Source organism: Phalacrocorax carbo, chromosome 2, assembly GCF_963921805.1.
Source record: "Phalacrocorax carbo chromosome 2, bPhaCar2.1, whole genome shotgun sequence".
Lineage (NCBI taxonomy): Eukaryota > Metazoa > Chordata > Aves > Suliformes > Phalacrocoracidae > Phalacrocorax > Phalacrocorax carbo.
The window spans coordinates 105,848,527-106,136,884 of record NC_087514.1 but is presented as its reverse complement, the minus strand read 5'-3'; the positions used below and the strand labels follow the sequence as shown (position 1 = coordinate 106,136,884).

The 288,358-nt window shown below is 39.6% G+C and overlaps 1 protein-coding gene across 9 annotated transcripts; it reads right to left on the bottom strand.

The window, feature by feature from the left end:
- Nucleotides 1–47,354: 47,354 nt before the first annotated feature.
- Nucleotides 47,355–279,501, bottom strand: TNS3 (tensin 3). Of its 9 annotated transcripts, none has more exons than XM_064443795.1 (32): nt 279,137–279,501; nt 216,147–216,258; nt 202,002–202,039; nt 185,056–185,094; nt 174,355–174,396; nt 166,619–166,671; nt 165,634–165,805; nt 160,427–160,477; nt 159,127–159,249; nt 157,490–157,554; nt 154,444–154,527; nt 151,020–151,132; nt 149,872–149,932; nt 149,665–149,740; nt 145,740–145,869; nt 144,675–144,740; nt 141,891–141,995; nt 119,157–120,410; nt 104,182–104,360; nt 103,712–103,829; nt 103,533–103,616; nt 76,904–77,075; nt 73,938–74,581; nt 73,225–73,311; nt 70,530–70,661; nt 66,831–66,926; nt 64,406–64,483; nt 62,661–62,738; nt 52,769–52,937; nt 51,690–51,758; nt 51,502–51,528; nt 47,355–50,499 (listed from the first exon to the last, which is right to left on the bottom strand). In XM_064443795.1, the coding sequence occupies exons 1-32, from the start codon at nt 279,230–279,232 to the stop codon at nt 50,355–50,357; spliced, it is 4,758 nt and encodes a 1,585-aa protein (XP_064299865.1). In that variant the 5' UTR covers nt 279,233–279,501; the 3' UTR covers nt 47,355–50,354. The 9 variants fall into 9 exon arrangements, with proteins under 9 accessions (XP_064299865.1, XP_064299867.1, XP_064299862.1 ...); XM_064443797.1 differs by lacking the exon at nt 279,137–279,501 and adding an exon at nt 245,472–245,752; XM_064443792.1 differs by lacking the exon at nt 279,137–279,501 and having other exon boundaries at nt 149,665–149,737.
- Between the last annotated feature and the right edge of the window lie 8,857 nt (nt 279,502–288,358).

Sequence of the window (288,358 nt, the reverse complement as noted above, 5' to 3'; positions counted from 1 at the left end):
TCAAAGTAAAGTGTTTATCAGCCTGCTGATTTTAGAATAAATAATACCTAGAAAAATCTCTTTCATGGAGTAGTTTACAGCAACCCAAGGCTAATATTGGAGGGGAGGGAAGAGAGCAGAACTGAGAAAAAAATTCTGCTGTAATTCTGAAGCAGAGTTCAGCTTATATGGAAATCACCCTCCTGCTGCAGTTTGCTTCTGCTTACATTTCCTTTCTGTTTTGCACATACACCGATCACGTGGCAGTAATCAGAGATGTGTGAATCCTAACACTTACTCCTTACCTAATTCTTGTCAAAGGACTCAGTGTTCTTATTTAACTGGGTCAAATTACATTTGCCAGCCCTCTTCCCATCACAGAAATGCTGTGTAGAAGGGATTTGGAGCAAAATTTTGCAGCCCTAGCAAGAGAAATAAAGTCCTGGAGGAAGTTAATTGGAGCCAAAAGGGGATACCCAAAAGGAGAGGGCTTTGGAAACAGTTCTTTGACGGTGAGTATGAAGCTGGCGTGGCCCAGGTGGAGTCAAAGTAGATTATAGACAAACATCACTTTCTTCAATTGTATGAAAGAGGGAAAAAAAAGAAAATCCAATGTCATCAAAGTCTCCAGAGTATAGAAAGGACCCGAGTAAGCAAATGCGGTGGGAAATGGCTTGGGGTAGAAGGATTTTCCCCCATCACCACTGTGCTTCTCTCCTCCCCACTACTGATGGGAGGGTGTAGAAGGGATTTGGAGCAATGGCTCCCTTGGAGTGAAAAACAAGTTATTAAGACACACATTGTAAGAATTCAGGGTCTGACCTTGAAGGGTGGAAACTCACCTGGATTGTTGCTTTTATTACCATCAAGGTTCAGTAGAATTTGAATATTCTACAGGACATTTGCACACATTATTTACAAGGATTTATGTAAGCTGTGTTATGGTATTAGTCACACAGATAATTTGTGTGAAGCAACTATCAAATATATTTATGTATATAGTTAAGCTTTTTTTCCTGTGGCATCAATAAGTCACAGACTTCAGCAAGAACTGTCATGTCATCAAATAGCTTTCAAAAAGCATTTAAGAGATCCACTTAAGATGGAATATTATGACTTGTTAGTAACAAAGTAAAGGTAAAGTAACAATTGTTTTCTTCCCCCTCTTATATCCAAACAATCTGAAAGTAAGTATGCGAAAAAGCCCAACCAAACAACCTGTAGTATACGAATAGGTCTCTCCTCAGTTGTGATAGTTCTTATGTCCTGATGGGGGTATCATGACTGTATTCTTACACTGCTAAAACATTGTCACTGCTGTTGTGTAGTTTTGCACAATAACAGCAACATTTACCACTTTCCTAAATAAATTTGCCATTGAGTGTTCTCATACTTCAGTGAGATAGTGACTTTACAATCTTAAAATTACTTGTGAAATAATTTAACTGTAGGCATGGACAATGGATGTGGACAATCCTGTCCCATGCCCTTAGACTTGGCCCAAGCATTAGGCCCCATTTGTCCCATTAGAATTTGATGTTGAGACTCCTGTAAGCACTTTTATCATCTAACTGATAAGCCAGAGAAAATTTGGGGAAAACATGATTCAATTTTGCCTTCAACTGGAGTTTATTCTCTTTTGCAGATACCACCAAGTCATGTAGACATATTGGCCCTCAGAAACTAACAAAAATATATCGCTTGAGGTAACAAAAATTCTCAGCCACTTCTTCTGCAGAAGATGGCATGAATTTAATACTATTAAGCATGATTCTACTCAACAATTGTGCGATCACATACAGAGTCATAGAATTACTTAGATTGGAAAAGACCCTTAAGATCATTGGGTTGAACCGTTAACCTAAGAGTACTAAGTCCACCACATTACTATGTCCGTAAGCGCCATGTCTACACATGAGTCACCAGGGATGGTGACACAACCACTTCCCTGTGCAGCCTGTTCCAATGCCTGACATTCACAATAGCCTCTTTATCATACAAGATGGTCTGCCAAATAATACTTGTTATAAGAAAGTATTTTTAAGTGAAGCAAAATATCCCAATTACCTGCTGTTGTGCAACCCCTCTTCTCCGCAGCAGAACAGCTGCAAAGCTACTAAGTCCCTTAAAAAAACATATCTGCATCACAGAACATGACACCATGCTGGGATTTCCAAATTAATGCCAGTTAAGTTGGCTGTCAAAAACAGGGCTAATGAGCCCAATAATATACCATGTCGACATGTTTATTTAGCTACTAAAATCCAAGCTGGCATCTCTGCTTTGTACAGCACTGTGCCTCACAGACATATCAGGTTTTTTGGCACCTTCTCTAACACTTCTATCACCGTACTGAAACACAGAGCTGAAGATAGAGGTGATAGAGGGCAGTAATGGGAAAGATTTCCTGAGGCAGTAGAAGGAAAGCTAAAACTGCAACTGCCATGGACAGAGGCAGAACAAGCTCTTGCAAAGATGTGAGAAATGCCTTTATTTCAACCTTTTTCCAAAACCGAACACATGCTATTGCACATATCTACACTACAATCCACAGATTGGCTCTGCCATTAGGCCCTGGAGCAGGTTGTTCCTGCCAGATGTGCTCCTGCTGCAGCAGAAGCACAGATAAGACAAGATTAGAGGTAATTTGGTGAGGAAGAAAGATGGTGGTGTAATTCTTTTGGATCTGGAGACACGGAAATGATACAGCTGTCAGGAGCTGGGGGGGAACAGCATTCAGGAAAAAGTGATACTGGCTCCTTGGCTGACAAAAAGTGCAAGGGACCCTGAATAGGCAGTGCTTCCAAGGGAAAATTCCCTAAAGCAATTACATATATATTATTCCCAGTTCTGTAATATTGTAAATTTAGCTGCCCTTATATTTGAAAAGTATGTACATGTGGCAGATGGGATTTGACTGTGTGTCAGAAATTATTTTCATGAGTTTATAAAAACTGCAGGTGTTCCCACCGAGGAACAGCCATGAGGTGGGGAGGGTATAGCAGAGAGAAAAGCAGAGGTGTCTTCCTTTGGAGGCACATTTCCCTTTATTTTTGGGAAAGAAATAGAAAACTAAAAATAGAAATGAATCAGTAGGGCAATAAAGACTGCCGGTTATCCCTATTTAGTACACAGAGGAGAGTAGCTAGCAACCACGTCTCAGCAGCAGTGAAAAGGCATATATTAAGAGTAGATTTTTGAGCCTGAAGTGCTCACACAGATTTGGAGAAAAGTGTCATGGAATTTTATGTCAGATTATAAATTCTTTAGTCCAGGTTACTGCTTTACTGTCATTTCCATTTTCAAGTTTTCCCAGATACCTAACCTGAATCTTCCTTGCTGCAATTTCATTCGCTAGAAGTAGTCCAATTCACCATAGTCTTTCATAGTCTTTCTCTTTTCTTATGGTTTAGCCCCAATTAGCAACTAAGCACAACACAGCCTCTCACTCACTCCCCCCATCCCAGTGGGATGGGGGAGAGAACGAGAAGAGCAGAAGAAAAGTCACGGGTTGAGATAACAACAGTTTAATAATTAAAATAAAATAAAAATAAAAAATTAAAGTTAATATTAAAATTAAAATAATGATAATTGTTATTATTGCTAGTATGATATAATAAAAAGTAAAACAACGAGAGAGAGAGAAAGACAAAACCTGGGGAAGGGAAAAAAACCAAACAAACAAGTGATGCAACCCCTCACCACCTGCCAACTGACACAGCCAGTCCCCAGGCTACAATCGCTTCTTCCCCTGGCTAACTCCCCCCAGTTAATATACTGGGCATGACATCATATGACATGGAATATCCCTTTGGCCAGTTTGGATCAGCTCTCTTGGCTGTGCCCCCTCCCCTCCCGGCTTCTGCTGCACCTGGCAGAGCATGGGAAGCTGGAAAAGTCCTTGACTAGTGTGAGTACTACTTAGCAACAACTAAAACATCAGTGGGTTATCAACACTATTCTTATACTAAATCCAAAACACAGCACTACACCAGCTACAGTGAAGAGAATTAACTCTATCCCAGCCAAAACTATGACTTCTTCACACAAGGTTTTTGCATGCATTAAGACTATTTTTCATTCCTTCTGTGAAGGCTTTGGTAAATCTGTGGTAATCCTCATTTCTCTTCTCAGAACTGCTGCCAACAGATAAGGGCTGCATCCTTCCTGAAACATGGGAGTTCAAAGCAAAAACAAACTAAAACTGAGAGATAGGAATGATGCCCTAATTGCAAATGGGATCTTTTGTGGTTTTTTTTTGTGTTGGGGTAAATAATTTTGATGGTTAGTTGTAGTAGCCCTGAGTGTTAGATTTTTGTTACAGCCTTTATCTCCAAATTTACCCAGATTAGTCTTCATCCCACCAATAATGCCCTCAGCAAAATTGTAAAGACTTTCATAAGTTTCTCTGGCTCTATCGCCAGAGAAAAGAGAGGTGTTCAATGAGGGTAAAACCACTTTCCTATGTTTTACTTTTTACATGTCTCTCTAATAGTCTGTTACATCTAAGCACTTTTTGCTAATCCAGCACCATCTTTAATACTTATGGAGCACAAAAACTTCTAGACCTCAAATTTTAACATGCAGGAAGGTCACTATCATAAGTCAGCTAGCCTAGTATTCATTTGTGCAGCACAACCTGCAAACAGAACTAAGCCAGTGGAATTATATAAACATGCTTGAAAGCAAGGAAGTTAAAAACCTATAAATCAATTAGTTAATGATCATGAGTAAAATTTTCCCAACATGCAGTGAATTTTGAGCTGCTTGATCTGAACTATCATGTTGCCAAGTAGGGATGCCAACACAAGGGCCTTGGCATAGCTTTCTCACAGTTGTTGTTCCTAGCTGTTGCCTTAGAACCAGTAAAGATCTTCTAAAGTCCCTTTTTCCATCCCTTTTTTCACTACTGCCACATCAAGGAAATCATCGTATTTCCCGGACTTACTGTGCACTAACATTTTAATTTCTTATCAAATATTTTATGTCCATTTTTTAAGAATCATGCAATATATGAAATTTCTTCTCATAGCTATTCAGTGTTTGCAGTAACTATTGAATATAAAATGCAGCTTTTCTTTCTTCAACACACTTCAATTGCTCAACCATGTTGAAACTTACTGAATGGCAGAGTCTGACTGTGTGAGTACAATAAACTGCCAGCTGGGAAGCATTTACCTAGCCCTTTCTTTATCCCAACTAATAGTGTCATTGATACCTCCACACCAAAATATCATCACTTGGTATCACTACAATCTACAGGGAACATTTATACTATTGAACTTAGGTAACTAAATTAGAAACTTCAAAAAAGGCTGCAGTCTATACAGAGCAGAAAGGTATTCTCCTCAGAGGCAATCTGAAGTATTGAAGTGGAGATATTTCCTCTTTTCTTCTACGTAAAAGCATCTGTTTCCCAGGCTTTAACAAGAGTTATCATAAGGCAGTGCTTGAATTATGGATTCTCTCTTAGTACAAATAATAAATAAATAAGCAAACAGCTACTTCTGTGTTTTCACTGTAAAAAAAAAGAAGTTGGTATATCTTTTTCTAAGGAATAACAATGCCTCCATTTCAGAGTCTTCTAGCACCAATTGGACATCAGTCAGTAAAGGCCCATTTCTCCAAGGTCAATTACCCCAAAAATTAATCTGTGAAAATTAAACTAAAAGGAGGCAGCATCTTTTGGCCATGATTTTAGATATTATACTCCTGAGAAATACAACTCTACAAAATTAGCACAGTACTTTTTACAACCACAATACTTTGGATAGAGGAGATATTGAGTTAAGATTCTATGAGGATACCTGGGACATCTCCCACAGCATATTTTTTTAAAGGCTTGCCAGTTTGTGCAAGGTCATTCCAAAGGGAAAAAGAAGTAATGCTCCTAAGTATTTTTATGAACCTTAAGGAATCAGCTTTATTTGGCACAGGGAATTTAGCTCTATCCAGAGAGGAGAACTTCAGAAGACAGAGTAATCACTTCTACTCCCTCACATAAATTAGATGAAGGAATTTTAGTGTGAGAACCCAAGAATTGTGTTCAGTTCATCTCCACACTCTGCCTCACAAGAGCATGCTACAACCAGCTGCAAGAGCAACATACATTCTCTTCTTTCTCAAGCAACCCACTGACGCCAGAATCAAGAATCTCATTTTATTTATATTTACCTCAGTTAAATCTGCCTATATATAAATGAAATAAAGCTACATCAAAATAAGACTAGTCTGAGGCCAAAGATAGTACAAATGATAAGAGTTACACATGACAAAGCAAAAATACTTAATACCATTTTACAATGTGTCTCTAAGTCACCAAATACGTCTAGTGACTTGTTTGTTCAGATTCCCTAATTCAGTAACACATTAAAGACAAGGACTGATGTTTTGGTTAAGGTACTTGATCAGGGCTGAAAAGATGCCAGTTTGTTTTTAACTCCTCAGAAAACTGTGGGCAAGTCACAAAATTTCTAAAAACTCATACAATAACAACTTTACATCAAGATATACTCGTTGGAAAAGATAAATATTTTGGCCAGTGTTCTAATAAATCACTCTTTTCAGTCTAATTTTTCTCAATTGTGTACTCAGAAACTCAGTCCTGTCCAGGAATTTCAACCACATCAGAGGTCAGAAGTCTGGACATTGTGATCCCTCATATTAATTATAAAAAACATCTTGAGTCAAACAACATGAGCCAATGTCAAAAAAATAATTATGTGAAAAGCTATTTTTTGTTGGAAGTCAACTAGTATGAGTAAACAACTTGTGACAGAGAGCAGGAGAAAAGCAACAGAGGCACAGAGACTTCAAGGCCTTTTCATTGGTCCAGAAAGTCAATCATGGTCTGCACAGAAATGATGGGTGAATTTCTGTCTGCTTTCAGTATGACTAAAGTTCCACCATCTGCCTCATGAGTTGCAATTCTACTGAATGATGCTATTTCTTTGAAGGAAGCCCAAAGGAACATGCACAGAACAGAGACAAAGAACAGAGGTCCAAAGCCTATTTTTCTGAAATACTCATTTTTAGTATGCAATTAGTTAGCCTCCAAGAAACTCCTAAGATTAACTGATTATTACCAGTTTAACAATAGTTGCTTTGTAATATAGCATCTGTTGAAGCTAGTACAAACAAAATGACCACGCAGTTTTTGAAATCTTTTTTCTCTTTTCCACCTAATATTTGGTGGCTTCCTAGATTAATTTTATACATTGTGAAACAGATTGCACCTCAGTTTTGAAATGCAACAGAGAAAGGACATTTACCAATACTGAATAGCTTGAATGAGATTCTCATGTTCTGTATTTATCTCAATGCTACATGCCATCTCTCACCTGACATGAGTGAAATGGGTATTTCTTCAGCCATAATTACCCTGCTTTGCAAACTCCCACTCCCTGCTGCTCATCAGATCAGCAGCAAAAGATGAAAGCATCTCCAGTTATCATAATTGCCTCTGCTCCTTGGTATTTCCATGCTTACTGTTGCACTTGAAATCCAGCAACTGTGGATAGAAACTTCTGGACAAAGGCTCAATTACTGATACCCTAAAATAATTGCAGACTCAATCAACAAAATGGAGCATTCTGAGAACTTTAAAAAATAAAACTGTAGTAGCATTTTTACATCTAACAATGACATTAATCTATAATTCAGCATTTTCACTGTCCTGAATATGTTGTTTTCTTCTCTCAGGTAAAGTCAGGCTTTTTAAACCTTGTAGGGGGCAGTGTGTCACTGCAGAACAAGTTTTAAATATGCGACATTGCTATGTCTACAAAGCTGCAACCACGAGGAAATATTATTTTCTCTCTAGGTATACAGAGTTTTTGGCAGTCATCAGCACACCCTGGGGAAAAAAAAAAGTGGGTATCAATCTGATATAAGTAGGAAGTTAAACAGTGCTTTGGCATCACTGAAGCCATGTGCTAGTGAGTCTGTTGATTATAAAACAGAGAATATTTCCCCATGGCTGAAAGGAAATTAAAAATAATGTAGAGCAAGCAAGAAATATGTACTTCATTAATCTGTGGCTTAATGAAGGAAACTCTACTTCAAGCTACTTAACCTTGCTTCAGATGGCCTGGCCTTCAAATACAGCTTAATGCCTAGCTCTTCTTCAAATCCAGATGAAACTGTAAGTCTCAGCTTCAGTTCACACCTTTGTCTACACTAATTTCACATCTCTTTTTTCAGTATCCTGCCAAGATTTCATAGTATAAAAGAAAGCAATCAGATACAACACAGTTATTCTATCTCAGTGAGTCAAAAGTATGTCTGTACTGAAGACCACAGTATAATCATCTGAAGTAACTTTTAAAAAGTCAGTGTAGGTACAAATGCTAATTCACCTTACATAAAAGTTTATTTGCCACAGTCAGGCTTTTTTAATATTTAGAGTTAGCTTTAAATGAGCCAAGTTAGATATACCAGTGCTGTGTTGTAATTTACATTACAAATATATACTCAGTTTTGCTTTGTACTGTTTAAGAGGAATTAGAGACACAACTCTGCTTGCAATATTTTACCAGGTGCTAGTGCCCAGGTGTGGTCTCTGTGAGGCAAGGCCCGGGGCTGCCCCGTGCTGGACACAGCCAGTTCCAGCAGCCCCACCACAGGGCATGGCTGAGCCCCTCATCTACGGGCAGGCGCCTCGGGCAAAGCGCAGCTAAGAAAGGGCACAATGATGCCTGGCAGCGAGTGGTGAGGGAAAAAGTGTAAGGAACAGCCCTTAAATCAGTTTTCCCCAAGTCAAGCCTGTTTTGTCTGTGATGGTAATTGGTATGTGACCTCCCTGTCTTTGTCCTGACACAAAATTTTTTCATCTTATCCCTATTCTCCCGTCCTGTTGTGAGTGAGCAAAAGAGCAGCTAGGTGTGGTTTTGGCAGCCATCCAATGTCAACCCACCACAAATATCTACTGGAAGGACTGAGCATCTAAAACTGATTATTTATCAGAAAGCTAGTGCCAGAATACATGTATAAATAGAAACAGATCAATGGGTATAGATAACATGATGCCAGAGTTGCTAACAGAACAATTTGGTTTTGAAATTATGGATTTAAAAATAAATCAGTACTCAAAAAGTAGCAAAAGGTAGAAACTAATGGAGTAAAAGGAAAGGGAATCATTCTATCAGTCTTCACAATAAGTGGAGGACTGATGACAACAATTACCAAATCACAAGTCTAACCAGGTAAGCCATATTAGAAAGGGAAGTCATTCTTTTATAGCCATGCTCCACAGAGACACGTATACAATTATATTCACACTTAGTCAGTTTAAATGAAGAATGCCTCATGCAATGCTAATGTCTTCCAGCTTCCTGACAACACAGCTGTTAGGTCTGTGTTCAAGAACTATGATCAGCAAGATATAAGACCTTAGAGAAAAAATGTGGTGTAACAAAGAATACCTGATTTTCTTTTAAAATTAAATATCTGAGGCAAGATCATACTGTGTAACTCATATAACTGATTCAGATTGGCTTGGATATAAATACTGACTACCAAATACATTGCAAACTAACTGACACAAACTAAGTGAACCAAAGCAAGAAAGCTCTCAATTTGAAAAATGAAGTACAGTATACAGTTAGCTACTAGCCAGCCCTATTAAAATTGTTCTGTAATAACCAGGAGGAAGAGTTGACTATTATGCTCTTAAATGAAGCTGCTGTGCAGACAGTCAAATGTTGCAAAGCCAGAAGGAAGAAAATACCTGTGGCAAAAATGGACACAAAATAATCCAATTACATGGAAACAAATTACTTCTTCTGGGAAGGGAAAATGAAACAGTTTGAACTGGGAAGAAGAAAACTGCAAAAGGAAAAGATGGGGGGAAAAAAAAAAAAACACAGAAAAACACAGAGCTAGATTAGGTGAAGAGCATTTCCTAAGCCTCTAGTCAAAAACGACAACTGGAATGACCTAGGCGCCATGCAGACATGTACAGACCCACCAGTCCCAGCCTCAGGAGGTTTGCAATTGCCTTGTCAGGCAGGCAGATGGGCTTAAACAAAGAAATGTGAGTGAGTTGAGAAAACAATGAACAATAAAACAAGAGTTTAGCATAAAAGCAGCTACATCTCTATTAGATGTGTTTGGTAGAAGAGATGTGAAGCACCAGCACTAAACAAAGTAACTATTTTGGGGATGGCCACTCTACTTCAGGTCACAGAGCAGGGTGGCACAGAGTCTCACTGTGTATCTCAGCTGAAAAAGTAATCTGTCAAACAACTGAAAAGGAAAAGTAAAATTCAATAGCTAAAATGCTTTCATTTCCTGGAAGGAAACAATACACAACCTCTTGGCTGAGATTTATAGCAAGATGCTTCATACATTGTTAGAAATGTGATTCATTCTGCACTGACAACAGGGTAGATGGGAAGTCACATAGAAATTTATATTAACTTCATTGCATATTTTCACTTTTTTAGAGTGGAAATTGTGTCCACAATTTATACATTTATTTTCTTCCACTAGACATTTTTGGTTTACTATTTTACTGGAGGTACCACAAACTAAAGATGGAAAATACATTATTGTCTGTATAGTCTAGTAAGTTTTCCTCATCCTTTCCAAAACAGCAGAAACTTCTTCACAGTTAGTTCTTCTGATGACTCTGATGATTTGGTCATTACTTCACTAGTGCCTGTTGGCACTTGTTTTTTTAATCAGTAAAAACAAGGTTGGCAGGGTTCTACCCCAGAGAACATTAGCCTTTATATGTGCAGCTACTGACCCTTCAATGCGAGGTCAAGTCTCAGACTCATGTATCAAAAACAAGCCACTGTTGGCCAAGTCTCACCCTTATTTTTGCAACAAGAGATCACTGACTTCTGACTCATTTATCAGCTGCTGAAGTTTTGTTTGTTTATTTTTCCTTTTAGTGTACCAAATGCTTCTTAGATGTCTGCAAAGTTTGTTTTCATTTTGTTTACATTTTTCTGGAAATGTGTTTTCCTACAGAGGTTTCTGAAGCAGTCATCTCTTCTTTCCCAGATCTTTGTGTTTTGGGACACAAAATTCAAGTAGTGACCTGATGTCACTGCCAGATGTAAGATATCACATTATGTGTAGCACAGGGGGAAAATATGCCCAGAACCACAGATTTCTAAGAACTTCAGTCACTTATTCCAGGAATAATATTCCTGGTGTACACCATACTGAAGCCATGACTGCTGGGTGCTATGTTTGTTCACATATGCTCACAGCATGGACAGCAATTCCACAAGCTGTACATTATTAGATCCAGCCAGTTCACCCACTTACTAAGTCGTATTTTATGGTTTGTGTCTGGTATAACTGCTCCTTGAAAAGCCATTGTCCCACACTTGTTTCAAGCCTGAAATCAGTCAGACCTGAAGACAGTTGTCTCTCTGTGACATCCCATTATACAGTGAGTGAGTGTTAGTAATCACTAACAAAAGCTTATGGTATTTCACCAAACTTCTACAGGAGAAAAAGAACGGTGGTTCAGTGACAATAAAAAAAGACAAAAGTAGATATAAAACCAAATCAGATCTGCACTTGCTTAGTGTTACAAAAACAGTGGCTGAAAAATGGTTCATTAACTCATGAGTCAACAGTATCACCATGCAAGACACACTTGATGGATTAATTCAAACTGAATCTGATCCCAGAGATGAGGAAAACTGGAATCTCTTCTTTCATTTCTGTGATCCCTGTTCCTCCCAACCATACTTTTTATGCTCTGGGAACAGCTGTACGATATAGCTGTGTTTTCTGAAGTGCTAAATAATATGCTATCAATTTTATCTCCTGTGGGTTAATCCCTGAGGTTAACCATTTCAAACCTATGCAGTCTGTCTACTGTATCTGATAATCAAAGTCCTTTGAATAATGCAGTGATCTTATTTTCTTATCATATTTTCTTATTTGTTTAAAATAAACAAAATCTGATTATTTCTTACATACATGGTCAGGGAAAAGAAACCCAAAGAAAGCACTGCTTTACACAGGAAGTTTATGGCAAAGCTTAAAGCTTAAGCCCAGCTTTCTGCCAAGCCACTGTTCTGAGCCTGAACCTCACAGGCATCCTTTCAGCTACCCATTTATAGTCAAAAGTATAGTCTATTTACATACTTAGCATTTATAATAGTTGAGCTTGATTCCAGCCACAGTTCCCTCCCACTATGCTGCCATGACCACACAAACAGGGATGAAATGTTTGTTAGATTAAGCCAAATTAAGGAACACTCAAGAATAAGTGACGGTGCTTCTGACTTGCTCCAGTGGACTCTGTCCACGTGGAAAGGTGCAACCACATCTAATCTGGCATACAAACCCCTCCCTCACCTGTTCTGAGGGAGAAAAAGGTGACATGTGCCCATCAGACATGTATTTGATCTAATCCCTTACTGTGCAATTAGCGATTTCTAAAAAAGTTGCCACCATTCTTTTCCTGCCCTATTAATTTATTCACACAGGATTGTAGATGATTCCTGTGGTAGAGCATTCTTTAAACACTAATTTAAAGTAGCAGCAGCCAGTTCTGTTCAGCTACATGAAGTCTGAGAAGAAAAAAACCAGTATGGACTAGTATTTACTGAAGAAAATAAGGCAAAAAAGACAAGTGATTGAGGACTGGAATTTACAAAACTAAAGCAAGGTACTTCAGCAATCACAGAATGCTCTTTAGCAGTCTGCCACCAAGAACAGAGAACAATAAGACCACATGGGAGTTAAAACTATGCATTGCCATTTGGTAGATTGGGAGTATCTAACCCTGACAAATACCTGCAGATTTCTACTTTTTTGCACTGTCAGACTATCTCTATATATGAAATCAAATGTAACCCATGTCTGAGGAATAGAAACTGTTGCTTCCTTCTTTGAAACTGAGAGCTTGGTTCCACATTGTAGGAAGGAATTTGAAAGGAAAAAGTGAACTATGAGAAAGCTTTCTGATAACAGGGGGAAAATCCTTAATTTCCAAATCCCCTTTCCCTTTAATCAGATTCCACATAAAGGCTGTCATAGGAATAACATGACAGCCAATTGCTCACATGAGAGAATTATTTGTAGGAGTTTTGCCTGGACTCAAAAGCTCCCATGTGTCTCATCTACTGCCATTGCTTTGATTAGCTGTTTCTTTTCATCTCAAATTCTGATGCTATCAAATTCATGGAAGCAGGTATTAAGAAAGGTAGGGGGGTTTGTGGGGAGGGGGTTGCCTGCTTGGGTTCATTTAAAATATTCTTTGTTGTTTTCAAAATATTTTTATAAGGGTAACTTACTAAGTAATCGTCTGGGGGTGGGGGGGGAATAAAAATAAAACAAAACAAAACCCTGCTGCTCTCCTAAGTGCTTCAGACTGCTGACTGCCAGAAAGTGGAGGTGGAGTGGGAGGAGTTCAGCTGGCAAAAATATGTGCCATGGAAAAAATATTTTCGGTAAAACACTAAACTTTTTTTTTCAGTTTAGTCCCCTTTTTAATATTTTGGAAAATAGTGCTATTTTTCATTCTGTGACCCATTTGTAATGTCCTGGAAAGATATCTTCTGTGTGCTGAACTAGACTTCTGGCAAAATGAAGTTGGTCCCTCAAAAATCTATCCCCAGTTGAGATTATTTATATTATAATAAAAGACTTTAGATGTTTTCAGTCCACATTGGGCTACACATAGGTAGCAGCCACATGAACATAACAGGAGGGGCAGTCTAGAGGGCAGAGTCCTGCAAACACATTGAAGAGACAAGAAATTTGCTTACACTGAAAGGCTACAAAGTAAAACTGGGAATTAATATAGGGATCACTAGCTGCTTGACCATAGCGCCATATGTGGCTATTCACAGGCCTTTGACAGACATTTGTCAGTTAATTAAAATTAGCTGGCTAAGTCTCTTGCTGATGGCAGGTACCTGTCAGACCCCTGCCTGTCATCAAACCCTGAAAACAGAAAAAATTTCAACATAGACCATTCAGTTCAACCAGCAGATAGGTGATTAACCTGATATGCTGGTCTCCCCCAGTCCAGGAACAGGGCTGCGAATGGGTTGGATGTCTGTGACTTTGGGGCAGCAAAGTGTAGTGGGAGATGGGATGTGTGGGAGGTCATGTGCAGTAGCAGCTTCAGGGGAATAGCTAACATGCTGTTAATTCATACTCTGACTTACTGAAGTAACTTTCCAGTGTAGACAACAAAGAAATTCAATTGCAAATTCCACCTATGACAGAACTGAATCTGCTTCATGCCTCAGCTACCCCTCTATTAAAAAGAGGTAACATTCTTCTAACTTAGTGGGATACTCTGAGGATAATTCAAGCAATGTTTGGGTAAAGCCATAATAAGTGATCAAGAATCAGCAGAAAAATCTGGAAGGGACTTTAGGAGGTCATGTAGTTCAACTTCAGTGATGAGATAGGTAACCTTAATGCATAGTTAATTAATGACCGGACTTTAAGAGCATGCAACTATGATCCTGATCTGGTAATATGACACGTAACTTACTTCTAAATACTGACAGAGTAATTAAAAACTTCTCAAAACTCAGCAGTAGTTATTGCCTTCTAATTTCAAACTTAGATTCATCATGTAATAAAAAGTGGAGTGAGACATAGGCTACACTCACAAATTGGGAAACTCTTCTCATAACTTCATAGTCAGCATTAGGAAAACATCCACAGTAAACCTGATTTTTCCTGACTTCCTATATAGGCCTTTTCAGCTAAAATACTTCATGTATGGAATTCGGGGGGGGGGGGGGGGGGGGGGAAGAAAACCACCTGTCTCAAATGAAGTAAATTATACAGTCTTCACTCTGAAATCCTTGGCGTTTCTCCGAATTCTTACAAAATATCCTCTAAGAAGATTCGAGATATGTTCTTGGTTGATGTAAGTAATTCAAGGACTTTTTTCTGCTTGATCTAATAAGCTGCAGTACCCATCTCTTCAATGTGAGTGTCTAATGTTTGCAATCAGTCATCACTAATATAATCTTTTTAGGCATCTACAGAACAGTTTCTTTAAAACATACCATAAGTAAGTATAGTGCTCACAGCGTCATTTAACAGTTAATGTTTGACACTTCCACCTAATGACTGTCTCTGACCTCATACGAAGAATGAAATGATCACATCATCTCTGACATGATATAAATTATTTTGCATCTGCATGGTGAAGAGTATGAACTTCAAATAATAACCTAACCTTAACAATTCAGAGTGCCTCCTAGGACACCTACTCCTATTATGCTCTGAATAGAAAACTGCATTCAAGAAATTGAGTTTTTTAGACCTATGGGAATACTATAAATCTCTGAAAGACCAAACTCCTAAAGAAAGACTCAGGATAAAGTACACGCCTTCATCCTGTAAGAATAGGATTTCAGTGGCCACAGTCAAGATATTCTTTTTCCTAAGGTTTTTCCATTTAAGACCAGCTATACCACACAGTCAAAAGTTAAGCTTCAGTACTGCAAGTGCCAAGCTTCATGCCATATATGCAAAAACATAAGGGCTATATGAACCCATTTCTAACACACAGAAAAAATATTTTATTTGCATACAAGAATTTGAATTACTGGGATCTACAGGGTCTTCCATGTGCACTATTTCTCATGCTGCACTGAAAGATAAAGCTATGAGCTGAAAAACAATGAAAAAAATAGACAGAAGAAAAAAGAAAAGAGAAGGTACATTCAACAGACCATAGTGCATGAGAAAAAAAGAGTTTATCTCACACCTCACTTAACAGATCTTGGAAATGCAGCAGAGGAAACTGGTCTAATTTGTTAGCTTTCTCTTTTTCTCCTCCAGACCTTTTACATTTACAAGAAAACAGAAATATATCAAAGATAACTATCTCCTTTATCATTCATTCCTCCTATGTAGAAAAAATTTGCAAGGCATTAGGTTTAGACCTAGTAATTCAGGTCAAAAGTGCTAACAGTATTTAAGTAATAAAGTACAACAGAATATATCCAGTTCTTTCTATTCATTACTAGTTTGTGTCCATACTGATTTGCCTGTGAACTCAATTATTCACCTATTTTCGCAAATGAGTTTTCGCTCAAAGTGTGTTGTCTCTCTTATTAATGTCGGACTTGATCAATGGCTTGCTGAAGCGGTTGGAATTATATGACTAGTTCAAGGAGCTTTGGAATAGGTCCATGTTTCCAAATTACTCACCACAGCCTCATTGCAAAGTAATTATGATTTTTCATTGGTTTAATATTACCTTATGCCAGTTGACTTTTCTTTGGCTTGCTGTTTGTAATAGTATCTCTTTTAAAGTAATAGCACCTATTGGGTTCAAATTCCTACTGCTATTTCAGTTATTTATTTTCTGCTGGACTGTTAGGGGTATATTCTTTCTTAATTTATAGTTCTTGTGAAGAATGTTGCTTGCACTTTTCTGTGTTGACAGCTATCTTAGAACTAGCTAGGTTGCAAAACATTTTCTTTTGCTTACATTTATTTCCTTTTGCATAAATTTTTGAGAGAAAAAAATGAAGCAGTTGTGGATGAGGAGAATGGGTGTAATATAGATGTGCTTTTGCACATATAATTTAAAAATGAGAAGATCCAGATTTTCAAAAGCCTTTAGGTGTCCATGTATAGTCTGACATGTTATCAAAGCTATCTAAACAATAAAAAATATACTACATGATTTATATATATATAGCTATGAAAATCTAACTTTTTTTGTATGCAAGTTTCAGACATGTTTTTTCCTTTCTCTCCTCCCTCCCTGCACTTCCCTACCTTTGTCCCCCCATGCGAATGTGCAATCTTTTCTTGAGCTAGCTTTAGACTATTGCTGACTCCTTCCATGGCATATTTTGTATCATGTTAGACACTTTAAAGACACAGCCAATGATGAAACATGAAATTAATTTAATTATATTTTGAAACAGTAACGTGAAGATTGATACTTCTGCTTTCACAAATACCCACTTATATGTTTTCCAGGACAGAATATTACTGTTTCATTGAACATTTTTAAACTATTTTCAACTGGCTTTTGGCCAGAGATAGATCTGGAATAAATAAGTTTATAATATTTTATACTTATTAGCCAAACATTTTCTGATCCCCATAAATAATCGTACGTCTGTTTTACATTGTGAAATCAGTGTTTCAATGACAAGATTTTGTTTGGAAGAGGAAGTATAAAAACTGCATTCAGCTTTGTCTAAGATATATTTTCAATTACAAAAATATTTGAAATTGTATTCACCAGAGTGAGGATCTTGTTTACCTACTTAAAACTTTCATCAGAATTTCATAATTGGGGCAAATGGAACCTAAAATATTTGTGGTAAATGTAACAGCTTGTAGTATCTCAAAAGTCTGTGATATTTTTGTAGTTTGAAATGCTACAGGCAGACTAAGTTATACTCCCTTACTTTTGAGAGACTGAAATAATATCTTAAGTCTCTAAATCAAGTTTAACTCCACAAAACCAAAATTAAAGTCTTATTTGGGGTCATTGGACCAAACCCTTGGGGCAAAGTTTATCCATACTGGAGTTCATTCACATATGACCTATGTGATCAGGATAGTTCATTCTACCCTTAAACTCCATAGCTTCTCCTGACCTGACCATGAACACTTGGCTAGTGCCTAAAACACCTAAATCTCTGCCTTTTCAGTAATTCTTAGGAGCTTTTTTTTTTAATTTAAAACAAAAACATCTTTACTTCTGTGATGGGGTGGATTTGTAGTCATTGGTGAAAAATTTTTTAGAGTTACTGCCTCATCTGAGGAAATATGGCTGTCATCCCAAAAATCTACCCTTCTAGAAAACCTTGAGCATCCTTCCACTTCTGTTTGTACTTTGGACCCAGTTTATATGGCATTCATAGGATAAATGAAGTTCTTCTGAGCATCATAAGCAGATCTCCCTCCTTGTTAAGTGTCTCCTGTACCCTAACTAAAAACTCAAGTTTCACATCTAACATTTACTTTCTGTAGTCCCCATCATCATGCCCATTCCACCTCTGATACACCTGAAATTCACTCTTTTCCTATTTTCTTGCTTCTGCCTTTTTCTTTAGTAATATAATCATACACAGTATGATATAGTCTCTCCTCTCCCAAAGAAACTAACATTTAAGGTGACTTTTCGCATTCAAAAACCTCATCTTACTCATTCCTAAACTCATAGAAAGTAAATATCTGCTGATACTGTTTTTCAAGTTCATTTGTGTACTTTTCATGTTTTAACTTCTATCATTTACACTCAGCTAAAAACACTCTTTAAAATCTCTGCTGACTCCTTAAAATATTGTTGTTTCTTCAACTTTAGCATAAGTTACAACCACGCTCATTATCTTTAAAATCTTGTCCTACCTTGATTTTTGGCGGTTCTCATTACCTATTTCTTCCATGTAATCTTTGGAGGATTTCTCATTCACCTTCATCTTCTCAAATGGACTTCAAAAGAATGTCATTAATTTAACTCTATTGTCTTTCCAGATAACAACCGTAAAGGAATCCATACCAGAAGTTCATGAAATCTTGTGCCTCATCTCCAGCAACAGCTGAACACAGATAGTAAATAAATAAATAGAATAATGAAGAATAATAAAGAATAAAGAAAAATATTTTAATCCTTCCTCTGACCAATTCACACATTTGCAACTTAAGGAACTAGGCATATTTCCTGTGCATTTAGTAGCCCTCGGTGGATTTCTGTGGCATATAATCTTGCCTCCCATTAACCTTTAGCCATAGGACATTGTGAATGCAAGAGTTTCCACAGCTTAACTGCATGTTGCCTGAAGAATTACCACCTTCTATTTGCCTTGAACCTGCCACCCTCTAGCTTTCCATTAGGCCCTAATTCTTGATTAAAGCCTCATCCAATACAATCAGTCCCTTTCCAAGCCACTAGCGAATTTTTTTTTACACACCTATCATGTCCTTCATCACATCTTTTCCAGGATGAAGAATCCTAACCCACTTGTCCCTTAAAAGGAAAGTGCTCATAGTAAGTTACTGCATAAGCAAATAATTGTCATCTTACTACTCATCTGCCTTTCTAGGTGATCTTTAAGCACATATTGTACAAAAGAGGTTCCTGCAGAAGTACACTCACACTGTGGCCCTGCTAATAAACTTTAGTAAAAATTATTAAACTGACAGAAAGTCCAATAAACTGTTCTCTAACTATCAAGCTGGTGAAGGCTCTAAATTGCACCACTGCATTGTACCACTCTCTTCTCTAGCCTTGACAAATACAAGCTCACACAGCTTAAATTCATTTAGACATTGACTTTCCTAGTCCACATTTCTTCCCTGGCCATCCCTTATTTTCTCTCCTTCCCCATTATACCAAAGAGAAGCTGTCCTCTACTTCTCACACCATCTCTCGTTCCATTACAGGGGGTTAATTCCCCACTCGGAGAGGCCAATGAAGCCTTCATAGCTTACCCTGCACCATGACATTAGTTCTGGGCAAAGAAGCTGCATATAAACAACAAAAGCCAATCTTAAATATTTTCTTTTTCATTATACCTCAAAAAATAACCTACAGCCAACTTTCAACATAAATTGTGAACCAATAGTCTAGACCTCACAGCCTATTATGTTGCCCTACAGTCTTGCTCCATTGGTTTACTCCTTTGCCCTGCCAACTCCTTTAATTTTGCTCTCACATACTGTTGGACAATTGTTGTGCAGAATGCAAAGCCTGGATAACAGGTTCCTGATCCACAGCTAAAATTCCTTGGCACCAGAGGCCATATCCACGAAGATATTTATAAACCTAACTTCCCAGTGACATCAGAGGGGAGAAAGGCAAGTAAGTATTTTTATGTTCTGAACTCATTGACATAACATTAGAAGATGCATTTTAAAATTTTTGTGTCACTGAAGCAGTTTCAGCCCTATTTAATAAAGACAGATTGCGTTTACATAACAAAGTACTGCTTGTTTTTATTGTTTGTAAGTATGTGCAAGATACACAGATCTGTATGTATCTTTTGCAATTTTGACTATGTTAATATCAACAAGCTGATGAACCTTAAGTATGAACAACATTACCTAAAAATCTGTGTTCTGCCAAATATACTTCTGAATTATACAAAGCATAAATCCATAAAACAGCTGAAACATCTGAAGTGAGTTCAAAGTTCTCCAAAAGAGCCCTATTGCCTACCATCAGTCTCAGAACCCTGCTATCTAGAAACATTTAAATGCTTGCACTCATTCTAATGTTTTGTTGTAAAGATTTAATCTGTCTGAGTCACTGATAGTACCTAGCTGGTGCTATCATCCCCAGCCACAAGGGACTTAGGCTGAAGAATAATTGTATATCTCTTTTAACAGCTGTCTTGAATTTTTCTCCATTTTAGCTTTTTGTGTCTAGTCCTAAAGTTTCAGTTGTTATTTGCACCACTTCAAAAGCTTGTCTAGTCAGCCTACTTTTGCCTCACTTCCTTGGTGTTCTCCATCCTGCCCATAACAGCAGCTAAACAGTGAAATGTGCCATTTCACCTCCAGCATATTTTGCTCAGTGTCAGAGGTCATGAATTTAAACACTTGCACTGTTTGGAACTACTATGATGGGAAAAAAAAGAGTCCTGTTCCACCCACTCATACTAATATTCTTACTGGTATTTGCTATCTTTCATGTGCTGTTGTCCCCTTTTTAAAGAATATTGCATTGTTTATTTTTATTAGCCCTAGAGCTACAATTTCATAATGAACTCATGGACTTGGGACATCAGGCCAGATGAACAGTATTGACAGTATTTTTCACAGAAATAGGAAGTTCTGGCTTTGGTTATTTATAAGTGTTCTTAACTGGTAAGTAACTCTGCTTAACAAGAGCACTTTGAGCTTCATAATTAATCAATTGTAAGCTGTTTTTGTTCTGTTAATAAGTATTATCACTAACATATTGCTACAGTTCATACTTCAACAGTAAGTAACCACACCTGCAAAAAGTTTCTTCACAACAGGTTTCATCCTTCTTGTGAAGAAGCTCACTTTTGAAAGACTGTATTTTCAATATCTCAGGTTTATCCAGGAGCATGTATCAGACCCGTTTTCTCTCTTTGCTGTGTTATGTTTATGTGGTTCTATTACTGTTCAGTTGATCTGTTTATAAAATATAACTTTATTGTTTGGGTGCCTACCTTGAAATGCACATAGTGGGGAAAAACATTAAATTGATCCTAGCTTTTTCATAAACCAAATGGAAAGACAAGGAGTAAATAACTCCAGGGATAAAACAAATAATATTGTATTATATGCCATATGCACTGGCCACCCAGATTAGGACAAGAGATAAAGAATAATTTTTATTACAACATGCAAACAGGAAGAGAGAACAGAGACAGGTGAAGCCCTGGAAAACTCCACCTTGTACTTGGCATGATTGGGGCGGGTTCTGGCACAGCCTTTCCTTGGGGCTGTGCATGAGGCTTTTTCTTCCTGCTCTGGGACACCAGAAGATGAGTATATTTTCCTGTAATTTTCCATGTCTTTTAAATGCATCACAGCTGGCTATGCCCTGCAGTACACAAGTCCTTAAAATATTTACATGGCACCTCAATAACTATTATGTACTTCACAGAATCCCTTCTATTGATGTTTTTCATTGTTGTGTCCAAAACACATGACCATTTAATGTTCTTTACAACATGCATAAACAACACTTGTTTCTCTCAAGCTAACTCAATATTAGCAGTGTCTGCGAGTGATAATCCTGAATTTAAGATTTGTTTTTAAACAATAGATAGAAACAGGTCGTTTCCCTTTCCAGTACATCCTCTACTGCCACCATCATGTGCTAAATATTTTGAGGTATGTATTTACAACACAACCAGGAACCATTTTATTCAGAAGCCTAACAAGGAATACGGCAAAACTTATCTTAATGTCATGCCACAAAAAAAAAATAAATTACTTTTTTGTTGTGGTCTTGATTTTGAAAAGTATCAGGAAGTCTCTTAAAAAACTGCTGAGCAACTAGGAAAGCTACAGCCTGTCTCAGCCTTCCCCCAGGGGGCACTGAGAGCATCAGCCACAAGGTTCCCCTATACACACAGGCCAAGGATTATTGCAGTGAAGTAGACTGCAACCTATTTTTTTCAAGTCTTCTTCCCAGAAGCAGGAGTATACTACAAGGTTCAAGGCCATCGGTTCCATGAAATGGCACTGCTAGTTAGCAGCAGCATTTTTAGAGTAGCTGTGGATAAGAGCCATGCAGATAAGGAAATTAATCTTCAAGCCATATTCTTAAAGATACTTAGACACCAAAAGATATAGTTACTGGCTCAAGTAAGTCTCTAGATACCATTGAAAAAATTATTTTGTACTTAAATAACATTCCAAATTTGTCCCTGTTTCTCAGTATGTTCTTATCCTCCTTCTTCTCCTTTCCCTATCACACACTTCCATACCCACTTACCCAAGGTGATCTTCCCTTGGGATGCATAACTATGTGGCTAGTATACGGTGTTTATGAAGGTTTAGAGACATTTGAGTGGCATGAACAGAGAGAAGACATGTAAAGGTTTTTCATGCTGTTGGGGCTGACTTTCCCCTGCTGCAGCCTGTCCATGTGTTTGCATCTTTCTTCCTGCACAAAATAATTTATCCTGATTTCTGTTCTCACCTGACCTCCCACTGCCTTCCTACTTCTTCACCTTTCTCTACTGAGGCTTAACTCCCTTTTTAGAAAAATCCAGTCATCATCCCCACCCCTTTACATGTTATCATGCTACTCCTGCTGCTTTACAGACTAGGTTGTGTCTGGTTGTAAGAGTGCATGTGTGGTTGTCTTTTTCTGCACTTTACAGAGAAAATGGCAAAATGCCTCCTCTGCATCATTCAAGTTATGGTGAGTTTATCGGCTGAATATGAGCACAGCCTCACTAATCAGGGATAGTGCTTTGCACAACACAACCCTCTTTTGTTTGTCCCTGCACAGTCCTGTAATAAACATGACATTGGTTTTCACACTGTTGTATGCCTGGATTTTTTCTATACAGAAACTGGAACAAGACACCTATCGCTGCTTTTGGTGGGACAGGAATACACTGCATGTACTTGCATAAGTAATACATTTACTGGGACAGGTTAGCAAAGAATGTTGAACGAACATTGCAGCGGAGTGCTCGCTGCTGCCCGAGATGAGGTGCAGGGGTAGGGTCTCCATGTGGTGGGTCATGGAACAGGGTGCTGTGAGGATAACTGGGCTAGAAAGGGAAGCATCAGCAGTTATCACAGCTGTGACAGGGCATCCCTTCCCAACGTTTTCCACCATTGCACCTTTCCAAATCTAGACTTCTGTCAAAGAATGAACAGCAAGAAAAAAACAATTTGTGGCCCTTCCCTGATTTAGCTGCCAGCCATGCAAGGCAGCAGCCTTCTTTCTCTGGGCCTGCAGGCAGCCCTTAACACTATGGTGTATGTAAGACGTTTAATTCAACAGTTAGAAGGCACAGGCAAATATGGAGCAATGCAACAGGCTTTCATGTCCTCCGGAGACTTGTCTCTTGTGTTCACCGTGAGGAAATTGTTGTTCAGTTGAATAGGCTGTTACAAGAGCCTACATTCACCATAGAAAGGAGTTTCATTAATAGATTGTAAAAGGCTGAAGCTCAGATGGTAGAAAGAAAATGTCTCTTAATTCCCTCCACAGGATTACTCCCATCTTTCACTGGAACATCAAGCTTTAGTCAGGCATGAGGGGTGCATTTAGATAGATAGGGAACATAAAGGTGCTTCTTTGATCCAATATCACAAGTCTTCTGGAATTTTTCCTTGGATTTACATAACTGGTAACAAAGTTTAAATAAAATATTGTAATATTGTAAGCATCCTCTGAGGTGAAATTATGATTTGTAAGATGTTAGTAATGTAATGGGATGGTGAACTTGATGATGCAGCATGAATGGTGCAAAACAGAAACCATTGGTTTTCTGCAGCTTGCCCAGCTAGAGCAGGAGTGGCCCAGGCCACGGCTACCCCATCCACACCATTGCTTTTCTTCTCTGGATGGAAAACATTACTGACAAAAAGACAAAAGCTCATTTTGGTCATACTTCATGAAGGGGTCGGTGTGAGGGACTTTATTTTAGCCTTTTACAGAGTAGAAATGGTACCCATGATGAAATTTTTTTTAATTTGGTTTTGATGGGGTTCTTTTGCCTAGCTAGTAGAAGCAAGCAGATGCACAAGAATTTGGTTATCAGTCTGGAAAAAAAAAATAAACAGGTACCTGCTCTGCCACAGTCACCTAAGATGAAGAAGGAATAGGCAGCTGGGACTGGGCTAAAGGCATGTTCATTAAGGATGGAACCAGTGTTCTCCATCACAAAGTAGAAATAATGCCATTCTGTTTATGGGGTAACAAGACTGAACAGGAAGGAGACTCATTCTTGGTATCACATCACTTCAGCTTTCAGCACACATCGGGTGTGGTGGTATGTAAAATTCAAGAAGCTTCAGAAGGAAGTTCATGCCATTTTGTTTGAGCTGGACTACATATCTTATGAATCACCAGTGGATCTTGTTTAGTATTTGTGTGTAAATCTAAAAGCACAAAAAGGCCAACAAGCGTGAAATGAAAAAAGGTCCATGACTACATGGGGGTCTTAAACTGGAAAGCTGATATTTCTGTTGAAGTCCTAGTGCATTAGCACTAAGATTTAATTCTCCTCCAGCAGGAAGTGTGCAACTGAAGATCTCACACACAATACATTAGCAAAAAGTGGTAAATATGATGGTAAAAGCTAGAGGAGGGGATGGAGGACAAAGGCAGATATTAAGAAACTGGTGCATAAAAACAATATATAGAGAGGCTTACTAATTTGAAGGAAAAACTCAGAAATTAAGGCTCTTTGAAAAGCACAGTCCTAACCACAGATCAGGTGAGCACCTGGAGAGCTCTTGTTTAGCATTTCTATGTAAAGGTAAACCCACCATTTCCACCATGACTACAGCCAACCCTGAGGACTCAGTGACTATTTTTCAATTTAAATCATTATGTTTTGGAAGAGAGCCAGGTCACAGACTTGTGCCTGCCACATACTGGATCAGCAGAAGGATTTGTATTTGAGACCAAGGTTATTTGGATCCTGATCTCTCTGCTGGTTTCCAGGTCAACTCTCTCTGAGTCACTTCACCTCTTTCCTAATATTTACTTAGCAGCTTGAACGCTGCTTTCATAAACACTGTGTTGGCTTTATTGTTGTCTTGCTTTTGATATATATCCCTAAAACTGACATTCATACAGACCTTGCCAAAAAAGAACATGTTTCAACATACAGCTAAGAACAAATTTTAACTTTCCCGTGCCGTTGTGGAAGAGACAATGAAAGTGAGACTTTTTTCCCCCCTAGCAATCAATTGTAATTAATTTATTACACTGACATGCCACATTTACCATTCTTTAATTACAAAGTTGACTAAACATCCCATGATACCACATCTGTGCTGATGTATACTGTCCAATTCTTTCTTTGTGCAAATAAGATGTAAGAGGGAGAAGGAATTAATCACTGTGACAAATTGTCAGAATAGCACTTTCAAAAGGATGAAGTGGTTACCTTGCAATCTGGAAAAGAAAGGTGGAGGGGGGAATCCATTTTAAAAGTTTGTCAAGCAAAGGCAAAGCTGAGCATCTTTAATTAAAATACCTTTTATTGGCTTTCCTGTGGGAATGCCTGGGAGCCCTAGCCTTGGGCTGGTATCCACCCTCCCCTGCGCTGCACTCATTTCTAATGAGGTACTTACACCCCAGAATCCATGTTCTCACAGCTGCTTTCAAATGACCTTGGAAGGAGGTGGAGAGTCTTAGTGCCACTATACATACAGCATCTGGGGCACATTATTCTTGCAAAAACAACATTGTTCTTTTAAAAAAGTTATTGTAATGAACTTTGTTATTATGGTTAACCTAATCAGCTGCAAGATTGTTAGACCAGTAGAGGAGATTGTCATTGAAAAGGAATACAACAGGAAAACATGTGACTTGGTTGGGAGCTGTTGTTTGTTTGTTTGTACTTTGCTATTATTATAAGAAGTTAATCTGTTCTGGTCTCCAATGAATTCCATGTAATATGCAATCCTGAGGAAGGGCACCATTTGAAGAATGCATTCAGCATTACTTTAGCTTCATCAAATGTTTTGGGCCAAAACTGCATATTGGCAGATCTTCAGTGGATCTCAGCCAGTTTATATTCAGCTGAGTATGTGACCCAGTTAAAAGTTTGATTAATACCATATTCAGTGTTCTTACCCCAATGCAAAGCATATTTGCACCGAACTATCACTTATCTAGTAAAAGAGTATTTCTGGGGAAAAGGGAGGAAGTGACTGAATTAATTTTAAGCAGTTAGGAGGTTGGTTATACCTTCTGTTTACAAGTAACCAGGAAGACCAACCCTGTTACTTAAAGAGAAAGAAACATTTTACAATAACAATAATTGCCATAGACAATGCTGACCCAGTTTATACTAAAAGATGAAAGCTGATATCCCTCACAGTTGCATTCTACTCACTATTGTATAACTGAAAGATCTTCTCACAGAAACATTGAATGCTTGTGTGAGTCCACTAGATGCCTCACTTTATCATAGAGCTCTTTCCTCTGTATATAAGGGGATATTCAAGCAAAAAAAAGCAAACAAATACAAAGTATCACTTGTGCAATGTTTTATAAAACTACTCAAATTATCAAAATATTTTGAATTACAAAAATCTTCCTATTGTTTAGTGCTTTTCTTCTCTTACAGCTCTTTGTCATCTCTCTGGGAAAAAAAGTAAGGGCAAGATTGTAATGTCTGTTATCATCTCACAGCCTTTTTATTGAAGCTCTTCAGCTTCTGCTATATCCTTTTGAAAATTAGATTTCCAACTCTATATTCAACATGGAATAGCCAGTTCTTTAGTTCCATAAGGGCTCCATAATTCCTTCATTGCACTACTTTACATACTGCCATTTCTGATTGCTGTTGTACATTGAGTAGCTCCTTCCACTGTGAGCATTCAGGCAACATTTACAGCCTATCCAAAACTGATCAGCTGAAGCATTCCTCTGGATATTATAACAACTTCAATTCTGCATTGAATTTAACATATCACTGCAGAAAAGACTGTAGACTAATGGCTGTAACACCATTCTTCCATTAGGCACATATGAGTGAAAACCCAATATGAAAAGTAAACACTATAATTTTCTGTGATATTCTTTGCTGGTGCATTGTAATTAATTTCACCAAGTGAAAGGTATTTAACTAAACCTTTAATATTTTCAAAAAAATTTGTACAAAGTAATTCATTTTAATGTTGCTTACACTCAGAATGTTTGCCTTCAAGTCCCTTCTAAGAGAAAGGGTTTAATAAAAATGATACCCACATGTTGATACCACTTGATACCACTCCTAATCTGAATTGTATAGTTAGCTTTGAGATGATTAAATCTTAACTTTTAGGCAGAATAGAAAGAGAATAATACTTTATTACCTATAAGGACTAGTTCAGTGTGCTTAATGCGGCTTGTAATTTCTCTTTTATGTCAAGTCTTCACAAAGAAATGTCCATACCACTACAAAAACAAATATTTAATAACTTTGAAGATATATATTTTTTTAAAAACTGATTTACTTAGCTCTCAAGAAAAAAAACCCTAGTCAGTCCAGTTACTTTCATCTTCAAAACAGTCTATAAATATACATCTCTTAAAAAGTAGCGCAGTAGGTGGATAGCTGTCACAGCACTACCTTACAGATAAGCAAGCTACATCACAGAATTTACTTAATGCACCTGAAAGGTGACAAAAGTGAGGCTCAGTAATTATGTTAGAAATCAGAAACATTTTACATTGAAATTTTCCTGCAAATGCATATATCTGTTGCTGTATTATTTGCTAAGGTCTGATCCATTGTCCCCTGAAATGAATGGAAATACTTCCATTACAGTCCTAACTAGAAAGAACAGTTTGGGAAAAGTGCCTGCAGCCACGCTGAATGGGGAAAGCTGGAAAAATTTGAGCAGCAGAAGCTGTGCAGCCTAGCTGTCGAAGAAACATCCACTGATTATATCACCACCAGGTAAGTTTTCTGGGGCAGAAACAACAGGCCTATTCAACTAAAAATTAGATGCACTTCTGCAGATATATCCAGATGAGAAAGGATAAAATCTCTGAGGTGGCAGTTTGCCAGATTGCCTTTTAGATCCTAACGCTTGTGTTCCTATGCTTCTTCTGGAAGAAAAAGCAAGGCATTTAGGGATGGGCATATGCAGAAAACGAAGATCTTTACTTCACTATCTACAGCAAGCATTAGAATTGTGCATTTGATCCTCATAGGAAATATAAAAGAACCCACAAACATTAGCAAAGGTGGCCATTGGTAGGTAAATGTCCTCTTCTGGTCTGTAAGGCTGAACTGCATGTAGTGGAAGCAAGGATGGATGAAGAAAATTAAACCTGGAAAAGGGTCTGAGTCTTCCAAAGGGGCAAAGTATTTCAAGAAAAAGGTTGCACCCAGCACCAGCAGACCTGCATCAAACAGCAGAGCTGCTGCAGGCCGGAGGACCACACTAACTGGTTTTTAAACCAGGCTGACCTCCATTATAGAGCAAACCCAAGTCAGCCAAAGTTTCCTGGTAGGAACACCAGCTGTAGCATCTCATCTAAACACCAAGATCACTGGCTTCCAGCCATGTGTGGTCTTTTGTAAAATTTTATTGGCATAAAAACTTCTAGTAATAGTGCTTCGGCCTGTCCAGTCTTTGCAAATCATTTATTAAACCATTCTAAAAGTTATACAAAATACTATTTCTAACTCCTTGTAGCTGATGACATGATGTCAAGACTCAGCTTCTATGCATGGCTGAGTGAGTAACTATAGGAGAAAGTGATCCAGCTTCATGGAGCTTCCTGGCAGATGAGTAGCTCATCAACCAAACAACAGCAATTCTCTTCCAACTGGGATCTAGTACAGTACAAAGAAAACAAAGTTCAAATCCAGGAAAGGATTAGGAAAATATTCTTTAAAGACATTTCCATGGATTTAATAGAAAAGGAGAACAAGATGAGGCAGCCTTGAAGTGGAACTGTAAAGGTCTATTACAAAGATTAATAGAAGCTAAGTTATTTTAACCTAAAACATGTGGATGGCAGTGTAAATATATAACAATGAATCCAGCTTATGAGGCACTGTTGGACAGCTGCAGCCAAGGACAGTGTTTTCATATGTGCACTGTGCTGCTATGGTTTCACTAAGCAGAGTAAATTCTCTCCCAGTGCAACTCCCCTTTTGTACTCCTGCTGTTTGGGTGAACTTGAAGCCACGGCTGTCTCTTTAACATGCTCTGGTCTGCAGTGTATGAGTCCAGGCAAAACCAAAGACTTCTGAGTATGCACCTGCAACCAGGTTGTTTGATATTTTTTCATAAGGGTATATCCAGATCACATCTTCAGGTTTGGCTTTTTCAAGTTTCAGAGAGTTATGAAATTGCTTCCACAACCCTTACAGGAATGATAGGAGCAAATACTGCTAAGTAATAATACTGTTTCAGTTTCCTACAGAGTTCATATTTTTAAATAAGACTTGCAATAAGATTTGGTCAGAATGAATTCTGGGGCAATTCAAAGTGTGGGATTTAAGTGACATTCATCACTCTGGTTATCAAATCTTATTATCTTCTGTGCTTGATCATGGACTTGTGGTATCTGCATAAGCACTCTCCTTTGGAAAGTTCAGTAAGAAATGTTATGTAGTAACTGCCCTGTTTTTCTCCTTAAATTTAATCACAGATTCCACAGACATCTTCCATGGGAGCCATAAAAATTGTAGGGATGTGGCCTGGGCTACATTTCTCTGCCAGAGTTTTTTAGATGTAACAAAGATGGAAAAGCTCCATTTGTGTCTACATTTGCACTCTGAATCCTTTTTCACAGATGAGAAGAGTCAGTGGCAGTAATTACAATGTTGAGAGCTCACTGTTGAGTTACTCTCTCCCTATTTGTTGCTTTTGTTCCAAAGAAAAGTATGGCAGATGTTGGATTCTTCATAGAGCATTTCTCTACTTTCCACAAGTTTGCTATACAGAGCAGAGGAGACAATGAAAAGTGTCTACGCTAGCCACAAGCAATCTTTGACATTTGTAAACTCCATACTTAATATAAAGCAGCTCACAATATCAAAATATTTACTCTGACCCATGTAGACAGCAACTACAAACATTCACAGGGAGCAATCCAACCTAAAAAGCGTTTGAGTAAATACTGGCTTTCCAAATTTCCCACAGATTTCTCTAATTGCCATATTTAGATGCCAGCACTGTAAACTTACTAGAAAAGGTAACTGATAAAAGAAAGAAGCTGTATGCAAGCATATTCAAAGTTTCCAGTCTGAAGTATAAGAAGAGGCAACTCTAATATATGAAGTTCAAAAAGGTGATTATAAAGGCCTGCTTGCACATTTGGGAGTGGGCATTGCAGTCTCTTTGATTCAGCATCAACGTACTAAGAAGGTCTTCTATTTGTCTTCACAAACCAAATGTCTTATCATTTCTGGATGTTTTCCATGGCAAAGAGGACAAAGAAAACAAAACAAAATAACCACAACCAAACAAAAAAAAAAAAACACCCCAAAAAAAGACCTCAACAAACCAGGCCACAAAATCCTTAAGGGATTAAGAAAAAGCGCTTATCTAGGGAACATCCATTAACAGCAAATTTGACTTCATTTCATCTAAGCCTTAGGACCCTTTAGTTTCAATCCTCCAAACTGTGTTGAAAAAAACATAATGTTTTTTCCATTCTAACTATTTTAACTACTCATGGAATATGCAAGTTTATAATCAGCCTCTAACTGCATGACAGAATAAAATTTTCCTCCAAACACTATGAGGCATTTCAGAATGATATCATGCACAAATTATCCTAGAAATTCAATTACAAGGTGTTATTTATTAAATAGCTATAAAATCCATTCTGAAATGAGCTATACTAAAGTCTTTAAGGAGGCATCTCCTTAGCAGATGTCAGGGTGTGCTCACAAAGAATCAGACACAGTCCAGGGTAGAGGCTTGTGATACAGCAGGAGCTGTATACGCAGATAACAGAATGTTATCCTGCCTCGCTCGCAATTCTTCATATTCCCTTCTGGGAACTTCTAGGTTTGACCATGAGCAGCTGGAAGGAGGTGAGTGAGCTAGCAGATGGGCCACAGTTGGGGCATGGGGGTACAGCTCCCAGGAGAGGGGCATCAAGAGCTCAGAATGCTCCCTAGTAGGTTTCTCAATCCCATTCAGACACTCTTCATTGCCCATGTCCACCAAAACCACCTCCATCGTTTCCTGCATTTTAGAAACCAAGTGGCACCATTCAGTTTAAACACAATGGCTTTGACTTTAGAATACAATAAAGCTGAACAACTTATGCTGTTCAAAACGACCATCTCCTCCAAGGATACTGACAGACACAATATGCCTCCTGTTTTCTGTGGAACAAGAAGTGTACGTATCACCGTTCGATCACTCTGTTTAATCTTAACTAGCTGAACAGCACCTAGAGAAGTTCAATTTAGGAGAATTACAGTTTTACAGTCCCAGGTAGGTCTCAGGAACTGTACAATCGTGCCATCTGCTGGGCAGAAATTTTTAGCTATCAGCAAAAACTTTTAAGGAACTTGGGCAATATTTTGGAAAGCATACTGCAGTCCTGACAACTGAGCTTTTACAATTTTTTTTTTTTTCAAATTGTGTAGGAGAAAAAGGATCATCAGGTGGCACTGCCACTGCTGGCAATGGAGATGAGAGGGTGACAGTGCTGGTATCTAAGGGGCACCCAGTTAACCAGCCTGACCTCACTGCTGAGCCTTTCTTCTTGGCTGGTTAATTCCAAAGGCTAAGAGAGGGCCCCTAAACAACAATCAGTGCCTTTAGAACACCTAAGTACAATTACAAGTACAGCCAATCATGAGTAGTAATTAAATGCAAAAAGTTCCCCAAGGAAGGGTTCAGTTTCCACCCCAACCACCCTCTTGCTACTCCATTCTCTCAGCAATAATAAAGGCAGATGCTCCTGAGGAAATGAGCTGAAATGAAAGTGAGCACAGGAGTAATTTGATGGCCATTGGGACCATCAAGGGCTCTGAAGTTAAGGTTTGGTTTTGGCTCTGTCACTGCCACCTTTACATGGCCAGATTCCTTAAATTTTCCATGCTTTCATTTCCCTCCATTTCAGTATATAGAAAAATATAAAACAGTGCACAAGCATGTAAATATAAAAAATACAGCACAATTAGCCCGTGATTCTGGAAGTCTTTGGTTAGCATTTTGAGTACATAAGGAAAACCAAACTTTACATAGAAGTTAGGCAAAATGACTTCCACTCTCCTCACAGATCTAATTAAATGCTGCCAACCTTCTCCCCATATTTAGAAATCACCACATCAGTCAGCAAGAAACCAGTGGGAGGTAACAGCACCCATTGTCTTTCCATTCTCTGAACTACCTGGCCATTCTCCCCAAAGCCCAGACTCCACTGAACAGACCAGCACTCAGCACTTAAATGGCCATTTTGCTTGCATTAAAATGTGTAGCTTCTGAAACTAAAGTTCCTGCAAGCTAGTACACTCTATCATTTCTGTAAGAGCAGATAGACAAATTCAGACAAAAAGGAAGAAGCAACTATGTAAAAATTGACAAACTGAGCTGGACTATCAGATCCCTGATGTGTTCTTCTCATCTGTGTGAATGCAGAAAAACAAATTAATCATATCCTCTAAGACCTCTCCCTTATAAAACAGCTTTATGTCTGTTTCACATGTCACTGAAACAGTAGCTCCTCTCTGTTCTCACCCCTTTTTACCACCAAGCTGTCCAAGTTGTAATGAAAAATGCTCCATTCCGCTGGATAACTTACAGCTGTCACACAATACCTGTATTGTCAGTGTCACATTGTTAAGCACCGATGAGCATGCCACCAATGAGCATGCCACTGATAGAGTATCTAAAGTACAATCAGCTGCTGATTGCAGCAAGGAAGACCTTCAGTCTAAGTGTCATTTTGAATAAGACATTGGAATCCATGCCCATAGCAGAAATAAACATAATATGCACAGCCTAGTATGCTTAGCAGGTAAACATAAAGACATACATATACATATATAGATTTAATAATATTATGTGTATATAAGATTGCTGATGTGGCAGCAAAATAATATATTAAAATGGATTCTCTTTGGCATTGTGAAACTTATATTAAACATACATACTTATACATACATATAAATAAAACATGTTCATGCACATGTATTAAAGGTGTTCAGATGCCTTTCCATGATATCTTCAAGCAAGTCATCAGTCACGCCAACAAAATTTATCTCTATCTTACTACAAATATTCTCTATAGGGTCACATGAATCACTTATGGAGGGAACCTCTACTTTAAACTGGCAATAAGGGATACCAAGGCAACAAAGGTGCCTGTAGTGTGGCTTCAAACAGGTAACAATTAGACAAGTAGAAATAAGCAGATTTGGTTATAGCAAATAAAAGCAATCTACTTCCTGCTTTATATGTACATGCCAGCTTTCTTGCTACACAATAAGAGCATCACAGAGGAGATTATTGCAAAGCTACTATGGCATTTAAGTTCATGCCTTAGCCTACGCCAGTTCAAACCCTCCAGTGGAGGAGACTCAAAGGAAGATGCAAGTAGACTTTACAGTTTTAGAAAATGGAATCATAGAACAGCCCAGGTTGGAAGGAACCTTGAAATATCATCTGGTCCAACATTTTGGGAAAGGGAGCTTACATGATATCATATAGCACCCTGTCCAATCCATCTTGAAATTCTACCATGTCACTGGAAAGGTTGTTCCAGTTTACTCCCTTCCTAGTCAGGGATAAGAGAGAAAGAAAAAAACAAAAACAAAAAATGCATGCATCTACGCCCACCTACCAATGCCTGAAGCTTGCCATCTCATCCACTGCCACAACAATGCTACAGTCTTAGCATCCAGTTTCACATTATGCTACAAGCAATCTCCAGACACAAACAGCAATCAGTGTCTTGTGAGCTTCTTCTGATCATGGAAAACTGCCAGAGCACTAAAACCTCTCCATTTTTCCAAACTCATTCAAAAGCAATCTTCTCCCCAGTTCACACAGCATCCCAAGTGCCGTAACATGCTAAAGCAGGCTGCTTAGGATATTTAAAAAAAAAAAAAAAATTAGTTCTTTAATTTGCTCCCTTACCTTTTCTTGCATGAGTACTTATTAGCAACCCCTTAGTCCTCTAATTTCTAGCCTTGTCTAGGCAGTCCGTCGCAACAGCTCCTCTGTTCCTGATTTTGATAGGCAAACTTTCTGCAGGGGTGAGACAGGTCAGCTCCCTCTTCCCACAATAGGCAAGGTGATAAACAGCAAACAAACTTTAAGGGTTTAACTAGGTCCCCTTCCACTGTATCCCTTGCCTCCTGCACTTGTCATTATTTTATTCTCCCTGCTTCTGTCAACTACCCACAGCCTGTGGATTTGCAGCTCCCTAGTTCCAAAACACTTCCCTAGCTCTCGTGGTGGTAAGGAGTGTGTCCCACAGCTGCCTGTGCCACAGCCAGCAGGGCTGGCCACTGCTGCCAGTGACCTTAGGACTTTTGCATGGTGTGCCTGCGTTACCAAGGTCTGTTTGCTGAATGCACAACTTGGCAATGCCTGTTGCCTTCCACCTGCCAGACAATGGCAGGACCCCCTATCTTTACTGCCTCCCCACGTGGGGTCGTATGCTGACATAGCGGGTGTGGGAAGACAGGGAGGGCATAGGTCCTTTCACGTTCTGCACAGTGGCTCCTGGTTGCACCGTTTGTCCTTCACAGTGGCTGAGCCTGCAGTAATACATGGCAAGCATGGACAACAATCTTGCTGTTAGACGACACCATAATACAGATAAATTATATCACTCTCCTAAAATGGCCTGTCTGTCTTGACAAGCTTTGCTGACAAACAAGCATTGGAGTGCTTATGATGCAAGGTTATGCTTTGGGAACTGCTCCCCACTCAGCAGCTGCCCGGCACACAGCACGCCTCACCCTCACTGTCACTTGGTCAAGTGCTTGCATCATTCCTGCTGTTGAGGAGCACACGTCCAGCTCCCCTCTCCCCTTTGCTGCCAGCCCAACTGCTTGAGACACCCTTGCCTGAATGGCAAGGGGGACAGCACGAATGCTAGGATGCAAGCTAGTAAACCTCCAAGGACAAACAGAGCCAACAGCCCCGAGATGATCTCAGAAATACGCAGTGTCGCATGTAGCTCCCAGACTGACTGAGATAATGTATTTATCCAAACGATCCAAAACTGCATTGCAAAAGAACATGTGGACATCCCATAAATATGTTTGCATACAATCAGAGAAGAATGTAAGTAATATATATATAAAATATAGTGTAGAGCATTGACCTATCCAGTATAATTATCTGCATCTTTCTAAATACATTCCATGAGACATGCATATGCCACTGGCAATTCTTACTTATTGTAAAATTCAGGTGTTTCTTTCAGTGTTGTCTTACACAGGAACCGATTCAGCAAATCTATTAAATTTGTTTATTATCTATGATTCTCTCTCTGTAGAGCAAAGCACCACACCAGAAGCTTCACAGCGCGGCCAATCAATGCATGTATATTAACATGAAATAGGTTGTAGAATAGTTGGTATATTAATTTAAAACCCAGCTACTGGAGTCATGTATTTATGAAGAACTTCTGGTTTTTTTTCCCCCCCAGCGAAGTGTATTTCCAGACTTCATAATTAGAGATATGTAAAAGTTAAATGCTAATATTCAGAAGGTAATTGTATTTTTTAAAGTGGGAATGTGTGATCTTAAAAAAAAGGCTCATGATAATTGTTCTAAGAATTATTTTTTCTGTTTTTAAACATTAAGATATACAGCTACGCATTACATATCTCCTCATAGTAGATATCCAGTCTCTAATCTTAATAGAGAAAGCCCTGACTTTTTAGTGCCCGTAACAATTAGATTTGGAAAGACAACTTAGTAGCAGACATTGTTTTTGCTAAATAGTTTTTTATAATACCCAATTTCACTGTGTGCCCAGCATTTAAAAATTGTTATCAAGATTTAAATACTGATTAGTCTAAAAAAATTAATTACAGAATACATTTAGATATGTTTTATGAATATGCTATTGCTGGCTCATGTAGTGCTCATACTGAGAGATTTTTCACTGAAAACTAGAAGGCTATAACCTTTCTTTTGAAGAAAAAGAAAAGTAAGCTACAACCAACAAATGATGGCCAGCTCTTCAGAAAACTCCAACAGGCTCAGCAGTACTGGTGCTTCACTGTGAAGAAACAAGAGTTTTCAGTGGTGTAACAGCATCTGCATCACTGAGCTGTAATAAACATAGTCCAGCCCATTCTTACAGTACATACGTAGCAAAATACTTTATAAGGTATATTGAATACTTCAGCAGGACTTAACGTTTTGAAGGAATGGCATGGGAGGGCTGAGATCTTTTTTTTGTTGGTGAGTGACATTACGAGAAATAAAACAGCTTACTGGATAATGAACATTATAGCTGTTGCATTCAAACTACAGCAACTCCTGAAGCGTACTACGACTCAATAACCAGCTACATGCCATATCGTAGGTTGACCAGCAGGTGGAAGTGAAGTTCATTGCTTGCAGAGAAAAAAAAAAATTGAAAGGTCTTTTATGCCATTCTGGTAAAGTGGAAGGGAAAAGAGATTCTTCCCATCATCATATGAAATGCTGTGAAGGAGAGAACTTTACTTCAACAAAAATGTGTACAAATATGAACTATGAGGTCATTAAAACACCTTGAGTTCTAGCCACAATGTTATGAAGAATTATTAGGAATAAGGCAATATTTAATCCTGATAAGGCAAAAATCTGATTATGTTCCAGTTTATTTGCATATTTCATGCACATATGGGAATAGAATATTTCAGCTGGAAAGGACCTACAATGATAATCTAATCCAACTGCCTGACCACTTCGGGGCTGACCAAAAGCTAAAGCATGCTATTAAGGGTATTGTCCAAATGCCTCTTAAACACTGACAGTCAAGGAGCATTGAACACCTCTCTAGGAAGCCTGTTCCAGTGTTTGACCACCCTCTCGGTAAAGAAATGCTTCCTAATGTCTGAACTGCCCCTGACGGACATGGTTTTGAGCCATTCCCATGCATCCTGGCACAGGGTACCAGGGAGAAGAGATCAGCACCTCCCTCTCTACTTCCCCTCCTCAGGAAGCTGTAGAGAGCAGTGGGTCAGCCCTCAGCCTCCTTCTCTCAGCCTCCTTCTCTCCAAACTAGACAGGTTTGGAGAATTTAGCTGCTCCAGTTGCTTAGTTGCCAGGCAGATGTGGCCCTATTCACTACAACACTTTGAGCTGTGCCCTTCAGCCAGTTCTTCACCCAGTGCCCTCTGTACCTACTCATCCCACAGGTGGAGAAATTGTCCTGAAGGATGCTGGGAGGCACAGTATCAAAAGCCTTCCTAAAATCCAGAAGTACACCAGTATAATTTTCTCCAAAATTTTTCCAGGTACTGAGGTTAGACTTAGAGGTCTGTAGTTTTCTGAGTCTTCCCTCACACCCTTCCTGTAAACTGGAATAGCAGTGGCTAGCTTCCAGTCAGCGGGGACCTCCCCAGACTCCCAAGACCTTTGGTAGATGATCAAGAGGGGTCCTGCCATAACATCCACTAGCTCCATCAGTACTCTGGGATTAATCCCATCAGGCCCCACGGACCTGTGAACATTCAGCAGATATGGCTGGTGCCTTATAGTGTCAGTGTCCCCAAAAGGAAAGTCACTGTTCCCACACTCATGGTCCCCCAACTCAGGGGGGACTGGACAGCCCAAGGTCTATCAGTATTATTAAAGACTAAGGCAAAAAATCCAAAAAAGCATTGAATGCTTCTGCTTTTTCTTCATCCCTGTTAGTCAGGTGATCATCTTCAACAAGCATCAGTCCAATGTTTTATTTAGACCTCCTCTAGCTATTAACATACTTTAAAAAGCCTTTCTTGTTATCTGACACAACACTGGCCAGTTTCAACTCTAATTGAGCCTTTCATGCCTCCTCCCTGCATACGCAGACAGCAGCTCTATAATCTCCCTGTGAAGCCTGACTTCACTTTCAGAGATCATACAATTTCTTTTTCCACATGAGCTCCATGAGCTCCCTGTTCAGCCAAGCTAGTCTTCTGCCCCACCTGGCTTGACTTATGACACAATCTTCCATGAGTCCTTCTCAATTCACAAACAGCAAGTCTACGAGGGCATCTTTCCTAGCTGGCTCACTGAGTACTTGTGACAAGAAGTTACCTTCTACAGACTTCAAGAATTTCCAATACCTGCTTGTCACAGCAGTATAATATTCCTACTTGATGTCTGGGAAATTGACATCTCCCATAAGAACAAGAGCTACCAATCCAGAAATTTCTCCTAATCACCTATAGAATAACTCCTCAGTACTTATAGCCTGGCTGGGTGATCAGTGGTAGACACCCACTACAACATCTCCCCCAAGTCTTCACCCAGTGGCTTTCAGCCACATTATCACTAACTCTAAGGGCTGTACCTCTCCCTTACATATGGTGAGGCACCTCCACCTCACCTGCCCTGCCTATCCCTCCTGAGCAGCCTATAGCCCTCCAATCATAGGACTCATTCCACGAAGTCTCACTAATACCAATTAGATCTGGGAGCTAATGGACATTTCCAGTTCATCCTGTTTCTTTCTAATACTGCGTGTGTTGGTGTACAAGCATTTCATATACACTCCTGAGCCCTCTGTGCTCCCAGGAGTGTTGCTACCCTCAGGCAATGCCACGCCAGCCCTTGGCTTACCTACTGCAATCCTATTGGTATCTCCTTCCCCCATCAATTCTAGTGTAAAGCTCTCTCCACCTTACACCCAAAGACACATTTTCCCCATCAGAATAGGTGCATCCTGTCAGGCCCCATCATACCTTGTGTCTTGAAGGCTCTTTCCTGGTTTAAAAACCCAAAGTTCTGGCAGCAGCACCAATCCTGGAGCCAGGTCTTGATATCCTGGGCTTGCCTTGTTTCTTCCAAAGTCTCTCCCCATTACTGGAAGGATTGAGAAAAACACTACTTGTGCTCCCAGATTTTTTAGCATTCTTCACAGGGCTCTGACATATCTTTTGCTTGAACTCAGACTTTTTGTGCAACATCGTTAGTAGCCACATGAAAGAGCAGGAATGGATAGTAGTCTGAAGGTTGTACTAGGCTCTTCAGCCTTGCGGTGAGGTCCCTGGTGTGGGCCCAGGGAGACAGCAAATCCCCATGAAAAGAGTGTCCAGTCTGCAAATGGGTGCTTCCATTCTGCACAGCCAGGAATTGCCAAAGACCATAACTCGTTGTTTCTTTTCAGTGCTGGTCCTAATCCAGGTTTTGTTGCAAGAGTTTGGTCTCTCTGTCCTAGGCAACTTGTGCAGGTTCCTCCTCTTTCTCATTCTGCACTTCATCTACCATACCCAGGGCCTCATACCTGTACTGTAAGGGTATCTTAAAGGCTAAGGAGGGTTTCTCTTACTGCTCCATGCTGTGAGCTTCTTCCACCCATCCTTATCCCCTGCAATGCTGTTTTCCTGCTGGCACAAAGCAGATGCAGGATGTGCCTCCATAGTGGCCACACTGAGTCGGCTTGCACTCCTAGATAGCAGAGTAGCCCATAAATAGCAGAGTACAGCTCCATTGATCAATGTCCTTCTCAGACTCTCAAATAATCCTCAGTCTGGCCACCTCCTTCTGCAGCTCAGCCACCAAGAAAAGCAGTTCATTAGTCTGGTCACACCTCCCATGGGGTTGCTTGCAATCACTTTCCACCTCTAGGAATATCCCTTCACACATCCCACAGCTGGAACTCTGGGTGGTCACATGCTCAAAGAGGAGCTCTGTCAGTGTGGCTGCATTGATTCTCCCACCTGCTAGAAGCTCAGGTGAAGCAGAGGACACTCCTCAATCAGCTGGGCTGGTTTTGCCTGCTTAAATCTCCCGCTCTGCCAAGTGCAGCCTCCACCCTGGCTAATTGAACCAGCAGGTCCAGGGTGTGGTGCTCAGGTGTTCAGCTAAGCCTCTACTTGTCCACGTGTACTCTTCCTCCTCCTCCCCACAATTCTCCCTCCTCCCCCCCATGTCCCGCTGCTGCTGTTGCTCCTTGCACTGCTCCAGCGTCTGTTGCAAATAGTTATTAACTGAGAAGTAGAAAACCAGAATAACAGCTCCCTAGGACTGCTCAGGCATCTTCCTCCATGGGGCTGTGCTACTGTGAGCTGCATTACTACAGCTCATTAGCTACATCACCCCACCAGATGACAATAGGTCAGATCAGGAGGAGACAATAAGGCAAAAAAAAAATCAGCACTTCTTCTATTGAGTTTTTTTGATTGTAAATATTTGACACAAGAGCATGCAGAAAGGGAATACTTTGTTCACATGACCAGAAATCCTAGGGATAGCTTGAAAGTCAGAGCCATCCCCCTGGACACTCTTCAGGCACATCTAGAGCCAGGGCAGATCTTACATAGATGTGAAGCAGCGACACAAGCCAAGTTCCTTCATATAGTGTAGGTATCCTGTAAACAGCCCGATAAACAATGCTACTGACCCTCAAATGTTATCAAAGGTCTCATGCCACTTTACTTTGTGTTCCTATAAAGGTCCCAGAGTTGGCTAGTTACATGAGAACCTGAGCTATCCGTTTTAAAAACAAGCATATTTCTAACCCTGAAGAACTCCTGAAGGTCTAAAGCCAAAAAAAACAAACAACACAAAACTTTTAGGACATCCTCCTAATTTCTTGAGGCTTCTTGATTTTGTAGTTCTCAAGGTCAGCATTTTTTGTCAACAATGAAAGCCTTTTATATTTTCCTTAATGACTTGTTTATATCTAGATCTTCCACTGTATTTTCAAAAGTATTTTCAATTTTTTCCCATATTACTGCTATTATGTCAATGTAAATTAAGGCAAATGCAAGTCTTAAGCCACCCATACTTTTACTAGAGCAGAAATAAGAACTAGCAATGTTGATGCTATTAAAAAAAAAAAGTTAAAACCCCACATATTCTCCCTTTTCATCACAGTCCACTTTTCTAGTTCTGTAGCCTCCTTTCCAAGGCTCAAGTTTACATGTTTTTCCACAGCATACCCTACTGCTAGCTCCTTCTCTAGGCATGTTACTCTATCTCTCAGCACAGCCAAAAGGATCTTGTGGATAATGGCCAAGTTTCTACAGTTTCTACATGGGTTTAAGGGTACAAAGCCCCATAAGCCCACACACTTCTTAACACTGTTGGTTGTAGCTTGGTTTAAAAGCACCATGGTCAGGACTCAGGCAAGCCTTGGGCAGACCAAGCAGTACTCCCTCCGCTGATGCTGTCTAGCCCTGGCAAAGCTTTGAGCCATTGGTGGTAGCCAGACTCTCCTGTTTCTGTACCCTTTGGCTGCGGTGGGCACTCAGCCAGGGTATCCAGTACTGATGCAGAGCCTGGTCTTGGGAGAAGCTTGGACCTCAACTGAAAGAGCAGATGTTTGGGGAGTGTGTGTTGACCATGGATACAATGCAGAAGCATTAGTTGTCTGGGCTACCACCTTTCTAACGCCCCACTTCCTCTGGTCTACATGAACGCAGCAGGAAGCCCAAGTTCCTTGCCTACCCTTTCTTTTTCCCTTTTGTCATGAAACAGCTATTATTTTAGTGTCCTTCTGCACTGGGTCAGGGACCCCATGTGCTCCTGCCCAACACCCGTTGCAGCACAGACCTTCTTAACCAGCTCCAACTGCCAGAGAATACTGCCAGTCCTCAGAAAGGGCAAAAGAATTGGTAAATCCATTTTTTCTGGGGCATGTCCTGGAAACGTATCTGGAAATATCATGAAAGAGGAATTTTTCAGAAAGAAGTATTTGATAAAACTATTTCTCCTCTTCCTGAGCCAAGTAGCATACACACACACACATTCACTTGGACTATATGAGTGAGACTGGAGAGTGTTAAAACCATGACTGCTTAAAAACTGGTTAAATCCCATCATCCTCCAACAGCTCTGGAATCTACCCAACATGTACAAACAGAGATACAAACAGAGATACCAAGTCAACCTCAGCTACTGCCATTAAACATAGGAGGAATGGGTAAAGACAGGTGAAGGTCCTGATTTTTCAGATGCATACCCCTACAACTTTACTACCGCCTCAGAAATCACATTAACAATTAATAAATTTAACACTGTATTAATCTTTAGGGGCCCACTACTCAAAGACATTTGCCAACAACATCTAGCATGTCTGGTTTATAGACATGAACTTGAGACTGGATTTTTCCATGCAGGAATCTACAGTTTTATACATGATTAATCACCTCCCCTAAAAAAAAAGGACCAAAATAACATTGTTTCTCTTTTACAGTGATTCCAGCCATTTCAAACTCACATTGGATTTTTACCCCTCCAGTGCTTTCCGAAAATCTTGCCTATTACAGGAAGATGTATACACAGACTGCATGCCACTCTGTGAACTGGACTGAGGTTCAGGCATTAACATAAAGGTATCCCAAATTTAACAAATTTATCGGACGTAACAGCAAGCAGAATTCTGAGCTGTTTAGTGAGTGATTCTAACAAAATGAGGCATAAGAGCCCTAATTTATCATGAAATGTGACTAAATATTACCATTGCAGAGATACAAACCATGTTTGTTCCACTTCTGAGGAACAGATATGGGTGGTTCCAGGAAATAACCCAGAAAAAATAAAATCAAATATCAAATCTGGATGTTCTCCAATTAACTAGACAATGTGAGATCAAATATGTATTTGACAGGAACAAATTCATATCCACAAGTCTCAGTGCATGCACATACCATATACAGTTGGTTTGCCACTACATGATCAATAGCACCTTCTGGGACTTTTTTAGGTAGCTGCTTTCTGAGGGAACAGACTGACATGTTAAGCCATATTTCCTCATAAAAATCCTTCACAGACTTCTACATGCTATTTTCAAATGCCTGGTACTTTCTATGGAAAGAGACTAAAGCGATCAAAAGTTGCCCGAGAGCTTCCACAAGGATAATGATTTCATCTAGCAGTTACTTTCGGCAGTTGTCCTTCTTTGTCACTTGGAGCAAAACATGTTTATAGGTGAGAATATGGCTGTTAGTTTGCTATAGCACTCAGTTATATGAGTGCATTTTAACTATTTTCATATGCAGGAAGAAGTCTGTGTGCTGGGAAGCTTCCTGCTGAGGACTGAAGGCTTCCTCTCATCACTTGTGTGTCCTAGGTATAAACAGCTATCATCCACTTCAATGGGAGTTTCACATTAGCTTGCTAACAAAAAGGCTGGAAACTAGTACTTCAGTAAACAAAGCAACATAGTTTATTTTTACAGCTGGATTATTCTACTGCAGTAATCAAGCACACAAATTTCCTGGACCAATTCTGTCCCACATTTTTATTCCCTATCCATAGTGCATTGCTTCTAAGTTTGTTTTCCTGTATTTTCTTTCACACCTGCCATTTGCTTTACAAAGAAATCACAACTTTTATATAATACAGACGGCAACAGGAGAAAGCCTGAAAGTCAGATTTAATTATGCAGGGTATGAATAGTTGTAGATTAGAAGAAATTTGAGGACAGTGTACACAATACCAGAAAAAGTAATTGTTATGTAGAAAGCAAATTCTGCTTTTCAAGAACTCTTCAAACAACTCTTTACCAAAGATGTTAGAAGATTTTAATGACGAAAATGTACTTTAATGATTTTAAAGGCTTAGTTTTTTTCAAAGGTCATGCAGGAATTTGAGATGAATCCATTTTTAATGACTGCTTAGATTACTAGGAGGGCACAAGCAGTTGGTTGCAACCTGGAACAGTTCTCATATACCACCAAAATTGCATACCTATGGGGTAAAATACCAGCTGTTTGTGGATCATAGAATCATAGACCATAGAATGGTTTGTGTTGGAAGAGACCTTAAAGATCATCTAGTTCCAACCCCCCTGCCATGGGTAGGGACACCTTCCACTAGACCAGGTTGCTCAAAGCCCCATCCAGCCTGGCCTTGAATGCTTCCAGGGAGAGGGCATCTACAGCTTCTCTGGGCAACCTGTTCAGAGTGTCACCACCCTTATCATAAATAATTTATTCCTTATATCTAATAAAAATGTACCCTCTTGCAGTTTAAAATCATTACTCCTTGTCCTATCACTACACTCCCTGATAAAGAGCTCCTCCCCATCTTTGCTGTAGGCCACCTTTAAGTACAGGAAGGCTGCTATAAGGTCTCCCCTGAGCCTTCTCTAGGCTAAACAACCCCAACTCTCAGCCTGTCCTTATAGGGAAGGTGCTCCAGCCCTCTGATTATCTTCATGGAGTCAGCATGGCTTCATCATGGGGAAGTCATCCTTGATCAACCTGGTAACCTTCTGTGATGAAATGACTGGCTTGGTAGATGAGGGGAAAGCAGTGGATATTGTCTTCCTGGACTTCAGTATGGCCTTTGACACCGTACCCCATAACACCCTCATAGACAAGCTGTTGCTGCAGGGGCTCAATGATCAGACAGTGAATCGGATTGAAAACTGGCTGAATAGCCAGGCCTTGAGAGCGCTGATCAGCGGTGCCAGGTCTAGTTGGAGGCCAGTAATTAGTGGTGTAGCCCAGGGGCCCATACTGGGTCCTGTCCTGTTTAAAATCTTAATCAATGACCTGGATGATGGGGCACAACGTACCCTCAGCAAGTTTGCTGATGACACAAAACTGGAGGAACGGCTGATATAGGCCAGAGAGGTGTGCTGGCAGCCAGCATGACCTCGACAGGCTGGAGAAATGAAGTTCAGCAAGACGTCCAAAGTCCTACACCTGGTAAAGAGCAAACCTACACACCAGTATATGCTGTGGGCCACTCAGCTGAAAAGCAGCTTGGCAGAAAAGGACCTGGGGGTCCTGGTGAACACCAAGTGGAACATGTGCCAGCAATGTGCGCTTGCAGCAGAGGAGGCTACGCTACCAGTATCCAGGGCCACATTAGGTGAAGTATTGCTGGTGGGCCAAGGGAGGTGACCCTTTTTCTCTACCCAGCACTGGTGAGGCCACCCCTGGAGCACTGTGTCCAGTTCTGGGCTCCCCAGTACGCGAGAGACATGGACATACTGAAGAGAGTCCAGTGAAGGGCCACAAAGATCATTAAAAGACTACAGCATCTCTCCATTGAGGAAAGGCTGAGAGAGCTGGGACTGTTCAGGCTGGAGAAGGCTCATGGGGATCTCATTAATGCCTGTAACTACATAAATGGAGGGTGCAAAGAGGACAGAGCCAGGCTCTTGTCAGTGGTGCCCAGTGACAGGGCCGGAGGCAGTGGGCACAAACTGAAACGCAGGAGGTTTCCTCTGAACATCATGAAACACTTTTTTACTGTGAGGGTGACTGAGCACTGACACAGATTGCCCAGGGAGGTTGTGGAGTCTCCCTCCTTGGAGATATTAAAAAACCATCTGGACATGGTCCTGGGCAACTTGTGCTAGGTGGCCCTGTTTGAACAGGGAAGTTGGACCAGATGAGCTCCAGAGGTCCCTTCCAACCTCAACCACTCCGTGATTCCACAAATACTAAAACATTAAAATTGGTATAAACATTTGGGCTCCATGCAAGACACTAAATATCTTCAAAGGAAGGGAATAGTCCTGGTTTGATATCCCTTGCAGTGACATGTAATGCAAATTCCTTCTCACTTATTCAGCAAGATCCTTAAATTCCCCTTTGCCCTCTTGGTAGTCTGCCAGACTTGCTAAGTCTCCTGCAAGCTTCCTGTTTCTGACTTATATGTTTGAGAACTTCTTTAGCTATTTGCCCTCATAATTTCCTTTGTGCACAATGCCTGATGTAGTTTACACTATTGTAACCCTTGTGCTAGGTGTCAACACCAGAAGCAAAGGAGGGGTTTAGTCTGCCTATCTGGTGGGCCAAGTTTTCTTGTTCCAAGAGTTTTCTAATATAAATATTTTTAAAAATAGAAGGCAGCAACTTGTGCCCCTTTTGAAGAGTCTGGCTGTTCACTTTGGGGTCCCTCCAAATAAATTATTTAAGTGACAAAGAGTAAAAAACGAACAGGCCTCTGCACCCTTTCAAAGACAAAAATGTAAGGGCTGAGTGCTGACTCGTTTAGCTTTGCCAAAGGAAGACTGAGGTACACAAGGGGGGTCAGAACTCTTGCTATAAATGCCTCGGGGAGAAAACAGTTATTCATGCTAAGAGACAATGCTGGCATAAGAACAACTGCATATAAACTAGCTGTGAATACATTTAGAATGAATACTGAAAGCAGATTTTCATCCACTGGAGCAAAGAAACCCCAGAGCAGCCTTCAAAGAGGAGCAAAAGCAGCACACATACGCACAATGGCATCCAAGTTCAAGAAAAAGAGTTTACAGGAGACTGGACTCTGACACAGAAGACCCATTTTTCTGTTGCATCCTTGTCATCTCTTCCACATTATAATTAATTCCAATAAAAGACGAATACTCTTCATTAATAACTGTCGCGTGTTACGCCCATGCATAAACCTCACGATGGTCTGTAGTGATGAATGACAGTCAAGCACACTGAATGAAGAATTCCTGTCAGTCTACACCTCATAGAAAAGGCATCAGCATGACATACCAGAGTTTATCAGTCTCAGAAATAATCCCAGTAAAGCATATATGTAACTCAACATTCATTGTGTGACTGACGCACCGGTTTTGTACCCAGAGAGCTATTTCAGCTAGGGGTTAGATTTCTCACCCCCTTCATGCTCCTCTGGAAGTTTTTCCAATGTAGTCACTGTGGAGGCACAGTTAAATGGGTCATCTCAGACAGTGACGGACAAACAGACATGTCAGAAGGTGACATCATATACTCTTCCTCCTTACACTGAAATATGCAATGCAGGCAAAAGGCACTTTTATACCATTATAACTGCAAATGAACTAGGAAAATCATATGCTTCAACTAGACTTGAACCATTAACACAGACTCATGTGAAGTCAAGTCCTTGAAAGAAATCCTTAAGAAGCAGAACTAAACCCCTGTTTCAGCACACAACCTATTCTTACTTCACCAAGAAGGTTTTGCTATTTAGCTGGTTTTGAATGCCAGAAGGTAACTTTCTTTTGAACAGACTGCCCTGTAACATTGTGTTGTGGAATTTCACATTCATAATTTTATTATAATCTGAATAGAGGCGATATCTGAAGAGGAGTGAAAATGACTATACAAAGCATTTATAGAACATTCATTTACATACTGGAGACCTTCTGATGCTTCTTTACAGTTTCAAGAAAAAGGAAAAAATTTTCACTAGTAGGTAAATCCAAGAAGGAAACATTAAATTTTTAATGATACTGTTGGATACACGGAAGCCATTTAATTAGAAACATGGCTTTTAGCATTTTTGTAGTTTAACACTGTACGATTATAGTAGTACATTTACTAAGCAGGTTAATAGGAGTCTGGCTAAATATGTGTTTCAACTTGCTGCCATTAGTTATGAAACTGCATATACACATCTACCAAAAACCTTGAAAGTGCTGTATTAACTATTTAGTCTTGTATTTGCCATGAACATGTTTTGTGAATATCTTTCCACATACACTACACAATGGTACATACTGAGCTATTTTGCTTTGTGCATTTTTTAATTCATTAAAAAGCAGAAGCACATGGCAATATACCATCCAAAGGAATGCATAATAGAAAACCTCCCTTAGAAACAGGGCAAATTCTTTTTTCCCACTTACCAAGTAGAGCTAAACTCCCAGGAAACACCACCAGGAGTGTCAGCATTCAATTCCTTATGCTCTTGAATTCAGCAGGCCTTGAGAAAGCACAAGGAATAAAAAATAAGGCCCTGAATGGAAATGATAAGACATAGGGGAAAAAAGGCACTTTATTTTCAGCCCAAAGGCTAACACTTGGTGTCTAACAAGACACACTAAAATTTAAGTATCATCTACAGAAGTGAAAAAATATAGTAAAAAATTCCTCCTCATTCCAATGCTCACAACACATCAGATTTTAATCTAATTGAGATGTCAGCTGAAGAAATTCACTGGGCTCCAACTGGCTGACTAGATTAGGCAATTGGGTTCTTGGTGCATCAAAAGAGTATAAAAAGTAAACATGTCCTCCCATGTTTCAGAAAGATCAAAGCTCCTAAAAATAAGAACTGCATTCTTTTTTGGATGGTACATAAACACCATTTAAGTAGTATACCTCTGTGTCAGAAGAACAGAATTATTTGTTACAAATCAGAGGCACTTGCCTTTGTTGCTTCAACGGTAGCTGCTACACTTTGGATTGCTTCACCCTTCTACACACATCCAAATACCCACTGCTACTAATACACCACTTCCTGGTCCAAATACATTAAATTTAAATCTTCCTTCTCTCTCCCTCTCTTCCCCCCCCCCCCCCCCTTTTAAAAAGTATAAAGTTGTTTACACAAAAGTCACAGTTATACAAATAATTTGGTAACACTTTGGCTAGGGTCACTGAATAAGACTTCCATGGTCCTAACACCTTAGGAAATAGGAAGAGAGCTGTTAAAAAACAATTGTAATTTATACAGGACAAACATAGCTCAAATTGGTGGAATCTTCATACCATATAGCCCAACCAAAGTTTCCCATTCCATTTAACCATTATTTAGTAAAAGTGGATAAAAGGATTAAATCCTCCAAGTGGGTACAATTACTAGTTAATCCAGTACCTCATCCATCGCCAGGCTATTAGTGTACTGTTGATAACCACACATCAAAGAAATAGAGGCAATGAAACTTTTCAGCACTGTCACACTGAAGCTGCTTTAGTACCATCTGTTCTGATGTGGGGGTCTAGTACTGCTCTTTTTGGAGTGAATGGGAATTCCACAGTAGACCTCAGCGGCGTACTCTCCTCGTGAAGGTTTCCACTGTAACCTACTGTATCCATTTTCTGTAAAGCTAACTAGCACTTTGTTATGCATTTAAAATACCAATGCGTTTAGAAAGATACAGAGATATGTACAAGTGTGATGGTTGTAGAAATCATGACATAAACGCTCTCAAGAAATGGGACAGAGTAACAAAATAAATTCCATTCCCTTTCGGATTTCCTGACTCAAGGAATTATTAAAAATACATTATAAATCAAAAGCAGTTCCTACAGATTAAAAAACCCACCAGAAATCCCAAAACTCCAGTAAAAAGGGGGCCAAAAGAGTGCACAAGTATAAGTATGTATTAGGTAGGGGTACAAATGTTACTACCAAAACAGTATTGCAGAGACAGGAAATGGGAAGTATCTTGTCACTGTAAGACTGAAGTCAAAATATGAGACTCTATTGTCTATAGCAAGGCACAGGCTATATACATTTTTACTTATGCAAAACAGCACTGAAGAGGCAAAGCTCAACAATGGTCTAGTTTAAGAATATCCATATGACATATCCAGATCTGAGATCTACTATAAATAACCTGGCACAGGTGAAAATATATAAATTATAAAATTTTCTTCTTTCCTTTTCCCTCGTTTTTATCCTGTAATTATTAAAATACAGATTATTCCCTTAGTTCTCTGTATAAAAAATATTAATACAAAAAAACCCAGTTATAGATTTCCACGCAACCTTTTTTTTGTTCTACCACCTCTCCCCTATTTAAAATTTTTCAAACTAAAACAGCCCAGCCTTCTTAGCACTAAATACAGAGCAATCTCCCTGAATATTCCACATTGCTGTTCCTTTCTTATCAGAAATCAACTTGCACAAACCTTCTCTTCACATACGTCTTCCCCTTTCTCCATTCAGTTCCCATCACTGATCACATAAAGATGACGGGAAGAGCAAATAGTCTTCCCCAGACTATCATTCTCTCAAGAGCATCTTTGCAAGGCCTATAGCTACCATTGATGCAACTATGGCAAGTGTTTTTGTGAGGGTTATACAAAACATTTTCTGCACAAAAAAGTAGCACAGCCTAGTGAGTATTTCTGCTCCAATAAATGATGAGAAACAGCATGTGAAAATGTATTAGAAACCCTTCAGGAGAAAAGTTTTTCATTTATGCTTCATTCAGGTATGGGCTACATGGGTTTCGGTGGCACCCGGCTTCTTTTGTTTTGTCCTTTGATATAAAACAAAGAAATAATGCTTCGTCAAGTCAGAGGCATCTTCAAAGAAAAGGCTGAACTCTTGCAAACACAATGCAGACAGACCATCCTCTGCTTTCCTTCTTCGGAATGACAAGGTTCAGACATTGCTGCTGAATAGGCTTTCTCTCTTTCACAGCACTTTCCGTCAGTGAAGACCTCTGAGTCAAGGATGGAAAGGCATCAGATCTTCTTCTGAGATCCGATCATGACCTTTGATACAAAGTTCACAATGGCGCTGGCAGGTTGCTCTGGATCATGCTCTGCAAACAGGTGGCATATGTTGTCTGTGGCACTGCCTTGCTTCCTGGCAACGAACCCAAATACTCTGCAAGGGAAACAAACCCAGTATATCGGGGAACAGACATGCATTGTCTCATTTCATAAAGCAAAAAAGATACAGCAGAAACCAGAAGCACAAATCAGACTTGTATCTGTTCTGATGGACAAGGTCCTGTGTGACTGCTAAACACAGCAGTCCAGATGCACCAGCCAACTCAGGAGCTCCTGAGTGGCTCAGGATAGCCAGAATCAGGGAAGGAGACTGTTCCCTTCCTTCTACTCTGCCTATATTGCATCCTGTACTGTTTGCTGTCAGACACATGCTGCTGACCCTGGGGACATAGTTAATCTGATTCAATACTGCTGTTCTCCTACCTGCCTTGGGGGGTATGTGGTGTGGTGCGTCAGGAATTGCCTAAAGAGAGATTTTGAGGGCCACACATCTCAGTGGACAGAGTACTGAATATAGGACTTAAGCCATCTATTTCTGTTCCTTTCCAGAAACCAGCACCTGAGCAATCTCTGTTTAGGTTTTTCCTTTTGGTATAACGGCACAATGACATTTGCCTTCAACAGAAAGCACTTCGCAATCCACTAGTAATTATACATTTATGCCACACACTAGTATTACTAGGAGTGTTTTCATCTATGTGCCATGTATTGGATTTTTTTTTTTAAAGCTATCAGTCTAAGTGAGACAAGTAAGCTTGTGTTAGTGTTGCTGGACAAGTGCAACGTAAAACTGAGTAGCAAATGGGTCTGTTTTCATTTCTGAAACTTTAGTCAAATCAAAGGCCCATGACCTAAATAAACCTCACTAACTCTGGCTCCAGACATCCCACCACCACATAATTAGGCCCAGACTTGCAGAGGTGCAGATGAAGTAACTAAAGTCTAACTACAGCAGGCAGAAAGACTTTTGTCTCTGAACAGCTGCCTTCCCTTCTACATCTCTGACAAAGATAATTTAGAATGCTAAGAAACTGATCACTGTAATGATATTCCTAAAACATTCTGTTAAAAGAGACTCAGACAGGTGTCCACTTACTTTGCAGAAAGGCCATCTTTCACCCATCTTGTTGTCCATTAAGAAAGCATTAAAAAAAAACCAAACAAACAAAAAAAAAAACACCATAAAAAAAACAAATGGAGAAATAAAAATGAAACTTATGTTAGGTCTTTTTTTTGGTTCAACAATACAAACAACATATTAGAAATACTGTTTGTGTTCCTTACTTTCTGTCCTGTGGATCCAAAGCACAGAAAATAACAGTGTTGACTGGATAATGTCGCCGAAAAAAGAGTCTGGATAGGAAGAAATAAAACAAGTTTTAGGAATTGTTAAGATGCTTAAAATTTTAAACAATAAACAGATCTGAAAGCGAAATCATATTTAATCTAGATTTAATAATGATGATACATTCTTTTTGCTATCTCTAAGTGACTTTGAAAGGCGCCTGAACTGCTCCAACCAAATAAATCCATATTCAGAATAGTAACGTCAAGTTTTTGAACCAAAAGGAAACTGACCCTCAAGCTAAGAAAAAGAATTAGAAGTATGAAATGTATTTTTTCTAAAAACTGGCCATTTAGATACTATGTCAGTGGCAAATGCAACTTCTTGGAGCTTGTGCGTAATTTGATTATATTAAGTTTCAAAATATAAGTGCTTTTAGGCATTATAATTGAAAGTTTTGTCCTTGATCTGCTATTCACACTTGCAGATCCCATGGAACTTAGAAGTCTGGCACTTTGGGGTTTTTTTAACCTATAATGAATTCCTGTTGTCCCCCCTTTGTTATTGGCAGTTTTCAAATCTTAAGACTTTGTGGTAGCCTTAATAGCATTCAGTACAAAGTAAATATAAATTAACTTTTTATCATAGTGTTTTACAGGATATACAAAGCACCATTTCAAAAACTGGAGATACACAGCTCCTGCTTAGGCCAAGTCTGTTCAGTGATACTGGTGAAAGATATCAATAAGATAATTTATTTCACCAAATAGGTTGAGTATCAAATGCTGGCAAAGCCGTTACTTTCCCTTTTTATAATAAATAACAACAATGAAAAAAAATGCAATGGCAAAGTGACCTTCCAGACGTAAAAGCTGCCATGTGGAAGTAATGTTCATCACTTAAAACACTCATTCTCCAGTACTGCGGACAGCTGACACTGTAACCATCATTCTTTAGACAATCCTATTATCCCCTGCAACAGAGACTGCAGAACATAACTAGGAAAATCAAATCAACAGCAGCCAACACTGGTTGGGGACAAGGCCGGATATTCCCTTCCCATCCTTCTTTTGCTTACTTTCTTTGATTATCAGTCAATGTGATTCCCTGTGCAGACACCTTGAAATGGACAACGGTTGAAATAGGAGAAGGATCTTGCATCAGCGTCAGACTCAAGGCTTTCTGGACTGCCTGGTAGCCTGTGAGGGACTCCATCTCCACTGAATTCAGATACCAAACATTACATGCTGTAATGAAAGAGGGGAAAGGCTTTAAGAGGTCATTACCCAACAGCAAGCAAATGGGTATCTTCTAAACAAAACCAAACAAAATATAACTTTTGACCTTCCTTTCCACTACAGGGAAGACTGGCAGCAAACTATGAAACCTTCTACATGTCCCTCACCTTGTCCCACAGTTGCTTCATAGTTTAAGACTCCAATTTTGGAGGAGGCAGGCCTTTTGCTGGCCTTCTGTTTTTAATACCTTTATATTTAAGCCAATGACTGTATTTATCTATTACCCACAGATCCTGACATTTAAATATATACAAGACAGCAGCAGAGAGGGAGGCCACTCATAGGTACTACGACAGCAAAGACATTCTTGAAGAATGGGGATATTTTGCTTTTAAATTCAATTACAGCAGCCAATACGAAAATACACATTTTTGCAGCATACATTCACACATTTTACACTTTATTTAAGCTATATTCAGAGGAAACAACTCACTTGTTTGGCAATACAAGAACCCTTTCACCCCATAAAGAACTGAGGGTTGCTGCAATGCTCACTTCTCAATAATTCCATAGTGTTTTGCGTGTTTAGTGATTTTAGGGCAAATAAAGCAACTTCCACATGGAGAAAGATTACTGACTTATGTATATTTAGGTCTATCCTTTACTTCAGCATGCACTTATTTTTAAAAGCCCTATTCCTCTCCTAGACATATTAGTAACTCGTGAAGCATCTCTATAAAATAGAAGCTCATTGGTTTCCAAGGCTACCGAACAGTTAATTTTTTAATCTGGTTTCATATAAAATCTGCAGCAAGCACTATGAAAAGAACTGTTAATATTATATAGCACTTTATAGTAGTACTATAATACTGTATAATACTACATAGTATAGTAGTACATTGTAACAGTGCCATATAGCACTAACTGAATTATTCACATGCTTCAATACTTTGGGACTGTGGTATAAAGTCAAATTTACAAGCAGATGAAGAACATTTCTGAAATTGAAAAGCCCTTTTAGTCTTATTCTACAGCACAAGCAAGAATGATTAAACACATCTGTAGCTAAACATTGGTACCAATAGACTTCGTGTTTTGGTAAAAACATTTGTGTAGGTATCCAGGACAGAATTTACAACTCTGGCAGCTGACACATGCAAATTACCATGCAAATATTTCATTTGTTTAGCAGTTTAGCTTGGCTTGCCAACCTTACTATGAAAGCAAAGATTAGATTAAATCTAATAGCTTCTCTTTTCATATGGCTTTTCTGTGATCTGACTAAAGCTTTCTCCTATGACTATGTAAAATACACACTAGACATTGGCGCTTTCAAAACAACTAAGCAATCATAGAGTTAAAGACTCCATAATTGTAACTTTGATTCCAGCATGATGCTCAGCCCAATAACTTCAAGCTCTGGAGACAGTCAGCAAAAGAAGGGATCCCGAGATTTATTTTATTTGATTTCTAAGTGTGAAATGTCCCAAACATATTTGCACATTGGTGTGATAGTTTCAATAACCTTGTCTGAATCAATTACTACACAATTCATGCAGAGAGATACTTAAGATGATGAATGGCAAGTTCAACAAGGCCTTCCAGGCTGAACAACTTTCTGTCATGTCTATCCAAAGCTGTAAATAACGTTCTAAACCATAAGCTCTCCTCACATCATTACTGTGTATGTTTGGTACAGATCTAAACCTCTTCATAATCCTGTGAGCCTTTCCCACCACAGGAAGCTTGCCTTGTTTCAGTCACAGTCCTCACCACTTCCGAGACCCAGATGAAGGGCTTCCCTTCCTCGTCTGCCACATTTTGCACTGGTGCCAATAGACTGTGTTCAGATTTTGCTTCTAAATGAAATAGCCAAGCATTTTGTCTAGATTTCCCTTAATGTGATAACTCAAAAGCAGCCACCAAATATGTTAGAATCACAGAATCATAGAATGGTTTGGGTTGGAAGGGACCTTTAGAAGTTGTCTAGTCCAACCCCCCTGCAGTGAGCAGGGACATCTTTTACTAGATCAGGTTGCTCAAAGCCCCATCCAACCTGACCTCGAATGTTTCTAGGCATGGGGCCTCAACTACCTCTCTGGGCAACATATTCCAGCACTTCACCACACTCGGTGTAAAAAATTTCTTCGTTATCTCAAGTCTAAATCTACCCTCCTTTAGTTTAAAACCATTACCCCATGTCCTGTCACAACATGCCTTGCTAAAGAGATTGCCCCCATCTTTCCTATAGTGCCCCTTTAAGTACTGAAAGGCCACAATAAGGTCTCCCTGCAGCCTTCTCTCCTCCAGGCTGAATAACCCCAACTCTCTCAGCCTTTCCTCATAGGAGAGGTGCTCCAGCCCTCAGATCATTTTTGTGGCCTTCCTCTGGATCCACTCCAACAGGTCCATGTCTTTCCTGTGCTGAGGACACCAGAGCTGGATGCAACACTCCAGGTGGGGTCTCACCAGTGCAGAGTAGAGGGGTAGAACCACCTCCCTCGACCTGCTGGCCACGTTTCTTTTGATGCAGCCCAGGATATGGTTGGCCTTCTGGGCTGCAAGTGCACATTGTTGGCTTATGTCCAGCTTTTCATCCACCAGTACCCCCAAGTCCTTCTCCACAGGGCTGCTCTCGATCCCTTCATTCCCCAGCCTGTATTGATATCAGGTGTTGCCCTGACCCAGGTGCAGGACCTTGCACTTGGCCTTGTTGAATGTCATGAGGTTCTCAAAGGCCCACCTCTCCAGCTTGTCCAGGCCCATCTGGATGACATCCCATCCTTCTGGTGTGTCAACTGCACTGCTCAGCTTGGTGTCATCTGCAAACTTACTGAGGGTGCACTTGATCCCGCTAAGTCATTGATGTTAAACAGCACTGGTCCCAGTACAGACCCCTGAGGGACACCACTTGTCACCAGTCTCCATCTAGACATTGAACCACTGACTGCCACCCTCTGGATGTTACCATTTAACCAATTCCTTATCCACCAAACAGTCCACCCATCAAATCCAGATCTCCCAAATTTACAGAGAAGAATGCTGTGGAGGACTGTGTGGAAGGCTTTACAAAAGTCCAGATAGATGATATCCGTTGCTTTTCCCTTGTCTACTGATGCAGTCACTCCATCATAGAAAGTCACTAGGTTGGTCAGTCAGAACTTGCCCTTGGTGAAGCCATGCTGGCTGTCTCGAATCACCTCCGAGTCCTCCATGTGCTTTAGCATAGCTTCTAGTAGGATCCGTTCCATGACCTTCCCTGGCACAGAGGTGAGGCTGACAGGACAGCAGTTCCCCAGGTCCTCCGTTCTACCCTTTTTAAAGATGGGCACAATGTTTCCTTCTTCCAGCCCCCAGGGACTTCACCTGACTGCCATGACTTTTCAAATGTCATGGAGAGTGGCTTGGCAACTACATCAGCCAATTCCCTCAGGACTCTGGGATGCATCTCATCAGGTGCCATAGACTTGTGTATGTTCAGGTTCCTCAGGTGGTCATAAACCTGATCTTCCCTTATAGTGGGAGGGGCTTTACCCCCTGGTCCTCATCTTGTGGTCCATCGACTCAGGAGGCGTGAGGAGAGGGTGCCAGTGAAGACTGAGGCAAAATGTTGTTGAGTACCTCAGCCTTCTCCTCATCAGTTGATACTAGGTCACCATTCTTGTTCATCAGAGGGTGTACGCTTTCTTTAACCTTCCTTTTCGGTTGACGTACCTACAGGTACAAGCCCTTCTTGTTATTCTTTGCATCCCTTGCCAAATTCAGCCTCCAGCCATGCCTTGGCCCTCCTGACACCATCCCTACACAACCAGGCAGCATCCCTATACTCTTCCCAGGACACCTGTCCCTGCTTCCAATGCCTATGCAGTTCCTCTTGCTCTTTAGGTTGACCAGCACATCTTGACTCAGCCGTGCTGGTCTCTTCCCTTCCTTGCCTGATTTCCTACACCTGGGTCTGAGACCTCTTGGGCTGTATGGAAAGTGTCAAAGATCTGCCAGCTCTCTTCTGTTCCCTTGCCCCTGAGGACTGTTTGCCAGGGGCTCCTGCTGACTAACTCCTTGAATATCAGCTGGAAGTTTGCTTTCCTGTAAGTAAAGTAGATTCCTTTACGTCTGTAGCACAAAAAATAATGAATCTTTTTCAGAAGTGCTGGAAAGTGACAAAATGTCACCTTAAAAAAGGAAATTACAGTTAAGGAAAGATTTAAGAACATCATGTATGCCTGATGGGGTATTGAATGACAGCAATCCCATAGAATCACAGAATTTCTCAAGTTGGAAGGGACCCATAAGGATCAAGTCCAACTCCCTGCTCCTCACAGGCCTACCTAAAACTGAACCATGTGGCTAAGAGCATCATCCAGATGCTCCTTAAACTCTGACAGGCTTGGTGCTGTAACCACTTCCCTGGGAAGCCTGTTCCAGTGACCGATCACCCTCCCAGTGAGGAACCTTTTCCTAATGTCCAACCTGAACTTCACCTTATGCAGCTTCGCTCCATTTCCTTGTGTCCTATCACTGGGCACCAGAGAGAGGAGACCAGCACATCCCCTTCCGCTGGCCTCCCTTGAGGGAGTTGTAGGCTGCAATGAGGGCACTCTCAGCCTTCTCTTCTCCAAGCTGAACAAGCCAAGTAACCTCACCTGCCCCTTGAAAGTCCTGCCCTCGAGGCCCTCCACCATCTTGGTCGCCCTCCTCTGGACACACTCTAATGGTCTGATATCCTTCTCACACTGAGGTGCCCAAAACTGCACACACAGTACCCGAGGTGAGGCCGCAGTCATTTGAGTTTAGGTACCAAACGCTTCACAATACAGTGAAACCCTTAACTCTTGTTCTTGATGAAAGTACTCCTTTAGGGTAGTTACCAATCTGCTTCTTACTGTCTTAACCAGTTACTTTTGTTTTTCATTGGTGGGTTGCTTTTTTGTCATGTCTTTGGTTATTCCTGTTGTGGATTCTCAGTCAGGTGGGGAAACCTAACTTATCTCCCTGTATTTCTTACAGACACATCAGTGTCGCCATTGATGCTGCAGCTACTGATATATTTGTTTTACATTGCTCACTTTCTGCCTTGGGTTGAAGAGTGGCATTTCTTTCCCAGTAACACTTCAATCTCTAACTGACACTTGACACTCATGACCAAAGAGAATAAATATGAGCACGTTTATATGATTTTACCAAGTTCATAATATTAATTGGATAAGAACTGTTACTCAACTTGATTTGGAATGTCACATGTTGTCCTTAACAGTCTGGAGCAGGAAGCAAAACAACTGGAGTGAAATTCAACTTCTTGTGCATTTCTAAATGAAGTGACCCACAAGGTGGAAATTGTCATAATGTGCCAGTACCAAGCATAGGAAGGGGAAGCTCATGAGTCACCGAAACAATTTTACTTCTATTGTCAGTAACTGGGAAAATCTACCGTTCTGATGGAGTTGTCTAGAGGCAGATGAATGAAAATAAAGTGTTGTAATGCTTTGGTGCATCTCGAGGTACAGGTGCAATTGTGACTGCATATATGGGAATTGTGAGGAAAGGGAGAAAGGAATTATTTCTTTAAGTCATGTTGAAAACTAAGTTTTATACTTATTTTGCTGGCAAATGCGTAGTTGCTCTCCTTCCTCCAGTGCCTAAGAAAAGGAATATAGTTATGGGCACATTTTTTTTCTTTTAAAATTTATAGGTAGGAGTAAATAGAAACTATCAATATTCTAAGGTACAGCATAAGGCAAGTACCCAATGATTATTTCATAAATAAGAATATACAGTGTCTGGAAACCTTCAGGTACATCATAACAAAAAAAACCACTAAGAGACTGGCAGGGCTTAAAAAGGTATACTAAAACTTAAAATAAAGAGTATATAAGCAACGATCAGAATACTATTTATTCTGTTCCTTGAAAGATATTCTAATACTGCAGTGCATTATTACATCCTACAAGTAACATATGCAGCATTAAATATGACCACTGGTTAACAAGTTCTAGGATTGTTTAAAAGCCCTGATAATAAACAAAACTGCTTTATTTTTTGGAAATTAAACTCATGACAACAGTCAGGATATTCCCAGGCAAATATTAAACCATACTAAAAGCTTGAACAAAAGGAAAACATCTGTGTCTTTCATGCAATGCAGCTGCCCTGCAATGTTGCTGCTCTCATCTTCCACAGGTGGCATTTTGTGGTCACATCCGTGCTACCACCAACAGCTACACAATGTGGCCATTTCGAGTAATCCCTGCTGCTTTTAGATTGGATATGTTGCTTTGTTCAGAATGCTGGGATTTATTTGGGGCAGAAAATTTTGCTGCCAAATGGGAAGGTTAATGAAGCAAGGCCCATTTTAAGGAAAAGCCACTTAAATGTATAGTTTCTAGTCTTCAACTAGAAACAAGGGATTTCTGGTCAGCTTCTGCATTTAGATAATGACTGGAAAAGCTCATTAGGTTTTTCAGACAGCTATAAAAATGACCATTCTAAGAAAACACATCTTCATTTTTTTGCTTGTGGAGTGGGAGTAAAGTAAAGTAAAGTAAAGGTGGGGTAAAGCAGGGCAGGAAAAAATTGCATCTGTTTTGACTGAACTGTAGGTGCTCACACAAGCTCAGATAGTTAGAAAAGAAACAATTTATGTGTTTTGGGTCTGCACTTCAGTGATGAATGCCACAACTTGAATGTATCTATGACTGAAGAGCGACCTCTGAAACATGGAAAATCAGTGGGAAATGACATATTGAGGGAAAAAAACCTCTGAGAATCTCTCCTAGCTAAGTTATCTATTCAGGTTCCAAACCCGTGCTTAAAAACAAAACCAACAACAATAAAACAGGGAAAAAATGAATGTACTATATTCCCCAAATGATCTATGATGTGACAGCCCCCATAAGGAGTTATCTGACTACTGCCGCAACTGAACTAAGATTGAAAAGCATTGCCTGAGAAAGGAGAAACCAACACTTCTCTAAAGACAACACATGCCCCTTTTGCTGGGTTTTCAAAAGGGAAATTTCTACAAAAATTCATTCTCCTTTTTTACCCTGTAGGCCACAACAAACACCACCAGCACTGGCAGACAGAAAGGCCAACATGTGCTCACTCCTGGCACAGCCTCACAAAAGCTTGCCATCACCTCAGCCACACATTCCTGCTTGATTACAGCACTCAGTCGTACTTCAAATTTTTAAGTCAAAGCAAATTGCTGCACAAGCAAGGAACAGCACTCTCTCTCCAGAGCTGCTGAGCTTGACAACTGCCCCCTTCAGAAGTGCCCAAAAATGTGTGACAGAAATGAGGCAGCATTCTTATAACGGCATGCTCGGCCGTAACACTTTTGCTTGTGGCTCCAGTGGTAGGCTAAACTCAAAGAAGAGTGGCAAATGTAGTGTATTCTCCTGCTCTAATGGGACTAAGTGGGTGGACAGATCATGGGGAGAATTTACAGCACCCAGAAAACCAAGGACCATGAGAGGGTGTGGACAGGATCCCCTGGGCATGCCCACTGTACAGGGGGCTGCATTTCTACTACGGACAGCCTTAAGATTACGAAATGGTATTCAGAGCACCATTTCAGAGCATCGTTTCATGGAGCAGATCATCTTGAATGCCATTATGTGGCATGTGCGGGACAACCAGGGGATTGGGCTCAGACAGCATGGGTTTATGAAAGGGAGGTCCTGCTTCACTAACCTGGTCTCCTCCTATGATAAGGTGACCCGCTTAGTGGATGAGGGTAATGCTGTGGACATTGTCTACTTGGATTTTAGTAAGGCCTTTGACACTGTCTCCTGTAACATTCTCCTGGAGAAGCTGGCTGCTCACGGCTTGGGCAAGTGCACTCTGCGCTGGGTTAAAAACTGGCTGGATAGCCAAGCCCAGAGAGGAGTAGTGAATGGAGTCAAATCCCGTTGGTGGCCAGTCACGAGTGGTGTTCCCCAGGGCTCAGTGTTGGGGCCAGTCCTGTTCAATACCTTCATTGATGATCTGGATGAGGGGATTGGGTGCACCCTCAGTAAGTTTGCAGATGACACCAAGCTGGGTGGAAGTGTTGATCTGCTTGAGAGTAGGAAGCCTCTGCAGAGGGGTCTGGACAGGCTGGATTGATGGGCTGAGGTCAACAGCATGAGGTCTAACAAAGCTAAGTGCCGGGTCCTGCACTTGGGTCACAACAACCCAATGCAACACTACAGGCTTGGAGAGGAGTGGGTGGGGAGCTGCCTGGAAGAAAAGGACCTGGGGGTGTTGGTTGACAGCCAACTGAACATGAGCCAGCAGTGTACCCAGGTGGCCAAGACGGCCAACAGCATCCTGACTTGCGTGGCCAGCAGGAGTAGGGAAGTGACCGTGTGCCCCCGTACTCCGGTGAGGCCGCACCTTGAGTACTGTCTGCAGTTTTGGGCCCCTCACTACAAGAAGGAAACCGAGGTGCTGGAGCGTGACCAGGGAAGGGCAATGAAGCTGGTGAAGGGTCTAGAGAACAAGTCTTATAAGGAGCGGCTGAGGGAACTGGGGTTGTTTAGTCTAGAGAAGAGGAGGCTGAGGGGAGACATTATTGCTCTCTACAACTACTGGAAAGGAAGTTGTAGCGAGCCAGGGGTTGGTCTCTTCTCCCTAGTAACTTGTGATAGGATGAGAGAAAATGGCCTAAGCTGTGCCAGGGGAAGTTTAAGTTGGATATTAGGAAAAACTTCTTCACCGAAAGGGTTGTCAGGCATTGGAACAGGCTGCCCAGGGAGGTGGTGGAGTCTCCATCCCTGGAGGTATTGAAAAGAAGGGTAGATGTGGTGCTTGAGGATATGGTTTAGTGGTGGACTTGGCAGTGATAGGCTAGTAGTTGGACTCAATGATCTTATGGGTCTTTTCCAACCTTAACGATTCTATGGTATGATTCTATGAATCTATTTCCAATATGGTGGGTTACGACGCCACCACAATTTTTCAGACAGGCTATTTCATTAGCTGTCTCTGGGTCAGTGGCACACAAAGCAGCTGAGAAGCAGAGCACATCTCTACACAACTGCTGCAGACACCTCTACCTGTGAGTGATACAGATGGTACCAATGCATAGCACCACATCATTTAGAGGTAATCTTGTCAGGGTTCTTCTGCCACAGCAATAAGCTCACAGTAAGACAGCTTAACTTGTGAGAATGGGTGCTGCAGTGCATGTGAGAATCCATAAAACAACATGCAATGGAAAAGACACTGGACATTTCCTAAGAACATGCAGCATCAAATGAAGCACAAGGCACTGTTTTTTAATATTTTTTGTTTCAGACTGATAGGACAGTAAACATTTTCCAGTGGTATTGTTGACCCCTATGCTGAAAATTTAACCCTACTGAACACTTTCCTTTGTTGCCTTTTGCAGTCCCTCAGACATAGTTCATGAACCTCTGCAATCAGAGGTTGAAAATATCTCCTCTAAGTTCTTCGGTCATTAAAGCAGTCACTGCTTAAAAATTGCTGTGCTTGAACCAACCTATGTGTACCTCATTCTCATGGGAGAAACAACTGGAAAGCAAACACGGGGTTGTAGAACTTGGGAGCTGGTTGCAGAAAACAGAAAGAACTAGGTATATATCCTCACAGTGCCCTTCACACTTCTACACAGCACTCTAAATTTAACTGCTCCTTCTAAACATCCTTCAGTATAGTCTAAGCTTCAGCTTCTCCCAGCCTGTAAGATACAAAATTTGGTGACAAATGTAAGGAAAAGGTTTAACAAACCTGCACCCTGTTTGAGAAGCTCCGCTGCTGAGTTTGCAGCAGTTTGCGGAGAAGTTTCTGCTATCTCCTCCAAGGGATCTGCAAAACGAAAACACTGTCGATGTCTTGTATGGACTTGAATCAACAAATCAATGCACATGGTCAAGCATGAGTTTAGCTTCTGCAAATGTCATCGGATCTACTGGACAACTCTTGGCTAGAAATATGAAACAATATTGTATATGCAACTATAAGAAGTCATGTGGTTTTTGTGCTGCATCAGGTTTTTTGCCTTCGGTGCTGCAGAAGGGATGCTCAACCTTTATTTCCTGATAATAGAAAACATAACTACATAGTATATGCTGCAGGGACACACATGATGTCACGTTAAAACAATACTCATAGCTGTATTCCCTCATTACAACTTTGAAATTTTTTTAATAGTGCAATTTTAACTATCTCATTTAATTTGTATAATTTACACTATTTTAGCACAAAGACTCTGTGTTTCTACCATGAAATCAATTATTTGTATTTTGATTCAAAAGATGACAACACAATCCTTCTTTCTTCATACTTATGTAGAAAACAAACATCTGAAGTATTAAGACAGCAGTGGAATGTTTGCCTCCCAACCTTCTGTTAAAATTAGTGAGAAGACTGTCCATCTCACTTACTGCTGTATTTAACATGATGCATGCCTACACTCAAATGAGGAAGAGAGCAGTAACCCGGTGTGACACTTCGCATGTTTACAATTATCCATATGCTTTAAATACTCCGCACACTGCACCCAGAATCATTAACCACAGAAGATCATCTTAAAATGCACGATCATACAGGATTCAAAAATGAATCTAAAATAAAATTTCGCTGTGGCGTGTTTATTCAGGACAAGGCAAATGTTTCTGTCCTGCACTTCTGCCAGAGCAGAAGCTTTCTATTTTAGGTGAGGGGGATAAGGAGAACAAGCTCACCTACCACACTGGTTTGCCGTATAAAGAGATCTCTGGTCACATCTACCATAGCATGTTTTTGTGCTAAAATGGTTTCATGAATGTATTCGCATAATTCAAATGCTATGTTTGAACACTGACTTATAGCCTTTAACGAAAGTTTAAAGAGTTCAGTAGAAAACCACAAGAACGTTTAACATTTCAATAATACATCTGGTGTTAACTTCATGTGGGAGAATAACAGAAAACTGAATTATGGGGCAAGCAAAACTACATTTCGCTGTTGTCTTAGTGTGGTTTATGAAATCACCATAACCAAAATGAGAATTACAGTCCCATGATGCAACACAGGCTTTCTGATCATTTACTTAAACAATATTTGGACCTGTGTAAGTTGCTACTTCCTTCCTGACAGTTTCACACCCAGGGCACTTTCTGGTCTTTAGCTACATGTCCTTTACCTAAAGCCCTTTTGCCACTCAGACCTGAATGAGTGGTTACATCTAACCATACTTGGGCATAATTTAATGACTGAGAAGTACATTTGTCTTATTACATGCTAAATTACTGTGCAGATTCCCATGACGCATATATGCTTATGACTGGAATATCACAGTACTAGTCCACCCACAAATACAGCTCGGATAAGAGCCATCAGCAGTACTGAAGAACCACTTTTAAAACACAGCTTCTTTCCCTATGCATTCTTGCTTAGACCTTGACTTGTGACATTTTCACCTGCCTTCAGACACTAGCACTTTGAAGCAGAGCTTGGCTGGGTATATCTCTTCTGTACTTTAACAAGCATACCTCTGTCCGGGATGAGGAGCTTGCAGGGCAATGCCAGTGGAGTGATGGAATGCTGATACACCAGAGCTGTCAAACTCCCTGTGGTCAGAAAAGTAACAAGGCATGTACAGTTAACTTGGTGGACAACAACAATGCTTAACAGTCATGTTGGTTCCTAAGTATTTTATAGACCACGGGGCCTCCACCCACTCCGCCACCCACCCTTTAAAAAAAATTCTCTTGCCGCCTAAACCGAGACCTTCTTTGGTCAACTTTAGTGTACTCATCTTTCCCAGCACTGTCCCAGTTGGATGTATCTGAACTCATTAATCACACTCATATGCTCCTTGTCCCTGCTAAAACGCACTGCTTAAATCCTAACCTAAATGGCTTTGCTTCAAATGGAGAAAGAACAAAAGTGACAAAAACAGTAACATATGGAAGTCAGTAAATTCTTTTTAATACTCTTACCTTCTTCTATTAAATGTAGTAAAATCGTAAAGATGGTAAGACCACAAGAGGTCAATGCTATGTGATGAGGCAGAAAAAGAGCAAGGAGTTCTGCCTCTCAGCCACCTAGTCTCCACTGTCTAGTGCTTTGTCTACACGTACCTCTATTTTGTACTTCTAAAAGTACAAGAGATGGTCTAGATCCTCCATTCAACCTCCTCCATTCAATGTGGCAGTGATATATATATCATTCTCTATTAGATTATTCTTTTCTATTCCAAGTCACTTTCATCATTTGGGCTTGGCTTAATTAAAATAATTAAACATTAGGCATCCTTGACATTAGCATGTGATATTGAGTGAGAGGAAGGTGTAATATTCATTAGTGTCTTTGTAAAAAAAGCCATCCTTTGATCCCATTTACTAACAAACATTGAACATTATAATCACGTGCTTGAGAAAAATCACAGTTCAACCAAAACCAACCTAATTTTTACAGCCCATCAAAAATTTCTTTGATATGGAAAGATGACCCAATTCTGCAAGGGTGTTACAGAAATGCAAAGAGCAAGTGATACTATTAGTCCTTCACTGTCTCATCCATACAAGTATGTGACAGTGCCTGCCCACCTACTTTGTGAAGCCGTTTTGAGGCTGTATAAACTGAAAGATTAAGAGATGCTCAAACAAAACGGTTAGTAGGGCTACATATGTGCCATAAACAGGTACTTCAAGATCAAGGTAGGACTGGGCTAAAAATTCTGATTTGAAATAAGTCTCATGACAAACACTGACAAAATTAAATTCACCTTTACTTCAAATAGGAATTGTCATTTTACAGTTGTTCATTTTATGGTAGATTACTCTTTCACAGGTGTATTGGGTGTATGTGACAAGGCTGGTAGCAGGGAGTGGGAAGGCTACAGTGTGATCTCTGTGGGAAGAGGCCAGGGGCTGCCCCATGCTGGACACAGCCAGCTCCAGCAGACCCACTGATGGGCACAGCTGAGCCACGGGTAGGATGATCTGGGAAAGTGTATCTAAGAAAGGGCAGAAAAGGCCACACAAAGACAAGAAAGGATGAGACACAGCAGAGGGAACACCGTGGTCAGAGGAGGAGGAGGAGCAGGAGGTGTTTCAGGCACCAAAGCTGACATCCCCCACCCTGCAGCCCATGGACGACTTCATATGGGAGCAGACAGATCTTTCCTGAAGGAACTGTAGCCCGTGGAGAGTGCATGCTGGAGCAGATTTCTTTCCTGAAGGATGGCAGCCCATGGGGAAAGCCCACACCTCAGCACAGAAAAAGTGGGAGAGGGATGGAGCAGCAGAGAGGAACTGTTCTGTAATGACCATGCACCCCCTACCTCCTCCTGGCAAAACTGGCAAAAAATTAATTTCCCCCAGGTTGTGTCTCTTTTTCCCACAGTAGTAACTCTTTTGCCATGGTAGTAACCTCCCTGTCTTTATCTTCACCCATCAGCTTTCTCATTCTATTTTCCCCTCATGCCCCACTGAGAAGGGCAACTGAGTGAGCAGCTAGGTAGGTAGGTGTTTGGCTGTTTGCCACAACAGGTAATGAGCTTTCATCATATTACATTAGGTATGCTGACACAGAATAATGTACTTTGTGAATGTCCCACTCTGGTGTCACTTTAGCCATCTAATATACAGTATAAATATAACACAGGACAAAATAAGGCAAAAGTCCTGAATCAATAAGGTCCATTAATAGTCCTCTAGCTCAGCTGTCTGCAGCAGCATTGGTAGTGGCAAACAAGCTTGACTGCTTGAAGCTTGGTTATATGCATCAGTGTCCTGCACATATACTTAAGGTAAACGTGTGTAAGGCTTCTATAACCTTAGAATGGGTTCCTACAGAAATCACCAGGACTTGAGCAACGTATTCTCTCATTTGCACTCCAAGACTGTAAAAAAGCTCTGGCAAATGCAAACTGTTTCCATTTTCTGTGTCCCTATGATGCACGGTACTTACCAAAATATGGTTCATTTGGGCATCCTTTCAAGCGCACCCCCTTGTGAGTGCATTCAATCAGAAAATGCCTTACAAGCTCATTTGACAAATCTCCAACTGTGTTGAAAAAGAAGAAGAAAGCCCATGAAGAGAAGCAATGAACTTACAACAGTCTCACAAATTAGCAGGTCTTTATGAAGCAGTTTTCCACGTTACCACCATACGTTTCAAATGCAGCATGCAAAGAATATATTAGACCCACTCTGCTGCAAGGTTACAAGTCATAGTAAAAAGACCATTTTGCAAAACAAACAAGCAAATATCTCACTTTAGACAACCAGAGGAAAAGGCTTTAAAAGTCAGTAAGTGACTGACATCCAAATATATACTGGTGTCCAAAATGTCCAAGCGTGGTCTCAACTACAGACAGGAACAGAAATCTGAAAAATGAATGGTTAGAAGTTCTGATGCACTTGCCCAGTAGAAGACCTTGTATCCAATGTGAGAAGGCAGTAAAAGTATGATAAAATACTCAGATTTCTAGTGACAGTTCTGCTTGCAGAACTTTTCCAGAGTAAAACAATAGAAGATTTAGCTACACAAAGGTAAGGATGCCCAGTCCCTCTGTGAATTTTTATGTTTCAAAGTGTTTGCAGTTTTACACTAAGTCTTTGCTCCTGAAAACAGTTACACCAAACACTCATGTTTCATTAGATTTTTAAAGACAGTTTGATGTAATGAGGAGATTCGAAGCCCAAGAGACATATAAAAGTTCCCCTGAGAATTAGCATTCTTTTAAATATATACATACATATGCACACACATCATTAAGACAACTTCATTATTTCTTGAAAGACTGCTTCACAGTATTTCACACCTGACTACAAACTGAATCTTTATCCAAGTAATTAAAGGGTTATTTCATAGCAACGGGACAAAGCCACCCAACCATTCAAACCTGGACAAAAGAGCCAAAAACACAAATGCTCCCTTTGACTCTAATCTATCAGCCACAGTCCAGGAAACACAAGACATCAAGGGTTGACTTTCAGGCTAATAGAGATGAACACATTAACCTGGACAGCAGAAACTGCTATGCAAACAAATATTGCAAGATCAATCACATTTTCAAACAGATTACTGTTTGCCATTATGCTCTCACAATATTAAAAATAAATGACTACAAGGGTATGTGGGAAAGGGAAGCCTGGAACAAGAAACCCTGCAGAAGACTGAACAAATTTGTGCCTTCTGGGATGAAACAGTGGGAACCAAAAGAGCTAAATATCACACAAAGAGAAGTGGAAGAATGCTACAGCCTCAACTATAATTTTATCTTACTACCAATTACCTGTGGTACAACTAACAAACTGGCTCTGAAAGGCTAGTAGAGTTTGAACTTTCAGGTCTTCCTGGACTTCACTGGTCTGATGATAAGAAAGATTACTAAAAAAACCTACAGCCACTCTCCATGTGCCTCCTCGTTGTTGCTATCACCACCCCGGTGCAACCCTGTTGTCTTAATGAAATAAGACATTCCAGTGTTTCTGCTGATGTTTCTTGGCAATAAAAAGAAGGATTACATGGCAATTTATTAGAAATTGTCTCAAGATAACAGATTAAGTGTACAGAATTTGAAAGTGTTATTCTAATACAGGTAGACTGCTAACAGTGTCCCAGAATAAGCATGAAATCTTAAAAAAACACAACCAAAACGAAAGCCAACCAACCAATCCAAACCAGACAAAACCATACTTCCATAGCTACAACACTAAGAATCACTGCTTTCCTTTGATCCCAGCTGCTTACCTCACAAGGCAGCATGTACTAATGAAACATAAGAAGCTTTGTAAAAGGAAAACAGAAGCCATGAAAACTACCCCACTACCTCTTGTTAGGCCATGCAGAAAGAAAATTAGAAAGGCAAAAGGCCAGCTTGAACTCAATATGGCCACTATTGTAAGAGATAACAAAAAATGTTTTTAGAAATACATTAACAACAAAAAGAGAGCCAAGGAGAATCTCCATCCTCTACTGGATGTGGAGGGCAACATAGCCATCGAGGATGAGGAGAAGGCTGAGGTACTTAATGCCATCTTTGCCTCAGTCTATATAGTCACACCGGTCAGAAAGTTGTGGTGAACGGACCTAAATCCAGCTGGCGGCTGGTCACAAGTAGTGTTCCCCAGGGCTCAGTGTTGGGGCCCGTCCTGTTCAATACCTTCATTGATGATCTGGATGAGGGGATTGGGTGCACCCTCAGTAAGTTTGCAGATGACACCAAGCTGGGTGGAAGTGTTGATCTGCTTGAGAGTAGGAAGCCTCTGCAGAGGGGTCTGGACAGGCTGGATTGATGGGCTGAGGTCAACAGCATGAGGTCTAACAAAGCTAAGTGCCGGGTCCTGCACTTGGGTCACAACAACCCAATGCAACACTACAGGCTTGGAGAGGAGTGGGTGGGGAGCTGCCTGGAAGAAAAGGACCTGGGGGTGTTGGTTGACAGCCAACTGAACATGAGCCAGCAGTGTACCCAGGTGGCCAAGACGGCCAACAGCATCCTGACTTGCGTGGCCAGCAGGAGTAGGGAAGTGACCGTGTGCCCCCGTACTCCGGTGAGGCCGCACCTTGAGTACTGTCTGCAGTTTTGGGCCCCTCACTACAAGAAGGAAACCGAGGTGCTGGAGCGTGACCAGGGAAGGGCAATGAAGCTGGTGAAGGGTCTAGAGAACAAGTCTTATAAGGAGCGGCTGAGGGAACTGGGGTTGTTTAGTCTAGAGAAGAGGAGGCTGAGGGGAGACCTTACTGCTTTCTACAACTACCGGAAAGGAGGTTGTAGTGAGGGGGGTGTTGGTCTCTTCTCCTAAGTCACTAGCAATAGAACAGGAGGAAATGGCTTCAAATTGCATCGGGGAAGTTTAGATTGGATATTAGGAAAAACTTCTTCACCGAAAGGGTTGTCAGGCATTGGAACAGGCTGCCCAGAGAGGTCGTGGAGTCACCATCCTGGACGTGTTCAAAAAACGTGTAGATGTGGCATGGTTTAGGGGGGCATGGTGGTGTTGGGTTGATGGTCTTAGAGGTGTTTTCCAACTTTAATGATTCTATGATTCCAATCTAGGATTCTACCCTTGGAGTAGTACAAATGGAGCCAAGAACACTACAGATACTGGCTGCTGAGTTTCCATACACTGTTTTCCGTATGTTCTTATCATTTTACCTTTCATAACCATCAGGCACAAGTTATACATGGAGGCGCTAGACCTGGGAGAGGAGGTGTATTTCATCACTTCTTTTAAACAACTATCATCTTTCCTTAGAGAACCTCCTCAGATTTATATCTAATGTAGAACTTCCTCAAAACAAAACCTTGGGGTCAAAAATAGTCAACGTTTCAGCCAAGCGGAAGTTTTATGTGGTGGTTTGTGGATCAAATACAGACTTCTGATAGCTAAGGAGGACCCATTATTGAGATGACACTGGTTTTCTATAAGGTTGATAAGATACAATACATGCACAACCACAACGAACATACATTTACAAACCATGGTGAACTTGTAAAGTACAACAGACATCCAGTCTTATTTAACAAGGTACCAAATGGAGCCTGTATTTCAAGTTGCACTTATTAGAAGAGGGGAGATTCCTCCAGATTATTACCCAGCAACAAGGACTTCCTACTATGTGTGTCTTGTTAAGTAACAGATAGAAGGCATACAGTACCTTTCTTGTTTAATTGCAGCACAGAAGGAGGTGGTGTAGCAACCTTCATTGCTAGTCCATAGGCTCCCCGGAAAGAATGACTGTCTCGAACAATGAATGACCCAGGTTCCTTGTCCTTGAGAACAGCAATGGCTGCAAGGGATTCCGGGAAAGAGAAGAAAAAACCAGTTCCAGAACAAAGCACACACCCAAAAAGTACAGAAGTGCAAATCTATAGTTAATAAGACACTAAAGGAAATAAGATCCTTTTCTCTGTCTCCATTGCTGTAGGACAGAGTACAATCAAGTATATTTGGGGGATCTGAGTGAAAACTTCTCACGCAAATCTCAAAGATACTTCTTTCAAAAGAAGCCTTAAGTACAGATCCCTATTCACTTTTAAACTGAGAAGGACGTGCAAGTCTGACCAGGATTCCTACAACTAGTGCAAGAGCAAGATGATTCCTGCTTACATTTTGTTGACTTTTTAGAAGCATGGCAGAGAGCACAGCTCTCTGTAATTCCCAGGCTGACTAGACAGCACTGTTTTTCTTCTCCTAAGCAGTTTCAACAGGCAGAGCAGATCATTTTCATCCACCACCAAGATTCTGTCCCTGCAAATCAGTCTCACTCCCCTGCTAGTTTTAAAGCAAGGGAAGAGATGTAAGTGAATATTTGTTCTTTGACCATCCAAGCACTGAAATATTTTACATTTATATTCTGCGATCTCTGCTGAAGTGTGATATAAAGTCCTCCCTAGGAGGAACCATGTGCAGGGAAACTGCTCTTGCTTCGCATGAGTCTGCTGCAGACTTTGAAATCTAGTAGCCCAAAATCTTAAACTCACTTTGAAAAAAAGTTCATCGAAGGATTACCCTTAATTTAATCTTAATAAAATCTTAGTACTTCACTTTTTTTCCCCACCTTAAACTTTTTGCAAATACTTGTGTTTGTTTCCAGAATTTCTAATGCTCAGCTAGCCTGCAAAGAAACCCTGGAAAAAGTCCAAATTTGACCTTGGAGTCCTTAACTGTTGACATACACAGAACATGGGGCATGAAGCCTCATTTTGCAAAGCCTGAACAATGATTACATCATAAACACACACACAGAGACACTTTTTTTCCATGAAAAAAAGAGTAGTAATTGAAAATTGGGAAAATGCATACATGATTGCCTCTCCTGTTTAAGTGAGCAAAGCAAATGCACATATATTCTGTTCTATTCACCTGTCAGAGGGTGAAGAAGAAAACTGTTTTCACAATAACCTGTCACGTGTTGAGAGGAAGAGGATGAATACATAAACCCCTGCAATTCGGCAGTACTCACATAACACTTTTAAGTCCACAGAAGGACAGTAATCATTTGTCACAGGAACAGTCCATTAAGGACAGGAAAAAAGACCAAGTGCTCCCCTTCCTCAGCAACAGTATCTTAAAATACTTTTTAAAAGGAATTTTACTTGGTAGTGTGAAAAGAAGCATACTAAAAGGTTGGGAAGATTTTATTTTCATTTGTTCAAGCAGCTAGGTTAAAACTTCCTTTATGATCTGCTCGCCTCACGGGACTCGCATCAAGTCAGGAAATTTTTCTTGCATGTTTAAAGACTCAGTTCTCATTATGGGTGGGGAGCAGACAAGGGGAAGGGGATTGGATTGAAAGGACTAGTAAAACATCATCCGAAGAGCAATTAATGATCTGTTTTCTGTGATCTTTATTCCCCTGGGCTCATATTTACCACTCGACTATAAGAGGCATCCTCACCATTTGAGAAACTATGAATTAGACAGACATAGCAATTCATCATTTGCCAATAGCTGAAGGCTATTTTGTTTTAGTGTGGACTTCCTCCCTAATGCAAAACCAATTCTTCATTTTTCCTTTTTGACAACCACGTTTTAAGAATTCCAGTTTAAAATCCTGCCATAACTCATCAAATACAACCAGTATAGCTAAATATTATAACATGGACACAAGAACCATCAGACCAATTGCATTTTCAAAGCAATGTTCTATTAACGTATTGTTGTAGGGACAAGATATAAGTTTGTATGTATACATTTTCACATACATAACAGAAGCTTTCTCCATCTCATTCAATAATACATCTACATATAGATGTACTATATCTGCATTGTACATCATAAAGATGTTGTTCCATGGGAGTGTTATTTCGTAACCTTTAAGAAATAACGTATGTCACTTGCAGCTGATAATGAAATTCAGGCTACAGAACGTCTGGTAGATGAGAATGCTTTTATGATGACTTCTACCTAATGAATTATTCTCTGATATTTCGCATCTTTCAACCTATTACCTGTGTAGGGAAACTTGTACTTAAAAGGTTTCTGAGAGCACACAGTTGTTTGGTATTGCATCACGCATATCTGCCATTCCAAAACCTGGAGCTTTTCAGTAAAGTACATTTGCAGCAGCTATCACACGCAGATTTAAAGTACTTTGCAGTTAGTTTAGTTAGGCTCATGATTTGTCTGATTAACTGAGTATTTTTTAAGGACTACTTGACTGCCCTCCACTCTCAAATTCACCTTTTGGACAAAAGAAATTAAGTGAGGTTGTTTGCTGCCCTTCTAGGTTTTCTATTTCCTCTTGTATTTCTTTTAGATATCAGGTATGCATCAAAAAACTTAAAAGAGAATTCAGCAGCTAGCCTTTCTATGAATAGATATGCCAGAATATGTGTCAGTTGATATACCTTGTTCTCTTGAAATATCTGGCTTATACCAGAACCTGGATGTGTCCTGGACAAATTTTACAGTCACATGTTTATCAGTTGTGTTTTCTGTGAAATAAAACAGAAAAAAAATTGTCAAGAAATTTTTTAAATATAAAAGCATTTTTTACTTTTCTTTCCAACTTCCAATCATCTTAATTATTCAAAAAACTCATGATTAGAAGGACAATTTAGAGAAACTCTGAACTGTTTTAGAACCAACAAATATAATACTGAAAGCATTCTTGAAGATTCATTTTGCGAAACCCATAAAATACGAAAAACTCATATATTTATAAAGCTGTATTAAATACAAAGCTTCTCAGTGGGGTCCAGTGAATACACATCTACATTTTTAACTATGCTTGACACAAGTCTAGAAAGATCCAGAGAGAAGCCAGCCCTTATTAAAAGAAATTGGACTCCACACCACTCACTTGTGGTCTGGCAGTTCAAAAGGTAGGCTGCCCTTGGCTGACATCTAGGGAAGCCCAGAATTCTGCAGCCTTGTTCTCTGAATAATATATCCAAAGGCAGTGAACTGGTGCCACTTACCACAAACATTCAAGTCCTCTATACCATTTTCATTGCCTTTTGTTGTTTTTTTTTTTCCCATCTTTTAAAGCCCCCTAAATGCTTTTTATAAACTTACATAAAATCTAACGTATTTTGCATTTCTCTGATGCAGAACCTACCTGGCACTGGTGAAGTGCTTAACATTTTTGAGAAATCTGGGAGGACATTTGGGAAGGGGATGCTGATTGTGCTTCCGCTGTGGGGGCTAGAGAAGCCACTTGAAGAAGGTGACACGGAGGCAAAGGAACGGTCTCCTTCAGAAGACCTCTTTTTCTCTGGAAGAGGTGGCTGAGCATGTAGGTTCCCTCCATGGTGCTGCTGAACCGCACTGTTCTGGCTGTTGTGTCCAGAGGCCACTGTAAGAAAGTTTTGTGTCAAAAAGCCATTGTCCTCGGCACTTGCCACTGATGAGCTCATGGTTTTAGGAGAGGTGCTAGTATTGGCTATGAAAGTAGCTTGTTTCTCGTCTCGGGGGGAGCTACTGCCCCTGTTGCCCCCGCTGTAGCTCATATAGGCCCGGGCACTGCTGCTGACAGCAGGTTCTTGCTGTGGCTCTGCTGGTGAGTTCTCCAGGCTGCTCAGGGTGACAACTTGCAGTCCTGGAGTTTGGAAATGAGACAAGAGAGAGACATCTTGCATGGCATTTGAAAATTCAGAGGGCACAAGGTAACCTCCTGGCGGCCTGCTGTTTCCCATTGTAAGCTGGAGCGACGGGGAAGCTTTAGAGCTGCTTTCAAGCCAAGGACGTTCTGTTGCAGAAGAGCTGTCAAAAAAAGCCAAAAATTGAACACAAATATAAAACAACAGCCAAATCATTCCCTTTAGATGCCACTGTACAACCCACACTGCAGCAATCATTGAAAGCAATAAATCACCTCACCCAGGAAATATTTGAGGGTGATCTTTCACAACATGCTAGAGACCTAGAGATACATCCAGATCAAGTGATTCCAGCCTCACCCTGATCACTCATTTCTTCATGTAAGTCATTATTTTCTGCCTCATCTCACCCTCCACCTAGCCATGCTGATGGGACAGTTTCTGAGTTTGCACTGTAAACCAGGCCATCAAATTAATCACAGTAAAAGTAACAGAGGGTTACTTATAACATAAATCAATTCAGTGACATTGTTCACAGCATTGCTTCACATACAGTGGTCCTGGAGATCTCTCCATGGTGAGCTGAAGTGCTACCTGGAAAAGAGCAGTAGGAGGCAAAAATTTCTTATGCCACCAAAGGCAGAGGTTTATGGAAGAAAACTGACACTTCCACAGCAGTTCTTACATGCAGTCTCTTATGCTCATTAATTAAAAAAAAAAAAAAAAAAAGAAGGGCTACGGAGGTAGTCATGCACCATCACACAATAAATGAGTAACTATGATAAGAACACAGTTCACAAACCCAGCTCTTAGACCAGGTCCCTTTTAATATAATTTATATTAAAAAACGGAAGGGAGGCAGGTCCAGAGATTAATTTATGTGATGATGCAATAATTTTGATTTATATATTTCAACAGTAAACAATAGGTTTTTCTACTGGGTCGCAATTCCACCTGCTCAAGTGAAGAATAAGAAATATCGTTCTAAACAAGACATACTAAGCTTCTGATGAAACCATCTGATATAAGTTTGAATTGTCTCCTTGCTTCTGAAAGTGAAATGCCCTTAGACTAGCTAGAAAACATTATCAGCAATATCAAATGTAGAGAGAACAAACTCATTGTGAGATGCAAAGGGAAAAGAGGTGACATAAGATGTATAAAAAAAGGTTTTTAATTAAAAAGGAACTGCGAAAATGGATACCAGCAGATTTGAACAGACCAAAGTAGAAAGGCTGTAAGAAAGTGGAAGGGAAGCAAATGGAAGAAGGCATCAATGCAAGAAAAAAAACCCTACAGCTGTAGCTATCTGCAAGATGAAATGAAAAATTACAGAAAAAAAAATATTTAGAACGAAGGGAACAAAATTTTTTAGATAAAGTTTGAAGTAGGAATGTAAACTTGATAAGGACTGCATTGCCTGATAAGCTTTTAATTCATATCCACTTATAATGAAATGTTACATTGCCTCCTCCTCAGAAAACACTAACATATTTTGTTCAGTCTTATGATTCACATTCATAATCACAAAACAAAAAAATTCTTTCACAGTCCAAGTACTGATTGAAAATGAAATCAATTAGATGGGAAGATAAAAGATAAATAGCTATCAACATATTTGCAGCCCTCACTAAGAGTCTAACATACCAACCAACAGCATTCCAAATAGTTACTGTGGAAAAGGCACTAATTATCCAAGAACAAGAATAGGATAATTAGCCACAAAGGAATGTTGTTGCAGAGTGATAGAGAAGGAAACCTAATCAGCTGTAATGTAACACATCATCTATTAAGTAAATATTAGGGCACAGCTAATGGCTGACCATTCATTGTCATGTTCTTCTGAACCTTATAACAGTAACCTGGGACTCCTTGTTTCTTTGCTGTTTTTCCTGCTCTTTCTCACCTTACACTGTAAACTTCTTGGGACAAGGACTATTTTAAATTTTATAGTATTCAAGCTCTGGTTCAGAACCCTACATGTTGACCACAACACAAATACAAAATAATAATCTCTCAGCCTGCTGAGCAGCTGAAAGGGAGTCAGCTATTCACAACAAAAAAACAAATCCTCTGACATTTTACTGACTAAAAATGCATGTACTGCAGTGAGAAGAGTGCTCCCTCTCTCTAATATACAACTTATTCCAATGTGAAATTTCATTAAATGCTTTTCAGTAAAGCATTAGAGAAGCTGGTTAAGCACACAGGAAAATATGTATGAGCTAGTGCTAGCACATAATAAAGTAACTGAGCTTAAATTCCTATTTTTGTATTCTTATTGTCTTCAAAGCTAATTGTGTCCCTGACTTATAAATAACATCTGTGTATGTGGTAAATTCCAGCTGGTGGACAACATCATCATTAAATGTCACAACCAAGCTCAAAGTCCTTGGACAAATGCTCTGCAATGAAGATGCAAGCATAACGTCTTGGCTGGAAACTATGAGAACTAAACAATAAGGTAAAAGAATCTTTTTCCTACCTTTCTCCCCCTGGGATAGAACTGTTACTTGAAACAGTACATGAAGACACGAAACAGTGCTGAAAGGAGGGATCTGTCTGCATGCTGGCCCTCAGCAAAGCAGGGTTAGTGCCCACAGTGCTGTCAGACATCACCACAGAGTGGTTAATGGCTTCCGTGTAACTCCGAGATTCTGCAGCAAAGGAAACAAAGTAAAAGGCAAGTTAAAACACAACTCACATTTTTATGGACCTTGTCCTTAAAGAAGTGTTTATAAAACAATCTGTTTTTCTCTTAATAGGACTATAAAGAAGAGTTTTTATTTGTTTGAGCAGGAACATTTTATTTCACAACTTTATGTTGATTGCTGAAAACATCCAGCAGGACAAATGGCAGAGGGAATAAAGATTACAGAATTGCACCACTCAAACTGTTTGATCAGTTCTCAAGGGTACATTCTCTAGCCCTAAAAATGAGAAGAGACCTGTCTGTTCCAAGTTTTGCATTCCACAGTCCACAGTGTTAATCGGATATGTCTAGTCAATTGTCCTGTGTGACTATACACACCCTCAGTGTGCACTTAAACACCAAAGTGATAGAAAACCAGAGTATTAATTGAACCTGCCCATTCAGCCCATGACTGAATGCAGCAGGGAACCTGGTGGAAAATGACAGGGAAAATGCTGAGGTGCTCAAACCTTCTTCACCTCAGTCTTTACCAGTAAGACCAGCTGTTGGGAATCTCAAGCCCCTGAGACCACAGGAAAAATCTGGATCAAGGAAGACTTACCTTTGGTGGAGGAGGACCAAGCAAAGGAGCAGTTAAACAAACTGGACGTATCTAAGTCCATTGGGGCCTGAGAGGCTGCACCCACAAGAGGTGAGGGAGGTGGCTGATAGCACTGCAAGGCAACTCTCGATAATCTTTAAAAGGTCACAATGACTGGGAGAGATTCCTGAAGACTGGAAGGGAGCAAGTGTAACTCCTATCTTCAAGGAGGACATGAAAAATGATGCCCTGGAACTGCAAGCTTGGCTAGCCTAACCTCAGGCTCTGGGAAGGTAATAGAGCAACTAACCCTGGAAACCATTTCCAAACAAACAACGGAAAAGATGATGATTGACAGTTGTCAGCATGGATTTATGAAGGGGAAATCACGCTTATCCATCCTAGCAGCCTTCTTCAGTGAAGTGGCGAGCTCAGTGGCTAAGGGAAGTGCAGTGGGTGTTGCTTATCTTGACTTTAGTAAGGATTTTATCTGGTCTCCCATAACATCCTCAAATAAGCTGACAAAAGCATGGGTTAGGTAAGTGGACAGTGAGGTGGACGGAAAACTGGCTGAATGGCTGGGCCCAGAGGCTTGTGATCAGCTGCACCAAGTCCACCTTTGATGTTGAAAGGTTAAAACAACCATGATGACCAGTCTTCAAACCTTGAAGAATAGAAAGCCCCTAAAACAAAGGTCTGCAAATACCTGCCTCAGGGCTAGCCATTGTTCAGGCAGAAGCTGCAGCAGGAAGTCAAGTAAAACAGAAACTTAGTGGTAGCAGATAGGATGAAGGTAATACCTCTAATTGTGTTAGGTAATTATAATACTAAAAAGCACACCCCCAGGAGGATACCTTAAATGTAAATATCAGTTCACCTCAATATAATGAGCTAAACTAAAATTAGGACATGCGCAGATGAACTTTCGTACAAGTAACCAATCAGCTATTTTAATGTGACTACTTCTTTGTTACTGTTTTGTATAAAAGACTCTATGTGTTTCTAAAATTTGTGCTGGCTGATGTTAAATGCCCAGCACCCCACCCTGCAGACTCGCAATGAAGACAAGTATCTTGACTCGTGTGTCTCAGCTGCATCTGGAGCTCTGTGCCCATTTCTAGGCTCCCCAGTACAAGAGAGGCATGTTCTTGCTTAAGCTAGTCCTGCGTGAGGCCACAAAGATGTATGGAGCATTGCTGGGACTGGAGCATCTTTCATAGGAGCAGGGGCTGCGAGAGCTGGTACTGTTCAGCCCAGAGGCTCAGAGTTATGTTATCACCTTGTATAAAAACCTGATGGCTGGGAATGAAGATGAGGGAGCCAGTCTTCTCTCTCTTCTGTTCACGAGGAAAAAACTCACGAGGACAGAACTGGGGTTGAAATGCCGTTGAGTAGCACAGAGCAGCACAGGGTTTAGTTAATAGTACAGCTACAGATTTCAGGTGTGAATTTGTTCACACTACACAGACAAGAAAGTAAAGCAACTGTAAACTTGTCTCTTCTCATACCTTGCAAATAGTGTCAGAGTAATTGTTTCTAAATTGATTCAAGTCTGAACTATGTTAAACAGTTATACTGGACATAAATACTATGAGTTATAGTTAAAATGGATGCCTTTGGATGAGGAATAATGCATATAGTATTACTGAAGAGTTCTATACAAGAACAGTTTAATCTTTTTCTTTACACATACATTTTAATAACCAGTCAAGCTCTAATGAGGACTACATTTAATTATTCTGGTACAGTCTAAAGCAATCCAACACCTATACACATAAGACCAGGTCTAATCGCACTATCCTCTATCACGGAAAAGGCCATGCACTAAGATTACTGCAAATGACTGCACATCTGAATAGCTTCATACACCTGAATATTTCATTGACCTCAACACTTGCAGGACTGGAACACAGTAAGATGATCACAGATGAAACGATCTCTAATTACTGCCCCTTGAGTAGATACACTTCAAAAGATTGAGGGAGAAAAAATACACAAGAAACTTACAGAACAATTTCAGTCCTACAAAAAGTTAAGATCATGTTAATGCATCTTTTCCATAAGGAAATCTTTCTAATGTAAGAAGAAGGAAGGTTCTCACTATTTCTGTGAGGGCCACTGAAAGAAGTCTAAATAAATCTTTTCCCTTCAATTCATGGCAGATCCTGGCTCTGCTATGATTTGAACGAGGAGGGTGCAAGGTACTTAAAAGAAATGCCTGAGATAAGAAAATCTGCGAATCAGTGCCCTGACTGAAAACCATCTGAATTCTTCACATAGCACACATACTGTACAGAGCAAACATTTAACTGGATGAGGGAAACGTTAGAAAACTGAGACACTGTCTTTTCACTATACCCATTACTTTAACTACATCCATGCCAGACGAAAAAGTGAACTTTAAGGAAATACTGCAGAAAAGTGTGTGGGGTGGAAGAGCTAGAGAAATCTGAATCTGTATCTATCTAACAGATCAGATATATGTCAGTTGTTCTCATACTGGTGCAAACAGTCAGAAAAAGCTGGCTGCATAAACCCATGATTTAGGACATACGCCTACTGAAATCAGTGGTGCTTGTTTACACAAGCATTACAAAGACTGTCTACCCAAGTATTATAAAGACTGATGTTAAGCTTTGAGCAATAATCTCAATATACAACAAAGTAATATTACATTGTCTTAACTATTATCTGAGAAAAAGCTGAAGGTGGGTTGGTCAAACTAATGTTGTACGTCCAGACACTACTAGAGCCATCCCAGAAACACAACTTTCACTAGGCTAAAAGATTAATCTACCCAGAGCAGCATCTGTAGGACAAAATATCCTAAGTGCCACGGACATCTCATCTTCGCACATGAACCTGCAGATGCTTCCTAATTACACTGCATATTGAGATGACCCTGCTGTTGTATGGGAGAGGTTAATGCATTCCCTGCAGGCACAGGAATTATGATCACAAGCTAACTTCACATGCTTGCTTGGTTTCGTGCCTCTATGCCTGCTCCCCTCATACCAGACGACAGAGGGGAGTCACTGGACTCCTGTTACCGAGATCCTGGGGGCAGGAAGAAGGGTGGTGGCACTCCTTCTGAAATAGCTTAAAGTCTCCTCCCACTCTAAAGCGATCTCAGCTATGTGCATAAGAGTTAATATAAACCATTTACAGAGCAAAGTCCTCTCCTTCCACCAATAACAGCACTTGCTTGAAGAAATGGATCAAGACTTGATTCTTCCCTATTTCAGGCCTTGGACTGTTGCTGTTACCTTTAGAGTACTGAACGGTGCTTGAGGGAAGGACTGCTGTCACGCTCGCAGATGCAGCATTTCTTTTCATACCCAATTTTCACAGGTGTAAAATACTAAACTAGGAGGGAAAAGCTACTGGCAGCCAGGCACGTAATCTGCAGAAAGAACGCAAACTCTGTACAACTCTTCCCAGGCTAGAAACAAGTATATCTGAAAGGCACTTCCCAAGAAAGCAGCTTTGTTTATGTTTCGACTAAAAACAAGCTTGCTGAATATTTCAGCTATGTCCCCTCTACTCTCTGATGCGGAGTCCACACTCACCAGTCAGCTGTTAACCCTTTATATCACAGAATCATCAACTTAGTGCAATCTCATATCTTCTACAGGATTTCTGTATGCATCGTACAAACTTCCCCAGCATGTTTGCTGCAAAGCATCAGTGCTTCCTGCCGCAGACCCCTAGTAAATCTATGCCATTGTATCTGTGAGAACACTGACAATGTAAAAGTGCAGCTCCCTACTTAAAGAAGCAAATTGACAAAACCAGGATCGTTCATGTTCATGTCTCTTCATGCTCCTGGGTCAGACCTGCATATTTACACTTACTATCACTGATCATCAACTTTACAGGCAGAACCTAAGAGAGGAACTGGACTCTCTGCATCATATGCGACTGAAAAGTGACATTCAGGAAGAAAACAAATATTAAAGGACCCACATGCAAGGCAGAGAAATATCCAGCTCACTCTTCTACTGTACCACTTTGCAGGAAAGGGCAAGTACTTGTAAAAGCTGCAAACTGCTTTCAGTTGTAAGCAGAAACTCCTGGATGTGCCTAGGACATAGCTATATAAAGAAAGACATTACAGATTAACTTGTATTTTAATCCACTAAATCTGTTAGAACAAAAAAAAGGAACCCTGAAAAAAAAATCCACCAAAAACACCCCAGAGTGGCTTAACCCATGCCATGGTCCAGATAAAGAAATATGTAAAAACATTGCTTTTCCTCTTTCTTGTAGCAGCTGAAGGGTGAAATCACCTCACAGCTTTGGAGACAATGGTCCAACAATGGCAGGGAAGTGAAAGGAGCAGTTATTCCACTACCACACCTTGTATTTTAGCAGCTTCTCATACATTCCCATCTTCGTAGTCCTTTTTGTGCGAAGGTGATAGCTAACCTGCATTGCATGACCTTGAAAACTCCGGTCAAGATCAGTGACATCTTTTGGGGAAAAGGAGCTCCAAGTCACTGTTCTGCTCCCAAAACCCTGAGCTGACCACCCCTAATATATCTCAGGCCAGCCTAAAAGCTGAATGGACACAAAAAAGCATATTGCTCTAAAGTAAGCCAAGGTAATGGAGCCACTGCCAGTCCTAAAGAGCAGCAGAAGGATAAGAACCTTTGTGCAATACTTTTAAATTTCACAGTGTATTTCTTGATCTATCCTATGAAGGCTTCAGCAATGATGCAAAACGCCAGCCTAACGGAAGACTTGCAAGAAGCCACATCAGATGTGGCTGTGAAACATTCTTCGTATCAATGCTCTCATTCAGAGGTCCCTTCACTTCCACCCCTCACTGTTCACACAAACAGCTGATGAGCCCATTCCTTTATTCAGAATTCCTGACAAACTCATCTACAAAGACAGAACTGAAGGCATATAGGAATGTAATGAAAGAGCGTTTGGTATCTACTTTACACAGTAGAAGTATTTTTTTGGTTTTGGATGGCTGCATTCCAGTAAGGACTTGGTATTTCTCATTCTCCCAGGACTCACCTTGGAGTTGTCCTACCAGACAAGCATTCTCAAGATCTTCTTCCCTTTGAAATGTCTCTGAAAAAAGGCTCAGAGTACTCCCCAGCATTCAACAAAAACTCCACGGCACTTTGCAGCTTGGCATCCAGCTGGCTCCAATTACCATTTGGAGTTTAAATTATGGCCAATGTAAACTCCACCACAGTGCCGAGCTGTTCATCTCTCCTTCCCACATCTAGGGAACTGTAAGAGTTTCTAATGCAATATTCTCTACTGATACAACTTTATTTTATCCGGGAGACCAAGGGTTAAAAGATGGCCACTTCCCTTTTCCAATATTAAATTTTATTACTCATTAAGCAAGTTGCTCTGCCATTCACCTGAATGTCTTGCAGAAGACTTAGGCTCAACTCAGAGCTGAGACGTTACACATCTAAAGAAGTGTAGAGCAAGGATTGAAGAAAAACCTAGCCTTTAGTATTAAGCATCAGAGCAACCTATCTTGAGACACAGTGGATGGCTCTATGGTTTGAAGCATATCAGTAAGTCAAGAAGTACTTATGATGAAGATCTTAAGCACATCTTATGAAAGAGGTTTGTTTAGATATGTTTCTTTCCAAACTTTAAAATCTACAAAAGGAAAAAAATTGAGAAAGCTTTATCAGTGAAACAAGCAATGAAAGCAAAAACACCAACAAGCAAAGTACAGAGCTATTGATACTGAGTAGGCATAATTTTAGTTCTTCTAGGACATTTTGCCAATATTTCAGCAAGGGAAATGTTGATGGAAAGATCAGTTGGAAAATCAGAGTTTTGAATAAAAAATGGGAGCAAGCAAGGGAGCTTCAGTAGAATAGAGGTGCTGACGTGCAACATCCAGTGACAGCTAATTGGACTGGATGAGGTGAAAAGGAGTGCACAATTCCAATTGCACAGCGTGAGTATGGAGTAGCAGAGGCTTATCCTACTATGTAAAGCCATAAACCGTGGAAACAGAGAATTCATGATGAAAGGATTTGGCTCCCTGGAAAAAAGTGTCCCTCCAGCAGACGATAGAGTCTATACAACAGAATTGGCACCGGTGAAGTTAAGGAGCTCCTTAGCAACTTCAATAGAGCTCACCAGAATGCCAGAATGAAAAACCCTGCATAAGGAGAAAGGACACAGCAAGATAGCCCACTTGAAGCAGTTTACAAACTAACACCTTTCCAAGTCCATTAGCATTGTCAGGTTCTTATGGGCTAGCCACCTTCCCTTTCGCTCTCTCTCCTGCTTTTCCAAATGCTAAGGTGCCAAAATCAGTAAGAGAGACTGAGATGATGCTGAAACTCTCTTGCTTTCAGTCAGTCTGCAAACTATTGACTTTCCTGAAACTGACCTTTTATACTTGCTATATTCTGCTTTCAGTTTCTCAATATTACAGTGAACCAAAATTATTCCCTTGCACGAAACCCATCAACTTTGGTCCCACTGTTCCTTCCTTTCCATAGAATATGTGAAAATCAATGAAAGATCCTTAAGATCTTGTCTTTTATAATTTCAGCTGCCAGGGAAGTGAATAACTTTATTACCTCTTTTGCATATGCTATCCTTTCCAACACAAGTTGTTCCCCCTCTCATTCAGGGTTAAATTCCCCCAAGCTGTTGCTGCTAGACAGCTTCCACTATTATTTCTTAAGCGTTTCAAAGAGCTCTGAGAACAACGGCCAATTTATTGTATTACTGTTCCTTTTGGTTGAGAAGAGGTAAAACACATGTAAGCTGACCCAAGCCATACAGACTGAAAGCAGGACCCCTAATGACTCCAGGTACCAACAAAAAGTCTTTCCGTTTTGTTCAGATTAACCCCCTCTCCCACACCAGAAATCGCAAAGAAATTTGGAAATCCACCTTTTTAATTTTCTTAAGAAAATCTGAGAACTTAAAATAAGGGTTAATAGCTATACCAATGGTTCTGCTTCACTGAACCACATTGATAACTAGAAGAGGGATAATATTAAGTCCATCTTTAAGAATGACAATGAGTATTGGGACCTTGGTGAACTTAAGGAATCTTAAGATCAACATGAAATTAAAAAAAAAAAAAAAAATCTGTACGTGGGGCAGAACAAGACCTTGCAACAATACAGGCTGGGATCCAACTGGTAATTAGTATCCCTGCAGAAAAGTATCAGGAGTTGCAGCAGGTATTGGGCTGAAAGAGAGTCTTCACTTTTCTCTCGTTCCAAATAAGACATACCAAGCTATAGCAGGAGGAACATGGCCAGCAAATCAAAGGAAGTTGTTTATTACCCCTCTGATCTGATGCTGGGAAAGCTTCACCTGGAATACTAAACTCAGTTTTAGGCCACCAGTTCAGGAACATGAGAAACTGGAAGGGATCCAGTGGAAGGCTACCAAGATGACCAGGGGCCTTGTTCACACAGCCCATGATGTCAGGATGATGGAACTGGGATTGCTTAGTCTGGAGAAGAAAAGCAACTAGGTTGGGAATCTAAAAGCAGCCTAGAACTACTAGAAGAGGGTCTTTTCTCTACCAAAAGAGACAACAGAACCAAATTCTTCTTGGTAGTGACAGACAAAAAGGTCTTGGGCAATTCTCATTAGAAATCAAAAAGAGCTTTGTCACTATGGGCAGTACAACACTGGAAGAGGTTAACCTGGGTTGCAGTGAAACCTCCTTCAGGAGGGGTTTTCCTGAATCAGACAAAGCAGGATCCAGTACTTGTGATGGTCCTGTTCCAAGTCATAGGTTGGCCTACACACCCCCAGAGATGCTTCCCAAACACAATTTCTATCTTTCTACAGTAACACTAATTTCCTCATGCAGAGGAGTCTACCCCAGTCATTTCCAAACTTTTTTAGTTGCATACGCCATCAATAAGAAATTTTTATACACATAACCCCAATATATGTATATTTATTTATGAATTGTATACAAGTACTACTGAAGTTCTAATATTTTCTTCCCACACCCCGATGGATCATCCTGTGCATCACCTGGGTGCCACACAGCTCACTTTGGAGACCACTGGCCTAACAGACTGACAGATAAAAAGGGCATGCAGTTAAGGGATGAAGAGATGCGTTTTTAGTTTTCGGGGGGTTGTTTGTTTGTTGTTGTTTGGGTTTTTTTCGGTGTTTTTTTTTTAATGGATGGAACAGGGGTGATGTCTTTGTTGGCCTGGAATCTGCTGGGGTTTATTCACATCCATAAACTATTCTTCACAATTGCCTGTGTTCTTTCAGAAGGAGCCAAATGTCATGAACCAAAATTACGTACCATCATGGAGACACCTGCAGTACCCCCACTTTTCAAAAACCCAATAGCAAACAAATAAAACAGGTTTTTTTCATGCTTGTGAAATAAAAGACAAAGTTACTATTGCCTGGAGATTCTGCTAATGCCTGTCTGAGTTGATCTTTACTGTACTCTTTACAAGCAACCAAATCAGTGGGCCTGAACTTGGAAAAGCCACGAAGATGGTGGCTCTAGCATCTACATACTAACCTCTCTGCACTATAAAGGTCAGCTTCAGTTGCTTCATTAAACAGTACTGAGAAGGATCCCAGTGGAGTATGTATTACGTACTTAGCTCTTACAGAAAACACAACAATGTGGCAGCCAACAACCTGAGAAATAAAACAGCAAACCTGGAGAAGTGGTAAAGTGTTTCTCAGACACATTTATTTGGTGGAAGAAATAACACATTCGACAGTTAGAACCCTGACTGCTTGTAATTAAAGGTAAGTTACACTGCAGTACTTCAGGCTTCTAACTTCATGCGATTATTTATGGCGTGCATTTAGAAAGTGTTCACTGTGTTTTGGGAACCTTTCAAATGTATTTAGAATAAACAAATCCATTCTTGCCTTATGCCTAAAGAGGGCTGTAAATCATCCATGTTGCCCCTTAAGGAAATAATCCTTGGCACAGCAGCCCTCCCCAACAAGCACTGGGTGAGCAAAGCTGGTGCTTCGCCACCTCCTCAGGAAATTCTGGCCTGCTGGCAAGATGCTCCTGTAATGGCCCACAGAGGCTCCTGCCAGTAACAAACAAATGCAGCCTCTGAAGCTGCGCCAGGGGTCAGCTTATCTCCAGGCAACCCTAGGATCAGGGAATTAATTGCACTTACCCTTTCCCCCTGTCTGCACAGGGATAAGTAGCAAAAGGATGATTTACCAGACCCCACTTTTCCCTACCCACAGTCCGTACCCTGAAGATATGACTATCCAGCTTCTTTTCTACTGAGGAAATAGCCATTCCATTGACAGACCCATTTTTACAGATGCTTGATATCATACATTCGTTCAAAAATACCAAAATACAAATAACTCCTATTTGTTGAATAGAATTTGCAATACAGAATCTTCAAAGCAGTAAAATTCTTATCACGCCTTTCTGAAGGACTTTGTTATACTAATTTGTTTGATTTTCCCAAACAGTACCACAAAAAAAAAAAAAAAAAAAAAAAAAGAAACTTCCCCAGGGACTAAAGCGATCAGTTGCACATGTCTTCTCATGTATTTTAAAAGATCTTGCAGATGCTTTGCTATTGACTTTAAGCATAGCTTTACTGTCTCAGGAATGCAAATCAGCTGCGGGGGCATCTCCACAAGCCATTTGGGTCACATGCAAACATAAAATGTGACATTTATTAAACCACTCTTTAGGACAGAGCCACTGCTAGTCCATAATGCGTGAACAAGAGCACTACTATTCTGCCTTTAAGTACAGCAGATCATTCAGTGATGAACAAAACCAAATCCAACAAAACAATTAGAATATAATTATTAACATGCCTGCACTAAGTTTTCACAGAAAATGTTAAGTGGCTTTAGACACAGCCAATTCCATTCTTATCATGGTTTATCCCATAATGGAATTTCAGATATTCACATTGCTGAATAAGACAATTTTCTTCAAATTGTAAAATTAAATTGCAATAGTTTTAGGAGGGAAAAAAACCCACTAGGAATCAGAAGTGTACAAACTGCTACCTTCAAAATGAATAGTAATACTTTTTCAGGCAGAATGCCCTGTCAGCCCAAGCACCTTTCATGAAATGAGAGAGTACGATGCCTACCCCATGCTCCGAAGTTCATTAGCTATAAAAAATTGCTTGAGATGTGGGAGGTGCAGGTCTGGATTGTCTGTGCTGGACTGAAAAATGCAACCCATGTTTACCAACAGATTGACTGCAAAGCCAATGCAAAGGGGTGAGGGTGGGGGTGGGGGTGCAAACTGAAGCAAATTCTGAGCAGATGAAGAAGGGACGGACCTAGGGGCTGACGTGCTGGAAAGCAAGCACCAAGACTCACCAGTGAAACATTCAATTTTGTGGTATGACCCTATCTACCCTTCCTTAGGCAAAAAAAAAAAAAAAGAGAGAAAGAAGGAGTCTGAACTCCCCTTTTCCTGTCTCAGTCCAGTTCCCTGGTGCCAGCAGGCACCAGAGAGGGCCGAGTATGCAGCTTTTGAATTCTGAAGAGTACACACCTAGCAGGAGGAACGGAACCAAACTGACGTATGGACCTTCTACCAAAAGTCTCGCTTTGGTCTTGCTCTTCTACTGTCAGAAAAATTCTGCCTAAATAGGACCCTTTTCGAACCTGTTCACTTTTCTGCAGTCACTCTTCATGGCTGAACCCAGCTCACTGCAGCCTCAATTCCAAAAGCGAGGGCTGCTTTTCAGTTTTTAAGTAGTGCACCTAAACCATTTTCATTTTAGAACCAGAAAAGGAACTGATTTTTCAGAAGCTGCTTTTAATAATCTGGAATTGAAATAGGTAAAACCAGACTCAGTTCAGTTTATCTTCAGCGCTGTTCAGGACTGTGTAACAGGACTGAGAAGTGAAGCTATTAGGTGCTTTTTTCATCTTCCTCTTAAGAATCGTGATTCAATAACTCTCCTTTTAGGGTTACAGTCCTTATGCAAGCATCTGCTGCTACAGACCGAACAGAAAAACTGCTTGCATTAAGGCTGTAAGAATCAGGCTCTTCGAAGTATTCTGGTGCATCCTGCACATCACACCATGCAATAGTTGGCTGCTCTATGACCGTGGTTTGTTTTTTTTTAAATGGAAAATTCAGATGTGGAGTAAGAAAGCGAGAATGTTTTACATGTACCGCCTGAATTAGAAGAATTACTCTGCCACTGCTAGTGGCACAACACACTGTTTTTCTCATTAAGCAAGAAAGCAGGAAAACTATGTGATATTTCTCGTTCTGGAAAGGCTTATGTTTACAAAGCCTTATGTTTACAGTTCATTTTTCATGCTTTTGAAAGGAAATTTAATGCTGCTATAATATTACTAGGAACAACCCGGGGGAGGAAAAAGAATCAGCCCAGACAAAGTTTTTGTACGCAGTCAGCAATTATACACGTTCCAGGCAGTCCCCATATCTTCTACTTTGAATAAAAAACACCACCACACACACAAAAATTAGAAGCCTTCCTCAGCAGAAAAGTAACTTCACAAATCTCAGGAATCCTGCCTCGTGCCCTCCGTCACCCCGTTCACGACCGCAGAAAAAATGCCCATACTGACAAAACTCCGCGTCTGCAAAGCTTTTCGCTTTCCCTGCAGACTCCAAATGTTGCTACGTAACCACGCACGGCACAGTTCTCCCCCGGTTTGCAACCACCAGAGAAGCCCGCCGCGTGCTCCGTGACCCGCCGGGCCGCCCCGGCACTGCACGGCCGGAGCGGTTCGGAGGTTGCTTTGCTTAACCCCCCGCCTTCCCCCGCAACCCAGACACGCACACGCACACACCGACACACGCACCGGGCGCAGATCACATTTCACCGCCGCTGCGCGGTGCCAGGAAGGCGGCCGGGGGGAAACACGAGTCCCACAAAGCGAGTTTTCAGACCGAGGAAAACGCACTAAAATAAAATAAAATAAAATAAAATAAGGAGCGAGAGCAGGAAGCGAGGAACCTACCTATGGAAGCCGTCATGACATAAGCCCTCCCGTGGCGCAGGGGCTGCGCGAAGGCTCAGCTCCGCACGCTGCCGGCGGCGAAGGGGCGCGCCGCAGCCACAGGCAGAGCCTTGGCGAAAGCCCTTCCCCGCATTTGCCAGCTGGAATACCATCTGCTCTCCCCCGCGTGTTAAAACCTCGCAGCAGAGGATTCCAGTGTCTGCAGCGAAAGAAAACCAGGCTCCCGCTCTCAATACAGCCACTCAGCTGCAGACGGCCAGAGTTCACGCCATCCAGGCGGAAAATAATTCCCCGATTGTTGCTGGGCTCGCTTTGCCGCTCGCTCTTCAGCCAGCCTGTCCATTCAGTGCATCCCTGCTCTGCTGACTCCACCTCATTTGAATTTGACTTTTTTCTCCCACCCCCCCGCCTCCCGCCCGGGCTCACACCGCCTCTCGCACGCCCGGCGCCGCTTCCCGCGCATCCTCCGCGCAGCGCCGCGGGGGGTGACAGCTCACTGCCCCTCTCTGACTCTCAGCACACAGGGTGGGGGGGTTGGGTTTGTTTTTCGGTTTGTGGTGTTTGGGTTTGGTTTTTTTTTTTAGTTTTGTTTTTTAGTAGGGTGTTTTTTTGTTTTTTTGTTTTTTTAAGCAGATGCCCAGTTCCCCACCACTTCATTTGACCTCTCAGATTTCTTTCAGAGAGATGCGGGACACGAAACTGAGAACCGACAGCTAAGTGCTTTTTAACGTGGACCAAAGCCCAGCTGCTCTGTAATGCCAAACTGGCTCAATGCTCTCGGATAAATTTAGCATCCAGAGCTCTGAATAAAGTTTGACTCACTTCCCCAGATTTCTTTCACAAAACACCACGTGCAAACCTACTGTACTGCATTCAACATCGCCCTATCATTGTTCAGAGCAGGTTTTATTTACGGGTCAGGAAGATGAGTGGAAACACTGCAGTGCTGCAACGGGCAGCACATTTCCTCCCCTCAGATTGTTCTTCGGTGTCCCAGGGCACCGGATTTGCTGAAAGGATGACTATAGGAAATTACTTGATATGGACAGAAACAAATACAACCATTTAAAGCTTTCCTGCAGTGAATTATTCAAGAGCTTTTTAATTTCTAACAGCAACATATTTTGAACATGTGTACTAAACCCTTTTGATAGCTTTAAAATATACAAATTAATTATAGAGATGAGTCCTGGTAAACCAATTAGAATTTTGCTTTCTTCCACAGCCCAAAAAGTAAACTAAGTCAAACTATTCCTTTATAAGAATATTCATTCCTACCACTGATTTTCATCATAGCAGCTGCTCCTATTAAACAATTTCATAATGGTTGCTCCCAAGAAACCCATATAGGAAGGATTAGTTGTGATATACACCATACAATCAGGTAAAAAATGCTGCAGGGGCAGAACAGGTTATCAATGCAGCAGTCTAGAAGTGCCATCAGTTACTTGGTTTAATTTATTATACAACTACACTTTCTCTTTGTCTTGGATGCTTCCTGGCAGAGGCAAACGCAATTGAAGTCTTCAAACTCCTATAAACAATAATTATTAGAGAAAATTGCTCTCCATAGAAAGCGTTCCTGGCTCTGCATAAAAAGCACTGTAATCACAGGAAACCTTTGGATGTCCCATTTCCTTCCTGATTTTCAAGTCTTGGAAGCTTTGCTTGTTCAGCTATTTACACTTGCTGAATTAGAAGGGAACAAGGATAGTAACATTTAACCAAGATAACAACAGTGGTCTGCAATACCACATGAAGGCTGGGTTAAGTGAGAAAGTGTTCATTTCCAAAGTAATGTATGAATGTCAGTAGAAACCAGGTAATTAAAATCATTAATATACTTGAGTTTTGTCAAATTTTTTCAAATTCACCCTTTGTTAAGATTTTTTTTTTTAAAAATGGAGCTTTCTAACAGAAGAGAATGAGACCTGGTTATATTTAGGGGGCTGTTCAGCAACAAAACTTCTTTGACATGAATATTTTTATAATGGCAAACAAAAGGTGCTTGACACAAAAACATGCCTTTTATTTGTCCTTCTGTCACAAGTTCAGTTTTAACCAGCTGAGTTAAGGGACAAAAAAAAGATCTCAAACTGTAAGGCCAGGAGATATTTCAGTCTGGCCCTTTATTTTATTGTATGCAAAAGCACAGAAGTAAAGAGTTGGGGGGGGCGGGTTGGATGTCTCAGGTGAGGAACTGGTTGGGTTTAGGTGAGTGCAGTTTATGGGTTTATGGGTTTAGGTCAGTGCCATCCCAAAAGGAGAAGGTCTGTTATTTGGCAAGGAGAAATGGCTTCATGGCTGTGCCAGGCACAGCACAGAGACAAGGATCAGGTCCTCCATCCTCTGCCAGGTGATAGTATTTACTCACATAGCAATGCCTGTGCACAGTTCTAGGTAAGTGCACAAGATTCCCAGTTTCATCAGAACCATCACACTGCAAGATCTATCCGAAGTAGATTAAAATGCAGGGCTTGAATTGTAACACGCACCTTTCTCCAACAGGAAACCCTGCAGGAGGGTGGCTATGCCAGGGACCTCAGACACAAATTCAGCAAACTCCACAATTTGTGAAGGAATGGCATATGTTTCCCTGCTACTCCCATGATTGACAGAAATGTGAGAGTCATTCTCAAGTGACAGGGCATTTCAGATTGTTTACTATGTGTCTGAATATGAATGGCTTAATGAACTAACATGCCTAACTCATGTATAGAAAAACTGACTAATTTCATTTTCTCCTTTTCTGCAAGAGGGAATAAATACAAAGAGAATCAACGTGGGGGGGAACAGCATCTTAAAAACCATAGAGCAATATGGCCTTTGGACTGTAAACACTTAAGTGGGACTGAATGTGTATCTCTATGTCCTCACTCAATGCTGGCAGGTCTGTAATTCTGAAATTGCACATCATCTTTGGCTTGTGAATGCAGCAGACCAGCCCTTCCCAAGCACAGGATCATTTTAAGACTTTAGTTGTTTTGAAAAGGTGTGCTCACAGCTGTAGTTCAGTTTTTGGAGCTTTCTTCTCATTCAGCCTTCCCTCAAACTACATGGATTACCCTGGCACATCACAGTTGTTGAGTGCCACATCATATTGTAGGAGGCCTCACCCTGGAAAATTTGAAAAAGCTTGTTTCATGTAATCACAGCAAGGGAAGTAGTTGTTCCCATGGATTTTTATTAATTTAAGCTTTTCCAGACAGAAGAACTAGTAACATCTCAAAAATGCATGCTACCCACATGTACTGCTAGCTAGCATCAACAGGTATGTATAAAAACAATCCACAACTGCCAGGCTGCCCGCTCATCCAATCCTGTATTTCTGTAAAACTACTGATAAATTTCTGCCAATGGCTTATCTCTTGCACCTTCAGAACAAGCAATAATTAGTGGTGGATGACTTCTCAGCTTCAGATTCTTTTTTTTATATATATATATGTGTCAGATATTACTTATATATACTTCAGTGAATACATACATATAGTGATTGGTCAAATGACAGATTTATGTAGGGAAATATATGACTTTCCCACTGAAAGGGAAAAATAGAAGCCGAATTCTCTAAAACTTAGTGCTTCAGAAACCTCTCATGCAACCATTTTTTCACTAGTTCTTAGAAAGGAAAAAACAAAAGAACCCACCCACCCCTTCCCCCCCAAAAAACCCCAAAACAAACAAACCAAAACAAACAAAAACACCCCCAAGAAACGAAACGAAACTAAAAAAGCCAAACAAACCCCAAAACCCACAAAACCAAAAAAACAACCCACCACCACCACCCCCATCAAGGTATTATCAGAGTATATTTCAAGTTTAACTGAAAAGGCATATCTGCTTTGAGACCGTGATCAAAAGTTACAACACTAAAGGTTTGTATAAACACATTTTTTCCTGTGTAATAATTTGATTATGTAAACAACAGGTTTTTTGGCATTTACAACTTCAGAATGACACCATTTATTTTATCGCCTGAATTTTAGAAATTATGTGCTGTCATAGATACCAGAGAAGATAACGAAAAACTGTGTTCAGCACCTTTGGAAATGCCATAATCTTTTCAACTATTAGGTGTATATTCCAAAAACAGTCAGTTATTTTGGATGGCAAATATAAAAACCCCTTAAATAAACAAATAAGTGCTAGATAATGCTACTGCTTTCTCTCAAGAGAAAATGCCTTTGGACTAGACCTACAGGAAGGATGTAAGCTGCACACTGCACAATTAAACTTTCAAATGTATTGCTGCTGAATGGAATTCAAAGCCCCAGGGCACAAGCCTGGATCTGTAGTAGCTTTGGAAGAATCGTGTCCATTTGGTCACCTAAGGAGGTAAAAAACACTGCACAAGTAAGGTTTTATGCTAGTGTAGAAAGCTGGCAATTTCAGACCAAAGGAATATTTTTACATGAGTTTAACACTTAACAGAGTTATCCCATTATCCTCTATCCTACTCAGAGAACCTCCTCTAAATCAGGCCAGATTTGAATAAGTTTTCCTCCTGTGAGAAGCTTGCTCTACCATTATTCTAACTTGTATTAAATAGTAACATATACAAACTAAGCCAAAAAAAGAAATTGGGCTCAAAAGCATCACAGTTTTCAGACTTGCGTAGGAAAGCCTGATTCAAGACCTACTGATAATCATGCAGAAGAGGGAGACGAACTTACACCTCTCCTGTGACACACAAATATTTTAACTGGCTATTAAATTTGCATGGAATAAGCTCCTAAGCTCCTCCTCCTTCTAAATGTCTTTAGAAAATGTCTAAGATTTAGGTTCAGCTGGTGGAAAACGGAGAGGACAATGACACTTGTAAATGCTGCTGGCTTCAATAGCATGACTGTTCAGACCTGTCAAGACCTGAGTGATCACATATAATGTCACTGCATTGAAGTTACAATATTTACTTTGCTAGTTGCAATGCTGATGCCCACTGAACACACAGCCCTCAGTGCTGGGCAGCGGGTGTAGGAGGAGGATTCCTCAGACTGTAAAGTGCCGGAGCTGCAACCATCAGTGCTTACACTCCCTTGCTTTGGTATTCTCTTCTGGAGATCAATGGGCCTTTTCTGACCTGCTTTTCCTCTCAGAGTAACTCAATCTGAAGTTTCCAAAACACATCAATTTTCTGAATGACATCTGAAAACAGTTCTTTGACATGCAGGTATTTATGAGTCCCTCAGTGCATCTACTTGCTGACTCTGGTGCTTAGCAATGATGCAAATAGACTGGTTGTATAGTATGCTCCCTGACAGAGCAAATACACATAGGAATGAAATTTCTAGAACAAATATTGCATACAGAGGACGTATTTTGAACATATTTAACATTCTGTATTTTGTTTTCTAATGTTTTCTTAAATTTTGTCTTCTTTATCAAACATCCTTTGTAATAAATTCATTGCCAAAATATTTGCGGCAACTGAACACAAGCAGACAGAGTTTTCAAATTGCTAGGCTGCCGCTCAGACATAGAAATAAATGGTAAGATAAAAGAAAATCTAAGCACAGCATAAACTTTCATTAACATTATACTTCACTATTTCATACAGTGTTTGTGTTTGAGCTTGATCTTGTAATTTCAATGGATGTGAGTGCAGTATGGGGTCCCTCTTACTCACAGGACTCAGCTTTCATTAAAACGCAGTTATGCATACCTTAGTACTAGCCAGTTTTATCAACTCTGAATGTGTCATCTCCCAAGTGGGCATCAAATCAGTTTGCAGGGAATTACAACCAACAGGCATTCTTCAAAAGCACTGAATAAAAGGTATTATTAATACACACACTTTTGACCAGATATGAAAGCATAGAAATAGCAACAATGAAAAAAGAAAGCTGCAACCAATGTGTGATCTGAAGCTATTTTTAAAATACTCCCGCTGTATTCCAGAACAAAAAATACTTTGCTGATCTTCGGATAACATTTTGCTGTGACAAAGTGTAGAAGGGACTCATAATCTAATGCATCCCATCTTAGGAAATCAGGAGCTGCATCTATTCTCTACCCTCAATACAGAGGGGTTCTTGACTGCCGAGGAAAACCAAACCTTTGCTTGACATCATTTATTCCAATTTTTGCATTAGATGGTTTTAGCAAAACAACACAATATAAACTTTACTGTCATTTATATGATTCAACTTTCTGTTATTGGTGGGTAAAGGTATAAAAATGAAAGCTCAGCTTGGCACCAGTAACTAAAGACATCTGGATGACTGTTCCCTTAACCATATACATTTCATTAACTTGTTCTCCATTTATCTTAAAATAAAAAAGTGCAAACAAAAAAAATTATAAGAAATGACAAGATTTTTCAGGCTTCTTGAGAGCAATAAAACTCACACAGTTCAATTCCATCTTCTTATAAAGAAGTCTATATAATCTTTCTATTATGATTTTTATTTCCTAGAGTTTTTCTGGCATACAGATCAATTTAGGGATCCCAATGAGTATCCCACAAATCCAGAACATCCCATCTGCAGCACTACACTCTCTTCATAGCTGTTTTATAATCTCCCAGCAAAGAACGTCATTTTCATTTACTTTATTCTTGAAGCTTTCTGGACAAATTCTTAAAACATTGTGAGAGCACTGACACAAACTGAGAATAATCAGGAAATCCAATGACAGTAGCAGGCAGAAACTAGCAGTGAGATTGAAATACTCAAGATTGCCTTCACATTGTTTTTGTTGAAATGAGACAGGTGCAGTACTATTCAGACTTAATTTTATTTATACCCCATTTAGAGTTTGTGCTTTTAACACAGTGTTTGATGAAGGACTGAAAAAACCTAATAATCTATTCTTCTGCTTTCTGTACTAGTTCTTCTTAACATACCTTCATTACATCCCTCAGCCCCAACTATATCATCTCTACTCCTCCCCAGTTTCCTTCCTGCTGTTTCTCCCCCAACACACGCATATAGTTTTTTCCTCTCCAGGAATCTTCTCCCACTTTTCCCATTCCAAGTGCTATGTCGCTGCCAAATCTTCTGGGAACAGAGTGGAAAAAAATCAATATACCTGTGGCCCCTCAGGAATACTAAAGTCACTTGGGGAAAAAAGTGTGTGTGCGCGTGCGCGCGTGTCTGTACACATATATATTAGAGAAATCTCATGTATCAGGTTTTCAGAGCAGGGGTGGTAGAAGAGGGCAGGAGGTAAAAATAAATGAAAGCAAACTGACAATTCCAAAGACTATTAAAGGAATTGTGCGATTTTTCAGGGCTTTCTGAAAATAAGTAATAAATTTGCAGACAATACAGGTTAACCTTAAATCCAATACTTAAGTCAGAAGTTTTGTTTCTTGTAAATGTCTGTTCATTGGATGAAATACCTACGTAGTTAAATAACTAATTTAATAAGTTAAATAATTAAGAGTAACTTGAATACTTTCACGAAGGTGAACCACACAGTATAAACCAGAAAGTCTTTCCAAATCACTATGTGATTCATTCTCCAATGCAATTTTAACAGGGCAGAATATGGCTTAAAGCTCATTCTGATCTGCAGTGTTTCTGTCCAGATGGAAATCCTGCTACAAAGTGAGGGTGGAAGAGGAGACAGCGACTAAGTTCACTGATCATCTCGTCACTGTAATGGCTGAAGCACCTAACCATCCTTTGTTGGTTTGTTTTGGGGTGTTTTTTTTTTTTTTTAATTCTGCAGGATTATATAGCAGCTGCACATGGAATTATGTACAAGTGCACTAGACTATGCATTCTGCTAGCACTCAAAGTCAACATATTTTCCATGACTATCTGTAGCACATGTATTTGCCTCATGTTAAACGTGATGTTCAACCTGTAGGTCACACCAAACCCTATCCCTTGCAGAAGGTTAGCTCATGGAGCCATAAGAATATTTTACCATGAAATATCTTTGTCTTGACATAAGCATCAGATTTAAAGAATTTTTGATTATGTGATCAGATACAACATTGGCTACAAACCAAGATATATTTGTATTTCAGAATATTGTAACAAACTGTAGTATCCAAAACCAATGCAAGACAGAGTATGGTTTAGACAATAAGCTCTCTTATGAAAATTCAGTAACAAGAATGGCATCTTCCATCAGCTTTAACATATCAGCCAAAGAAAAACACATTTATATTGTCCCACTGCTGCTCCATCCCATACTATCTTCCATGGACTTGGCGCTCCCTAGCCTTTTATATTCAGGTATGTGTATTTGTATTCATTACTCCTCTGAATCAATGGGTGGCTAAAATATGTACAGATTTTGTAAAGTTTTATGTAGAAACACATAACATGGCTATAAACAAAACCAGTCCATATTTAGCTAGCTAAACAGATTAGTCTAAATAATTTTATTATCTCTAAGCCAGTGAATAAAGCTTTGGTAAGTTAATCAGTGTGCACTGGGAAAATACCTCCCATGAAAATCTTAGTCAAACTGAGTAGGGGGGAAGAAAAAAAGCTCAATTAAAAGCTGATTACTAAACAACTCAGTTGCAGACAAACTGTAAGTATTTTGGTTAATATAGCTCACTAAAAGCAGGCATATACTACAAATATCTCAAGTGATTTTCAGTTTGTTTGGTTCTTCTGTTACAACATATTTTCCACCATTCACATTGATGCAAATCAAATGAAACCATTAATCTATTCAGCACCCAAGATGGAACTTTATTTCCTTTGCTGTGAATTTGGATTATAAGACTGATATAGCTGATAATAAGCATTGCTTCTTTATCCACAGGCCAGACAAGTTACAAAATGTCCATGTTTGTATTTGAAAGATATGTTAAGAACTGTATTATAAGCAGTAGTGCAAAGGGAAGGAGGTCTGTCGTAATAAAGACTTGAAAATACATCAAGTCATCTCTACACTTCGTGCAATAAAGTTTGTATAAAGGTTACTTTTACTGAGCTGAATGTGTCAAAGTAATTCAGGGAGGAAAAAGCGTGACACAGATCACAGCACATTATATTGACGTCAGTGTGTACAACAGCCAAGAAGTGGCCTCTGAACATTTATGACTATGCTTTAGTCATAAAGCGCGTTCCACAAGCTCTTTCTGGAAGACTTGATTAAGTTCATGTCAGGAGAATCCAAACAGGAGAACTGTGTCCTTTCCTACTTGCTCCTGAACTGTATGGAGGCTTCATATGCACTAGTAAACAGTATATTTTATAATAATTAAGAAACATTAGCAGTTTCATTTTAAAAATATTGTGGAGATGAGCACTATATTCAGCCAAGAGATAAACATGTCAAGATCAATTGCAGGACAACTAACATAACAGAGACCTAGTCTATCTACCTTGTAGCAAATATCATAAATTTCTTGTCTCTACTTGTATTTTTTTTATTGCTCATTAACAGCTCCAATGTTTAAAACAAACGGCCACAGAACTAACAAAAGAAAACCACCCAAAAAAAACCCAAACACAAAAACACAACAGCAAAAAACAAAATGCAGCTTTGTCTCCAGGAGGACAGAGCTTACGATAGCCATCCACTGAAGTGGATGCACTGATGTTCTAAGCAAATAAACCCAGATGTCTGGAAAAGTTCCATACCCATCTCTTTAGGCGTGTATACCTTATATAAACAGTTAAAAGTGGGAGAGGAAGGCAGGTGTAAATAAATATATGAAACCTTTTCATATTGTGCAGAAAGTTGCAAATCATAAACTGGGAATTTTTCCCTCTCACAAATTAGTATCACTTTTATTCCCTACACTACAAACCCTCCTGACACACAGAAAACGTGTTCAGTTCAGAACCTTGACTTGTTTTATCAAACAATTAGGCAGTACGTTTCATTTCCCTTGAAACTCAGTGACTGGAAGAAACTACAATGCTGGAATAACAGTATGAAATTACAACAGTATAAAATTATAATCAGTAATAGAATTATGCAGTAATGAGGATACCTGTTAGGTTGTGGTTTTGCCTTCTGAGAGATTTATGAAACACTCGTCACAATAGTGAGTGATGTAACAGAGTAAGCCTATATTAGTCAACGGGGGGAATTTAGGATTATAATGTCTCTGTCAGATAAAAAGTCTGTATGAGACAAACTGTGGAAATATGCCAGTATCTGGTCTTGAAGAGTTCCATGACAGCATGAGGAGAAAAGATGACCTCTTGACAGTTTTTAGAAAAGATGCAGCTTGTATGCATAATGCAAGCCTTGAGTACAGTACCTAGGCTAAGCTCCATGGCGGGTATGAAAAGGCAAGGCCTTACACATGCTTGAAGGCTCTTGAGATTCCTCATGCCAGCAGCAGTGCTATCACCCCACCATATGCACTGCTTGATCTATGCAAGTTTATTTAGGTTGTTCAGAAAAGATGGATAAACAGGACATCATGTCTACTCTTTGTCAGTACATGGATAAAGGATTATAGACAATCTTCCCTTGTTCCACAGATCCCTGCCTTCTGCTGCAAGACAGTGCCTGTTTGTGAACACAGATTTTCTGCAAAGCTCTGTCTATGCTTTGGCCAGGGCTGAAGGGGCAGCTCCTCATGTCCAGCCTGAGGGGTGGAGTGACAGGAGTGGTTAGCCAGAGTTCAGTCCTCTGGCAAAGAGGTTGTTACAGTTCTATTTGTTACTTCTATGTACAAAGGGACTTCAATTAGCTGGACGCTGCCTGAGACAAGAGAGCCTTTATAAGCTTCAAAATGGCCTACAAATAGTGCTTCTGTTCCTTCACTGATGTGTGGGACTCTGGTGGGATATGCAATGGCTATTATGTTACTCGGAGAGCTGTATCTGGGTTCTATCTGGAGCCTGCTTTTTCATGGTGTATTTATAAAACTAGACAATTTATAGATTGCTCAAGTTTATCTTAATAAACAAGGTGTCTTTCAAAAGATAATTCAGAATTAACTCCGTGGGTGTTGTATTACTTGCAAGCTGTGTAAAGTGAAGAAAAGGGCAATGAAACCGTGGCAGCAAGCGACCACTGGAGCAACAGTGCTGACATGAACGGACTGCATGCCTGAACACAGACCGAGGGAAGTTAAACTTGCTCCCATCTGAGAAAGAACAAGGCTCTGGAAAGGAATCCTGCTTTTTCCAGCTTGCACAGGCAGGGCGTCTTAAACAATTGCATGGGGAGTAAGAAGTGGTAGGGCATAGCTAATGAAAGGGAGGTAGATATATAGCATCACTGGACTGACTTTCTCTAACAAAGTGGTTTCACCTGGAAGGAAAATTAAGATTTATAGAGTCAACAGAGCACCCTTTTATACAGGGTATTATTGGGCTTCAGTGAAGATAGTGCTCTTCGCTTCAATAAATAGTTTAAGGATCAGAATTAGATGTATTCAAGATACAAGGTACAGTGTTTACAACAAGAATATCTTAAAGAACAGACGGTTTTATAATTTTGTATACAAAAAGACTGGATGTCACTGTATTTCTTGAATATACAATACACAAAACCATGTATTGTTCTTTTAAAATGTATACTTTTATACTTTTCTAAAGCCACAGTTGTTCTTCCTTGATATAGCAAGTGCTAACTACACTGAAAGCTACTCTGTACAAGGAACTGGGGAGCAAATAAGATAGTAATTGGTAGCCAGATGTTACAGCATCCTCACTACTAACCTGGAATGCAGATAAGCAGAAAAACTGAGACGCAGAAAACAATTTTGAATTCAAGGGTGATCTGAACTAAGGCAAAAGGGGCAGTACCTTAACAGCAGAAATTAAGACTCCAGAGTCCGTGACTCCAAAGGCCTCAATCTGTTGAAAAATGTCTAGAGAAGTCAGCATGTTTCCCAACTTCTACCAAAATAGAAAACATGAAAGCATTTAAAAGAGCAAGGCTACAAAGGAAAGTACTAAAAATTGGGGCTGTAAGAATTCTTTCAAAGTGCATACTGTTAGAGTCACTTCTGTTGCATGTGCATTAGAGCAGTCTCAAGCACAGGAACAGCTACTTCTGCTCCCTTCAGATTCTTGGCCTCATTCAGCACACAAAACACAACGCTCTTGTTCTGGCCGTAAATTAGGGATTGGTAGTAAGGGTAATGAGAAGGCATCTTCTTCACTTCTTGCCAAAGTCAGAAGACACAGAAGCAAGTAAATACAGTAAATAGATACTTACTGTAGATACAGGCAATATATAAAGAATAGGGGAAAAGAAAGAAAAGAAAAAAAATATTTAAAGTAGGATTCTAATATTGCCTCTGGCAATAGAAGTTTCTGTGCTCTGGTGGAAAATTCACCCCACTAACATTTCTTACAGGTGCTCACTAATGGTGCATTGCATGTTTTTGTACCTGACCCACCTCATACACCTTTAACTTTTATTGTCAAAGTACATTATGTTTGCCACTACAAGCAAAGCCATAGGGAGCTGAGCACTTAACCTGTAGCATTCAGTATACCTTGAGCATCATTTTTAAAGGGGCATTCAAAGGGAGAATTACCTGCTTTGGTCTAAGCTAGAGCAATTATTTTCAGTGTCCTGTTAAATGACTATCTAAACCCAGCATTTGAGAGATGACAGCATTTGCAATTAAGCAGGAGAATCAGCAACAAAATACAGATATACACTGAAAGCCACAGAATTTTTCAGGGCAAGTCCTAACTCTTACAACAGCGATGGAAACCATTTAACAACAGAGTTGAGTAGAGTAACTCAACATAAGCAACCTATAATTGATTTGATGAAGCTGCCCTCAGGAGGATACCTACCACTAACTGTTTAAGAGTTGAGAGTAAAGGGCAAAGCCGCAGCAACTGAACCTTAAAGAGATGTTTTGAACTAGTAGAAGACTGCTTTATTACTAAAGATAGTTTTAACAGTTATCAAAAGCAAATAACATCAACACAGAATAAATGCGGCAAATTAAACAGGAAAGGTTTTTTTCCAAAGTTAAAACCACAACACTAACTATTATTGCATCAAAATCTACCATCAAATTTATTCAAAACTATCAAAATCCTGTCTGAGAAGACAGTCATAGCCTAAGCAATAAAAATATATATACACGAGTTATCATCTAAACATCTAATGCATACAATTTAAATTAATGTCTGTGATTTTTATTCAGGTTTTAAATAAGTTATGTTGGCTTTTTTCTATGTCCAGCACTTTCTAATGCAGATGTGAAATATTTTGGTGGTTTTTTTTTTAAACTTATTGTTTTAAAATAATTTTGCACGGATGAGGGACAGTTAACAATAGCTTTGCTGCTATTTTTAGCAGCAAAGAGTTATGGCCTCAAAGAAGAATCCTTTATTAATAAAATTCATAGCTAGGTCCCATTAAATCTTTAACCACATACTCATCTATTACCAAGTACTTTTCCATGCTTGTGCATTTACAAACTGTATTGTGGCAAAAAAAAAAAGCTCCAGAGCATTCATTCCTTTGATTAAGGATCTCCTCAACTTGAGCATAGCTACTGTCAAGTTCTATTGTGAGTTCCATTTGCCTGGAAAGATGGCAACATGGGTATCATCCCCCTTTACTCAGATGGAGGCAAAAACCTACTAAAAATCACAAGGAACTCAAGTCTCCTGACAATACTATTTTGATATTACCCAATATCAGCAGAAAGATCATGGAACATTGAAACCATGCAAACACATAGAGAGAATAAGAGCAGGATAACCTCAAGCACTGAACTGCATTTCCTCGTATTGCCATGGCAATTGCCTAATTGCTGCTGTATGCTGATTTTGGACATTGAACATGAACACAGGACACCCTGTTGGCAATTATGGCATAAAATCTTGCTTAGATAATTCTTGTTTACTTTTTTTGATATGACTAAAATAGTACTGCTAAATTCTATTTCTCTGACTTGCATGTGTGTAAATTCACTGGGTGTATGTCTATTTATAACAGGAATAACCACTGTTGCGTTAGTTGCCTTAATATACAGTTCAATTTCAAATTATTTAAGAAGTAGGGGTATCTTACCAGGATTGATTCTGTACAGCTCAGATGGGCTGCTGACCTTTTGGCTGGAGGGAATCCGCTGATGGTATAGTGGAGGTGTTTTCACTAAGAGAGAAGGAAAAGTATAATTCCTCTTCAGTAACATCTAAAATGTTAATAGTGCTATTAAAATAAATAAATAGAGACAGGTATTTCCTTACCATATGATGCCTCTGGTGACAGGGGAAAAGCTGGTGTGGATGGGACAGCTTCATTTCCATTTTTTGTTGGGGAGAAGATTCCTCCATCTATTTCATCTTGGTAACATTCAACAGCCATCTAGAAAGGGTACAGAAAAGCAAAATTACAATGTGAAAATTCCCACTTAACCCTACAACACTGTGGGGCATTTTTCATTAGGTTACAGAAGGTTTTATATAATCTGATCCACTGTTCCAGCAGAGATATCTTGGAACACTGAAAACATGTAAACACACAGAGAGGACAAGAGCAGGACATCCTTAAACACTGAATTGCATTTCTGAGATAACTATAATCATATGTTCTTCTTATTGCCACGATGCAACAGCCCAACCGCTTCACATTGATTCTGGACACTGAACATGAACATGGGACTCCTTGCTGACCATTTACTTCAATAAGTATTTCTTGAAAAATTCTAATTGTTTACCTCCTTGGTCTCCCCTGCAGGAATCGGTGATCCTGGATTTACAGCCTGGTCAGTAGCAGGAGACTTCATCCATCCACACCTATTATATGATGGCTGCCCAGGGACATCATTGTCATACTGCCCAACGCTTAACTTTCTGATCCTTCCCCCTGTTGCATCATCATCTTGCGTACCTGTTGCTGTAAACAAACAGGTAAACTGAGTAATAATTTTTTTTCAGTTCAAGATGTTAAAACAAACTTCACTATCGTACCTTTGGTGATTCTGTTCAAGAACACTCATGAAATAACTGATTTTGTAACTGCTTTACAAAACCACACGGATGGGGTGGGGGTGGGAGGGGAACCAGTTGTAGTTAGCCTCGCTGACACAAGTTGGAACGTATTTGCAGTACACCTCGTTCCAGAGGAGTGAAGCAGCATGATTCTGCTGACGCTCATTTTTTGAAGAGGTTACCTCCAGTGCCACCGGTAAAGCCTTCCAGGAGGGGCCGCTACGGGCAGCCAAATGGGAAACCTCTCTTTCCATCCCTAACGCACAGCAGCTCTAAGCAGCAAAACCACTGCTGCTTTCCCGGACTGCGTTTTCCCTGAAAAAACAACTTATTTTTAGATAACACAGACCCTGGCCCTTATAAACCCAGCTCACTGTACACCTTTTGTGACACACAAGGCAATCACACTTAATCACAAAAATTAGATATTAGATATATGTGGGAGCTGTAACCTTTTGGAGTCTGAGGAGCAGAGCACAAGAGTAAGCTGAGCCAGCAGAACAATCCAGGATATTCAAGGGCATAAAGCAGTATTTGTTTCCCAAGTCAGTATTAAGAGAGTGACATTAGATACAGCTTTATAATTAGCAGGGCTTTATACTTAGTCATCCACTCCCACCAACAGGCACTTTCAGGATATTCCTGCAGCAATTGCTTTTTCCACCCTTCTTCATAAGACTAACTCAACAATAAAGATCCCACAGTAGTCCTTACTGTGTAGTCACAGGACAGTACAAAAATAACCATATGCGTAGCAACTTTTCAGATACTCCTCTGAGAGTTTTTATTGTCTATATATGAAAAAAGATCTTTGAGAATGAGCTATTTCTCTTAAAAGAGATCATGTTTGCTAAAATAACTTATTTTCATTGCTTGGTGCCATTTAAACTGTTTCGATCATTTCCAACTCTAAGTTTTGATTAAGCACATCATCTACACACTCTGATCATGGAGCCATAGCAGTAGGAGTTCAAAGCATGCCCTTCACCTAAACCATCAGGAGGGCTGAACCAGCCACTTTGGTAGAGAAAGACAATAGTGTATACCTTCCACACACATCCATTTCCTAATCTCAAGTAGCTGACAGAAGCCAAGGTGTAAAATCTGGCATGCAGTGTAAGTGCCTGTATTATAGACATTTCACTTTTACTATATAGCACAATTACAGAGCATCAATGCACAAATAGGTTTCTGTATAGGAGAACAGTTTTTATTAAAAATTAAAATATAGACAGGTATTTCAGGCTAAAATCCATGGTACCCAAGTGATTCTGCATTGGCATACATATGTATCAACCTGAATAACTTGCTGGCAAGTAATGTCTTATCCTAAAAATATTAATAAATCTCTTGTAAAGCTACAAAATTAGACACTTTCAAAAATCCAGCTCTGCTACCATCAAAGCCAGTGTGATAGTAACTACTACTAAAGCCGATAAATAAATAAAACCCTCCTAGTCACTTCTGAAAATTCCACCGATTTTGGGGTCCAAATTTAGCCAGTTATTTATTTGATCAAGTCAATATAAATATACCTAGCACAATGTGGAAAAGACAGAGCTGAGATTCTGTTTTTATGGTACAACTTTGAAAACTAAAATACCTTCTAAGCACCCATATTTTAAACACCTACTTAACCCTTTTTCCCCTGACTAGAAACTTTATGTGTGGTCTTTCAGGTGGAAAGATTATCTTCTGAAGACTTCGTCAGCAAACCAGATGCATCAGACAAGGTATTCGAAGCCAGAACAGAAAAGAATATGAAATCACAAATATCTTCCAAACGTGTGATGCTAAAAAGTCATAAAGATTTCTACTGAAACTGAACACATTTAGGAATGTGGACAAAGTTCATACTACTCCAGAATTTATCAACTTTTTGCATTGGAATTTATTTGCAATTTCTGTAAAGAAAAAAATGAGTGGGAATCACTGTGCAGAATCTCAGTTATCTGAGACCAGGCACTCCCAGTTCTACTGCTCCTCCGCAGGAGGCAATGGGAACCACAGGAATGGCACATAAGAATTTAATTCCATTTGTAACCCAGTTATTAAGGCACAGGCAGTTTCTTTTTGAATATGCCTCTCCTACTTAACACAGCCATGTAGACTACTTTATGAAAGAGAATGTCTACCTTTTGGATGGGTCAAAGCAGACCTTAAAATTTAACACAGATTTTACTTGTCACACTAATGAAAGGGCTTCATCATCAATGATATTCATACACTCATGTCATCAGTATTCATACACTTGTGAAGCTTGTAATTTCTATGAAGTTAATAGAGTCCTCAGAAAGCTGCAAACAGGTATCTCAAGGAAATGAAACATTTTCCTTAAACAGACTGGAAGTGCTTTATGTATCAAATTCCCAGCAGATGTTGGACAACAGAGAGGAGAAGCTGAGCTGGTACATTGCAATAAACCTTAAAGCAAATAACTTAAATCTAAGAAATGAAAATTAAGTGAAGAAGTCAGCAAAAAATGACTTTTACTTAGTTTCATGAATGTACTTCAGAGCTGCCACCTTTAATGTAACAGATGTTTGGAGTTATTAATTTAAAAGACATATTTTACAGTGTAAAGATCTAACACTTCCTCAAAGTCACATCATTTGCTTTTGTTCTTGTAGCTTAGCTTAAAGTTTTGGCAGAGCTTCATAAATATCTCAGAAGCACATATTTATTTCTTCGAAAGCATTTTGTATACTCCCATTTATCTCTTTTCCCTTGTAAACTACAAAAATTATTTTGTCTTCCCTGAAGAACAAATCACAACATTCCAATGGATTGGCATCAGAACAGCATCGGGCATTTATCTTGTCAGATGGTTATCACCATGCCAATGCTACAGCTAAAAGAAGCATGGCCAGTGGTGAAAGGTTAATCTTTGTTTGGTTTCTTTAGCTGCGTAGCTTTCCTGGAGTACTACTGAGAGGTATTTATAACTCCTAGAAAGAAAACAACACTAAGCTAAAAATCTTGTCTGGAGTGGCATGTCAACAACAGTGTTATAACTCATATATTAGTGGTTGCCTCGGCTAAACTTCAAAAACTATTATGTTAACTCCTCATGTGTTATACATGTTTGTATTTATCAAGTGCATGAGGAACATCATTAAGAAGTCCACATTTACTTTCAGTTACCACAACAAATAGTAAGATGAAGCTTGCATGTTTCCACTTGATTCACAGGACTTGTGTCCTAGCCTCAAAACCAGCTTTATGCGAGAGTGGGGCAAGCACAGCACACATGGTAGGGCTATCTGGGAAGAGCTTTTCTCATGGAGTTGGAAAAACAAGCTGGACCAGTAGCCCTTCTGCCCATTATGGAAGCCTTTATCATTTGTAAAATAGAACTATCGGTCTTTTCCAAAACCCAGCATAGTCCATTGAAGACCTTCCCTTAAATTCTACCTAGTTTGTATCTCAGCCAACTGTGCAAATTACAGGCAAACTGGAAACCCCTTTGAACAGTTTCAGCATCTTGTTGTTTTCTCCTCAATAAGGGGCTCTAAATCCCATTATGACTTTGTGCATGAAGAGGTGCAGCGACCTTTAAAGATTTGACTATTACTTCAGGGCACTCAACTGCCCTTCTATTCCTCTGCAATGTTTTTCTTAATAGAGGTGGGCTTTTTTGCTTTTGAACAAAAGACTTAAATAAACCTTATAAATAAACTTATTCAAACTGGTTTGAGCAAGGGGGAAAGATTATGATACACTGAACCACAACAGGGTAAAAATGCCTTAGAGTATCTAGATTCCCATGTTACCCTGGTTACCACTACAAATAAGTAAAAACCATGTTTAGCAGTTACTTATCCTTGGATAGCCTGCAGCCTCCATAATGTACTTCTAATTATCAAAATAATATTTTTTTCTCCTCCTCTAGAATTAAGGAATCAGAATAGAATAGAATAGATTATTTCAGTTGGAAGGAACCTACAGGGATCATTGAATCCAACTTCCTGACCGCTTCGAGGCTGACCAAAAGTTAAAGCATGTTGTTAAGGGCACTGTCCAAATGGCTTGTAAACACTGGCAGGCAAGGGGCATTGAACACCTCTCTAGGAAGTCTGTTCCAGTGTTTGACCACCCTCTCGGTAAAAAAATGCTTCCTAATGACAAGTCTGAATTGCTTCAATGGACACAGCTTTGAGCCATTCCCATGTATCCTGGCACGGGGTACCAGGGAGATCAGCACCTCCCTCTTCACTTCCCCTCTAGGGAAGCTGTAGAGAGCAGTGAGGTCACCCCTCAGCCTCCTTCTCTCCAAACTTGACAGGCTTGGAGAACTTAGCTGTTCCTCATAGGACATTCTTTCCAGCCCTTTCATTGCTTTGTTGCCATCCTCTGGACACATTCAAGGACCTTAACATCCTTTTTAAATTGTGGAGCCCAGAACCACACACAGTACTCAAGGTGAGGCTGCACCAATGCTTAACACAGTGGGATAATGACCTTATAAAGCAGTTTTATTTGACAATACTACCTTCAATCAACAGCAGTTTAGACAATGCCAGATCCTAAAAAAAATCACCAAGAATTAACTTCAAACTGGAGCCATTAATTGTAAATTTTTCACATTTAAATGTAAGACCAAACACCTTTTCATTTAGAGTACCTTTTGGAAATTAGCAAAGATCTCCATCACCTTCAACACTTAATGAAAATGTGTTAGATTGATCAATTTTATTTGTAATTTTATAACTAAATGGGTGATCAAAGCTTGTGTATGGATGATGTTTTGTTTTTCTCAATCAAAATGTGCTATCAAGCTTTGAACCTAATACTATTAACTGATATTTCACATTGGTCTTAACAAGTTTGAAAAAGTCTATTGTACTGAAAATCTGGAAAGGAAAAATTGCTGCTATCTAAAGGGAAGAAATTGTTTTTTCAGTTTTTACAAGATACTAATCTTAAAAGTTCTGTGCTGAGATTGACAGGTTGCAAACGTGGTGAATTGTTATAGAATTGAAATATAGATGTCAGAACTTGCAAAACTAATTTTAACCACTGCAATCATCAAGACTTGCATAACAGTTAATATCATCTTCTCTGGATAAGCAAGGTTAACTATCATTTCACAGATAGCTTCTCACTTAGTTAACTTGATTTATTTCCCAGCAGGACTTTTTGAATATTGAATTCATTTCAACACTATCCCTTTCACAAGAGGCAAAAGGTAACATCTATGCATTTAGGAAAATCTGACAAGCATATACACAAGCCACATGCACATGGTTTAAGAAACCACATGTGGTTTGAAGAAACAAAAGAAAAACTTACTAGGACGTATGTTTAATCAATCAACCAAACAATACAACTTAATAAACACTCTAATTAAAAAAATAATATCCACAACAAATAACAGACTCTGAAGACAGACAACTTGGTAATCGTTGCAGTGTAGAAGCTTGTCACACACAGAGGAGCATAGAGAGACAAAGCAGATGCACTTCAACTGAGCTTTTCACCACAGCCTCAACATGTGTGAAAAGTTAGTGTGACATAAAAGAGGCTCTATCAGTTCAACCCAGAGATCAATAAAAACCTTAGGGTTCTCTTGACAAAGGTACAGTGAAAACTCCCACAAGGCTGTTTTTCCAGTGCCCCTTTCACAGACCTCAACATAGTCATGAAGGCTGAAATAAAACTCTGGGGAGAATTATGTTAGCATTGCAGACATTCCAGATGCTGCTGCCTATACAGCAGTTTAAAAAGACCTGCATAACTCCAACTACTCATTACTGTGAAACATGGGGATTCAATCCAACAGGAGACTTAACAATTCTTCAAGAAAAAAAAAAGTCCTTAAGTTAACTTCTAACAGAGGAGCCTTCAGGGACTGCCCCACATACTAAATATTACCATAACACTACCCAAATCAAAGTGATTTCCTTCTCTAGCACCATTTATCTTCAACAAAGTTCAAGATTTTTGCAAAAGGCATTTAATGATAAAGCTTTCAAGACAGTAAGAATTTAGAATCAGCTTTACAATTCCTGTTACAAATTTAAAGGAAAAATAACATCTTCAAAGACAGCAAGACAAAACTCAAGCTGAACGTTGTGGTGGAAAAAGGACAAGCAAATGTATACCCAGCTGAAACAAAATTATGGATTTCTGATGCAAGCGCTAACAGAGTATCTTGTTATGCTCAAATGTTCAGGTTCGCAGCTCTATAGGAACTCTCTTTCAGAGCGATTAATCAGAACAAAAGCCAACTGAGCTGTGCTGGTGATAGCTTCACTGCCTTAATCTTTCTAAAAAGTAGTAGGAAGTGCTATTGCAGCCAGAAAATTTTTTTTGTTACTGAAAAAATACCCTCTTGTTTAGCAATGATTCACAAGTAAACTACTCTTTTTCCCCCTATCCAGAACAGGTAGTAGCCTAGGAGTCTGAAAACCTCATAACACGTTAGTCTAACAAGCAAATGAAAAGGTGTAAACTCTACCTCAAATCCAAGTAGGCCATTAAACCTGTCCATGTAGGACAAAGCAGCTTCACAGGTCTGGCCACTTTAGTCTCTTAGCCCTTTTACACTGTGCCAAGCATGGGCAGAAAGCCTGTTGCAAAATCCAAACTGATATCTCCAAACCCGTACAGAGATGTCATAATGATGCTACACTCAGGCCCACATCCAGACGGTTACAGGACTAATAAATATTTGTGGAATAAGTACACGACATACATTAAATAAAAAACTACTCTGCTGCTAAATATAACTAAAATTCCATTTTAAACTTTAGCATAAAAATTAATTTAACTAAATTTAGTTTAGTTTAAAAGATTAATTTAGTTAAAACTCCAGTTTTAACTTTAAAACTCAGTTTTTTACTTTAGTTTAGCTAAAAACTCCATTTAATTTACTGTTTATCACTATAAAATTAACTCCAAGTCAGGTTCCAAAATTTTCCTGTGCGATGGAAACTACAACAGGTTTTGTAGTGTATTGTTAGTACATGCAAATAAGGCACATGAGGATTTGGTCAAGCTTTGCTCTCCTATCACTTTACATCTTATTTCAGAGGGACTGGGTTTGCTCTTCCACAGAATATCACAGAGGGAATGGGAACAACATCTGGAACAGTTCGGTGCTTTTAAAAATTCTTATTTAGTACAGTATGCAAAAAGGATTTCTTCCCCTCTCCTTTGTCTGCAGATATACTGTAGCATGATTTATGATACTTTAATTTGGACTATCTTCAAAGATTTCTTTTTGATAGAGGAAAGATCTCTGAAGATGTTCCAGACACTTGTAATCAGATGTTTAGCCACCTCATTTTTATTCATTCTGCATGTTGGGATTTTTTTGAGGGAGGGAGGGATGATGGCTTTGTTTAACGCTCAGTTATTTATTGAGCTGATAAACTATATAAACACACAGAATGTCAGGCTGTGTGAACCATATATCTGCATTCTCCCCACCACATTAAGTGACGTAAGGATGTTTTAAGACAATATTTTCAGACAGACTAACTCATGCATGAAGAAGAATTAGAATTAGCTAAGAGCAACAATATAATTTCAACCTTATGGAAAATACAGTCCCTTAATTCCTCATACTGATCAATTTAGATAGAGATGTATCTCTTGGTCACAGCAATGGAAACAGGCTGCCCCCAAATATTGAATGCATATGTTCATGTGCTTTGCCTTAGTTTGATCATATAATTTTTCAATTGCTTCTAACATTTTTCTGAAGATGCAAATTGTAACATTTTAAGAGTTAAAAGGTGGGGTGTGGGTTTTACTGAAAATGGGTAAAAAACTTTGTTCTCTACGTTTATTAACAGATTCTTGCTTTCATAGTTTTCTAGGTAGAAGCAAAACATTGTTTTAGCTTTCCCTCTCTACCCATAAGCATAAGATTTGTGATAAAAGATGGTGGCTTCAAGGAAATAAGTCTTACAAATGATCTTTAACAGTAGACTGAGGTCATGTGTTATTAGGCATGAAAGAACATACACAGGGTGAAGTAAAGGGGGAACATAAGGCTGCAGAGAAAAGCTTACATACAGACTTTCCTGTTGTTTAAAATTAAGAACTACTGCAGCACTGTGTTACCAGTAAATGGCAGCTTTCATTTACTATGAGAAACTCATCTCTGTGTAACTCAGCTCATGTAAAAGCAAAAAATTGGAAAACCTTAATATACAGTGCACTGATTCACCTCTGAGAAGCGACACAAATAGGACTGAAGGAGAAAAGAGGTCATCAGCTTCTGTTCTACATGGTTCATAAACACACATCCTAGCACAAAGAAGTTCAAGGATCACTGTCTGCTTCTTCCTATTCTCAAAAACACTGAACACTTAACCCAAGACATCATTTCGGACAGAATCCAGAACTCTGCTACATAGGCAGTCAGTAGTTTGTGCCACGTTAACCTATGTGAAGGGTATATGTGTACAAATACCTCTAGGAAGAGACATGAACGGAGAGGTAGCTGCCTATTTGTCAATCAGTGCAGAAACATACAAGCGAAGAGAAATAAGAATGGACCATACTGTACATCCCAGCTGACACACACATTTCATTAAGCTCATTATTCCAGCTTTGCAGGGCACTGGAAACATGCACATGCCTTCTTAAGAAATACATTTACTTCATGTTCATACAAGAAACCAGATAACCCCACCACCCTCTCATAATGCAACCTTCAAGTTAGGCACGTCAATCTCATTCATCTCTGGCGCTGTTTGCTCCCTCTCACTAAGAATACCACATTCGTCCACTCAAGCTCAGAGCCATTCAGCCCTGATCTGCCAACTCCCTCCATCACAGGCCAATTGATTCTCTTGATATACTTGTTAGGTCAAGGACTGTTTAAGTCACAGGGTATAGAATTCCCTGTAAAACCTGTCTGTGTAAGACCGACCATTGCTCATCGGTGAACAACTGCTTGTTTTGGTTATCCTTTATTCATGGCTATTTCCTCATCCCCATGGCAGCCAGCATTTCTTTGTGCTATCAATTGCACCTCCTATGCTGCAGTAGTTTCAACAACTCATTAATTGCTTTGGAGAATCTCCTGCTTATCCTAATTCCATGAGTATACTTCCAAGGTAAGGTAAACCACACCCAGCAAGCCTGTGCTCTTTTACCACAAACTGGCAATGAACAACAACATATTTTGTTATTTTAAGGGATTAGTTATAATATAAGGTTTTCTTTTCTTTCTAGTATAGCACATGTTCACAGCCTTTCACTGCAAGTATGCTGACTACTTCAGCTTTACTTCATGTGTGTGCATGTGCAGGGGAACAGAGTCAGACTAAACTTACGCTTCAGCTGTTCACTGTGGAGGGAAAACAATGTTAAAGTCTGAAGAGGAACTTTCCGTTACATTATACATTAGTTTTTCCCACACATGCAGGAATAGACTTTTGACTTTAACCAAGCAAAATGTTTTTATCTGGTTGGTTTTTTTGGGTTGTGGTGGTTTGTTTTGTTTTTTGTTTGTTTTTTAAACTGTAACTTTTGCCATTTATGCCAGTGCGTAGAGAGGATATTTCTTGTTATTTATTAATCCTTGCACAGAAGCACTAATTCCCAGTAGGAGTACTGGGAACAGACAACACACTTTTTAAGGGCTTGGGTTTCTACACTGAAACTCCAGAGCATTTGACAGACCTGCATACCCTAAGGCCACTTTCTCTACCTCTCCTCACACAGATATTGCATACCTATGGTCTCCAAAGACAAGTGAATTGTCAAGCACCTTTGAAAAACGAAGGGAGCTAATAAAGAGTATTTCCTTGTTTCTCAAACCTTAGGATTGCTCCTCAGTCAAAAAAGACTGATTTTGCTGTTTCAGTTTATCTACCTATTTTCTCATACACCTGAGACTTGGGAGGTGGTAGGGGCTTCTGCAAACAATAGGTTATTCTTCCAGTAGTCAATTGTCTGTCTAGCAGATGTTTGTACTACACTTCTGGATTTACTCCTTTGAAGTGCTATGCAGAGTTTGAAAGAACATATCAGAACATGTGGTTTATGCTCAGAACTATGACCATCATCTGGATTCAGATGAGACATGACAATATACTCCTGTTGCCTCCATCTGACCATCCCAATTCACAATTTCTCCTTGCAGCTATATTGCTCCCTTTCCATCAGATGATGTATCAAGCGAAAAACATTCCAGGTCTTCCTCATACTTAACATTCATTCAAACTGCTTTTCCCCCTTGTTGTTTTGTGCACATCATGCATAAATGGTTCTGTATACAGCAGTGGGGCAAGTCCAGATATGTAAATAAATAAATCCTACAGCATTTGGAAAAATCAGTATGTGCTGGTGACTTCCTAATCTCAAGCAGAGGTGGCAGCATGCTACACGTAACTAGTGTTTTACCTTTGGAACCATGGATAGGTTTAAAATCAAGCTGTTACTAGTATAAACTCAATGATACTTGCAAAAGTCAGAAACAGAACATTTTAGCACTTGACATAAAGGCAAATTAAAAAAACCTATTATGTTAAAGTTATACGAAGAAATAATCCTTTCAAAAAATCTTTTAATTAAATGTTATTCTTATGTTACTTACACTAGTATCACATGCTGAAGCACATGCAGAAAGTGACAGGTGAATCCTAACATGTCCGACCTTAGCCTTGTAGCTAATGCCCTAAAATACTGAATCTACCTTTCTGATAGCTCTGTCCCAGTATTAATTATAGTTTCCCAATGGTGCTTGGTAACACAGTGGAATAACTGTGTCCCTCACAATGAAGTTCCTACAGATCAGGTCCTATCACCAAGATATATGTATGTGGTTTCAGAATAAACCTGTTCTATCTGCTTTAAAGGCTGCTAAAATGGCCATTCTGCTTGCCCTCCACCTTCAGCCACATGCCCTCACCACTCTTTCTGCCCATGGCATTTAGTGATTACCTGTCCACATCGCAAGTTTAACACTTTGATCTGACAGATAACTAACCCATAAGAAAGCCTTCAAACCATGGAATAAACAAGCTAACCCAATTAACCCCACCACTGCAGAGTTACCAGATCTGATGCAGAGATGAATGGAGTAATGCATGTCCAAAGATCATAGAGACGGCATAAGGCCACCTCTCTCGGGAACAGTCTGCTGCGTTTCAATTGCATTAGACAGAACATAAAATTGCACTGTTAATCATAATGAATATACTCAAAGGGTAGGCAAGGGACTCAACACTAATCTAAAATTACTGCTTATCAGTCAAGAACACAGCACGTGACTGTTACACAAGAGAAACTCCTCAAGACACTACCTACATTAAGCACAAACAGAGGCCTTTAAACTTTAGGGCACTCAAATGCACCCAGCCTCCTAAAGGCCCTGACTAAATTAAAATATCTAAACCCTTACTATTCCTACTCTCTCCCTCTTCTACCAGAAGATGCCATCCTCTGAAGTAGCAACTGTTGAAAGTGATGGTGCTTTAGCTTACAGCCGCAGAAATATGAACTAATTGATGCCTACACACACACCACCAAATTAGGAGCTGGAGGAAAGCAAAAGCACCCATTCAGTTTTCCTGCCTTTGATGAAATGAACTATAACCTCTCAAAAAGGACCACCACAAACACATTTCAGCTGAGAATATCCACAACAGTTCTATACTGGCATGCTGTTTCAAAGAGACTACAAAGGCTAGAAGATGCTAACCAACCTAAACAACAATGGCAGCATAAGGCCCTGAAAACAGAAGGTAAAACAAAGAGAAAGGACTTTAAGGATTAAACTTTCAAAGGACATTTTCCTAAACATAAATATCCTAAGTCACTATAACTAGGACTTGAATGAGGCCCATAAATCTCAATGACGTTAGCCAAGACTGGAAGCCAACGGAAGCCTCCAGTCTTGCATCCTATATCCTGGATTCCACACATTTTAGGCTCTCTACAGTGCTTAAACTCTAGATGTAGTTCATTCATTTATTTTGGGCCTAAAAATGCAAGAGTAACCCTTTACTTGCCTCCTTCCTCAAGTCTCTAATGTCAATGAAAGGCTTTGTGAGAACTTCAACAGAATCTGACTTCAGGACAGTAAAAGTGTGAAAGGAGTAAGTACTTCAAGCAAAAATTTAGGAAGAAACTTGAAGACCCAAATAAGAGTTGATTCACTCCCTGACTGTCCCTTAAATAATTAGCCTTTTGCCAGACAAGGTATACCTAGCATGCTGAAATAAACCATCATGCAGAAGTACTCATGATTTGGTGGAGTGCAGAACTGTCCACAAAATACTGGATAACACTCCTCCTGTAAGTTCTTGATTAAATGAAAGTGTATTGGGGATTCACCGATGTATATAAATACCTAAAGGGAGGGTGCAAAGAGGGAGCCAAGCTCTCTTCCATGGTGCCCAGTGACAGGATCAGAGGCAATGGGCACAAACTGAAACACAGGACCTTTCCTCTGAACATCAGGAAACAACTACTTTGCTGCGAGGGTGACTGAGCACTGGCAGAGGTTGTCCAGAAAAGTGGTTGTAGATAAGAGATAGTCACATGCCATCTGGACATGGTCCTGGGCAACTGGCTCTAGGTGGTCCTGCCTGAGCAGGAGGGCTGGACCAGATGATCTTCAGAGGTCCTTTCCAACCTCAACTACTCTGCAATTCTGTGATTTCAGTAGGAATACGGGTGTTGCTTTGGAGCAGAGATAGAGTGCACGGGGAAAAAAATTCAATGTCAGAAACAGAGCAGCTGTTGATAGCAATTAGCACTTACATGCCACTTTCAACATACAGATTGTGATTACCACCTTCTTTCAGAGACGTGTACCCTATGTCTAATTAAATCCATCAAAGAGGATGACTTAAATTGGAAGTGGATTAGGAATCAGTATGCATAAACTTATGTTTGAAGCTATGATGTAAGTTTGAAGTATGATGTAAACATCCTGTAAGGATGTTCAGTATTTCTGAGAGACAGGTTTAAAAAAACAAATGGAAGAGACATTAGCCCTCCTTTTCCCTTGCTAAGACTGATGAAGGAGAGAGAAACACCTTGCCAAAGGCAAGGGCATGACAAAAAGTGAAGGAGCTTCCTGACTCCTAAACTCTTTCCTCTTTCATACTATGTCCTGTTGCCCCCCACAAATTACCCAGGATTCTAAATGCTGTCTGTATATTCATATTTAATGCCAAATTCATCACTATCTTTAAAACAAATCCTCTTCCAGAATGTGCCCCAAGGACTCATATTCTCACCAGTCTTTATTAGGGCAGGAAGTTTACCTACTTTACCCAACTTTACAAATGGAAAGGAATTGACCATGACTCCTACTTCCTTTCGTAGATGATCAGAATCTATGATTTGTACCTTTAAACACAGAATTCTAAAAGGTGGCTTATTCTAAATGACCCATTTATCCCCTTCACTAGCTTTACTGTACACCAGACAGAAGAGTTTTCTCCTGCTGGAAAAAACTCATTTTCAATTTGTCCTTCAGCTAATCATTTGGAAAGATTCAAGAGAATTACAAACTAATGAATTTAATCCTATAAGAGCCACAAAATGCATACCATGTATTAAAAACAAACAGTGAAGCAGCTCACATATATTCATCACGGATTTCTGGACTTCTTTAGCCCTCAGTTACTCTCCTAAACCCAGAACTGATTTCACCCTCTCTACAAGAATCACCATCCTTGATCACATAGGCCTGCACATTAATGAAGCCACACACTAGTTCAGCAGTCATCATCGAATGGTTTGGCATATCCAACTGCGCTTGAGCTGAAGCGGCCCATTTGTGTCCAATGAGGCCGTGGACACATGTTCTGGCATGTTGGCTGATAACTGAATCAAACCCTGGAGACACAAGCAAGTCTTTCACTGCACCAAGACTGGAGGTAGGACAAGGGAGAAGACGAAGAGGGAAGGGAGGGAAGGAAAGAAGGTATGTCCTGCCAGAGGAATTAGACCACACAGAATTTTCAAACATGACAGCAAGACCAGCAAGAGCTTGTTTGTCACAAATTTTAGCTACAGTATTAATGAAAGGTTTCAGTGGACTTAAGCAGAGAAGGACTACTCATCCTTTTGCAAAACTGCTAGTTCTAGTAACATTATTTAGGCAATATAGTCAGCAAGTGTCACCTATTTCATTCCACCAGGTGTTTTTTTTTCTGCAATCATATCAGAGCCAGAAATAAGCAAGCACTGTGACTTCTGAATTTCTAAAAAGAAAAGTTTCAGAAAGAGTATGTTTTAGAATACTTTACTGGCAAAGAATAATTTATTTATGAAAATCCTGCATAGAAATTTAATGCCCTCAGCATTACACTAAATTTGAAGATAAAATTGCCAGTGCTTTTTCTCCTACTTTAAGTGGAAATCATAAAAAAAAAGCAATCATAAACCATTTCACTACAGACGCCTTCTAAAAATGCCTCAGTGTAAGGAATTACTTTGTTATCACTTACAGCAGCAAAAAATCCCAACTGATGATCTATAACAGGTAAGAATTTGCTGAACAGTACTTTTTTCAAGCAAAAAAAAAACAACCTGCAAAACTCACTTATATCAGTTTGATTCCATAACTCCTTGGATTGTTATGTAAAGAGGGTATCAGAAATAATCCCTTGGTAATCATCCTGAAAGTTGTAAGTCATGACCTGAGGTCCTGCTGTACCATATCAAGAACACAAAAGTGCTAGGAAAAGCATTATATTCTGAAAGCATTACAACAGCTTACCATGCCGGGGGGGATTCCTGTTTGTGACCTCTAATTTGTCATGGAAACCAGGACTCCTGCTAAGCCCTTCCACATCTACATCAAGGCTGGTGAAGCCATTTACTTGATTTCTGTCCCTGGTGACAGTGTTAATGCGGGTCGGGATAGGTTCAAATGTAGGGTCTAACTCCAAGATCAACCTGTTCAGTTGTTCAATGGACTGATCAATATCCAAAGTTGGAGAAGCTGGCAAGTCTCCTGCATTCCGCCCTAGATCCAGGCCATTTGTGTCCCTCTGAGGCACTGGCCTTGACTTAAAGCTCTGGGCACTGGCATGTTCTGCAGTTTCAACAGCACCTGGCACGCTTCCTAGCCCCCTCTGCACAGCATCTCTGCTGCTGGATCCACGTGTCGGGGTATCTGGGACTCGGGGCTGGCTCTGGACACTGCCTGAATTCTCCACAGTGTTATGAATGCCAACCCTAATTTCATTCTCTGGGGCAAAACCATATTGGTGAGCAGTGACCATCTGCTGCTGGCGTACCCAGGTCTGAGTAGAGTAGTTACTTGGACCATAGGCTTGAGGCTGGGGTGAGACAGAAGGGTTCCGTTGCAATTGCTGAGTTGACTTTGGCTCAGTGCTTCCAAATGATCTCTCATAGAGGGGATCCACGCCAATTCCTAGGTCTGGGGCAAAAGCATTTTGATGTTCCTCCCCAGTGTTACTTCCAAAGCCATCTGAAAGAAGTGAGTTCTGACTGCTCTTGTGGCAACTAAAGTTCCCTAGGTGGGTGGAGTGCTGCCCTTCTGAGGAAGACAAAGTCCCAATGCTGTCCACGCTGTGAAGGTCATGACTAGGCATTTCGTCATCCAGAATATCAGTCTCCCTGTCCTTCAGTTTGGTGTCTCCATTCACATGAACTTGAGCTGGCACTATGTGGCGAGTCCCACTGTACTTGCTTCGGGCATCAGTCATACCCCTGGTGGTGCTGACAGAATCCTCCAGACCACTAAGTAGCTGGTCCAGTTCTGCCTTCTCTTGTGGGCTCAGATCCCGTTTGGCTCCTGGCACAAGGCGCTCCTCAGTCTTGTCTGTCCTGATAGAAGCTGTTGAGTGTCCTGAATCACTGCTGACAGACAGGGTATGATCACTGTGATCAGGACTGCCAGTCACAGGAACACCCTGAGCAACACCAGGGATGCTGCTGTCTGAAGAGCTCTTCTTTCTCACTTTCGCATACAGACTGCCATCGATGGGACCTTGGGTATGCAGCACTGTGGAGAGATAAGTAATAAGGAAAGGGAGAGAAAAGGACAAGACATTACATAAGGGCTTTGACTGGTCTTGTACCACATGACAAAAGTACTGCTAATACTAATGGTATTCGTTCTGCAAAACTAAACTGGCTCTACAGTTACAGCATCAACCAATGGCATTATCTTCTTTCATTTTACATTTACATTTGTAACAGTTTTCTTGATAGAAATATAACATGCCATTCATAGCTCAAGATCAAATACAGTTCTTTTTATGCTGTTTTGAATACATGTTTATGGCTCCACAAACTTTTCATACTAATTTGAAGACTTACACTATTACGGTGTTAGATACTTGAGAGGCAACTACCATGCATTCCATTCGGAGCAAGAATGGTAGGGACCTACCAGCAATACTTGCCTTGAACATATATCATGCAATTACCAGTTCATCCATTTCTACTTGATGATCTAACTATACTATGAAGAATCATTTACTCCTCTTGGTGGTACAAGGAGGAAACAGCCTTTCAATCAGAGCTGTAGTCTGTGGAATACATGTCAGGCCTCTTCACACAGGCACACATGAGGAAATGTTAAGACTATGGAATTTCTACATGTGTAGCAGATCTGGTTATGCTTTTCACATTTCAATAAGCAAGGCCATAGCCCCTTAAAAATCAGAATATAACTCCTTCCTCATCAACGATGGGAAGAACATAACTTTATTTCTGATCTCTGAGGTACTCACTGAACTAAAGTTTAGGAATAAACATTCATAATAAATATGGGCTAGAACTTTCCATTTAGAACATCTTTAGAGAATACAACAATTCTGCAGGAAAAGGTATCTACTAAGTTTAAGGCTGGGTGGTGAGAACAAATTCCTGCTTGCAGTTGCATGAGCACAACTTAGCATGCTTCATTGACATCAGTTATGCACAGAAGAACTGGGTGAAGCAAGTTTTACCTTCTTACAGGGTTAATGAACTCAAATGGAGTGCTTCACTGAAGTGACTATATTATTTTTGATCCCAGAACTGTTACATGGTCTCCAGGCATCCATGAACCCTGCTGCTTCTTGCTATCTCAAGGTGCACATCCTGTATTTTTAAATCTGATATATTGATTTGCTTTCATGCTGCAGCCACCAGCCCATTTTAATTATTTCTTTTCAATAATCAACAAAAATGGATGCAAAACATACAGTAGGAAGTCAAGAGAACCACAAGTTAGAGACTAAAAATCTCAGCCTTTGAATTGTCTCCTATATACACACCTCTACATGTTTTAACACATATGTAATATTTTAGATATTATGCTTTATTGCTAACAGAAATCACGTAAAATATATAGTCAACAATAAGAAATAGGAAATATATACAAAATAGGTAATTAAAGTTGTTGAAAAAAAAAATATCTTTTTGCTTCCCAGAAAAAAGCACAAACTTGAGCAGATTTTTATATACAGTCAGGAAGTAAAAAAATCCATTTGAGTTAAAAATACTACTGTGAGAATAATGTCTTCCATGTTATTTCAGTACTACCAACACTGGCAATGGATAAAACCACAGAACACTGAATACAGTGATTTCCCTCTGGAACATTTTAAAAGCTGGAGAGTTTATTTGAATCCAGCTTATTTTATCCAAACCACTTTTTCCTACCTCTGCTTGTCATGGCTTTTTAAAGCTCTCCTTGACATTACAGATCAAGGAGAAGAAATGAAGCCATGGGGGGCACATTTTTATGATCCTTTAATGGAGTTTTTTGTGCAGCTCCCACACACATTACACAAGTTAGACCAACCTGAGGCAGAGTATGGCTACTGGGCTGTTACCCAGCGCTGAAAATGAACAATTAATTCTGTTTCTTATGAAAAGCTTTAGGAGTAAATATTTCTGCCATCCACCAAGCCAAGAAAGTAAAGTGAGTGGTTCTACTTTCAAAGGATTTAATGCTCATTTAGCAAAACATTTATATTAAGCAGAAATTTCTGAATAACTATTCCAGCCCATAATTTGATAATAAGAAAATTGGACCATTACTATTTAGGAACAGGCAGATTTTCATTCCAGAATCAGAAGAGACATGGAGAGCCCAACACATTTCAACATCAACTCTACCACACATTTTAAAAATATACTTAAAATGGCATCATGATCATGAAGCTTCTGAACCAGGAAGCTTTTCTAAGCAATACCATTCTAGAAAAAGCATTATTCAGAAATTGTACCCATGATGGCAATGAATTCATCGGTTTATAATGGCAAGAAAAGTAGTCTGGTTGGAAAAAGCCTTCATTATGGGACACACTGCCAAGTTTCCATCAGTTAAAATACTTACACACTGGAGGTTACATGATAGGTTTAATACATCTTAGCTAATAATTAAAGGACAACTTTTTAAGGAATAGGTACTATTACTTGTCTAATGTTGATTTTAAAAACAGCACATGCAGAAGACCAAAATACTCCTTTTCAGGACAAGTCATCAGGCTAGGGAAAAAAGAAAGCAATTCCCCTTGCCGAAGAATTTCTCTATGGGCAAACTGTTAGAAGTTTGCTGAAGTTTACGATGTGTAAAACCCATGCTGAAAAAAGCTGCTACGCATGAGGCAGAATGTCTGTGTACAGATATTTAAAAACAACATTTATGAAAAAAATAACCATATCTAAGGAAAATACAGCCAACTGACAGCTTCTCAACCTCTTTCATGCTGTGATTTCTCATAAGCTCTCACTACTGGCTAGGACAATGAAGCACACTTGGCAATTCACGTGGAATTATTTAATGCAGTTACCACAATAAATTGCAAAAATTAAAAAGCACTAACTCTTACATGATTTTTTTTTCTGTTCTGTGTGCTTAGTTTTGAGTTTAAAAACTAGAGAACAATCCGAAACTGGTTTGAATAGTTGAATATTCTGGCACAAAATAGACTTAAAGAGGTTACAGGTCTGAACTGGAACACAGCTAAGTAAATAAAGGACTAGTACTCTCAAATCATTAAGAGTCACCCTGTCTGACTTTTCTGTTACCCAAAAGTAAGCAAAGTGCTATAAATCCTTCAAACATGCTAGTCAGCCATAAGTACCTCACACCAGATTAAACATTCTAGCATGCAGATTTGGTTCACCGTACAGAAACTTTAAGTACAAAATCTGTCAAATTCTTAAGTACAGCCATGGAAGCAATGGAAAATCTGTGCATTTCCCTCCATTAGCCCTCCCTGTATCATCACGTAGTGCCATCCAAGCACAGCAACAAGAGTACAGACAAGAAGATGGACAGACTGCCAGTGGACTATTGACCCAAGGGTCTTGCACATGTGCAAGTCTGAGGTGGTTCAGAGATAACCCTGCCCAGTTCTTCTTCCACTACTACAAAATTATCGAATCTATTCTGCATGTTGCCCGGAACACTGAGCAACCACAAACCAATTGGGGTCTCCCAACTGTGAACTGTACAGCTTCCATGCTCCCATTCTGAAGAAGAGGCTGAGTTCAGCTTACCAGTAGTATCTCAACTTAACTTTATGCCATTTTATTGGGGGGGTAGGGGGGGAATCCACCCCAAAACAAAAAAAAAAACAACCCAAAACAACCCAGAAAATTAAATGTAAACAACAAACCTACAGTCACGTAAGTGGATTATAAATCTCAAGAATAGTTTATATCCCCTCTTTATGTTTCCATTTAGGATTTTTAACATCTGTACAGTATCCCTACACACAAATTGGGAAATGTGCAAAAATAATTCTTCAATGTATTATTGTGTTAAGAATTAGCACCACCGGATATAAATATAAAAACAACTTTCAGCAGAGGATGGTGTTTTGGTTGCTTATGGTCTTTGTTTGCTGTTTATATATTAAGTGTGCAAACTAGAGCCCTCAGATGCTTGTTTCCATCAGACTTTGCATTGGATACAACAGCTTTAAAATATTCAGGAGTTTGTTGGGGTTTGTTTTTTTGTTTTTTGTTTTTTTTTTTCCCAAATTCTGAACAATTTACATTTCTTAGAGACTGTTCCTTTTGATGCTACATTACATGTCAGTACAAAGCTTGGACTTAAACTACTTCAGGATTCCAAGATGTGTGTTAAGTAAATTTAAAAGTATCTTTTTCTGATAAATGTAGAAGTTAAATAGCTGTCTTTGAACTCTCAAATGATCCCATTGCTGGCTAAGACATTTAATTAATTACTACTCAAATCCCAGTTTTAATCTGATCTATAGTTCATAGCAAACACCACGAAGAGCTTGTAAGAAGTTTCATGTTTCTCTGAATAGTTAGCATTAACTGCTAAGTGCCAAGGAAGCGGGTCAGGAATGTTTTAGACAAGTAAATCAGATGAAAGGAAGAAAAATTTTGCTAGAGGAATTTCTCCCTCTCCTAACCTGTCATGTAGATGAATGAAAATGTCTTTTTTAAAAAAAAATACTTAAAAGGTACAGATCTCTACTACACTGAAGAATGGAATCTGATTGGTAGAGAGATACTACTGGGAACAAGAGTCCTTCTGAGAATTCTCATAGGGTTTGGCTCAGGATGGCCCAACACAAAATTTGGTTAGAACAGAGGCAGCAGAATTAAGAGACTGAAAGGTTCATGGCCAGGAGAGGAAAGCTTACACACAAATCTGTGTATGTTCATGAGTCTATATGTGGAAACATCTCATTTTTTATGGGGAAACTCAGTAAACCTGATCTGAAGCGTCAGCAGCAGTAACCATGTTTTTACTACAGTATGGTCCCCGTTAAAAAGAAAATCTCTGAAATTTCAGATTCTCCTAAGATGATAGAACTACTTTGTATAATCAACCGATGACTGAGCTGCCAGGGCTTCCCAATTACTACGTGCTAATAGATCACACAGCCCTGTCAGAACTGAACACCATGGCGGAAAGGATGATGTATGCACACTAGCATCTCTGAAATATTTCAGCACCATAAAACTGGCAGCTAGGTTTTGTGGCATTCATTGTCTCACCTTGTTACCTCAAGATCACTGGTATGTGGAATGCCAGTGGATTAAAAAGGCTGAACAGCTGTGGATGAGTACTATCTTGTTCAGCATCAGCCTGTGTTCATAACCAAGACAACAAGCCTAGGTATACCACTTATTAAGAACTCCACAATGAAAGAAACTAACAGCTTGGAATATTTTATACACCCTGCATCATTATCTGATAAAGGTAGATTATCTACATTGGAAGGAAACGCATACACATGAGAGGAGATCCAAGAACTTGACTGAATGAGCAATGTACCAGGATTCGCAGTCCTTCATGAACCATTTGAAGTGAACACGTGGCTATACAGAAAAAGGCATTTAAGCTGCACATGGAGAATGTACTCAGAGAAGCGTGGGATCTAGACATCCTACTTAAGTATCCATATCTGAAAGTCTGGTCCACTGCCAAGCTTCAAAAAAAATCCCTAAGGCAATTCCTCAAAGCAGTGGCTCCCCAGAGGTCACACCAGTCGCAAGTAGGATGGTGATCCTAACAGACATTACTTTTGACATTTATGCTAGAACTTGAGGAGTCATATTATGTTATCTGTCTACAAGCGAAGCGAGAAACAGAAGCGCTTGGGACCTGCTGACTTTTGGCTGTGAACTTAAAGATGAATACAATATTGTTAGACTTCACAAGGAAATACCCTGTGATTGTGGGATAAAACAATCTACTTGCAACTAGAGCATTTGCTCTAGCAGGCAGCTTCTTTTTTAGAAACCTCAAGTAGTCACCAAAAATTATCATTCTGCATTATAAACAGATGAGAAAGTTAAGACTCACAGCTAAACAAAAATCAAGCTGCTCCTGAGGAGTCTGGATATTTAAACTTGCAGCTCCCGATCATGAAAACATGACAGACAGTGCACATAAATCTATTTTCAAATTTGTACAGTTGTAGGAAATCATTCTTAGATTAATTTTTTTTAAATTTAATTATGACAATCACATGTAATTACCTAGTAACGATTAAAAAAAATTCTGGTGTGTGATGCTGAACAGCATTAGAAATTTAGTTTTACCTCAGACCTGTGTAAGATTTGTCACTGCAAGTCCAGTGGAAAGAATACAACTTAGGTGAGGTAAAAACAATCAACTCTACCTAGAATTTTTTCCCTCCTAACTTGGTTTAAAAGGAATACAAAATGTTGTATAAGGCAAAAATCATAATTTTAAGATACAGCATTTCTGCCTGGGGGGGAATTAAATATATGGTATCACACTCTGTTGACAGAGTCAGCATTTATAGAGCACATGTATACATCAGGGCTTTTACCCAAATATACTGGGCAGACCGAGATACATTTCTGAACCAGAGGAACCCAGAGAATACTTAGACATGACTTATTTTAAATGGAAACAACCACCACAAATCCATCTCCAAAGGTTCAATGATATCATAGTAGGGAAGATGCAAACAGTCAAAAGAAATACAAGATTTAGAATTTTATTCATGTGTATACATATATGTACACTATTTTATGTACAAGCTCTCTATATAAATGATACAAATATATAAAAACTATGTATATATGGCTTATTGGTTCATAAAACCAGGCCAAATGAAATATACTATACAACTTCAAAACACAAGGTTTTGAAGTTGTTGTTCTCATATTACACACCACCTTCACATTCTACCTTTTTCTAGACCATAATTTTGGAACACCTCTGCACTAGAGACTTTCGGAGTTCACTTTACTCTGGTCTTCATCTACATTTTCCCCCAAGAAGTGATACAACTTAATTGCAAAAGTGAAGCTATTCATATAGGGAGGGAACATTTTTGACCAAAGAAAATAAGGAATATATACTAGTAATGCAAAATTTTATTCTGTGCACCTTGCTAAGTAATGGTATTGCAGAAGCCTTAAGCATTCGATACCTCATCTCAATGCACAACTCAATCTCTGCTCTCATTTTTTCCAAGGAAGCAACACTCCGTGGGAGCAACACAGCTGTCAAAAAACAAGGGAAGTTCACAACAGTGCAGACCTAAGTGATGCTGGAATTTAGTTAACCAAACTGAAGGGGCCCACTTTCTTTCAGCCTGACCTCCCTTCCCAGGAGCGGTTCCAAGTCACTGATCTGCCCAGGCTGAAGCTTGACAAAATTCCCACACTGAATCTGAATTACACCCCCCCCACCAGTATCAGGGACTCTTTATAAATTAAAGCGTCGGAGCAAAGGGTATGTGTGTATTTTCACTCCCGTACCTAATATACAAAGAGCAACTTTTATAAAAATTAGGAGTTTAAATACCAACACATACCAAATTCAGTGGCTTCCTTCCAAGCCCGTGTTTCCTGGCACTTTCCTCCTTGAAATCCAAATACCCAAAGGCAGGCTTGTAAGTTAAAAAGAGGTTTCAGTCTTTCAGCGTTTTGACTTGTCCCCACAGCTCCCCCGTCCATTCACCACTTGTGAAAACACATACAAATGCAAGCCAGCTAGGTAAACACATATACCACAAATTCAGCAAGAGCCGTTCTGACCCAGTCCACCTGAACAAAAAGAAGTAAGTTGCAAATACACAAACCTTTGCACACTGTACCCTTGTTCGTGTTGCAGCAGGAAACATTACAGGAGATCTGGATTATTTTTTTCAACCTCATAAATAAATATTTCTACCTTCAGGCAAACCTGGACAAGTCCAGAGCTGCATTCCTTCAAAGTTAAATCTTTTTATGTGTGCTTGTCTTTTCCTTTCTCCCTCCCTAACACACACAGGCCCTCATTCCTTGCAAACTCTTCCCATATAATTCTTGTAAAATTCATACAGAAATACACATGGTTTGTATTTCCAGCTCCTGAACCACAATAAAGCTTCTTACCTCTTTACTAGGCACGATCAGGAACTTTCTGCAATAGTCAATCATTGGCTCATTTAAATCAGCTAATATTCTCTAAGCAAAACCCTGCACAGAGGAAAGTCAGAGTTAAGGCAAACACCCCAGCTTAAAAAGGCAAGAAATGTCTCTACTCCTGCTGTTTGAGCTGCAGCTGCTGTTCCTGCTCCTGGAGGTAAATGGTCTTGCTAAAGAAGCATGAGACTTGTATCAGCCAGAAAAAGCAAATGAAAATGTAAACACGTGGGAGGAGCCTGAGGGGACAATCAGGTTCAATGAAATCTGAACTCCTGGAGCCAAGGAGGAGTGGAAATGTGTTGGCTGAAAAGGTAATTCAGTCTACAAGCTATTTCCTTACAGTGGTTCTTTTCTTAGTCTGTTTCAATATCACAGTAAAGCCGAGTGAGTCTCAGCTCCCAGATCATTTAGCCACACACTTACATTTCCTTGCTTTTGATGTCTTTTCCCTAAAACAAACAGCCTTTAGAAAATGCTGTTCTTCCACAATGAACAATCAAGTCAGCCACTCTCATCCAAGTCTTCAAGAATTTGTATATTTTGGGAGCTCTCAGGCAAGAAAAGCTTTCTGGAAGCCCTGCAGCGATAACGCTTATTTTTATGTAGCAGCTGCTGATCTCAAGCTCGCAAACCCCAGCAGGCTTTGACTCCTTCTCTGTCTCTGGAATGAATCAGCTCAAACTAGCTGGAGTGAGCCTGTTGGTTCCTCCTTTAATGACAGCTGTATCTCACCACACAGCAGCCCACAAATTTTGCTCTAAACATTATTACAAATGTATGCATGCATCACCACCAGACAGCCATGCCCCCAGACACATTCATTTTTCTGTTTCAGGGACTGTCAACACTTTAGTGACTTCCCACTTGAACAAAGGATAAAAGCAGCTCTTGCGTCTACAAGATACATCTACCTGTTCATCACTTATGAAAGAGCTAGAAGCTAAGTTCAAACCTAATTCAGAAAGTACACGCTTTCCTGTTCAAGTGTTGTGTTTCTTGCAAATCAGTAAATGGCTGCACATGAAACCAGTCAGGACTCTGATAAAAAAAAAAAAACACAAACCACACAACACAAGCTATGCTGGCAATATTTCCACAGAACCAGAGAACTCTCCCTCTCCTCTGGGACAATGCAGAATTGCTTGTAAGCTGGAAACTTCCAACATCTGCCTTGAAGATACCCAAAGAAACAGAGAGATATATTCAAAACTCTTGAAGCAAGCTGATGACACTCACTTAAGATGCAAATTTAGTTTCGGTCTCACTGTGTTTTGGTTTTCTGTGGGGAAAAAAAACCCAGCTGCATTCCTTGCTTCAGTTACAGGCCTCTTCTGCTCCTTCATAAGTCTGCACTGCACGCGCACACTGGTGATCTTGGACCACTAGTACTCAGCATGCTTGAATGCAGGCAGAGGCTCAACACTGACACCTGCACTAGCTGGATTACCACAAGAAACAGACACGGTAAAAGCAGATCTGCATAAATTAAGTTATCCTACAGATAGTTTACGTGCAACAGATTCATTCAGACAGATCAACATGCTGCTGAAATTTTATTGTTCTAGGTAGCCTTAGTGGTGCTCCACACAATCACCACATGAATGCTTTGGGAACTCAAGCAAGCCCTGTATAACTACAGATTAGACCTATCCATAGATGTGTTCTCCATTTGTATTACTCAACCGGTTTTGCTGATGCTGTTATCAGTTCCAGGCTTTCTGGGGCATATCAGCCTTTGCAGTACTGACTACTTCTGGTTATGTGAATTTTCACACATCTGAGGACTATTGGATTACTGGGTGTGCCAGTCTGGTCCAGTTCAGGTATGGAACATTTAAACTCTGTAAACTAGGCTACAATATATACCTCTTCAAAGCTTTTATGCTGACTGTTGCAAGTACATATGATACCTGGTCTGGCACAGAGTGGCAGGGAAAGGGTCATGCAGATGAACTGATCATAAGGAACTGATCAAAAGTTTTGGGGAAAAAGATATGGATCAGCATTGTGAATCTGTATGATCTTAGACCTTTGCATTGCTCAATCGTGTCACTTTCTACAATTTCGAGACCTAAAACTGCTGTGGCGCAGGTCCTGATCTGGTGAAATGATCCAAGGCAGCAAGATTAATTCCTGGTTCATAAACATTCATCTGGCAATCCTTTAATACATTTTTAGAGAGTTTTTAGAGAAGTACGATTTGAGGATAAAAAAATGGACTGGAAAGAAAGGAAAAAGGTATAAAGCAACCGTCTACCACTGGTTTTCCTTCCCCTGACTATCCAAGACATCCAAGCAAATGCTGATGTCCATCTAGGCATTCCATTTTAAAGAACTAGTTTTCCAACATGAAATAGCAGTAACTAAGTCATCAGGAAGCTGTTTGGTTTGCTATGCTTCTCAAGTCCGTGACTCTAACAGAAGAATAAAGGAGGCTGAAGAAAACAAGCTATGTATCAGAAAAACAAAAACTGAATAAACAGTCTGAAAGGAAAACAACTGAGGGGGTTGCTGTTAGCAAAATACTAACAAGCAGGACCCTCAGGCTCATATGAAGCCCTTTAACCTTGAATCTTTTAAGAAGCAAAGGACAGGGAATTCAAGACCCTACAGAATCTTTATGCTCTGCAAATGCTAATGCATATTTCCCAGCCATTCATTCATTCATTTATACTTTAATGATTTTGCAAGTACTCTGGAGTAAGAAAAAAACCTGCCTCACAAAGTACAGCTTCTAGACCAGAGCCTGGCTGCTGTCCAGCCAGCATGGAACACAGGCAGAGCCAGCCAGCACAAACTCACCCTTAGAATACTACTATTGCCCCACTTTTGCCCACATGGGATCAAAAGAAAATAATACTTGTGCCATGATCCAAAGTACAAAGAACTTACTGATACATTTATTACTGCAACACGATATACAGAAGCTAGTGTCTATTGTGACATTTTGTTTTTACTTCTGCAAACTTTTCTCAGTCATTTAAGCATAGACTTAAAGTTAAGCAGCTTGTGCTTGGATAACCAGCAAAAGAAAAACAAAATATCATGGTACAGAAACATTGCCACAAGTGCAAAACACTAAGCAAAGTTTAAGGGCATTACAAAGTCACTGAACTATGTGAAACTATTTCCTTTCATTCATTCCAAAAACAAAGCCCATCTTCAGGAACACTCCATTAATTTGCAAGCGTGTACTCCAAATGTTGAACTTCAGAATTCACAATTATTCTTCCTTACAGCTGAAACAGCACATTCTACTTGAGTCATGGCTTTTCTTTAACTATACCGTTAGGTTTCCACCAAAAATTAGTTATGGTCATTAAAGGTGAAGCAGCAGAAAAACACTGATGGCATCACATGTTTTTTGAAAACTGTATGGGACCACAGCGCAAAAAAAAAAAAAAAAAAGGGGCTTAAAAGGGTTAAGAGGTATACATAATGCATTTCCTCTTTCTGTTGAGTATGGGACATGTAATTTAACAGTACTACCATTATTAATTAAATTGTTCCATCACTCTATGGTGCTTTCAATAAACTGATCTTCAAGTGTTTCTAAGCAAGTCCACATATCAGAAAGAGAAGATAAGGCACAGATACATTTAGCAGAGTTCTTTGATTTCCTAACTTACTAATTAAACTTAGAGGGTTTTGCACTGGAACTCAAGAAACTGGTGTCTTATTTTCAAGTATTACAGCAATAGTAGAAGTAATATATAGTAACCTTATATGATAATAATTATAGCATTTATCCTTCTCAAAAAAGAGTATTTGAAGATGATCTACATATGCTCAATACAAGCACATACTAACATAATAAAGTATGTCGTTTTGGTGGAAAATTTCTAACATGTCTATGACTTAGAAACAAAGGTTCTTCCTACAAATAATATTTTATGCATCTTTACTAAAAGGAACAGAAGGAATAGCTCGATGCAGAAATGCAAGATAAGCTTCAGAATTTTAGCAAGTCTGTTAAACAGGTAACAGATTAGGAAACATTCTTCAAGGTCCAGAATAAGATAGAGAAACAATATAGAATATGAAGAACCCAGAGACATAGTCTAGCCTGCACTACTTGAGACCCAGCTCAGTGCCCAGGGCCATTTCAGAAACTGAAATGAAGGCTTATGCCGCAGTGCTTCCACCTGTGCCTAGCAAGAAAAAAAAGACCTGCCCTTTCAGCAGGCAACATGTTTATGTATTGATAGACTCCAGGAGAGAACAATATAGAAGACCCATAGTAATGCAACTTTTGCTTTCACAGTCAGAGAGATGATGTCCACAATAAGAAGTAGGCTTGGGTTCTGACAAAAAACCTTCCCTCTGCGTACTGGAAGTTGCCTCCTTCTGTTCAGTTTGGAAGGAGTTTGAACTAACTGCTCTTCCTCAGCATTCAGTTAGTGTCCATGTCTGAAAGCAGAATCTAGAGGAGGTATCATCAATATGCATGCAGACCTAAAGTCTTCCCCATCTCTCCATTTCCCCTTATTGCTTAGCAGTCTGACCCAAAGCTCTCTGATGTTCATGGAAAACTCTGCAAAGAACTTAAGCCTTAAATAGAAGGGAGCACAGATAAACATTTAACACTCAACAAGTGAAACTGCTGGAGCTTGGGTAGAGATTCCCTGGACAACTTTCCAGGATTGATCCATGAATAACAAGTGTACTACCTTTAGCAAAGCTTCACTTGCAACTACCAGGTGCCACTGAAAACTACCAAAAGACTACAGCTGATGGCACTAAAGGCTGCTGATATTATTGATACAGCTAACATTCTGCTGTTGGTCACTTTAAAAAATTCATTATCTCACGGTTTGGAGGAATTTATTCAACCACATTTTACTATCAGAAGCACCTGTGATTTAGAGTACTGAAAGGGCAGAGTGATATGCTTCATTCTGTAAAGACTATCAAATACAACAGGTAGCTCTTAAAAATGAGACATTGAAATCAGAAGTTGTGGGACCCAGAAGGGCTCACCTTTCATTCTGCTCTTTTCCAAAGAAAAATAAAAACCACCAGCACATAGATGAAATGTTTGTGCACATATTAGCACCACTTTGGAAACACATGCAAGGTGAAAAAACATCTCTACACATCCTTCTATGGTTCACTAATGAGAACCACTATGGGCAGAAGATGCTTGCTGCAGGAACCTTTCCAGGAAGAGTCCTCAGTTCTTCTCTACCTGCTGCATCTATTCAACTGCACAAACTAACACATATGTTTCATTAACCATTGTGCCAGTCTCTCAAAAAAGTGCCAGTTCCAGGACAATCCCAACAGTAATCCATGCCCAATTTACTGAGAGAGCCCTCCTTCAAAAAACAACACTCATCATAGAACCAAGCCTTCCTGACCAGAACAACTCCATAACAACACAAAATGTTTTGCACAAGCTGTAAGCAGAAACTCATCAGGCCTTTCTAATCAACAGAACATGCTTGCCAATGGGGAGACAAAATCATTAGTTGTCTTATGAAGGGAGTGGTGTAGTGGCTAGCTGAAACCATGAAGCAGCACCAGGAGGAGACAGTCACTGAGAAAGGAATATAGCCAAAAAAGGCAAGGTGCATGATGTTCAAGGACTAGCAAAATGGGCAGTAATTGAACCCAAACCCAGGAACAGTCACTGAGAACAATCTGATTACTTCAGGAATTTACCAGAATAAGGATTGCTATTGCTTTATGGTGGCCTAAAAATACCCAAGGAACACCGACCACTTTCATGCTGAAGTCTGTCTTTTGTTTTGTAACCCTTCCCAGAGATTTGCCATTTGGAGGTTGTCATGAATTCAGCATCATGAATCATGAGTTCAGTCATGTACATGCATTCATTTAAGAGACAGCATGACCTCTTATGTTTTGCACAAATGGCACCCTGACTGATGATGCCCTCTGTTCACATTTTCATTGGTTACTGGACTGAACACTCCCATAGAAAGCATGAGGCACAAGGTAGTCCAGTGTACACATGCTTGGGTGCAGGCACAGAGAGAGGACTTAATTGCTTCTCTTTCTGGTCTTAGGAAAGTCACAGAACAAACAAGCACCAAATCTGAATTTGTACTAAGGCATTTTGGTTTGTTTCTTCCAGTTATACTTTCAACACCTGATGATGCCAAGCTAATTTTCCTCTCAAGCAAGTAAGGTGTTACAGGAAAAAAAAAAAACAACCAAGATATCCAATACCTACGCCATCATGAAGGTTATTTTTCCTTGTCTAATAAGCCAAACAAGGTGGGATGCCCTATTGCCTTCACAAGAGAAAGGAGTTGTTCAGAAAGCTGGTGCAGGTAAGGAACACACACCTGTGGCAGAGGTTTGCCTTTCAGGACTCTATTCAACCTGGGTCATTAAGCAGGTTGTAAGATTGGGTGAAGAGGCTTCTCCTGTAGTATCTGTACATGGAGGGAGATATTTTGTTATTAGTGTTTAAATTAACCATAGACTGTAGTTGACATCACTGAGAAACAGGCACATGCCTAAAGGTAAATGCAAGCCTGCTCAAGAACCCAAATAAGCTAGGCAAAGAAAGACTTGCTTGAAAGAGCAGCGTTACCTGGCCCCGAGATAATGGTCTTTGGGCAATACATAGAGAATATAGGAAGGAGAAGAGAGAATGCTAGCCACAGTCACATGTGTACCCTCCTCTGAGTTTCTGTCTGCATCCTCTTCTGCTGGAGAGGCCTTTTGCAGTGTCTTATAAAAACAGAACTGCAAAAGATATCTGAATGTACCATAAACTACCATAAACATCTATTATACTACTCAAATTTCACCCTGTGGTCCTTGGGTCTAAAAGTTCAAAGGTTTTCATTACAAAGGGCTAGTGAATAACAACCTTGGGGTAACAAACACTGCCTATTACTGAGAGAGGACAGAAATCAATTGAGGACATTTAAAATACTTTTTTTTTTTGAAAGCAAATAATTGGCTCTGCAGTAGCTTTGAAAGTGTTTGTCATGTGCAACGTGCACTGTTAAAGACATTGACTACTAGGAGGTGTGGAAGCAAGTGTGCTCAAACAAGCTTCGCAGAATGAAAGGCAGAAAAGCTACAGAAGAATATACAAGTAGGAGCTGACAAAGAATTAAGGGCAAAAGAATTCATGAGAAGGAGAAAGGGAAGTACAGGCAAAGGCAGGAGGTTAATGAAAAAAAACAGGGGCTTAGGGTAAATGCCTAGGGAACCTTGCTTCTAATCTTTTCTTGTTTTCAGACATAAGATTTTCAATATTTATCTCAGGGATAATCATCCCTCTCTGGCGCTTAGCATTTGGGGGGGGGTTTCTGTTTTTATTTGAGATCAATTTAAACTCAGCAGAACTGACAAATGGTACCTAGGAAAATTAGTGTCCCAGTGCACTAAGTAAAATGCACACAATTCCTCGCTTCAGATGCTGCCTTATCAATAAGCTCACATATTTGGGTAGAAGGAAAAAAAATATTTTTCAACAGAACTTGACAGGCCAAGTTCTGGAGCTTAGCTTAGCAGTTAAGTAAACACTCAAGACTTTCAAATGGGTGTTCAGTGTATATTAAGAAATACACTTCAAAAATGAGCCAAAAAAGTCACTTTGAATCAATAAATCCTTTAAGAGGCTGGCCCATGAGTGCCCTTAACTGTAGGCTCCTAACTGACCTATCCAAAATACTCTTAATACTTTTTTTGATAAACAAAAAAACAAAAACCCCAAACAAACAAAAAACCCAAAGCCCCCAACCCCACAAAAGATGAAAATAGATTACAGTCCAGAGCAACCTTAGCTAATCAAGCACAATCTTGAAAACACCTGCATGAACTTATATTTAGTCCCTAACATATTGAGCTAAAAAAAATATTTAAGCCACAGTATTGTTACAGTCAATGCTGTATTAAAGGAGTGAATGACCTTATTGTTGCACAAGTAGAAATGAAACCTTGTAATTTCATGTTTGCATTCAGTATTACTAACACATAAAAGAAACCATTTTATATTAATTCATCTCCAACTCATTGTCAGTCTCATGATTAAGACGACAAACCTATTTTAAATTACATATATTTAAAAAATATATATACAAGGCTTCAAGAAATGGAAGACCTAAGTTTCCTCAGAGGAAAATAAAGGCAGAAACTCCAAGGCATTTCAGATACGGTTTCAAGCTGGCAGCATTTTATAGGGTAAATTTTTCCATTTTCTATAGATGTTTCTATTTTTACTATCAAATAGAAAGAAGGGAAATGTTGCAAGACACCTTTTCATCCCTACCTTCTAACAAATCTCTCTTTGTCTCAAAGAATACTGCATCCAGCTGGTGACTAAAAGCTGGAATTACCATTTATTCACTACCAATTTATCCTTCAGCTTCACTCACCAGAAACAGCATCAAACCTACTGTTGTCTTTGGTAGGCATCTGCATTCCTGTTAAGGTACCAAAGCCAAGCAATTTTGCCTCAGCCCTTGAGTTTTGCAATACTGAAGGGGCCCTCTGGGAAAACAAGTGTTTAACTACATGAGAGGGCACCTCCCTGTTGAATAGCTATTTACTTTGGGTTGAAGAGGAGAAAAAATTTCAATAAAAGTCAAACATCCCATCTAATCACATGACATGGGTGCATACCAGAATGTCGATTATTCCTTACCTGGAGACACTTCTCAGATACTTTCCTTTAATGAAAAGTAAAAGAGCAGAAGCAAACCAGTTTATAAATATTTGGCAATTTTTGACTAATTGGTGTGGATTACAGTTACATTTGTACAGAATGTACATTTGTACAGGAAATTTTTAAAGCAACACTCTTCATGTATAGCAATTTGGATTCACTCAGCCCTACCCTATTTGGCTTGAATTAAAAACATCCTTTTATTTCTAAAGTTGTTTCTTTTCTAATTATCAAACACTGTTAAGCAAGCAAACCCACTTTGCTAGGAAAAAAGCAGCAGGGTTCTGTTGAGAAAGATACTTAAGTTCCTGCCTTGTAAAAACTTGCTGAAAGTCCTCTTGTCTTTTTAAAAGCAATTTCTCACACGAGCATATGTTCTTTTCTTTCCACAGACTGTAGAGCTGGCAGACAAAAGAGTGCAGAGGGATATAGTGGTTGTTAAAATAAGTAAAATTTCTTTAAATGGAACACTGAACGAGAACCAGGTGCATTTCTGTTGCCAATCCACTGAATTCAGACAAACTAAAATAAATGCTATTTTGGTCAGCCACAACCTTTGATGCTTACCAGTTATCTTTATTAAAAAAAAGCAAAGCAAAACAAAAAAAATCCCATATCTCTACTAGCTGAATGCTGCACACACAAATGGCAGTATAGCATCCCAGTCACACAGATGCCACAGTCATTGTCTTAAGACAGAGTTGTTATCCTGGTAGATGCAATTTCTCTCTAGATTAATCTTAGCATGCGATCGGGATACTTAGAATAAACCTGAGATAAAGCAGTCATAGACAGTCCAAAATGAACAGCAACAGTCATTTTTTCTTCCAATTATTCCCCTTCTTTATCAAAATGAGTTTCTGCTCTCTGGCAATACATTTAATTTTTATTTTAATATCTCTTATTTTATGTTGAATCCACTCTGAGTAGTACAGAAAATAAACTGATTGTTCCTATCCAAAAGGAGACTTGCATTTTCAGCAGGAGGGAAATGTTTGTTTTAACGATAGTATCTCTTACTCACTATGGCAAGTACTAATCCTGAAAATTATCACTGAGAACTAAAGAAAAACAAACAAACAAAAAACCCAAAACACCTCTACAAAAGACAAGACAAACCTTTTTCTTTTTTTATCTTCCCTCCAGTCAGGAGAAAGCTTTTTTCAAAACTAGTTGTCATTTGGGGGGGGGGGGGGGGGGAGGGAAGAGAGAGAGATTAGTAAGTGTAAAGCATATGACAAGTTTTTCAGAAGGGATTACTTGTTTCTTTCAACCTTCTATTTCCATAGAAAATACTTCACACTCGTTTATCACTACTCCCTCTCTCCCTGACCCAAAAGCCATAATTACTGGTTTTTAACGATAACAATAGCTACTAAGGCTACACTAGTTTAGTCCATCACATCAGACTACTCCCAAAATATTATCATGAACAATCCCAATCCCCAAATCAGTCTAAATATAAAGGAGAAGCATATGACTTAGCAATCAGAAGGAACAGACAGTGAAGTGTGGCTGAAAGTATGTAAGCTACAATATCCAAGTTATAAACTGAAAAACATGATCATCAAGAGGAATTGGGACACATTTCGATCTCTTGACATAGCAGAAGATACTACTCATTAGTGGCCACAGGTGGTATAACATTGTGGTCAACTTGCTATTTTGCAACAAGTAAGCTACATTTTGTAAATCCATATACAACTATTGTATGGTAAGTGATGCCTTAAGGAAAGAAGAAGAAAAAAAAAAAAAAGAGTACTCAGCAAGATCAAAAGTCATTTGTGTTCCTGCCCACGAAACACACACAAGACTTGATGAATACCATGACTTTAAAACCACAAGAAAACCAATGGCGACTATTGCAGACTTCTACATGGCAGGAGGAAGACCTTCTGATTCTTGTGGTTCCAAATCCTGTGTTTGACTGCATAGTTTTAAATCAGTGTAACAGAAATCTCTGTGCTAATGTGCTGCTCAAGGAGGAGGAAATCTGATACAAACTTAGAATTAGAAATTTAATCAAATCTTCAGTCTATTATGGAGGACCATTCGTGCAATACGCAAGAGACACTTGCCAAGAGATCTGAAGAGAAACAGTATTTATGAAAAGAAATTCAAATTATTTATTGCTTTACAATTGCCAGAATTCCTATATTTTCAAGAATGAGGGATAAGGAACTAAATCCAGCGAGGAAACTGTCCAAAGCCTGGCTATATTCAACACAAATGTACACAACTTCATTACCATCAAAGGGTTCAGGATCAATTAAAAGGCAATTGCTTCTCTCTGCAATATCATAACATGCCAACAAACCCAGATACTCTGGGTACATTTTTCTTTTATCATGTCCTTTCATCTTTTGTTCTTTTGGTAACATGGCCAAATAGGTGTAGGATTTCAAGAGAGACATACTGCCTTCTTGTTCACCTCTAATTTCCATTTTAACTCATCAGCTTGGAAATAACCATTCCACACACGTATACCTACAAAGCAAATCCTGTTCATTTCAAAGTTCTGTAGCCTTCCTGGCCACCTTGATCTGGAATTTCATAGGCACACATTTTTGAAAATAACAAAAAGGTGTATAACTGTAATACAGGAATCATCTGTCACACTCACATCTTATATTATTCCTGCTGAAATTCCTGTGGGATAACAGGTACAAATAAAACCTTGAAGACCCGTTCCTGCAAAAGGCTAGGAGTTTAACTTAACATGGAGTAGATCTGAAACGGGCACTCTGTATGAGACTTCCCTGCATCTTAGACATACCACCACTGTTACACAGACTTTCAGATGCACCACATCTTGTACCTCAGTCTTTTCTGAGCTACAGAAAAGATTCTCTCTCTGCCTTCAGGATTCTAGCTAAAGGCTTCAGACTCTAAGGTTTTTGACTTTGCTCACTTTCTGGATGTGAAATCAGCATCTCCTCCTTAGTGGTCTCTCACCTGTGGTGAAAACTAGGACTCAATACATCTTTTTAATGCATAAGCAGAATATTGAACCACTGTAACAAATCATAAAAGAAGTCTGTCCTGGTGTTTGTAAATCCTACGTAAAAGAAGACCTAAGCAAACTATGTTTACCCCAAGCAGCAGACTAAGCTTACCTTTGCATTGAGCGCAGATCTCATCCTTAGGAGAAAAATCTAGTTGTCCCTTGTGTATGGGCTTTAGCCCCTCCTGATCTTTTGCTCAGCCTATGCAGAGACAAATGCTCTGCCTGCAATTCAGTTATTGAGCATCACACGATAACACCCTGTCTCCTAAACATCTGCTTGAGAAAAAATATCTGGATACATCTCATGTTCTTATGGTATATTCTCTAGCTTCAACTCCAGTGATTCTTGCAGATGCACACTGAAATTCTCAATATCTATGCTAATACATCTTATTTATGTTATATCTCAGATAATTAAAAATATATCACGTACACAACTTACATAAAAAAGCTTATTAAGTGGCACATATGACTTCTGAACATCAGGAAAACAAGCTAATTGTACTTGTGAACGGTCTGTGATCAAGTCTTCCACAAGACATGAGCGGCATACAGTTCTGTATCTTCCAGCAGTGTGCTGCCTACCCATTTATCTCTGCTTTCAATTTCCTGTACTGAGGTAGTTACCTACAATGCAATGCATGGGGTTGCGAAGGTTAAATCCATCTATCCAATCAATCTTAGCAATTAAAAAATACTTGACATCAGTGCATTGCTTGCTGATGAGTATGTATATACAAAGGAAAGGGGAAAGGATGGGGCAGGGGGAAGAAGGAAGCGACTGATACGGCAACATCCTGGGTAGAAATTGAGACATATTCTTCAGCCAAGATCCAGACTCTCTGATGTTACTTCTTCTAAAAGACACTGTACAGGCTTATCCATCTACAAAACCTCTGGTGACTTCCTATGGAGTGCTATACCTGCCCCATGTAACAGTGCCAAATGACTGTTCTCTTCCCACCCTCTGTTCTCCCCTAGTTTTCTGCAGATTGGAATCTGCTGTGGATTAAGAAATACTCTTGGTACAGGAGTGATGCAGCGGAAAAAAGTGAAGCTCCCAGTATGCCTCTGCCCCTAAAACCTTTACCAATGTAGTCATTAGACAGTCAGCACTGAATTCAGATTATTAAAATCAATGGAAACAGAGCCTGAGGAGTAGCTAATTAAGGATCCTAGCTCTACCTCTGTCTCATTTCATGACAGGAGAGTTGTAAAAATGAGAACTTTGGCATCCATTCAATACCTTCTCTCATGTTTTTACTTGCCACAATGTCAGGCTTGCATGTGCACTGAGGTGTGCAGACACAGGTGTGACATTCTGAGTCCTTACAGGAAAACTATACCTATTAAAAGCACAACATTCACTCAGGCAAAGCATCAGCAAAGCACCCACACTGGAGTCAGAATCTGAAGGCAGCTACTGGAGGCTTTCATCTTCTGCACGTATCAGCAGATGACAGAAGAAAAATCTAAGAAATAAAAGGGCAAGTCGAAAACAGGTAAATTTATGAGGGTAAATATGCAAATATGCACATCCTTTGCTCTTTGTTTATCCATAACTTTACGGCCTAGTGCACCTCCTGCAACACTCCAGATAACATTGTCAGTACTGAAGGCTACAGACTCACCACATCATTTTATTGTTCTTAAAATTCCATATTAGGGTTTCAACTAGAAGCTTTAGAAAAAAAATTTAAGCAAATTTAAAAATAATAAAGTAACTCTCACCAACAAGTTGTGTCTCAGTCCAATTCAGAATCTTTCTTAAACAACTCCTACAGCTTTCTTTCCATTAGAGCCACTAAAGCTAAATAGGGAAGGGCAGACAGCTACTTAATGCATCACTGAAGCGGCATGAGGTTCAAGCAAATGAGCTCTCCCTCCCTTTCAAATGCTCTGGAACAGCTGCAATCGGTTTTGCCTTGGTCTCATGTGACTTAATTACTCACCTTCCCCATCAGGGCTCATATTTTCGTAGGAATCCCAGCGTATTAGTGGGTCTGAGGTATTGTAATCAACTATCACTCCATGGTCATTCTGTAGGTGTTCACATCCTAAAAAATAAACACCTGTTTGAGACCAAAAATTATCATAGCCACATCTGTAATGATATATACGCACATATGTATGTGGCCTTCTGACAGTTTGCTCCCCAGACTACAATACCATATTCTGAAATGCAAGAAGCAGCAATAGAGGAAGAAAGGTTATATGAGCCAGCTTAAATTCATTACAGAAGACAGAGAATTTTATCTTGACCTTGATTATGATGTAGCTGTGATAACTTGGATCAGCCCCTAAACACAGCTAACACAGATGATCCATCCAGCCCTACAGGCAGGCCCAATAAAACAAATAGCTTTTCAGAATGAAACCACAAGTATCTATAAAGAGATGGTACTAAAGAAATGATAAGGTAAGACTTTGTTACAGATTATAATTCTGATACCAGAGCAATTTATAACTAAAGTTGAATAGGGAGAGCTAAACACTGACACTCTGCATCCCTCCCAGCTCCCCCCCCAAGGTGTCAACTATGCTGTTTCATCCATTCTCCAGCCTCTTGGCAGAAGCTGAGATTGGGCTTGCCTTCAGCATGTATCACTGTGCTTATGTATGCTCTGCCAAATGTTCCTGGAATTTTCAGCAGTAACCCACATTTTTGTGCCCTTAACAAGGCATAAGATAATATTCAGCTTTTAAATGTATACCATGAGGAATTTACATGTGGACCAGTGATTCAAAAGCAAAGCACAGGCAGCAAGAACTCATGACCTTGGACTTAGCTTTGACATTGTTACAAATCAAATCAGCTTTTTGCCTTTGCTCCCCTATCTAGATTAGGGAACAAAGAAATCCTCAGTTATCAACCCTTCAGCTGTGTCTGGAGAAGTAAGCCCTATTGTAAATTGTTCTAAAGCAGCAGACTGTTATGCACATACTGTAACCTTCAAAACAAGGATAGCTGAAATTAGATGGACAAGAATGCTATGGTCCTCTACCTTTATATGCAGGCAGAAGCATCTGTAGAGTTTCTGTGATGCCATTTGTCACAAGGCAGATTTATGAAGTTTGTTACCTAAATATTTAGGTGTCTCATCTTCTTGGCAAATGCATTCATTCTTAAGAACTTTATCATGTCAGTTATTTTCTAGAACACTGTGTCCAGTTTTGAGCCACACAAAAGAAAGATAGGAATAAAGTGAAGCAAGTTCAGGGGAGGGCAACCGGGGTGGTCAGGGCTGAAGGATTTGCCCTGTGAGGAAAGGCTGAGACACCGGGGCTTCTTCAGTATGGAGATGAGATGGTCTCAGTGGGAACCTGCCAGCAGCTCCCCAAAGGCTGTGGAGGAGACAGAGCCAGGTGGGAGCAAGACGGAAGGACAACAAGGAATAGGCATAAATGGAATCTAGAGAAGTCTAGAGTCAATATAAGGAAAAAATAAATACACTGTGAGGACAGTCAGACATTGGAACAGTCTGCCCACTGAGGCTGTGAAGACTCCATCCTTGGAGGTTTCAAGATTTGACTGGACAAAGCTCTGGGCAACCTGGTCCGATCTCAGATTACCCTCCTTTCAGCAGGAGGATGGACTAGAGATAGATTCTATAGTGTTTTCAGAAATGGGAAAGTCATTTTTCAGAAATTGTAAATAAATATTTCAAGGTGAACTCTTCTTCCTAGCCAGTTAATCTCTTAGACAGCAATTGAACACAGATTTCCAATTACTTGGAATCTTACTTTCCAACAACTTGGAGCCTGCCAAGAACACACCTCTGATTTGCCATCTAAGGAAGGGAGACTTGAAATTTGATCCTTTTTCAGACATGTCAGCTGGCCTGTCTTCATGCATTTACTAGACCAAGCTGGACAGCTTTATTTATAGAACTGTTTTTTCTTATACAGCTTTCCAACAGGCTAAGTGAGATCTTCATGTTCAGCTGGACAGAATCCAACTTCTTACTGGCTGCTACTACAAGTTTCTAAGTGACCAAACTGGTGTGAAAAAAAAACCCAAAGGAAATATGCAATTCACAGGACACTGAACATGAATATGTATGAGATATACGATTAAGAATATTTGGGTTTCATTCAGACTCAGGCAGAATCCTTTTTGGGACACAATAAAATGAGTAAGAACACATCCATTAACAGAATTAAACTGTGATATAAAGCATGATCTTAAGTTCTTATTGCAGGTCATAATTACCTATGATCTTAGACATATTACAATAGAATTCTGGAGAGTATACAAGATATACCCTACAAGCCAACTTCAGAGCCGAAGCATTTCTACCAGACCTATTGGTATATCTCTTTATGTTAAACTGAAGACTGTCTAAACTTCACCACTGCAAATATAATCAGTTATGACAACATCCAAAAAAGGTTATGGGATAGGCTGCTGCTGCCACTTACGCCAGGTCAAGCTACCTATACTATGCATGTTTTAAAAAGATATGCAAATGTTATCTACTAGTCATCAGCAACTGTTCTGGTACATTTTTAAAACAAAATCTGATAACACCTATGCTGAAGTAAATGCAAAGTCTTAGTTAAATTTTTCAAAATTAAACCAGTAACTATATTACATATTTTAACAGTAAATTTGAATTTCACATCTTCTACAAAAGAAGTGGAATAAAAGAGGAAAAAAGGGGCTTTTTTTAAACATATACATTTCAATGTGGTTTATTTTCAAACTAAGCATATTATTTCTTCTGTATACTCACCTTGAATTTTCTCTGGAGTTCCTGAAAACACTAATTCCACTTTGCTGTAATCAGGGAAACGGTCATCTGAAAACAAAGGATAGCATTTCAGCAAGCTGTCTCCCAGGAAAGCAGTTCCAAGGCAATTGGAAATCCAGATTCTCTATAGGTATTAATACACGTACCCTTGTCACTCTTCTCTTCTCACTTGCATTTTAGCAATTTGCTTCTAAAAGAGCCACATTCTTTGCCCCACACCTTCTCCAGAAAAGACCACGTAAGTGTCAGTTCAAGTTTTGTTTACTTCTAAAGAACAGTCAAAAGCAGAAGTACAGTTCCCCAACCTCTCTCTAAACAGACATGGCTGGCTTTGGCTTTTATAGGAAAACACACCCAGAAGCAACCTAAATTGTTCTCTATATTGGCTAAACTGCAATACTTGACCACAGGACTTTTGTGTAGCCATACACTGCAGGAAAATATGTTTGATTTTAGTTTGCTAGTATCGTAGGATGAGGGAATTACAATCCTGCACATAAACATGAAAATAAAACTGCAGTAATTATTTGGAAAATACAAAGACTAGCACAACACATTTTCAAATGCGTCTGAAAACTCTGCCTCCATTTTTTGATATTATGAAGCATATTAAAAGAACTCCATACTCAAGCAGACTAGGTCACAAACACAGCATCAGACTTTGTGTGACTGTTTTCACCAGCCAAAAAAGGGATCGGCTTAGCTCATCTTTTCTCCTGTAATGGTGATGAACAGAGTCACCATTTTAAACAAAAGTCTATTGTTTTTACAAATGAGAGAGGATGCTGTAAGGACTGTGGAGGAGTATCTGAATTCTTTTGACAAGTTAACTCACTTGAAGAGATTTTCTTCTCATTAGAGGTTTACCTGTGTTACATACTATGAGTTAACTAACACAAAGTAGCCTCCCTTTCCCTAAACGTAGGAATGGAAAAAAAAACAAGAGTCCTTTTTGAAAACCGGTCCTGAAAATGATCATCACATATACAGGCGCACACATGCACCCCTGCACATATATGCATCCAACCAGCCACAGAAGGCAAGTACCTTTGTTGGCATTGTCCAAATCCTCTTTGCCAAACACCAGGCCATGACCTTGAATAGCTCCAGTGTGAAACTGAAGGCGAAAAACCACATCACGAGTAGCTGACCGGTATTTTTTGTGATAACACTTCAGCTAGAAGGGGAGAGAGAGAAACATGTCAGGAAGTAATTTCTTACAAATCTGAACAAACGTGTGTGTGTGTATGCATTAGTTGCTAAGTAAAGCAGCCACAGCACAATTCACTGCAGACACTTCTGATGTTGTAACAAGCAGGGTATGCATTACTCAATCCTTCAAAATTATACATGCCCAAGGCAAGATATTTCTGGATGTGTAAAAATAATAATTAATATTTTCATCACTATCAGTTGCCAATCAGTAGATTATGATTCAGAATAACAACATTTGTCAGTAAAATGTTGGAATGCTGACTTGTATCCATACTTCCTCACAGTACCAAATTAATATAAAACTGAATTATAGCACACCCATTTCAAAACAACTGAAGAATATGCAGAGTTTTTAGAAGCAAGCCTGCAAGCTGATTACATCTATTTTAGGACTCTTTAAAAGCCTACTGTAGTGATGATAGGATCTTGTTTTATGTTACTGTGGGAAGTTGGTAGTAGTTTTGACACCTTGGCTACAACTCCACAGAACTCTGTAAAAATAACATCTACTGTGAATTTCAGCAGCTGAAGGTGAACACAATACATGTACTCTCTAACACCATCCTCCCTTAGAACAGACCTAGGAATATTTTACGAACTAATTCTCTGTGTCAACTGTAATACAAAGCCACTCAGCATTCTTACAGGAATACATAAAAATTCTGGTAACTTTATCCACAGGACTGAAAATTTTATGATATTATCTTGATGATATCAGGATTTTATGATAAAGCAGATGTTACTGAAATGCATCAAAAAGAGGAAAAAATCACTTTTAAGGGCAAACTGAGAAGTGTTCTACACAGAAAATACTGAATAACTGAAGAGCAAACAGTTATTCAAAATCAAGTAATACAAGAAAGGTGTAGGGGTTTATGAGGGACGTTTCTGAAAGTTGTTATTGAAACATAGGTATTAAATTCTTCTCACTACAGGATTTGAAAAATCTAGCATAAGCTGTTGATCTCTACCCTTCAGTATAGTAACCCCATGCCACCTTAGATTCCAGAAGTTAATCAGTGCTGGCCATATACAAGGCGCACAGGACAACTTCTGAAATATTTCAGCCCATATACCAGAGAGTTCTTTTTCAGGTATTCTCTACACAAACCACATACGCCTAACCCTTTATAAATGCTGAGAGATTCTCTACACAAGTAAGCATTATTTTATCGGAAAGTGAGGATTTGGGCTTGTTTGTTTCTTTTTTTAAAAGAGAATCCCCTACAGCATAGTGGTAATACCAGGTAAAATAGTATTTGCTTCTTATTTTAGACAGTGCTTTACACCCACTAAAATTAACATAGTGGAAGAAACCCCCACCTATTGAAGGGATCTATTTAATTTCAGTCCAACACAACTACCAGCATTATTTCTCTAGAACCATGGCCATAAGTCAGTCCCTTAAATTACTGAGATATAAGGTGGAAGAAACAGACTACTTCATTCGAGAATGAATAAATAAATGATCATTCTCCACTATGCCCAGCAAATCTGTGTAATGGCAAACCACCATCATATAGGATGAAAAGTGCAAGTTTGCCTAGAAGTGAAAAATGGACAGAAACGAGATTAAGAGAGCCCCTGATGAGAGATATTAGAACTAGCCTGCTCCAAAACATATAATCAGCCTGAAAGTAACTGTAATAATTCTATTTAACTATATTATGTGAGGAAAAAGAAGCTTGAAAAGACTTAAGAGCTTCTTTAAGGTTATATACACTCTTCCCCAATTTTATGTTAAAACACTAACTTCTTTTTCTGTTTAAACCATCACATTATTTTTACATGTGGATCATATATGAGAGTTTCTGAAGATGCAGAAGACTAAATACCTGAACAGTACACTTTATCCTACAACTTGTCAAGAGTTTTGGCTTCACACAGTTGCTAGATTTACTCGGAATCTACTGTCTTTTGCATAATCATGTTTATAAAAATGCTGAATCTGGGTCAGTTCAGAGAACTACGTAGTTCTGGCTTCTTTCTTCTTTCTAATTCAAAGTAACAGCCTTGAATAATTTCAACTGAGCATATCCTGAAAAACTTACTTATACAAAATTGTAAAACTTACTTATATAGAATTGTAATTGTTTACAAAAATAAGGCCTCTCTCACAACCAGTAACAGTGTACATCTATACCCAGGATACTGAAAACACCTTTAAGTGCTCAGTATACACAAGAAGCTTTCACTGAAGTCTAAGCTTAACTTAGAATTCTGACCCCACTACCTTCTCATGCCATATTCAAGAATTAATGCAAACCACTGTAATATGCTGTGAAATACCTGTATGCATTTACAGATGTCAGTGCATCTTTTCGACAGCTGTGACTGTACTGTATCACCACACTATTCACATTGTGTTAACAAATTCTCTAAACCTAAGACAAGGAAAGTAGTTTTTTTTTAAAACCCATGCACTTCAAGTGGTTAAACCTTTTGGGGTTGAGGTAGAGCATCCTACAGATTTTTCTTTTCCTGAAATCACTGATGTTATTGGTTAGATGTAGTTAAAAAAAAATATTCAATACTGAAGGGAAGTCTTTGTTTAGGAAATACTACCATGCTGAATAAGATGCTGGCTTGCTCAGAAGAATTACCTCCAATAATAGTGAGGAAATAATGCAGTTGATCTGTTTTAAAATTATGTAAGCATTATTGGAAATCTATTTGCTAATTTTTCATTTTAAACACGCATCTGAGACATACTCAGTTTGCCTCAGGCTGATTTATTTTATGATCTATTCCATTTCCTCAGGCACCAGCAGTCCTCTGATGAATAACAAATCTTCCTGAATTTGAAACTGTCCAAAACCTCCAGAGTATATCAATTTATAAACAGTGTATTTAAAAAATTATTTCTCTGTTTTTCAGTGACAGGAAGAAAGAATAATATACTAAACTGAATAGGGAGGGGAAGTACAAAACAGAGAAGGAGGAAAATAATAAAAAAGATAATTTCAGGAAAAAAAAAGGAAAAAAAAGAATCTTATACCATGGATGCCTTACACTGAGGTCCAACATTTCTCAAAGTAGTACACACCATAAAAACCATTCTGAAACCTACTAACAATAAACCAGAAGTACTTTCTGACAATACTTCCCCCCGCCATTCATTCCACATGTTCTTCTGTTCTTTTAGTTTAACAAATCAAAAGGCATGTCAACTATCTTTCTTTACTTTCTCTGTGCACAACAGTGTACGACAAGCAAGGGAGAAAGCAAAGAGATTTAAAATGATAGTGCTGCAATTCAACCATAGCTGTTCTTTGCACACAGGAACTACATGCACTATATTAGCATGTATGTGCTTTCTAAATACTGCATGTGCTTGTAGAACCAGAAAGGTTTTATTTGGTATCACACCTTTTTGAGAGCCAAAACAATTTAGAAATAGGTATTTTCTTTACAGCATATAGTTTTATGCCAAATTGTCAAGCTACAGGACAAGGGTATTTTAATGCTGAGTTACAAATACTTCCCAAAGCAACACTGATACAGGCATTACTGCACTTGATGATGCTATGAAATGGGAATGCTGAGTGCAATTGTTTCAGCTCCTAAAAACCTTCTAGTTTCTTCAAGGACTCTAGCTCAACTTCCAGGATGATGACTAAAATAACTTAATAACCTATTTTGTAGTATGTCTGCAACCATTTGCTCAATTTATTTTTTTTACAAGAATGCAAAACAGGTCATAGACTGTAAACTAAATGGCACAGCACTAGATTTTCATTCCATACAATTAACTTACCATAATATCTCCCTTCAAAAGCTGGGCAGGGTCTATAGCAATGCAGATTCGGCTTTGATTTTCTGGCCCTATACTACTTAACAGGAGAAAAAAGACAAACAGAAGTTATGGTACAAATAAACAAAACAAAAAAAAAGGCTATGTAATTCTGCAGTCACGAGAATTAAAACCTGAATTCGAACTTAAAAGAAAATGCTTATGACTTACTATATTCCAGATGTATAAACTGGTTGCATAGCCTGGTATAACTTCAGAAAAGGTCGGCAAGCTGAAAAGAAGCCAATAGAAAAGACTGTTTTGTAATTATTTTCCTTTATCTCAATACTCCAGACTGAGTAAAGTGGCACAACGTTGACTGTCAAAAAATCTTTTGAAGCAAAATTGGCTTTGACAGATTCATTTTCCCCAAAAAAAGTATCTGATTATATTTTATGAATAAGTACTTTTTCCTGCTTTTCAGAGTAGTTCTGAACTGGGGAGGAGGGAATATTAAAGGATTCCAGTACGGAAAAAAAGAGGGAATGCTTTGCTCATTATTCAATATCTATCTGCTTTCCTTCCCACTTTTTCTGCAGGAAAACAAAATTATTAAGGGGAGAAAGAGAATGGCCAAAACAAAACAAAAAAACCCAAACCCCAAAACAAAATAAAAAGCATTTTCAAAATAAAAAAAAATATTTAACCTACGGTTTTGTTTCAAAACTGGTAAGTCCCTTAAATTTCTTACTACAACAAACAACACCTTGTCTTTTTGGAATACTTATTTGAGAATTAGAACCAGACTAAACAACAATGACAATGGAGCATTTCAAATTCATGCTGATGACGTTTCAAAAGACAGGTGCTATTTAACTCTTGGATGATAAAAAGACAGTTATACTCCTTTACTATGCTCTGGCACAATATCTTGCTTTAGCATTTAAAGCCACTTATTATGGCAGGCCACCTGAGAAGCACACCATATGCAAATGGATTTTCTACAGGAAACCCAATCTCAAAACAGAGAAGAGATTATATTTATGATTATGTTTATTTCCTGAACGAGGAGGAAATGACCATGAAATCTGACTAGGTTCTCAGCTTTTTTGCAGGGACTGGGATCACAACTGTTCAGAAACTAGACCGACACAAATAGCATCAGCTATTCATTTAACAAGAGACAAGAATTTTATTTCACCTGCTGTAATTTTTCCTCTTAGGATATTTTTTTTCTCCTGGTTCTTTTACTGGGACTATTTGGACTAGAACCAAGGAGTATCAACTCTACTCTGAGATTCATGTGGGCTTTCTAGAAAGCTCCAAAATGAAACAAGACTTTGAGTCTACACTTGGAAAGGAAAAGTTAGGTAGTTTACCTCCTCCAGCATCGAAGCTTGGGATGCCATGAAGGATAACATAGTGCAGGAAAAGAGGGGTTGCATTCATTTTCACAGATCCAGATAGAAGGCCACTTAAGAATTGCACATATCTAAAAATACAAAATTTATCTGAATAAAATATAAACACTAATGCAACCATATTAGGGAAATACATTCTTTACACATTAATATTTCTAGGCCATGGGTGGTGAATAGCATTGTGACATTACACAATACTCGAAAAGGATAATCTTCACAAAATAGCATGAAAAGACACTTTACCACTTTTTAAAATCCCTGGCTGTTACATTGCTATTGATGATGTCTTCATTTTAGTTATTTACATCACTACTCTAAATAAGAAAGGAACTAGCAGAGATAGTAAAGTCAATCATTTTGATATACACTTCTAGTTGCAACTGAAGATCTCAGTTAGCTTTCACAACAGCATGACAAGGGTCCCACTCCATTTACACTGAAGCACACTTCATTAAGATAAGAGCAAGAAGTGCCCCTGTCGGAAATCTTAGCATTAAGGCCAATGCAGGCAAATAATATCTTCATAATGAGAAGTTATATCATTCAGCACCAAACAGAGGAAAACTCCCATAGCAATGTGAAAATTATTGTATTTCTGCTATTTAATACCTGGTTTGGTCACAAGCTCACAAGCAAGTACTTGCAATTGAACACCACTGCAGTGTGTTAAACAAATTCCTCCTATCTCCTTAAATAACCAAGGAAAATTAGTCTCCTTTTTCTGCTGGCTTTGAAGTCCTTTCTCTTCCATGCCCATGACATCACCTTCATTTAACTTCACTCTCAGGAAATGTGCAGAAAAATAAGAAAATCACCTCTTTTTCGTCCTTTACACAGAGATCTTAACTGATTCCTTACTGCATGCTCCTAGTAACACCACAACTAAAGATACCCTGCCCAACAATGACAACTTTACTACCCCAGAATGGGGATTATGGTGGTTTAAAATAGTTTTCACTTTATAGACAGCTAGAAAAGCTCACTTTGTTGTGAATATTAAGCAAAGACAACTTTGATTTTTTTATTTCCTACTTCATTCTTTCTGAAAATACCTGATACGTCAAACGTGCAAATTTACAAACTTTCACACCTACGTGACAAAAGTGTGGTAAAACATTGTCAGTGACCTCTCACTCTGAACATTTTCTCTCTTCCACTACCTGTTTTTAATTATTCAAAAATCTTGACTGAGTTTAACACCTTTCTCAAGACGGTTCATTTATGAGGCTCATAGGCACTTGGCTTATTTTCGAGAAGGACGTTTAAAGATTTATCCTGAAGGTTTATGAGAAGTTTTTAAATATGAAGGGTCTGTATCTGCACTTATTATTCAGGCAAACCTTCAACTGCTTATCTGAGAGTAAGTATCCATTTTAAGTATTGCCAGAATGGATTTAGAATAGTTGCTTTTCTAGCCACTGCTACAGCATTCAACTAGCAGTGGGGAAAAGCTAAGTGCTATTTTTAGGACTGATGCACTTGATGGCTGCAATTTTACTTTTTTTCTGGACAAAACTTAGTGGAGAAAAAGTTTCAAAAGACAAATAACGGGTGTATTTCCAAATTTTATCATTTTGATATTTACCTAAATTATACTTGTTTAGATATTGACTAGATTTTAACACGGACATTGCTAGACATTGCTAATTAATTATCCAAGAACGGTTTCAGACAAAAAGCTCACTAAAAAGGTGATTCAGGCCACTAACTGATCATAATGGGATCCAAAAAAGCATTTAAAATTACCCACAAATATTACAGAGTTGGCTTTCCTTTCTCTGCAATAGGATTAGTAGCCACTGCCGTGCCAGGCAAAGGTAAGAAAGGCCAGGTTCAGGAGGAAAATGGTCCTGACAAATGGTTTGGAGAACCTCCTCTGTTCTCATGAGGAGTGACACTCCAAATTACCTGTGTGCGCATGAGTCTGGAAGACAGTAAGGGCAGCTCAAGTTCCATACTGCTGAGCAAAGATGCTAATTCCATCAGTCAGGAGGTGAACTGAGTCTCTCTGAGACTTCCCCCCTCCCCACCCCACCAAAGAATTAAGCAGGTGTCCTTGAAGAGGGTACGAAAGCTAGGTAAGACCATTTCACCTATTTAATCTCTAGCTTTCGGGCTTGCATTCAAATCACCTGAGTTAGTAGCTACTGTACCTTCCTGTCAACATGGTTGTAAAAACTGCCCTGATGCACAATTCACAGAGGCAGCTGTAACGGTTCCTGACTGTCACAGAAATATGCCTGCTACATAAGGCTTCTTGATAGGAATATTAAGAACATCTATTTCCTTTTCTCCCTTTCCTCCTACAATTCACAGTTCTCTATCTGGTAGGCACCACACTCAAATCCTTATTATTAAAATGCAATACACATATATGCAGGCATAAAACTGGGGGTGTGGGGGTGGAGAAGAGGCCAGTAAACTTCTAGTTATGAAAAGTTTATTTCAAGTGCAATAGAAGGCTGTGTTAGTATTTTCCAAGCTAAAAAGAGCTGTGCAGGTCACCAAATGGGTTCACGAAGTAACGGAAAAGTTTTTCTTATTTAGAGATTAACAGAACCAAATGCCTTCTGCTCACTGTTACTACTTACTTTTCTAGTTTAATTACTAGCAAAGCCTTATCCTTTAAATAATTTCTAAAAAGAACTACTGTACAGATGCTGAGTAAGAACAAAATCAAATGTAATTACTAAATCAAATCCAGTTGATATTTTAAGTTTCTAAAAGAAGATTCACCTATCCCACAATGACTTGTCTGATGGATATCAATCTCTTTTGGTACTGAATCCTCCATTACCTCTTGTCAAAATGAAGTAAACAGCAAACCCCAGAACTATTCACTTACCAAACTGCTTGCTTTAAGTCCTAAGTCAACTTTATTCATGCAGACAGACTGAAAACGCAATACATCCAGATAGACAGAAGGAATAACACATGCTTTGACATTTACCAGTATGGACATGGGGCAGTTGCATAATCTGCAGATCCTCCAAACAAGTGGTAATGAGATCTTTATTGCACACTAATCAACACACATTCCATACACATCATTTATGCCACAGAAAAATGAGTTTATTATTATCTTGGACCAATCAAGAAATAGATTGTGACATCTCTTTTTGTTAATAAACAATGCAGTAAGAACACATGTAGATAACAGTGTGGTACAAAAGGTTTTACCTATCTTGGGCTATGTGCAGGAACTGAAGAGGAGATCTCATCAATCAAGGAATATTAATATAAGATAAACTGCTGAGAATTCAGGAATCACTGGAGGATCTTGTGGAAATAGGCTTCACATAGCAGGGGAGGGAGTAAGGGATGGGGGCAGAAGATAGCGATGACATTTCTTATTGGTATGAATTAGAAACAAATTAAATACCTTCTTTGGGATGGCTGCATTAAAGCTGCAACTTTATCATCAAAGAATTTCTTCATAGCAAATCTGTCTAGAGCCTGATCAGCACTGTCAAAACAGAGACACAGATACCATGTTATTCCAGTTTGGGGTTATCTTGGAAATTCAGCAGGTTACTGATTGAAATATGCCAAAATATTTGGAAGGAAAACAAAGGAAAGAAAGGAAAAAGAAAAGGAAGAAGGACCTAACTAGCAATTCTGGCACTTGCAGGTCAGACAAGAATATTTTTTCCACTGGCACCTTCTCATTCCACACCTTAAGGCAGTTTCCCTCCTGAGGCAAAGCACCTACTCCCTTATTCAATTAACTGGGCTGCATATTTCCAATATGAATATATTGAAGTCATAATGCAATGAACTTCAGCAAAGCCAAGCAGCTTAGGCTGCAAAAGAAGGATACTTGCCATAATTTCCTGAGTGTGGCACTGGGGAGCGCTCTCTGCGAAATATAAGTTTATTCTCTTTTTAAAAAAGAAGCAGCAACATTACAGAGATGAAAACCACTGCCTAGCTCTGACTGTAGTACAGTACATGAGGTGCAATGGATGCCGGGCTGGAGTACCACTTAAGCAGTCAGATAATTAATTCAGTCTTTGTTTCCTGTGCCCTGGGCTACCAAGGGAAAGAACGTTTAAAATAACAGTGTCAATCTTTGAAAAAGAAATGTTTTGCATCAGACAACCACAGACTCTTCAAACGCACAATGAAGGAGCAACATATTCAGAAAAATACAATTTCTTCTGTTCTCTACCCGGAATGGCTGTGATGGGGGTCTTCTGCATCTGTGCGAGGAAGGCAAGAGGGTACAGAAAAAAGAAATAGAAGTGCCAAAAATCAGTAAGAATGCAGTTAATTGCATATGCCAAACAACATGCTATGCTGATTCTGTTGTATCTATACCAGATAAAAACAATGTATCTCTTAACAGATGCAGCGGATGGTGTTAAATAACATCAGGACGTGAAAAAAGCAGAAGTTTCAAAACAGACTCTGGAATATCAAATTTTAAATTCTGCATCTAATTCAACCTAAATCAGTTCTAAGGAAAAAAAACCTGTGCAAAGTACACATATGTCTATGAGGCTAAAAATGGAATTTATACCTTTTCCAAAAATTAATCAGAAGACACCAATTGTCTTGATGGGGTGCTGGCTCAGGCTGTAAAGCCATGCCTTTTCTTCATGGATGTCACAGATTACATAGTGTGTGCTTAGAATATCCTTGACCCAAAAACTCTCTTCTTTACCCAACCCATCGTACATCTTCAACTCCACTACCACCCAGAATTTAGTTGAACCACTCTTAACTGGCCAAAGACTTCTAGTATTTACTTGTTATAACAGAGTTTACCAACTGTTACAAAGAGCTCTGTTTGCCCTCATAAAATTTAACAGCACATTATTCCTTCCTAATTGAGAAAATCAGATATTTGTAACATATAACCAAAAAGGATTTGCATCATAAGGCTTTTTCACTAAGCCTACATTTTTTTTGCATGTGCATGCAGACAATTGTGAACTTTATTTAGTGCGAACATCCTCAAAGTCTTCCGAGTATCATTTCTGAGACAGCAGCTGGCGCCCTCAACAGCAGCTGCAGTAATTTCTGCCTCTGTGACATTGCCATGTACCTTTTGAAGAAGAGTCTTGATAAAGCCAGGGATATACAAATCCGAGCCAGAAAATTTCCTCAACCTCATTCTTACACAGAAAATTTAAGTTTTGGATAGGAGCTGACAGATATCCAGAAATTTACACGAAGGCTTCTAAACTGACTGTAGCCTCACTGGTGAAATCCTGAGTTTCTTTGGGGTAAAAGACAACACCTACAATCACATCCAGATGTTGTTCTGTTATGGCATTACTAAAATGTATTTATAGCCAGGTACCACATTTAGGGATAACACAATATGGCAACACTGAGATCACAACACAGTACTATCTCCACTTGACATATTTTGTCATTCCCAATACTTCTCAACAAAATATTCTAATATAGTTGCAACCACTGTCCCAATTACTACTCAAAGATATTTATTTATTTTTTTTCAGCACATATTGGCGTGTGTAATTCTTAGTCTACAATCACCTGTTGATCAGGCTTACCAGAGTGGACACAGAGCGTTTTCTGAGATGTTGGCTTTACTGAAATCGTTAGTAATTTGCCATGAGCCTATAGTGATCCAGGACTTCATTCAGTACAGTACTGCATCAAATCTATTACTGACAGACTGGTGTGAATTTAGAACCAAATTTGATTTAACCATGGCCTTTACAGTGCATTTTTGTTTGAATGCATTTATATATGTATATATAAAAGAGACCAAGGGGAAAAAATTTGATTAAAACCATCTAAAGAACCCAAAGCAAAACACATTTAATCCTTTTGAGAACATTTCTCAAATTTTATCTTTGTTGACATAAATTGTCAGTTTCATAATTCGAACACTCTAAAAGAAACAATTAAAACCAAGTAATCAGACACCTATTGTTTGAACTGACTGCAAGATAAAGTCTACGTCATTTCTTAAACTGCATTCTGCACTTTCATCAATGTCTAGGAATTCCCTATTAAAATACTGATTCCAGATTCTTGTAGCTGTTTTCCTTAAGTACTTCACAAAATTTCCTCACTGATTCAAAAAAAGCAATTTGATGGATGTGGCAAATAGATGAGTTTAATAGAATAAAGATGGTATCATTACATAAAAATTGTTTCTTGTACATTTCTTCATTCATCTCAGAAGACCCTTTAGAGATTTTTCCTGCAGAATCACTGCATATCTCAGATTAGAAGGGACCTTTGGGTGTCACCTAGTCCAACCTCCTGCTGAAAGCAGGACAAAAAAAACTTTGCCATGAAAGCAGGCTGTTTTGACATGCTCCAAGACTCTGAGAAGAAAACCTGACAAACCTTAACTGACAAACAGTAAGCTGACACACAGTACTACAATTAAGAGGCATCTTTTTCTGATGTAAACACACACAAATGCTTTATTCACAACTTACCTTGCAGAAACATTGGTGAAGTGCATATATGATGATATGACTACGCCTATCCTTCCTTTTCCTCCCTGTATCAAGAAAAAGGGGAATGATAACTTTTAATTTATTACATTATTGAGCATTATTTTATTTAACACCCATACTAAACAAAACTTTAAGACGGGAGATTCAGAGAGTCCTTTTGTTCATGCATCTCCTGTGTTGTGGAAAAGGTGGTAATGATGGGCAGCAGCTTGTCTGTCTATGCAAGCTGGCTGACAAGTGACATAAAAACCAGTAGGATTTCTATGCACATGCCATCCCAGTCTCAGTGACTGAGAGGAAATTATTAAAAACAAACAAACAAAGCAAAAAGAACTTCACCAGTAATAGAAACATTGTGTCAACTATTCTAAATTTACATTACTTTTTCCAGAGAGCATTCAAGACAAGTCTAGACAATGTTGTAATTTCTGGCATGAAATGCTATAAAATACCTGTTTTGGAAAGCATATGAGTTTCTGACAGGTTTGGGCATTTTTACCTCCCCAGCACCTGAGATTTATAACAACTACTACTTATTTTTCTACAGATAATTTAAGAAAATGTTCCAAAATCTTATTAATTTACATTACAAACTTAGTACAAGTTACCAAGCAGTAATTCTCACATATTTCAAAATCATTTCAGTCTCTTAGCTGATACAAAAGTAGCTATGTCTACCTTTGTTGTTGGAAACTGTAAAGCCATTACCAAAAGGCATTAATCAACAATATGCATTACAAATTTTTGTATAAAATACCTAGGACTACTTTGCCCCCTTTTCTTTTGTCCCATGTAAGGGCCATTCTCCTGGCTGCAGTCCTGCAGCTAGTAAGAATTCAATAGTGTTTTGTACAATCACGGCATTCTGCCCACAAGCGATTCACAACTGGGGACTATACAACCTGACGTGAAGAGAAGTTTTGGTCCCATTATCCCCTCATTCTGTTCAGAGTAACATCTGCCAGTGATACAGAGACAGATTTGCCACGATTATCACCAGCACAGCTACCAATGCAGTGTTGATTTCAAGTTATCTGTATTTAATAAAGGCTTCTCTTTATTTCTCTTCATTGTGAGCAAGCAAGGAGAAGAAGTAACACTGCACAATGTTTGCTGTAAGGCACTGCAATGATGCTGGCAGTTAGAACCTGTCAGAAGTACAAGGAGGTACTTAATGCCCTCATTTCCTACAACCATACGACAGTCTAAGGGGATAAGCTATGATATGTTGCTTATTCTTATCCCGCAACAAAATCCACACATGTCACAGAACATGAAAAGCTTCTAAAGAGTTTGCTGTTGGGTTGGAAAAACTTCAAACTTCTAAATACACTCACAGAAGTAGCACTGACCTTTGAAGGAAACAAACTAACATCACTGCATGCTATACCCGGAGCAGAGGCTAGAACCTTAGTTATCTTAAAAAGCAATGTATAACAAGCATGCAAGGTCAGTCGATTTAAGTTTACTTAAATCAGCTAAAGCTTTGGCATGTTGTTTCCAACACTGAAAACAGATCAAACTTCTTATTTTTTAAAATAAGTAATAATAAAGGATAAGGTTTTTGAAAATTAATACAAACTGATAAGCAATGTGTATACACAAAGCTCACTTACTCTGCAATGGATCACCACCACATGTTGAGGATCATTGTTCAGCCATGACTCCATAGCCTTGCAGATGGTGCACACTTTATCAAGAGGCGGAGCATGGAGATCAGGCCACCCCACATCCATAATCTGCAATTAAACAAGTAACATTTGCAAGAGACACCTTGACCCTAATACTTCATGTTAAGTAGTGCTGAAGAGTCTCCACATTTTTTCCAACCCCAGAAAATCATGTCATTCGAATATCGTGGTGTAACTAAAATATGCTTACAGGTCTTTTAAGGGCAAAAATGGGCTTTTTAAGATAGAAGTACTTTTATAAAAATGAACAAGCAAACAAAAAACTCACCCCAAAACCCACCAACTGTTCACAACTGACAACATTTCTTAAGATCTTGATTTCTTAAAGAATTTTCATTTAGAAATTCAGGTATTTTGTAACAGTAAGGTCAAAATTAGAACAAAGAATGTTAACTGGCCTGGTCCAGTATTTTGTGATTGTTTTTATTTAATATGCAATTATTTCCTTCACATGCAACAGATCTGACATCTCAATTTTTTTCCATATTTTCTACTCAACTTTAGTCACTACATAATACTGTTCACTCAATCTGTTATTATGCATATTTAACTCTAACAAAACCAGTAACCCTGAACAACTTAAATCCTTCATGATCAATAAAGCATTCAAAAGGTCAAAATTAAGAGTTCTTTTAATATCTTTCTCAGGCAGTATATATCCCTGTAAATATACATCTGTGCTACTCTGGGCTTATAATAGCTGCTGAAGAGTACCTGCATATAATTTTTTTTTTACAACAATCAAATACAACGATTGGTGAGGAGGAAAAAAAGACAGGCATCAATAGCTCCCTTCCTTATATCTCTATTGTGCAGAGAAGCAACTATGAAAAGAAAGTACAAGAGAGAAGACTATATCTGAACCGAGGTCACTAGCCTCAGCTATCAGACTGAACATTACAGTGTATAACCCCTACTATTCTGTGACTGTACAAATGAAGTATACTTGGAGTAAAATTTATATCACTAAATAGGAATTTTTCAGTAGTCACAACGGGCTGTGTCTAAGAAAACAACAGGAATGGCTATGTAAAGCACAGACCTAACAGACAAAAAACAGAACTTGGGAAAAAATAGAAAGGGATGCATGTGAGGTTTTTATCATCTTCCAAACGTTGTTCTCTTACTCTGTACATCAATGCTTGCATAGCTTCAGGGCTTATCAGGACATTTAAGTTGTATTTAACACTAGAAAGGGAGGTACATTATGGAAAACAACAAATACCTTTGGATTAAGCTTGGCAAGGTCATATCTCTTTTCAGAGAGGTTTAACACCTGTTCAGAAAGAAAGAAAAAATATCAACCATCAGGACTTCATAATTTATGTAGTAATTATCATGTGTTTCAAGTACAGCTATTTACAAGAAACTGCAGTGGTAAGGCTTCAGATTTGCCTACTGTTTTACTAAACTAAACATCTCAAGTCAGGTAGTACTAGCAAATACATTTTAGATATTCAGTTATTACAGAATGAAACTAACGATGAAACTGAATGCAGATTTTGAAAAAGGACAATTAAAGTTCTGCTACATTTTATTTATTTCACATGGCTTTATTTTAGTTAGAGGTACACCAAGAGACCTGGGCACCATGCAGAATAACTGCACAGCATAAGAATTAACACAGGAAAGTCTGAGGGGGTAATACAGTCTTAAATATTTGAATTTGAGTGCCTGGCAAGAAACTATTGGTCTATCAAAACTTCACAGGGAAGATACGGCATAGCTATTTAACTATAGCTTAAACTGTGACATCTCCCAACTCTTCTGTTAACCCATTAGACTAAGTTATCATACACCTAGCCCTTAATAAGGGACAGTTAAAGAGATAGACAGTAAATGAACGTAAAGGAAAATACAAATATAGCAATGTATTACAAGTGTATCTGACTCATTAGGAAGTACTTTAAGTCAATATCAACTCATTTCATTAGGAATTACTTTAAATCTGACTCTTTCAATAGGAAGCACTTTAAATAAGCAACAAAAAGCTGAAATGTCAATACTCAACAACTGAAACAATGCTACTGAGGCAGATTCTCTTTCATAGTGTGGCTAGTTCACATCACAATGAGTTAAGGGTAGATGATATTCATAATAATTAAAAGTCTCATTACGCTGCCAGAATGGGATAAACAGCCCATAAATACAAGAAATAGTAAACATGAGAGATAAGTCCATTATACACTTTACTACTACCCAAGGACAATTTAAGAATGCTGTTCTGAAGTCTATCATCCTGTTTGGTGTTAACCAGCACTCTCATCAGGAGTCTCAGCAAAGAAGCCGAGAACTAAACAGGCTAAAGAAGCTACATCATTTCAGTCTAGAAGGTGGTGTCTGCTGCTCACTGATTTGGTACTTAAATAAGCTGAATGTGGAACCCCATCATGGACATAGTGGAATCAGGAACACATTATACTATCTTCAGGAATTAGTAAGCTTTTTGAACTAGAAATTCTTGCAGAGAAAGGAGAAACCCCCAAGTTAACAAGGTGCCCATGAAAACAGCTTCTATTTTAAGCTGCATAAGGTTCTCGAATCACACATTATAATAATCATAATGGGTATACACCACTTTCACTGACCTCAAACCCCAAAAGAAAGCATAAAACATCTTTATATGATGAGGAACATGGTCTTTATTCCAATATATTGCTTGCATTTTAAACAGATTACTGCTGAAGAGCTAAACGGCAATCAAAAATTCATATGCGCACTGTCTATATTCTTTTGGATCAGAAAGATGTATCAACATTTACAAGACTATAATTATCCTTCCAGAAATACCAACTGTAATTTAACAGGAATGAAAACAGAAGTGTTGTATACAAATGACTCAAAAATTTCTGTAATTTTCCATCAGTCTCAATATTTGCAAAACAACGTAGTGGAGAGTCATATTTCTCTGTACAGAATTCTTAAAATTAGTGTTAAACCTATGTTAAGAGATCAATTACTTAAAATTTTCCACAGTAAAAAGTACTATTTGGTAAGAACTTTTTAAATTCCTCTTTTTCCTTGGGTTTATATCTAAGATCAGTTTAAAATTCCAGTGCGTCAGGATTCAGCCCTGTTTATGATGGGTATTTGTCACTGTTGGATCAGATGCAAACTCAAAGATGCAGCTGTACCCGAGTCCCTATCAACCTATAGAGATCAAACTGAGATACTCCAGCAGTCCTATCAGCAGATAACAGAGACCAGAAGGTAGAACAACCAACTTTTCACATACAACAAAACACAAGGTCACAAGTCTTTGAAGAGAAGGATATGCTATCAACAGATGCCAGTAGAAGATTAACTGCATCCTTTTTAGCCCCTTTTTGGCATATCCTAGGTCTACTTTCTTTTATTTTGGTACCAGAAAGAGGAGCATTAGCCTTTAGTTCTATGTAACTTAAATGATTTTGCCCTAAATTTTAGGAACTTATGTAAAGACTAAAAATGAAGTAAGATAAAACAAGTAGGGAAAAAGAAACCCTTCCTCCTTATACACAGCAGAGAGGAAACATCCCCTTCTCCCTTCCCATATGATTTAATAATGAACTGGGAAGTAACTTGTACTGTTAAGATATTAATTCTCTCACTCTGCTGAACACTCAGCAACACCACAGAACAAAAATAAGGAGAAGAGACCTTTATGAAGTACTAAAGGATCTCATATTTGGTCTGCTCCTTGATCAGATGGCCAGAAATACAAAAATCTCATGCCAAAGAACAGAGATAAATGGCATGTAGATCGCAATTTTGGAAAGTAAAAGGTGTGCTGTGGTCATATGATACAACTTACTGACTGGGGAACAACTCACCAGTCTACAGCCCGTTTCATTAAAAGACTGGGAGAGCAGGCAAGCAAAACTCTTCTACCTGGTGGGACCAAACTTGCTTGCTGAAATCAGTCATAGCCTTATGTTGAGTCAAGAGCAAGGCAAATCAGAAAGTGGCCAAAACATGAATTAAGCTAAAATTAACAAATAGTTCCAACCAGTAAAGCATCAGCAACACACAAGCATTACCATATCATTTACATATGCAAGACCAAGAAAATGCACCGCAGTTATATTAGTCTAACCTAGGAACAAATATGTATGTGCTAAGACTACAGTGTAACCACTGAAATCTTTTTATAAGTTGTAGCAACGGATTTGGGGTTTGTTTCACTTTTTAAAAAGAATTGACCATGAGCTAAATTATTCTGTGATTCTATTCTATGATTGAAAAAGTCTTCCTACGTTTGGCATAAAAGCTTGCTTGTTTTAACAGCCAATTTATACAGACTATCAGCATTTAAAGAACAGGCCTTTACAACTCTGAATTTTGACACACGCTGGATTCTCCTGGAGTAACATAACCTTGAATTTTTCAACATAATGTGACTTCCCTCTTGCTGACCAAGGCCACACAAAACCAAACAGAATAAACTGATTAAAGTACTATGCAGATTCTACAAAACCTCAGTTTTATTCTGTTGGAGAAAAGTCACATTTCTTCTAGGGACCAAAGACTTCCGGGAAACTTTTTATTTAGGACAACAAAGCAGAGAAAAATTTACTGTAAGCTATGGACAGGCTTCCATCTCTCCATAAAGGACTCTGGTCTTAGACTGTCGAAGTATAATCCTCTACTGTAGAGAAAATGTGATACTTAAAATGTTTTTGTTCATATTCTTCATAACAAACTGACACTTGAACAGGCAACAATGCACTCACCCAATTCTTTGGGTGTATCATTCCCCTTCTCTGTCCTATCAACTGTAGTGGCAACAGTTTAACTTATATATAAATCTGGATGAGAACAGCTAGATAAGAAATGGCAAATGCTGACTTGCAGTATACATTCTGCTAGCTGAGACCCTGACCCAATAAAAGAGTAAAACTGTTCTCATCAACTTCAGAACTGCTCACTTGCATACCTTTTTTGGGGGCATTTTTTTGCTGTTATACACATGCCTCTTGAGCAGACTGAAGGGGTCTTTGAAACATGAGAAACAAAAGATAGTTTAAAAATGAGCCCTCTGGATCTACAACCTGGCTGTGGTTTGTCAGGTTATCTTGCAAATTTGCAGAAATATACTTGGAACAGATGGCATCAAACTTTCTTTTGACCAAGTCAATTGATTTCCAAAGTACTCATTAGGATATAAATAAATAAATAGAACAAAACTACAACAAAATAAAAAAATCCCACAGATCCAAACTTTACAAGAGAAACTGACTGCAATCCCAGTTAGACAGAGAGGGCTTCCTGAACAAGATTTACCATGTATCAGATTTTTGTAATACAAACAGGTATTTAGTGAGATTTAACTGGACTGAGACGACAAGCTTATTTCACAAATGCCAAAACAGTTGTTGCATGGGAACGGCCACTGAGAACAGGTGATTTTGAACCAGTAAAGCTTTACATACAGATCACCTTCAAACTGTTACTACCTTGTACCTTCAGAAGCTACCAGTGCCTGATGGAAAAGGAGCCAACACAAGAAGGTAGCATGCTGAGGACATCAGACCACATTACAAGAATTATGAGTGCATCCTGAGGACAATAGCTGGTTCATAACACATATATAACACCTTGGTTTGTGAGCAAGAGGTAATGTATTTAAATCACAATGTGGAATCTCTCCAGACACTAATTTCCACTGTGAGTCAAGTTCATGCTCCTGAAGCTGTGGATTTGATTCCAACAGTTTACACATGCTAACTAAAAAGACAGTAGAAGAAAAAAGGAAATAAAATATTGGCCCTGTTTAAAGTTCACCTTCATAAAACAAGCTGAGACAATACATGCCATAGGGTTTAGATGCACTGGCCAGAAAACAGCACAGGAGATTAACAGTTTGGGTTATCATTAAAAAAAAAATAAAATCTGCAAACAGAGGTCATTATAGTTTTGCTTAAAACTTAATTTCCTATAGGAAACTAAACAGCAGGAAAAAATGCATTTAAATCAAGTTAATGAGAAAGAACTGGACAGAACACACAAACAGCAATCCTAATTTTAGATATCGTTTCACAATATATAGTACAAATAGCAAAGACATGATGGTGAGAGACCGCCAGATACCCAGCTGAGGACCCAGAGGTAGCTGGCTGCACAAGAACGCACTCCACGTTGCAGAGTGTGTATCTTCTAAAAGCATGCTTTGGACAATGAAAACAGTCAGTGCAATTATTCTCCAGCATTTGACTATGTGCTATCACAACAGAGACTGCAGTGCTGCCAGCAGAGAAGTACTTTTAATATCTGTCCTTGCCTTACAGCTTAAAACACTACTGAAGATGTTGCTCTTGCTTGCAAAGCTGTAAAAGGGAAACAAGGAGGCTTTAGACAAGTGTCTTTTAGTTTACAATGATATATGTGGACCTACTGGTGCTCTTCCTGCAGGACAGAAGGAGATGTACCACAAAAGACTGATCCTGCACATACCAAGTAATTATCCCCATGTTTGGATTTCAGCATTCGGGTTACGTCTTGTAGATTGTGGAGGTAAGTTTCCTCAGAACAGCTAGTGGGAAAGGATACAGCGATGATCCTCTCTGTGATGTAAGTGAGGTCAAGTTCATAGCCTTCCTCCATAATGTGATCAAAGCCTGCACTTCTGTGAAGAAATTAGATGTGGCAGTTCAGAGCAAAGCAGCCAAGATCAAACATTGCATATTAATGAGAAGAGACTGCAACTTGGACTCATACCATCAAGCATCTATTGTTTCCAGTATTTTCATTACAATCACAACTTATTATACGCCTGCAGAGCTCAAATTATTCAATTCAGTTATGGAGCACCTAATGGAGTTAGCCAAACATCAAAGTTCTTCACAACAAAACTATAATGAAAAAATCTCTGCAACCAATAATGTAGAAAAGTAGTAAGGTGAATACAAGCACCTTTGACAAACACTAGTGCAACAAATTTGGTAGTTAAATAGAAAACATACAGGTATTTATGTATGCACAAATCTCTCTTTCTGCAGAATTCTGCAAATGCTTTACAAATTGGTAGATTCACCAGTGATCTATAAAACACTGCAGATAGATCCTGTCTTGAAATCTGCTCTGAGTAACACTGAAGTGAACCCAAAACCAGTACCTAAACACTAATGTAATGCAATTAATCTCACAAGTTAGTCTACAGATACTCTTTACTCTAACTTCTCCTTCTTTTCCAGGTTGAGGGCACAACCAGGCACCTTACCTTAAAAGAATAACCAGAAGCATACAGTCATCAAGTTAAAAGTAAGCTCAGCAAATACACTCAGTTGTATTCTCAGACAGGGATTGTAAAAGGGTCCTTGCATAGCAGGACATGTCTTGCAGAAGACTCAACTCTCAGAAACCACAACCACAAATAACAAAACCTAAACCCACTACAGCATAATGTGATGCTGCTACACAAAATATGAAAAATACTTGCCGTGATCCTTTGTCACAACTGAAAGAGCAGTTCTTTGAAGCACTGCTGGAATTCTGGAACAAAGAAAACAGAGCAGTCAATCCAGTACCTTCTTTGCTGTCACTGAGGTCAGCGTTCCTGCCTTTTTCCTCATTTGTTATGTCCATACTGTGGAAAACCATACCAACAATAGCATAAGATAGCATCATTACCTTATGTTTTGACTGCAAACACTGTGGTTATGGCCAGGTTATGTCCAGCTCTTCACACAGACTCACTACCACCTCTTCCAACTCACTACAGCCAGAGAAGGACTGGTTGTCCTTTGTATTCTTAGTAAGTGCATTAAGATTAGAGAAAACATTCAATGGACTTCTGAGAAGGAGTTTGACTTTCTATATAAAACTGCAAAAGTAAGTTCCTCTCAAGCAATTCTTTTGTGACAATATTGAAAAATATACCCAATTTATTCCTGTAGCAGAGTCCTGGGTTAGTCCTGAATAGAAGCCTGAGCTACAATGGTTTTGGTTTATGAGAATTTAGTGTGTGTCTTTTGTAGTTCCATTTCTTCAGTAATAGTAAAGATGCATTAAAAAGTGTCAGAATCTTCTCCCCCATGAACATTAGTAATAGAATTTTTCTAACCAATTTTAGCTGTCTCAGAATTAAGCTCCAGTGTGATAAGTCACCCAAGCTCTCTATACGTAATGGAAAGAAACAGAGACATCTAGAGGAGGCAGTATCACTTCCTTCCAGGATAAGAAGGGATACTGTCCCTTAGAAAAAGACATCTGTTATTCTGCATGTCCTCTAGATTATAGTAACTTCCTCCTCTCTTCCACAGCTTAATTATCTTGTAGCTAGCAATGCATTCTTTTTTCTTCAGTTTTTCTTACTATTTGTTTTGTTTACTAATTGTCAATGACTACACCACTAATTTTTCCCTTCATAGCTAATATTTAGCAAAATCCAACAATACATGACTTCCTAAAGAGGCAAAACGGTTACTGAAAAAGCTTTTTAAAGGTTTGATGAAACACATAGGATATATGCACATACCCCTACAACATGTTCCACCCCAACACATGAAGAACCTGTTACAGCACTTCTCACAATAGGCAATCTGTAAACATGAGCCATGTCTTACCATGCTTCTGACTAATTCAGGTTTAGCAGTCAATTAAAAACTATCTTGAACTTCTGTGACCACCTCTTCCCCGCTCCCCTCACCCAACATTTCTGTATGGTTTCAGGGTCATTTCACCAACAAGAAGGGATTCTTCTTCATTCTGGATCAAGTCACACACAACTACCAGCAGAATATGAGTTTCACCAAGCACAGGATTCAACAGCACAGGGCAGACCATCCAATAAAGGCAAGTCATCTCCATCCAAGAAAAAAAAAAATATACAAAAACCAAAAAACACCAAAACACCACTGTTTTCTACCTTGCTGCACACTGGAAGGATAATGGCAAAACATTTGGCTAGTCTTTTAAGACAACAAATGCCATTTGGCATCTCCCATGATGGACAATTACACAGAAAATCTTGCAAAACTAGGTAAAATTTTTACTTCCTGTCAACAAACAGCAGTAGAGAAGATGAAGGGGAACAAAAAAATAATGGCTCACAATGGCGTGTTTGACCACACCTGGCTAAAAACTTGGAGTTGTAACTGTAATCCAGTGGAACTAGTGCTTGATTTGTTGCCAGTAGGACAGTCCACCCTGAGATTTTTCTTCTTGACCTTCTCCCCATAATTCTTGTTCCCCTGCTTTCCTGGCAATGCCTGGCACTGCAGACCGTATTAACCAGTCATTTGAGAAGCAGAGTTTTGAAAAAAGAAAACACCTCCCATTTCCCTATAAAAATTCCTTAAAACTGTATGAATATCCCAAACAAACAGATCAATCCCAAACAACAACACAGAAAAAGTTGTGTCCATGTAAACAAGTGCAAAGAGCCTTTTGGTTAGACAAATTTAGCTGCAGTTGTTGCATGAAACCAGCAGGGGGAAGCAATTGCTTTTCAAAAGACAACTGTCTTCTCTCCAGCCACAGAATGATATTAAAGAGCAAATTCACTGCATCCAAGGTACTGCATCCTTGCCCCTTTCCAGTAAAAACTCAAGCCATGCAACTCTTTCCTTTGACATCCTCCTTACTGCTGCTTTTACCATCTTTGGCTCCTGAATCTAGTCCTGGTCACACTGCAGTGCTTGCTATCCCAACTTTCTCAGAGTCCATTAGAGTCTAGGCATGATACAGAAGTTAAGAAACAGACCTGTATTTAATTCTGCGTCACTTTCACAAGGTCACAACCATCAACAGAAGGTAAGTTTCACAGCACATCCTGCTGTCAATGGAAGTGTAGGAAGTGGGCGAGACAGCAATTAAAGCACAGCTTAGACAAAGCAGGCATTTGAGATCAGTCCTGTTTATTCACCTTCCTCTGACACCAAAGAGGGTGAATCTGTTCAAATAGCACACTTGTGTTGTCCCAGGCAGCAGGCTGCATCTCATACTTTTACAGTCTCTCCACAGCTTCAGAGCAAAACCAGGATGCAGGTACAGTACAGGCCATCTCACAGTGTGGCACTGAGGTGGCATTGAGACACCTTCTGCACTTGTCCAGAAACAGAAGGAATAAGAAATAACCTCTCTGCTAAGCCTGCATACCCTCACCTATGACAAAAGGCTGTCTCTCAAGGAAAGACATGGGAAAAAGAAGTAAAAAATAATGGCTGTTAAGAAAAAAAAATACAAAGTATCTGTAAAAAAAATTGTGTGTCTTAGCAAGATGATCATCCTCAACCTTTCCAAGAACTGAATAAGGGAACTTGGGTTACAGCTAGTAGGCTTACACACTTCATAGGCTGAAGTCCTCTGTAGTAGAGCTTCAGAGACCAGAAAGATCACAAAAGGGACAAAGGGTGAAGTAAGATTAGTTTTGCCCCAATAAATTCATTTGCATTTCATCAGTACACTGATTTACTATCTTTTATATGACAGCTCTAGGAGAAAAAAAAAAAACCAAAAACAAACCCTAATATGTAAACTGCTCATTTCCAATACCAAAGTAAAACTTAGACATGTGGACCACACATGGGCTTAGAAATACCAGGTGAGATAACAACTTACCCCTTTTGAGACTAGAATCAAAGGCAAGCTAAGGAAGCCAAATGAAAAATAATTCAGTACCCTTTCCCAAAGTCCTGTTCCTGGCATTGAACTATAATATAATAATACAATATCTGCTTAAAAGCCATCTCAGCAGAATGTAAGAACTACTGGTTTCAAGGACCGGGTTGTTTTGAACAGCTGAGACAGCTGTACATCAACTATCTGCTTCTCTGAGGAACAGCACTACCGAAAACTCATGACTCTGGGATCTGGCATGCATTCATGCAGCTCAGCTATTTCTCTCCTGGGCTGCTTCTTGAATGGGAGCATTAACAAGTGTAAGGATCAATGAGTAGAAACTATAATTATCTTAAATGTAAATCAGTGAGTAAGCTGTGACTTAAAGGTATCAGAACATACTTTGACAGTCCTATATACTTCATACTGCAGAAAAGACAGGACAATGAACTACACTGATCATTAGACCGCTTCTCCATGATAATTCCTACTGACACAGTAGTTGCTTTTAGATTCTACAGTGAAACACATGTTTGGATGTCTTGGATGAGAACCAAAATTTGCATAATCTTTTGGCCTCTGGCTTTAGAATGAGTCCCAATGTGGAAAACAAAGATTTATGCCTTGTGAATACAAATCTCTCTGGGTTACTGTATATCTATTGCTGCAGTAAATATTAAAAAATTAATAAAATAATATCTTTTTGAGGTTGACTCTCTGCAGAAGAGATTTATCATTCTTTGTACTGCAAACAGGTCTTTGTTTGGCTGTACATTTTATTTTTGTTCTGTATACTGTGTACCATAAAAATAATGGTCTGTTCCCCTGTGTAGTGTAACAGCAAGAGTCCAGACAGATGTGCCCTTGCAAGTAGCGGTGTCTGCAGAAGTTATAAATCCCAGCTTGCTGTCTCCCTGCCAAAAGCTACCCTGACTCTTAGCTGCTGGCAAAGCTGCTCCCACAATTCTTCCCTATAACACTTCAGCCAAGACAGGCCAGGCTTCCCTAAAGAGGTTAACTGTAGGGCTTTGTAATCCAGCTCATCTTTATCAAGTTTGTGGGGCACTTGGATATGGAGTTCCATCTCCCAACCTGCCAGGGCAGCAAGGAACTAAGTGCTGCAGGAAGATAATCTTCCAACTCACTTTGATTCAGAAAAGCAGCCCCGCTCGCAGCCTGAAAGTTCCTGGTACAGCTGGGTCTTTATCCATCTTTTTCTCCTCTTTTAAAAAATTGAAATTCATAACAGAGAGAAGGCACATAGCAAATTTTTGCTACTGAGGGCTCTTTAGGAGGGAATACTAAATGGACGTAAAGTCCATGTGAGAAAAAGGCACAATCGATGTTTTACTTCATATACAATTTTACAAACATACATATACACATTTGGAAAACCATCATATTTCTGATGCCTTAGCTCTACAGTGTCTCAGGACTAGGAGTTCACACTGAGCTTCATGAGGCTAGCTCCTAGCCCTAACCAGTGCTGCGTAACACTGTCTCCTGCACACACAGACCAAGAATACACCTGCCTGGCTGAGTTAGAGTCACATCAACACTCAAATGACCGTGTTCCACTGCAAACCTATGGGGGAAACTTACTGTCCATATTTAAGTATTACCATGTTAAGTGTTCAGTAAGGAGTTTACCTCAACTGACTAAAATAATACATGTGCTCGAGCTCCGGTTGTAGCATAGTTTCATAATTACTCCAGAGTTTTGAAACCACTTCCTGAATGAATGAATACTATCCACAAGCAATGTAATTAAGCACAGAGTGTAAAGGTTTCGGCATTAGTTCACACCTACCACATTATGAGGTTCTGTGTAAGTCCTGTACAATATGACTCAGCAGCACCTAACACAAAGTTCCTGCATGTATGTGCTTTGCTTCCTAACTCTGTCAAAAGACACATTGATGTCCACAGTTGAAAGGAAAGATGTGGTGGCAGATGGAAAGACTAAAGAAGTAGATCTCTCAAGTTTCTCTCTGATCTAGTTAAGACCCAAGAGATCGAAACTGAAGCAAATTTTCATCACAGATTTAGCACCCTATTGACAAATGGAAAATTATGCACACGGAATTCTTGGATAGAAAGTGACAAATCACTTCTGCCAGCCTTTAGTTGAAACAAGAAGCCACATTTATTTGTTATTATGTAAATATTAAGAATAAAATAAGATTTGAGTCCATAGGGGCATGAAGAAAACGCACTTCTGATTTCCTGAGTAAGAAAGCATTATCCAAGCCTTAGAGGTATCCCAAACATTAGAATTAAAGAAAAAGTTGGTTCTGACAGTACCTAGAATTCAAGCCAAACTCTCTTTGTTGATGTTTACACAGCTTTCCTATAAAGCAGTAAGGGCTGACACTAGAAATATTCCATTAGTAGTCACATTGCTAGGAAAAAGCAAGAGAGCTTTTCTTTCCTGGATCAGACACCATGGAACAAAATGCAAAGGACAGAGAGGAAGAGAGGAGAAATCCCAGAGCCAAAAAAGGGTCAAGCAGGTTAAAGCAGTCTCTTCCAATTTAGTTAATAATCAAAAAGGAGAACAAGCATGGCACAAATTTAGAAGGCAAAGAAGGCAGGAAGACAAGGAACGAACCTCCCATTAACACTACACAGACAGGATGTGTGCTACAGTCATGGGTCACAGAGCCAGAACTGCAAAAACCTCATCTAGGCAACGGCATCTAGCCCCACTATCTGGAAACAGCACTTTCTTACAAATCCCCAGCCTTGCACCTTTACACCTCTCCTCTTTCCCAAACAGTAGTAGTAATAGATACCACTGGAGGAGTAGGAATAGTAATAAATACCACTGTGTAGCAGTTGGGAACATTCTTCTATTACCTAATGACCCCTGCCCCTCATCCATGCCAGCCATTGCTCCTGGGGTATACTGGTCCATGGAAAGCAACTACCAAAAATTTCAGGAAAACCGCTAATGATCAAATAACAACTGATGCAAAATGTAATAGGACAACAGGCACCACTGAAGCAGCATTGCTTGCCATTAAGGCTGCCTCCAAAACAGCTGTGCATGAGCTACCACATGTACAGAAAAAAAAAACCCAACACAAACAAAAAAACCAAAACATAAGACTTTGGCTTGTGTAATAAGTGACTAGTACAAACAGAAAATCCTCTGAAGTATTCAGAGGTCACAATGAAGCTAAAAACGTCCAACTCCATAGAAAATGATCTGCAATTATTTTCCTCGCAATGTATCTCATTATTTTGCATCACAGTTGTTACACTAGGAGCAGCTGTCAAAACCAATTATGCACATGCAGATAACAAAGAATTTGCTCTGGTTTTTTAATTTTAGTTAATTTGCCTGGTTAAGGAAGAGAAGAGTAAAGGGAGAAACAGTCTTGTCACTAGACATTTTAGTTGGTTTCAACATCAAATATATTCTAGCAACTTAGAAATAATTATAAATTTACTAGAACAGCATGGATAATAGCATGGATCCAACCACAGAGGCTACCTCCGTTGTACAAAAACATTTATTGCCACCCCAATTAAATAAACTATACTGCTAATACAAATGCAACCGCTGTGAGGGTCTCCGGCCTATGTGGGTAGGCAAGGAGCAGAACTCTTCAACACCCTGCACAGAGTGGCACCAGTCCTCAGCACTGAGCCACAGATGACATCACAAACCAAATGCAATGCACACAAGACTAACACTGTGAGGTAGATGCTCATTTATTGCAATAGAGTGCCACTCCTGAATTGAACAATGAATCCATGAAGATCATATGCATCTTGTAAGTTCCTAAGTCCTTCCCTCTGCCCCTTTTTATATGTTAACTTCATCTTTACAGCAGTGAACCAAATACCTGCACCAGAGTTACCTACTAACAGATAATTAACTATAGGCATCTCCCAGGATTTATTTAGAAACCAAAGGAAGTTGGCATCTCTGATAAAAGGCAACTGCAAAGGACTTCAGAAAGTCTTTTCTTCATCTTATTTCACAGAAATTGTGCTACAAGTATATTCACAAGTGCTATCAGTATTGAAATGTCCAATACTTCCCATTCCCAGAAATTTCTACATCACTTAGAAGACTGGGTTTTATTGCACTTCAATAAATGTATTCAATGCTACTTGTACGAGTAGTACTACTGCAGCAATAATAATAAAGGGTTTGAAAGGGGCATTTAATTTGTTTTGTAAATAACATGGTTCAGTAACTTGAGCAAATAAGGGCTAAAAGAACAATTGCGCATTGACCATAATACAAGAACTAATATTCTTCCTGCTGGGAAGAAAAAAAAAAAAATCTCTTGAATTTCTAAACTCCTCTGAATACAATCAGTCTACGAAGGTTTAAATATTTCTCTTTACTTCTCCCCTGCTTGATTCAGAAATAAGGAAGACAGTTCATTTCATTGTTCCTAGATAAACTCAGAGGGCAAAAACCCCCACTAATTTTCCTAATCAAAGACTAATTTCACACAGTACAGAAACCAAAGTGCGTGCTTTGAAAATGGCTAGTAACGAATGCTTTGAGAAGATGTAATAACTATAAGCAGCCACAAACAGGAAAATAAATCAGGCCAAGTAAATGAAAAAGAAATAAATGGAATTACTTACAGTTCTGATTACATGATTTTTAACGGCCTCAGTGTTGTTAGCCTGCAAAGGAGAAAAGTTCAAAAAAACCCTAACTTTAATTTTCCACATAGTTTAACTATATTCTAAGAAATCCCCTCCTAACATACACACACAACAAATAAAATAAACCATTCAGAAGTATACATATGTTCTACAGTATTAATAACCTACCTATCTTTCAAACAGATACTGAAAACAAATTGATTTTACATTATCAACCTGCATATTCAGGTCTTGTAAGTCTGCACTCAGCTACTGAGGGTGCTTATTCCAAGTTAAAATATACATGGAGATATATGCTGTTAACCATGTGTCCCCTTTTGCATTTTTTCTAATCTCTCCTTTTATGCTTTTTCATGAAAACAGACACTTGAGTAGGTATTGATAAAGTGAACTGCCTAGGATTTTCTTTAAGCACTGTGTAAAATCTCTGTTCAAGGCTTTGAAACATGCTAAATCGTATCTGTGGGGTTTAAAATAAACCCTTTAAAAGAAATGACCCAATCCATTACTATGAAAATCTAACATGAATCACCAGAAGTACAACCTTCCATCAGTACATGCTTTTTTTTATTGATGACTACAATCAGCATGAAATCAAGATAACATAATGGGGAAGTGCAGTGTTAAAACTGGGGTTTTAAAAAAAAAACCAAAACAAAACCTCAAAATGTCTGCTTAAGACTTCAGCAAAGTCAACACTTGGCATTTCACGAAAGAAGATACCCTGGATTAGGGATTTTACCATTTGGAATTATAGTGGGAGAGTAACAGAGGTATTTCACCTTGAAAAATACTCAAAGTGAGAAAACTACGTAACACTAGAACTAAGTCAGTGCTGTAGGTTACGTGAGACTGTACTAAACTTCAGTGTTCCCCACTCCGCAAGTCTGCAAAGAGCCCACTATGTATCGAGCAATACCTAATGGTCAACTGCATAAAAATATTGCTTCAAAAGACAATGTCAAATTCTGTGCAAAAATCAACAAGGTTTTGCTCAGAAGACATTAAAGCTAAATTGTAGCAAGCTATATTACTGCTGTAGCAACAGCATTATCATTACAGCTAGCACTCCATCTGGATCTTTACCCTGCAGAAGGCAAAATCATTTCACAGTCTGGAAAGTCTTGCATGCACATTTTATACAGAACATAGATCACTGAAATATATCCACCACTGAAATATAGACACCTCTGGAACAAAACTAAACAAACAGCAAACAAAACTAACAAACAGCATTCTGCAACACTTTGAGAAGTGCAAACCTTAAGCAAATCAATCTTAATATTTTGTACATTTAAAGCATAAACTAAGAGGGACAGGAAAGGAACCACAAAATGCACAATGAAACTTGTTTCTCCTATTCATAATTTTCATTGGCACATTATCGCATATAGACTAAGTAACAGGTAAGAGAGGAACTGGTACTGAACCTTACTTATTTGGAGCGTACACCCAAAGGAGGGAAAAGGTCTCAGGAAACTTTTCTGATTCTGGGTAAAAAAATCAGACCATCTTAAAATGGCATAGACACTAAAACAAAACCCCCCCAGTTCTTCCTGTTGAATCGTTTTGGTACAACTAAAAACTTGACTCCAAAGCCTGCTGCGGGAAAGATGCTTTGAACTAGAGATACAGGTTTATAACTGTCGACTCTTTTTTTGGTAGGTCACTGAAGTTCAGATACACTCTATTTGCAAATCTCAACTGGAAACACAGTTACAGATTTTCAGAGTGTAAATCACAGTAGCAATGAACCCACACACAAATTTACCAGGGCATACATCCTGCACTAACCGTAACCCTTATGATGCGAGATTGGCTCACAGTTAACCGTTGAGAATAGGCTTTGAGGTTGTTTTATTTTTTATTTAAAAACTTGACTTAGCTTGCCAGCTATCAAATCTCCACAGCATTAAACATGCAAACCTGTCAGTCAGAACCAACATAGACTGACTAGTGCTATTAATTCAACTCAGAAACCCTAAACTGATTGTAATTTCAAAGACCTCCTCAGCGGATTAAAGGTGATATATAGGACAATCACCTGTATCACTATAACCTTAGTTACTACTATTTCACAGTCTTATGAGACTCACTCCTACTTAGCAGAAATAAACAGAACCATATAGGAAAAGACAAAACATACAAAATACAGTTTTTGGATTCACTTGTGGGTGTCTGTACAAAGACACTTTGCCTGGCAAAATACACCGCATGTTTTGCTCTTCAACAGAAAGTTCATACACAAGCTGAACTCAGGACCTACCTTTCCAGAACAACTAAGCAGCCTGTTTGTGTTATTGCATATAAAATAGACATGTAAGTGAGGTCTACTCCTAACACTTGCCAGTCCAAAGGGATTTTTTTTTCCTTGTATTGCTCAGTTTGGCACTAGATTGGTATAAAGTTTTCCAGAATATAGTAGGTGGAACATGAAATAAGCAGCAAAAATATCCTCTTCTCTTTTTTATTTTTTGAATTTGCTCTTCAACTTGTCATGCCCCTACTGAAATTTCATATTCTCTCACTTTTCTAGAAGCCACAGCGCTCTCCACCTTACTACAGAGAGGGAACACAGTGCTAGGAGCAAAGGGCTTGACGTAACTATCTCAGCTAGCAGGATCACACTGTTCCCTTTTTCTTCTGACTTAAGAAGAGTACTGAAATGACTTGCAGTGAAAAACCCATCTCAGGCAAATACATGTGTTTGTATATACACATGTATATGTGTGTGTGTGCGCATACACACACTCATATACTTACACACACACAGTATGCAGTTGCCCAGGATCTAAAACCTTTCTTTCAAAACCTGTTCACCTAAGAATGTACAAGCAAGTCACCATATGTTCCCTGCACAGCTTCAAAATGGTTGTACCCAAGCCAAATATGCTACTCCTGCTGTCTATTTGTCCACTCTAGGATTAAAACTACAAATAAAGCTCTTCAGTGGCTAACTACTGAGATATGCTCATTTGAGATGTGGAAGATCCAGCTTCAAATCTCTGACTGGACACAAATGAAGGGGGGCTTTAAAAATATATTCTAATATCCAAGCTAAAGAACTTAACCAAGACTATCAGCCACAATGAGAAGGAAAACGTACATCTCAAATTTCTAAAGTTTTTAGTGAAAGCTTGGCATTTCTTCTTGAAATGTCATCATCACTTTCTACATAGGCATGGGATGACCACTCTAAGACATAACTGTGCCAGTTATAAATCTTGTCTTTAAATCCTAAAAGAGAAAAAGGAAAAGATAGAAAAGAAGCCAGGCTGACATAAGTCTACGGGACATCTAGGTGAGAAAAGTAAGAGACAATAGGAGATTAGATGCCACTCACATCTCATTAGCCCCATGTACAGTCATTATATTTTGACCCAATATAGGATAATGAACATTGTGATGACAGTGTATTATAGCTCATGTGCATCAGTTGTGCACCTCACAGATCATAGCATTTAAAGACTATCAAACACAGCAAAACATTCTTGTTCGCACCTGAAGGAAAAATAAAGCCATTAAAGCAAAAGACACTTCTACTTAAAAAAAAAAAGTTATATTCCTTTCAGTAATTACACATCACCCCTTAAATGAATGCCAGAGGAGATGCTCTACCCACTTTGTTGATTCAAGACATGCAGAGTGTCTTCACCTTTGTTAACTTTTCAGTAGGGCTACCTTGCCCTGAAAGCATTCTCATTTGGATTCCACTTTAAAGACACTCAAAATCCAATGGACTCCAGCTTCCCTCCCTTTCTCCCCTAAATCTACCAGGTAATGCTGTGACGTTTGACCAAGAAACGGACTTGAGCTTTGACCTGTCTCACCCCAGCATTTAATGACATTGAGAAAAATAATACAACCATCAATCAGAAAAAGGAGGGGCGACAAAGGAAAATAATTAGGCTGTAGCTTCAATTGTGCATTCCCGTGCAAGTTCATACATAAGAGCTCTGCCTCACGCACTTCGTTACTAAATTTTTGAGCCAATATGAAAAATGTTAATCTAAAGCAAATAAAGACAGCATGACGATGAACCAAAATTGAATGGGATGCTAAGGACTGAAAATTAGTTAAGCAATGAGCAAACATGATCCACCACTATACAACAGTCAGACGAAACATCAGAATTTAACCTAAGAAATCATATTTGCTTCACAGTTCTGTCTGAAGAGAGGGGTCCACATGGACACCTGTGCTTATTACAGTGAATACTGACTATAAGAAAAACTGATTTTAAGTGAACACTAAAGGATTTGTCCTGTCCTTTTGAACGACATGTGGCAGTCCTCCATGACACTGTAATACTTCATGCTACAGTAATTTAAAAAAAAAAAAAATGTTTGGCTGGCAGACACTTTATAGAGATGGAATTGGTACAGTTCTTTCCTTTTACACATTCCACTACTGAGAAAATATTTTCCCAAGAGTAACTAAAAGCACGTTCGCAAGCAACATAAGATCTGTCACTCTTGGGAGAAGCTATTATGGAATAGAAAATTAAGCAGAAAAGCAGAAAAAAGACTACCCTGGAGTGTGTATTTCCCTTTTCCAGTGTGATCTGTCAAGCAGAATGCATGCAAGTCCATTTGTTTTTTAGTAAAGTCAAACAAAAAAAGAGTTTCTATGCCAACTGAAAACTAATGACACTGAGGAGTCTGAAACATAGATCATTTTTCCTTCAGCTAAAAGAAGGAAGCTGGGAAGACAGAAAGAAGCACGCTATACCTTGCAAGAACATCACGCTGCTGGACTTAGCTGCTATAGTATAGTATCATGTTTCTGAAAAGCAGATGCTTCTGCCCTGTAACAGCACCACACTCAGTGGAAAGGGTAGGAGTCAAACTGGAGAAAATAAACAAATAAGGCGGCAAACCTGGCTCTGGAAACTACCAAACCTTTCCTGCTCGTTGATCCCCTATTTCTGCAGATTGTTTTTGTTCAAAGAAAGCCTGATTTTAATTTCATTTTGATGAACACCAGGGACTGAACACAATGCATAACAAAACTTCATATTTAAACTTTTATTAAATCTTGTAATTCTCTAATATTTCTAGAAACAACATGAGTCCTCCCTTCTGGTAAATATGACGACTGGCTTTTGAATTTAGTATACCCTGCACAGCTCAATTCAGGATTACAACATTTCATTAATTTGGGGGAGTGAGGTGTCCAGATTCATGCAGTTTGATTCTCTGTTCCCTTTTACGTCAGAGACATTTATGAATAAGGTACTGACTTTTGAACCTCTACTCTGCAGACCTGTGGGGTCCATGGCCTTACTCTGGTAAGCACTTGGAACAGAAAAACAAACCTCACAGAAATGCATTATACAAAGGCCCACATCAACCCCCTTCTCGGGATCCACAAATCCAAAAACATTTGAAAAATAAGCATGTCAAGTGTCTCAATTCAGGAAGCAGCTCACAGGTTCTGTCAGGAAGGTGTCTCACCAGTCTGTACTTCTGCTATTTGTGGCACTGCTGGGGGAATGTGGCACTACCGGGGGAATGTGGCACTACCAAATCAAGTAGAAATATTATTGGTTGTTGAAGTTGGAAAAAAGGAAAAGAAGAAAAAAGAAGAGCTCAAAATTTAATAAAGCAAAACTTAATAGCAAGTTGGTTTTCTGTTTTTTTTTTTTTGAAAAAAAAACCCTCTCTTTTTTAATTAAACAAAAAAAGCGTCAAGGCCCCTTTGCTTCCTCATAAGTCCAGGAAAGCTATATGAACCGGAAGCGCAGAAACATTATCTCCATAAAGGTTTCTCCTAAGCCCACAGATTTCTTCACATGGAGATACAGGCACTATGGTTCTGGATGATGACAAAGCAGGAACTGAACATGCAAATATAAACCTCCATTGGATATTCCCACCCACTGCAAACAAACTAGAGAGGAGCACAGCCCTGTTGCGTTTCCCTTCCCAGGAGTGCAGGCATGTTCACAAGACAGGCAGCTACAGCCCGTCTTGTTCTACGGCAGAACTGCTCTGATGAGACTGAGGAAAGGAGGCAGGAAAAATCATAGCAATAGGGAGGTCTGGTAGACTTTGTGTGCCCTCTACCTCCACCAAATCAGGCTTGCTATGTGCATATAATGCTTTCTTTGTATGCGCATCTCAGGTCCTGTGAGCTAAACTTTGAATGTAGCAAATAGGAGGGGGAAAAAGTAAGTCCCTGTAAATAAGACAGTTGGGTATTTTCCTAGTTTTTCATAAGATTTCCATGCTATTGATTGAAAAAAGGAAGAAAAACAAAAACCCAGAAACAAATTAGCCATAAGTCACAGAAATTTATTACAAATCAAACCCACTTGATGCAATTTTCCAACAAAGCTTTTACTGATTTAAGCCGGAAACCAAAGCCATAGGCAACAATTTTGCTTTGCCAGCTATGTCAATTCCTAATTCAGTTTAGTCAGTGTCACCGTACTCCAGGGTATTTGGAGGTCATACCTGATTAACCCAAGTTAACAATCTTATGTCTTCTAGAACTGAGGCCCGACTTAAAATGAAACTGGAGAATGCAATCCATCTACACGCTCAGGCCTTCCCAACAGCACAAACAGTAATTCAGCCTCATATTTCTCAAAAAATCTCGTGCAGGCTCACATTAAAAACAGATGGACTGTGCTCCATGGGAACAACAGACCGCCTCACATATTTTTTCTGGGAAAATGAGTTTAAAAAGTAAATGAATGCAGTAAGGATAAAAATACATGTTGTCATTTCTACTGATCTTTCTCAGCCAGAGCATCTGAGGAGGACTGCATTCACCAGGCACCATGCAAAAAGGAGTGGGAGGAGTTTTCACTAAAAAGGACTAATTTTCTTTCAAACACCATTAAAAGTACTGAGTTTTCTTACAGTTTTCTGTCTCTTCCTCTCATTCCCCAGTTACACTTCGGTTTTTATTTCTGTTTTTTCTTTGTATCATTATACAGTTTTGCAAAAATTCACTTTTAGTTGCCTTTGAGAAAATGCTGCCACATACATGAAGGTATGTGTTAACTATCATAGATTTCAAGTGAAAATAAGATGTGCAATTAGGATGAGGCTGTTGTGACTCTACCACTCGCTTCTGTGGCAAGTTTTTCAAGGTATTCTCCCTCTCTTAAAAAACACAAATGAAAAACACATTACCCCCCGAAAAACCCAAACCCCACCTACACAACCCCTTTTCTCCCACCGTTAGTTTTATTATGTTCCCCTCCTCCTTTGAGATAGGCCAGAGCACAGTCTGATTCACTGTTCAAAATCAGGTTTTTGGTTTGTTTAGAGGGGCATGAATGTGAAGAGAAGAATCAAAGAATTGCACAAGCAGAAAAAGAGGCTTACATACTTAAGAAAAACAGAGTTAAGCAAAACAAAAAAAGCAGAACTGCTACCCTCCCCTCCTCCCCCAAATTTCTATCAAAATGATTGAACTTCCACCCAAGACTTAGCAAAATACCTAAACAAGCTTCAGCTTGAACTGATATTACAATAAAACATAAGTAGCTGGGTAAGCGTCTACTTAATCTTTCTGCATTATAACAGCTGGTTATGAAATGCGATGTTTAAATGGCAGCACTACAGGTATGCAGAATTCCTTGTTAACCAATTGGGGAAAAAAAAGGAAGAAAGAAAAAAGAAGAGGGTAAAAAAAGAAAGGTTATAAAGGTTACATCAGAAATTTCTCTGGTAAAGATCACTACTTAATCGTGCCTTAAAACTGACAAGTCATGCAGTGGTAAGGACCATCTAACCAGTGAAGTGATTTTAAGATAAGAATCCACATATGCTAAGAGCTGTTCAAGCCTTCGTGACACATTTCACTACCACAAGACATTCGGTGGGATATGTGAACGGCCTCTGAGGAACTAAGATTTCATTTCCTTTATTCTTTTCAAAGATACATTATCATGAAGGATTGAAAAAAATTCTGTGAAGACGACAAACTTACTGCCCTCCTGAAGCATCTTAAACTGTCCTAGAATACTACTTAGAAACTAAAAGTTACCCAAAAATAATATCCTTCCATTGGCTTTCCTTTTATTTTTATCTTTTTAAAGTAACAGATGAAATGAAAAGTATTTGGAGCTTTAAGGTTAGGGTCCAAAACTTCTTTTCTTCTTGCAGCACTAGAGGAAAAGACTTGTTTAAGAAAAATGTGTGTACTTGTTAGCAAATTTCTTTTAATTAAAAATGTTGATTTTAAAAAAAAACAGTGACCATGGCAATATTTTTTCCTTTTTGATTTTTTTTAAAAAGCTTTACATCATGCTATACACATCTGCAAAGAAAGTCCATTGCCACAAATAATCCATTCATTAAATAAAATTAAGTGCACCAGGATAGGTCACCCTTTGCTAAACATTTGACTTGAATTAACAGAGCTGGACTAACATCATCCACCTTTCTCTGAACTGAGGAATGTGCATCACAACATAAAATAAGTAGTATTAGAACACTTAACAGCAGCTGGTTTATATTTTAGCACCTGAAACTCCTAACAGCTGCATTGGGCTGATATATGTGGATCCTGATGTCATTACAAAGCTTCAAGATACACAGCTCATAAGAAATGGGAAGAAAGGGCCTCTCTGGAAACATACATTCAAGCTGAAAATAATCAATAAAACCCACATTCTGAAGAAAAAGAGCATCTGTGAGTTTCATCAGGCTTCAGCAGTCTTCCAACAAACATGCCACTGAGAGTTTAACTACAGTTCTTGCTAGAAGCCACATTAAGAGCAGCAATTCAGACAACCATTACATTGGCTAAATATATGTAGCACTAATTTAGAGCAGGCTTATGCATCGTTTATTTATGTGAGAACTAAAAGGCTGGAATTCCTTGGCTGGAATGAACGGGGATAAATCTATGGGTAAGCAGCAAATTGCGATGCAACAAAGTTTTCATTAAGTTTGATAGAGTACTGCCCTCACTATTATCTAAAGATCTCAACTACTTATTCTTGATTGTCTCAATATTTTACACTCCACAATTGTAAAAGAAATTGCCTACAGCTAATATGGTCACAGATTATCCTCCCTCAGAACAACAGAACTCTTCACTAAACAGATAAAATTTATTTGTGCACAAGGCAGACTTCTTAACCTAAGTGGCACCACATCTCACATCAAAAGCAAAACACATTGCTCAATCTCAGTCTCAGTAATAAGAACATATTGCATGCTATGTAGTAAAAATAATTCACCTACAGCTTTCCCTGCAAGAAACTGAAATAGAATTCCACCCTTTCTTCTGCCTAAAACCAGTAAATGTTTATTCAGGGAGTGAATATACCTCTGGCTACATCCCTGCTGGTAAACTAGAACAGGTCAGGCTACTTTTGCCAACCATACTGTTCAACTGTCAGCAGGTCATAGAGTCACTGGGGCCCAGATCACCAGCACTGCCCCACGTTCACAGTTCCAATAAACCAAGTTCAACCAGAATTATTAACGGTAATGACTGGTAACATATTCCACAGGTCGCTGTATGTTTAAAATTGTTGCTGAATCACAATGACAAATTTTCCATGACGGAATCAATAGTCAGGTTGTGTGCACAACACAAAAGAAATAGCAACCGTGGTTGCCAGTGTTTATCTCATACTGTGAGCTGCAGACATAAGAAAGGGTTTCTTTTCTAATTATAATTTTAGCAGTAAAGCCGTGCAGGATCCTCAGACTTTGACATGGGTTAATTCATAAAATTATTGGGTCAAAATTAGGATACACCTCTCATGGGTTGATATTCACATTCCTATGAGGTATTATGAATACCATGAATCACTGGTTTAGGTTTCCAACCTTTCTTTTAAAGGATAATAATTAAGAAAAGCATGAACCAACACTTCTATAGCACATTTTTACTTCTGTGGGTCATATTAGGTAAGTATCATTACCTTTATTTTTCCAGCAAGGAAATCAAGACACCAAAATATGCAAAGTGACTTGGTCAATTCACATAGCAATGCACAAGTGAGATATATGATGCCTAATTGCCAGTGGCTGCATCACATACCTACAATACACAGAGTTCTTGGCTGACACTTTGGCATCAGCTGTTGGCTAATTAGTCCTAGTAATGACACTAGCAGGTGGCAGTGCTGGTTCAACAAATAACATCCCATCCTCCAGGCATCATTCATGTTACCCTTGTAGCTAAAATAACCAAATGCAGTCACGTAACCCAGAAAAGGTTTATCATTTTCCTATCCTGAGCAAGAACGGGTGAACGTCCTCTCTTCCACTATCAACAAAAAATAACAGGCCTCAACCAAATCATCCACTGTTTGTACTTTCAAACTGACAGACATCGTATGTTGAAACAATTAATTTTTTTTTATTTAAAACACATAATATTGACAACTGCACACGGTTGCTACATCACAGGCAGATTGTCCAGTCCAGTTTAAGAAGAATCTAAACAGCAGAAAACATTTCACCCAGTTAATCATTAGCCTTGCAAAATGCTCAGTAAGGGAAAAAAAAAACCAACCACCAGATTCCTGCATGGGACAGGACACAGTAACAAGCTTCAGGAATAGAGCCATGATTTGCTGAGCCCTCACAGGGGAAAGGTGATGGCACAGTACTGAAATAACAAGAGATTATAGGAAGCTACAGGAATAACCTAACCTAATAAAACCTGATCAATATCAGTAGTGCCAAAAATACTTACCAGTTCGTAGTTGCTTGGGAACGAGCAAGGTGTCACCACCTGGAATAAAAAACAACAATAAAATAAGGAAAAAAGGATAATTCCTTTGAAGATTAACCAATCCCATTGATTGAGCTCCCTCAAATACTGTGAGATCCAGGCAGAGTCAAAAGGGGCACCAACCAGACTAGGTGCAGAACCTGAATGTCCACAGGTGCTCTCAGCTGCATTACTTTCTCTCAGCTCAATGCTAACTCAGTGCCCTACTCACTAGCTGTGATCAGTGGAACAGGTTGAAGAGTAATGCCTTCCCTCACAGTCACATATGCAGGGAAACATGGAGGACTTTCTCCCTTCCTCCATCCTTTGCAGCATTCTTCAAATACCATCAGATTTAGTTAATAAAAAGTATTCTACTTTTCAAGTAATCTAGACATCAGCAGTTCCCAATACCTTGTTCTAGACTTTTTTTTTATGTTGTAGGCTGAGCAGAGCAAGCAAAACAGATATTCTGTGGACTCACGTAATTTCAGAGGCTTGGCTCCAAGTTAAACACTTCCTATGGACAAAATGTTCTGTGTACATCACACATACAAAAAAACCCCACCAAACAACCTTGTTTGAATATTCAAAAACCAAAACACAAGAAAGCCAGGAATAGCATGACTACTTGGATTACATGATGATCTAGGGAAAAGCAAATGTTAACTTCTTTCTACAGTCCCATACAGCAGGCACCATCAGACCTCATACATACAGTTGAAAGACTGTGGTTCATCAGTTAATGAAGCTCAGCTGAGCTTCAGTAATAGTCATCATGCATGCTCACTTTAAGAAGCATCCTGAGGTTAACCCCAGTGAAAACTGCTCCATTTAACATGTTCACCTCCACAATTACAGCTCCCCAGGACAGACTTGTCTCTCAGCCAGTAAAGCAGAGCCAGAAACTCAGTGGCAACACCTGGACTACAAAGGTGGAGTTTTCTCTGAGGAACTGTTGGTGAGCTGTCCTACCAGCTCTCAAGTCATGGCACACAGAGTGGGTTACTGAGCAGTAGGGGCCTGATGTATCATTTATAATTCTTAGAATAATAAAAAGAAGATGCCCTCCATGCAACAGAGCAAGCTGCAAGAACAAAAAGAAATATCAGTCCTGTAGGCAGCACAGATGAAGAGAGACAGATCTGACTATACCAGGACGACCCCCTCCGGTCTTAACTCTCAGGAATGGCTTTTAACTACTAGCATGAGTGGGTGGCATTTGCCTCCATAATAGCTTATTAAAAGGTACGTCTCTGATTAACAATGCTTTTCAAATCACAAAGTACTTATAAGAAGAACAAAAATAAAGTCACACATTGACTTTCAACTTCCAGCATCCTCATGTCTTCCACATTATCCCTAAAGAAAACAGGACAGATATGAACCCTTGAGGTTTGCCTGCTGCACCCTCTGACTCCTCAGTGGGCTTGCAAGTCAAAGGTCTTAACAAGCTCCATTTCTCCAGCTCATTTCATGACTGCCACTCATGACTCACTAGTCTATCCAACTGAACACCCGTAGTAAACATATGCAAGATGTTAACTAAGCTGTCACGATAGCATTCCTGTTGCTGAAAGCAAAGGCAACATCTGCCTCTGTGACCTCTTGCCTGACACAGCATGTAAAACTTCATACACCACCTTCAATTACAACCACCAATTCTCCTTTCAGGCCACAGTGGCAAACCACCAGAGTAGTCCATAGCAGGAACAACCGAAGCAACGTACACCCTGCACCACCACCATGAGCAGCAAACACTGCATCTATGGAGAAAAGACTGTCCCAGTTGTCCTGACCATGCAGTTACCTAGTACTTATAAGCATTAAAAATCAGTTTTTGCTAGTGTTCTCATTGGCAACGCCTAAGGTTAAAATAGGTAAGAACAGAAATTTCAACAATTACTTTCTTCTCACTGCCTACACTAGGAAGAAGAGAGAGAATTAATGGAAACCCCAAAGGAGTTTGCAGGCTGGCTGCATAGCACAGTGGAAAAAAGCAGAGACGAACTAATATTACATGCTCACAAAATTAATAATTGGAACTGCTACAGAATAAAATTGTCATCACTGGAGCACATAAATATCACCTCCACTCTCTCCCTTCCCTCCACTGTTAAAAACCCTGAAGTACTCAAGCACCTCCTTTCCCCTTGACTAACCAAAACACAACTCTGCTATAACCTCCTCAATAATTACAGCTGACTCACTGCCTAAGAAAAATAAAAATCCCCTTTATTCTGACACAAGAGCACTGGGGACATCCACTGGAAAAGAACTTCAGCACAGAATTATGGATCCTTTTTGGCAAATCTGTGGCATCTTATTCAGGCAACTCAGACTCAGGGCTGTAAGATGATGAGAGCTAACATTATGGGTACCACTTGCTTGATTTTTTTTTCCTCTAAGCTTCACTATGCCTACAACAGCTATATACAGCAATCTGACTTTACAGATAGACCCCATCTTCTCCTAGTTGTGTATCTTTTGCACTTGCTTTTTTACAAAGATTATCACCCACATTAGACAGTACTTGTAGGACTACCAAAGAGTCACATAATACCCTTTATGGTGTATACAGCAATCCCTTTGCCCTTGCACACTGCCACTTATCACTATGTTGAACCATCACTAAACTGCAGAGCACTTAAAATGCATCACACAGCCAAAGACTTGGATGCACTGCTAGTGCTTTCACGCTACCAAACTCAATGCAAGACACACTGAATCACCCAAGGCGCACTAACTTTTTTCCTTTGACTCCATATACGCAAATAGCCTATTTCTTCCCAGATGAAGCAAAATACTCAAGATCTCTATGTAACCTAATTTCAGTTCTCATGAGCAGCTGCAGAAAATTCTTCCACTGTTAATCCAATCACAGGTTAAAAGCAAACGAGCTGACGTGTTCACAGATAACAGAGAGGCTATCACGAGGTCTAGACAACCTAAGTTGAGGATATGTGAGTGGCTCCAACTCTTTTTCCTGGTTTGCAAAGGTCTGAGACATGCTAAAAAAATTAAAACAAAAAATAATCAACATTTAGAGAAAAAAGTATAGAGCTAGAAAACAAGACTGCAGGATTTCAATCCAGTATCAATGCAGAGAGAAATTGGAGTATAAATGTCTCATTCACTGATTTAAGAGTTACACGCACTGTGTTCCAATGGCACAAAAAACAAACTTCAGGAAGACTTTTCTGTTCCCCAGCTGAAGCTACAGCTGATCTTGAAGAACGCATTTGCATTCACCTGGTTTATCAGGTTTCAATAGTATCTTTATTCTTGTAATAAATACACCAAATATGCATTAGTGTAGTATTTCATAGTTCCACATAACCAAGGTGCATTTAGCTTCTGTACTTCTGCAGTCCCTTATTACTAAGCCATACCAAAATACTGGAATGCCTTGCCCCATTTTCAAAAACTGTTACCTCTTCAGCGCCCGGCGCACACACACACATGCATACAGACACGTTAGTCTACCCGCAAATAAGCATGCAAATACTTGAAAAACAAACTACCTGTTCTTGCATACACAGTTAACATGGAAACACTTTCCTGGTGTGATACATCCTGAATCGAGCCTTAGTTTGAAAAAGTCCCATATTGATGGAAGATTACTTTGATGAAGAATTCTGACTCCAATGAATCTGCGGATATTTTTCCTTCATACGACTGTAACAGCAGTCACATCAGTTAATGAGTAACCAACGAACATGAGATAAATGTTAACTCAAACAAGAAAAAATGTCAACAAATGGCAGGATATCTGGCACTAAGGAAAGTAAATCTGTCCCCACTTGCTGTAACAGACACAATAGTGCCCCCCACTGTTGCACAACACGTCATTCGCTGGGATATCCAGTATTTACAGGTAAATGCTTTTTTTCACTCCCAGATGCATCTTTCATTTTTGTCTTCCTTACTTTTTATTGTCTTTTTTGCAAGAAGTAGGTGATTGTTCAGAGGAAGAACCATCTTCAAAGAATGTGCCAGTTACTACCAAAGGTGCATTTCAAAGTCCAGTCTCATACACTGTTATATGGCTTTTGCAAGAGCAATTTAACCATTTAGCTGTAACAAATCACTTTGTTCCAAGCTACAGTTTTATGAAGTAAGAAATGCTGGCATGCCAGGTTATGCATAACACAAAGGACATGCGTGGGGAGGAATCTTCACTAAATATATACGTGACCAGCTTAAAAAAAAAGTTCATTTAATTCACTACTAATCATATAACAAAATTGATGAGAAAGGGTAAAAAGAGTAGCAAGATTAAGCCACTTACATCCTCCAAATAATGTGAAGTTAGTGATGTTAGGAGATCTTGTGACTGTTGCATAAATGACTGTCAGCAGCCCAAATGGTAAGGTCATGGAAACTTTTAATATGTGTCTATTTACATATATATACACAAACACTATTTCTTTTTTCTTTTTTTTTTTTTTTTAAACCACACACACACTTATCTATCTGTTTAAATCTACAGCTTTGGAGTTAAATCCTGAAAACATAAATTTCTCCACTTAGTTTTCTCCTTTTGACACGCGTGTCAGTTATTATCCCCCAAAACACTCAAATCAGAAATCCCCTTACTCAGTAAGGAAACAAACTAAAGAGCATTGCATGCAGTGTATCTTCAAATAACTGTGCTCTCAAAGATACAACTTATAACATGACAAAATTAAAAATGCAGATCTGAAATCTAGAATAAAAAGGGACATTATTGGAATGTTAACTTGGGGTTAAAAAGCTACAATAGTAACACAGATTTTTATCCCCCCCCCGAACATCTCTAGTTGTGTGATCTTAGTATCTAACTCAGATTTTTGCCCTGGAGATATCAAGTATCCTCAGCACTTCATGCCACACAGAACAGTTCTAAAGCGTGCCCAAAACCCACTGAATTTTCCTCTTCAAATTAAGTATTTGTGGACACACTGAAAACAGCAGCCTTAAAGGAAGACTTATCAAACAGAGCAGAAACTGAACAAGCACTCTGCAGTTACTAAAATATTTAATGAACAAGATAAAATTGCATTCCCAAAAAGAAAAAAGAGGATACAGTAAAATCAGCACTGAGGTTTGGTGCAATTATACACCATTTCCACTCTCACTTCAGAGCAAGACATTCTTTTGCCCTATGGAAATAACCTTCCTACTTGATTAGTGTAAAGCAGTTTTGAAGTTAGGTTTGGAAGAAACAGACAAAAACTTGCATTGTCAATTACAAAGACAGCTACAGTTAAGGAACTGTTAATGGGCTTAGCTCTTGGTTATCAATAAAATGCAAAGATTTATTAATATATAACGCTATCATACGGCAAGCAGAAACCAAGTAACATCAGAAAAGCTTTCTAACACATTACATTTTTTCTATCACCTAGTTCTGTGATGAAGTTGCTACAGGGAAAGACAGAGCGAACACTGCCAGGAGCTCCCTAAATTCAAAACCAAACTCCAGCAGTGATATTTTAGCGCCATTTTATTAATTTCTCCATTTCAGTATTTTTTATTTGCTGAAATAACACTTACACTACATGTACCCACCTAATCAATGTGTAAAGACGATCAGCTGAAGCTTGAGAAACTCTCCATGAGTTTTTGGAAAAAAACATATGAGTAACCAAGCACTGTAATATCTAAGCCATGTTCCTACAGTCCTGACCCACGCACAACTCTTTCCTGTCCACATGGGAGTATGCCTTATGAAGCCAAATTTGAAATTAGCACCTGAAACAGAAAGTTACATACCTTCAGGAGGTACTTCATAATTTAGAATATTTGTATACACACAAATCCCCATTTACCAAGGCAAAGCAACAAAGCTGTTTCAAACAAAGTCACTGAAGGAAAAGAAACTTTCACAAGTAATTAGGAATGCAGTTATCCCAACACACAGAAACGTACTGTTCACATATCTTTGCTACCTCAAAGTCTGGCTTTCTTCCACGCTATATTTGATCTTGCAGTGTCACAGTCCTGACCTACATCATGAAGTTGTTCTCCAACTCTCCAAACATCACATACAGGGCCAGACATTTGGTACACAGGTTATTTAGAAAAAGGATAAAATAGAAGAATCTCTTCAAATCTGCAGTGAAACAGAAGGTTCCTAGAATCCAAAATGGATGAGTTGCTCCTGATAACTGTAAAACAGTAACCAGAGATGAAGTCCTTTCCTTTATCACAACACTGTATTTGCTCCAAAAGAGTTTAGGAGCAATGGACATGAAACTCAGTCAGAACTTGGGTGTAGCTAACAGGTTAAACCAGTCAGCAGGATCCAAGATCCTAAAACTAGATTTTTTTCTGGACTTTGCACAAGCATTCTGCACCATGGTTTAGTTTGCCAGTCTGAACTGTAAACGGAACTAGCTACTGTCCCTCTTGAGTTAATCTGTTTAACCACAGGTTTATAAAGTAGGCTGAAATAATTTAATGCTAAATGAGTACAAAAACATAGTATCTTTGCTCCAAATGTCTCATTTTGCTGCTTCTTTAAAGAACAGTTTAAAAAATAATCTTAATTTTGGCAATTGCACACATCTTTGAGACAGTTGACTTATGCTTTCTTTATATCGGATCTGACTTCTCCAAGCTTAATTAGGTATGCATTCCTCAGTGAACCATATTATCCTTTCAGGACTCCAGGGCCTATTTATTTTTGTATAATCCCCACGAGAAAACATGCTTCATCCGCAAAGTCAAACAAATCTTGCAACATTACCAGACAGGGAAGGCCCTAGCAAGCAACAAGGATACAGTTACACAGATATTTTCCTGTCCCAAAGGAACAAACTACCAGCACGGACTGGATTTTCTTGAGCAGAAACAAGATGTGCACCTGACCTATTGTACCTCAGAATTTTGGACCTTTAATATATATTGGTGTGATTTCACAGGGTTTCAGTCTGCTCCCAGTATCTGAGGAACGGTGATAAGAGCTATAGGCGTTATGGTTCCTGTGGTCACAAGTGACACCACATAGCTAACGATATCAGAAGTTTTAGGAGGAGACAAGAGCTTTGTCATGACAAACTGCAGAGGTCACTGGTTAGCCCACAGGTTTCACTGCTTCCAATGTGCCTCTAACATCTGGGACAGTTTGATGGCCATCGAATTAAAGTATTAAAAATAATGTGAAAACAATATTTAAACAATAAACTTAGGTTAAAATGGGGGGGTGTGTGTAATTTTTTTTTTTATATGTGTTACAGAGAAGAGGGAAATGTGGTAGAGGAGGAGGGCTCCAGAAGGCAGCAATGCCAGTCTTTTCTACTCAACATCACAGAAAGATATGAAGGCAGAAGTCACATGTCAGACTTCTTGGTAATGAGTTTTGAGGGGTTTTGGTTTTTGTTTTATTTCCCTAGAGTTGAAAACCATCCATCTGCAGGATAACTCTCTGCATCTCACTACGGCCAGTTTAATGCGTAAGTGCATTAAATCACAAGAAGGAAAGACAGCTCTTTGAATCAGGCAATCCAAAGATATGCACAGCAATTTATCACAGGCCTGGTTTCAGTCTGTGACAGAAGGTCTGTAGAATTCATGTCAAAGAGGCAGAGTGACCTCTCCAGCAGGAAGTTTACAGAAATCATTTGGAAAAACTGTTGGGAGTATACCACTCACCAAGCCAAAGGAGGCCGAAGTAGCCCAAATGGTTGAGAACCAAGGAGGAACCTTCTGCTTTCCCACCAGAACATATTCTAATGTTGTAAAGAAGGAGTCCCTCTGTGAGGCCCCAGTTTGCCCATTTTTGAGATTAAGCGCACTTTGTTGGAGGTGAACATGAAGGCACTGGAAGCATGTAAATTTTATTACAGTATTTCTGACTTTCTTATTTCACAATCCTGACTTTCACAGCCCTCTAGTATTTTTAACAAATTTCCCTTCTCAAAATATATTAAAACAAAGTCTTGAACAGACTCCTGTCTCCCTATGACAGACTTAAAACATATTTTTTATCATCAAAACTAGCTCTCCCAAACAGATGGTTTCCACTAAGACAGAATTTGCTTTATTATGCTTTAACTGTGGGAGGTATTTTAAATGTTTTCTTCAGCAAAACAGAACAAGACAAGGAAAGCAGCCTTTTAGAAATAATTACTAGTAAAATACTATGAAATGCTGTGTTATCACACAGAAGTAGCAAAAGCTAATTCTAACAAAGCGCAGACACTGCAGCTTGCTTATACAAAGCAGTCAGGACTTCTGGGATGGAACTCCTAAACTTTAAAACACATAAAACACACTTTCTTTCATTCTGTTTTTCCACAAAATTGTCATTATTCATGATGATATATATAACTCAGTTTCCATTCTTCCATGAAGTGAGCAAGGCAACTCCTTGCAATCTAATGCTGGGGTGGCTTCAACTTTTCAAGATGTAATATTACACGAGGGAATTCAACCAGTTCCTAGGAGTATGCACTCTTCATCAAAACCCCCAGCAAAAGCAACCTAGCATGACACAGCAATAGCGCAAAATGCTATACGTCACTGGGACATTTTGCCCACTACCCAAATACAACCGCTGTTGATGTTCAGAGCATCCTTCAAGATGTTGCTATTGCCTTTAGCCATAGCAGTGGACACAAAAGCAATGTCTCTTGAATAAAAGCCAAGAACATCACCTAAACAACTTTTTGTAACAGTAACTTGCAAAGAAAGCAGTGGTATATCCTTGTAAGCTACTTGATTCCCATTTCCCAGAGTCAAGTATGGCATGAGCTATATAATGTGACCGAAGGGAGCATTCCAAGCAGCAGCAACATAAAATGCATCATTCCCAGGTAATATGATCCCACTCAGAAAGGCTGACAAATGCCTTCCTACAAAACAAGAAAAAAAGTTACATGGCAAGTCTCTGTGAGATCTCCTATGTCTATACAGAAAGGATCAGAGCTAGCAAAAAAATTACTGGACCAGTAAAGAAATCCTTCCCAAAATCAGCCAAAACAGGACAGGGCATGGGAGGAAAAAAATCCAAACAAAAAAAAACCCTAACTCTCCTAAAACATCCTAAGACTTTCCAGTGGGAAGTTCACACCTCTCATGAAAGTGTAACCTAACTGTATTTTGGGGGCAAGCAAAGAAAAGCAGAAATTGTTAGTGAAGGAAACAAAACATCATCTGATACTCTTTTCCCCTTGCCAACAGCAGAATTTATTTTTAAAAGAACATCGGCAAGGAAACAAACCAACCTCAAAGTTGTACATGTACCACCTGAGTCTTACACAACATAGCCAGCTATCTGAGAGAGTTAAGTCTAAGTGAGAGTTCTTATCTAAAAAGACTAGCATACTTTAAAATACTTTTTTCATTTTTGGAAAGCCCCAGCAAATTAACTGCCAAATACACAATGCTTCAGCACAGGACTTAAACAATGCAAGGTTTATGCCCACAGAAAGCAACCTGAAGTCTTGAAGTCCCTCAATAGCTTACAGTTCTAGTTGAAGTTTAATGAACTGTGTAATGTATAAGAACGATGTTATATCTAACAGAGGGCAAAATATTTTGCAGACAGGAGGATCTGCAAACTACTGCTCTGGATACAGTCAACAAAAATCTGAAGGCCCCTTTGAGCTGCAGATGTCAGTTACAAAACTCAAACAGTAATCCCTTGCACTTAAACCACAAACATTTTTATTCTAGCCCAAATCCAGGCAGCACTAAAAGGGTTGCATGCATAGTAATGTAACACACTAAACCCTGCCTATGAAGGAAAGAGAGTCCTTGAAGTCTTCAGCCTTCATCAACCACAGAGGTTCATTCACACAGTGTCTGCTGGAAACAACATGACACAAGCTTTCATTTAAGTCCTTGATTCCCTCTGACCAAAATCTGAGGGTTAAGAACCCACAGTTGAGGGGGGGACCACACACCAGAAAGCCACAACAACAAAAAAAACAATATCAAACTCACATTAACCCATTTGAGAAGCAAAGTCACCATTATTTGGTCCACTGCTCATCATGATAATTTTAATCTACACTGTCAACAGTGCCATGTTAACTAAGGTGTAAAAGTTGACAGCATTTTGCTGATCTCAGCTAAGCAAATCTTTTCCAGGCTGCTCAATTGTTTTTAAAACTGAAAGAACTTTACTTCAAAATAATTTAAAAATAACAATGTAGTGATTGACAAACCCTGGGCATTCACATGAAAAGTTTGTGGTATTCTGTTTGTGACTCCTTTCCCCCAACACTGCCTTTATTTTTCTGAGACAGTTTGACACATTATCTGTAGTGTTTGAAATGCAACTGAGTGTAAGTATGAAAAAAGGTTAGAAAGTTCAAGACAAAGACTGTGTTTAAACTGTCACTACCAAAGTAACAGCCATCTCTTAAAATACACATTCTGACATCTTGCAGATCTGGCTCCTGCTCTAGTTTTGTATAGTTTTAAACATTCAAAGAAGAATTCTTTTCAGATAGAAAAGAAATAATTATCACCCTCAAAAAGAGAGAACATTGGTAATAGTTTGAGAACCAGGTATCACTAGGAACATACTGGTGTGAAGGTTGGCCCAATTTCACTACAGTAATCGAAGAAGCAGAGATCAGACATTAGCAGGAACAGAGTAACCTTGGAAGGTTTTTATTTCATTTGAGAGAAAGTGGCTCACCACCACTCTGAAGAGTCCAGTCCACTGCTTGCTTGCTTCTGCTATCAGTCTCTTCCCTGGTTTCATTTTCCTAATGGAAGCAGTAATCTAACAAGATGGACCAGGGTGCACTTATATTAAATTCACTTAGTTTTTTCTTTTCAGTCCCCTTGCCTGGGACTACAAATTGAAATTCTTTCTTACAGTGCTAATGGAAGTCTAGAGGTGCTCTTTTATGTACTTTTTAGCAATGAACAGTAAGTAGCATCCTGCAATCAGGACATACCATTCACTGCACACAGAGTGAGAAGTCACGAACCCTTCTGCTCATGTAACTTCAGTGCAATACAGAGAAGTGAAGAACTTTATGTCTAAAGTCTTCTTTTAAATCTTTCTTAATTAAAAAAAAAAAACAAAACAAGAAAGCCAAGTGTGTGCATTTGAGATTAGGATTTAAACTAAACTCCTGCTACAGAGGGCATAAAAGTGAAAACAGAAGCAGAGAGGAATATGTGCAAAAAAAAAAATAGATTCAGTATTCTTAAGAGAAAAGAGGACTAAAGGTAAAATATTTGGGTTGGGGAGGATGGGGATATTTTTTGTTTGGTGTTCTTATGTTTTTTTGATTTATTTTCTTAATTTGGACATTATTTACCCAAGTAGTAGGAAAACATTAAACTAATCCACAATCACAAACGCAATACTAATAAGAATGCACTGTCCGTAACTCAATTCTGAACAGTTAATTGAGCTGCTTAAAAGATGGAGCAGGGTGCACTACTGTTAAGTTCAGATAATGGTGAATGATGAAGTTCACAGAATGCTCGAGTTGCAATGAATTACAGTGCATTACATCAGACCTCTGTTTATAAAGAAGCCAGACTGGAAGGAAAAAAAAAAAACAAAAAACCTCACATAGTTGCCTTGTTTGCTTGTGTGTGTATGTTACGAAGACAAACGTATACAAAAGAGGGAACATGAGCATGTATATCTGTCAGCCACTTGGTGGGAACTGTTACATTAGACATTTCAGGAGTCTAAACTAAATTTCAGGAAGGTAAATTAAGCAATAGCCCACGTGACTTGCCTTGGAACTCTTGGCAAGGATGAAAAAAAACAGGCTATCTCTTTTCAACCTTATACAAAAGAGAGAAGGATCTTTCCTTCTTGCTCAGAAACATACAAGAGAAATTGTCATATGCCCCACTGGACTGACAAGGGCCACTGATTCTCTTCGCAGGGTAGAAGTATCTGCCTTCACGCCCATCCACTGCAAGAGCCAGAGCACAGCCTTACAGCCTTAACAAGGCTGCCCCAAGCAAGCACAAGATTTATTCAAAAACCAGTCCAAGAAGTACCCAAGTGACAAAAGTCGACAGAGCCTTTTGAGATCCAATACATCTATCCAATATTGGTCTCCATATATATACAGATATATATATATAGATAGGTAGATAGGGAGTCCCTTATTTTCACAATACAAGTTGAACATGCAACCCAGGTCCAAAACCAAATATTATGCCTTGCTAATTTTTATTGCTGTGATTACTGTCACTCTCCCTTCTGTAGTGCTGCTGCTAGTCATGGTGTTGTTTGTTTGTTTGGTGTTTTTTGGTTGGTTGGGTTTTTGTTGTTGTTGTTGTTGTTAGTAATTCAAGTTAGATTTTTGTTTCTTTCTATGCATTTTTCTGTAACCCTGTTCATATTTTCTAGACTGTTAAAGAGACTAAGAAAAAGATGAGGGTATCACAATGGACCATGGAATTGGGGGCAGTAGGGAGCAGGGTCAATGGAAGAATTTCATTTTCTCAGACACAAATGCCTAAAAAAAAAAAAAGAATTAGAAAAAACATGGCCTTTGAGAAAAGCAGCAGGACAAACTATCACATTAGAGTTTATACCTGTTATGATTAAAACAATTTTGGTGGCTTTATAAATGATAAAATGCTGAAAACATTTTAAATCTCTTATTTCTTTAAAAAAATGAACTACAGAATTTGAAAGTAATAAATTTAGTCTAGCTTTACCAGCATTGAAGTGGAACACTACAGATCAGGTAACCAGTCTGAACAAGGATTTTAGACCTGGGATTTATACAGCAAGACAAAAATTTCTACGAATTCATTCTTACGATGTTTTTCAGAGTGAAAACAAAAGTGTTGCCTTAGAGTTCCAAAATACAATACATATAGGAATAGCAAAAACACTTCCCTCTCAAATGGCTTTCTGTCCCCATCACTTTAAAAAAAAAAACACACAGATGACCAAAGCACCAAAACCCCCCATATTTCTATAGAAAACTGAGATAGTATTATATGCTGGTATGACATAAGAATTGGAAAGGTTAGCTTTAGTTTTAGCCTGCTACAAAACCAAATATATTACAATAACTTAATCTATGGAAGGTCAGTGACAAGTTGTTGAGGGCTTCCCATGATCAGAAGAGGCATCACTATGGTCCAGCAAGTTAACAACAGGCCGGTACCATTCAAGCAGGGCAGTATTTTTAGGCTCTCTTTTCTATCAACATGCCGAAAAACATCGCCCATCAGGCTTCCTTAATGGGCACACGTATATGTCAGCAGGACAACTCCTCACTCAGTATGTACAGCCAGAATACTGGAAAATTCACATAATAGATACATAGGTGTATCTGTAAACATGTATCAATTTTCTAAGGCTCAGAGTAACAGGGTTGTCCTAGCTCAGCACTTGCAATGCACACCATGCTGATGGATACAGAAGAGGCCCATCGAGCAGTACACAGGCAAAACAGCTGTCCTGAGAGGCTGTACTGAGATCAAATGCTTCTACAGACCCCGGTGCACACCAAGATCTATGATGTTGCACTGGCAGGGATGCAGCATACAGTTTCACAGATAAGTTATGAGATTTCACACAGGCCAAAAGAGTTGAGGGACATCTTCAGAGCAGACTGATCGACCAGCCCATTTATGGCATAGCCCTCTCAGAACGCTGTGTCCCAGGACACAACTAGATCACTTCAATCCTGAGTAACCTCACTGCTTTTCATCTGAACAAACTTGCCTGGGAGAATTGTTCACATATTCATTGCTCTCCACGTGAAATAATGCTTCCTGACATATGTTCTGAATTAATGGATCCTTTAATTTCCATTAATTCATCCCTGTAAGCCTTGTACCCCCCCTCCCCTTGAGGGCTAAACTGCAAACAGTAACCTGACAGAGATGGATATATCTCTTCAGGTTTTATATCCAGACATCCAGTTTTTTGTTTGTTTTCCCTTTCACATACAATTCTAAGACAGCAGAGTTTGGGCTTTGGTACTTTTTTTTTTGTTGGGTTTTTGGGTAACTTACTTTCACAGCTCATCCAAATGTCACATTGGTATCCACCCACACCATCTACTGGATTTATGCTACATAATTTCAAATGTTATCATCTTTCTGCAACGAATATAAAGGCACCAAATGCAACAGCCTAAACTGGTGCAAGCTAATTTCTGCTTTTTTTTTAACTTCAGATTTTCTTCCAGTTGTGCGCTAGGTTTTGAAGTATTACTACAATGCTACCTGCATTTGTTATTTTGCACTCACTGTTATGCCAGGGGCAACTGGAAAACCCTCACAAAACTGATTCAGGGTTCATCCTACCAGGCAGCAGCTGATATCCCAAACAATTCCAAAACATGATTCTTGCTTCATTTGTACCTTCTGATCAAATTCAGAGTCCACTTTATTTTCAGGTCTGCATAAACTTTATTTTCATGGATGATTTATGTAACAAAAAAATTGTTTTTCGTTTGCAAGCATAATAGCAGTATTGTCTTGACAAACTCTTGAAAACCTTTATTGTAGTGTCGCCATTTTAAGGCCTGAGCTGGTTTTTTTACCTTAACATATTTATGAAATTATCTGTTTTGTTATGGGGCTTTACAGCTAGACTTGCACATAATAATGCTTTTATGAACACTCATGACCCCAGTTGTCTTCCAACTAATGCTTTATTGTGCTGATGCATTATTCTTTTCCAAAATGACTACAGGATCTAGTAAGTGCAACGTTCTTTGCTGTCATTCGCTCACTTTCCACATGACCGTCAGATGACTAACTGCTTACATGTTTTGTCTTGGGGGATGTTTAATGCAAAAATAGTTACTCCCCATAAGCTGTGACCAGGGTAGTATATAGAATATGCAGCGAGTAGTCTTAAACATAAAATATATTCTAGGGAAAAGAGATACATCAGCTGGAATCCATTAAATTCTTTCCACGCACTTGGATCTGAATCAGTGCATATGGTTATGGCAACAGGTATCCTCAAGGTTGCCTGCAACATCCTTAGATGGTCATAGTATATTCTCAATATACTATATATAGCTCAAAAGCTACGAGAATCATTCCTGCCTTAAAGCAATAACCAGATGAAAATACAGATGTCGTTTTAGGCAATAAAGGCAAAATTCAGATCTGAATTGGGATGAACAATGTAACAAGATTATATACAGCATTGTTGTGAGCCTCCTATAAGCAGTCAGAAAAGACTTGTAGAAAAATTCTGAATTTAAGCTACTTGTTAGCTTATTACTTCTCTGAAAATCAGAAAAAAGCCTCTTGTAAGAAATAACTGATTATTAAATTTGAACTTGTTCCCACACTTTATTCTTCTATCTTCTGTAATACACAGTAGTAATTTCTTTTCAATTATTTAAAAACCATAAAATATACCTTTATCCTGATGACAGTTACACTACTATATACTTTTAGCACTCCACATATTAGTCTCTTCACACTTCACACCCAAATGCCGGAGAGTATAAATGCTGGCTGAAATACAGTTTCACAGTTTTAACATATGGCACATAAATTATTTGTCTCCAAAAGATGTTTAAAGAATTTGTTACCATAGTCTCCAGCATCATTTACGTAACATCACTTCTGGAAACACTAGATTTATGTAGCACCTACGCAAACAAATCTGCAAGCTACTAACATTATCAATAAACCTGATTCTTCCCCATGGAAGCTGGTAGGATTCCATACTGCAAGTGCTTTTTGGAGAACCAAAGCTACTGTGTAAAGAGAGATCAATCACAACACTCAGTCTAATGAAAAAAAAGTACCTTCTACTAAACTGTTTCCCTTCTACTTCTAGACCACCGTTACTACAGTGTTATTACTAATCACTATTGAACATGTATAGCTGATGAAAACCTTCAAAACGTAATACCTTACTTGCAAACTTAATTAGCTCTGCACATACTTCAGCATCTTATTTAATGAAAAAAACCCAAACTTCTGCATTTACTCAGCATACCACATAACAGAAAATTTCAAATGCACTAATACCATATTTACTCAAAATGACAGATGCAGAGTCAACTGACACTTGTATTTACTTGAATTTCCCCAAATGGCCTGGCAAATCTCCAAATCCTTCACTAAACTAGAGGTTCTTCTCTTGAATTTATTTATATTTCTTGGAAGCACTGAAACAAATGAATCTTTACAAAAGGCCAAACATCATGTCAACAACACAGGTAGTACGACTAGATCAGTGTTCTCCAGAAGGTCAGCGTTCTAACTACAGAACACACAGTCTTCATAGATAGCAAGTACTAATCAAAAGTTTTAGTTGAAAGCAAGAAATATTTTACCAAAACCACCCTCATGGGATAATAAAATAAAACCCTCCAAGACTGTTAGATCTAGGCTGCATCAATCCTTAAATGTCTTTGATTTACACAAATCTAGGGATTGGGAAACTACGTCATCTGAGACCACAGAAGTACTGATCTCACCTTGTGTGAAAGGGACTCAGATTTTAAAATCTAATGAAAATTTAGTAATGAAACTGAACTTGGTGGAAACTATCTACAGTAGAAACTGAAAATAAATTAATAATATACTTATACTTTTCATAATCCCATGCCAAGAGTTTGCCTTTAAATCTGTTGTCGTAAAAATGTGTATATATATGTGCGTGCGTGTATATACATATATAAACCTTTTTCACTCATACATTTTTTCTTTTCTGGTAGAACTGCGTGGTTTCCTATTTCACCCACTTAACTTGTTTTCAACTTGAAACATGTCCTCCTGTGGGAGGAATGAGAAAGTCAACCACTGGTGAAGATATTTTGAATACATAGGGACTTGGTTTTTATTAGTGGCAAGAACAATACCCCAGCAAAAAAAACACAACCCACTATTCTTTGACATCTAGGCATCTGATTTAATAATCATCTTAATTAGCTGAAACAGGCTTTGTAGTCTTAACTTGAAATACATGTGGATCAACAGCAAGAAGGGAGGCAAATAAATATGCTTACCTTTTCTTCACATTTCCTGTGGCAGGCATACTTGCAAACTAAAACAAAAGTAAATAAAATATATGAGTAAAAAAGTGGGTGGATTCCCCCCTCCATTTCTTCAGATCAGCCTTCTACCAGAGATTTGGCCAAACTCAAGTCTAAATACATAAAAGTATTTACATACTTCAAAAACAAAAGAAATGCATTTAGTTTTCACCCATTCCTGAAAGATTAGTTAATTACAACAATGTTATTAGATTTGTGCATTCCATCAGCTTCTGATAACATATCTGTTTAATCTTCACACGCTGATTATCTTGACACCTACCTTTAGAGCTTCACATGCACTGGAAGCATTACCGTCTAAATAATAATGATAGTAAGATCAAATTGTTCCCAGTGTAACCTGTGAATCTTAGTCATGTCAGCAGTTCCAGAGACCTAAGAAAAGCAGGGTGATTTCAAAGACACAAGCAGCCATGACTGTTCAGACTTTAATTTCTGATTGTGAAATACAGTTTACACAGTGCTGCAAACAGTACTTCCAAGAGATAGGTACTTGATTTCTTTTAAATTCCTGGTCACCTAAGAGCAGGAAAGGATGAATTGTACTAGCAAGGTCAGATTCAGAAAATTTAACGTAAAAAGTAGCCAGTTGTGCAGCGATGTAACTATGATGCAACAGCATAACTAGTCAGACACATGCTGGTTTTAATAGACATTCCATTTATAGGCACTTCCTTCTTTATTCTGAAATTTGCTTTATTCCCATGTAATGTCTATCCTTTGGGTTGCTGTGAGCTAAACTGTATCTTAAATTCAGGAAAAATTTACTTATTCAGTCTCCAAGATCAGTAAGCTGCAGAATACCACAGAGGTTTAACCGGAAGATTAACTGGGGCCTAACCTTAGATCACTCAACCTGAAAGCCATGCTCATTTCTCAGTGCTTCAACAGCCTGACCCAAGAGAAAAGATACAACTCCCAAGATGTGAGGTCAGCAAATACATGACCATGCACGTTTCAGATGCAAGTGCCTTGCCTGCTGAATCAAAAACCCTCATGCTCCAGTCACTTCTCAAGGAAAGAAAAGTAAGGCTTACTGATGCATTTTCTTATGCAATGTTGTAGGTGCTATGTTTACGTCCCCAGGTATAAGTTAGGAATGAGTCCTTTGTTCATAGTGCTTCACAAGATCAAGATTCTTTATTCTAAAAATTTATTAGTGTTCACACAAATACAGTGCTCTATTATCAATAACCACATAGCATTCGTGAGTGTTATCAACCTTAAAGCAAATGGAAGTTGGCTTTTAATCCATGAGGAAAAACTTCACCTTCTTGCATGACAGCATGAGGGATGTCTAAATCATTAAGTGATTTCATGCAACAAAACTGCATATTTAGTAGAAACCATATTTTAAATCAGCACGATTAGATTTGACTTTGCAAAAGGCTAACAGATGCTCTAAAAATATGCATGCATACTATCTGTTTCTTCTATAACCTACTTCGAGATCTCCTGCAAAACGGGGGAGGTGGGGGGGGGGGGGGAAGACAATCAAAAAAGTGAATAATAAAAAAATAAATCTGTCAGGAAGCCCTGATATTGCAGGTAAGGTTCTCTTATTCCTTACTGATGCTTAAGCCTAGGTTTCTGGGGGGCAAGATGAAATACAAAACAAAAATAGGTTAAATACCATGACAACTTCCATGATTTTGCTGCTGGCTCATGCAAAACCAAATCACAAATGTCACCAACAATACACAAAATCTTTATTAAAATACATAGATAACAGTAAATGCAGCCAATGAATTTTTTCAGTTTCCAAGTACATGAAATGTCTGAGTTTGCTGGTCTTGTGTAACAGAACAGTGCTGTCTTTGCTGGAAAGAAACCACTGAAGTCAGAGGTGAATTTAGCCTGGATAGCAACAACAAGACTGAGTCTTGCAGCAGCATCCCATTCGAACTCATAAGGAACACAAAAATACAGCATACAAACTCCATACATAATTAAAGGGAGAACACTTTACTAACAAACCACTGCTATATTTATGAGATTCAAAGGAAACAAAAACAAAAGCCTCAAGAGGTAATTAGCCAAATACACACCCGGCAAAGCTCTCTGAAACAAACTCTGCATTTTTTTTCAGGTGTTTAAATCTCTAACATTCTGATGATAGAGATCTGATTTATTAATAAGGACAGTTTTACTCCTCAGCATCCAGAAATACCCTGTTCGTATCTAAATCCAGCACTTTCATGGATTAGGCTGAGTTAAGTCATTACCTTCTCTCCCTCACTGTTTAATAAAGCTGATAACGACAATAAAAACAGATAGAAATAAGCACTCTGAAATGAGATCACTGACTGTCCAGATGCTGGGAGCAAACAAAGTATTCCTTTGTGCTCAGAGGCAGAAAGGAGATTCTTCCCCTTCCCTCTTGGGTGAATGTCAAACTGCTCATTGCATACATTGCTCCTAAAAGGCACACCAGCTACATCCCAACAACAGAAATGGATCCCTAAGCATAACAGAACCAAACACCAATTCTCTTTTCTTGACAGCTCTGAATTTCACTAGTAGACCAAATCTCTACCCAAAACAGCAAAACTTAAAATCACCAATCCCATTTTGACAGACTGTTCTTGGCATTTACCAGATGCTCAAGTGTTCAAAGCACTTCGCGTAAGATATGTACATCCCACTGAGGTACAGCAAGCATCAAGTTTTCATTTACTGGCAAGGTAATCTTTTTATGTATACAGAGATCTATATAAGTATGCATGTGTGCGTGTATAAACATTTACAAATACATATATACATGTGTGAACCTATGTACACAAATATATACATGCATATGCACACACACACACTCCAAAAGACACAAAAGTCTTGTTTGTAGTAAACATACAACCACTGGCTAAAACCAACTTAATTTAAAAAAGGCAAATACAAAAAAGGCTGTTAGCATAGAACATTGCTTAGGAATTAACAAGTGACTGGGAGAAAGCATACCTTGGATCATTAATCTGCAGCCAATTATCAATCTCCAGATGGTAATACCTACCAACAATGTTATTGCTAATGTGTGTTACAGTCACGAGAATAAACTCCGAGGTTGTTTTTAAAGTACAAATAAAGTTAGACTACTTTTAAACTACTTTGTCCTTCTATTTTCTTGTCTCCTCTGTTTCCCCACAATCTCCATCCCTTCTCCAGAGGGGAGGGGGGGAAAAAATAGCAAAAAAAAAAAAAATATATATACGTACACACAGACACATGGAGAGGTGGGGAATATCAGCAGCATTTAAAAAAAAAAAGGTATCAAGAAAATACCATGAATTGGGTATGAGGAATCATGCAGGCACATAGAGGAAGAGTGAATGGAATAAAGGCCGTGCTGCAGCAGCCACAATTCTCCAAGTATCTGAGCATAGAAGACTCAATGAAAAGAAGGACCACTGCCTTTCCAGGCACATCCTCTTACAATGCAATTCATATTGTTTTCTCCACTATTGCTGCTAACATGAACAGTGAGCGATCCCTTCACCAACACTAGCGAATTAACCACTCGCCAACAGAGAAAAATCAGTTCACTTGGTATTTCGTTACTTACAATTCATCTTGCCGCAGCTAACGCTACTACCTTGCAGAACTATCCTGCCTGGGTGGTTGCACCCCCTCAGCCCAAGGCTGGCTTTGTCTCATACCAAGCATTTAGAGTACTTGTAGAGAGATAGATGACCTCAATCATTAGATTGTCAGAGAAACTGAAACACGTTTCAGTATGCCACCTGTTTTTTAATGGAAAGCCTTAAGTAGTAAAGAGATGCACTTCGAGAACATTTCTAAGGGAAAAAAGCATCATCACACCACAATCATGCACCCCATGCCTTTTCAGTGCAACAAACATGCAATGCAAAAACATATGAACAACGAAGCATGCCCACAGCACATCAATTGTAAGGAAACACATGCAACTTACAGTTAAAAGATCTCAACAAGCAGCTTCTACCAAAGGCTGGCATTCTTCAGGCAAAGCTTACAAGCAAAATAGCACTCAGCTCTTTTCAGGACTACAGCCCAAGTGTATTTGAATTTAAAAGTGTGCCTGAAACAGTCTGGAGGACTTAATCAATGTCACACTCAGCGAGATTACTTCAGTTCTTCAGCTGAACAGCTGAATGTCTGCATCCCACACATCGGCTCTCGTCAAATACCAGACTTTCCAAATTTGTGTTTAAGGATTGTGGCATCAGTTCCAAGAACAACTGTCCCAAGCTGGCTGGCAACGAAATGGAAGCCAAGCCATATTTAGTCAATTTACTACACTTCAAAACAGTTCCTAAACAATAGCTCTGAAAATCGATTGTTTGGTTTTTGTGGTTTTCTTTGGTTGTTTTTTTTTAAGGGGGAGGGGGCAAAGAGAAAAAAAAAAGTAGTTTCTTTCTATCAAAATGAAGATGTGATAACTCCTGCAAGTTAACAGTACTGCTGCCAGGGTAAAGACAGAAGGACAAGCATAGTCAATCATACTTTTTAGACTTAAGCTCCAAAGATTTTATGAAATTAAAGTTCTACTTCTTATATTAGTGCATGTAAGATGCTCTCTGAAAACCAGTAGTGATATATTTACAAAGTAACAGAGTACCTCTGTAAATTACCCTTAGAATAATTTATGGTTTACCAGGACAAAGAGCTTAAGTTTTATTCTGTGTGGTAAGGGCTACTCACCTTGTCACGTTTTAGCATCTAATGGATATATGGTATGGCAATACATTCCATATATTCCATACAGACATTCTGTCATTTAGTACTCACTGTACATGCAGTGAATATTAAAACATGATTAATTTATATTGACAACCTCACACTTAACCACACCTTTTATCAAATTATTCTCCATGGTGAGTTTTTGTGTGTTTTTAAACAACTCTCTGTATTGCAAGGGTACAAACAAGATAATTCAGAAATCCTCTTGGGAAACTTGCATATAAGTAGAGAATCTAAGAGATGTAACTCTAATATCTTACTGATCCCTGAGAAAGATCACTTGCCCCAAAAGCATATACTGTACATCTCTTGATATTAATTTTTAACTTCCTGGTGACAAATAATACATTAGGATACTGAATCACAGTCCTAGCTGCCTCAAAGATGCTTTCTTTCCCTCACCAACTCAGCTTCCCCGAAACAGACGCATGCCATTACAGCTATTTTCTGACAGTAACGGAAGAGTCCTTGAGAAGAGTCCTTGATGATCCACAACAAAATGTAATCTAAACCAAGCATATAAAAAGATTTGTGTAATCAAGACTTAGTTTTTATAGTTACCAATTCCAGTGCACTCTCTTAATACCACAGAAAGATGGATTCCAGAGTGTCACAGAAGTGGTAAAGCTCAGCCATTTTAGCAGCTAGGCTAGTGATACCACTTCCCTCCCTCCTGCAGGGAATGTTTTCCACAAAATCCCAGGTTGATATTTGGCTTTGAAGAAAAGAGGTTTTCCTTTTTTCAGAAACCAGTTCAAGACATTTTAACAAAAATATAGCAAGGCCACCACAACAGGGTCTTCTCCAGGCATAGCTTGGTACAGAAAGACATCCATGACCAAAACATCCCAAATGGAGAGAACTGTACGACTTGCTGGCCATTTATATTTTGACAAGGGTTAGTAACATTGTGATCAGATTATTAGAAAAAAACTCTCACCAACACACATACACTTTTCTGCTGACCTGTTCCTACCAGCTCTGCAACAATTCAACTGAAGATCCAAAATAAAAGCAGTATGAAAAGCAGGCACACAGAACTTAACTGCAGCATTAAAAATAAGATGGCATGCAGTTTTGCATGGGGCAGATACCTTGGGAGCGGGTGGGGGGTGGGGAAACAGTCCTCTAGCTGGAAATATTGGGTTGTAGCTTTGAAAGTAAACACGTCTATTTTTAAGTTATCAGAGTCACATGCCAAAGATGTTGCAAGTCTAACAGCCACACTACAGTAACAACATCTGCTGGTGCACTTCCTGTGCCTCAAACATTTTCCTAGATTTTCTTTTGTTCTTTTTTCATATTCAGCCAACCATTGTCTCTTCATCTGACTATTGCTCCCAGCACTTCATTGACAGGGACTGCAGGCATTGTTTTTGAAGATGAAGGCTAAAAGACAGGGGAAATTTGTGCAAAGCTTCAGCATTTTTTATTTGGGGTGGCTATACAGTAAAGAGTATTCTGAATGAGTTTTCTCACAGATAAAATATTCCACTTGCTGTTGCTGACAACAGCAGTGGAAAATCTTTATTAAGAGAAAGATATTTTGGCACTACTGCTGCAATAGTATGTCTGTTCTTTTCCTTTACTCCCACCTTCTTCCTGTCTTGTAGAAAGAATCTTGACCACTGAGGTTTTGGGGGTTGGGTTTTTTTTTGGTTTGTGTTTTCTACCCTCCCCCACTCTGGAATTTATAGTCTAACTTTATCATTTTAACATCATCCTGAAAACTCCTGGGTGGATTTTTGTTTGTTCTTTGTTTCATTTACCAGAGATGCTGTTACAAAGGCCAAACATAGGCACAATAAAAATGTTTTCCCATTTTAAAAAATAAAGTACTCATAGCAACTTCTTCTCATCTTTTTAAGCTACATTTTAAAGACAGGTAGGAAATTATTAAACCTTAATCCAGTCTGGAACCAAAGATTACTTTTAGACCTCCTCCCTCCAACTGAACAGACAACCCCATGTTGCAACATTTCATCCACAAAACCATTTCCACAAGACTATGGTTTACTGTAGCCAGCAACCCACATGAAACCAAAAACATGGCTGGACTGTCTCCAGGTTTTTCTCGCAGCTGCTGACTGTGCAAGGCCTGCAAGATCTTGAAAGCTTGCCTGCTTGTGATGGATCTTGAAAACATATCATGCATAAATTATGCTAAGAGCAAGGATCAGAGAAAAAGAAGAGATTATCCTAAAATGGGTGATCTTCAAAATAAGAAAGCCAATATTGTTAGAAACTTATTTATTATGTCAGGAAGACCTAACGGGCCTGGAAGTTTTGATTCACAGCTGCGCTTAAGCTCCTACAGAAAAAGTAAGTGACAAAGACCTTCACCACAAAAGAAAACCATATAGGCTATGCGAAGGAGGTCATCAACATGATCCTTCAAGTACTGATGCATGTTTTCCAAGGGTATTTTTTTAAAATCTCATTAATAACAATAGATGGGAATTCTGCATAAAATCAGCTAACAACTCCCTTCTTACCTCTTCACAGGTTCAGATCCTAAATGTGTCTAAATGGAGTTGTTTGTAGGCCAGCTTAGTTTCTTGAAGCTTTCTTCATGTACAGAACAAACTCTTCAGCATTACTTACAGCAGATTTCTTCACCCATCTCTTCTTTATTTAGATTTTATCTTCCTATACATTATTTCTGTCTCACATGGTGGTGTCCCACTGCCACCCTCGTTTTGAAGCCAATTAGAAACATGACGTTTTAGCCAAATGCATCAAGATTTACTTTGAGGTTCCTTTCCCCACATGGCATATCCAGTTCATCACACTCAGATTATACACTCTAACGATCGTAGCATTTCATTTCAGACTTTTGGGTTAGTACAGAAAATTCTAACTTCAATTTACCCTTAGGAGTTTTGAGTTCTCTTTAACTGGTTTAAGTTTATAAAATTGCTGGTATACCAAATCACATAGCAGTCATTGGTTTTCCTGGAAAAAATGCAGGGGGGGGCCACATTGGATCACATTTACTTCACGCTTTTCCCCCCCTCCCCCTCCTTTTTAATTTATTAGCTGTAATGAACAGAAGCTGCAGCATTTTAGAAACCTTAGTGTTTGAACTTTTATTTTAAAATAAATTTTATAACCACAGATCAAATTCTGGCATAATTAAGTTGGTCCTTATGAGGTAAACAAATAGGGAACTCATGTTTTCACTACAGACAGCTTTCTGAAACATAATCTAATATCTGTGATGCTGCTTGGCTGCTACAAACATTAAACATTCCACTAGAGGTTTTTGCTGTGTTTATTTTTTATTTTTAAATTAGTATGAACTTACCTTAGAGATTTCTGCCAAAATTCCTTCCCCCTCCCCCTATTCCCACTGGGGTAGCAACATGCCATCAAAGGACATCATTTTTACAGCTTTCCTCAGCTCCAGAGAGGGCTGTGTTCAGCCAGGATACTTATGCACCACTTGTGTAATGCCGACTAACTACAGTGGCTTCTTCTGTATCTCTCTATGCTCCAGTAAGTCTTTATTCATCCTTCCCTTTCATGTCTCTGCTGTTGTTATGCACATAGCTTCCATGTTTCGTTACCTAAGCTCTGTGCTGAAATATGAATGCATAGACTGTACAGCTGTGTTAAATTTTACTAATCCAGTGGAAGTTGCTATTTACTGTGTGCACCTTTTGTCCAGAGAAGAGGGGCTGACCTTTCCAGGCTTCTGGTGTCACAGGTGGGCCGCAGTCCACATTTCTCTTTCTAGCCTCCTCCTCCCCAGAACAGTACACTGGGTCACTTATGTTCAGGTCAACATCCACCCATTTCTGAGGGATTCATAAAAAGACTTCTCTGCTTCACCTAGATCAATTCATGCAGTCTCCCTTGGACACCCTCCCAGATGCCCTTCACAAAGAAGGCTGATAGCCAAATGAGGTTTTGCAGCAAGAGCCTAGGACCCTACACCTAACCCAGCCCTGCTTGGGCATTCCATAGTCCCTCTTCCTTGGTGTTCACAGCAGCTACAAACTATTAATCTGTTCTAGGAACAACAGACCATGCTCCTTGGTCCTACAGCCTGCACAACCTCGTTTACGTTGCAGTTGTCTGTGTCTTGTATCATTAAGTACTGGTCATAAATCATACAGTGCTAGCAAAAAGAAATTCTAGGTCTCATTTTCTCACAGGTCCATATACCTTTTAAATTTGGAGGTAATTAGCAGTTAATTGCTTAGGAAAATAGTAAGGTTTTCTGTTTTGTTTGTTTTCTGCTGTTTCTTGACCAGTCTGAGCCATATATACAAGAGATCCACCAATACAAATCTTAGAAGTTACCTTAAAAAAAAAATCCTAAGATGGTTATCTTAAAACCATCTTAAAATAGTCCCGTGGAAGGCAATACCAATTTGCTGGATCAGTGCTCAAGAAAACGTAAGTGTACATACAAACATCACACAGAAAGCAAGAGTGATATGATGACAAACCCTTTTAATTTGATGACAGCCTTTTCATTCTCTCAAAGATCTCCTGCATTATATTAACATAATTATATGGGTATGCCTATTGCCATAATTAGCCATAAGATAGTTATGTTATGTTGAAATTACAGTTAACATCTGTATATGATGTATTATAAGATCAATAGATGGACAGATCTCATAACACATGATCTTATTTCACAAGGATCCCTTCTTGGGAACCAGGGTGGCACAAACACAACTACCTCGCAAATGCACACTACGTGCTTCACTATTTGGAGTCAACTCTAATGCCACTGTATGCCAAGCAGGATACAAATTCCTTTGGCATTTCTAGCTTTCTAGTTTGTCTGCCAGAACTGTAACCACAGACATGCTTTGCACATTATTAAGATACTAATACGTTACTACTGAACTTAGCACTTACTGAAAGAGAGAGCACATAAAACCACCTGCTATCATATAAGATTAAATATGCATATATTTATACACACAGTATGCACAAACAAGCCTTAAGAATAGTTTGTCATCTCCAAATGAGCCTCCGTATAATTGGTATTTTGTCTTGCCAGAAGCAAGGAATATTTGATTAGATACAGAGGACTCTGTATCAGGTAATTCCAACTAACCCAAAATGAGATTTTAAGTGGATCACTAGCCATGACCACAAGCGCAATCACAAACAAGCAGGTGAATTTCAGAGGAAAATATTAAACCTCTTTAAGACCAAAACCAGCTCCAACTGTCTTCAGATCCTGGTCTATGATCTGTAAGAGGCTGGAAGCTCTTGATTAAACATACATATTGTAATTTGATGAGAAAAAGGTACTTTCTACTATCACTTCACACTACGTGCTCAAGGAAACAGTCCAGGACTTACTGTGAGCCAATCAATACTTGTATGAGACCATATGTGAACATGACTTACAAGATGGAAGTTATTATACAGATTAATTTTAAGTAAAGAAGGTGAATAGTATTCTTTATTGCACTCAGTTTGCACACAATACCATTGTAAGCATTTCTCTGCTCACAACATAGCTAACAGTACATGTCAGTGTAGTTGATCACCTCTTTGGCTAGCATTTATACATGGTTCAAAATATCAAGAAGAAAGCAAAACTCACAATCAGTCAAATCAAAGGAAAAAGCTTCCAGGAAAAATAAAAAACTGAGGAACTAAAACTCCTACTGGGATCACTTCAACACATATTCCCAAAACTAACACATTCATGGCTCGTTCAGATTAACAAAAAGATACTCAGTTCACTCAAACTACCATTAATTGCTTTAAGTTCAAAATCTAGCTCATAGAATGCTTTGTATTGCGTGTAAAACCTCACTAGCAGCACCTAAACATGTTAACTTAATCATCAACTGGAGGGGAGTAGAGTTTCAACAGAAGTGTGTAACATGTTTCAATTCTTCCTACTTATTTTACCCATGTATGCTCTAAGAGCTAGGAAATGCTAGCTGCATTATTTAAAACTACTCAAATTTCCCAAATCTGGTCTCCAGTTTTTAAATTTCCAGAAAAGTACTTTCTAGAGATTGGGAAGATTCTAAAAAGCATCTGGAAGCTTCCAAAAAGCTCTCTGTTTTACACTAGCAGTCATCTGATCACAACAAAAATCAATCATAATTTTAAAAAGCAAAGGAAAAAACAAAAATAAATTCATATTCTGCATATATAAAATATAAAAGAAAGAATAAAGTAGAAGTTAACATAGAAAATACATTAAAATTACATCATTATTACAGCTTGTTTACAAATAAACTAAAATACTGAATACTCAATATCTAGGGTAAGTACCCTAAAAATAAAATCAAAAGGCTTTTGTAACGCTGCAGCCCTTTCGTCAACTATGTAAATGTGCATGATTAGGATGTATATCTGCTCAGCCCTGAATTAAACTGAAGTGTACTGCAGTGAAGATCAAACCAGAGCTCAAAAGCATTCAAGTTTGAGGTAGTGCCAAAGAGACATGGGGAGTCATGTGGACCTCTGTTTACTGCAGATTGTGCAGGTACTGTAGAAAAATCAATCAACAGCTGTTTGTCCTTTCTTCATATGAGAAGGCACATCAAAGACACAGCCCAGCTACAAACATGCTTACCAGGCAGGGAGACAGCCAGGAGCTTCCCCTTCTTCAAACGCGCCTTTCCCTTCTTGCCACTGTTGTTGTAGAGCTTGTTAGAAATTAATTCACTGTAAGTATGCTTTACTGAGGTGGACTGAAGTATACAAGGACAAAGGAACATCATTCAAGCATAGCTTTCAGACAATCATTCGTTTTTTAAAGAAAGCGTTTAGGCACTGCGTTCAGACATGGCTACTAGCAAAGGACACGTTTTGCAAGACAGGGCTAAACAATACAACCTCAGAATGACTTGCCACATACTTAGCTAACCAACACAACACCCAGCTATGCCTTTTTTTTTTTTTCTTACAAGTAGATGATTCATTGCTAGATAAACAGCAAATACTATGTAGTGACCAATCTGGAGCCCCTCCCCTTATTTCTCTTGACACATAACTTTCCTTTAACTGATAAGATACTACAGTCTGGAAGGAACCTGCAATGTGTACAAAGAGCTATTATTTTCTGAGGAGAAACTGTTAAAAAGCAAGATTTTCGCATTAATACACAAAGGAACTTTATTTCTTCTTAACTAAAGGCTTCTCTTCTCCCTCCCCCCAATGCCAACTTGCTCACTTCCATTCAGCAACATCAGGGAGAACTTACCAGAAGCAGGAGCACAAGGATTTGGCTCTGAGACAGCTGGTTTAGTTTTCTTCCTATTAATAGAGTTTCACAGTACTAGGGTACATTTCAAGTACTGCAGTGCTGGCAGGGGAACAGACAACTTTTAGTTCTATATTTTCCAAAACTCTCCTTTATAAAGCCCATGCTGTAAGTTAAAATACAAACGGTTTCTTATTAACTTGAAACTACTTGGAGTCATCACTTCACTCTGTGCAACTCCTGTTGCTCCCTTCCCACAGGTAAGTATCAATCAGCTAACAACCAAAACGTACCAGCAAAGATAGATGGTTGGGTCTGCCTGGTGTTCACATCAACAGAAGGAGCTATATGATGCTATCAAGGGGCTCCTTCTGAAAACTGCAGCCAGAAACCTTGAGAAAATTATCCCAGCCAGAGTTAGATATGGACACAGATGTATCATAGCCATGAAGGTATTCGTTTGGGGAATATGTTGGAGGGATCCCAGTAGGAGTGCTTGTAGAATTTTACTTCCTCAGTTTCTTTCTTCCTGAAAGCTTTTTTTCCTTTATAGTTTTAATACATGTGAGTTTTGCTTTCTTCCTGATATTTTGAACCATGTATAAATGCTAGCCAAAGAGGTGTTAAACTACATTGGCATGTACTGTTAGTTTCTGTATTTCAACCAAAGCTGTTACGCACTTGGGCAAAATGAAAACTTGCTCAGGCTCATCCTAACCTCTGACCTGATTACAAGACATAGGGTAAAGTTCTTAGCACCTTTTTTAGGTAAGCACCCTGACACAGCTTTTGTGGATTTGAGACTTTCGGATCTGGGCTGTGAGAACTCAAATCCAGAGCAAACTGGCACACATTCTTTTCTATCCCCACCCAAAAAGCCTTTCCCTCCAAAGTATTGATTCTCCCCTGGTACAGTGCTTTTTACACTGAACCTGATCAAGAGTGTCTTCAGGCAGTTCCTTCACTAAGTAGGCTTCCTTCCAACAATAGTATTTCTGGTAAACTGAAAACAACTAAATCCTAATAACTTTGGAACCAACCTCCAGAAGGACAGACAGAAGAAATGTGTTAAGGAAATATATATCTAACTACCACCTCTATGATGATGACTGCAATGCTGAACAAGTGAGGTATTTCACATTTAGCTGTTCATCTGCAAAGTCTGCATCTTAGCTCAGGAACTGGCCACATTCCTTTCACTTCCAAATCTCTCACCTCCCTCTCAAACCCTCAGAGAGATCTTAAAGTGTCTGAAGAATATGGGAGGGAAGAGGTGGGAAAAAGAGATGCATCTAAAACTGGAAAGTGGTGCAAACACCTCTAACTGAAAACAGCGACTAGACTTCAGATAAAGAGACATTAGCATTCTCTTACTAGGAGGTAAGCCACACATGCGGCAAGTAAAGAGGCTATTTTATTAGCATAGAATAATAGGAGTTGAACATTAACCAGGCTAAACCAGTAAAGGGGATCAAATCCCCTATCCCTGGACAACTTGCAGAAAGGACCTATTGAGCTTTCCAAGGTTTAATATACAAGTATCCCATGGAAAAGAGGCAAGTATGTTCAATTCTACACAGCAGGGGAGAAGACTGAGGGAAAACAGCAGTAAGGAGCACACAAGCAATGCCAGAAGCAGCTGAGTCTCTGTAGCCTGTGCATCCAGGAGGATGATCTCTTTATTGTTTCTGTGAACAATTAGACGGAAGGACTAGGGATCAGACAGAACATAACACAACTGGAAAAACTGAAGTAAATAAATAGGTGGCTGCTCTTGGAAATTTTTGCAAATTAATGCAGAGAAAACCTTCATGCCTCAGTGAGTGAGGGTCACACACTTCCTCATTTGGTGACTGAATTCCAGAGGCATCTGTCACCCACTGTGCACACATCACTCACATGCTCCTCAGAGAGCCTCTGCAGGCATTGCCTTATTCTGAAACCTGCCTGAATAGCACAGTAATGAAAGCACACCATTATACAAGTCCAATTACCTACTACAGCACCCCAGTCCCCGACAAAGGGGGGAATATTATTGTACAAAGTAAGAAAATAACCCGAGGTAACATTTATACTTAGTCCAGGGGGAATTCTAGAAACATGGATCCCTAGAAACTTTAACATTAATACAGAATCAATTTCCTTTAAACAACAAGAAAGTAAACAGCACACCATGTGTTACTCACCTCTGCAGGAAATGCCTTGGCTCTCAATTACTTGTTTGCAGATTCCACAAATTTTGGATTTCTTAAAAGACTTGGTTTTGAAGGTGTGAGACCTTGAAGCTGTTTCTTGAGGCTGGAAGCAAGGAGAATAACATCAGACCTTCCCTCAGCTTTTGAGTCATATTTTTAGATAATTTTAAATTACTGTCAGTAGTAACACAGTAGTATTTTAAAGCACTCTTGCTCTCTCACTCATCCTCACTCTTACTCAATAACATGAGCTTTCCACTGTCAAGTGTGGGAAGCAACAGAGTGTGAGGAACACCTCACATATCAGCACACAGACACTTCAAGACATTTTATATCGTAACTTCAGAATTCACTCTGTGACTTATCTTTTAAGAGGAAATACAGAATAATCTCTATAATATGAACCAATAACCTTCTGACCTAAAATCTTATCTACATTAAAAACTTGCATTGGTTCAGCTTAAACTGGTTAAAAAAAGCTTAAGTAATGCTCTATCACAGTAGGCAATTTAACTCATATGGCACAGAAGACAAGTCGGGCTTTTCATTTATTAATGAAAAGCGTCCATGCAACCTGACTTTGGCACGAATTGCTAACTTTAAAACTACTTTTGCTTCTTTCCTTCATAAGAAAAGTACACTAGTTTAAAGTAACATTATTTACACAGTGTGTCACAGTAACTGAACTATCATGTTAAAATATAATGCAGTAATGAAATTTCTAATTGGGGACAGAACTGCAAAAGTCAATACCATACATGTGATGGATATTATATGGCTTGCTGTAACTTAGGAAACATTTAGGTAACACAACAGAGGGGGCTACCAAAAGCTGACAGAGTCAGTACCTCCTCTGGAAGGGTGTAACAACCCTCACTTTCACTGGCAGACTTTTTGGAAATACCAGTTACCTACTCAAAAACAAAAATATATTTCACCAGACACTGAAAATCCCCAAACGATTCTTCACATTCCTCATTTTCATTTCACATTTGCACCTTACTCTCCTTAAATTCAGTACTGCAAATGGGCTTGCATTCAACACTTCAACACCCGTGCAGAGCTTTAGCAGCACAAGTGTCTAGAAGCAGAAAGCTGTCCCTCTGCACACGGCCAGGCCACCACAGTGCCAGGCTTCCACCCATACATCTCAGAAGAAGTTTCCCAGCGTAATGCAATGCACAAACTTATGGCAATAAGGTAGCATGGGATTTCTGGTGGCTTTGACCAATTCAATACATGGCACTAGGAAAAAATGTTTACTGCCTCCAAAAATGTCTACAACACACATGCTCAGCAGGCACAAGAACAGCCATAAAAATCAATGCCACCTTCTAAGTACTGCCTCCACATAGGCCTATCCGAAACTCCAGAGGAGCACAGAGGAACACAAATGGCAGAGACTGACCACCCTGAGTAGGCCTGGGTGCTCAGAGGCCGTGGTCACCAGTGGGGATGCACAGTCAGCCTGATCTTAACAACAGCTTCAGGAAAACACTGATGATCTTAATAACAGGGTACGGCCAAGGTAATTAACATACTTCCATAAACACCATGATAGAAATTACTTAGGCTGAAGCATTAAAACTCAGCCTAGACTGTTCAGGAAAACTGTTCCACCAGTGAAGTGTATTAATCAGCAGAAATTAGTGAGAGAAATAGTAGAATAGACCACATCCTCGAAAGGCTAAAGCAGGGGGTGAAACACTTGAGAAATAGATTTGAACTGTAATTACAATACTTCATTAGACACTTCAATCATTCACTGTAGAAGCTAAAGTCACAAATTCCCCTGTATCCCCCTCTGCTGACATTTGCATCATGTTATTTCAGATTAAATTGAAAGATGTCTGAATTATGATTCATATTACAAGTAAATAATAAAAAAAAGATCAGCTGAACTCCAGCATTGTGTAGGAACATACTTGATGGCAAACAGATCAAATTTATTATATTTGAAAAATCTGTCATTAGTGGGTTTTTTGCGTTTCAAAATATGGGAGACATTTTATAAGAGGCAGAGGTCTAGGAGGAAGGAAAGCGTCATTACATCCAGGTAACTTCACTAATCTGATGTGAGAAGGATCTGCACCGTAATGGGTTCATTCAGGCGTCGTGCCCACAGAGCTGTGAGTCCCCCATCTCCACAGCCTCTTCTACGTAAAGAAAATAAAATTTAAAAAATAAATCAGGAGTGCCATCATCTCCGCTGGTTGCTGCAGCTTCTCTGCTTTGTAGATATATAGATTAAAAAAACCCAAAATTCTCATTTTAGATTTTACCCACTCTTCTTCCCCACAGAGATCTACTTCTGGGTGAAGCTCACAGGACATGTCTGCAACGGACAGTTTTGCAGAGCTTGTAGTTTTGAAGAAATTCATGCTCTAAACTTCACAGAAAGTTTATTCTGTATCTAGGCCTGCTTCTCCCTATTTCCTACCTCCAAAACATTTCTTCGCAAGCTGTGATGCTTGCACTGTTCCAAAGCAAAACAACCCTCATGAGAACTCACTGTTTAGATACTGCAGTAGAGTGTAAATAGGTCTTGACATTAATTGACTAGTCGATCTGGCCATTTTATTTGCAATGTAGACATCAAATAAGTAATTTTCATCTGTGGCATTTTGGAAATACCCTGCAACACAGCCTTTGCATCTGAATTTTACAAATGTGCATTTTTTGTTTCCTGTTGTTCATTTTGATTACATTCTACGATGGGCTCCACAAACAATTTAGTTAAATACATCATTTGGGAGATTCAGTACTCACAGCTGTTTATACAAGAATTCTGTATAATCTACTGTGAAACCTAGAGGAGCCTAGACCAAGGATTCTTTGTTGTCACCTGGTACAGCTTTTGGCGCGAAAGAGCGTGAAAGAGCGCGAAAGAGCGCGCGCACGCAACCACAGCAGGCAGCAAGCAATGCAACTTTCATGAGGCTCAAGGCTGGAATCTAAACTGCATATAATTGTGAGGAACAAAAACTGGAAGAAAACAGTGCAGAACCACAGGTTACAGACTGAGTTTTTGCCCGAGGAAGAGGCTGTAATTATGTCTGGTCTCAATTGCTAGCATTATAAAACTCACTTTTGTTTACCACGTAAGGAAATATTTTTGGCCATGCTCTGCTCTCTAGGGTGCACAAAGATCTGATGAAGATGAAAGTTTATCCCAGACTTGCAATGTAACACAGCAAACTCTCTAAAGATTTACACAGGCATCCTCAGCTATGATAATTTCAAATACTCATCGCTGAGCATTTTCATTATGTAGCAACATGCTGATCATCATCAGATTAAAAAAAATTCACAGCAACTTTTGCAAAGTTTTGAGAAGGGAAAAGCAGTTTACACAGAAAACACTCTCCAGATTTCAATTAAGCCAATACAGACTAAAGCACTCAAGATACACGACTTGGTTTTTGGCAGTACTGATGCAGCAATTTCTCCTTGGTAGGGACTTCACACTGGTTCAGTACACCTATGCAAGAGGCATTCACAATGTTATTCCCAAATACTATACTACATCATAACAGTTAATTATTCATTGAAGAACTGAACCAAGCAACACTTGTTTATGTCACCTCCATGTTTCCAACATGTAAACTGCAATTGTGATAATGGTTCACTCTTTAAAAAGACAGTTGACGGGCTTAGATCTTTTATCAAAGAATCAAGCAAATGTTATAAAATTAAACCTCTTTAGAAAACCTTCAAGAAAAGTGTATAACTATATTCACATACATACATGCTCAATTAAAAAAAGAATAATAACACACTGATTATTTTTCACTTCTACAGAATTGGTTCCCTCAAAAGTCATCCAGGCAGTGACTAAATTATACTTATGAGGAAATACAAGTCTCAACAAAAATAATTAGACTTTTAAAATTAAATTATTTATTGCAGTTGTTACTCTATGTAGAGGAAAAGGTCAAAAACCTTCAAGTCAAAAGGTCAAAAACAAGGTACACCATTTCTATCTCCAAAACTTGTAACAATCCATGTTATATATTCCAGCTAAGAGAAAATTACAAACATACATGCAAAATCCCATAAACTTTCCCTATGTCAGGCACTACTCCTGCTGGATTTTACATGGCCCATAAAAACCCTCTTAGCACAGCAGCAAAATCATATAAAGCAAAGATTTGTTTTGTTCACTTCCCATCCATGGTCATGCAAATTTCATCCTTTTTCCCTATCCCCTCTCTTAAACTTACCAACCAATACTGCAATGTCCTGGGACTCTCTTTGTGCATTCTTCTACACTCCAAAATAGCTTTAATAGACTGGCTGACATAAAGCTTGTGACTATTATTTCAAATACATGGAGGGAGGGGGTAGCAGTGCATTAGCAGAATGAGTATTTCACCACGTTTTATGGGCTAGGGAAATGCCCATAGAGGATGTCCAAAAGAAAGTTCAAGTAAGGGATGACTGAGAGCAATTTTTATTAAAACACTCAGCCCCAGTTAAAAAAATCTTTGCAAAACTAAGCTGTATATCTATTTCTGTAGGACTGTACAGCACAGCTAGCTGAGGGGAATGACAGACAACTCACCCACTTTCAGCCCCGTCTGTAAGATTACTCATCATTACTTCCATCACCTCTCTACTTCCTCTCCTCCCATCTCTTCCATGAAGACTGCACAGCAAAAGTCCCATGATTTCTGCAGTTACTTAAAGCTCCCATGGAGAAATCGAAGAATGAAATCACACCAGGTTACCCACAGTTCCCTGTAACTAGCGTTCCTGAAGCAAATACTGATGAGACAGACAGGACTGTCCAGAATACAACAGTTGGTATTACTGATAAAATAGTTTAGAGCTTTTCTATTCCGTCTCCATAACAAACAGCATTTTTAACTTTCCTACTCCTGTACCTGTGTTCCACGTTTGCTGCAGGTTTCATTTCCAGAAAAATATTTAAGACTGCCTACCATACATACAGGCCAAGTAATAGGATATTATCCATAAACCTTCTAAAATGGCTTTTAAAATAACAGGGCTGACCACAACTTTTTGGTAACTATAAAAAGTGATTATGTCAAGTCTCACACAAGGAGAAGTTCAACATAAAATGAAGAATTTTCCAGAAAAAGTAAACACCATAGCACATGAGATTCTCTGCAGCTCTTCCATATGAGAATAATTTATTGGAAAGCAAATTGCTTCAAAAGTAGCACAGTATTTTAGCCAAATGACATTAATGGAACACATCATACACATTTAAGTACATACACAGCTACCACCAGCAAATACATAAATTTTGCAGAGCCCATGCTACATGACTGGAATATGGGACAGTGGAAAAAAAAAGTTAAAAACGCCAAAGGATTTTTACACAGACTGAAATAAGGCATTTCTGGCTGTTTCACTCACATGCAGAGATTATTTCTAGTGACACAGCACAAATATGTATATTTACACACTCAATAAAATGTACACAAATAGCTAGTTATACTACTATCACTACCATTTACTATTACCAATAACTTCAGAGCAATTGCAAAGACAAGAAAGTATTTGTTAAACCACCCATTTACTCCCCATTCATTCAAGGAATTTCACAGAAAGACAGACAAGCAGCCCAAGCTAGAGAAAAGAGATTTGACTTAGGATCATGCAGCCTGAGCTGGCAATATCCCTCCCAGTGGAGTCTGCTCCTGACTTGTGACTCAAGTGAGGCATGGAGATGTTGGAGATGAGGAAAAAAAGAAGTCTCATTGAAATAGCTGAGTAAAGTTCATGTTGAGAGGAAAAAAATATCCTATGGTTTGGTAGTAGAAAACTGCCTTACTGTATGAGCATATGGCACCAAAGAATAATAGAAAATGGCAGAGTATTTTTCCCATTATTTAAAACATTTGGTGTTATAATTTTAAGCAGCAGAAGCCTTCGGTGTTTCTCAGAGAAAAGAAACCAGGGGTCTTCATTATTTTAATAAGAAACTCTGCCTAGGTAGCAGGGTTTCAAAGCCCTATACTTTTCCAAAACAAAACTAAAAAGGAAGTTTCTGTCCAAATTACTTTACAGGACTTAGATTTAAAGGAAAAGGTCAGAGATGTGTAAAGCACCTACATTCACGGGTTACTCAGTAAATCAACAGCCAATCATAGAAAACATGGCTCAAAACACAAGGTATGCCTTACTGGGTCATCACAGAGTCCATCTCACCCACCCAAGCACTTCATCGCTCTGTCAAAGGGAGACATTATTCAAACAAAGCAAGCCAGCCCTGGCCCTTCTGTGTCCCACTCCCTCCATGCTCCTGCTGTGTCAGGGATGCTGGAAGGTCCATCCCTGACCCATCTGCTCAGTATCTGTAAATTGACCCATTTTCCATAATTTTGTCAAACTCTGCTTTGAACATGCTGGTACTATCTACCCCATGACCTCTGTAGCAGCAAGTTCCAGAAGGTCATGCTCCCCTTGTTTAAAGTACCTTCATTTCTTCATTTTAAAGTAAATTCTCACCAGTTCTGACACTGACTAGTTTCTGTCCTGTGGGACCGCATGACTAGTTCTGCCTAGTTCAACCTACCTACCATCTTTATGGTTTTGTAAAACCTTGATCGTACTCCCCCTGAACTTTCCATTTGCCAAGATGTTTCTAGTAGTCTCAGCCTCTTTCCATAAAGCAACTGTTCCATCCCCTTGACCATTTTGGTCATCCCTTTCTGGACATGCTCTCATTCTACCATACGCTTTTATACATGCTGGTACCCACTACATAATGTTTCAAAGTTTCAAGCTGACAACTGAAAAGGATAGATTTGTTCCACAGCCTGTTCAACTCATGCAGCCTAGCACTTGGGTCTCTAGATCATGATTTCTAGATATAGCTGCTTCTAATTCCAGCTGCCAGAAGAAACACACTGGTCATGAGCTGAAAGGAAAATTGCACTGGCTCTCACACACAAAGGTTTCCACCTTAGGTCACTTACAGCTCTGAACTAAAAAGTTAAAAGCCAGATGGACACAAGGCAGTGCAAGATGCAATACAAAAGCAGCAGCACAAACAGCCTGCCACAGAGTCCTGCAGCCTCCGTACCAAGTGACCCACTTGGAGAGAGCCATGACTGAACATAACAGCAACTTCATTGGTTTCTAAACAGAGACAGGACCTATGTCTCGTGTATTATTCTTTCATGCCACATACATTTACATTTCTCATTTGTAGACAGTTCACCCTGGAGATCCTTCATGTAGATCATCAATTGCATGTGCTCTCCTTAAAGCTTTGAATTCTTGAGACAAAGCAGTATCAGCTTTCTTTGAAAGATAGTTTCTGCAGGATGCAGAGGTAATATGGTTTGGAAAAGACTGATCATCAGATAAATCTCTTCCCACTTTAAAGTTGGCCACCTCAAACTTTACACAAGATACAGGAACTTTTTCATATTTGCTGTCTTCCCAGACAATTTCAAGTCCCTCCCCTTATGATCTGGCTGAGATTTCTGTCTAGAAAACAATAGGTCCAGGTCTGCCTAGAGGTGGGTGACATCCACTGAAGAAAAACAGCACCCAAGGGTGTCTGAATACATGCCCATTAGCAGCCCTGACACTCCTTCCAGCAGGATGTAAGCAGAGCAGCACACCTGCTGGAGAAAGGCAAGGCAGCTGCCTTTCTCTGGCCAAATTCTCACTGCTCTTCTTCCTCCAAATATCCCTAGGAATCACTCTCCCAGCAGAAACAAACAGGGCAGCCTGTGGTCACTCCTCACTCATAATGTAAAATAGCAGCAGCTCTCACGTTTTTTTATTTCATCAGTTCTTTGCATTTTTGTTTCAAAACCTTCATTTCCCCTCTGCACATGAATTTATATTAGTGGAAAAGCTATTCATTAGGAGACAGATGGAAAGCCCATTAAGACAATAGTTACTCCAGACACTGGAAAAATTTGTCTTTCATCCTCATCTCACTGGCAAACCAAAACTTTGTTCTGTGTGGGAAAATACTGTACAAAGGGAACGCCTGAAAGCAGCAAAGGACTATGTGCATCATGAAAGCTCAGTGTTTGTCAATGGCTTTTTTCTTTTTTTTTTTTTTGTTAAATAAACTGGCCTTGACATCTCCGAGGCTACAACACTGCTTTTATTACATCAAGATTGAAACTCCCACATATTCAGAACTAGACATCTGAAGACCAGAATTCACTTCTTTAAAGAACGGGGGGGGGGGGGGGGGGGGAAGGCTATTTCTGAATATACCTGGCTTACCTCCAGTTCACAGAGAAAAAAAAAGTTGAAGGGTATAACAAAAGGTACAAAGGTATCTACCCTTGAACTGCTGACAGTTAATTTTTTTTTAAATCATCTTCACCTAGAATCTCTAATCAAATCTCTTCCCACTGCAGATGAATTCTTGCAGGTACACAAAAACATCGAGCAAAGTACATGCTTATATGCATATCTCCTCCCTCTGTCTCGACAGTCCCTAATAAACCTGTTTACAAAAGCAGCAAATGCACAAAGGACTGCAGCAATGGTACAACCTAACCCTCCTATGACATGATGCAGTTAGTTACAAGGCTAAATACCAAAGAGCTACCAAGAGCTATGTCTCATAGTTAACAATTCTGGTGTGATAAGAAATAACCAAATATTTTTAAAAAGCCCAAACAAAAGAAAAACACCCAAAAAAACCACAACCCACAACCAGCAAAGTTAACAAAATCTGCAAAACAAGTGGAGAAAGGGAGAGCAGAAGCAAAAGAAGAGGTCAGACCCAGGCTAGAACAAGGACAGACAACAGCAGCTGTGTGCCAGAACACTGACCAGGAAAAACAGCTGAGAGTGATGCAGATGCATGTCAGTAAATCAGTCACTGAGAAATGGAAGAAATAGTAATACTAATGCAGTGAATAATTTTAGCCACTTCATATAGGCTAATTTTGCTACGCAGCTTGAGCTTTCCCTCTTACCCTCACCATACTGCTTGAGGCAGATGTGCTACACTAAATACATACTCAGTTTGGCACTTCTAGTTCATGCAGGTACTCTGTTGTCAGCACTGCTGCCTTTCAGATACATCTTTTTCTTCCCCTATACTCCAGAGAAAGGCAGTGTCTAGGCTAGAAATACACAGAGGTAAGCAAGCTGATAAATGCATATGTATATGAAGCGTGCAACTAGCAGCTGCTGTACTAAGGAAGCGTGCACACCAAGAGTGCTTATATCAGGGAAGCATCAGTCATCAGTCAGTATCTACCTTCCATATCACTATGCTACATCTTCAAGAAGCAGAAAATAACGTGCTTTCCAAGTCTGCAGGAAAATATGACTGAAGTAGGATGGAAAAATTGCAACCTCAGTTTAGTTTCCTCCTGTCCCCACACACATCCTTATTTAACTACTTTGTTTCAACCCAGGCTATCAGTGTGGCCCTTCGGACCTCCTGAGACAGACAGTATGAAGTCTACTTCATAGGCTCTGTGAAGTCTACCTGGCCATTGTACTTTGAAATGCTACAGTTATACTAAGCAAGGAACAGAGGACAGACCAGCATCTGCAGCCAGAACACTTTCACCCAACACCTCTGCTCCCCATCCCAAAGAATGTACTTCAATTTATTCCCCTAGGCCAGAAGCAATGGTATTCCAAACACTCCTGGTTCAGTATGTAAACAGCTAAATTAAACATGCAATCCCATACAGATTACCATCTGCACTAATGACAGTAACTCATAGAAAACAGCGCATAAAGACACACACACTCATTCTCTCTGGAATTACGTCCTTAACTATTTCCTCATTTTACAAAGTTATCTTACTTCATATAGTTAAGACTGTTCCAATCAGTAACCTAATGTCTTTTATATAGCAGTTCAAAATAGGCACATCATCTGCACTTCATTAAACCTGGAGATCCAAAATTTTTGGCTTGCAAAATTTGTATTCAGTAATTTAAGAAGCGGGGGAGAATTCACTGTGGAACATAAAAATCTTCATTGTGTACTTTTGGGTAGAACTTCATTTCTTTCTTAACATCTAATTTCACTTTTTTGCTGCTACTTTACAGAAACTTTGCCATTTTTTCCCCATCAGATTATAATCGACCATTCTCAGGAAAGAGAACCAAACTAGTATTACACAGACTTCTACAACAATGTTTTATATAACATAAGTGCCACTCCAAAAATCAGAAATGTTTTCTCAACAATCCTGGCTCCAGGATGTAATTTCATTACTTTCATCAGACAGCAGACTATTTGTGGTTAGCCATTTATTTTGTATTTTTCCTGGTGTCCCTCTGTGGTCTCATCAGGTGAGTCTACAGGAACACAAGCTGATGAAAAACACTACCTGCTATTGTAGATTTTGCATACCTTCTATTTATTTTCCTCTGATATTACAAGATTAGTTGTACTGATCACTCTGAACACATCTCTCAGTGTTTATCACATGGTAACAGTACACTAAATCAGAAAGTCTCAATCATATTCCCTGTTACTAACCACAGATGATATTGTACAGCGTCTGTGCTCACCTAAGCCCTAACAAGCAATTCGGAAGAAACTTTGAGAGCACAAAGGCTCTCTCAAGTATTAGGTAGGCTTGTAGTTTTGCTGAAGAACAAGAAAAAAAAAAAAACCACACACACACAGAAGAAAAGCCCCAAACCATCCCAAAGCAGCAGTGTCAAAATTTCCTGCAAACTATCTTCATATTACAACCACACTTCCATGATGCACAACTCCCTAAAAAATGTTGAGGAAGAATCAAGGTTAGCCTAACAGCAACAAATATAACACTTACTGCAGCAAAGAGCAAAATAAGTCTCCTCTTTGGACCCTCGCACTGCTTCCAGCTCTAACCACCCTTCCCACTCTGGTACCAAAATCAGCACTATGGAAAACAGGCTGTTCAGGCTCTGGCAGATGTGCCTAGCACAAGCTGGAGTCACACTTTACCATACAGAAAGAGAAAGGATTTGTCATGTCAGATTCAAGCTTTGCCTTTATTTGAGAGAACTCACAGTAAGTTTATTAAATTATATAATGTTTAGTTCACATATACATTCCAATGCTTGGCCTACAGCTCTGAAAATAATAAAAATTCAACTGCAAAGCATACCATGTTATGGTAAAAAACAGGTCTATAGCAAGCTAATAATCATAACATACCTACTTCTGCTGAACCGCAGATTTTTATACCTAAAAGAATTTGAATTAAGTCACCCTTACCTCCACCTTATTATTGTAACCATTTTGAAATTCACTTCAATTACAGCCTGGAGATGGGGTAACACCTGCCTGTCCGAACGGTCTCCACCTTTCTGATTAGCTATTCCCATTCCAACATTAACCTCTAGTAGGAATACAAGAAAATAGCCATCTTGACAAATGACATCAATTCTGGTCACTGACTAGTGCAGGCTGCTACTAACTGGGAGTCCTGTATGCTCCCACCCAGCCAGGAAAAGGGTTGCTGCTACTGGCCTGAGGCTTGGAACTTCAATTCCTCCCCTCTGGCATGTGAATGAACCAGGATAATGCAAAATGGCTTAAGCACAAGGATCACATTCAGCTACAAGATCTAAAGCTTTTGTGGAAATGGAATTAAAACACAATAGATATTTATAAAGTTATTATACAGTGCCTGCTCTGTAGCTGATTAACTTGCTCGCTCACCCAAGGACAAATAGTTAAACTATTACATTGAGAAAAACAATTACATAAAACACAACTGTTACTTAACTCAACTGAACTGCTCCTTCCTGGTAGCTCAAAATAACTAATCACTTTACATTTCCAAATAACTATCCCAGTTATTTTCCTGGCACTAAAATCAGGATCTCTTATCGCAGTGAGTAAAGAAAAACTCATTAAAAAACATGTTGAACTTGACTTCCACGATCCTTTTTAAAGGCCCACAGAATCCAGTTGAAACCCTAAATTCTTCCTTCTAACCACCAGGAAGCTCCACAAACCCTTACTCTTTTTATCAAATACTCTCCAACCTCAGCAGGGTCACTTATCAGGATTCATCAGTCTCCATTCTCTTGTCTGTTGTACCAAGGGTACTTTCATATTAGCATACTGGAAAAGTACTGTTCTCTCTATAATCTTTACTCTATTGTAGTTTAGATATCTTTTCTTGCAGTTTTAGAGGATTTAATTAATTTAATTATCACAACAGTTACTGCTCCCTCTGCCCCACAGAAAAAAAAAACGAAAACATTTATAGAACAGATTCTTCAAATAAAGCAAATTTCTAGACCACAGCAATTTACAAAAGTAACAGTTCCATGGTACACTTGCCAAAACCTGAAATAATTTCATGGAAATGTACAACAAAATACAAATGAGACCAGAAAACACTAATTTCAAAGGGTCATCCTGGTTCTGACATCCAATTTTTCCAGCATGTTCTTCATTATTACAGAGAACATCATGTAGCATATCAATATTGCTACTGAAATAAACTAAAACTTCTGAAGTATCTTCACTGCCTGGACATGTTTGTTTGCAGATCTATTAACAAGGCAGATCTGCAGGCTGGTATTTTTATAAATATTGTGAAGAGAAAATAAAAATGCTGTTTTTTCAAGACTTGAGGTGTATCTCTGAGCATCTATTAGTGAAAATATAATCTTTCAAAAGAAAGCTACCAACTCTCAGTCCAGCCAAAAAAAATATTAGTCAGCAGGTATTCATCACTCAACAGATTTCACTCAGAATGCCAGGATGGTCAGAAGTTTTACTTTTTCATGATCTTTGATCTGGCAAGGTAGGCTTCTGTACAAGCAGCAAGCCCTTTGACAAAACCAAGCAACTAAGAGCCATCAGCAATACCACATCATTGGGCAAATACAACCTGCAGGAGTACAGTCAGCTATTCAAGATTTGTATGTTGGCTTTTTAGTTTTATGCTACTCTCTTCGTATAACGCAATTCAGGGCAGGAAAACCTGTGAAATTTTCAGTCTGTTTGTTGTTCAACCTGACACTATGTATTAACGTAGTCCTTTCCCTCTCTTTTATAGCAAATGTACAACTCCCAAATGAGAACCTACTTTTCCACAAACACATAAAACCTTATTGACCAAACCAGTCAGAACATACATTGTTCTCCTGAGCAAGAACGTACACAAGAGAAAGGGAACAAGAGAAAGAGAACTGCCTTTTGCTAACACTCCTTTGGCAAAAATTTATAATCCCTTGATTTTGCCATTCAAACAAAACCGATGCCTCCAGCCATAAAGAGCCTAGTACCTGTATGCTTGTTTTATTTGTTAATTTTCATTACACACAAGGCTTTAAGGCAATAAAATTGTTTATAGGCTGCAACCCTCAGCAGCAGCGAAACCACAAGGAATTCACAGATGTGATTACCTTCTTCCAAGTTAAAAGCGTTACTTCAGAAACATCAGCATATAAAATGGGTTGAATTGCTGAGGAATGAACATACCTCGGTTTGTCCACCAGCCAACTCTCCAGACGAACTGTTGTCAGCCTGGCTTAAACAAAGGGCTGCTTTAATTAGTGAAATATTACTAACTGACAGGGCAAATTCCAAAAATACTTCACTACAATTAGAAACCTTTTTCCCCCCCATTAAAACAATTTTTAAATAGCATTTAACCCCTACACGGCCACATGGGTGTGCTCTAAGTATATTCATTTCTCCTCTGTACCTCAAACAATAGTTAAGCAATAAAAACGTTTCCCAAAGCATCTGAAAAAGCTTCCTAATATTATTACCTGAGGAACAAGGCAACATTTAATTTCAGTCTTGTTTCAGATCCCACCAGGACTGAAATTATTCCAGTCTAGCTCTGCACTGAGTTTAATGGGAGGGCAATGCATAAAGGAAAGCAAAATGCCAAACAACTGTTCAAACCAGTTCTCAGTTTAGGTTAAGTTCAATTCACAGCTTATTACTATACTGACTGGAGCTGTCACCCTCCCCTAGCTGCAATTGATTTTCCATCTTTTCACTTTCTAGACACTGTTCAGTTACTCTTTCACCACCTCAAGCAACCTAACAGGCCATGGTTCACTATACACCCATGAAACTCCTACCTGTCCCCACACAGTCCCCCACGCAGCCAACAGCGTGTTGTGTTTGTGCATGATAGCAACTTGAACTGTGGAAACCAAAATATAAATTTACTGCTGACAGAACAGATAGTAAGAGATGAATACCAGTGCAGATCTTTTTAAACAAAGAAATATCATTTTGCAAGCAAATGAAGGGTGGAGCTTAGTATTTTTTTCTTAAAACAAGTAATAAAATCCTTTACAGTCAAGCCAAGCCAAACCAAGCCCTGGGATTTAGCAATCTGAACTACTGTACTCTATACACTCAGGCACAACAAATTAATCTCTTCCATGCAAAACATGCACATATGCACAAGATATTAATTGTACAATAACTGTACAACAACATACAGAGGCCCTTTTTGTTCTTGCTGTTTGCACGTGCTGCATGTACAGACAGATGCCTTCAGACTAAATGAAATGTCTTGTCAAAATGACATTTTGCAGAACATTTAAGATCTTTCTATTACTCTGCCTCTTTGGAAAATGGCTGTGTTTGACTATCTGTGTCCGAATGTGGTCACAGAAGCATCCTCTGTGAAAAGGAGAGGACTGCTTATAGACTTCATTTATGTGATGTATTCCCCAAACATAAGGCTCCCTGAACCGAGATTAAGACTTCATTCATGCAACTCAGTGTTCCAGTGACCCCAGTTCCAGGCAGGAAAGGTGATCCTCTGCAAGGTCATCTAAGTGAAAATTTCTAGTAGAATCAGACTACCTGGAATTTAGGCTTACACTTACAGTTGTCCAACTCATGCCATTATTTATAGCAGCCATAATCTCCAAGCATTACAGCCAACATGAGTTTATAACCTACAGAAGCACTTACATCATGACCTATACTATGACTTCTTCTTCACTGTTGACTGATCTATCTAAATCTAGAAGCAAGTATTTCCACAGACAGCACCATGCAATCATCCTCCGGACCTCAAAAGATCCCCATGATATCTAACACATTTCTCAAAAAAAACCCTCACTTTTGCAGCTATTACACAGTTAATGGTCTTTCGATTACTCAACTTGCATTAGTCATCAGCTTCTTTTGTTCAAGATACATTTGTTAAAAAAAATAATTCCATTATCAGGAACTACTTAATGCCCCTGTAAAATGGTAGGATAAGTCAGGTTTTTTTCTTCTTTTTTCAAAACACTACCATATCACCTATGAAGGTCAAATGCAAGACAAAAAAACTCATGGTTTACTCGGTTTACTCAAATTTAACCTCAAATATACAAACTCCTCCTAGCAGAGGCCCAGCCACCAGCAAATGACAAAAAGTCACCTTGAGTTTAGGTGGATTAAATCACCCCTAGAGTTTCTTTTAAAAAGGCCTCTGTGAAGTGGGTGAGAAGAGTCCTTGTACTCTTCCCTTAGGACCCCAAAGCAGCCAGAACGAGCCACTAACCACAAAAGTAGGTAGATAAGGGAATAGTGTTGCATCTAATCAGACTGAAATTATACATGGAACATGGCCAGACCCCTTGGTCAATCACTGTAAGACCTTAAAATAATCAGAGAGAACTGCAACACTCCAAGCCAAAGCAAGCCGCTAGAATCTTTAAATGTAGATGTATAAGCAACAGAGGGAAAAATTCCACTAAATAAATATTATAAGCTTATGCCAGGACTCTGGCTGTTATGTGCTGCTGTTTTCTATCTTGAACAAGAAATAAAATTTTCACTTGTGTCGTGATATACCCCCAGGAGAGACAAAAAGTTCCAAGCAACACATGCACACACACAAACCTTCCCAAAGCATCTTCTGGGGTGGGGGAAGAGGTAGGAGATGAAATCTCTCTGTAACCTGACCAGTGCTATCTCACCTGCAGGCTAAGCACCCAGGCAGAATTCTAAGAAAGTCCAATGTGAAGAAAATCCTGAGTCTTTTGGAAAATCTTGACTTAAAAAAGCAACTTGAGAGGAGGAAGGGCAATACAAGTTCAACAGAACACAAGTTTAACAATCTTTAAGAAGTTTGGTTGAGAAACAGAGCATAATATTCAATCTTGCCAAACCGTTGTCTACTTTAAGGTCCCTTAAATTGAGTAGGAATGATTAAATATATTTAATATGTCTGAAATTGAAATAAACACAAAAACCTGATGATACTTATGAGAGTGTTTAACTATTGAGGATTATCAATGAACTCACTGAGGTTTCTATGCAGTATGCACAGAAGCTTTCTATGCATATGACTTTCTATGCAGTCTTACAGGCAACCACACCGTTACACACTGAGGCACAGGGGAGGCTCAGTGTGCTACTGAGCAATTTTACTTCCCTTACCCTGCAGAATACATGGTGTTCTGGATGCAAACACAGATAGGTTAGCAGCCATTTCTTCAAGAACCATAGCTTAAAGGGCTGTGCAGCCCAGCTTCCCATCTACATGTTTCTTGGATTTCCTCTATCTAGTCTGGAACTCCAGCTCAGCAGACAGAGAAATGTCTTCCTGCAGGCAAGAATGAACAATCTCTCCCCAATTACAGAGCCATGTGTGGGCTACGAGCAATTTTCCAAACATAAAAGGAAGGAGGGAATTTGCTATCCATATATTAACAAGCTAAAACAAGCCAACCTGCAGATGGAAAGGATCAAAGTGTCTGTTTGAGTCACCTCAAAATTAATCCCCTCCAGGAATGTTCACCACCTCCCCCCTCCCCCACACACACATTACGTCCCCCCAGTCCCTCCCAGAGCAAAAAGTCAAGCTCAAAGAATGCGTCTACCTCTTTTAGATTAATATGATACTCTCCAGAATACACACACCCTCCTTTTCTCTTTGAAAAAACTATGTTCTTCCCCCTTACCCCTCCATCCCCAGACAGGCATATGCAGATTTTATCCCCATTGTCTATCAAACATGATACTTTGCTTCATCAAAAAGATTCACTGCAGGTTCAGGTTGGAATTGGCACCTGCATCACAAAGAGATATGACTGTTCCTTCCAAATGCTAAAACAGCAGAAGTAGTATTTATCATCTCTAATGCAGGTTCTTTGAAGAAAATTTGCTTTATAAACAGGAAAAAGTGAATGTGAGAAGCTAAAGATATTAGGAAAAGCAAATACACAAAATACGACAGGTAGTTGTTCTAGTATTTCCAGGATATTACTCACATTCAAGCTGCCACTGCTCAACTGTATCTTACACAATACCTTAGTTAGATGTCAAAAGGGCATCTGTGATATTAAACTCTTCTACATCTTCCTCTTAGGCATCATGACTTGGAGAGGACCTGAAAAGAGATTCTTGTTCTGCTAAACTATGGACAAAAAAAGCTACATTCTTTCCAAAAAAGCCTAAAGAAGCTTAGCATAACTGGCCCGGTTTCATTCCTACAGAGCATCAAAATTCCTATTTTTCACAAAAAGTGTTAGAAACAGGAAACCTAGTAGCAGATGGGGTTGGTAAGAGCTACAAGAGTTAACAATAGTACAGCCAATTCTCACTACATCAGAACATTGGCCAGATTATGGAGGCAATGCTACCGGAGTTTACAAGCAAATCTATCCTGCTATCGCTCACATTACATCCATCAGCTCCACTATGCTGAAGGGTACATAATTTGGGAAATTGCCGCGTACGGAATGATGCGGCTCGCTTACAAGCTGCTGATATCAAGTTGCTCCAACAACTCATGAAACAACACGAGTTGTGCCAAGCAGCATTAACAGGAAGGAAGTGGTGGACTGGGAACAGGGGCTTTACTTTCAAATTCCACCTGCTAAAGCCATCCTTGGGCTTTGAAGTCCTCTCATTTCATTACCACTCAAGTTTGCCACTGCCTCCTTTACAGAGAGGCTATACACAAAATTAAATGGAAAGAGAGCCAACACACAAACCATTTCAGCTACCATCCCACCATTTGGATCTTGGAAATGTCAAAACCTCCCTGCCTCACCACAGACCTCTTGGGAAACATGGACAAATGGCTTAGTTTTTGCATGCAGCTGTGCACCTGGGATCTAAATGGAGATACCAGCTTTCTTAAGACTGGGATGACATACAGCTAAGTAATTTTGAGAAGGAGCATAAATTGTCCAGATACCACAATAACACATGATGTAACAGACAGGAAGGAAGGTTAATACATTTGTACATGAACATACTCGAAATGTCAGCAGTATTCCAGTTTCGCTACACCTGTAAAATAAAGCTAGTAATAAAGGAGGAGGTACTCAGAGGACTGGTTTGTAAAATTATATCACAATTTTGGAAGCACTGCTGTGTATATGAACATCAGAATTAATAGAAGAAAAAGTTTGGTTTTTCTTTCAGTGAGCTAGTATATTTCTTTTTCCCCTTCAGAAAGTTTCAGTCATTTGGTTAGGAAACAAATTTGTATACAAATATTCATGATTAACCAATAATCTTATTTCTACAACATGGGTAACTAATAGAATACAGGAAACCTGAAAAAAATTATTAAATAATGAAGAGAAATACAAAAGGCATCTTGAAATACTTTACCACATGGTATAGACCTTACAGCAAAATAGCGTATTATTCTTCAGAGTACCTTGCTGAATTCTGTATGTGTAAAGTTCATCTGTCACAACCTCCTCCAATTTATTCATTACATATACATCACCCTAAAAAATTAACTCTTGATTCCTGGCAAGAGACAAATAACTGAAAGAGCCAAAACACAATCAAGAAACACTCTTTTTACTCATGAAGTACACAACAGTCTGGGTTGAACGACACATAACTCAGGTCTGCCAATTCTTAATCTCCATCAACAAAAAGGCACAACAGCATACATAGACTCTGTGTCCCCAAAGCGATCTCAACTGTTGTATTTCCTAGGAGCTATTATTCAAAGACCTATGCAGGTTGAAAATTTCACCACAGAAATGGTCTTTCCTTTCTTCTATAGGCCTCTTCATACTGCTTTTAAGCAAGAGTATTTTCATTTTTCCTCTGCTTTCCCACTCACTGTCTCTTTTGTTGAATGCTGCTCAGCAATAATTACAATACCTAGGAAATTGCCTGTGCCTCTTGGCAACATGCCTAAATCTGAAATCCTCACTTTGTATTCTTATAACCTCAGTCAGGTGAATTCACAAGCTTCCCAATCATTAAATTTCTTTGTTAACTAAGGAATCCAGCAATACTTTAAATACTTCATTATATCAGCCATATCACACTGAAGTTGCATTCAATCTTCATGTGAACCTAATATTTTTCTTTCAGAAAGTGCAGGAGAACTTCAGTTATGAATACAGTAAGTCAGAGTTACTTGAACTGAAATTCCCAAATCTATTAGCACGTACAGCAAATTTCATGGCCATGGAAAACAAATAAAACTGGTGCCCAATTTGATGCCATTAAGAAATAAATGGAACAAGCTCACCACTCTTCTGAGAGCTGTCAAAAGACAGTTAGCAGCTCATAGGAAAACCTTGATTTGCTCTGCAGACATGTTTCATTTCCCTCCCCACTTCAAGTACAACAAAGTGAAAAATTCTGCCTGAACACTTCTCTTGTATTTTGAAATGTTTTCCCCTTCTCAGCTCTACATGTCTTCAGAGCCTTTATTCATTAGGGAACAACTATAAGTAATTGTAACAGCACCCACATGGGCAAACCAAATCAAATAAACTGAACAACCCAAGAAAGTTTACACAGGCAATGCACCCTCTACACTCAAACTGTAAAAGAAGAGTCCATTTCCCTGAATGACTTGAAGCAGAAAAAATATTGTTCTAGGATGCCCAGGAAAGGAATGACATTCCTGATACTCAGAATGAAAGCTGAAAGCAGAGGAACACAACTCGAAGCTCAGAAGTGCCATCAGGAAAGAGAAACTACATTTTCTCATTCGCAAGGGTCTGATTCTTAATAGTAACAAGGCCCTCCAGCACTCAGCTCTTCCTAAACTCCAAGCTTAAAAGGAACTGCGAGGGATTTCTGTGCCCATTAAGAGCTTGCCCACCCCTATTAGCAGAACTACCCAGCTTCCCCAAGGAGCACACTTCACTGGCCCTCCCAGCGGGCAGGGCCCTGCCCTTCCCTTCCTCTTCTCCCACAGCAGCAACACCCACAGCCCTGCTCTAAGCACAAGATGCACAATTTCACCTAGTTAAGCAACAATGAGCATCACCACGCAGATGACACCTGAGAACCTGAAGTTGCTTTACAAGAGGCAGGAATGATTATCACCTCCAAACAGACAGAAAATGGATCCTGATGAGGCTAAGTGTCAAACTCGCTCACTGTGTATCATTTTACATTTCAAGCGATGTCACTGATGACAATAGCAGCATGAGTCAGTGACATGGAAAACATCTAACAGTAGAGTTTGCTTTGCTTGAATTTCAGTCCAATGCTCCAAGCATTAGTCACCACGTTCTTTAAAAACAAAATAAAACCCATTTAAAAAAATAAAACTATTAAAAGGAAGAATAGCCATTACTCACATTTCATACCAGCTCAGCCTAACCATGTTTTCTGTTACGCAGAATAATTATGTTTTCTTAAAATCTCACACCTGCTGCATGCACAGTTTGACTTAAAAGCACATGGGTAAGGCACTAACCAGCCCAACTGGGTGTTTATATGAAGTGTTAATTCATTAAACTAGGTATGACAAGGTGCTTTCCCCTTCTCAAATAAGCACAAGCTATTAAAAAACAATTTTCAAAGATGCTTCTGATTATTTAGCAGTTCCTTCTGGCAACATATTTCTTTAAACAAATGATCACTGAGTATTTTGATACTACTATGTTAAACTAGACTATGAATCAACGTTTCAGTCCTGATTTCCCCCAGAAATACTGTTCTGTACTTGCAGATTCCAGATGTCACAGCTGAACACAGCCACTCTTTCCCAATTAGCTCCCAAATTTGCAATAATCAAAGCTGGGGTGCTTCATGACCTAGTCTCTGCCTTTCAAGAAAAGTCAGCTTGTTGACACACTTTTTGTCCCTAACATACAAAAAGAACAGCTATTATCGCTTAAGGACAGAATGAGCATCTGCATTCCAAAATAAAATAGAGAGAAACAGCATGCGTACACACAGGAAAAAAAGTGTTTCAGTTACATAGAAATAAAAAGTCAAAACTGCAGATTTAAAAATGACTGTTTTCTTCAAAGTACCTTTGCACAGCAGAGAAAGCAGGTATTTGACAAAAGAATACTCACAGCAAAAGCCAAAAGATTTTTGGCACATTACTGTTGTGCTTCCTGGGGATGGAGTTTTAGCTGGTTTCTGGCATAATTTCTCTAGAGATTAGTTGCTTTAGCAAGAACTACAAATCCCATGATGCACTTCAACTCTAACAATAAATCCACTGTGCTTCAAGAAAGCCACCACTTGGAGAAAAGTCCAGCACTTACAATCTTAACACAAGATTTAAGCCTACACACTTAAGTATGCTTTTGTACAGACAGACAGACAAAGGAGTGGCAGGATAGCTCCAACGTATTTGAAGTAACCACATATATAAGACAGAAAGAAATAAGACAAGTAAAGGAATATAGGCATTCATAAAAATACTGCCTGAAAAGTTCTCCAAGTCATGCAGAACAGCTGGATTCCAGCTGCAGCAAGGCCACTGTTGAGTATCTGCTGAATGAGAACACCTGCAAGGTTACGAAAAGCACAAAACATGGAACTCTTTTTGCAAATGATTACAGAATTATCGTCAGTCACTTCTTTCCAGAGTAAAGAAAGTGTATGAGACTTGCCAGTATTTACTTGTCATATTTTAGTTATGGATTAAATATGCCTTTCTAAAAACAGGTGTATTTCTGATATTTAAAAAATACAATTTTGCTTTCAACAAACCATAGTCAAAGAGCAAGAGCAGCTAAGATAGAATAGCAGTATTAGATGCTCATTACCTTACAGCTCAAAAAAATACAGTATTCAGACTAGACAGGAAAAAGCAGGAAGCAATTTTAAGAATCACACTAATAATAATCTCAGTGTTTTGACTGAAATCTACTAATCTAAAAATTCATTACTTCAAATTCAGTCTACTACTAAAAACATACATCCTCCCCAAAGTTTGATTTCAAATACCCTAATTTATTGAAACTGTCCCTGGAAACGCCAGGTTCCCCAGAAGCCGCAGTAATAGGTCATAAGTTGTATTTGACTTGTCATCTTCCAATTCAAATCTGAAAATAAAAATAATTCTTAAGGCTGGGAGTTGCTCATAGCTGCAAAAATAAGTGAATGACTGCAAAAAAGATAGCACACCTCGGGAAAGGCTTATTTTTAATTAAGTGAGATATCTTGTGTTCATAAGGAAGTGTTTTCAGAGGTTTTTCAAACAAATTAAATTGATTACATACTAAAATCAACAGCAATGAATTTAACCATAGACCTAGTCAGATTCCAGGCTCTCACTTCTTGACCATAGCAACAGGCTGTGTGTTTATGAACTAAAATCAGATAACAACTCCTTCATCAAACCCAAAGGGAACAGTTTGTTACTGAAATGCAGGCAGCTGAAGTTAAAAAGGCAAATTACCCATAACTTGGGAAAAGTACAGCATGAACAATTCAGAAAAAATTACATTTGGATTGCAAGCTCTATAGAAAGGCTCAGATATACCAGGTAAACAAAAGCTAACACATATGTTCAGGAAATCACACGTTCCCAGACCTACAAGCACACAATACCCACAAAGATATTATTTGCTCTCACAGTTATTTTCAGGACAGTGACTGCTAGGAAAGTATCCTGTAACAAGCCACTATCACCTATTAATCATTAAAGCTAGACAAAACAAAAGCTTGGAGGCACACAAGTTGTGTTTCCACAACTAATTCCTTTACAATTTGGGGAAAACTCATATAAGGCTGTGGAACATGGATCATGCCTCCCCCTTGACTAGCCCGAGGAAGGGCAGAAAACAAGGACGCCCACAGTGTGGTACTGAGCCTAACACTGCTAGAGCTGTGTGTTACAAACCACTCCACCTCCAGAAGAAACCTCTAACAGAGTAGCTTGTGGTTAGTATCAAACAGCCAGGAATGCTTGAGCTATGCCTGGCCAGAGCACCTCTCAGCCTCTCCTAGTACAGCAATTCCACTTCATACTATAGCACCAAAGTGGGAAGGGGTGTCTGCACGCACAGCATAGAAAGAGGGAAGACCATAGGATCTCTAAGTCAGTGCACTCTCCTGTGATGCAGAAGGCTCAGGTTCAAGCTCCTGCTCTCCTTTGCTTCTATAATGCAGATAAGCACCCCAAAAAGAGTGCTAGAGTACCTGTCTCTTCTCGGCTCCATGAATACTGAATTCTACAATAGTCTAGTCTCAGATCCCAAAACTTACTTTTCCCCTAGCCCTCCTTCCCAGTGGGATGCCCTCAATTCCCCCCACCCTCCCAACTACCAACTTTTCTGCCCAATAGCGACAAGTCATCTCCACTGGCCACTTCAAACCAAGCTGCTGCCCTGAAACAGGAGGACTTATGCTAGGCAGTACAGAGGACTGAGCTACTGCAGCTGCCAGAGAACAGGAGGAAGAGGAGGCAGCCACGGACAAGAAGCAACCTGCCACTGACCAGCATGCTGGAAGGAGGTGCAGAACATAGCACACAGCTGTCTGGGCCCTCCTCATCCCCTCCAAAGAAAAGATGGCAAGCCAGAAGGAAGTGTCCTTGGGAACACTTTCAACTGCAACCACCTGCTGAATCACTACAACAGAGATACAGAAATCTGAGGGCAGAATAAAACCTCAAAATTTAATCAGTCAGGATCAATACAGGTGATTATGACATAAAAGTATTATAATTTGGCAATCAAGAAGCCTTGCAAAACCCTGAAGCTTTTGTCTGAGAGACTCTCATGCTGAAAGACAGAAGGTGCAACGTGCTTTATTTTTTATATTGGTGCAAAAAAAACACTGCTAGAGAAAATATTTCTCAGAGACCCTCATATCCAACACGACAGCATTATGCAAATGCAAATAGCCCCCACCAAATTACACACTAGTGGCTTCCTTTTTCACCTTACCTTCTCAAATGAATTTTGGTAGTACTAGCTGCAGAAAAATGGCAAGTATAGAAAGACCCATGGAAGAAGGAAGCCAACGCATTTTATTTCATCTAAAAAGACAGCTGTAAATACACTTCTTTTATTGATCAGTGGAAATACGCTTTCTAAACATATAATCTGAGAAATGATAGGCAAGGGACAAAAGGGAAGAACGATACATTAGAATTCTCATATATAAGGTCTACTGATTTTTTTTCAGCACAGGGAAGAACTACAAATTCACTTCTATTGCAGGATTCCACAGTTTACCCAACCAAAATTAACTCCTTCAAGAAAAAGAAAATACTACAGCGTTTTAATAAAAAAAAAAAGTCTGCAGGTTAAAGTCATGATCACTCACTTTTTCAGTCTGTCCACAAGCACACAGCTTTCAACAAACTGGGAGGGGAAAAAAAAAAGATAACCTCAACTCCACATTTTTTTTGTTCATTTGTGTGGTTAAGGCTTAAAAGATATTACCACTACCTTTGTCTTTCAGTAAATCAGTGCAAGACTGATAGATTACATAAAAGAGCTAAGCTCTAGAAGTGCCTCCTGAATACATAAACCTAACAGACTGATCTCCATACACCACCACTCTCTCTCTTATTCTCCAAAATCACAAATAAATACATTCCTAAATGGATTAGCATCCTGCTTCTGCCATCCCCAAAGCTAAAAGAGCGTCTATGTAGCTTAAGGAATACAAAGACATAACAGCATCTTCCCTTCCTCTGCCTCCAAGCCTGCTTAATTTCCTCAGATCTCTTCCAGTGGAGGTGCACTCGAAGCAGGCTGCATCAACACACCTGTCCATTACATTACTGCAAATCAATCTGTCACCTTACGCCTCAAGCAATTCATTATCTCAATTCTGTTATCACACAGGTCTGTACCCGCAGGGTAATTAGATAGTAGCACGGGGGGGGGGGGGGGGGGGGCGCGCGGAGAGAAAGAAAGAAAGAAAAAGGAAAAAGAAAGGTGAACACCTAGTCCCGGTGAAGAAAGGCAATGTTAATTTCCCATCACTGGCAGATCACTACAACAGACCCTGCAGGCTATGGAAATTCTGCCTCAATACATCAAGCACTGAACAGCTATAACCCCTGCCTGAACTCAGAAGACCTGAGTGTGCAGGTCCAGTTATATTCTTAACTGATGCAAAAAAAAATAAATTAGTGACTTTAAAAGCACAGTTACATGGTGAAATGTATCAATACAGGAGACTACCAAATCAGGTGGGGAAAAAAGGGAGAGGGAGCACTTACATGCATGAAGTGCATTACCATTATCACCGCAGACTCCCACACTGCCATAAAGATAGTTTAAACATATGAAAACCTCCTCACCCTCTCATTTATTAGACATAGCTCATTATGTTTATCCTGCCATTCCAAGCACTGCACTAAGGATTAATTTTAAAAGCCAAAATGAATACGATGAAGGACACTACTGTTAGAGTGCTAGGGGTGTTACAAGGGGCAGAGTAGCAGACTGCTCTATCCCCAGGTGAGAAATATCATCTTCCAGGCTGTTTTTTCTGAAACTCAGTTTTCATTCATCATCAAATGGCAGGCCTCACTTTGGGACACTGGCCTGTCACAGCTATTAAAGTTTTGGCATTTCCAGGATGCTTGCTTCCCCCCACCTTATCCTCCACCCATCACTAAAAAAAAATTTCTGCTAAACACCTGCAAATACTTACATGCAAATCACTGTTACTTAATTGTAAGAAACAATTAAGCAGGGACAAAACTGACTTTCAGAGAGGCTGTACAGTCACTTGGATTGCTTCTCACCTTCCAGCCACAAAGGTGCTAAGGCCAGGAGAAACAAAACAGAAACCCCCCCCCCCCCCCAAAAAACACCACCCCCACCCCATCCCCCCACAAAAAAAAAAATGACCAAAGCCACCACACCAAACCCACAACCAAACCACCAAAACAACCACTACACCAAACACCAACCAAAATAGATAAACAAAAAAATCCCAGCCAAAAACTATCCAAACCGCCCCCGCTCCCACCCCCCCAAAAAAAACCCCAAACCCAACCTGAACCACTAACTCACTTCGTGTCCCCTACCCCTTCCTATTACGCACATCTTCCTTCATGGCTGGACAGTCTCCATCAAGAGGGACTTCCCAAGAGAAGGTTCTTCAGCAATAGCTCAGATGTGTAGTTGATACATAAAGACTCTTGTTAGGGTTTGGTAACTTCTGGTTACTTTCAGTCCCATTTTTGAGCCCTCTGTGTGGAAGGTACAGCAGCTACAGTTAACTTGACCTGCCAAGGTTCTCTTTTCCAGGCTTCACTTTCTTGTTGCTGGTCAGTCTTAGCCTATCAATCCACCACAGTGCTAAAAAGGTCTGACATTTCTGAATGGTAAACAACAGGAATTGTTCCACAGTGCTATTTCACTCAAACAATTAATTTTAATTTTGAAATCATCAACATGAGGTAAATTAGTACCTTACTTAACATCTGGGTAAACACTTCCACTGTGATCAGTCACTCAATGACTCAGTGTCAGAATTAGGAATCAGACCACCCATGCAATATTTTAGGTTGCAGTTCAAGGCCAAAAGTGTGGCAAAGCTGTACTTACAGGAACGCAGAGCATTTTTCATATTCCAAGAACACAATGACAAGTAGTAATGCGTAAGCTGTTTCAGTACACTTTTTCTTCGGTGGAGAAAAATAAAGCTTTCAATTTCTGACAAGTTTTGTGAAGCACATTCAGCACTTGTTACTATGGTAGGAACTGTACATTCTCAATAGGTACTCAGTAAGGAAGAGGAGATCCCTCCAGCATGCAAATGATTTAATAATTTGATTCTTCAACTGGGCACCAGAAAAACACCACTAGAAATTCTCACTATTCTTAGAGAGAACTCTAAGCCCTAAAATTAAATGCCTAACCATCCATTACACTTCTGGTAGTATTTGTAGTGACTTCTAGATTAATTTCCTTCTATTGCAAATGTTTGACCACATTTGGTTTTCCTTCATTACACCTGTTCTGCAATTTTAGCACTGCTTGCTATTTTGGTTACCACCTCTGTTTTTGTTAAAGAGTATGTTTAGGAGACACACAAGTAATTATGCTAATAATGTTTTACCCAAATAAGCCTCACCAATGTCTCCAAAATACCACTTCATTCTCTGTTGTTTTGGTCATCTCCAGAGAAGGAAAGTCAGACACAAAAGAGATTGAAAAACTCTCCATCAGCTTTGTCAGACGCAAAAGAAATTGCTGTATTCTTCCAATCTTCTGCACTATCGTATCACTATCTCAGTGATACCACACCTTCTGCCAGCCATGGAGCTTATGGTCAAAGAGAGAGATAAGCTGGAGGGATGAACTCATGTGCCACCCTGCAAGCAGCACAGACAAAGAACACACAACAGGGATCTTCTTCTATGTTCCAGCTATAAATATTTTCTGCATTATCAGGAAACAAGAGCAGGCCAAAGAAAGTAATGCCAACGGTAACAACATCCCCAAAATATCACAGCTGTTCAGTAAAACTAAGTCTGAACTGCAGAAAGGTACTTTGGATTCTGTCAGCAATTGCAAGGAACACTGATTAAACCACTTGTGGCCAGTGCCTTCCCTAAATAATCATCCCCTGTGGCACATACACAAATATGCTGAAATGAAATGGATTGTTTTTAATTTAACTCATGGAAAACTCCTGGCAATGCAGCACTGATTCGTGAGCACCTGTACCTCCAACAAATTAAATTACTAATTAAGCCTTCCAATAAGCATTAGTTGTTAGAAGTAATCAATTTAATTACAACAAACAAGAAACCCCTTTTGGCTATATAGGATGAAAAACCCACTCCTTCCAATACTTCAGAGGTTCTATTTCACATCTTCAAAGTCATCAAGAATCTCATTAGTTTCAGCAAAAGCCCCACTTGGCCTTCTATACAATAAACTTGACTAACTAACTGCAGCAGTTTCCTTTAAAAATTAGCCAGCTTAAGCCATCTGTAATCAGTCATGGTGTTGAGCAGTATCCAGAAGTTTCCTATCAAACATCGCGTAAAATAGACCCAAAGCCTCATTCGTACAGCTACAGCCCTTGCGGCTCTCATCGCTGTTTCATTTCAGACCTAGTAGAATGTAAACAGTTATTACAAACGTTAACGACTATCACCAGGCACTCCTCGACGCAAAAAAATAATAGACTGTTTAACATGAAAACAGCATTCAAAAAAGAAGTTCAAATCACACACAATGCTGTAATTATCACCTAACCCTAGGCTTGGAAATGAGATGCTCGGTTGAGGCACAACTCCTTGCTACTCAAGAGACCATCTTCGCTTGGAGGGTGACAGCTCTGGAGCCTGAGCCTGCACTCCGATGCCAAGAGCTGTTCACTACCTGGGCAGTTGTCAGAAGGCACACAAAGATCCTGAACCGCGATCATCCACGAGGATCGTTTATCTAAGAAGAGCACCAGTGAACTAGAGATTTTGACCTTTCTGTAACACAACTGGCAGTTTTAGCCGGTGATGGCGAACCACTGCCAATAACTGTAAGGTGGGCATCGGGAGATAAAGGGGGGGGACGACGAGACGCGGGCCATTTACCGCAGACACCGAACAGATGCGCTGCTGCGGTTTCGGGCAGCCTCGGCCGGGGCTGGCGGCGGCCCGAGAAGCCGACGTGCCTCCGCCCCGAACCGGGGGTTCCCCCGCCTGCCAACCGCGCCGGTTTTAGTAACTTTCCAGGAGAGAAACGCATGCCTTGCCACTCGGCTGCCCGACACGGAGCGACCCAGCCCGGCTAGAGACAGGGGAGCGCCGTGCCGGCCCCAGCCTACGGAAGGCGCAGCCCCCAGCCCGCCACCATCCCACCTCCCCGTGGAGGCGCTCCGCCACCTTTGCCCTCCCCGTAACACCAACCCTTGAACGCTCCCCCAGCGAACACCGTTCCGGACCCCGTTCGCTGGCCCGCCCCAACCCCCGATCGGCCCGCACCACCACGGCCAGGCGGCCAAGCCCCGGGGGCGTCCGGCCCGCTGCCGGCAACTACGCCCCTCCCCAACCCAACGCGCCCCGGAGGCAACAACGCGGCCCCCCGGCCTGCTCGCCTCTCCTCAGCCCCCGCCGCGGAGGCACCGCGGCCCGCCGAGGGGCCTCCCGGACCTCCCGCCCCGGCGACGGGAACAAAGCGCCGCGCCGCCGCAGCGGCCGGGCGCGCTCCCACGGCCGCAGCCCCCGACGGCCGCCCGCCCAAGCTCACCTCGCTCCCCCGGCTCCGCGGCAGAGCTGGGCACGGCACAGCAGGGCGGCTCGGCTGGAGAGCGGGAGCGGCGATCCCCCTCCCCCAGCGCCGCACACACTCGTGTTTATTTCCTACGGTCCCTCCCGCCGGGGAGAAACCTCCGGCGCCTCGATCAAGGCTGAGGAGGAGGCGGGGAAGAGGCGCGTAGCACCGTTCCCGGCTCGGGGAGGGGAGGGGGGACGCGAGGCAGCGGCGCCGGGACGGGCCCCACCGCGATCGCCCTGCGGCGGCGACACCGGGTGTCGTTCGCCCCCCGCCCCGGGACAGGCCTGGCTCCCGCCCGGGGGGCTCAGCACTGGGGAGCGGCGGGGGAGGCTCTGGTCCGAGGGAAGCGCCGACACCCCGTCCGCCCCTGCAAAGCTGGGCTTTCCCAGCCCGCGCCTCGGCGGCTTTGAGCTTAAGTGCAAGGCTGGGAGTCGCAGCCCCTGGGAGAGCAGCACTTACCTCTCCCCGGGCCGGCCGGCCATGGCTGCCGGCGCAGGAGCGAGTTCAACGGCCCTGGGCAGCCACGTGCAGAGCGGCCACACTAACGAGGCCAAAACCAGCCGCGTGCCGGGGGACCCGCACCGCCCTCAGCTCCTTCGCGCAGCATCTGAGGTGCCAGGATGGTCCCCAAAATCACAGCTCAGCCGTCGCCTAAGGCCATAGATTCCATGTGTACACGTGTTCGTGCAAGTACGGTATTTCACTGCGCTGACATTTATGCTGTTTATACACCGAGAATTATCTCTCCCTTGAGGTAGCTCAAGAAAGGGCAGCTCTGCACCTGGAGTTCTTGCAGGATCCACAAACGAGGCACTGTCCTCTGGACCTGCTGGATTCCAGCTCTGCTGCTGGCAGAATGGGGTAACTTGCATGACATCAAAAACAGCCACAGAGCAGGGCAGGGGGGAAACAGGTACTACTGCCCTTTTGCTCAGCATTTCAGAAAGCAGAGTTCTCACCCCAGAGGCAAGGAATGAGAGTCCACATCCTTCCTGTGGTGAAGAATTTAATCCCCAGTTACCCTGAAACTTAGCTGAAACAGGCATAACCTGAGGCTCATTCCTTGCATTTAAAAAAAAAACCCACCACCAAATATTCACTGAAGCAAAGTGGAATTTTATTAATAGGATTTAGATGCCTAACCCAGATCTCACTATCAGCTGATAGCTGGGGCCTCACCTGAGTGGTGGATGCATATCACTACAGACAAAGGAAAGGATTTGAACATCCCTTTTATGAGAAGAACCCCATGTAAATGGTGTGTCCATACGAACATGACCTCTTTGTAGCTTGATCCAGAAACAAGCTCATGGAATTGAATCCTGAACAGGAATAGATGCCTTACTCTATTGCTTTTATAGGCAACATTTACAGCCAGCCCAGTCTAGCACTAGGCATTTTCCCTGGCTGATTTAGGCAATAATGTGGTTAATATTTGCAAATCCTCTGATTTTGCAAAAGGAGAAAGGACCCCCAAGAAACAGATCTTGAGGGATCCCAGTGTTGGGCTACAAAGTCCAAATCTAAGTCTGCTCTTTGCAGTGCTTCATATTATGGGACTAGGCAGACAGGTGACCATACAGAAAGCAATGACATTCAAATACAGATATGTTACTGAGAGAGAGCAATATAACAAACTGAGCAAACAGAAGACAAACTACGTTCCAGACATGCTTAGTGTCTCACTTGGACAAAACTATATTGTATAGCTAGGAAAGATCCAGCATATTTAGGAGCCAGACATAATCAAAATCCTGTATTCATCATGACATCTTAATTCTCTTCTCCCTCTTTATGGCAAGCAGAGAAACAGAACATGTGTTACAAACCTTTTAGATACATGCATCTCACTGTTCTCTAAGACACAGTTTCTCTTGACCTTCCTGCTAGATCAATGCCATCTGCATGGCCCTACTGTATGGCTCATATTTAAATAATACCTAATGTGTCCCTAAATCAAGCCAAGAGCCTCTGGGACTGGGATCAAGCTCTTAATCAGCACTGCACAGGTGCACACAATCAGCACCTTGAAAGCCTACAACATTTGGTGTTTTCCTTAAAGCCCCATCACATGGATCACATGATTACCTGAAAATTTCACCAGCAAAACAAACAAAAAAAAAAAGAATCAGCTTCTAGCTTTCAAGCAAAAGTTTCAAAACTTGAACCCCAAGGAAAGAAGGCAGAAATTATTATATATTTAAAAATTTAAACTATCATGCAATTTAGCACTCTGACACATTATTTTGAAAAGCTTGCTCTTTGGCAATACTTCATATATATGCAGATACCAGCTCGCAGATGCACATATTTTTACACAGAAATGACACTAGCCAGAGAAAAAATGTTTTTATTTTTGCATACCACCTGCAATACAATGTGAAGACTCAATGTCAGGAAATTTGGTATGTAGGTTTACTGCCACAGTGTTAGCTTAGCACTGCACATTCTTTACATTTTACAACACATGGCTTTGAAAAACAATATCATCTTATATGTTTACATGCCTAATTATCACCCTCTATATTCTGCATTCCTTCCCTCCTTGCTTTTCCTAGGAATGAGGAAGAATAGAAAGGGAGAGAGAAAATCTGTGTATGTGTTTCAAAGAGCTTTAAATGTATTTGAACCTGTGTAGAGGTGTAGTTATTGATCAAGTTAAACATTCATCTCAGATACACACTTGCTGAATCAAGGAATCTGCTGTGTGAAGGGAGTTGCTAAGCTACCTTGCTAATCAAAATAGTCTTGCTTTCTACTTTAATGACACCACAAGCACTTTTACAAATTCCAAAGAATGGAGTAAGATGAGTGATGGCTGTGACTCATTACCTTCTACATGCCAGGGGTGACTTGCCCCTGATTTTGCATGGTGCTTTATTCTTACTGATTTCTACAGAAGCGCCCAAATTTCAGTAATGTATCAGGTAAACAAGAAAAAGCTTTTAAACAGAACGAAGAGGGACTTATTCGATCATCACTGACCTGAAACTAACCATCTACCACTTGTCAGCAACCAAGAACTTGGGAGACCAACTTATGCAGAAATCAGAGCACAGAAAAATGGGTTTCAGTCCTATCTACCTGTTGCTATTTTGCTTAAATAACACAAATCCAAACCAAACAGTATTATTACATGTGCCTAAAATATACACAGTGATGACATGTGCTATGTTTATAACCACTCATAAGGCATACAGATACTTATCACATTTGTGTCAAGAGTACTTGACATATACCAAGTCTCCCTTGAGCAAGGCTCCTAAAACTTGGTACGCTCTTTCAATGCAGGCCACTTAATACAAATTTGTAATCTGACTTCAGTGTCAGGGATCGCAAAATAATAGTTTCTTTGGAGCTAAGTAACTGAAGCTATATAACATCAACAGTAGCATAAGAATTACAGTGTTTCATAAATGTCTCCACAGCAGCTCTGTATTCTAGTGTGAACAACCACCACTAAATCCCAGTCTGTACTACAGGCTCACTATTCTTCACGCAACACTTATTTTGCTGCAATACAATTTTACCTTTCAATGTTAAGGCCTCTTCCCAAGGTAACAAAGACAGGCAGTAAAGTGTTACCTTTCTGCTAGAGTATTTTATAATGGAAGAGTTGTAAAACAAGTAATTTATAGAAAAAAAAATTTTAAAACCTCCAGATGGTAATATAAGAGAATATTCAATTGATCGGCCCTGATTTTTAAGTCTGATCTAAAGCAAAACAATCAGTTCCCTCAGGAGAAGAGAAAATAGTTCATGGATTACTCTGCTAATACAAAAATAAATTATAATCAGTACCTCAGAGTACTGCCAAAATGTGCATTAGTTTCTCACTTAAGCAGTTTACCAAGTTCAGGGGCACTTTTCTACACATCTCCAAGTTAGGCAATTCCCGGAACCTATTGCTCTGTTTTGGAGCAGATTGCTAGGAAACTGTCTTACTCAGATGATAGCTCAATCTTAACAAAAGACAGTGAGAAACAATTTCAAACTTAGCCCAAACTTCAGATCTTAAAATTACTTCCATGAGCAGTCAGTGCAAAAAAAAGCAAAAACACAAAAAAACCCACACACCACAAATTAACAGTGCTTACATTTTTATTTGCAACAAGAAAAAAACAGAGTTCTCTGGAAACTAGGTTTTATACTTTTCTTTCATTTTCAGTAAAAAAGTCCTTACAGCTGCAGTGCTGTACAAGTAATAATCACCTAACTCATATACTCTTCACAGAACTGCCCCTGCAATATGTCAACTTTGGGCACGAAGCCACAATTTCATATCTTTTCAAGCTACCATACCAACTGACCATATTTAAGCCCATACTCGGTGTTCTAGGAGTCAGCCCACACGATCTATTTTCCATCGCTGACTTACTGGTATGGAACGTGATATCTGTGGTGGTCAAAAAGTTCATGTGAAATCTGCCGACTGATCAAACACACCAGTGGTTGTGTTACAGGTGCAGCAATGAAACATCAATCTATATTTACCTTCATTTACCTTGGTACAAAACCAAAATAGAAATACAAAATTTTATTTATAAAATTAAGTAAAAATAAAATTATTAAATACTAAACCGTATTAATTTTTTCAGCCCATACCTACAGTGTCCTGCAGAAAAATCTACCACTAATCTGATTCTCATTTGGTACTCTGATTCTTTATGAAGAATGGACAAGAATCTTGCACAGTGTTTACATAATCTTCTCCTTGTACTAATATACCACATTTTCCTAATGATTGCATTTTTGCAGGTTATCGGCTTGCAAGGCAGAAGTACAGGCATGTCTACATCCCCCATTACAGGATAGTATAAGCATGCTGAAAATAACCATAAAAAGTAGAAGTAGGACTATGCAGTTTTAAGGTAGGCTCATTTATATCATTATACAACAAGCACTGTATGTGTAATTATTCATGTCATCCAATGCTTAATGCCCTGTAATGTAGCAAAAAATGCCTGGTACTTAACATTGTCTGATAAACATTTTGCTATTCTACACTTTGCTAGAACTGTCCCTCCTTTTTGTTTTTCCTGAAAGAACAAAAGAACATTTAGAAGAAACTAGTGAGAAACACTGCAATTGGCAAGTTTAAAAGTGAAATTGTGAAGGCTGCAGAAAAGCCTTTAATGCATTGTATAACTGATGCTTTGTATAACATATACTAGCGCTACTATAGTCCAGAAAAAAATCCAGCTCCGGAAGATGCTTTCAACACAAGACTTGTGGTACTGAGTGAGGGAAGTCAAGTGTTACTTGGTACAGAGAAAACTGGTAGGAAAGAGAACTAAATGAAAAGTGAAACAGTTACTGCTTTTTACTCTTCTCAGAAGTCAATCAGTTCCTCTCATAGGACTCAGACAGAAGTTCCACACACAGGGATCAGTTGCACAATTCTTCAACTCTTGTGATGGGAGGCAACGATGAATCAAATGCCATGTATCATATACTTAGTGCAACGTGACTGGAAATTTAGTGCAGAGCATACAAAAATTGCTGCCACTGGCTACACAAAGTTCAAGAAAACAGAGAACCAAGAGCATGATGTTGTAACACGCTTTATCAAACCTCAGTGCATTGCTCCTTGGGTACTCTAAGTACTGGTGACTGCCTTTTTTTTTTTGGTGGCATGGGAGCTTCAGAATGATATATTCCCTCTCCGCCACCTTCCTTCTTCACACAGTGAAACTGGGCCCAGCTCAGAACAATGTGTACAGAGCTTTTTATTTTTGAGGTAACAGCTCTGAAACAGAATCTGCTATACGTGTTGTGTGCCTATGAACATTACTATGTATATATACTAATTATTAGTGGAGATGGGTGGATTTCCTTAAACCAAACAAGAAAGCAAGCATTCCCCAAGCCTATGCATAGCATCCTACCTCCCAGTTATGGTCCAGTAGTATCAGTTACCAATTATCAGTGAAGCTGTACAGTACCTTGTAGATCAGTAGCCACAAGTTTACATGTCCATTTAGACCCTGCATGGACTGCAGGTTAGCCACCACTGTTTTCTAGAGCCAGAGAATTGGGTTTTCAGGCATTAATGAGAAAATAAGATTCTTTAGATAAGGGTAGACAGAGCCACACTTCTTAAATACTATAAACAGGAAATTTATTTAACCAAGGGTTTCCTTATAATTATCCCTTCTTAAGCATAGTATGCTATGTCTTTGTACATTATTTATGTAATGCATAAAACCAATGGCTGTGCCCCAAGGAGCCTAAATCTTTGTCCAGTGACTCCACTATTGCCTGGCTCCTTTTTAGAGGCCTGCATACCATCTCCAGTTTAAGGAAGTCTCCTCAGCTTTCATTATAATGTCAGCTATACAAAAGCATTAAGGATTTGAACGGCTCATCTATCATTCACTTAGATTATAGGGCTGGTAGTTACTCTCCTCAGGTCTTCTTTCTAATCACAATGACATGATTCAAAGAACAGGTCCCAAAGAGTGGAACCTAACCTGTAAATGTACATTATGAAAGAGATGCAACAAGACCAATTTTTTTATAAAGTATCTTCCTGTGAATTGACAGATGTCTGCCTCCAGGGTCCAGGCACCAAATCCTGTTTCAAACTCCTCTATCCTTTGCCCTCCACACTCCAGAGTTTATAAATCAAATAGTCCTTTTCTCCCCACTTTGAGTTATATGCGGAGAGGGAAAGACAACAATTTCAAGCCTGGCATGGGCTTATGTTGTCCAATGACTTCAGAAGAGCTGCAGTAACATAACTGTAGTCACAATGAATTAGGAAAATATCTCCAATTAGCTATAACAAAATAGAACAGAGGAACAGCATTACTCTGTGTGAACAAGAGATGCAAATAAGCCTGTTGTATCTTCCCAGGACTTCCATTCAACTCTGCAAGACAAAACAAAACTATGAGAGTTGAATGAGAAGGAGGAAAAGTTTTAGCATAGAAGAAATTATAAAGCACAGGGGATCACATTAGCTACTTGTGCAATACCAAATCTCAGCATAGTACCAGCCAAGAAAAATCTAGGATAGAAACCAAAAAATCTCTCATTAAATCTGTCATAGTGATGGAGAATGCTTTAACAATTTCACTACATCTTTGCTACCCATATTGTCTCATTATACTCAACAAAGTCAAAATACCACCTTCTGGGAATTTGGCATTCCCAGAAGTTAATGAAATTTTGCTTTCTGCCTACCTCTTAGATTATGCCACTCTTACACAAGTAGAGACAAAGATGTTATTTATAGTAAGTGGTGGGAAGCACTGGCATGAGTTGTTTCAAGGTCCAGGCCTTAACTTCTTGGGCAGAGCTTGGGAACCACTAACTGGTGCTACGCCACACTTTTGGCTCACTTATGCTGACACAGCTTCCTAGCACTGACTTAGTTTCACTGGCCTAAAGGGTCTCTTCTGCCACTACAGCCATCTCATCTGTTCAAGCAACATGAGCCACACAAAAAATTACTCTTCTGCCAGGAGGCCTCCATCTCCACTGAGGCTTCGTTAGCAGTGCACCATCAGTTTCGAAAAGGGGATTTTCCGTAAAAGGACTCCCAGTTGACATGGCTGTGCCAGTCCGACTGTACAACTTTGCAATGTAGAGCAAGACAAAATTCTGAGACTAACTCCACCTTCATCCATAATAACCTTCATTTTAATTCCTTTTCTTTGCCATCTGTTTCATCTGGAGAGTTCAGATTTTCAAGCTTTTATCCAGAACCAGGAACTTTCCTCATAATAAAGAAAACTGAGATTAATTTGTTATTTACTTGCCTTCAGAACATGGATTTTATAAAAAACACCAAACTATAGCAAGTCTTATGATAAAATGAACAGTACAGCTAAGCACATCCACTTTCTCAAAGCTAAAAGGCAGAACAAGATTTTGCTTAGAATTACAGAAAGTTGCTATGGGCGAGGCATATCTACTTGTTTGCCTATATCAGCAAAATTCATACAGAATAGCTGACGTATGTCAAATTTACAGGCTGCCAGATCTTCCTGATCTTGCATTATTCCAAAAGCAGCACCACTGAAATGAGCTAGGTACAGTGCTTTTCTCTCTTCAGTACAGAGAACAGAACTAAACCTAAAATAAGGGATGTTATCTCACACTCATATTTGTTGTGCAATAAGGGACTTTCTCTTTCAAGCTCTATCAAGCTTATAGCTATTTCGGATCACTCCTACACCTACTGCACTAGCAGACCACTGTACAGTGGTAGCCTAACTGCATGAGTCAGATTTTTGTGACTGCTCTTTCCAAGGCTTCTCCCCCTCTCTTGTGAGACTTACCACAGCAATGCTTAATGCATTTCATGGAGGAGAGGGTCTAGAAAAGGAAACTTGGTGGGATTCCAAAGGTTGTGTTTTGAGATCACAGTGTTGTTTATAACTTCACAGAACATCTGAAGCCAAGTTATCAGGCCACCATGATGCATGCTAGGACTATGTTACAATGTGAGCAGCAAACAGGTCTTAAGATACATTAGTTAGCACCTTAATAAACTTCAGGATGACTTTTCAGTCACATTCAGATAACTTATCTGAGTGAACATAACTAAGAAAAGCATAATTATTTGGCTCATCAGAAGAGAGCCTCTTACTACTGGCTCAGCAACAAGGCAACTGTTGACCTTTAACGATCTATTCATATTTCTGCCTGGGGATAAATTGTGGGTATATATTTATACACACACACACAGAGACTCACATTTATAATCCTTGTACCATTTAACCAGATTACACACACAAAAAAAATCGTTCCCCAAGGGAAACAAGATAAAAAACACAACATTTATTGTTTGCAAATGCGGCCACAGAAACCTCAAGTGTGCGCACCATGCAGCCTTAACTCTTGTGCCCTGAGGAATTCTACTAACTACTGCTCTGTAATTTACAGGTATAGGAGCGGAGGAGAGATATCATGTTCAACATCTGGGAACGATATATCTGAAACTAAACTCAAAGAAAGGGAATGCCCTTGTCCAAAGGAAGACTACTTTCTTTTTCTTGGTTTAGATCTCAGGGCCAGGTTTAATCATCAGTGCAAGTGGAAGTACCCTACTACTATTCTGCCCAGGTACTTCCAGCAGCAGAGGTTACTTCTACCATCAGAGGCTCAGCCTGTTCAACTTCATTTGACCATTTTGATGAAATTTCAGCATTTTGATGAAATAGCTGAAATGCCAAAATGTAAATAAGCACCATTTCAGTTTGGGTTTTCAATAATCACTCAAACCAGACACCTGTTTCAGTAAGAGCTGTATTAAGGTCACAGCTTATTTTGCATAGATCACAGAACAGTACTGATCAGATAACAGCATTTGCTCACTGCATTAGGAGTGGGGGGTGGAGGGGAGGGGCCGGGACACGAAAACACTTTATGACAATACCAGTGACTTGAGGTAGACTTAAATCCATGTCTTTATTCTTACAATCAAAGCATCTTGCCATTTTCCAGTGAGTTATTACTGAAAGTGATATACAGTGAAGTAGACTGACTTTACAACTACATACAATTTTTCCTAGCACAATATGAACCCATGCCCAGGTCTTGTAAGCCCCATCCTGTCAGCCACTGCCTTCTCCATACAAAGAGTAAGGGGAACTTCTCTATATATTCATTTTAGGATTAAAATACTTCCCAAAATTTTGGAGGTAGGAATTTTTTCCCTTTTTCAGAACATCCTTGATATGGATATGAAAGATCAGGGAATCATGTAAATAAGTACTTTGGAGCAACTGGCTAATTTATCAATTTTGAAGAGTGCTATGATTTGAAATAAGGTTTACCCAACAGCAACTCTTTAATTTCATTTAATTTCATTTTTGTCCTTTCCACCATGAATACTCTTTGGGATCAATACTAGTCCTTATTTCTTCCGTGTTTACTGTTTCGTTTCTTTATGGCACCTTTTTGTTATCTTCAGCTTTGATCACTATGTATGGAGTTGCTATTAGAGCTGAGGTATACAGTGCCCGCTTTACTTTTGCTGGTGTCCACCTTTTTGTCAATTATGAATATGCCTATCCTTTAGTTGAACAGTACAGTTCATCCTAACTGGGGTCCAGTCCTAGCTTCCTCCTGCCCTGCAAAGCCAGTAGCCCTCAGAAGCTGGGGTGCCTTTCTGGCACCAGAGTATTTGCACATAAACTCTGGGTAGCACATAAAGCAGAATTACATCTCCCCTTTTACTGAGCTCAGGCTTTTGTATTTTCATAAATGTCTGTATCTGCAAAGTAATTTTAAATCACCCCCTTTGCCAAGTTTGTAATTTTCTTCTCTTCATTCCATTTTTAGCACTATCTCCAGATTATCAGATTTCATATTTAATTCAGATTTATTTAAATTAATATTTAATGTCAATTAACTTTTATTTTAGCAATAAGGCTAACTCCTGTTTAGTCTGGGTTTTCTGTAAAAAAATAATACCTTACAAAAACTTTTTGCCAGCGTTTAGAGAAAAGGATCTAGCAAAAGTAACAAACTCAGTAACAGATTAGAAACTTCCCTGAACACTAATATATTTCTTCAGTACAAGTCTTTACAATGATTTAAATAATTTGCACACATTTTGATGACATTTTGGTCTTGAAGTATTTATGCCACCTCTCTTTGGACTTCAGCATCCACAGTGCTGCAGGCGGACAGCTATAACACTGCCAGCAGGGTATGGCTGTCCCACAGATAGTTTGTGACACCTTCTGCAGCTCCATAGGCAGCTATTAAATGCATGTGACTTGTATAGCTTAAGATACCTCACTGCATATCTTAAACCACCTACTTCCATTCAGCTCATGTTATGGCCTCACATAAACCATGCTCCCTTTCATGTCATTCACAAGGGAAAGACATATTCAAGACAAATGTGCCTAGTGCTTCACTGTGCTACAGGACAACAAAATTGCTGGGAATAAAGACTGAGAGGAAGGAAAAGAATTTAAAATTACACAGAAAGATGAAACATCAATCACTTTTCTTATTATATTCACACAAATATCAGTCTCGCCAAGAAAACTTGGAGATATAAATAACAAAACAAAGAAAGGTATACCAACTAATAATTAAAAAAACCACATACTTGCAACATGAATTTAGTCACGACGGACATCTGGAATACACTGTGAGCCTGACTAGCTGTGTCTCAGTTGGTTACATGAGAAACCATTGGCAATATACCAGTGACTGTAATATGAAGGACACAATCAACAGTGTATTGTGTCAAAGTGTTCACTTTCTTAGAACAGTGGAAATGCAGATAATTATGGCTGACACTTGAGAAAAGAATCTCCTTGAAAAGATTAATTGCAGTGACTCTGGCCCGTCTCTTCCAATAAGGCCATTCAGATGTTTAACCAAATCATCGTAATTTCTGAGGCTGCATTTTGATGCATTTCCAAGTCCTGTCTCAAGCTTGCCAGTCAACAGCTTTCTTCTCCCTGAAGGATAGATGGGTCAAATGCCACCTGCCTCAAAAGATGAATCTCTTACTGTCTCTAATAATCAGCTAGAATAGTTAAAATCAGAGTAAATTTACTTAAAGTTTTATGTGAGATAAATATTGCAGTAGTAATGTGGATATCCTTTATGAAAAATGTTTAACAGTAATACAGGTTTAATCACGAAAGAGGATGTAAATGTGTTGAATTTATATGTACTCCTCTTAAAAAGCACCTCTCAGTGGCATCAGAACTGCCTGAGGTTTTGAAACATGCCTATTACAGAGCATCCTCAAGCAAGTTTGCCAGATTTTTCTGACTCAGCTTTGGCTGGAGCTGTTAATTCACTCCCAGAAGCCTTCCAGCCTACTATAAAACATATGCTTGTATAATGCTTGTGACAAGCTGAAAGTTCACAGCAAGCTGTAGTGTAAGAGGCAGCAGATCCTAAACATCTAACTGCAAGAAAGCAGGCCACAGTGGTCTTGCACAATGCATTTGTCTTTTTTTCTTTTATTTTTAGCTTGGTTTCATAGCTATTACTTGTGAGTACAAAAATTACCTTCTTTAGATCTCTGTCTTTAGTGTCTTCTCTAGCAGTTTTTAAACTCAGCAACTTCAATACTGGATAGTTCCTTCAGGTTTCCTGAAAACAGGAGTTAGCTGGAGGATGCAAACTATACTAATGCCTCCATCAAAAGAATACCACCATGAGAGCACATCCTTGCTCATTAAAGAACCCCCTTAGGATACTGACCATAAGACACTAAAGCACAGGAAAACAGATTTAATTAACTGTGCTTCTTATAGAAATCTTTGTTTTAAATGCACTTACTACTTCTCTTCCCTCCTTTCCCAAACCAAAGGGCATTCACTTAATTGCCTCTCCACAGCTCAAACCACGGTGAAGAAACACAAGCTTCAGCATCTACAGCACAAAAGAGAAAAACAGTGTTTGCCAGAGCTGAATTCAAACTTAACATTGTCCTTAGCTGGTAAGAGGGACACACATCAACAGAACCTTTCACAAGCCTGCCAAAACTTTGGCCTCTGCCTCCCCTCTCCCTTGGGCCAGTTGCCCTGTACCATGGCAAAGCTCCATTAATCACCCCATTCCTGGTCAACAAGGGCTCTTTCCCCCTCACTACATCTCCCTCCAGAGGTGTGACGGTAGACTGGGTGAAAAGCTGGGACAGTATCTTTAAGAGAGCAGAAATCCTCTGACTGAACTCTGTGCTAGTGAAAATTCTCCCACTCTCTTTTTCTTCATGTTCTAAGCAACCTTTGAAGGAAATCTTCACCACCTATGTTTGTGTGTTGTGTTGACCAAGACCTGCATCAAATTACAAGCACACCTGAGGGAAGAGAAGCTTTTCTGTCTCTCATTCATTTCTCTCTGTCAGTGATGAACATGCCATCTCAAATGTTTTCCTGCTCCTTTTCCAGTGCCAGGGGAATCAAGGACTGGTTAAACTCGCAGAGAGATACAAAATGAACCACAGCAGAGAAATACAGAAACCAGCACATGGAGACTAACTTGTCTAGGGTCAAGCAATGGCCATGGTAGCCCAAGAGAGGGGACTGAAGGGGCCCTGGGATTAATGGCAGTGTTCAAAAGCTCCTTCAGACTGCAGAATAGAGGCTTGGAAAATGTCACACGTACTGTATAACAGAGACAGCTTGACAGCTGACAATTTATTTTATGGAGGTAGCTTGCTTACAAGTTAAAAATCAGCAGGAAAGCAAGCTGGAAGGAGTAATAAAGCAGGCGTGTAATGCTGAATATCTCTGTGCTTGCAAGCCATTCAGAGTCATTTCCCCTGTCTTTCAGCAGTGCTGCAGTACAGCTTGAAATGGCTCAGAGTTTGGCAAAAATGAAACTCAGGCTCTTAGGCTTGTGGCACCTGACCCAGGGAGACCTCCCTCCCCAGTGCGGCCAGCTTTCATCACACATGAAGAAAAGAACACTTGGTATAACCAAAAGCAGGGTATATTGCAAGAGCATAATTACCACAAATATTTCTGTTTCTGGAAACATTTATAAAATTTCTGTTCAGGTTGTGGTCTGATAAATCCCAGACTTTCTCTTTTAAGCACTTCAATTTTCAGCAGAGAAATCATCAAGTGAAATAAACATACACTTTTCAGGTTATGAATTTATTTAGGATAGAATCATAGAATCATAGAATCATTAAGGTTGGAAAAGACCCTTAAGATCATCGAGTCCAATAGCTACAGGTCACAGAGGAGCTATTTATAGGTCTAAGGAAAAGATATTTGCATTTGTTCTTGGTGGTGAGTTTGGGTTTTGGTTTTGCTTTGCTTTGGGCTCTTTGCATGACCATCCTTCATATTGCTGTTTCCTGATTTACATAACCATCATCTGAAAATACAGGTGGTTTGTATAGGATTGTATTATGGTGTTGGTCTTTTATTTTGGTTAAAATAAACAAACCAGTACACAGTCACCCTGAAAAATGAGGATAAAAAGGAATGTAAAAGCATAAACAGGGAAACAAGAGGCAGTGATGGTTAATTAGGGAGAGTGAAAAGGATGGAGTAATAGTGAAGGGAGATCAAGTCACAAGCTGATCACGGTAACCGCTACGTAAATACTGGAATACAGCTAAAAAGAGAACCGGCTTAATTAGTCCTAGAATGAGGGGGAGCTAGCTTTTTGATGTTAAAAAAAAAAACCCAACAAAAAAAAAAATCACAAAAAACCGCTTCCTCCTGAAGGTTCAACATACTTCCCAGAAATGAGGCGGTGCCTGGGAATTGCCGGGGGAGCAGGAGGATTGCAGTGCCCTCCCGTGGCGGCAGCCCCTGCTCGCCCCAGGCTGCTGTCGGGGAGGGGGCTGCTGCCCGGCCTTCCCGTAGCCTCTCCTTCATTTATCCCCTCCACTACAACAGCAGTGACACGGTAACCCTGCAAAAACCATCCGCTCTCTTCTGGACGCCCACGTTGGTCAGAGTTGCAAATGGCTAATAATTAATAATAACTAATAATTGATCGATTTCTACTCCCTCCAGGATCAGGTCAGAGCGTTCGCACCTGACAGATGCTCATACAAAAAGGTGACACTGTTCTGAGCAACATCGCCACAGCATGGATGGGACACACAGGATGAGGGCTACGAGAGCGTGCCGCAAAGTGTCCAGAGAAATGGTTACACAAAGCTTCAATATGGAAGATCCTGCACACATGCATGCATTTCACTTTTTTTTTTTTTTTTTAACAGACCTCATAATAAAAATCACTAAACACAGGCCTGGAATCATACAGGAAACACAGAAAAGGCTTTTGGCTAATCTGTGTCAGGATGTCTGCTAGGCTGTACTGTGTTAATTTCGTTTGTGCAGTTCAGTCTTCAAAGATGTAGAGAGGAATATGAAACATTTAATCCAGAGCCATATATTCCAGAAAGTATTCTTCTTTCCTATGTAAGATTTTGTTGGCCTACTTTAGTCATTTCACTTCCCATGGAAATATTCTATATCCTACTTTTTTGGTGGTTTAATCTTTCACATACACACAGTAACCACACTGCTTTTTTGTCTTGGCACAGGCAAACATCACCATATACTTCTGGCTTCCCAAGTAAGAAGGTACACAAACAGAGTCAACCGAACCTAAACCCTGTGATGGTCCTAAGTGCCCGGGTGTCTACTTGCAGCATGTTAGCTTTCAGTGCTGCTAGATGAGCAATTAGAAGTCAGATGACAACGAAATGTATTAAGATCTCTTAATTCACATTGAATAACAGTAATTAAAGTTTATATTCTCAGTCTTGGGAATTGAAGTTTTGGGAGATCATAATTGCACGTGTGGAGACTGGGACGCTTATTAACAGAACTGAGTTTCTTATGTAATCACAACTTTTTTTTTTCCCTCTTTTTTTTCTCTTTTTTTCCTGTAATCTCCATACTAAGGTGCTGTGCTCAGAGACCTTTCCTATACTTGTATTTACAGCCTCACGATTTGGCAAGTTCTCTAAAAAATATTAGAGTTGATTCTTTAGTGATACACAAAGCACACCCACAAATCAAACACTGTTATATTCTTCACACAGAGGTGAAAACAAAGTATCAGCGTCAAGATAGATTATTTTGACCTAAACAATTTTTCCTTCCCACCAGTAAGTTCCATCCTGATACTACAAGAACGCCAATATCTCTTCTCTTTAAGAAAGCCACATCTTTTACAGTTTTTAAAACAAAAATAACCAACTCTAATACAGAAAGTAGAAATCATTTTACCAAACTTTAGCCAGCTAAAAGCTGGCCTTTAAGTTTAAACTGTCTGAGCTCCTTCTGTAGTCAGCAAACAGCAGTAGCCAATCTCAACATGGGTTGAATAAATCACCTTCTGGGATACTTAAGTAGGAAGCCTAGATGCATAACTTTTAGACAAATATTAATGTAAGCCAATACACACATATTACAGAAATTTATGCAGCTTTTGGTAAGTTATCTCTTCTCGGTTTTTCATCTTTTGCTCCCTCTCCCTGTCTCTTCCCTACCCCATTTCTAATTTCCTCATCTGTTTTTGTTTCACTTCTCATCCACTTTTCTTTGCAGTTCTTGCTTTCATATCCAACTTCTCTTCATTTCTGTTCAAGATCTCCTTTGCTCTCTCCCTTCCTTTTTGAATCTCCACATACAAATCATTCACTCCCAGCCTCCTGCTTCAGAGTCCCCCTACTCTGACTCTCTCTTTATTCCTCTCTCCCAGGCACCAAAGGTTTAAGGTCAAGAGAGTGATCAAGCAGCAGCTTTGTTACACAGATGGGGTAGGAAGAAAGCAGAGGGAACAGCAGTATCTGTTAAAGATCAGTTACCCCTTCTGTTGAGAGCCAGAAAGAGACTCAGGACTGAGCCTGCTTGCACAGCTACCAATCAGTAATTTAATCAGCAAAATCTCTTGCTTGACAAAACAGTGATCCTTCACCAAATCTAATATAGGTGTAATTAAAGAAGGCATGTGGCTTTGGATGTGTTAAGTTTGTTCTCTAATTCCTGATGCCAAAAGACCCTGAGTAAACACAAAACATCTGCTTCTCTGGCATCTTTAGATGTATAAACCTTGTTTACATAAATCTGGCATGGCTGGGTGGACCAGCAATCAAGATTGTGTGTTTCAGGAGGGCACCAGATATCAGCTTGCAGGCAGATCAGGAAGTCAGGAATAAGATACTCTTCCTGTAGTAATTCACAGAGTACAGTTACAACAGCTGAAAAGGAAGGAAATTATTAAAATTTTTTTTCACTAAAACTTGAAGTCTGCTGGAGGGAGATATAATTTTAAAGCAAAAAAAAAGAATTAAGTTATAATAAAAATTAGTTAGAAATGGAACAGAATTTGTTTATTCCTTCTAGTTTATAAATATATTGTACTTCAGGGCCCTCAATACAAATGAAACTCTTGAACAGGAACAACCAACATTTGGGTAAATGGTCGCAGTTTCAGTGAAACTTTTCTCAGGATCTCCAGAATCAGTTTCAGAGGGATATCTTCTAACTTCCCATAGCAACTCATTTGTACATCACAACAAGCAATTCCAGAGCAAAGAGTGTGAGCATTGCAGGGCAGGAGAGAAAGGCTGAACAGGAGGAAGAAAGGTGTCAATGGGACTCATTTTCCTCTGTTTATCTCTCACAAAACTCTCATGGCCAGGTATTAGACCTAATGAAAGTATACAGAGGACTTTCATATTTGTTTCCATGGCTATTTCCCTTCACCTACTACTGCCACAGAGTTTGGTTAAAGCAGACCACATCACATACAAATGTCTGCAGTGGCCCTATACCAGTGTAACTCTGATGTTCCCTTTTCTTCTTTTGGTAATTAGCCTTAATTATGACAGATTAATCATAAGCTGAAGTGTTGGAAAACATATTGTAGAACTCTTCTTAGGATTCATTTACCTTCATCCACTTCTCTAGAAGCCAGTCTTTCTCAGACTTCATTTACTGCTTCACCTGGCGCTTTCTAGTACAACTAGGCAGACGGCCATTGAACTGGCTCTCAACCCACCTACATCTACGTCTACCTACATGCACCTACCTAGCACCTACCCTGCTATATCAACTTGGAACTTGAGGGGGGAAGGGGAGCAAACAAATAAAAAATATCATTTCTGTATCATGTAGCAAGGGGCTGGAGCATATATAGGAGTGCCCTAGGTGCAAGTATGCAAGGTAATTCCAAATAGCCCCATGTGCCCATGTTTTGTTGTAGGGCTTCCCACTCTGTCCTAGTGCTGGACCCATGCTGGTCAGAATCGCTGGCTGCTGCTGCTACTGCACCCTTCCCCATCCCAGTTTCATGAGGAAAGCGCAACATTCCCAACTCACACCTCCTTCCCAGCACTGGAAAACTTTCACCACCAGCAATGCATGTTGCAAATATTGCACAGCTATTCAGGGGTATCTGGATCAGTAACAGTGGTAACAGTCAGGAGGGCAAGGCCAAATTATAGAGGTCTACGAAAGGTCTGGGGTTGACGTTTTGGCTCTAGCAACACAAGCAGAGATTTGCTACTCTGGGGGAGTCAGGATTTTCCTCCCTTAATCTTTGTACTTGTCTTCTAGATAGTTTTGACAGAGGCTAAAAAATAAAATAATTCTCATCTCCTTGAAAATTATTTTTGCACCTTTATAAACACCTGTCCTTTCAGGTGGTCATAACACTAGGAGAATATGTGCAACATGCACTGAGGCAGAAAAAGCCAAGGGGCAAAAGCTAGAGCACTTCTTTGCTGACATTGATTATTCAGCTCCCAAGGAGACTGTTTCAAGAATATATAATAAATGCAGCAAACAACATCAAACTGCTGCACCAAATTTTTCTTAAGTCTATCAGAAAGCAAGACAGTATGTTGCCTTTTGCACTTTTTTTTGCAACTGACAGCACCATACCGTCTCAAAAGCCTAAATTTTCTTCCTGGTTAGCACTGCAGCTAAACCCAGTTAGCCTCGCGTTGTCTGTACAGAATGAAAATATGTCCCTGTGAACTTATTTCTGGGCACACTCTGCCAGTTATGTTTGCAACCTATGATTTCTGCTACGTCCTGAGAGTTGTATATGTCTGATGCTGTAATTATCAACTCTTTCCTCCTCTTGCACTTTAATCTGAGGTCTCAGAGGTCATCCATTTGGCTCAGAAGAAGCCTCTCTCTACAGCAAGGTTTCTGGTTTTCCCACACTCTGAATGGATTTAGCTGTGAGAAATAGGCTCAAAAGTATTCCACAGCTCACAATGTATGTCCCAGTTAAACATTTTCATACGTGATTTAAAAGAAAAACAAAACAGTTTATAACCTCATCTGTAGATTTGTACCTTGTCCTAATGTTGTCTGCTTCTCTTGTGTAGGTTTTTGCATCTTTCTAGCCAATAAAGAGGTCAGTCATGGAAGTCAGAATAAGTGTGCCTCAAAATACACATAGTCCAGCAGCCCACATTATCATTGATACTTTGAGGTGCTGTTCTAGTCACTGTAATATCACGGCCAGGATGCACAGTTACACTGGGTACAGTATTTTTCCTCAATGCCCCAATCTCTGTATGCCTCTGAGGAATGTACAGCATGACTTCAGCCAAAGGAAGGAAGGTCCCTCTTAGGTGAAAAAAGGTCCTGTAAGAATTTCTAATCCATGTAAGAAAGACTGTACCCCAAGTAATTCCACTAGTGATTTAGACACTAGCAGATCTGTTTGATCTAGCCACTGCTAAAACTGGACATACTGAAAAAACTGTGAAGGAAGCACTCATGAGTCCAGCCCTCTCCAGCAGCAAGGCAGCCTTTTAGCAGGACTTTTTGGGAACATCGTTTTGGATATTGGCATCCCAGCTCAAGTTAAATACCTGAGGTTTGAAAATTAGTTGAAAAGTCTCTCTAAAATACTATGTTATAAGCCAAACAAGGTGGGCAGATGAAGATTTAACTGATGCTACAACTATCATTTTAATCTGCAGGTCACACACATACAGAAAGTTTTTCTTACCTGGTGGGACCAGAAGATGGATAGATGGGTTTCAGAATTATTGTTATTATCCACAACAACTCACCACGTAAAAGGTACTTGGATTTCTAATTCATTGCATCCCCAACACCAATACATACACCTGAGAAAGTCAGAATAGGGTTCTCCTGTAGTTTCATTTAAGAACAAGGTATAAGTCCAACATCCTAATGCTGGATGTTGCTGCTGAGGTTTCTGATTTGTAAGTCAGGTATTCAGTACAGACATTATATACCACACTATTTGGGATATACTCTAGAAAACAAATAGCTAAGCTAAATCTAGGACACATGTAAGGAAGCATATGAGCTCAATGCAGAGTTCTTCCTTCACCACTGAGTGATATGTCCCGCTTTTCATCACTACCAAAAACTGCAATCACTACTGCTGCATTAGTCAGTCAACCTCTGCCTTTTCTCATGCAAAGGACTGAGACAGCACAGAAAAAGGACACAATATGAGACTAAACCAGGTACCTATAAGACTCTATTATTCTTCGACCCTCAGAAAAAAAGCCAATAACCCATCTTATTAACAAAGGAGTAACACTTTACTGGCCCTCCTTTCCTTTCCTAAGTAATTTGACTTTTATACCTATTAGAACTTTTACTTCATCATACTTCCATTGAAGATATAGTCACTATGTGTCTTGTTGAACACCCTGAAGCTTTCTGGAGCTCCTACACTCTATTAGATCAATATTTAGTCTACAAGAAAGAGCATACATGAAAGATAGCTTACACAGAGGAGGCAAAAGTCATGTGGAGTGTGAAAATGCACAGCCTTTAAGAAGTATTAGAACTATTTACATAGTAACTATTTTTTCAGCATGATTTTTTGTGTTTTGTTTTTAAAATGTAGCTTAAAGCAAAATTATCCCCTTCAAATAAGAAAACCATATTAATATTAGCATCAAGTGAGATGTAACTATAATTTCCTCTTCATTCCAGGATCCAATTATTCCCTCAACCTAAAGGACAGTATAAGGGGTGGAGTGGGGGCAGGAAACCACCTATGTAATATGTAATGCTGAGGGCAGTCAGTTTGTTTAGCATCCAGGAGAATATGAATCGCAGCTCAATGTCCAGCCTCCAAGTTTTTTTTTTAAACCTGCAAGTATTTTCAGAAGAATGCTTTCAATGCACTCTGATTTTCACAGAGTTTAAGGCCACAATATGAAAGTAATTAGAAGTGTAAGCCTTCCAGTGACACCAGTAATATTTTTCAGCCTTCTATTTTTAGGATTTCTTGGCAAGGTTTCCTCTCTAATCCTGGCTCCTAGTTTATGTATAATGGCCCAAATTGCCAACAGGATTTTAGAGAAGGAATGCCTTGTGGCAAGTTTTTCTGACTTATTACAGGAAGGGCAAAATGTGATTCTACCCCCACTGTTAGCCAAAAACTGAGGTTCAAAGAATTTTCAAGAATCCAGCAGCCAGTGGTCCATTCATCTGTGTCAAATCCCTGTGAACTGATGCTTATTCAAGTCAGGATCCCAGCTTCATACCACAAACTCCCAACTCAAATCTTCCTTCTCAGTAAACATAGACTGAAAATGCACTTTTCATATTTGCCCTGTCAGTGTTTGACAGGTTTTAGTTTGCAGTCACATCCGAGATACAGAAGTGTTGAAGGCCATAATTCAATTAGTAGATATTTAGCTTTAAAAAGTTATGGTGATAATTGATCAAAACACTGAAGATAGCACTGAAATGCAACTGCAGCAGTATTGACAAGGGTTCTTGCTATTTATTTCTTGCTTTTTTTTTTTTTTGACAAAATACAATACATAGATTTCTCAATGAAAATTTCTACAGTATGTGGAAGTAACAGAGCGAATCTGAATATTTGTAAGGAAATTATTAAATCCACCCTGTATTTCATAACAGCTACCACTTTAAAGTATTTTGTGCACAATCCTGTAGCACGATTAATCATGTTCATCCTGTTTTCTCATTCTCACCATGTTTCAGCAAAATTTAAGATTATGTTTTTAACTCTCGTGAGCCAGTCCTTGCAGCTATCTTCATGAGTTGGAATTAAAAGCATTTTAAAACAATTTACACTGAAAATACTATTCTCTGGTGAGTTCCACATAATTCATTTTTCCATCTAATGCCCTCCAACGTTGCTGAAACCAGTTCAGGTTTGCTAAATGTCTGAATGACATTCCAATGCTGTTACACTGACAACTTCAATAGAGCTGCAAATCCCAAGAAGAAGCAAGCATTGCTGGAATCTCAGTCAGAGCTGCCTAAGGCTCAGCTTCCAGCCTTCTAGAAGATCCTCTGCTTCTCAAGATGGGGGCCATCCACAATGAAACCAAGTACTTGGTTCTGGTCAATTAATTCTACATTTTGAACAATATTTAGCATCAATAGCCTTTCAAGATGGATTGCAAGGGAGAAATAAGATGAATAAGGAAAACATCTTTTTACTTTCAAAACAGTATTCTTCCATTTCTCCTTTTATGGACGTTCAGTGCATTCATTGATGCCAGCTGATACATTAAAAACATGTTCCTTTTCTGTGGGAAAAACAGCAAAGTATCATGTTTTGGTGACTCAGAGGCTACCCCATCACTCTTTTTGAGGATTCTGTCAGTGTTTCTTTTGTCTAGACCCTCACATCTTGAGTCGTCATGCTACATGTGTAAAGGCATTCCTAAAGAGGAATTCTTTCCAAATGAAGGCTGAGGAAAGAACAGCCATCCCCCCACCGTTCTGACGTGATTCCACAGTGAAGAACACTACAGCTTTTGCCTTCAGATCACTGGTTTTAAAACACTGCAACCTACAAACCCTAAAATCCTTCAAGTTTTGTTCAGTTTGAGCCAACAGATTATTTTCTATTCCCAGGTGGAGACACAGTTGATGCAACTAAAACTACCTAGAAGTCAATGAGAAAAAAGTTAGGAATAACTCAAGGAAAAGTTATGGGTCAAATGTCTCATAAGCAGTTAAGAGAAAACATGCTTCTGTGGCAGAGTAACTGTGAACCTCAGCTTCCTCCTACTTAGGCAAGTTGCAACCACAGGATCTCAGGGCAACAGATTGGCCACCACACTTCCACCTGCATGACTTCAGCCCTCCTCAGGTTAGCACTGCCACTGGTGCCATGGTGCTGGAAGAGCTGAGTGAAATGCTATACTCACAATCATGATTTTCACGTGAATATAGTTCTTCTTACAGTGCCCATCAAAAACACGCACAATATAGCACTTTCCCCTGCTCAAGCACAAAGACAAAAAAACCTGTTCCAAATACCTTAAAGACAGGCTAAAAATACAACCCTTTGTTTAACCACCCACCAAAATTACAGCTGTATGAAACCCAGGTCAAAATCCCCAGGTTGAACTCACTCATCTTCTGTATCATCTTTCGTTCTCTCTCACACCTGCATGCGTGGACACACATACTCACGTCTAGGTCCTGATGCCACTGTGCATATGCTTAAAAGAAGCCCTTGGACCACTGCTTTCAAGACCACACCATGATCAGCCCATCACTGAAGCACCGTATTGAATACATGCACTGAAAACCCATGAACTGACACTGCAATAAATCTACAGAGAGCCTTCATAAATTGTATGGGGAGCCTTCAAGGACAAAGACCCAAATGGTTTTAATTTCCCTCTAAGTGATAGCCATAGTTAATACCAGATTTGGCAGGAAGCAGGCATTCCATGCCCGTTGGGCTTATATGGACATGAAAAAGAGTTTATGTTTGACTTTTGCTTTAAAAACATAATGAAAACCTTTTGCTCTTTCAAGTCCCAAACTTGCATTAGTTTCTGAGAGTCTTTTACTTTATAAAAGCATTTGTTGGCTCTGATTGCTTGGATAACTAACAAAAAAGCGTTAGGAGTAGGCTCTTCATTAGTGTTCTGTAGCTGGATGACAGAGAACAGGGAGCAACAGAAACAAGATGCTGAACAGCACATTCGCTCTCTGTCCCCCTTACAACTGCGTTTGATAAATAATAAGTGGCTTATGACATCAAGTTCCAATTCATCAGTGGCAGCTCTCCATCAGTTAACAGAAAGGAAAGAATATGTAGTATTTCCACATATCACCCCAACTCTCTCCACGTGTTTTCTCCCTGAATGTCACATACAGCCATCTGCCTGGTACCCTGGTGGTACAGGTGAACAGTATGGCAAGTACTGGTAACAGTAGAGATCCAAAAGCAATAGTCTATTTTCCTGCCAAACACGTAATAGAGGGCTAACAACTCCACTATGTTGCATGCATTTGGGGTAGGTCAGGGCTGGGAAGGTTTGTGGATGACAGTCTTCTCAGGGCATAAGTTACAAAAGGGCCAAGGCCTGCTAGTTGCCAGAACAGGGAGCAGCAGTCTGATAGAGCTCTTGCAAGTCCCACAGTCAAAATGTAACCAACCTGGTCCCTCCATCCTGAAATCAATACAGTAACCAAAAGGATACTATGTGCCACAGCTCCTGAAAAAACGGCTGACTACACACCATGTGAAAGGCAGCACACGTAAAGGCATAATTCAACTGTTAAAAATCAAGACCTAAGGAAAGGAACAGCTCTGTGGTGTGCCCTAGCTCCATCATGATCATGACTTATTGCTTTATGTTGCATTACTTAAAATTTAAACTAAAAAAAATTTTTAAATAAAACTTAAAACACTACCAGTTTAGCCATGCGGTCAAATACATTCTGGGGTAACTTGAGATATGAATAACAATCAGTGTGGTCATGTGAATACATTCACACCTGTACTCTCACATGTACCCATGCAGATTATGTGCTGCATTTTGTAAAAATATATGTTTGGGTGTTTTTTTTTTAACCTAAACTCTTGCCACAGAAACTGCTCATATTCATACTCAGGGAGTAAAGGTGCAATTAGGATTATCACTATAACTTAAATGTCCAAGAAGTGACAGGGAAGTCCTAGCTTTGGTGACTTTGAAGGGGATCTGGGACATAAGAAACTTTTCTTAAAGCCTACAGGGTCCAAAAGGGTTTTAGAAAACAGTAACTTACCTCAAGGTGACTTTTACATTATCAGCTCTCCTTATATTAACAGGTTTCCTTAGCCATTACTCATGGCTGAGGTTAGAAGCCAGAAAAGACTGGGGTAGAATAGATGTTGGCCCTTCCCCAGAGAGGGAGTAACTTCCATGACCAGCTGGACCAGGGCCAGTGGGAAGATCTACAAACCAAGTACAGCGGCATGACAAATCTGTGGATTAACAGCAGCATTGTCAGGGGGCAAGGCATGCTCAAAGCTGGTCATCACATGGGAGCTGGGAATGAACTCTGTTTTCAAAAGCCAATTCAGAAATACCAGACTGAACCACCCCCTGACCATCATGATTTGAAGCGGTCATCCTTGCCATAGCAAGCTCTTGAGGTCTGATAAGGGTCCTTACAAGAAAATGTACTTGATGGCTGATAATAAGTAGGAATCTCAAAGACTTTGACATAAACTTCACTTTACCCTATCACCCCAAAGACTTCTTCCTTTAGTTTTATGTATGTATTATAAACTGAAACAGGCCAGGAATGAATGAGAGCACCTATTCATTTCAGTTATCTGTGGCTTCATTTGTTTTTTTTTTTCCCCAGATCTGGAACAGCTCTGATAAACAATAATGGCAGTCAACTCTAAAACATTCCACATATGTGTTATTTGTGATAACTGAAACAGCTATTTATGCCCTTAATCCAAAAGGGAAAATCCACAAGGCAGTGCTATTTGGCTTTAACTGCAAAGACCTTATAAGAATAAATAAAACAGCCAGAAAAACATTATTGTACAAAGCAGTACTGACTGATGGCTAAAGCACAGATAAACTGAAGTAAGAAGATCTGTTGCAGGCTGTACTACCAACTTTTTTTGGCTAAGTGTCTTCTCACCATTCCATTTATTTCATTACAGCCAAGATGAAAAAGAACTGTTTTGTGACAACGACAATGGAAAACCTGCAAAACTGGAACGAAAAATATGGCTTAAAAATTCCCATACTTCTTACAAGTGACATTGGAGGTTGTAATTTTCTTCATTTGAAAGAGAACCTCTAGGATTTCACATACAAGTTTTATTTTGGTTATGCTACTAATTTTGAAGGTAGAGGTATTCTCAATGAATCCAAACAGATTTCAAACAGAGCTTTTAATTAAAGTAATTGTTTCATACATAAAGCGTGAAGGTGTACATACACATTTCAGGCAATTCTCATACTTACTCTTGCTGTCTTTCTATGGTGATAAAATTTGTACTGTGCCTTCTAGGTCAAACTTCCTTTCGCATTTGATCTTATAACCGGCAGGTCATTGAACAAGAAAACAGGGTTTCATAAACACACCCCATAGTAATTCTCCAAGAAAAATGACCTATTAGTTAAGCAGAATAATTTCTGACTAAGTAGTTGGTGAAATAGTAGGGCAGAGACTGCATAGAACACTGGACAACAAAAGCAAGGAATCCTGGACTATTTTAATGCTTTTTTTCTAAGGACAAAAACATTATTCAAGTCCTAAATGGGTGAGCTGCCAAATACTATCTTGTAATGCCTTCAGTCATCATGACGTGGAGTCAAACTCCTCTCTCCACCATCTTGCAAGGAACTTCAGAGGGCACAAACTAAGACAAAAATAATCTCAAACGCTCACACACACTGAGAAACATGTAGCATACACTCAGCACTGGGCACATGCTTACTTTTTACATTCCCACTGCATTTACTTGAGTTAGCATGGCAAAACTGTGTCCAGCAGGAAAACCTAATCCCACTTGTGTTGGCTCTGTATGTATTAAAAACAGAGCCAGTTGGGAGGAGAAAAGAAAAACCCAAAGAGTTAGTGCACTGTTGTCTTCTCTTCGTCTATTTTTAAGAGAAGGCCACTTCACATTTGGGGGTTTTTGGCCATGAGGAGGGGAAAGGCTTTTCCCAGAAATGATCAGTTATAGAAAGTGGCAGGTCATATAAAATAAATTCACAACATGAAGGTAGCTGCAACATCCAGCCACTGGGACTCAGTCTTGTCATGTACTATGTGCCATAGCCTCTTTTCTAATGGTCAAACCCAGATAGTGGGAATTCACATAAATAAAGAAGGACTACAGCTTATGAGTTTACAGAGTTTCTTGCAAGCTGTTAGCTGGCTTCTAACTTAAATCTCCTTTTCCTCCCTTGGTCCCTCCCACATATGCCTCCCCAACCCAGCCCATACATAAGGAGGTTAACATGAAGAATAATGTTAACTACCACCCATACTAAGGATGAAGAAGCCCCCTGAAATCATAAGTTTAATTTTCTGCAGGGTATTTGTATTTTAACTGCCAGGGCACTATATCCCAAATAAATTATTTCCTGGAAAAGAGGTATCTTCACTTGCCTGGAGTTTCTGAGCAGTCATTATCAGCTTTCTATGAGACTGAATCAGGATTCTTAAACTTACTTTATGTGTTTTATGTTGCACCAGTAGTCTCTTATAATGCTGTAAGAGATCCTCAAAAAGCTGGGTTTGGCACTGAAAGTTTTGTTGCTTTAAGAGCCATAGAATCAGACCCCAATTCATCAGCTGCAGATATTTAAACCAGGGCCTATATTGTACATAAACAACTAAGCATGTTAAAGTATGAAATATCAGGGTTAAACAAGTAAAAACCTATACCAGGATACATCACAGACACCATTTCACACCCAAGAATCATCTGATCTATGTACCCACATTAGGGGAAAGAGGAGGGCAATAAAGCTGTTTTTGTAAGGGTATCTGAGAGGATGCAGCAAAGCAAAAGGAAATATCAGGTAGTTATCTCTTGGAGGAGTATATAAGAAGGCATAATGATAAGTGTTCTGTCTGGGGAGGAGGGGGAAATTTATCATGACCAGCACCATACATAGGTCACCAGGGTATTAAACATTCCCAAACTTGAATTCAGTAAAATATCTTAAGTCATCTTTAAAATTGATTTTCAATTTCTAGAGGTGTCAAGATCAAATGAGCCTGTAAGTATTTAATTGTATAGGAACAGGCTTAAGAAATTGCTTAATGTTCAAGTGCTTTGTTGAATGAAGAACCCGGCTGCTGGAGCTAAGTGCACATTCAACCATGGGCTACTCATGATGATTCCTCAGTCTCTTACATGAGTAGAGCAGAGTGGAGGAGGAAGGGGAACTATGCTAACATTTTACTTTTTCATGAGAGAGGCCAGGAGTCCCCAGGCACCAGTGCTACTTAAGCTTTTATTAAAATCAGCAGGAGCTCTCTCTGCTGTTGGAGGGCCATGGGATCTGCATCAGCCCTGAGGTCAGGGGGAAGGACCAGCTGGAACGAAGGAAAAATAGGAAAAGGAGCATGACTCTCATTCCACATATCATGAAAGAACTCACATGTTTTAAATAACAATTATGATAATTTAATCATTGGTTTGGATGATTAAACAACGTGTATCAGTGATGGAATTGTGATCTGAACCGTCTGTGCAAAGAAACAGCTTTATGAAATGGTGGGGTGACTGAAACTATTTAACCTCCTTGCTCTTAACCAGTTAAATTTAAAGCAGATTGTTCCTACTTATATTCAACACATTCATTTCTCCCTCTCTGTTGTCCGAGACTTTCATTCTATCAGTTTTCTGGATAACTAAAGACTGTCCAAGATCCAGGAAACTTCTCTATTTAGATTAAAAAAAAAAACATAACCAACAAATTTGCTTTTGGAATAATACAATTTACCATTCATAGTCTGTGGGAAGAAACAATTCTGAAATTATAAGGCAACAGCAATGCTCAAAGTAACCCACAAACTCTAAAAAAAATGTTTTCTATTGTAAGTTTCATGGGAAAGTAGTTCATCTTACGGGACATCACTTGAGCGCAGTAACTGAGCCATTTGGGGAACTTTTGCTTTCCTACTAGTCACTTAATGTTCTTCTGGAACGAAAAAGTGTTTTAAATCCTTCTTTGCTCATCAGTTCCTCTATGAAATTATTTTTTCTTACGTTTTGAAGCTGCATTTATTTTTTCTAAAAAAAAAAAAGCTTTACTTCCCTCTTGCTGAAAAGCACTATAAAACTGGATTAAAGTGACTGAAAATTATCCAGCCCATTTTCCACAGGACACATCGCAGCTGTCAGACAGAAGGCAGGATACTGAAGTGAAGATGTAATTCTTTCCAGTAATAGCCATTATGTTTCAGCGTACTTCACCTGCCTGAGACCACTTGGAAACCAAACTGATACGGCAGCTAAAATTGCTTGAGGTTTTTTAAAAATTCTTTCCTTGGTCATTAAAAATATGATAGACAACTTGAAGACCTTGAAAAGAACTCCAGCTGCATACTGTTATGTAGTCTGTATTAGGCTGGCTTCCACTTTCCCCAAGATTTTCATATACTAAATAATGTTAGCAACAGGGACATCATCACAGAATCACAGAATCACAGGTGGAAGGGACCTCAGGGATCATCTAGTCCAACCTTTCTGGGAAGAACACAGTCTAGACAAGATGGCCCAGCACCCTGTCCAGACAACTCTTGGAGGTGTCCAACGTGGCTGAGTCAACCACTTCCCTGGGGAGATTACTCCAATGGTTGACTGTCCTCAGTGTGAAAAATTTCCCTCTCATGTCCAATCGGAATCTCCCCTAGAGCAATCTGTGTCCATTCCCCCTTGTCTTCTCCATGTGACTCTGTGTAAAAAGGGAGTCTCCATCTTCTTTGTAGCTACCCCTTAAGTACTGGTACATGGTGATGAGATCCCCTCTAAGCCTCCTTTTCTCAAGGCTGAACAAACCCAGCTCTCCCAGCCTATCGTCATATGGCAGGCTTCCCAATCCTTTGATCATCTTGGTGGCCCTTCTCTGGACCCCTTCCAGCCCATCCGCATCCTTACATGAATTAACCTGACTGGTTGAATAATAATAACGGAGTGGGAACAAGACACATAGTCTCAGGGATTTCCCATCTACATATAATAAAAAAAATAATGCCACATCCCTCTAGAATGTATTCATTAGATGAATGAACACATTTATTAACAAAAGGGCGATTGCCCCACAGGATTCATCAGTTTCTTGAATATGATTTGACTAAGAAAGCCCCCACTGGCTGGGTCTTCCTCAGTTATCACCTTGGCCTGCAATCTGCATAGAGAGGACTTAGCACTGGCAAAAAAAAAAAGAAAATTCTTAAGGATTCTTGTTGCTTTATTCTGACTTTTCTGTTGCATAACACAATACAAGAACACAATGCTAAAGGCCTCCAAGCTTGTGGGCATTTTGGGCCAATGCTGCTATTTGCTTAGTATTCAATCCAAAACCCCTTTAAAATCTTTCTTCCTGGAAGAACTACTTCTCTCCCTATTCTTTCCATCTGTACAAATAGGTTGTCAGTAGCAGAAGACAGAATATTCCTGCAGGGAGATTATGGACTGTATAACACTGGTGACTACTCTCTGATTTAGAGAAGCTTCCTCACATTTGCGCACTTTGACCCAGAGCCAGAGATACTAAGATATAATATGGAAGCCTACTGTGCAGAGAAGACAGTATGGAGATTCACTTGGACTGTCCTTTCTCCTTGCTTTGCACAAGTGACAACACATTACTTAAAAAGTAATATGCTTCAGTGGAAAAGCATTACACTGAGGATGAGGGAAGCTGAAGTCTTTTATGTATTTGCTGAGCAACTTGGAAAAAGTTACTTTACTTTGCACTTCATTTTCCACTACTGCTTTTTTGCTTGCTGATATAAGAAAGCAGAACTGAGATACCTTTTTTCTTTTGAAAGAGAATATCAGCAATGCAAAACACAGGTGCTTTTTATGATAAAATGTTATGAGCTGTAAAAACACCAGTCCTTGAACTGAAATTATCAGAAACTGTATGCAAACAAGTTCCTATCTCCCACTCTCAGGTTCCAAGGAAAAAAAAAAATCCCAAGAATTGCTCCCCTAAGAAGTCTGACCTCCCTTACAATATTATACACAAAGAAAAATAAATTTAAATATGTGGTTAAAATGTAAAGATTAAGACAATGAATTTTCAGGTAACACTGGGATCTGCTCAGGATGGACTGCCTACAGAAACTGAGTCAGGGCTGGTGCTTGCATTCAGTCCTGCCTCTAATCCAGACTGGACAGGGAATTCAATAATCACTGTCACAGCAGCCCCTCACAGAAAGCCCATAAACCACCCAAGGATGAGACCTAACCAAAAAAACCCATAATTATAAACCTGTGGCATTAGTGCCAATTTTAAGTTAGCTCAATTCCATTGATTCAAAGAGAAAAACAGTTCTCTAGTGTAATCATACTAGAAAAATCTACCCTTCCCCTTGAAAATATAAAACAAACAATCCCCCTCACTCTTTAAAACACCTTCCTACATTCAAATTTATGCTATTTTCCCCTCAACTTTGTGTTAAGATGTTTTGGCATATTCTGAGGCACAATGTCTCATATAACAATTATTTTAACCACCCAGTGGTGGAAATTCAGATGGCCTGCCATATAATTATATATCTTCCTGCTGGAAGAGAAAGATCAATAGAAATTCAACAATATAGAAAGCTCCTATTTTCAGCTGTAGCTTGTTGCCTCCTTTTGCATGTTCCAGATGTAAAATAAAGCCACTGATGTTAATACATCCTGCCCACATGTTTTCTGTTCCATAATAACAGCATAAATTGGAGCCTATGGCAGCTTTGTAGACTACTCCGTCATTTGAACTCATTTTATGACAAATATTTTGAGAATTACTGGCCCAGCTCCCCCTATCACTCACACTAATTGAAAACTGATGAAATACAATTGGTTTCAGAGAAGGAACTCTTGATTTATACTAATATATAATAAGAGAAGAATGCAGACCATCCATCTCATGGAGCTTGGTATGAGGGTGGTGAAGCTCTTCTTAGCCCCAGCAGTCCCTGCTATATCCCTACGGACTGGTACTAAGGAACTACCAGATTTCTTTATCTTGTCGCTTGGTTTTACTCTCCCCCTGTCATTTTAGGTGTCACAGAAAGAGGAGTTTTATATCATTTAGGTTGTTCTCTTGCTTCTGGGTTCAACGTTCAGGTTCAATGATCCTTCAGGATATCTTAACAGGGAAAGGAAGAATCAAAAACAAACTTGGAAGTAAAATCTAGCTGAAAAGGAGTTGCTCCTCAGCAACATTTTTAACATTCATTAGCTGGAGAGCTTTCTGAGCAGCAGACTCTCAGTTAGCAGCCATAGGCAGCCACAAAGAAAAGCAGGAACCAAAGCGTGGTGGGGCAAAACTGTCATGGCAAACAGGTACCAGAGCAGCGTGACACTGTTTCTGAGCAATAGGGTTACCCATCCCTAACTAAGACCTAATAATATAAGTGCTGGCATGAAAAAGAGAACAAGGCATGGTATTTGCTCCCAAAGTCATATAGCATGGAACATTTTCTTAATGTGTTTCAAGAGCATCCAGAAAAATAGGGGTCCTGGTGCCAACCGAGTCACTGCAGAACAACCAGTCAGTAATCTTCTGTCTAGTAAAGCATGCTGCATTAAGATTCTGAAATTGGACTGACAGTGCTGGAGCTAAGAGTTACTAGAAAATTGGTTTTTATCAATCCCTGGAAAAAAAGACCCAAAACTTCATTACAACAATTTTTTTTCCATTGTAACATTATGATTTTCAGGTTCATTATTTTGCCTAAGGTCACAGGCTAATGTTTCTCTGGCAAGAGATCACTGGAGATCATTGAATATGCTTTCAAATGGAATAAAGCTCTTTCTCCTAAACCTGAGAGAAGGCAAAAATTTCAGCCCTTTAAATGAGTCACTTGTCTACAGCTGAACACTGGCCATTTTACACCTCAGAGGAAAGCAATTCTGGCAGGGAAACTTACACTCAGATATTTTCTTGGCAGCTTGTTATAATAAAATGGTTATTTGAAGCTGCTTGGTTTGAAATGTTAGACACAAGAGTGATGGAGATGGTTTCACAGATAGAGTGCACATGAGATGGCCAAAGGGAGCTGAAAACCAATAAAGATTATTTAGTGCATATATCCACAGTTTACCACTTGTGTGGTGTATTATTCATTAATTTCTGGGAAACCAATCCTAAAAGGTTTCAACAGTAACAGTATGTTTTCAGAAGGGATTTGAAATGAGAGAGGTTGATCACTTAAGCATGCAAGCGGGGAGGGAGAATGCTATAGTGTGCTGAGCCCAAGTCAGCAAAAACATTTAAACATATGCTTAAAATTAATTTACATCCATTGTTGAATCAAGCTTTCAGAGGTGACGCAGAAGAAAGTGCATGAAACTTCAAAGGTCCAGAGGTTTGCTTAGCAAACCAGAAATAGAGATGCTTGAATGAGCCTCTGGAATGAGTTCCGTGGCGCTGAGGCTCTCGCCTAATGCTCTAGAGAGGTTTCTGGTACTTCCTATTTGCAGTTGTGCCGACAGGCTGCTATTTTGGCAGTTTGTCTGGTTTTGTTCACAGTCATAAAGCAAAGGAAACCCATCACTGAGATCAAATGGGTTTAAAACCAGAATTATTTAAAGTTGATCAAACCTTCATACCCGTGAAAAGTTGGTACATGTACTTCAGGATTATCAACCCATCCTCATTTTTGGACATTTCTTTTCCGTAACCGCCCCAAAAAGCGATTCAGGTGCATATCCGAAGGCAAGAGGACACGAGCAGGAGGGCCGCCGCCTCCCCTGGCGTGTGCCCGCTGCGGCCGCTGCCAGCGGGGAGCTGGGCGCTGCCGGCGGGGCTCGGCGGGCTCCCCACCCGCCGCCGAGCCGGCCCGCCGGGACGAGCCACCCGTCGCCGGGGCGCCCGGAGGCGGCCGCCGGGCTCAGCCTGGGCGCAGGGCAGCCCCGGCCCGCCTTTCGGAAGGCGCCGAGACACCGCCCCGCGCAGCCGCGCCGTTGCCCTCCGGGTGCCGCGGCGGCCGCGAAGGCCCCGCCGCCCCGGGCCGTGCGGAGCGGAGCGGGGCTGTCCCCGGCGCCCCGCGGGCAGGCCCGGCGATGCGAGGCGATGCTCCCGGTACCGGGCGCAGGCGCCTCCCCGCGGTCCGCCCTTCGGCCGCGGCACCGAGCCCGGCGGGGGTGGCGGCGGCCCCGGCAGCGCCGCAAGCCGTCCCGCTGCCCCCCCACCCCTCCCCTCTCCGCGCTGGGGCTGGGGAGCACAACCCGCGTACCTGAATCATCGTCTCGGCCTCTCCTTGCGCCGAGCGGCGGCGGGGCAGGGGACGGAGCTCCCTGCCGCGACACGCCAGGCTGGCCCGGCCGCCCATGGGGCGCGCCCGGCCGCTCCTCGCCTCCAGCGCGGCCCCGGGGCTCTGCCCTCGGCCCGCTCCTCACCCGCCGGCGGCGGCCATGAGCCCCCACCCCTGCGCCGCCGGTGCTGGGCTGAGCCCCCCCGGCTGTCACCCGCTCGGCCGCTCTCCCGGCTCCGTCTCCCTCCGCTTCCCCTTTTGTTACCGGACTCCCGAGCTGACCACACCGTGCCCCCTCCGGGGCCAGCACGACAAATCAGAGAGCCGGTGCCGAAAGCTCTGTCTCCAGCTGGGGAAACTTAGCCTTCCCTATCCTGGTGGGAGGGTTTTTGGATCACTGAGTGGTATGGATACAATAACAACGAAAGTAGTAACTCGCAAAACAGTCTGCTTCAGAGGGCGCGCTGCTTTTGTGCAGAAGAAAAGCGAGCTTTCCAGCGGTCTGTCACTAAAGCAAGCTGATAGTACCCAAGTAACTTGAGAGAGAAAAACGGGTATTTAAGGTCGATACCAAGACTTGCTTTGAAAACAGTTTCAGAAGGGGAGAACCTACAGGAATTTCCTGTTTCTTTGTATAATCTGCCTGCCTGTGTACGTTAATTAATTCCCTTTAGTTTTTAACAGAACTTATTTTCCCTGCCTGCAAGAGGATGAATACTCCTAAGGGGCAGGAAGGATAACCATGTGATGGAAGCGCAGCACTGTAAGCTTCGAGACAGGAGCTCTGTTTCCCTCTTTGCCAAAGACGTTTGCTATCCTGTGCAGCTTAATTTTGCAGAAATGTGCTGTAAATTTGCATGTTTCAATTCTTAGATCTCCAGCTTTAGGAATGGCACAGCTCCTTTACTCACAGGACAGAATCTGTAGCTCCCACCAGGACCTAAGGGAGTAACACTGGATAACTCTTACTACTATAATTAAGGGATCACGGGCAAAACCTTTCACTGTCAGCTCTCTTCTCTTTGGGTTTCCAAGTTTCCCCTTCTGCAGAAAAGGACACAGTATAAATCAGTGCTTCCACGCCCCCGATGCATCCTGAGAAGTTCAAGACACATTTACTTGACTGTCATGCTGTAAAAATGTCTGTAACTGAACAGCAGAGTGAATTCATTACCTATTCTCAAACTTTTGAATATCAGTGTTCTAGCAGAGGCATCTTAAAATAGATTTGGAGGAACTGGGTCTATCAGTTTTGGTTTTCCTCAAGGAAAAGAAGAGATGAGAAGTCAGTTCTGAATATTTGTGTTGTGATAACATCTGGCATGTTATGATTTAGGTAAAAATAATATGTCTTCTAGACAGCTAAAAAATAAACTTAATTAAATGGCTTTTAACATTATTATTATTTATTTGTACCATTCCAATGTTCTAGTTGAGTACTTGGCCCCTATTATGCCAGGCGCTTGACTTCAAGTGACTTAAGTCATTTTACTTCGTAAAATGAGTTGATCTCGTGCATGAAGGAGTTCAGGTATACACTGAGTAGCCAACTTGGGGTCGTTGCTGGGCTGTCAGCTTATTTTCTCTGCATAAATCTTCCCGTGTTTCTCCTCCTGCCCTCCATTGCATGAACTCTGCGTTCAAAGAGTCTGAATGCACAAATGGATTATTTCTGCAGGATGAGGAATAGATTAAGGGAGAAAGGGTCATTGTACAGGAAGAGCTATTCTTAGATAACTTGTAGGTCTGATATTATCATGTAAGCTTTTCCTTGAGAAGTCACAAATCATGACTAATGAGCTGTGTTTGAAATATCCCAAACTGACTGGAGTTGTAATATGGGAATGTGTATGTGAAGGTGATTTTTATGAGCTAGTCAAAAGCAACCTCTCCAACTGGCAGTTGTACTGGCTCATCCACTCCAAGGGGAGCTCATCTGGTCATTTTGACTGATACGCAAATAAGAGGCAGGAAGAGGAGAGAACTGAAGTCAGTATTGTTACTTTGACAGTATAGGAATGGCTATTGACAGGTTTGAAATCCCTCTGCAGAAATGAAATAGTATACATGTGGAAATGTCAACCCCTTCTGAAAGACTTTTCACTGTTCCACCTTATTGGAATGATTATTTCCATTGCTTTAGTGCTTTGACCCTGCTTCTAATTACTGTCATCTTCTAAATATGACTTGGTATGTGTGAAAGGGTTTGCAAAGCTTGACTAATCAAGCCAATGTTTCATATGGCTCTGCTGCTTGTTCTGGTATTAAAAAAAAACCAAACCAGTATCTATTTTCTCAAAACCAAAGTAGAATCAAGAATTAGAAGGGGACAGAGAGTCATGCTGCTAGTAGGTAACTACGGTTATAGCTTTTTTGACTAGTGCTAACACTTCCCTTTGTATATAGATTCTTCAAATGCAGCTAGGCAGCTTGTCAGCTAACCTTCCAAAAGAGATCACAAGAACGTTATTACAACTTTCTTTAATGGGGGTAACCAAGAGCATTTTCAGACTCAAATGCCAATTTCCCATCTGGATTAGTCCTTGACTCTGGCACCTGTATGCAAATATATTCAGAGGTTATTTGTTCATAATTAGAAGGGAATTATATCTGTGGGTTCTACAAGGTGGTGACCCTGTCCTTGACATGTCAAGCACTCTCAACTTCCATTAATTGGTACTTCAGGGAACTCATTACCACAAACCTGATCCAGTGCAGTACCTGCAATGAAAAGGGTGTCTTTTTAAAGACAGTAGCAAACGAGTTTTTATTTATAGAAGGGGCAAGTATTTAAGTAAATAGGAATGAAGAAGGAGTTTCCTTAACTATTCAGTCCCCCTCCTACTTCCTCCACTATTGTTAGCAGTTAGAAAAGATGGGTTTCAGCCTTGTCACTAGCAAAACCAGAGAGAGGTTGGGGCGGACCAAGGAGTGTGGGGAAAGAAGTAATAAAAAATGCACAAATGTGTAGTGATTTCAAATTAACTAACTGTAGCTCAGACATAGATCACTTCCTAGAGAATAATGACCACAGCCCGAGGCAAAGCTAGGCATATTAGCATCAAGTCTGCCATTAACTCTCCAGGAAATACACCAGTCTGAAGTCATTAACAAAATTATAGCCATTTATTTGGTGGGAGAGGGATTATTAGTCAGGCAAGAGGAACATTTTCCTTGTGGTGCCATTATTTCTACTAAGCAGCACAAAAATTATATTCATTTCATGACCCTGCTTCTGTATTGGAACATCTACAGAGAAAGAATGGATTGCACAGAAGTTATTAGAATTTCTTTCAGAAGCTCAGGGAATTTTTAGCGTTGCTGCAGTGGGACCAGGAGCAGCTCCTAAATTTTGCACATATTGTCAGGGTTGTGCAACCCTGTTCTCAGTCTTCTGTTCTTCAAATACTTAGCTTCCCTCTGTACTGAACAGTTCTGTTATTCCAATGTATGACTGCCAAAAGATTCCCATTAGCCTTAGCAGTATGTGCTAACAGGCTGTTTCTTATTATTCAGATAATCTGGACATAACAAAAATTATGTTTTTAGAAGAAAAATGTCAGCCAGCTCATTCTGCTTGGGCTGACAAAAAATAAGAAGTATTAAATAGGATAGATCAATCTATGCCAGTTTTGAACAGAACTCAATCAACAGTGTTTTGTGAGAGAAATAATACATTGCATTTAATGTACATCTTTAAATGGCACAAACTAAGAGCCAAGCAAAAGTAAGAAGGAATGTACTTTTCTATAACACTTCACATTTTTCAAAGTCTGCACAAATAGTGATGCTTTTTGGCAAGGAATTTAGAGGTAGCGTCCAGTTCTAAAGACTGAAGAAACTAAGTACTCTCTTCTGGAGAAGGTGAAATGGTACCTCAGCTATGCAGAGCAGTACCTAGACCCTCTGACACCAGTGGAATGATGTGGAGGGGTGGAGTGATGAATACTAGCAGAATCACATATAGCTTGAGGTTGGAAGGGACCTCTGGAGGTCATCTGGTCATCTGTTCAAAGAGGGGCACCTAGCACCGGTTGCCCAGGACCATGTCCAGATGGCTTTTGAATATCTCCAAGGCTGGAGATTCCACCACCTCTCTGGGCAACCTCTCCTAGTGCTCAGTCACCCTCACAGTAAAAAAGTGTTTCATGACGTTCAGAGGAAACCTCCTGTGTCTCAGTTTGTGCCCATTGCCTCTGGCCTTGTCACTGGGCACCACTGACAAGAGCCTGGCTCTGTCCTCTTTGCACCCTCCATTCAGGTACTTATAGACATTAATGAGATCCCCCTGAGCCTTCTCTTGTACACACTGAACAGTCCCAGCTCTCTCAGCCTTTCCTCAATGGAGAGATGCTCTAGTCTTTTAATCATCTTTGTGGCCCTTCAGTGGACTCTCTTCAGTATGTCCATGTTTCTCTTGTACTGGGGAGCCCAGGACTCCAGGGGTGGCCTCACCAGTGCTGGGTAGAGGGAAAGGATCACCTCTCTTGGCAATACTGGCAATACCTAATGTGACCCAATGTGGCCTAATGTGGCCCAGGATACTGGTAGCCTCCTCTGCTGCAAGCTCACATTGCTGGCTCTTGTTCAACTTGGTGTTCACCGGGACCCCCAGGTCCTTTTCTGCCAAGCTTCTTTCCAGCTGAGTGGCCCCCAGCATATACTGGTATGTGGGGTTGTTCCTTACCAGGTGTGGGACTTTGCATTTCTCCTTGATGAACCTCGAGACGTTCCTGTGTGTCCATTTCTCCAGCCTGTCAAGGTTGTGCTCAATGGCAGCACGCCCCTCTGGCCCATATCAGCCACTTCTGCCAACTTTGTGTCATTGGCAAACACCCTCTGCCCCGTCATGCAGATCACTAACAAAGACATTAAACAGGACTGGACTCAGTATTGACTCCTGGGGTACACCACTAGTTACCAACCTCCAACTAGACTTGGTTCCACGACCCTCAGGGCCCAGTCACTCAGCTAGTTTTCAATCCACCTCACTGTCTGCTCATCCAGCTCCTATATCAATACCATGAGGGACTATGAGGATCTTATGGGAGACAGTGTCAGAGGCTTTACTCTTTACTGAAGGCCCAGTAGATGCCAGCCACTGCTCTCCCTTCATCTACCAAGTGCATCAGTTTATTGTAGAAGGTTATCAGGTTGGTCAAGCATGACTTCCCCTTGGTGAAGCCATGCTGACTATGCCTGAGGAGTTTGTTGTCCTTCATGCACCTGGATAGGTTTTCCAGGATAAGCTGCTCCATCACCTTCCCAGGGACTGAGGTGAGGCTGACCAGCTTATAGTTCCCTGGCTCCTCCTTCTTGCCTATATTGAAGATAGGACTGACATTTTCTTTTCTTCAGTGTACAGGCACTTCTCCCACTGCCATGACTGAGCAACAATTATCCAGAGTGGCCTTGTTATGACATCTGCCAGCTCCCTCAGCACTCCTGGGTGCTTCCCATCAGGGCCCATGGATTTATCGCAATAAAAGCTACTATATGTTGGTTGACTCTGGTACCAGCAACATTTTATGCCAATAGCAGTAAAGAGCTCTGCCATGGTGGGGCTGATACCCTGGCTGTCCTAATCAGGTTCCAGATCTGAATACAGCATGAGTATGAGGGAAGTGGAATAAAATAAGCCTGAATCTCATTGTGACACACATATGGGTGAACTGTATAGTAAAGCCAGAAATTGAAAGTTCCCCAAGACAATCATAGCCTCATTACATTGTTAAAATTCCTTTAATTCCTCTGTTCCTCTTTTAAGTAACATTATTACTGAGATACTTTTAAAAACTATTCTGAGCTTTGTTTAGACAAAAACTGTGTGAATGTAATTCCCGTCAAGAACTAAGAACTGAATCTCTACGACACATTTATCCAAGACCTGTAACTACCCTGGGTCACAACCTGAGACCAGCATGTGCAATAAACTAATTCCTGTGGATTGTTTTGGAGAAAGAACTGAACAAACTTCACACGTCAAAAAGAAACACTCTGGCCTTTCTCTTACCTCTCTCCACTACCTCCTTTAAACTCTCCTTTTGATACACCAGAAATAAAACCTAACCAAAAGAGTTTTCCTCCCAAAGAGGCCAGTGTTAAATGGCTTCAGAGAAGATGTCATTATCATGGTCTGCTATTCAGCTGCAGGAACACCTCCTTTCCTGTTCTGCTATTCGATTATGGGGGAAACACTGCTCTTTCACCCCAAGCCAAAAATGTGGGAGGTCGAAAAAGGACAGACAGATGTGACAGACTTAACAACTTCACTATGTCTGAGAAACATAATGAAAAGACATGTGTTTTATAATCCCGGTATACGTGTCTGGAAAGATTAGAAAGAAAAGGGGGTTATGCTAAAACATTTAAAGTGCTCCCCATATAGTTATGTCCTTAACTCTCCCACCCCAAATAAAGCCTCACTCTGAAAGTAAATAAGCTAAGGGTATAATCTTTTGTCAAAAGCCGCTTTACAGTGGGACTCACACAGCAGAAAGAGAAAGGCAAACCTCTGCATAAATGCAGATCTGAATGAGAATTGTTCAGGTTTTGTGTTTGCTCTCAAATCAGCTTAGCTATTCATGAAAAGTAAGAACACATACTTAAAACTTGCTTTGTTATAATGATTAAAACATTAGCCAGAAGCTCTGGTGGTACCTTGAAAAGAAAAGAAAGTTTAAAAAGCCCGAACATGTTACATAACTGTGCTGGATTTCCAAGAAAAACACACAGCCATGCACCAGACAGTTAATGCCTGCAAAATTCCAGATTTTTAAAAAAATGCCCTCTGGGCCAATTTAATATTTTCCAGACCCTTCCCCCCCATCCCCCACCCCACCCTCCTGCTTGTTAAAAAAAGAAAAAAAAAAAAAAAAAAAGCAGTGAAATACCAGGAAATGGTCCTCAGCTGTGGTAATCTTTTCATTTGCCCAGTGTCTGAGCTTTTGAGCTGTTCCCCATTCCCTCTGCCCCAGTCTTCTGGCGCTTTTGGCATTTCAGGGGCAGGTAGGTGACTTGGGCTTGCTCTCTGCCAGGCTTTTATTTACAGCCAAATTCGGCTCTGCAGGCTGCCTTCGGGGGGAAAAAAAAAAAAAAAGACCAAAACCAAAACCAACACCACATGCAAAGAGCAGCTCTGCAGAACTGGGGTCAGTTTATGCAAGCTGCTCCCTCTAAGTATTCAATAAACTTTCCCCTTGCAAGGCTGTCTCCCAACTCCTAAACATATCATCAAAACCACCCTTTCTCCTAAGCATACGATCAAAAACACCCTTTCCAAAGACATTTGCTTGCTTACAGCAAAGGAAAAAAGGAAAGCTGTGTTTGATATGTTTATCCTGTTATTTTTAAAGAAAAAATATTTAGTTCTACACAAAGGTACTTAGCTTTTATGATCTCCCATGGATTGTTGAACAGGTGATAAGATACGCAGGTCCAGAGCAGCACAGCTAATTAAGTCTTACTAATGTATGGGATTAAGTACAGAAGATGAGGAAGGAGAGAAAAGTGAGATTTTGAAGTAAATCAAAAGTAGCTTTTAATGGACAAAGTATATGCATTGTACAGCAGGCCCCAAACTGTGAGCGCTTACATGTGTGCATAATGCTGCTCTTGAAGCAGGTTCCAGTGAGAGCAATCCTGGTAATTTAATTTGTGTGTGTATCCATGTGTCTCTTTTGCAAAGCTGTCAGGCAGTCTCCTGGACAGCAGACAATGGGGTCTGATTAACTGTGAAGGCTGTATCCTTAACCTTTGAAAGTCACTATTCCCCTGATTTTAGTCACATTGGAGTATAGTAGCAAATTTGTCTGTGTTACTTTTTCTTGCCACGGGTCTGCTCTCAAGAATCAGAAATCAAAAGGCTGGGAGAAGCCTTGCCCTCTCCAAGCTTTGCCATCTTCAAGTGGATCCCAGCTTAATGCCAAGTCTTCACCTCTTTCACTTTCCTCGAAAGACAGATGGAGGAAAGAGAGCCTGATCCACGCCAGACCAAAGGGTGCACACTCATCACCTCAGTCAGCTGGTTCTGGAGCCTCAAGCCACACAACACTCTACCAGTACTAACTAGTTTTTATGTGAATGCACATGTACTGGCTCAAGGGATAAAATTTCTGTCCCCTCCAATTTTATCCTTGTCTTTTCCTACCTTTGTAGTTTTGCATCTAAGTCCCTTTGACTTATGCAAATCAATATGGTTGTATTGTCTGTTCCTATAATCCATAATACTCCTGAATTGTCCTAGATCTCTTTCCTGCCAAATTCAAGGTCAAAAAACTTTCATTGCAGACACAAAAACTCAAAGTCAGTTGACATAAGGGCATCAGGGAAGACTATAGCAGGCTAGGTTAAAGATGGATGTGCTGAGCTGAAATCAGTCCATATCTTTTAGCTGCTTCAAATTTAATAAATTCCTAGTGCAGCTAATATGTTACAAAAGAAGTTTTACAGAAAAATGAGAAAAATAATGGGAATATGCTTCAAAGTCATACAAACAAGCCCCACACTCCCATCCCCCCATAATCTTAGTACTGCAAAAAACTCCAAACTGATCTGAAGACTGAGGGGGGATCTTATCAATGCTTATAAATATCTAAAGGGAGGGTGTCAGGACGATGGGGCTGGACTCTTTCCAGTGGTGCCCAATGACAGGACAAGGGGCAATGGGCACAAGGTGGAACACAGGAAGTTCCACTTAAGTATGAGACAAAACTTCTTTCCTGTGCGGGTGCCAGAGCAGTGGCACAGGCTGCCCAGAGAGGCTGTGGAGTCTCTTGTCCTGGAGACATTCAAAACCTGCCTGGTCGTGTTCCTGTGCCCCCTGCTCTAGGTGTGCCTGCTCAAGCAGGGGGGTTGGACAAGATGATCTCCAGAGGTCCCTTCCAACCCCTAGCATTCTGTGATTCTGTGATTCTGTGATTGTGTAACTGCAGCCTGGGGCATTTACCACTACTAGAGCAGCAATGCCAACATTTCTTTAGTTACTTTATTCCCAACTAATCCACTGCAATTTCCAGGATATATTCAAATTTCCATTTGATAAAAGTTAAGTCATTATTTCCTCTACTTGGACACTGTCGAACAGCAAAATGTTTAGGCTTTTTGCACACGCTAGAAGTATATGAATAACCAATCAGGCTATGTGAAGAATGAGTTTTCTCTCTCATGCAGGCTATGTATAATTTCTAAATTTGCCTGAATTTA

Coding starts and splice junctions, on each gene's coding strand:
- TNS3 (XM_064443795.1), bottom strand. CDS start 279,232: ATGGGCGGCCGGGCCAGCCTGGCGTGTCGCGGCAGGGAGCTCCGTCCC. Junction 160,478..165,633: donor AACATGGGGATAATTACTTG/GTATGTGCAGGA, acceptor CTTTCTGAACAG/GTGTTAAACCTCTCTGAAAA. Junction 145,870..149,664: donor TTTTGAAGGGAGATATTATG/GTAAGTTAATTG, acceptor CTCCCCTTCTAG/CTGAAGTGTTATCACAAAAA.